General features: G+C 44.5%; 4 protein-coding genes across 10 annotated transcripts; 3 read left to right on the forward strand and 1 right to left on the reverse strand.

Annotated features, from left to right (window-relative positions):
• Window positions 1-40439: 40439 nt before the first annotated feature.
• Window positions 40440-98031, reverse strand: LOC147114727 (phosphatidylserine synthase 1-like). The gene is made up of 13 exons (XM_085992601.1): window positions 97678-98031; window positions 97212-97303; window positions 97040-97084; window positions 93468-93592; window positions 90724-90882; window positions 84010-84161; window positions 76708-76849; window positions 62335-62447; window positions 56664-56729; window positions 50620-50719; window positions 48429-48497; window positions 46724-46808; window positions 40440-41912 (listed from the first exon to the last, which is right to left on the reverse strand). Exons 1-13 carry the CDS (start codon window positions 97854-97856, stop codon window positions 41800-41802), a joined length of 1440 nt encoding a protein of 479 aa, XP_085848727.1. The 5' UTR covers window positions 97857-98031; the 3' UTR covers window positions 40440-41799.
• A 118-nt stretch (window positions 98032-98149) lies between these two features.
• Window positions 98150-128949, forward strand: mterf3 (mitochondrial transcription termination factor 3). 5 transcript variants are annotated; one of them, XM_085992604.1, is made up of 8 exons: window positions 98150-98318; window positions 101826-102169; window positions 106436-106588; window positions 108344-108533; window positions 117899-118046; window positions 120120-120191; window positions 126290-126451; window positions 127952-128949. In XM_085992604.1, exons 2-8 carry the CDS (start codon window positions 101848-101850, stop codon window positions 128144-128146), a joined length of 1242 nt encoding a protein of 413 aa, XP_085848730.1. In that variant the 5' UTR covers window positions 98150-98318; window positions 101826-101847; the 3' UTR covers window positions 128147-128949. The 5 variants fall into 5 exon arrangements, with proteins under 5 accessions (XP_085848730.1, XP_085848729.1, XP_085848732.1 ...); XM_085992603.1 differs by having other exon boundaries at window positions 98150-98290; XM_085992606.1 differs by having other exon boundaries at window positions 98169-98188.
• Window positions 128950-130722: 1773 nt separating this feature from the next.
• Window positions 130723-235241, forward strand: uqcrb (ubiquinol-cytochrome c reductase binding protein). 3 transcript variants are annotated; one of them, XM_085992610.1, is made up of 5 exons: window positions 130734-130851; window positions 139245-139316; window positions 143732-143898; window positions 153271-153372; window positions 154948-155087. In XM_085992610.1, exons 1-4 carry the CDS (start codon window positions 130833-130835, stop codon window positions 153346-153348), a joined length of 336 nt encoding a protein of 111 aa, XP_085848736.1. In that variant the 5' UTR covers window positions 130734-130832; the 3' UTR covers window positions 153349-153372; window positions 154948-155087. The 3 variants fall into 3 exon arrangements, with proteins under 3 accessions (XP_085848734.1, XP_085848735.1, XP_085848736.1); XM_085992608.1 differs by lacking the exons at window positions 153271-153372; window positions 154948-155087 and adding an exon at window positions 234636-235241 and having other exon boundaries at window positions 130723-130851; XM_085992609.1 differs by lacking the exon at window positions 153271-153372 and having other exon boundaries at window positions 130726-130851.
• A 22022-nt stretch (window positions 235242-257263) lies between these two features.
• gdf6a (growth differentiation factor 6a) lies at window positions 257264-269516 on the forward strand. Its single transcript, XM_085992611.1, has 2 exons — window positions 257264-257743; window positions 266568-269516. Exons 1-2 carry the CDS (start codon window positions 257377-257379, stop codon window positions 267449-267451), a joined length of 1251 nt encoding a protein of 416 aa, XP_085848737.1. The 5' UTR covers window positions 257264-257376; the 3' UTR covers window positions 267452-269516.
• The last annotated feature ends 18842 nt before the right edge of the window (window positions 269517-288358 follow it).

Below are 288358 nucleotides of genomic sequence, written 5' to 3' on the forward strand. Positions count from 1 at the left end.
TGGACAGGGTTTTTAATGTACAAATGAGTGATAAAATTTTATTTTTCTATTTTTTTAAATTCTTATGCTGGTAAAAGCAGGCCTTACACAACAGTTCAATGTCACCCAAGACCCAGATACAGCAACCGCACTTATGGATTCCCTAGATGAAGGCAGACTAGCACATTGGTGAGAAACCACCGAAAACCTGGATTTCTCACACTCCAGCAGGAAACCCTGCAACCTGCTCTGCTGGCTTGGTGCTGCCTTACTGCCCCTATGTGAGGTGCCAAAGGTCAGTGCAGATGCCGTTGCGGCGTGCCTTCTAACCAACTCAAAGGTAAATGACTACCACCGGAAACAAATGCTGATAAAGCTGCTTCAGCTCTCTGCAAAAAGCCGCTCCGCACACCTCCTTTTCGGTGGCCTTCACCACTGAAGAGGTGGACACAGTGCTGAGAAACATAGAAACATAGAAACATAGAAGATAGGAGCAGGAGTAGGCCATTCGGCCCCTCGAGCCTGCTCCGCCATTCAATGAGATCATGGCTGATCATCCAAATTCAGTACCCTGTCCCTGCCTTCTCCCCATATCCCTTGATCCCTTTAGCCTTAAGAAATATATCCAACTCCTTCTTGAATATATTTAATGAACTGGCCTCCACCGCCCTCTGTGGCAGAGAATTCCACAGGTTCACCACTCTCTGGGTGAAGAAATTCCTCCTCATCTCAGTCCTAAATGGCTTACCCCTTATCCTTAGACTATGACCCCTGGTTCTGGACTCCCCGGCCATCGGAAACATCCTTCCTGCATCTAGTCTGTCCAGGCCTGACAGAATTTTATAGGTTTCGATGAGATCCCCTCTCAATCTTCTAAACTCCAGTGAGTACAAGCCCAATCGACCCAATCTCTCCTCGTACGTCATTCCTGCCATCCCAGGTATTAGCCTGGTGAATCTTCGCTGCACTCCTTCCATGGCAAGAATGTCCTTCCTCAGATAAGGTGACCAAAACTGCACACAATACTCAAGGTGCGGTCTCACCAAGGCCCTGTACAACTGCAGCAAGACATCCTTGTTCCTGTACTCGAACCCTCTTGCTACAAAGGCCAACATACCATTTGCCTTCTTAACCGCCTGCTGCACCTGCATGCTTACCTTCAGCGACTGGTGCACAAGAACACCCAGGTCTCTTTGCACTTCCCCTTCTCCCAATCTATTGCCATTCAAATAATAATCTGCCTTCCTGTTTTTGCCACCAAAGTGGATAACCTCACATTTATCCACATTATAGTGCATTTGCCATGTTTCCGCCCAATCACCCAACCTGTCCAAATTGTACTGGAGTTTCATGACATCCTCCTCACAGCATACCCTCCCACCCAGCTTTGTGTCGTCTGCAAATTTGGAGACATTACATCCAATTCCCTCGTCCAGATCATTAATATATATTGTGAACAGCTGGGGTCCTAGGACCGATCCTTGCGGTACCCCACTAGTCACTGCCTGCCACTCGGAAAATGACCCATTTATTCCAACTCTTTGCTTTCTATCTGCCAACCAGTTCTCTATCCAAGTCAATAACTTGCCCACAATCCCAAGTGCCTTAATTTTGCACACTAATCTCTTATGCGGGACCTTATCGAAAGCCTCCTGAAAGTCCAAATACACCACACCCACTGGTTCTCCCTTATCTATTTTACCAGATACATCCTCAAAAAATTCCAGTAGATTAGTCAAGCACAATTTACCTTTTGTAAATCCATGTTGACTTTGTCCGATCCTGTCACTGCTTTCCAAGTGCTCTACTATTACATCTTTTATAATGGACTCTAGCATTTTCCCCACTACCGATGTCAGGCTTACCGGTCCATAATTCCCCGCTTTTTCTCTACCACCTTTTTTGAATAGTGGGGTAACATTAGCTACCCTCCAATCCATGGGTACTGTTCCAGAGTCTATTGAGTTCTGGAAGATGACCAGCAATGCATCTACTATCTCCAGGGCCACTTCCTTAAGTACCCTAGGAGGTAGATTATCAGGCCCTGGGGATTTATCGGCCTTCAATCCCGTCAATTTCCCCAACACTATTTCCCTACAAATACTGATTTCTTTCAGTTCCTCCCTCTCATTAGTCCCTATGTTCCCCGACATCTCTGGGAGGTTATTTGTGTCCTCCTTTGTGAAGACAGAACCAAAATATGTATTTAATTGGTCAGCCATTTCTTTGTTCCCCATTATAAATTCCCCTGATTCTGACTGTAAGAGAGCCGCCAAGTCTGGGAAGGCCGCCGGGATCAATGGCATCTACCCAGAATTTCTCAAGAACCAAGGCCCAAATGGACGGATGTAATTGCCAAACTTGCCTCCAACATCCTTGATACTGGGATAATTGCAGAAGTTTGGCGCCATTCAAAAGTCATTGCCATCCTAAAGCCAGGAAAAGCAACCAACGATCCCAAAAGCTACCGCCCTATCGCCCTTCGGTCTGTAGTCTACAAGGTGGTCCAACAACTCATCCTTAACCGGATAAAACTGGCTTTAGAAGCTGCCTTCCCAAACAAGCAGTCAAGTTTCAGAGAGGGGAGAAGCTGCTCTGACCAGGTCCTTGCACTCACTTCCAACATTGAAGCAGGGTTCCAGAAGCAGCTGAAGACTAGTGCTACCTTCATAGACTTGTCATCGGCATACAGCACTGTCTGGCGTGAAGGTCTGCTATTAAAGCGTTCAATAATAATCCAATGCCGCAAGACTGTTAGGCTTATCAACGCCCTAAGAAACAACCATAAGTTCAGCATCTATTTTGGCGACAAGACCAGTCGAACACAGACGCTCAACAATAGTCTGCCACAGGGGTCGGTGCTCGCACCAGACTTTTTCAACAACTATACGGCGGACATGCCCTGCACCAAATCCTGGAAGTTTGCATATGCCGATGACATGGCACTGCAGACGCAGGCATCAACACTAGAGGAAGCAAGTAGGACAATAACAAGCAACCTGGACATACGGGAATGCTACTTCTAGACCTGGTGCTTCCGCCCCAAGCCAGAGAAGACAGTTGTGTCAGCGTTCCATCTGAACAACAACATCGCCGGGAAAGAACTCAATGTTTCAGCTGCCTCTGCCACTTCCCTTCCTTCTCCTAGCCCACTGGGCCAAACTTCCTCTAAGGGTTCCCCCCCACCCCCGCCCTAGCCCTGAACTCACATCTTTTTCTAGTTTCTCTCCGATCTCCCCTCATGACCCCTCTGTGCTCATCTTGTCCATGAGACCCACCTCCTGCTCCCTCGACCCTATTCCCACCAAACTGTTGACCACCCAACTTCCTTTTCTGGCTCCTATGTTAGCTGATATTGTTAACAGTTCTCTCTCCTCAGATACTGTCCCCCTCTCCCTTAAATCTGCCGTCATCACCTTCTCCTCAAAAAACAACCTTTGACCCCTCCGTTCTTGCAAACTACCGTCCAGTCTCCAACCTCCCTTTCCTCTCCAAAGTCCTTGAACTTGTTGTCGCCTCCCAAATCCGTGCCCATCTTTCCCGCAATTCCATGTTTGAATCACTCCAATCAGGTTTCCGTCCTTGCCACAGTACTGAAACAGCTCTCATCAAAGTCACAAATGACATCCTTTGTGACTGTGACAAAGGTAAACTATCCCTCCTCGGCCTTCTTGACTTGTCTGCAGCCTTTGACACGGTTGACCACACCATCCTCCTCCAACGCCTCTCCACCGTCATCCAGCTGGGTGGGACTGCACTCGCCTGGTTCCATTCTTATCTATCTAATCGTAACCAGAGGATCACCTGCAATGGCTTCTCTTCCCACTCCCGCATAGTTACCTCTGGTGTCCCCCGAGGATCTATCCTTGGCCCCCTCCTAATTCTCATCTACATGTTGCCCCTTGGCGACATCATCCAAAAACACAGCGTCAGTTTCCACATGTACGCTGACGACACCCAGGTCTACCTCACTACCTCTTTTCTCGACCCCTCCATGGTGCCTAAATTGTCAGACTGCTTGTCCGACATACAGTTATGTATGAGCAAAAATTTTCTCCAATTAAATATTGGAAAAACTGAAGCCATTATTTTCGGTCCCCGCCATAAACTCCGTTCCCCAGCCACTGACTCCATCCCTCTCCCTAACATCTGTCTGAGGCTGAACCACACTGTTCGCAACCTTGGTGTCATATTTGACCCTGAAATGAGCTTCCGACCACATATCCACAGCATAACAAAGACCGCCTACTTCCACCTCCGTAACATCGTCCATCTCCGCCCTTGCCTCAGCTCATCTGCTGCTGAAACCCTCATCCATGCATTTGTTACCTCTAGACTTGACTATTCCAATGCACTCCTGGCTGGCCTTCCACATTCCACCCTACGTAAACTTGAAGTCATCCAAAACTTGGCTGCCCATGTCCTAACTCACATCAAGTCCCGTTCACCCATCTCCCTTGTGCTTGCCCACCTACATTGGCTCCCGGTTAAGCAGCTCCTCGATTTCAAAATTTTCATTGTTGTTTTCAAATCCCTCCATGGCCTCACCCCTTCCTATCTCGGTAATCTCCTTCAGCCCCACAAACCCTTCCCCCCACCGCCCGGAGATATCTGCGCTCCTTTAATTCTGCCCTCTTGAGCATCGCTGATTATAGTCGCTCAACCTTTGGTGGCCATGCCTTCTGTTGCCCAGGCACTAAGCTCTGCAATTCCCTGCCTAAACCTCTCTGCCTCACTACCTCTCTTTCCTCCTTTAAGACACTCCTTAAAACGTACCTCTTTGACCAAGCTTTTGGTCACCTGCCCTAATTTAGCCTTATGTGGCTCGGTGTCAAATTGTTTGTCTTAAAATACTCCTGTGCAGCGCCTTGGGACGTTTTACTACGTTAAAGGCGCTATATAAATACAAGTTGTTGTTTCCTACTGCGGAAGGTGACTTACCCATGGACCCCACCCAAAATACCTGAGCATCACCCTGGACAGGACTCTAACCTCTCGGCCTTATCTCACCAACACCAGCCAAAAAGTAAAAACCAGGGCAAACTTAGAGTCATAGAGTCATAGAGTTTTACAGCACAGAAAGAGGCCCTTCGGCCCATCGTGTCTGCGCCGCCCATCCATCCCTGTCCAGTCTAATCCCATTTTCCAGCATTTGGTCCATAGCCTTGTATGCAATGGCATTTCAAGTGCTCATCCAAATGCTTCTTGAATGTTGTGAGGGTTCCTGCCTCCACCACCCTTTCAGGCATTGAGTTCCACATTCCAACCACCCTCTGGGTGAAAAAGTTCCTCCTCAAATCCCCTCTAAATCTCCTGCCCCTTACCCTGAATCTATGCCCTCTTGTTATTGACCCCCCACTAAGGGGAAAAGTTCCTCTTTATCTACCCTATCTATGCCCCTCATTATTTTGTACACTCAATCAGGTCCCCCCTCAGCCTTCTCTGCTCCAAGGAAAACAACTCCAGCCTGTCCAGCCTCTCTTCATAGCTGAGGCGCTCCATCCCAGGTAACATCCTGGTGAATCTTCTCTGCACCCTCTCCAAAGCAATCACATCCTTCCTATAGTGAGGCGACCAGAACTGCACACAGTACTCCAGCTGTGGCCTCACCAGCGTTTTGTACAGCTCCATCATAACCTCCCTGCTCTTATATTCTATGCCTCGGCTAATGAAGGCAAGTATCCCATATGCCTTTTTAACCACCTTATCTACCTGTTCCGCTGCCTTCAGGGATCTATGTACATGTACACCAAGGTCCCTCTGACCCTCTGTACTTCTTAGGGTCCTACCACTCATTGTGTATGCCCTTGCCTTATTTGTCCGTCCAAAATGCATCACCTCGCACTTTTCAGGGTTAAATTCCATTTGCCACTTTTCCGCCCATCTGACCAACCCGTTTATATCGTCCTGTAGCTGGAGGCTTTCCTCCTCGCAATTTACCACCCCACCAATTTTCGTGTCATCTGCGAACTTACTGATCATACCTTTTACATTCTCATCCAAATCATTTATGTAGATCACAAACAATAAGGGACCCAGCACCGATCCCTGAGGTACCCCACTGGACACAGGCTTCCAGTCACAAAAGCAACCTTCGACCATCACCCTCTGCCTCCTGCCACTCAGCCAGTTTAGGATCCAACGCGCCAAGGCACCCTGGATCCCATGGGCTCTTACCTTCTTGACCAGTCTCCTATGCGGGACTTTGTCAAAAGCTTTACTGAAGTCCATGTAAACCACATCCACAGCATTTCCCTCATCCACCCCACTAGTCACCCCCTCGAAAAATTCGATCAGATTTGTCAGACATGATTTACCCTTGACAAAGCCATGCTGACTATCCCCGATTAATCCTTGCCTCGCCAAGTGGAGATTAATTTTGTCCCTCAGAATTTTTTCCAATAATTTCCCCACCACAGATGTTAGACTCACTGGCCTGTAATTCCCTGGTTTATCCCTGCTACCCTTCTTGAATAATGGTACTACGTTAGCTGTTCTCCAGTCCTCTGGTACATCCCCTGTGGCCAGAGAGGTTCTGAAAATTAGTGTCAGAGCCCCTGCAATCTCCTCCCTTGCCTCCCACAGCAGCCTGGGATACATCTCGTCCGGGCCTGGGGATTTATCCACTTTTTGGCTCGCTAAAACCGCTAGCACCTCCTCCCTCTCGATGCTAATATGTTCGAGTATGTCACAGTCCCCTTGCCCGATTTCTATGTCTGCATCGTCTTTCTCCATAGTGAACACAGATGCAAAAAATTCATTTAAAACCCCGCCTACATCCTCTGGCTCTACACACAGATTGCCACTTTGGTCCCTAATGGGCCCTACCCTTTCCCTGGTTATCCTCTTGCCCTTAATATACTTATAAAACATCTTAGGATTTTCCTTTATTTTGCTCGCCAGTGTTATTTCATGGCCCCTCCTCGCCCTCCTAATTTCTTTTTTAAGTATGCCCCTGCTCTTTTTATACTCCTCTAGGGCTTCTTCTGTCTTTAGTCTTTTGTAACTGCCAAAAGCCCCCCTTTTATTTCTAATGCATTTTTGTATATCCCTTGTCATCCAAGGTTCCCTTTGCTTGTTGGTCCCACCCTTGACCTTTACAGGAACATGTTGGCGTTGTACTCTCTCTATTTCCCTTCTGAAAGTCTCCCACTGTTTTGATGTGGATTTTCCTATAAGCAGCTGCTCCCAGTCCACTTTGGCCAGATCCTGCCTTATCATATTAAAATCGGCCTTCCCCCAATTTAGAACCCTTATTTCCGGGCCGTCTTTGTCTTTTTCCATGACCACCTTAAATCTCACCGAATTATGGTCACTGTCGCCAAAATGCTCTCCTACTGACACTTCCACCACTTGCCCGGCTACATTCCCCAGAATTAGGTCCAGTATCGCCCCCTCTCTTGTAGGACTTTCTACATGTTGGCTCAAAAAGCTCTCCTGGATGCACTTTAAGAATTCTGCACCCTCTAAGCCTTTCACACTCTGACTGTCCCAATTTATATTGGGGAAGTTGAAATCCCCCACTATTATTACCCTATTATTTTCGCACTTCTCTGAGATTTGCCTACATATCTGTTCCTCTATCTCCCCCTGACTGTTTGGGGGCCTATAGTACACTCCCAGCAAAGTGCTTGCCCCCTTTTTGTTTTTAAGTTCTACCCATATGGCCTCATTAGAGAAACCCGCTAATATATCATCCCTCCTTACAGCAGTAATTGACTCCTTAATTAATATTGCAACACCCCCTCCCCTTTTACACCCCCCTCTGTCTCGCCTGAAGATTCTATACCCCGGAATATTGAGCTGCCAGTCCTGGCCCTCCCTCAACCATGTCTCCGTGATAACAACAATATCGTACTCCCATGTGTTCAACAACAACTTTAGTTCATCCACCTTATTTGCAAGACTCCTTGCATTAAAATAAATGCCTTCCAGCCCTGCCATATTCTCTTTTGCCTTCACATATTTGCTCTGCCTTCCCAGCTGACTTGTTTTTCCCTCTGTATTTGGCCGTAAATCACCCCCTACTATAGCTCCACTCTGTACCCCAACCCCCTGCCAAGTTAGTTTAAACCCTCCCCAGCAGTGCTAGCAAACCTCCCCGCAAGGATATTGGTTCCCCCCTGGTTCAGGTGTAAACCGTCCGACTTGTACAAGTCCCACCTTTCCCAGAAGCAGACCCAGTGATCCAGGAAACTAAAGCCCTCCCCCCTGCACCATCCCTTTAGCCACGCATTCATCTGTTCTATCTTCCTATTCCTATACTTACTAGCACGTGGCACCGGGAGTAATCCAGAGATTACAACCTTTGAGGTCCTGCTCCTTAATCCTTCACCTAGCTCCCTAAATTCTTGCTGCAGGACCTCATCCCTCGTTTTACCTATGTCGTTGGTACCAATGTGGACCACGACCACTGGCTGTTCTCCCTCCCCCTCCAGAATGCCCTGCAGCCGCTCAGTGACATCCTTGACCCTGGCACCAGGGAGGCAACAAACCATCCTGGATTCACGTCTACGGCCACAGAAACGCCTATCTGTTCCCCTTACTATAGAATCCCCTACCACTATTGCTCTCCCACTCTTTTTCCCCCCTTCCTGGGCAGCAGGAGCACCCCCAGTGCCAGGAAGTTGGCCGCTGCTGCCTTCCCCTGGTGAGTCATCCCCCTCAACAGTATCCAAAGCGGTATACTTGTTTGAAAGGGGGATGTCCACAGGGGTTCCCTGCACTACCTGCCTGCCTTTGTTGCTCCGCCTGATGGTCACCCCCTGTGCTGCCCTACCCTGAGGCATGCACAACTCGCTAAACGTGTTATCCACGAGCCTTTCAGCATCGCGCATGCTCCAAAATTCATCCACCCGCAGCTCGAGCGCCGCAATGCGGTCTACAAGTAGCTGCAGCTGGATGCATTTCCCGCACACATGGTCCAGAAACTCGCTGAAATGTCATGGGGGAGCACAGCCAGAACACTTTGCACCGCAACAGTGGCCCTAGTCTACTCTGCTGCAGAATACCGCTCTGCCTCATGGTCTTGCAGCTGCCACACAAAGATGGTGGACGTGCAGCTAAATGCCGCCATGAGAGTGGTGTTAGGAACGCTCAAGCCCACTTCACTGAGTGGTTCCCGGTGCTGTCCCACATTGCCCCGCCTGCCATTCGCCACAATGCCACCGTGCTCCATGAGATAGAAAAAGTCATGAGCAACATCGACCTTCCCATTCATGAAGACTTGAAAATCTCACCACGAAAGCGCTTAAAATCGCGCCAGCCATTCTGGGAATCAGCAACCAATATTCATGCAGCTGGTATTGACCCACTATCCAGATGGACAGAATCATGGGATGCATGCAACATTAAGAACCAACATCTCATCACTGACCCAACAGCAGAGGTCCCTGCCTTTGATCTCCCTCAAAGAGAGTGGACAGTGTTCAACCGAATCTGCACAGGGCATGGACGATGCGGCCACCTGCTCCACAAGTGGAAGATGAGGAATGACCCGAAGTGTGACTGTGGTCATGAGTCCCAGATCATGGAACACTTCACATCAACCCCCTGCCCACTAAGATCTGTTGCGGGAGGTACCTCATTTCTCCACTTGGCATCTCAGGAGGCCATTGAATGGATAGCCAAACTAGATATCCCATTATAAGCTTTTCCCATCATATGAAACAACAATAACAACTCAGTAACCCCATTTAACACAATGTTCATGTCTTTTGCAGTTGGGTCTTTCACAAATCGATGCTGGCTCTCTTTGATCAGCTCATACTTGTCCAAGTCAGTCTGTATTTGATGATAGATTCCAGTAACTTCCTGTTAAACTGATATTTTTGTAGTTACCTGGTTTCTCCCTCCCTCCGTTTTTAAATAATGAAGTGACATTTGCAATTATCCAATCCAAAGGCATAATTCCCAAATCTAGAGCTTTGGAAAATGATGACTAGCACATCTGCAATTTCCTCACCTATTTATTTTAATACTCTGGTGGTGACCATCAGGTCCTGGAGATTTGTCTGTATTAAGTCACATTATTTTCTCCATTGCCATTTTTTAAACTTATATTAAATCCACTAACTTCCTCCCCATGACTTATTTTTAGGTTCCTTTGTACAGCTGATATTTTGTCCTCTTCCTCTATTGTGAAAACAGATACAAAGTACTCATTCAACAAGTCTGCCATTTCCTTTTTGTCCATTATAATCTCATCAGCATCTGCCTTTAATGGACCCACCTTCCCCTTTACTACTCTCTCTTAATATATTTATATAAAAACTTTTGTTGTTACCTTTGATATCCCTTGCAAGTGTTTTTATTATTCCCTTTTTGCACTTCTTATTAGTTTCTTTATATCCCATTGTTGCTTTTTATCTGTCCCATTGATTTGAAGTTGAATGATTATACAGAAAATGAAGGATATAGAGACAGACTACAACAGAGAGAGATGGAGAGAGAGAGACTACAAAAATGTGTTGTCATTGAAGAATGTTTTCTCACTTTATCAACAGTAGAGTTATGTTTCGAAGCAAGAAACAACTTGGATTACTTTTCTCTAGTATGCTCTTTAGGTGACAGTATAAGTTTCCATTTTGTACTGTTATAATTATGTTAGAAGAAAAGTTATTCTTGGCAGATCTACTGTCTTTCAAACTGTTGTCAAATAACTTCCAGGGAATAAAGAGGTATTTTGTTGGTGAAACATAGGGGCTTACATTAAATCTAAACTGCTCTTACATGTAGTTTGTGTTTATTTGGAACTCATTGTTGTCATTTAAGTTCATTATTACATACAAATACGGATTATTGAGTCTAACATAATAATGAAAGTAATGAAAGTATATGATTCTTTTTGTAACCAATCAAATGAACATTAAGAACTACATTTTTAAAAAGACAAACTAAAATAATGAAAGTGATATTTGGAGTGATAAGAACAAAGATAATTATGGTTAGCACAAATAATACTAATTCAATTCTACTACCTTGTAAAAAATGCAAATATTTTGATTTTGCTCAGTGCTTTCAAACTGACCGGCACCAATGCCCTCTATTCTGCCCTTGCAGCACGTTCCTATGCAGAGCTAGACAGGTAGCTAACAACTTGATATCTTCCCATAAAAATCACAAGGCTTGACTTTTCTTGTAAAACTTTACTGAAAGATTCTTATTGTGAAACTGAAATACAACACAGAAATGGAAGCACACATTAGTATACAAGTACATAACTGATATGCATACACAAATTTAGGTACGCCTGAGCAACACAGTACATTTGGCATGTAACTTACCAAACACGTGGAAACACAGCTTACTGTGAATATACATTTAGCAAACTGGAAGGCATTCTCTTTAAATTAGCCCTGTACATAGTGCATCAAAATACAGCTACTAGTTAACCAGCTAGACAGAGAGCGAGCACTTCACGGCTAGCTGTGTAAGTTTGCTTACAAAGAAAAGTTACAAACTAAATATTTTCTGCAAAATATAGTGTACACTAATCATCTGTAACATTCTCAAGTACTTACAGACAAATAGTATCCAAGGTTCAAGCGTGGCAACAATATAACTTCCCAGACCATGTGTGGCTGTAGGTCTGTGATATACAGTAGTTTACTTTACTGCACTTACTGTGCTTTACTGCACTTTACTGCGCTTTTGCTGCAGTTGCTAGGTACCAAATATCCACTAGGTGGCGGCACACAATGGGAATCGACCCAAATTACTCAAACCCCTGAATTAACTGGAAAACTAACATAAATTCCTAAAGAAAGACAGCACACCCTCCGTGGATTCTGGTCCAAAAATGGCAAGCACTGTTTCCTCATATGGCTGAACTACTTGAGTAGGGCTGGCCCATCTCCCATTTTGCTTCTATTACACTGGCTGTGATCATACTTGTTCTGTAAGCAGAGCATTTTAATGATGATAGTTAGAAAATGGCTGCGCACAAGAAACATCAACTCCATCTTGTCCACCTCTCTCTCTTGGCTGAGATATCTCCCATCTCGCATGGTGTTCTCTCATGCCATACTCTTTTGTACATAACCTGTAAAGAGCTTCATGCATGGAACTATTTTCCTGACTGGCAATGTGCCCTCCAGCTTGTGTAGAATGACGGTGATCAAGAAAAACGGGACAATACAGTATGATTCCTTTGCAGCTGATCTCCCCGAGCATACAACAGTTGGATGATTACATTCTTTGTATGAAGGAAGAACATGTATGTATGCAAAAGTTGCTACACTCACCTTAGCACTGCTTGTGATGCGACAGAACCCCTTCATCGTTTGTTGCAATGTATGGTGGAGCTGAGAGAATTGATGAACTTACTCCTCCGCTTCCACCTCCACCTAAAGTGTTTGCGCCTGTGCTTTCAGAGTTCCGCACCTCCTGCCTCAGAGTTGGCTACCTTTCTTCACCACACCATCTGCAGCAAGATCTCCTCGGCATCATTGGAGAAAACTTTGTGGCAGTCACGAGTTGCCGGTGTCAATGGACGCAGAAAATGGACGCAGCACTACCCGAGAAAAACATTTGCGCTGGGGGCTAATGATTTTTAGCCCAGCTAAACTTACCGTGTAACACCCTCCTGGTGGCGTTAGTGCAGGCATGGAACTCGAAATTCCCGTCCTGAAGTGGCGTTCCAGCTTCTAACAGCCTCTGGGAGCGAGGCTATGGAGTTCACAAGGAATTGTGGGCAATTAAAATGGCTATGAATTAAAGGGGCAATGCGTTCAGAACGAACAAAAATTACAATGCAGTGAAAAAATGCAGTTTTAGCCCTTACTTCTTTAAAAAAAATTAACATTAAAAAGAAATCCCAAATGGGAGTCTTCAGCTCTTAAAGCTAAATTCCCTTCCGAACCTCAAAAAATGGGAAAAGTGCTTCAGCACTAACACAAATGGCTCAGCAAGCCAGGGAAGGGGCACCCAGGGTCTCGCACACAGCACTCCAGCTTCGTGCAGGGCATCAACACTGCAAAAGAGGTCTTCTACCCACAGGAGCCAGGAGGCCCTCCAGAAAGAACGATGTGAGACTAGATCACCGAGGCCGTCAGTGCCAGCAGCATCACCCCCACCACCTAGCTCCAGTTCCCAAAGAAGATTCATGACCTCAGACCACTGGTCAAGGTCAGTGAATGCATCTTCAAAAGCCGTCTCCTACCAACTGAATCACAAGCCTCACACATTGCTCATTGCACAACTCCCTCCTCCCCCGCCAATCACTCGCCTAACAACAATCTGTACCAATCATGAGGCACATCTCCCATTCCTAGCCTCACCTCACCCCCTTGGAGGAGACGGTGCAGGTCAGTTTTGGCAGGGGCATGGCTGAGCCCTTGGTCAGTGGTGGGGCTGAAAGGATACAAGATGTTGGTATCCTCGTACGTTATCCTCCTTTTGGCATGTACCTCTTGCTTTCCTGCCCTCCCCTCACCACAACTCTACCCTTGTGCCTTCCTCATTTCACACACCCAAGAAATGCAGCCTGCCCAGCCAGTGGTTGGCCAAGAAGAGGGAGAGGAGAGTGAAGAAGAAGCATAATAAGAAGAAACACCATCACTTGATTTGACACTCCCAGCCACCAGCTCCTAAAGGTCGACCAGCAAGGCCATTTGCCAAGTCCCCACTGAAAGTCAGCAGCCTTCCACCAGCCATGCTGCAGCCACTGGGGTAGTACTGCGTGACATCAGTAGGATAGGCAAAGGCACACACAAGACAGTCACTAAGAGAATGCATAAGGGTGATGAGTTGATTTCTTGATGTCATATTGGATGGATAGATGTATAAAGTTGGATTGGAAAGTTTGCTTTGTGGTGACTTTTATTTCAGCATTGTGGCCAAGAGGACACTGTGATGGTCAGTAACAGAGGGAAGGTAAGGTGTGGGACTAATGTTGAAAGGGGAATTGGGGTTGTGTTCACTGGGACCACAGGCAGATGATTTCATCCTGGATATCCCGCCCAGAAAGGAGCGGTCTGTGTTGCATCCTTCCTTCTGCTTCCTCCTCTTCTGTTTCCCCCTCTTCTGCTTCTTCCTCTTCTGTTTCCTCCCCTTCCCTGTGCGAGCGGATGCTGGAAATCTGAAATGAATACTCAGCAGGTCAGTCAGCATCTCAACATGAAACTTGAACTCTGTTTCTCTCTCCACGGATGTTGCCTGGCCTGCTGAGTATTTGCAGCTTTTTCTATCTTCTCAGAGGCCTTCCTTTATCATCTAAGGCCTTGCAAGTGTACAGCAGCACTCCCTACAGATTAAAAAACTTTAAAATTCTATTGCAGCAAGCCACTACTTCAGTAAAATAAAAAAAAGTCCAAAAGCTTACATGAAAACTTACCTAAAATATGTGTGTGTCCCTTTAAGAGGTGCTAACAGTGGCTCTGAGAGTCTGCTTGCATGCTGGGTTTACCTGGCCTGATTAGGACCCCTAGGGTCGAAGTTCGCCATGGTAATGTTAAGTCAGCGTTGCACGCCAATTGACATCACCACTCCGCCATTTAAATCTGCAGGGTGATACTTCTTAACGGCAGTGCTGCCAGATCTGGGAAAATGGAGGATGCCGCGGGACCCGCCACCAGCTGGCGAAAGAGCAGCAGCCGCCCTCTTTGCGCCATTTTTTGCTGGCAGCAGGTGGCGTAAAGCCCCCGAATTTTTAGCCCGTGGCCAGTGTCTTCCCCATTTCAAGCATTGCGCTCCATTTTACCCGTCTCTGGCAATCCATTCACACTGAGAAACTTTGGTGAACTCCCCTTTAATTGTGGTGTGGAGATGCCGGTGTTGGACTGGGGTGGACAAATGCAAGAAATCACACAACACCAGGTTATAGTCCAACAGTTTTATTTGAAATCACAAGCTTTCGGAGCGCTGCTCCTTCGTCAGGTGAAGTCACCTGACGAAGGAGCAGCGCTCCGAAAGCTTGTGATTTCAAATAAAACTGTTGGACTATAACCTGGTGTTGTGTGACTTCTTGCATTTCCCCTTTAATTACCAGCAACAACCCTCAAACAGCAATTGGCTGGCCAATTTTTCAACTGGCAGCCAATCAACTTCCAGGCATCACCCCCTGCACATGTTTTCCATGTTTTTTTTCACACAGATGTGTGCAGTCCCCATTTTCCCAAACTTGGGAAAGTGGGCCTTATAATCTGTTCTGATGATGTTGTACATTAGCTGGTAGCAGTGGGAAAACAAATGTATTGTGGAAATAGTATAGGTGTAACAGCAATTTATGTAATTTGTACTGCAGATGAAAAGGATCATATGATAGATCCTGGTTCTATAACAATGACTGGAATCTCTAACCCGCTCCCTCATTGATAGTCCATGGGGGAAGATTTCAACCATTGCATTTATCACAAGGTTACTGAGAAATTACAAATACAATGACATAGTAACCATATGCAACTGTCACAGAGAGTTAATTTGCTGATCAATAGGAGATTATATTTTATAAATATTATGCTCACGTTGCAGAGCTTTTCCCATTCGGGGTGCAAAATCAGCCTTGAGTGTTGATACCATAAACATTTCTGTTTTGTCCTTGAAAACACAGTCATAGGCCAGAATTTTGCCAGCACTCAGAGGGTGGGTTTGGAGGTGGGACATCCGATAAAATCGCAAAGATTGACAGCGGGCAGAAATCCGCTGTCAACCCACCTCCAATCATTCTTCCCAAGTGTCGGGTCTCCAATTTGCGCATGGACGCGACACCTAGCGGCGGGAATACAGCCACTTAACTGCCTGTTAAAGGCTGTTTACAGGCTCTTTTGCAATTTTGATACTTCTACTTCGGGCTTCCTGACGTCCGGACACCACGCCAGGTAAGTGTGGCATGTTGTGAGTCTGCTGTAATGTTTCTGCATTGATGACAGCTGCAGAAGTGGTGTGAAGGATCCAATGGTGCACTGGTGAGTTTCAGAGGTAAGGAAATGTTGGGAAATTCATTTTTAATGCATTTAGACTTTTCTGTAGGTAACAAGTTGTGAATTGGCTCTCTAGTCCCACCTCATTGAGAGAACCTCTCTCACCAGTGACAGATCGCTTCTGTAACCTCACCTGCAGCTGCCATCTGTTTTAGCCTAAGGAGGGAGTCACTGGAGAACCTGGGTGCAAGAACTCACCTGTGAACAGTCATTGTCAGTGTTTGCAGCACCTCAATGCTGTCAAACACTGAGAAATGAGCTGTCAAAGAAAAAAAGTGTGTGGTCCCTGTCTTGTTTTGCACACTTTGTAAAAAAATAATAAATTGCAGGACAACGGAGTATTACAGTTTAAACTATTTTAATGAAGCATCAGGTCTGTGAACTCTCATATCAGTACAGCACCGTGTGAACAAGGTGGAGTTAGGACCCCTGGGTCTTCTAAACAATAGCAGTCCTTACAGATGCCTGCAGGCCAATGACAACTCAGCATGTGATCACATGTGAATATAATAGGTATTCCTTACAGATGCCTGCGGGCCAATGATAATTCAGTATGCAAATGTTACATCCCCTTTCTTTTAAAAGAAAAATGTTATGCATTACTTTTGAACCTTTCTTCTACCAATGTTCTCAGTAGCATCAACATATAAGTAAACTCAACATTTAACTAGCACTGAAAACATCTCAACGTTTCAATAATGATGTACAGTTATTTTTTTAGGGCAGCGATCCACCTACACCCTTTTGACAGTTCAGAAGTCAAGGATAACTCTAGGCTTGACCTCTCGTCCTGACCTTGTGTGGTATGGAACTGAGCATGCTCCTGAATCTGTCAACAAATCAGGTTCAGGTTTAGGTTCAGGTAAGTATGATATGTTTTGTGTATTGCTCTGTTCATCACACTCTGTTGAACTGATCCTCTCATCGAAATGAAGGTGTTGTTCCTTGGTGTTCATGAGGTGCCTGCGATTGCGGCGGTACACCTGTCCTTCTGGGGTGCGAACGTGATACGATCGCTCAGTGTCAGCTGGCTGGATGACGACTGCTGGCTTCCAGTAGTCATGCTCCTGGATTCTGACGGATTCTCCATTGTGCAGCGGCGGCAGTAGTCTAGCTGACCTGTCATAGTATCTCTTTTGGTGTTGCTGTCTCTGTACACGTTTTGCATGCACTTACTTGCAGCTGACGACCTCTGGCTGCAGCTGCTGGTTGATGCTTGGAAGGATTGAGCGAAGTCTGTGGCTCATCAACAGCTGTGCTGGTGACTTGAAGTTGTCAACCGGAGTGTTGCGGTACTCAAGGAAACTGATGTAGGGGTCTCTTTTATCCGCTTTGGCTTTGTCCATGAGTGTTTTTGCAATCTGGACAGTTTTTTCAGCAAGACCATTACTTTGAGGGTAATGTGGGCTTGATGTGACATGTATGAAATCCCATGCCTTGGCAAACGACTCAAACTCTTTTGATTTGTATTGGGGCCCATTGTCTGAGACTAAGGTCTCTACAATGCCATGCCTGGCAAAGGCTGCCTTTAGCTTGTGGATCACAGCTGCAGATGTGGTGCTGTGAAGCTTGTCCAATTCAAAAAATCTGCTGTAGTAATCAACAGTCACTATGTAGTCCTCGTTGTTCCATGTGAACAGATCCATTGCCGCAATGTACCAGGGCCTCTCTGGGATACGGTGAGGTATCATGGGCTCTTTGACATTTGATGGGCGGCGTTCTAGACAAATGGAACATTTTCCGACAATGTCCTCAATGTGTTTGCACATTCCGGGCCAAAACATAATGTCACGTGCTCTTTGTTTGTATTTTTCCATGCCCATATGTCCAGCATGAATTTTTGTCAACATCTCTTCTCTGAGACTGATAGGAATGATGATTTTCTCCCCTTTGAAGACAATTCTGTTGATTTGTGACAGTTCGTCTCTGTGGTTCCAGAATTCAGATATGCTCTGAGGGCATTTCCTCCTTTCCTCAGGCCATCCTTCATGTATGACTTTGCTCAGCAGTGTGAGTTGTGCATCTTTCTCTGTTCCTGCTCGGATCTCCTTCAGTTTTGAGTCACTCACAGGTAAGCTGTTGTACACCATGTGCACCTGCACATCCATGCCTTCACTGAGGCTGCTGTCCTGGTAGCTAAGAGACTTTCTGGAGAGCGTGTCTGCGACAGGAATGTCTTTGCCTGGACGGTGAATGATTGTGACGTCATACTTCTGTAGCTGAAGGATCATTCTCTGTAGCCTTGGTGGGGCTGCGGCTAGTGGTTTCCTCATGTTTGACTCGAGGGGCTTGTGGTCGGATTCCACAATGACTTGTCAGCCATAGACGTACTGGTGGAAACGCTTACATCCAAACATTTGAGCATAGTTGATTTCACTGTCTGAGAGAGATCTGGAAGCGTAGCCGATGGGCTTTCCTTCTTGCAGTAATACTGCGCCTAGTCCGTACTTTGACACGTCCACTTGTAGTCTGAGCTCTTTGTAGGGGTCGAAGTAGGCAAGAACTGGTCCTGGTTCTCTGGTGATTAGGTCTTTCATTTTCTGAAATGCTGTGTCATGTTGTTTGTCCCACAGGAACTCATTGGATTGTTTGAGCAACTGACGCATGGGTACGTTGATTTCGGAGAGGCTCGGGGCAAACTTGGCTAAGTAGTTAACCATGCCTAGTACTGTCTCTAGCTCTGCGCGGTTCTTCGGCGGCTCCATCTTCTTGATGGCGGAGATTTTCTCTGGATCCGGCTTAATGCCATCAGTTGAGAGGCGATGCCTGAAATAACTGATCTCGGTGGATCCGATTATGCTTTTCTCAGGGTTGAGCCGGATACCTTTTTCCCGTGATCTTTGTAGCATCACACGGAGGTTCCTGTCATGTTCCTCTCTATTCCTGCCATAGATGAGGATGTCGTCTATGATTGCGACTACTCCGTCAAGGCCTTCATAGGTTTTGTCGATCTTCCGCTGGAATTCATCCTGAGCTGAGATAAGACCAAACGGTAAACGCAGAAATCGGTAGCGTCCAAATGGTGTGTTGAACGTTGTTACTTAGATGGCTCTTCTATGAGCTTGATGGTCCAGTATCCTGATCGTGCGTCCATTACACTGAAGTCATGTGCTCCCACTAGCTTGGATGTGATGTCATCTAGCATTGGTAGAGGGTAGTGAGGGCGTTTGATAGCCTTGTTCAAATCTCTGGGGTCGAGACAGACTCTGAGCTTGCCTGTACGTGGTTTCTCAACCACTACTAACACGTTGACCCACTCTGTCGGTTCTGTTTCCCGGACGATGATTTCTGTATTCTCCATGCTCTGCAGCTCCTCCTTCAGGCGACTATGTAGAGCAAGGGGTATCCTTCTCGGTGGGAAAACCACAGGGGTTGCTGCTGGGTCAAGGTGAATAGTGCATTCACCTGGGAATAGTCCGATTCCTTTGAAAACGTCAGCAAACTCCTCCATGACTGTCTGCTTATCAACTGGTGCTGTCAATGATAGCACTAGCTTGACGAGGTCCATGTCTAAACATGCCTTTAGACCTAGCACTGGAGGTGCTTGAGTGTCAATAATGTAAAAGTTCAACATCATGTCGCTTTCTTTGTACTTGCATTTCATCACGCATGTGCCTTTTACAATGAGCTGCTCACCCCCATAGCCGGTCAGTCTGCGCGAGGTGGGCTGTAGCTCACACTCATCCTTCAAGCTGTGATACTCACTCAGAGGAATTACATTAACCTGAGATCCAGTGTCTAGTTTAAACTTAAGCTCTTTGCCCTGTTTTCCTATCTCAATATCAGCAAAAGCTTGCTCAGTCTCTGAAATCTGTTTTTTCTGTGACACAGAATCAATAAACAGTTCCTCTGTATTTGGCTCCCTATCTGGCATTTGGCTGTCACTCACTGTGTGTACTGCTTTTCTGAAAACAGTCTTGCAAACTTTAGCAAAGTGGTTCCGTTTACCACATTTAGTACATTGCCTTCCTTTGGCAGGGTAGTACTTCTTTTCTCCATGCCAGTTGTTTCCACAATGTACTTCTTTTCTCCATGCCAGTTGTTTCCACAATATCCACAGTTTTTGAAGCATTTTATGTCTGTGTCACCCATTTTTAGAACTCTCGCTGTTCTTTCTGTTCTGAAACACGCTCTCTGGGCAGTGTTCTTTGGTGTGTATCTATTAACTGCGTGCATTGTCTGTTCACTCGAGCTGCTCGTGGCGCCGGTTATGGTTTTCAACTGTGCTTGGGCTATCTCGTGCGATCTAGCTATGTCTATAGCTTTGTCCAGCGTTAGCCTGGACCCAACATTCAAAAGTTTCTCTCTCACTTTAGCTGAATATATTCCAAACACGATGCGGTCTCTGACCATCTCATCTTTATCTGCATATGCACAGTCATTTACCAGCAGTTTTAACTCAGTTACAAACTGTTCAAACAACTCACTAGCTCCTTGTACTTTCTCCTGAAACTTGTACCTAGCGAATATCGTATTTGTCTTGGGCATCACATATGCTTCAAAACGGTCAAAATAACTTTTCAGTACCTTTGCTTCATCCGTGAGAGGCCATGTGTTAAAAATGTCTCTCCCTTTTTCTTCGATCCACAGGAGTAGGTAGCTGCATCTTTCTTCCTCCCCTTTGCTTTCCAGTGGACCCGAAAACATCAACTCCACGTGTTGCTTGAACTTGCTCCATTCTCTAGGTAAGTTCAAGGATTCCCAATTCATTCGGGGTAAGGGAGCTCCAACGATGTCCATTTCAAATCCCTGTTCTGACACCATGTCTTGTTTTGCACACTTTGTACAAAAATAATAAATTGCAGGACAACGGAGTATTACAGTTTAAATTATTTTAATGAAGCATCAGGTCTGTGAACTCTCATATCAGTACAGCACCGTGTGGACAAGGTGGAGTTAGGACCCCTGGGTCTTCTAAACAATAGCAGTCCTTACAGATGCCTGCAGGCCAATGACAACTCAGCATGTGATCACATGTGAATATAATAGGTATTCCTTACAGATGCCTGCGGGCCAATGATAATTCAGTATGCAAATGTTACATCCCCTTTCTTTTAAAAGAAAAATGTTATGCATTACTTTTGAACCTTTCTTCTACCAATGTTCTCAGTAGCATCAACATATAAGTAAACTCAACATTTAACTAGCACTGAAAACATCTCAACGTTTCAATAATGATGTACAGTTATTTTTTTAGGGCAGCGATCCACCTACACCCTTTTGACAGTTCAGAAGTCAAGGATAACTCTAGGCTTGACCTCTCGTCCTGACCTTGTGTGGTATGGAACTGAGCATGCTCCTGAATCTGTCAACAAATCAGGTTCAGGTTTAGGTTCAGGTAAGTATGATATGTTTTGTGTATTGCTCTGTTCATCACACTCTGTTGAACTGATCCTCTCATCGAAATGAAGGTGTTGTTCCTTGGTGTTCATGAGGTGCCTGCGATTGCGGCGGTACACCTGTCCTTCTGGGGTGCGAACGTGATACGATCGCTCAGTGTCAGCTGGCTGGATGACGACTGCTGGCTTCCAGTAGTCATGCTCCTGGATTCTGACGGATTCTCCATTGTGCAGCGGCGGCAGTAGTCTAGCTGACCTGTCATAGTATCTCTTTTGGTGTTGCTGTCTCTGTACACGTTTTGCATGCACTTACTTGCAGCTGACGACCTCTGGCTGCAGCTGCTGGTTGATGCTTGGAAGGATTGAGCGAAGTCTGTGGCTCATCAACAGCTGTGCTGGTGACTTGAAGTTGTCAACCGGAGTGTTGCGGTACTCAAGGAAACTGATGTAGGGGTCTCTTTTATCCGCTTTGGCTTTGTCCATGAGTGTTTTTGCAATCTGGACAGTTTTTTCAGCAAGACCATTACTTTGAGGGTAATGTGGGCTTGATGTGACATGTATGAAATCCCATGCCTTGGCAAACGACTCAAACTCTTTTGATTTGTATTGGGGCCCATTGTCTGAGACTAAGGTCTCTACAATGCCATGCCTGGCAAAGGCTGCCTTTAGCTTGTGGATCACAGCTGCAGATGTGGTGCTGTGAAGCTTGTCCAATTCAAAAAATCTGCTGTAGTAATCAACAGTCACTATGTAGTCCTCGTTGTTCCATGTGAACAGATCCATTGCCGCAATGTACCAGGGCCTCTCTGGGATACGGTGAGGTATCATGGGCTCTTTGACATTTGATGGGCGGCGTTCTAGACAAATGGAACATTTTCCGACAATGTCCTCAATGTGTTTGCACATTCCGGGCCAAAACATAATGTCACGTGCTCTTTGTTTGTATTTTTCCATGCCCATATGTCCAGCATGAATTTTTGTCAACATCTCTTCTCTGAGACTGATAGGAATGATGATTTTCTCCCCTTTGAAGACAATTCTGTTGATTTGTGACAGTTCGTCTCTGTGGTTCCAGAATTCAGATATGCTCTGAGGGCATTTCCTCCTTTCCTCAGGCCATCCTTCATGTATGACTTTGCTCAGCAGTGTGAGTTGTGCATCTTTCTCTGTTCCTGCTCGGATCTCCTTCAGTTTTGAGTCACTCACAGGTAAGCTGTTGTACACCATGTGCACCTGCACATCCATGCCTTCACTGAGGCTGCTGTCCTGGTAGCTAAGAGACTTTCTGGAGAGCGTGTCTGCGACAGGAATGTCTTTGCCTGGACGGTGAATGATTGTGACGTCATACTTCTGTAGCTGAAGGATCATTCTCTGTAGCCTTGGTGGGGCTGCGGCTAGTGGTTTCCTCATGTTTGACTCGAGGGGCTTGTGGTCGGATTCCACAATGACTTGTCAGCCATAGACGTACTGGTGGAAACGCTTACATCCAAACATTTGAGCATAGTTGATTTCACTGTCTGAGAGAGATCTGGAAGCGTAGCCGATGGGCTTTCCTTCTTGCAGTAATACTGCGCCTAGTCCGTACTTTGACACGTCCACTTGTAGTCTGAGCTCTTTGTAGGGGTCGAAGTAGGCAAGAACTGGTCCTGGTTCTCTGGTGATTAGGTCTTTCATTTTCTGAAATGCTGTGTCATGTTGTTTGTCCCACAGGAACTCATTGGATTGTTTGAGCAACTGACGCATGGGTACGTTGATTTCGGAGAGGCTCGGGGCAAACTTGGCTAAGTAGTTAACCATGCCTAGTACTGTCTCTAGCTCTGCGCGGTTCTTCGGCGGCTCCATCTTCTTGATGGCGGAGATTTTCTCTGGATCCGGCTTAATGCCATCAGTTGAGAGGCGATGCCTGAAATAACTGATCTCGGTGGATCCGATTATGCTTTTCTCAGGGTTGAGCCGGATACCTTTTTCCCGTGATCTTTGTAGCATCACACGGAGGTTCCTGTCATGTTCCTCTCTATTCCTGCCATAGATGAGGATGTCGTCTATGATTGCGACTACTCCGTCAAGGCCTTCATAGGTTTTGTCGATCTTCCGCTGGAATTCATCCTGAGCTGAGATAAGACCAAACGGTAAACGCAGAAATCGGTAGCGTCCAAATGGTGTGTTGAACGTTGTTACTTAGATGGCTCTTCTATGAGCTTGATGGTCCAGTATCCTGATCGTGCGTCCATTACACTGAAGTCATGTGCTCCCACTAGCTTGGATGTGATGTCATCTAGCATTGGTAGAGGGTAGTGAGGGCGTTTGATAGCCTTGTTCAAATCTCTGGGGTCGAGACAGACTCTGAGCTTGCCTGTACGTGGTTTCTCAACCACTACTAACACGTTGACCCACTCTGTCGGTTCTGTTTCCCGGACGATGATTTCTGTATTCTCCATGCTCTGCAGCTCCTCCTTCAGGCGACTATGTAGAGCAAGGGGTATCCTTCTCGGTGGGAAAACCACAGGGGTTGCTGCTGGGTCAAGGTGAATAGTGCATTCACCTGGGAATAGTCCGATTCCTTTGAAAACGTCAGCAAACTCCTCCATGACTGTCTGCTTATCAACTGGTGCTGTCAATGATAGCACTAGCTTGACGAGGTCCATGTCTAAACATGCCTTTAGACCTAGCACTGGAGGTGCTTGAGTGTCAATAATGTAAAAGTTCAACATCATGTCGCTTTCTTTGTACTTGCATTTCATCACGCATGTGCCTTTTACAATGAGCTGCTCACCCCCATAGCCGGTCAGTCTGCGCGAGGTGGGCTGTAGCTCACACTCATCCTTCAAGCTGTGATACTCACTCAGAGGAATTACATTAACCTGAGATCCAGTGTCTAGTTTAAACTTAAGCTCTTTGCCCTGTTTTCCTATCTCAATATCAGCAAAAGCTTGCTCAGTCTCTGAAATCTGTTTTTTCTGTGACACAGAATCAATAAACAGTTCCTCTGTATTTGGCTCCCTATCTGGCATTTGGCTGTCACTCACTGTGTGTACTGCTTTTCTGAAAACAGTCTTGCAAACTTTAGCAAAGTGGTTCCGTTTACCACATTTAGTACATTGCCTTCCTTTGGCAGGGTAGTACTTCTTTTCTCCATGCCAGTTGTTTCCACAATGTACTTCTTTTCTCCATGCCAGTTGTTTCCACAATATCCACAGTTTTTGAAGCATTTTATGTCTGTGTCACCCATTTTTAGAACTCTCGCTGTTCTTTCTGTTCTGAAACACGCTCTCTGGGCAGTGTTCTTTGGTGTGTATCTATTAACTGCGTGCATTGTCTGTTCACTCGAGCTGCTCGTGGCGCCGGTTATGGTTTTCAACTGTGCTTGGGCTATCTCGTGCGATCTAGCTATGTCTATAGCTTTGTCCAGCGTTAGCCTGGACCCAACATTCAAAAGTTTCTCTCTCACTTTAGCTGAATATATTCCAAACACGATGCGGTCTCTGACCATCTCATCTTTATCTGCATATGCACAGTCATTTACCAGCAGTTTTAACTCAGTTACAAACTGTTCAAACAACTCACTAGCTCCTTGTACTTTCTCCTGAAACTTGTACCTAGCGAATATCGTATTTGTCTTGGGCATCACATATGCTTCAAAACGGTCAAAATAACTTTTCAGTACCTTTGCTTCATCCGTGAGAGGCCATGTGTTAAAAATGTCTCTCCCTTTTTCTTCGATCCACAGGAGTAGGTAGCTGCATCTTTCTTCCTCCCCTTTGCTTTCCAGTGGACCCGAAAACATCAACTCCACGTGTTGCTTGAACTTGCTCCATTCTCTAGGTAAGTTCAAGGATTCCCAATTCATTCGGGGTAAGGGAGCTCCAACGATGTCCATTTCAAATCCCTGTTCTGACACCATGTCTTGTTTTGCACACTTTGTACAAAAATAATAAATTGCAGGACAACGGAGTATTACAGTTTAAATTATTTTAATGAAGCATCAGGTCTGTGAACTCTCATATCAGTACAGCACCGTGTGGACAAGGTGGAGTTAGGACCCCTGGGTCTTCTAAACAATAGCAGTCCTTACAGATGCCTGCAGGCCAATGACAACTCAGCATGTGATCACATGTGAATATAATAGGTATTCCTTACAGATGCCTGCGGGCCAATGATAATTCAGTATGCAAATGTTACATCCCCTTTCTTTTAAAAGAAAAATGTTATGCATTACTTTTGAACCTTTCTTCTACCAATGTTCTCAGTAGCATCAACATATAAGTAAACTCAACATTTAACTAGCACTGAAAACATCTCAACGTTTCAATAATGATGTACAGTTATTTTTTTAGGGCAGCGATCCACCTACACCCTTTTGACAGTTCAGAAGTCAAGGATAACTCTAGGCTTGACCTCTCGTCCTGACCTTGTGTGGTATGGAACTGAGCATGCTCCTGAATCTGTCAACAAATCAGGTTCAGGTTTAGGTTCAGGTAAGTATGATATGTTTTGTGTATTGCTCTGTTCATCACACTCTGTTGAACTGATCCTCTCATCGAAATGAAGGTGTTGTTCCTTGGTGTTCATGAGGTGCCTGCGATTGCGGCGGTACACCTGTCCTTCTGGGGTGCGAACGTGATACGATCGCTCAGTGTCAGCTGGCTGGATGACGACTGCTGGCTTCCAGTAGTCATGCTCCTGGATTCTGACGGATTCTCCATTGTGCAGCGGCGGCAGTAGTCTAGCTGACCTGTCATAGTATCTCTTTTGGTGTTGCTGTCTCTGTACACGTTTTGCATGCACTTACTTGCAGCTGACGACCTCTGGCTGCAGCTGCTGGTTGATGCTTGGAAGGATTGAGCGAAGTCTGTGGCTCATCAACAGCTGTGCTGGTGACTTGAAGTTGTCAACCGGAGTGTTGCGGTACTCAAGGAAACTGATGTAGGGGTCTCTTTTATCCGCTTTGGCTTTGTCCATGAGTGTTTTTGCAATCTGGACAGTTTTTTCAGCAAGACCATTACTTTGAGGGTAATGTGGGCTTGATGTGACATGTATGAAATCCCATGCCTTGGCAAACGACTCAAACTCTTTTGATTTGTATTGGGGCCCATTGTCTGAGACTAAGGTCTCTACAATGCCATGCCTGGCAAAGGCTGCCTTTAGCTTGTGGATCACAGCTGCAGATGTGGTGCTGTGAAGCTTGTCCAATTCAAAAAATCTGCTGTAGTAATCAACAGTCACTATGTAGTCCTCGTTGTTCCATGTGAACAGATCCATTGCCGCAATGTACCAGGGCCTCTCTGGGATACGGTGAGGTATCATGGGCTCTTTGACATTTGATGGGCGGCGTTCTAGACAAATGGAACATTTTCCGACAATGTCCTCAATGTGTTTGCACATTCCGGGCCAAAACATAATGTCACGTGCTCTTTGTTTGTATTTTTCCATGCCCATATGTCCAGCATGAATTTTTGTCAACATCTCTTCTCTGAGACTGATAGGAATGATGATTTTCTCCCCTTTGAAGACAATTCTGTTGATTTGTGACAGTTCGTCTCTGTGGTTCCAGAATTCAGATATGCTCTGAGGGCATTTCCTCCTTTCCTCAGGCCATCCTTCATGTATGACTTTGCTCAGCAGTGTGAGTTGTGCATCTTTCTCTGTTCCTGCTCGGATCTCCTTCAGTTTTGAGTCACTCACAGGTAAGCTGTTGTACACCATGTGCACCTGCACATCCATGCCTTCACTGAGGCTGCTGTCCTGGTAGCTAAGAGACTTTCTGGAGAGCGTGTCTGCGACAGGAATGTCTTTGCCTGGACGGTGAATGATTGTGACGTCATACTTCTGTAGCTGAAGGATCATTCTCTGTAGCCTTGGTGGGGCTGCGGCTAGTGGTTTCCTCATGTTTGACTCGAGGGGCTTGTGGTCGGATTCCACAATGACTTGTCAGCCATAGACGTACTGGTGGAAACGCTTACATCCAAACATTTGAGCATAGTTGATTTCACTGTCTGAGAGAGATCTGGAAGCGTAGCCGATGGGCTTTCCTTCTTGCAGTAATACTGCGCCTAGTCCGTACTTTGACACGTCCACTTGTAGTCTGAGCTCTTTGTAGGGGTCGAAGTAGGCAAGAACTGGTCCTGGTTCTCTGGTGATTAGGTCTTTCATTTTCTGAAATGCTGTGTCATGTTGTTTGTCCCACAGGAACTCATTGGATTGTTTGAGCAACTGACGCATGGGTACGTTGATTTCGGAGAGGCTCGGGGCAAACTTGGCTAAGTAGTTAACCATGCCTAGTACTGTCTCTAGCTCTGCGCGGTTCTTCGGCGGCTCCATCTTCTTGATGGCGGAGATTTTCTCTGGATCCGGCTTAATGCCATCAGTTGAGAGGCGATGCCTGAAATAACTGATCTCGGTGGATCCGATTATGCTTTTCTCAGGGTTGAGCCGGATACCTTTTTCCCGTGATCTTTGTAGCATCACACGGAGGTTCCTGTCATGTTCCTCTCTATTCCTGCCATAGATGAGGATGTCGTCTATGATTGCGACTACTCCGTCAAGGCCTTCATAGGTTTTGTCGATCTTCCGCTGGAATTCATCCTGAGCTGAGATAAGACCAAACGGTAAACGCAGAAATCGGTAGCGTCCAAATGGTGTGTTGAACGTTGTTACTTAGATGGCTCTTCTATGAGCTTGATGGTCCAGTATCCTGATCGTGCGTCCATTACACTGAAGTCATGTGCTCCCACTAGCTTGGATGTGATGTCATCTAGCATTGGTAGAGGGTAGTGAGGGCGTTTGATAGCCTTGTTCAAATCTCTGGGGTCGAGACAGACTCTGAGCTTGCCTGTACGTGGTTTCTCAACCACTACTAACACGTTGACCCACTCTGTCGGTTCTGTTTCCCGGACGATGATTTCTGTATTCTCCATGCTCTGCAGCTCCTCCTTCAGGCGACTATGTAGAGCAAGGGGTATCCTTCTCGGTGGGAAAACCACAGGGGTTGCTGCTGGGTCAAGGTGAATAGTGCATTCACCTGGGAATAGTCCGATTCCTTTGAAAACGTCAGCAAACTCCTCCATGACTGTCTGCTTATCAACTGGTGCTGTCAATGATAGCACTAGCTTGACGAGGTCCATGTCTAAACATGCCTTTAGACCTAGCACTGGAGGTGCTTGAGTGTCAATAATGTAAAAGTTCAACATCATGTCGCTTTCTTTGTACTTGCATTTCATCACGCATGTGCCTTTTACAATGAGCTGCTCACCCCCATAGCCGGTCAGTCTGCGCGAGGTGGGCTGTAGCTCACACTCATCCTTCAAGCTGTGATACTCACTCAGAGGAATTACATTAACCTGAGATCCAGTGTCTAGTTTAAACTTAAGCTCTTTGCCCTGTTTTCCTATCTCAATATCAGCAAAAGCTTGCTCAGTCTCTGAAATCTGTTTTTTCTGTGACACAGAATCAATAAACAGTTCCTCTGTATTTGGCTCCCTATCTGGCATTTGGCTGTCACTCACTGTGTGTACTGCTTTTCTGAAAACAGTCTTGCAAACTTTAGCAAAGTGGTTCCGTTTACCACATTTAGTACATTGCCTTCCTTTGGCAGGGTAGTACTTCTTTTCTCCATGCCAGTTGTTTCCACAATGTACTTCTTTTCTCCATGCCAGTTGTTTCCACAATATCCACAGTTTTTGAAGCATTTTATGTCTGTGTCACCCATTTTTAGAACTCTCGCTGTTCTTTCTGTTCTGAAACACGCTCTCTGGGCAGTGTTCTTTGGTGTGTATCTATTAACTGCGTGCATTGTCTGTTCACTCGAGCTGCTCGTGGCGCCGGTTATGGTTTTCAACTGTGCTTGGGCTATCTCGTGCGATCTAGCTATGTCTATAGCTTTGTCCAGCGTTAGCCTGGACCCAACATTCAAAAGTTTCTCTCTCACTTTAGCTGAATATATTCCAAACACGATGCGGTCTCTGACCATCTCATCTTTATCTGCATATGCACAGTCATTTACCAGCAGTTTTAACTCAGTTACAAACTGTTCAAACAACTCACTAGCTCCTTGTACTTTCTCCTGAAACTTGTACCTAGCGAATATCGTATTTGTCTTGGGCATCACATATGCTTCAAAACGGTCAAAATAACTTTTCAGTACCTTTGCTTCATCCGTGAGAGGCCATGTGTTAAAAATGTCTCTCCCTTTTTCTTCGATCCACAGGAGTAGGTAGCTGCATCTTTCTTCCTCCCCTTTGCTTTCCAGTGGACCCGAAAACATCAACTCCACGTGTTGCTTGAACTTGCTCCATTCTCTAGGTAAGTTCAAGGATTCCCAATTCATTCGGGGTAAGGGAGCTCCAACGATGTCCATTTCAAATCCCTGTTCTGACACCATGTCTTGTTTTGCACACTTTGTACAAAAATAATAAATTGCAGGACAACGGAGTATTACAGTTTAAATTATTTTAATGAAGCATCAGGTCTGTGAACTCTCATATCAGTACAGCACCGTGTGGACAAGGTGGAGTTAGGACCCCTGGGTCTTCTAAACAATAGCAGTCCTTACAGATGCCTGCAGGCCAATGACAACTCAGCATGTGATCACATGTGAATATAATAGGTATTCCTTACAGATGCCTGCGGGCCAATGATAATTCAGTATGCAAATATTACAGGCCCTTTAAGAAAACCGGCAGATGACGCGTCATCAAATGCCGTCATCTGGCCGGCTTCTTCTTAATTGGCCGGCAAGCCCGCAGGTGGGCTTAACAAGGCCAATTGACGTAAAATCACATCCGTGGGTGGGACTGGAACCTGGAAACCAGCTGATCCGCTCCCAAGCCAAATCGATCGATAAAATTGCGGCCATAGAGTCATAATGGCACAGAAGGAGGTCATTCAGCCCATCAAGTCCATGCCTGCTCTCTGTAGAGCAATCCAGTCAGTCCCATTCCCCCGCTCTATCCCCGTAGGTCTGCAAGTTTATTTCCTATCCAGTCTCCCTTTGAAAACATTGAGTGTCTCCGCCTCCACCACTTCCGTTGGCAGCGAGTTCCAGGTCCTCACATCCCCCCTGTAACTCTCGCCCAAAATCTTAAATCTCTGTCCCCTAGTCCTTGTGCCATCAACTAGTGGGAACAGCCTTTTGCTGTCTAGCCTATCCAAATCTTGTACACCTCTATCAAATCACCCCTCAACCTCCTTTGCTCTAATGAAAACAAATCACATGGGTTCGGGTGGATGCAGAGTGATAGAAGATTTGAGGTTAGGATCAGATCAGCCATGATCTTATTGAATGGTGGAGCAGGCTCGAGGGGCCGATTGGCCTACTCCTGCTCCTATTTCTTATGTTCTTATGTTCTTAAATCCAGCTTCTCCAGCCTGTCCTTGTAGCTAAGATCCCCCATCCCCGGTACCATTCTGGTAAATCTCCTCTGCACCCTCTCAAGGGCCTTCACATCCTTCCTAAAGTGTGGTGACCAGAACTGGACGCAATACTCCAGTTGTGGCCTAACCAGCGCTTTATAAAGGTTCAGCATAACTTCTCTACTTTTGTACTCAATACCTCTATTTATGAAGCCCAAGATCCCATATGCTTTGCTAACCGCTCTCTCAATATGGCCTGCCACCTTTAGGGACCTATGCACATTAACTCTCAGGTCCTTCTGTTCCTGCACACTCTTTAAAACTATGCCATTAAGTGCATATTGCCTCTCCCTGTTCCTTCTGCCAAAATGCATCACCTCACACTTCTCTGTATTAAATTCCATCTGCCACTTGTCTGCCCATTCTGCTAGCCTTTCTACGTCCTGTTGCAGTCGATTGGTATCATCATCATTCTGTCCCTCCCCTCAGTCCCTTCCCCGAGCCGGCCGCGGTTGCTGGGCCTGTATCCAGGCGCTGCGGTGCGAGTGCGGCGGTCTCTCTCTCTCTCTCTCTGGCTGATGGCGGAGGAACAAGCGACGCGATCCCGAGCTGGAGTGGCGGCTTACGGCGGGGGCCCAACCCCGGCGGCTCCCTCTCCGGGCCTGGAGCTATCGGTTCCCGCCAGCACCAAGAACAGAAGCAGAGCCAGAGCGGCAGGTCCCCATCGTCGGGTAGCTAATCAGATTCCCGAAGAAATCCTAAATGACAAAGAGCTACAGGAGGCTGTTACAGCGCTGCCCAGTAACTACAACTTTGAGATATACAAGACTGTCTCGAGAATAAAACAAGCAGAAGCTAAGAGAGTTGCCCTGCAAATGCCTGAAGGACTCCAGATGTTTGCCTGCGCAATTGCTGATATCATAGAAAGTATTACATACGAGGGTGGGAAAAGCAGGCCCTGGAAGGTCGGACACCGGGGGAGGCTCGGAGGTCAGACCGGGTGAAAGGAGAGCCAGGGAGAAGCAGGCCCCGGGACGTCGGTACCACGGCGGCTGAAGATTGTCATGCAGGAGTGCAGGAAAGGCGGAGCGAGGCGAGAGCGGACCCTGTTGTGATGGCGCCGATGAAGATGGCTGCCGTCCTTGCGGGCTCCGTGCGTACCAGGCAGCTAAGTGTCCTTTGCTGCTTGGTGCGCTCGGCTCGTTAAGAAAAAAGCATTTCACTGACTGGATTTCACTTGTTGAATTTGGTTATGTGACAAATAAAATTGAAATTGAAATCATCACTGTTTGACACAACCCCAAGTTTGGTGTCATCGGCAGATTTAGAAATTCTACTCTGTATTCCAATACCCAGGTCATATATTAAAAAAAAGTGGCCCCAGCACTGAGCCTTGGGGAAGACCACTGTCTACCATCCTCCAGTCTGAAAAACAGCCATTTACCACAACTCGTTGTTTTCTGCCCTTAAGCCAATTCCTTATCCAAGCTGCCACTGACTCACCTATTCCATGAGCCTCAACTTTGTTAATCAGCCTTTTATGTGGTACTTTGTCAAACGCCTTCCTAAAATCCATGTAGACAACATCCATTGCATTCCCTTCATCAATCCTCCGTTACTTCATCAAAAAATTCAAGTAGATTAGTCAAACACGATCTGCCTTTTACAAATCCATGGCTCTCCTTATTTAGTTTAAACCTCTCCAAGTGCCCGTTAATTTTTTCCTTGATTATTGTTTCTAAAACTTTACCCACCACTGATGTTAAACTGTCCGGCCTGTGTTACTAGGATTGTCCTTACACCCTTTCTTAAACAATGGTGTCACATTTGCCACTTTCCAATCCTCAGGCACCTCCTCCGCATCTAGGGAAGATTGGAAAATTATGGCAAGCCCTTCCGTTATCTCCTCCTCCAATTCCCTTAGCAACCTGGGATGCAAGCCATCTGGACCAGGCGACTTATCCACTCTAAGCCTTTCTAGTACATCCTGTCTATCAATTTTCACCCCTTCCATTGCTTCTACCTTTTCCACTTCTACCGATATTTTGTCAGCATCCACCTCCTTAGTAAACACCGATACAAAGTACTCATTGAGTATTCTAGCCTTGCCCTGCGCCTCTAAGCATATATCACCTTCTTTGTCCCTAATAGGTCCCACTCCGCCTCTTACTACCCGCTTACTATTTACATGCCGGTAGATTTTTGGGTTCCCTTTTATGCTAACCACCATTTTACTCTCATATTCTCTCTTTGCCAATCTTATTTTCATCTTCACATCCCCTCTCAACTTATTGTATTTGGTCTGGTTCTCCCTTGAAGAATTCACCTGACATGCATCATACACCCTCTTTTTTTGTTTTTGTTTCAGTGAAGGTGATATTACGCCACAAGGATAGTAACACCCAGATCACTCACAGCGAGCTAACTCTGGGACTCTTTCAGTTTTACTGAGCCTTTATCCACATCAATTACCATTCACTCACATACACAGAGACTGTAGAGAGGAAATGTGAGGTGCACTCAACTCCCACGGCTTAAGATCAATAACTTCTCTCATTTTATATTACCTTTGTTAGAAAATCATACCCACTATTATATGTTACTGTCTTTTTTTTTTAAAGATAACTTTTTATCATCTTCTAAAGCTAGAAATTCAGGAAAGTAGAAGGTAGGTATGTAAAGCTAATTGGTAACAGATGAAATGATACAAGAAGCAATTTCGAGAGGTTATATTTTGCTGAGGTAAAATGCCTATAAAGGACTGCATGGCCTGTTGCAGGAATGAGCTTGACATAAGCAGCATGCTGTATTGACATCAACAGCAGGCCAGTGGAGTGGAGCATGGTGTAAGTCGATGGTCAATGGGTGAGTGAAAGAATGCAGAAAAAAAATTAGAATTGTGCTCTTTCCTGGTTGATTTTATGTTTACCTGAAGTTTGTATTTTGGAGTGGATACAATCTTTCATAAATATTACTCCAGTGCAAAATGTCATGACATAGTTAAAGTATAATATGTTCCTGTCACAGTCCCCATTATATTTTCATTGATTGGACTTTTTTGCAGGGGGAGATTTTTTAAATCATTGACTAGACTACAGCACCCCCTTAAGGTAGGTCAAGGAATATCAAAGTGAAACATTGGACAAGTTAAAAAAATGCCCAAGTAATGTATTAGTTTTCTGTTCAATATTTGTGTATTGAGAAACCTCAATTATTTAGTGCAATTTTCCTTATCATCTCTGATTAAATTTAACTTGTGCTACTAATCGCCACCATCATACATCATTCCACCTATAAATGAGAAAAAGATTGAGACAGTACATAATAACACAAAGAACAAAACAACAGAGGCCACGGTGCATACACAGACCATGTATAATTTGAATTAAAGAGTTTCCTACCCAATTTGTTTAATGTCCTGGGAGAGGTGACTAATCACAGCTAAACCAATTCTCGGAGATTTCTTTCTCACCTCCAAAGGTCATATAGTGAAATGCTAGGATATTCGTCAAATGCTCATTACACTGCACCAAGTATAGAATCATAGCATTGTACAGCACAGAAGCACACCATTCAGCCCATCACACTAGTGCTAAGTCTCTGAAAGAGCTATCCACTTAGTCTCATTCCCCTGCCCTTTTAGATCTTTCTTTCTAAAATATTTATTCACTTGCCTTTTAAAAGCTATTATACATCCTCAATGTATCTGGTGGGGCATTCCATGTCCTAGAACCCCCTTGCTTAAGAAACTTATAGCTTCTCCATGTATTCTTTTGGTGATAATCTGAAAATTATGTCCTCTATTTACTAATTCATCAATCCATGGAAATAGCTTTTCCCCATTCACGTTATTAAAAACTCCTGATAACTTTGAACACTTCTATCAGATCTCCTCTTACTGTTCTAGTCAAAATTTGAGTTACAGTTTCACCAGTATCTTCTCATAAACAAAGCCTCTCATTCCTGTTATCACCTTAGTTAATCTCTCCTATACCCTTTCAGTAGTCTTGACATTTTAAGATGGGCACCCAAAGCTGCCTAAATCCTAATATCCTAATATAATACTCAATATCCTAACTGTGGCCTCAGGAATGATTTAAGACCTAAGACTGGTGTAAGTGAGATTATGCTGGTATTTTCCATTGCTGTTCAATATTACATATTGCATTGAATCTACAGCACAGAAACAAACCATTCAACCCAACTGATCTATGCTGGTGATTATACTCCAGATGAGCCTCCTCCCTCTCTAATGACCTCTTCCCATCCTGCCCTTGCACCTCTCTATTCCCTTCTCCCTCATGTATGCATCAAGAGTAAGGGCAATAAAATCCACACGTGTACTCAGATACATGCATAGAGCTCTGTTTACTGGCCTTTGATAGTTGACAACATTTCTCATCTTAGACATTTAAAGATGTAACTAGGCCACCTGAATTCCTTTTAAGTTAATAATGTGGGCTGTGCACTCCAGCTGATGTGCAGTATTGTTGGTGTCAGATCAGCATTTTTAAGTAGTGTTCAAATTGCTGATCTTTGTGAACTTGGCTGTGCGAGTGGCATCTATGTGATGCAAATGATGATATGGGAGATTGGCTAATAATCCAGTTATATTTATATATTAGTAAAAGTCTTGCGCATAGCATGTATTTCCTGTAAACATTAACCTTACTTCTTGTGTCATGCTTTTATCATGGAAGAACAAGTCAGCCTGTCACAATAATCATTAAAATATCATGAACAGGTACAGAAAATAATCAAAAAAGCTAATGGAATGCTGACCTTTATATCTAGAGGACTAGAATACAAGGGGGTAGAAGTTATGCTGCAGCTATACAAAACCCTGGTTAGACCACACCTGGAATACTGTGAGCAGTTCTGGGCACCACACCTTAGGAAGGATATATTGGCCTTGGAGGGAGTGCTGTGTAGATTTACCAGAATAATACCTGGACTCCATGGGTTAAATTATGAGGAAAGTTAGGGCTGTATTCCCTAGAATTTAGATGGTTAAGGGGTGATCTGATCAAAGTTTTCAAGATATTAGGGGGAACAGATAGAGTAGATAGAGAGAACCTATTTCTGCTGGTTGGGGAGTCTAGGTCTAGGGGGCATAGTCTAAAAATTAGAGCCAGACCTTTCAGGAGTGAAATTAGGAAACACTTCTACACACAAACGGTGGTAGAAGTTTGGAACTCGCTTCCACAAACAGCAATTGATGCTACATCAATTGTTAATTTTTAAATCTGAGATTGATAGATTTTTGTTAACCAAAGGTATTAAGGGATATGGGCAAAGGCAGGTATATGGAGTTAGGTTGCAGATCAGCCATGATCTCATTGAATGGCAGAACAGGCTCAAGGGACTAAATGACCTACTCCTGTTCCTATGTTCCTAATAGAAAAACTATAACCACCGATGACGGGCAAACCTTGCATCAGTATATTAGCATTTCACTGAGACACTTGCTGATGAACTAGTGAAACTGCCAGAGTGAGGCATTCTCTGTTCACCTGTTATTTTTGGATCCCCACCCATAATAAAGGATGTAACTTGAGCCTGTGGGTTTCCATATGGCAATTCCTCTTATGCCATGTTGAGGAAAGAGGAGGAGGAGTCCCGATGGGGGCAAAGGAAAGTGTGGCATAATATGAGAAGGATGAGAGCAGTCTGGCCATCCAGCACTATTCAGCAAAGACATTCAGGTGTCTGGATGGATTCCAGGCACCACAGCCTACCCCTTGATCCCTTTGCTCATGACTTTCCTTCAAGCAGCTGAACATTCGTACAATGAACCATATTCAGCCGCCAGAGTGGTAAATGAGAGGACTATTGGTGTTCTGAATGCAAGGTTTCTGATTCCTTGATAAATCAGGAGAAACACTGCAGTATGCTGCTGAATGGATCTTTTCACATTGTGGTTGCATGCTCTGCCCTACACAACTCTGCAATTCAAAAGGGAGTGGCCTGGACTGGAAGGCCTGGCTACTGCTGGGGCAGAGACACCTGAACCCCAACATGAGGAGGATCGTGATTCAAAGGATGCTACCATCTTGGCTCATCTAACTTCCTTTCAGAGCATGATCATAAGATCTGACTCCACTGGCTCCTCAGCCATGGTCTTTGTAATCTTTTCCGTTCTTTCGTGCTCTGTGAATCTCAGTGCTAATTCCTTATTCCCACAATCTTTCTCCCCTGGGGTATAAGTCTTTGAGCTGGTTAGTGGGAAAGAAATGGTGAATGACACAGGAGGCAGTGGCCAGAAGATGAGGGACCACTCTGCTCTGAGGAGAGGAAAGCATCTTAGACTGGGTGTTGTAGCAGAAATGCGCTAAGAATCATCTTAACTGTGTTCTCAAAATGGAGTCAGTAGTCAGATAGAATGCTGGTAAAAGGGGCTAATGCTAAACCACAGAGACTTATACAAACAAAACATTTCTTACCAGGGATAGAAAACAAGCCATTAAGACCACAGGCCTGGAGACAGTTCATTAAGGGAGGCGTAAATACATCCAGCCTTATCTGAACCTTGGTTAGCAAAGACTTGAGAAGCTAGGGAGTAAATGAGCAACCTGACATGTCAAGGTGCCACTGCTTCACTGATTTGGAGATTATCAGGAGTACCAACAGGGTTGTGTGAGGTCATTGGCATCAGAAGGGCTAAACTCTTGTAACACAGATTGGCCAATAGAATTGAGGAAGCAAATTAAGGATATATAAGATGGAGTACTGTCCCCCTCCCTTTCCAAATTGCCAACATCACCCTCTCCTCAAAAGAACCCATCCACAACCCGTCTGTCCTGGAAAAATACTGTTCCATATCCAACCTCACTTACCTCTCCAAAGTCCTTGAACATGTTATTGCCTTCCAAATGCGTGCCAATTTTTTCCTATAACTCCCATGTTTGAATCTCTCCAATTAGTTTTGCATCCCTACCACAGCACTGAAATAAACGTAATTAAGTCATAAACAACAATTTCTATGACTAACTATGGTGCACTATTCTTCTCGTTCTCAACTGCTCTGTACGCCGTCGACCACAGCAACGTTCTCCAATGCCTCCTTTATTGTCCAGCTGAGTGGTTCCACATCTATCTATCCAATTGTAACCAGAGCAACTCCTGCAATGGTTTCTCTTCCTGGCCTTCCACCATTACCTCTGGTGTCACCCAAGGATCTGTCCTTGGCCCCTTCCTTTTGCTCAGCTACATGCCGCCACTTGGTGGCATTATCCGAAGACATGGGGTTATGTTTCACATGTATACTGACAACACCTAGCTCTACCTCTCACGACCCCCTCTGCTTCTGTGTTGTCAGACTGCTTGGTCATTATCATTTTTCGATTAGTTCCGGTTAAACATTGGGAAATCCAAAGCCATTGTCTTTGGCTCCCACCACAAACACCATCCTCCTCCCCAGCCACTGTCTAGGACTGAACCAGACTCTTTGCCACCTCAGCATCCTATTTGACCCAGTGCTAAACTACAGACCCCTTATCCTCTTCATCACAAAGACCTACTTGAATCCCTGCAGTATCGCCCATCTCTGCCCCTGCCTCAGTGCGTCTGTTGCTGAAACCTTCTTCCGTGCTTTGGTTATCTCCACTCAACAATTCTAATGCTCCCCTAGCTAGCCTCGTATCTTCCACCCTACATAAACTTCAGCTCATCTAAAATTACATCGAAAATTAGTGCCTCAAATTTAAAATTGTCATGTTCAAATCCCCTCAGGGCCTTGCCCTGTAACCTCTTCCAGCCCCACAAACCCCCAGATCTTTGCATCCCTCCAACTCCTCAAGACTCTTGTGCAGATCCCATTGCCCTGCCTAAGCTCTGAAGTTCTCTTCCTAAACTTCCCTGTGTCTTTACCTGCCTCTCCCTCCTCTAAAACCCTCCACCTCTTAACAGAAAAACAAAAAAAATGGTCAAAGAACTATATAAATGTATGTTGTGTGGTGGAAATTGAAACAGTCTTCAGTTCTTCGGTTAGTTCTAGTTTTTTTGGTAGTTCCTGGAGTAGTCTTTATATTAGAAGGTGCAGATATTAGAAGGGTGTGGCTATAAAATTGTAAATGCATTCCAACAGAGAAAAGTTACTGAAGCTATACCAGCCAAATATAAATCTGTCACATAGATGTAAAGTGTCCTGGAGGTCAAGGGAGGTGAGATTTAAGCCAGTGAGTCTAGATACCAGTACAGGTACCAGTGTGGAAGGTGAATTTACCAAGGAGCAGAGTCCAAGAGGAAAGGAAAGCACCTCTACAGATGGCAGTTCAGCACATTGAAATCTCAAAAGGCCAACACCATCCTCCCTGAGGAAGACAAAACAACCAGTTCATCCATACCAGCTCATAAGAATGAGGTTGCATGTTCTGGAAACATTGGTAACTACAAGCCTATAGACTTTAATCTATTCAATAGACTAGCTATCTAATGCCGTTACCTTGTCAGTTATCGAAGGAGACTAATTCTAAATTAATCTCACCAATTCATATTAATCTCAGACATTGACCTAAACTGTAATTTATAATCTGCAAGCAGTTAATGCTGAATAACTGAAGTGCATTTGTAAAACCTGTTCCTTATTTAATCAATTAACCCAATTTACTAATTATTCACATAATCAATATTTATGTTTAAGTACTAACTATAATTCGAAGGTTATCGACAATTGTTAGTTTATGATTTTGTCGGACCTCTTTGATAAATGGCAAGAAATAATTAATTCATTCACTCAGCAGCTTGTGTGGACTCTGATGGGAAGTTGGTGGTGTAAAAGCTAATATAATCCAAACTAGTTACTGCAAAACAATTCAGTGAACCAAATTTAGGAATTATTAACTTCTAGGCAGGCATAGACTGGGTGGTAATTATATACACAGCTCCTCTTTCTTTTCTGCTTCTAAGCTGTGGGAGCCATCTAAAACTCTACCTGCCTCTCAGTGAAGGTCTTAGATGGTTCACTCTAACAGTACACAGGACTGTTTGCTCTCGACCTTGTTGACAAGATTCATTATGAATCGGTTACTGCCAGCCTCATTCATAAAACAACAGACTGTCATATCCATAGCTGAATGAATCACAAACTCTGCATATATATGAAAATGGCATTTGGAATTCTTCTCAAACGTGTTACCAGGGACAAACTTTACAACACATGTAACAAAATAGGGTTGAGATTGCAGGTGTCTTTTCAAAAGAAACTTATTTATTACGACTGATTTAAGGGAGCAATTACCAGACCAAAACAGAACTGGTTCATTTTTGTGACTCGCTACCCCCTCGATTATTCACCGTCTTTCCAGCCCCTTTACAACTCGCTTCTCTACCCCAAGTAACCACTACTGCTCAAATTTTCACTACTTTCCTCCCCCAACTGCTCTCAGATCCCCTCCCAAAACCTTATAAACCCAGCCCCCCTCTCCAAAACAATATAACATCTCAATTACTGAGAGCATTGTCCCGGAAGATCCACTTCCATATAAAACACTACGAAACTATGAGAAATGCCATGGCAGATCAACTAGTAACGTACTTAAAGCACTAAAATAGCAGACGGTTCCCATCCATTACGGCCTCCCTGCTGAATTGTAGCAAGTCTGTTTCAACAGGCAAAGGAGTTGTGCCTGGCTTGTGCGATGTAGTTCCTGGACCGCCTGCAGGCGATTGCCACGCTAGTGCAGGTGCCTAGCCTCCTTCCGCAGGAATTCTTCCTCAAAATTCAGCACAACCAAGACACAATGAAGTGTCTATGATCAGCATAGCTTGAGCCCATAATACAAAAGGCACCTTTAAATCATTCATTAATTTGAATGCAAAATATATATATTTTTAAATAATCACACAGAGAATCTTTTATTCCCCAAGTGTTTTATTTGGAACCACTGTCTATTTGTTAGTATCACAAATGTAACATTTTCCTGAGAAAAGACAGTCAGTTTTCTTAAGAAATTTCAGGTTATGATAGGCAGGTTCACTATACAAGTAACACTGTGCATACTGCAGCAGATGAACAGTGTTTGGGTTTTTGATAGTGTACTATACCACCCAATGGTTCAAAAAGGTACACATGGTTTCAGACAGAAATTATTTTGCAAACACAGTGGCATCAAAACTATTCTGCATTGTCCTGCATTTCCCCACACAAATCTTCTGCAGGATTATTCTCTCTCGATATGAAACTTACAAATGGGCCATAGGATTGACCTAAAAACAAAAATGAGTAATCCATGCTTCTTGGAGGGAGAATTTGAGATCTAATTTTGCTCATACCAGGGATGGCAAGTTAACCACATCCATCCATGACTTGCTCTTATAAAAGAGGGAGTAAGGATAATAATTTTTTTTATTTCATTCTCTTCAAAATAGTGACAAGATTATACAGTCAATGGTATATATCAACTATTAAACAAAAATGCACACAAAACTGAATTTCTCCTTTAAACTGGATTGAAGTGTACAGCAGCATTTAATTTGTATTTTATCCCGCTTTCAATTTTATTGTGTATATATTATCTATTGGATAAAAATAGGTGAAATGTTCAAGAATTAAAAGAAATTATTTGGGAAAAAAGTTCAATCTGGAACTAAACTTATAAAACCATTTAAGCACAGTTGGCAAGGGTTGTGCCTTCATAAACCAAGCAGTATTAAGCAATTTCAGTCAATGCAAATTGAAATCAGTCACAGCAGTATTTGGTACAATCAATAGGTACAACTGAAGCATGCTTTGCGCAAAAGGCTATAATTTTAATACACAGCAAATGTACAGGATGAGAATGCTGCAGCAGATACTAGTTAGAAAGTGCATAAAGCATGTGGTTTGCTAAATATTATTTGCTAATTTTGCCTGCTAAACTAAATACAGGTCAATGTTAACGCTATAGTCAGTTTTATTAACTAAAAAAAATTGCCTGCAAAAACTTATTTTTAAAAAAATTACAGAAAAGGCTTCCAGCATTTCTTCCTTATGTCATACCTTAAAAAAATGCAAGATCTAATGTAGGACCATTTTACTGTTAAGTAAGCCTATGAATTGCTATCTGTAGCAAAACAGCTAAACTGCTTAGTCTTCAAGCACCAGCCCTTGGCTACTGAAACAATAAATTATTTCAGAGACAGTCTTCCCCTTGTGCTCGTTGGCATTCCAAATGCTTTTGGATCCAGCTCCAAATTTCCTTGTCCAGGGCAGTCTCCAGCTCTCTGAAACCACCTTACTTCCTGCCGAGACCATTACTCACTTTACTCTCAGCAGAGAATTTTTTCCGTTTTGTTACATCCTTGTCTGCTGCACTTGGGTGCAACAAGTCTTCAGAGTTTCCTTCGCCTAGTTAAGAAAAAAAAAGACTATTATGTTTCTGTGAAAGAAATAAAATGGAAGACTATCTTTTACCAAGTTTGCATTATCCACTTTGATTTGTGATGTAATAAAAAGTCTCACACATCAAGGAACTTTAAAGTAAGCTTTAAGCAACTTATAATTATACTATATACAAGAGCAGTCTTCACCATGCCTCTAGGAGAAGCCCTTTTACATACTGAGCAATTCAGTATTTATACTAGTCCAAACACAGGAAGTGACGTATGCACAGGAAGTGAGGTATGCACAGAGTTCACAGTTCACAGGAAATGATGTGCACATAACTTCAACCGGAAGTTATTTATTATTACAATTTGTATGTGTGCTGAGTATTTCATTTATAAATGACATTTGAAGCCTGCATATAAAAAACATGCTTCTGTTCATAGTGCTGCATTTAGCTCAAGTTAGTCATTCTCATTTTAGCTACTAATCTAAATTTATCAATGAAATTATACAAAGCTCAGTCAATTAAAAATGCACACACAAGAGCAATTTATTTACTACCTTGGTTTGCAGAAATAAATGAGCAAGCACATCTCCAAGGTCAAGAAAGCTACCAATAAAAATAACAAAAATGCAACGTCGCTGAACTTGCTCCTGATATACTCAGCTCAACAGCAGTAGTTTAAAACCAGAAATTGGCAAGTGTCCATTACCACTATCTGTCTGTGAACGTTGCTTTGCAATTCTAATCACAAAGTATTTTGTATCAAATAGTTTCTCTGAAGCTACAACTCGAAAGACATCAATACAATAGCAAAATACTGCAGATGCTGGAAATCTAAAATAACAGAAAATGCTGGAAACACTCAGCAGGCCAGGCAGCATCTGTGGAGAGAAACAGAGCCTCTGCACCTGCTTAAAATCTGTTGCATCTCCAACTTTTACCAGTTCTGGCGAAGGGTCTCCGACCTGAAACGTTAACTCTGTTTCTCTCTCCACGGATGCTGCCTGGCCTGCTGAGTGTTTCCAGCATTTTCTGTTGTTATTACTAAAGACATCAAGGCATTTTGTCAGGAATACCTAAAATTCCTCTTTTTGGTTGCTTTATGCCATAAAATAACTGGTAAAAATGAATCCCTCATGTTCTTGAGTGCTAAGATTATCAACATTTCTTCTTCTATCTGTATCTATTTGTTTTGTAAAAAAATAAATAACACCTTTTTGTTTGAAGATAAAGGTCATTACTAATATAGCTCACGGAGCAACAAAGCAGCACCTCCATTTTTCAAATGTGTTGTCAAATGTTACAACCAATTTCCAACTCAGTATTTCTCACTCATTTTAGAAAATAAAACCCAATATAAAGCTGGAGAAAAAAACTGGAGCAGCTCCAAACTATGTGCCAATGTAGGAAAGTTGAACCATTTTAAACGATTATTCTTATAATTTGGATTCATTTTCTCCTTTATGAAACAGGACATTTACTGTGAGCAGTGCAATAGGATATTCACTATTATAAAAACGGGTAGGTCTGGCATGTATTTCCTGGCCTTCATACTTCAAGGCCCCAATGACACCAGGAGACCGTGATTTGAATATATTCATCGAGCACTCGCCAATTTCCAGCGGGTGCGTTTGCCACCTCAGTCAGTGGCTCCATCAAATTCGTGATCAAGGAGTTTGCAGCAGGAATGGGGTGGTAAGTAGATTCCTGTGATTTTAGCTGCTCACCCTCCCAGTTCCTGCCGGGCGGGTAGGCAAGGACGGTGCTGTGTGTTGCGGGGCTCCGTGCAAAGATCCAGTTTGGGGACTGGATCCGCTCTGGACCAGTGCATGGGTTGCACAGCCCTAATGCCATCCCTGACTTCGCTGATGATGGGCAACATACATACAGACCAGCAGTGCAGAAACGAAGTACATCATGCCAATACATTCAGCCTGCCTGGGCTGACCAGTGGCGGCCAGTTACTGGACTCATTCGGGTCCCTAACAAGCTTGGGGTCAAGGATTCCATGCAATTGCATGGGTTGCGCTGCCCCTGCGATTAGGGTTAAAATCAGGGCCTCAGTGCCAGCATCAAGTGCTCTCAAGTTAAGTATGGCATGGTTTGATGCAAAATAAAACTCTCTAAACTGTCCCAAAATATACTTCAGAAGACCATCTCCTACTGCACCAATTTTCAGCACCCTAGCCATTCTGTGTTTCTCTGAGTGCGATACCCAAATGGGAATTTCCAATGCGCAGTGTTATATCAAGGGTAGTTTTCTACTATAAACCCATTCCGAAAACACAAAACTGCCTCCGAGATGGCACTAAATCATCAATTTCAATAGACTTACATAAGATCTTTACATCAACAGTCTAAGAAGATATTGGCTCGGATTTTGCGGTAAGAATAACAGTGAGGCGATCAGCGCTCGCCGTTATTATGGAGTAAATCGGACACCAACATCTGGTGTCCGCACATGCGTAATTAAATGCGGAAAGCAGGAAGTTAATGTCCGATTTGCCCTGCTCCTCCACTTTCTTTATGTCTCTTATCGCTCTCTTAAACCCATCTTTCTTTCCCTCTCTTTATTTTGCTTTCTGTACATGATTTTACATTAAATTAAATATTCTAACTCTGATTTAGACTCTGCGTGCCTCAGTAAGGATTCTTCAATCTGATTGGTTGAAGAGACAAGCTGTTGCTTGCTCTGTTCACACAGGTCCCAGATCCCCTGTAGAAGATGTTGTGCTGAAATGGATCTCTAATTAGCATAAGTTGCCTCGCAAACGTCCACTAAAAGTCTGTGGACAGCTGTAAATGTAATGAACAGCGAGTACCGCTGACTGCAAAATCCGGGCCATTAATTCCATCTCTGGGCTGTATTTGAACCAGGTCCCAGAGGTAAAGGACCAGTGTCCAACCCACTGTAGCACCCAGTTAAAATCGCAATGTTTGATGAGTTCAAAAACAAAATTTAAGAAAACAACACTGCTTTAGTAAATATACATAAAAATGCAATGTAATGGCAGCATCAAAGAAGACAGGGAAGTCCGTCTCAATTTGCCAAGTTATTAAGGAGAAGAATCGGATCTCTATAAAGGAGACCAAAAATGCAGATCACAAAAGGTCAAAGTACCCCTCCCCATTTTCCACAGCAGTATTCAATTTTAAAATCCGCATTTAAACTACACAGCCTTCAGCTGATGTCTAAAGGAAGCTTATGGCTACAGTAAATTAAAAGCTGTAGTGCCAATGTGGCACAGTAAGCAAAATCAACGAATGAGGAACAAAATGCTCACCTCTGGAGACTGGGTTTACATTGTGGTATGTTTCTGAGGGGCAGGAATTATCCTTCATACTGTATTCTTGCCTAATTTGGCTCTTTTAGCAGTAATTGTATTTTTAGAGTACTTATCACCAGTTTGCATTGTCTGTACTGAATTAAACACAGCTGTAATACACTTGTGTAAACATCAATTATTAGGCATCGCCTGAACTAAAATAAGCCAAATTGGAATTCCCTACTGTTACTGTGCCCTTTAACTCTTCTTTCAAGAGAGTGTAATACCTCCTACAATGTCAGACTAACCATTCATTACAAATCTCCCATATATACTTTCTTACAAATTTTTGCAACTGTGATTTGTATAATTATAGCAATTATAACATACATACATGCCGAGTAATTCTAAGAGTTCAAAACTAGCCCATATTTAAAAAAATATTCACATTTATATCAGAGTTGGTCTAACCCTTAGTGTTATGGCCGAGTCTGCTGAGGAGTTCACCTGTCCACCAAAATTCCTTCCAGTTTTTTTGATATATTTGACATGCCACACTGATCTGGATGTGCTTGCGACCATGCCTATAGTCAGTACCAGGCTTTTCGATGGCAGGAAGTGAGGAAAGATGGTCACTGGAGCTAGATTTTAATCTATGAAAGCCTATTTCCAATGGCAGTAAGCCAAGGAGCAGAAAAAGGCTTTGAAGTTAGATTTTAGGAAAATGTACATAAGACAGATTTAATAGGAAAAAAAGGAACTTAAAGTTTTAAAAATTAAAATCCGAATTGAAGGATTTAGTTTAGTTATAAAACTACTCCTGATATTTCTGTAGCTTGGTGTTTATTTTAGCATCACTGCATGACGTGAACATTTAAGAAACCAACTGGGAGACAATTAAAGGTCCAAGGGTTAAAAGGACAGTAGCAAATATAAATTAAAAATTGCACTTTTTAATTCAAAGGTAATGCTTCATTATCCTTCCTTTCTACACACCAACTGTGGCAGAGGACAGGCAGTCACCAGGCCCCTCACAGTCCTGCTCTGGACCAACTGATTGGAAATCAACAAGAGTGGCCCAATGACGACTTGTCTGGTGATTTTCCCACTTTCCCTGTGGCAGGGTGTACGTCCCCATAGCAGAGATAAGAAACTCTGCAGTTTTGAATTCCAGACAGGAACTTGGGTCTCTACTCCATGACACCTCACATTGCGGCTGCAACATACTAGGTCTCTGCAGAGCTACTTTTGATTAGTGGCACAAAGCACGCTGTACCGATTATTAAAGGAACAGAGTTCTTGAAGAACCCAGTGTGTTCCATTCAGTTTTCGTGCAAAAGCGAGTCAAGAAAAGCTCTGTAAATATAGATTACAAAATGTAAACCTAGAGCTATTCAATGGAAAAGTGTTCATCACTGATAATAGTTTAGCAAGTCATCTTAAGTAGGCGGACGACAGACACTAAAACAACTTTGGTCGTATTAACCTGTAGTTACCTTCCTACCTTAATAACTAAAAACCTAGGAAGAGAAGTGTTTCAAAGTGTATACAAATACACAAACCTTTAGCGTATGTGTCCCAATGTAATGGTGAGGAATCGGTGCTGTTGATTGTCTCTTCATATTCACATTCACATTCAGAAAAGGTCTTAAACACAGAAAACATTGAGCAGTGAAATCAGTATAAAGCAGCCATGCTCAGTAATGGTAAAGCAAGATTAACGGTCAATATTTTGCATATCCATGTATTAAAACTTTGGCTGAACAGTCAGCTCCAGAGTGCAGTTACATAGAATTTACAGTACAGAAACAGGCCATTTGACCCAATTGGTCTTTGCCTCTTTATGCTCCACAAGAGCCTCTTCCCACCCTACTTTAACTAACACTATTAGCATATCAAAAAACAGTTAAGAGTTGAAGTGAAACACCATTGTATTTACAATAGCATTGGCCAAACTGGAAATTACTTTGTCTCTATCTCCTCTCTTGTGGGCTGTGATGGATTCTGCTATAAAAGGTTCCATGGGTGCAAACAGGCCTTTTGCACCTCACCCAAATAGTAATTATTCACATGAGCTCCAACAGCTACGGCTAGTTTTCCCTCTTTTGGTGTAACTTATGCCAGAATGCTACTGACAGATTTTAGACAGACTCAAATGGAAGTGGGTTGTTCACATCCTGTTTTTCTGTCAGCTCATTAAGCATAACTTCAGGTGCAAGCTTGGATGGATCTAAAGAGCAGAATAGTGGTGGAAGAGAACAGCTAAGGAAGCATACAACACTACAGTTAGTTAGATAGTCACATATCTTAGTGGAGGTCTGCAGGCACATCTTTCTTTGGGAGAAGGAGCCTACACCAGCAATACATCAGACAAAGCAAGGTCGTTTCATCTTTGTCTATAGATGTGGGTGCAAAGGTACTGGCAGCTGGGCACAGAACATCTCTTGTGCAGCCTGACATCAGTGCTTCTCTTCAAGATATGTCAGTTAAAGGGGAGGGGGAATTCCTACCAGGATATCCAGTGGTGCCTGCTGTCCTGAGGATGGGGATAATTTATATCAATTGACAAAGATTTATTACAATCTAAATGCCAAGAGGAAAAAAATATTGAAGATTAATGGCCGAGTGATGCCAAAAATACATTTACCTTTATATTGCTGCGTCCTTTCCATTGCCTCTTGATTGCTTACTAGCCACCCTGAATGCCTATTCAGTATGAATGTGCTTCTCATTAGACATCCTGCAAACCAGTACAGTAGAGACTGGCATGCAAGCCTGACACACCTTCATTTTAATATTAAAGTTAAGCACCTCTGAGGCAGGCGCTTCCAATGCAACTGGTACTGCCGACCATAAAATGAGTGAGGACGCAAACCCATTTCTGGTGGGGAGGAACTTCGCTTGATATTTCCAACCTTCTCTGGTGTTGCCAGAAAAGGCAGCAGAAAATATTACTTCCGGTGTTGGTAGGCTATTTGTGCATGCCAAGAATCACAGCTGAGGAGCGGAAACCCTGTTAGTTTTCCCCTTCCTAGCCCAGGAACACGAAGGCAAATTGGAACCCTCCTGCTGCTGGCCTGGCCATGATCAAAAATCAAACCAGGGGTTGAACCGGAGATCTTGCTCATTTCTATGGTTATGTACGGCACCCTAAATCTAAATAACCTTAATGCATATAAAGTTCATCAGATGCAACTTCCCTGTATGCAAAAAAAAAAAACTGCTCATAAGCACGAAGAGGAGTGAACTTCCTGTTCAAAAACGTACCTTTTCACGTTGCCCAGAATGTTCAGCGTACCATACCATTCCAGAAAGACAAAGAAAGGTAATGAAAGCCTGAAATGAACAAAACGCCTAATTAGATAGTCCATACTCCCTTTACAGGCTCCAAATCACACACAACTGAACAAAAATAGGCCGTTACCATCTAATATGTTTTCATTTATTTTTGATATTTTACAAAACCGATGCAGGACCACAAAACAATAGTATTCCTGCCTCTGGCCTGGAAGTGATCAAACTCAGAAGACCGCGTATCTTTCTCATCTCTATGGTTATGTACAGCACTGCTAGAGTTTTTAAAAATCACTCCCCCCCCCCCCCCCCCCCCACTTTTAAAATATACTGGAATATAAAACTTGATTTGTGAATAAATTATTCTGGTCTATATACACTATGAAAATTATATAATATAATCAAATCACCCAATTTGTTCAGAGACTTTAGTAACAAAATGATTCTTAGTGAAACAAACAAAAAATGCTGGAAATACACTACACTTCATTCAGTGTCTGTGCAGAGAAAACAGGCTGGGAAGAGACCTGCCTGAAAGTGCGACTAGTCTTTCCTCTCCATGGTTGCTCATGGACCTACTGTGCATATACAGAATTTTCTGCTTTTGTTTCAGATTTCCAGCATTTGGAGTTTTTTTGCTTGTTATTTATATACTTAATGAACTCTGCAAATATTTTCCTTTGCAACAACAAAACAACACACTTTTAATATGTTGGCCCTTAAAGTTGAGCACTTTAAGCTTAAAATCCACTGGATCCAATTGATTAATTTTAAAAATGATGGTATCAAGTACAATATTTAAGGCCACATTGCATTTTTCTTAATGTTATTGTCGCATTTATGAGTGAATGCTAGATATTCTACTTGGGTTCATCATCACCATCCACGCCAGTAAGCAGACCTTCTGTCCCCTAGGACCTGGAGTGTACCTTTACTGATCAAATATCTAGGTAAGCGACAGCAGGACCCAGGGATCGAATAGAGAACCCTTTCCACTGTACAGTGGCTTCTGGGAATGTACCATGTGTTTCTCTTGATCTTCGTAAGCAGATTGAATCGGTATGGTGGTAGGTTAAAATTAAAAAAATTACAAAACCAGACCCCAAACTGCCTCGAACGTGCCCACTTCCTGGGTTGGGGGGGGGGGGGGGGGGGGTGTGGTGGCGGGCGACTAGCCTGCTCTCAAGAGGCGGGGCAGTTATTTAAACATGCTAATGAGGCTGCCTGCCTCAAATTTCAACAGACTTCTAGATTTAACGGCTGCGGGCCAGGTTTCCCAGGACTCAGGAAACCAGACAGCTGAGGGGAGGCGAGAGCAGCTGGATTCAGCGGGCAAGTGTCTTTCTCATTGAAACTTATAAAATTCTGACAGGACTGGACAGACTAGATGCAGGAAGGATGTTCCCGATGGTCGGGGAGTCCAGAACCAGGGGACACGGTCTAAGGATAAAGGGTAGGCCATTTAGGACAGAAATGAGGAGGAATTTCTTCACCCAGAGAGTGGTGAACCTGTGGAACTCTCTACCACAGAAGGCGGTGGAGGCCAGTTCATTAAATATATTCAAGAAGGAGTTGGATATATTTCTTAAGGCTAAAGGGATCAAGGGGTATGGGGAGAAAGCAGGGACCGGGTACTGAATTTGGATGATCAGCCATGATCGCATTGAATGGCGGAGCAGGCTCGAGGGGCCGAATGGCCTACTCCTGCTCCTATCTTTCCAGCACTGCTTGTGGGCCAGGAAGAGTAGCAGTGCTTCACCCCGGCCCCGCAATGCAATATCTGCTTCCTACCCAGTGACCTCCACCCCCCTCCCTCCTATCTCTTTAAACCCCACTCTGGTGATCTCTCCCACCCTCCTCTCTGCTCCGCTCCCTGGCTGTGGCCTCCCAGCACAGGCCTTCCCGCCTGACAGCCAGCCAACCTCTCAATCTGACTGGCTGCCAGCTGGGAAACAGGGAAAGAAATTATTTAATGATGTCCTGCTATTAAATTCTGCAGGACCTTCACGTTAGTCACATTTCCCTGCCGCTACGACCCCCCTACCCCCACCGTGAATATCAAGGCCTTGGTTACCAATCCAGGCTCAAGGTAGAATATAGGTCCTTGCTGGAACCTGCTATTAATGTGGAATTTACCAGAGCAATAAGCAATGAACTTTCTTACCATGCAAATAAGCCAAAGGATGATGTACGGTACCACAGTTTTGGAGAACAAATCTTGACCAGACTTGATGCACACTATTGCTTCCAGAAAGGAAATGGCACTGTTAACATTAAAAAAAAAAGTTAGACAGATCCCATCAATTCAGTCTGAGTCACAGCCAGGTCCACAGTCTAATATTTTTGGGATTTCGTTTTCTGGGTGTCACAAAATGCATTTAATAAAAATAAATTATTTCAAGCTCCAAAAATAGTTTGATATAATAAATTTCATGTAGTGTTGTTTATGGCGAGTCAAAAATGAGACTTGCAATGGGGTGTGAGAGTACTTGGGTGGGCTTGGAGCAGGGGACTACATGAGAAGGTCAATGTTTGGGAGGATTAGAGGTTAGGGAACTGGTATGTGGGAGATTTATTTACATTATATACAAGTCCTGATGTGCAACCAATTGTGTTTACACTATTCATGACAAGAAAACTGGGAGTAAGCTGATCAGAAGGCTGAAATTGCAGTTGGCTGGTTGTAGTGTCGGGAAAGTCCCTAAAAGCAAGGGAAGACTGGGACAGAGGCCTAGGCTGTGAATGGTGCAGATGAACTACTAGGAATGGTCAGCAGACAACAGCAGGATGGGCACCTTTGGAAGGAAGGGCCAGTGCTGGCCCTGGTCAGTAATCAACCCCAAGAGAAGATGCCACAGTTGAAGCACTTAACACCTCTCAAACATTTTCACCTCTTCAGACGCATCAGCAGCAGGAGCTGGTGCCTGGGGTACAAGTACAACTAAGCTGATGCCAAGTTGCGTCCTACAACCCCACTTGCCTCCGCCTTATTTGTCCCCAGCAATACCAGCTTTACCCATCATCAGCAGCAGCTTGTCTCATGACAGTTGAATATTTGAGCAAATCAGCATATTAATTGAACAGATAGTGGTTATTTAAGTCAGTCAATCAGAACAACACTATATATACATTTAAACTGTGACTGATCTAGATGAAAGTAATATGCACTAGATACAAAACTTAATTATAAAGATAGATGGATAGATTTGGAAGTAAACACAGACATACACGTACATTGTACTAAGCTTACTTACTGTTTTGGTATCGAGCTTCAACGAAAAACTACACTTCAGCTAATGGCCCAGAAATTCGGGTCGGGGGCTTCCCACGGGTGCAAGCCCCTGACCTGCACTTACCTACCACGCCGGCCGTTGAGCTGTGGGCCCGCGTGGGATTCCAATCCTGGGCCTCCTCCAACTGCCGGCACGCAGTGCTTGCGTATCCCAGGGGCGCAGTTAGTTCGATGCGTCCCCTGGGATCACGTGGGCCATGGAGAGCCAATGGTAGCAGGGAAGGCTTCATTCATAAGTTTGACAGGAGACCTGTCAAACCTATAAATACTATAAGCCCCAAAACATCACTAAATCTTCAAATAATTTTTTAAAAATCACATTTTTAAAATAAACTATAAATTGCATGAAATAACTATTAAACAATAATTTAAATTTTTGAAAAAATTTATTACATTTTCTAACGGGGCTAAAAATAAGCTTACCTTTCTTTAAAGTATTTAAAAATAATAAACCTGTGGAAAAAATGTTTTAATTTTAAGTAATTCACCACTTACCTTGTAAAAAGCAGGCCTTGCGCCTGCTTTTTTAAAAGTGTAACTCCTAGAGACTTACCCTCCCGGGAAAACCTGCAAAAGAACCGTAAGCTCGATGCGCACACGCTGCCTCTCCTGCGCACGCGTTCCACCTCTGAACCCCTTCTTTTAGGGGAACGGAAGTGCAGTTTCCCGCACATGCGCAGTGCATGCACGAAACTGGCACTTCCATTGGGCTTATGGGCGAGTACCCCATGCGTACTCACCCGTGGAGACCCGAATTTCTGGGCCATTATCCTTCAGCACTGTGCCAGTACACTGCGTGTGTGATACTCATCAACTCCCATCAAAAAGAAAAAGAACTTGCATTTATATAGCGCTTTTCATGACCTCACGACATCCCAATGAGCTTTACAGCCAATGAAGTACTTCTTACGTGTACTCACTGTAATGTAGGAAACGCAGTAGCCTATTTGCACACAGCAAGGTCACACAAACAGCAGTGTGATAATGACCAGCTATTCTGTTTTAGTTATGTTGGTTGAGAGATAAATACTGGCCAGGACACTGGGGAGAAGTTCCCTGCTCTTTTTCAAAATAGTGCCATGGGATTGTTTACGGGCACTTGAGGGGAGATAGGGTCTCGGTTTAAAGTCTTATCCGATAGACGGCACCTCAGACAGTGCAACATTCCCTCAGTACTTCACTGGAGTGTCAGCCTAGATTTTGTGCTCAAGTCTCGAGTCGGACTTGGACCAACAACCTTGTGACTTGGAGGCGAGGGTGCTGCCATTGCCGACACATCAAAGTCATAAATCTATAACTAGTAGTACATCATTCTGTGTTACATTACTCAAACACACTATACAACAGAATGGAAGCACAAAACTTGTAATCTAATTGTACCGCTGAATGTTTTTCATAGAAACATAGAAGATAGGAGCAGGAGTAGGCCATTCGGCCCCTCGAGCCTGCTCCGCCATTCAATGCGATCATGGCTGATCATCCAAATTCAGTACCCGGTCCCTGCTTTTGCCCCATATCCCTTTAGCCTTGAGAAATATATCCAACTCCTTCTTGAATATATTTAATGAATTGGCCTCTACTGCCTTCTGTGGTAGAGAATTTCACAGGTTCACCACTCTCTGGGTGAAGAAATTCCTCCTCATTTCTGTCCTAAATGGCTTACCCCTTATCCTTAGACTGTGAGCCCTGGTTCTGGACTCCCCGGCCATCGGGAATATTCTTCCTGCATCTAGTCTGTCCAGTCCTGCCAGAATTTTATAAGTTTCAATGAGATCCCCTCTCATTCTTCTAAACTCCAGCAAGTACAAGCCCAATCGACCCAATCTCTCCTCATACATCATTCCTGCCATCCCAGGTATCAGCCTGGTGAATCTTTGCTGCACTCCCTCCATGGCAAGAACATCCTTCCTCAGATAAGGCGACCAAAACTGCACACAATACTCAAGATGTGGTCTCACCAAGGCCCTGTACAACTGCAGCAAGACATCCTTGTTCCTCTACTCAAACCCTCTCGCTACGAAGGCCAACATACCATTTGCCTTCTTAACCGCCTGCTGCACCTGCATGCTTACCTTCAGCGACTGGTGCACAAGGACACCCAGGTCTCGTTGCACTTCCCCTTCTCCCAATCTATTGCCATTCAGATAATCTGCCTTCCTGTTTTTGCGACCAAAGTGGATAACCTCACATTTATCCACGTTATATTGCATCTGCCATGCTTCTGCCCAATCACCCAACCTGTCCAAATCATCCTGGAGTTTCTCGGCATCCTCCTCACAGCATGTAAGAATTCGCAATAATTTACAGTTCTGAAGATCAATTTTTTTGATGAAAGAATCCCTGGGCGTTGTGCTTTTAAATTTCCAGGGATAAAAATGGCTGTCACCACATGGCCGAAGACAAAAGAGGCTTGGAATCAGCTTTCTGTGTCTAGAAGTAAGGTTCAATGAAGACAAAGGACAATGCTTTGTTTACAAAGCAATCGAATGCTATTAGCATTTGTTTGTATATCGAGTGGATACATCTAAACTGCAGAAGAGACTTTTGTATCTTGAATGGGATCAGTTTAAGAATTGAACGGGTCTAAATCACCTAGCATGCTGGACAATAGAGCAGTTGTATTTCCCTTTTGTTTCAGCCCAGGGAGCTCCGGAAGACACATTAATCCAGTCCAACCACTCTGAGTTAGCCAATCACAGCTTTCTCTTGTGTATTGGACCCTTTGGGCAGGGAATTTTGCACACAGGCCTTGCAGGGCAGAATGGCAGGACCTGACCAGGTATAAAGATAGCTGCTGAGAAGCTATCTCTCTCTCTTACTTCGCTGGACCACAGGTGAGCAGGGTGTTCCGACTCCTCAACAAAGCAACCTAGCAGGAGTTTGGGGTGGTGATTTGAGGGTAATTGCCAAGATTGTTTAAATAACATTGTAGTCATTTTATCCCTCGTTTTCGCCGTCTGCAACCCCCGTTATATAGTTTTAATGTAATTACTGTGTTCATGTGGTATAGTTTATTCTTTGGATTGTAGTTTATTTAGGTAATAAAACTGGATTCTTCTCTCATCCAAACCACTTGTTCCGTTTTAATATCATTAATTATAAGTTCCTCCACTCAGAACTGAAGGAGGGGTAGCGATTCGGAACCGCTGTTTTAAAATTGGTTTTATTGGAATTGGCCTGAATGCAGGCAAAGGCTGCAAGACCAGGAAAATTACTTTAAACCAGTTTAAAGAAGCCCCCACCCCTTACAAGCACACACGCCCACCCAGCTTTGTGTCATCTGCAAACTTGGAGATATTACATCTAGTTCCCTTGTCTAGATCATTAACATATATTGTGAATAGTTGGGGTCCAAGGACCGATCCCTCATTGCCTGCCACTCGGAAAAATACCCGTTTATTACAACTCTTTGCTTTCTGTCTGCCAACCAGTTCTCTATCCAAGTCAGTACCTTGCCCCCAATCCCATGTGACTTAACTTTACATGCTAATCTCTTATGCGGGACCTTATCGAAAACCTTCTGAAAGTCCAAATACACCACATCCACTGGTTCTCCCTTATCTATTTTACCAGTTACATCCTCAAAAAATTCCAGTAGATTAGTCAAGCACGATTTACCCTTTGTAAATCCATGTTGACTTTGTCCGATCCTGTCACTGTTTCCCAAGTGCTCTGCTATTACATCTTTTATAATGGACTCTAGCATTTTCCCCACTACCGATGTCAGGCTTACCGGTCTGTAATTCCCCGTTTTCTCTCTACCACCTTTTTTGAATAGTGGGGTAACATTAGCTACCCTCCAATCCATGGGTACTGTTCCAGATTCCATCGAATGATGGTGAACAAAGTGCAAAAATTGGACTTTACTAAAATCCTAGTGACAACACGGTTATGGAAATTCATGAAGAACAGACTGGAATCCTCAGGAATATTTGTGGCAGAGACACAACTTGCTTTGGCTATTGACAACATGGTGCAATTTGAAGGAGCACTGTCCTCGTAAAACTGGGCTTGACAAAAGTTTTTTGTGGGGGGGGGGGGGAAGGAGGGTAGAAGAGCCAAAGGACTTCAGCTCAAATGTCTAGAAGTTGATACCAATGTTGTAAATCTGATGTTCTTAGAACACAAGAAAAATTATGGACAAGAAAAGCCCAGTCTCCCTAATACTCAAACTCCCATCACTGCGTCCAACTGTACGTTGAACATCTCGAAGATGTTGCCTCTATTACCCCTGCTTCAGTGAACAAAAATCTTCCTGATACATTTGCTGTAATCTAGGATTACATTAACTATACCTTTTAATATATCCCCTATAATTCAAGTTTTACGAAGTTGAGTGAAATAGAGTTAGATGCAATGGATGATGTACTCAACAGCTGTAATAACTACTTATTTCACAGGTTAATTATTCCAGAACATTTTTAGCTTTTAAATAAAATATACCAATGACTAAACTATCAGCTATTGTACAGTTTCACTACATTACTACTTATAAAATGATTCTTCTCCCTCTCCAGACCATGCACGTCTTAGAAAAATCAAGTCAATGTTTCAACATAACAAATTCAATTAACCAGCAGAGGGCACTCAAACCTTATTAGATGGGCTAATCTTTAATCCTTGATCTCCGCATTTCTACATTTTTGGTCTAGTTTCCACCAGGTCCACACCTACTCTTGATCTCTCAAATGGCATGACAGATAAGTAGCAGGCTTCTGAGTAAGAGCTGAGAGAACATCTGCCCCCTTTTGTCCCCATCAGCTAGATGAATTGCACTGGGCCAGGAATTCAAGGCAAAGACGATATAGCTGATTAGGAGGAACATCTGGTTTTACTTTTAGCCAGTTATTGACACAAAACATCTGGGATGAAATGTTAAATAAAATTTTAAAAAGTTATAAGAAATAAACACTTACCCAAATACCCAGCACTGAGTTCCTACTCTTCTGCATTGAGAGTCAGTGAGATATGCATAATACTGCCTGTAAACAAAACATAAAAGAAAAACATTGAACAAGTATATTATAGTGTCACAAAAACCAGAGTGCAAGTCGCACCCATTTTTGTAAGTTAACACTACATTACGTTCCACATTCAGTAACTTGCCATTCCGCAGCCCCTTTAATAACGAGCAACTGTACCAAACAGCTCATGAGCATCACAGCAGTGGGTTCTGTTCCAACAGCTGCTCATAGCCAGAATATTCAATAGAACATTAAACGAAAAATAATGTCCTTCCAACTTTGGTGATGAATAAAATATGGGGTTTGGAGCTCCGCTCTGGGTTAAAACAGGTTACCACGTGGTTCCAGCGAGCAACTGGGAATAGGAGTGGAAATGGAGACCAGTGTTCATTTGGGCAAAGTTTTAGTTCATCTACAACTTGATGTCGTAAAAACAATACAGCAACATGAAGGAGTTAGAGAGTAAAGAGTGAAAAAGAAAGAAAAAGGAAGACTTGCATTTATATAGCGACTTTCACCGGACGTCCCAAAGCGCTTTAGCCAATGAAGTACTTTTTGAAGTGTAGTCACTGTTATGATGTAGGAAACGTGGCAGCCAATTTGCACACAGCAAACTCCCATAAACAGCAATGTGATAATGACCAGATCATCTGTTTTAGTGATGTTGATTGAGGGATAAATGTTGACCAGGGCACTGGGGATAACTCCCCTGCTCTTCTTCGAAATAGTGCCATGGGATCTTTTATGTCCACCAGAGAGTGCAGATGGGGCCTTGGTTTAACGTCTCATCCGAAAGACGGCACCTCCGACAGTGCAACGCTCCCTCAGTACTGCACTGGAATGTCAGCCTAGATTTTTGTGCTCAATCTCTGGGGCTGAATTTTGCCGGTGCTCAGAGTGTGGGTTTGGAGGCGGGTCCGCTGTCAAAATCACAAAGATTGACAGCGGGTCAGCAGAACAAAGGGAGCCGATGGATAATTCAACAGAGGCAGCAACATCTTGATGGGTGGAGCACCAGAGAAGAGCATGTTTTAGTAAGGGAGCTGTGAGCAGGGGACGTTTCCCTCCCTCCCTCCCCCACCCCAGGATACAGGGGTCGAGGACGGTTTAGACTGCGCGGGAATAAGGAAGTAGTCACAGAAAGCATGGTTGATAACGAAAACCTCACAGATGGTGAGGCCTAACGTGATGCCAAAGTCAAGGAGGTATGCATGGGTTGGAGAGGTTATTTGCTGCGTGAGGACAAGAGACACAGAAGTCAGGGGAGAGGGTGGGGGTAAGGGAAGTTTCAGTAAGTTGGAAGCCATTGAGGATGAGGAGCTTTTCCGTGCAAAGGCCAAGGGAGGAGAATAGGGAGATCTCTGCTTGGGGGAGGAAATTAAGAGAGTAGGTGGGCACTGTGCAAGAGGGCGAGGTGCTCAAATGAGGATATGATGTCAAAAGAGAAGGGCGAGAGACAGATGAGACCTAGCCCCTACCACCACATTTCAGTCTCCTCAGCAAACAGAATATCAACACACAGATCAAAGCTTTTGGACTTAATTTGTTTACTACTTAAAGCACAATGGAGCCTAAGAATTAGGCTAACATTACAGAGCACATGGTAATATTCCTATGCGTGCAACACAAAGTGTCAGAGAGTTAGACAGCGCCTCTCCAGATATATAGAGATTCTTAGAATTAGACAAACTACATTTGGATTTGCCGATACACAAACCATTCATTCAGTCTTCTAATGCCACTTTCAGTATCAAGTTAGCACACCAAGTAGTATCCTTCAGGAGGAGAGTTCCACGTGAAACGCACAAGCTGCTTACTTGTATAGTCCTTGCATCGAAGCTGCCAGAAGGAGCTTTTATATTGGCTCCCCAAGAATGAGCCTTGCTCAGCCAGTTGCAAGACAAATATAAAAGTATGGGTACTCACGGAGTTCAGTGGTTGGCGGTCTTAACGAGTCATTATGGTTTTACATTTAACTTTCAACCAGCTGCACAGGCTCTGCGCTTGGGTAGCCCAATAGCACCAGCACAGGTCTCACACAATCTAAAACAAGCAAGAACTAGAGACCTGCGGCAAAGGTCCAGCACTTGTATCCTGAAACTTTCTGACATGGGTTCTCAATGCATTGACAAATTTTTTCATAAAGCAGCAACAATGATCGCTTTCAAGGATAATTTGTCTTATTGTTTAGCCAGAAGCTCAAATGACTCTTTTCAGTGAATCACACCAAATGTACTGACAGTAGATCTTGAATGAAACAGACCTTTTCTAAAGACAATGATGCCTCATGCTGCATAATACACATCAGATTGTTTTAAAATTATATATTAAAATAGTGTGATTGTCATCCAAAAAATGCTAATGCTACTTCCTGTATCACTTTTTATAATGTAAACATTTATAATGAGATGTAAACATTTTAGAATGGAAAAAGCAAATGTAAACATTTTGACATCATGGTTTATTGATGAATTAATTAAAGTACTCAAGATGTTTTCTGAAAAAAATTAATCCGTTTCCTGCACCCCTCCGGGTAACAAATTTCTAACGTCCAAAGTAAGATTTTAGCAAAATAAAAAATTACAATTGACAGGTTTCATAATAACATGATTACTTTTATCCATTGAATTGTTTTTGTACCTTTAAAAACCTTCATTAGAGTTTTACTTGAAAGCTTCAACCTCTCCTAAATGCCTGGGCTTGGCCTCAATATTTCTTACTGTCCCACCACAACCAGATCCCAAGCCAACTTCGAGCCTCCTAAATGCAGGAACAACAACTTGCATTCAAATAGCAACTTTAGTGTAGAAAAATGTTTCAAAGCATTAATTAAAAAAAAAGTGAGCCAAAGGAGGATTGATTAGGAGGGGTGACCAAAAACTTCATCAAAGAGGTGGGCTTTATGGAGGAGAGCTAGCTGGAGAGGGTTAGGGAGGGAATTTCAGAGTATGGGTCTAGGTGACTATCGGTGGGGTAAAGAGAGGGGGGAGATGCACAAGGTGCCAGAGTCAGAGGAATGGAGAGCTTGGGTGGGGAGGGGGGGCATTATAGGGATGGAGGAGGTTACAGAGATAGGGAAAGGTGAAGCCACAAAAAGAGATTTAAACACAAGAATAAGAATTTTAAATCTGTGGTGGTGGGTTTGAGGGGTTAGCAAAGACAGAGATGAAATCTGAGTGAGACTCAGTGCAGGACAGAATATGGGTAGCAGAGTTTTGGATCAGTTGAAGTTTACAGATGGTGGAGGGTGAGTGCCTGGTTGGAGAGCATTGGAATGATCATCTGATGGCATGGATGAGATTTTAAACGGTAGATCGACTGAGGCAGGGACAGAGGCGAGCAATGTTAGAGATGGAAGTAGGCAGTCTTTGTGATGTAGAGGATATGGGGTCGGAAGCTCAGCTCAGGGTTGGGTAGGACACGAAGGTTGTGAACAGTCTGATTCAGCCCATCACAGTGGCTAGGGAGGGGAATGGGGTTTGTGACAGGGGTCTAAGACAAGGCTTCAGTCTTCCCAATGTTTAGGAAATCGCAGCTCATCCAAAACTGGATGTTGAACAGGCAGTTTGATAACACAAAGGCAGTGAAGGGAGTCAGAAAGGTGGTGGAGAGCTATGCATTATCAGTGTACATGTGGAAGCGTAAATGCTGACTATGCTTGGATAGGTAAAAGTGAGGGTAGTTCCACCAAGCTAGACAACAGAGGCGGCGCTTTGGAAGAGGATGGTGTGGTTGACGGAGGTAGGAAACTTTGGTTAACGATTGATCAAAGGTGTAGATCAGCACTAAATAAATCTGACAGCCCAGCACAAAACACTGTTGCTATCTGTGTTCGTCTCACAAATAGAAATGCAGAATTTGTGACATCACTTCATCCTCTCTGGAAAAATGATTATAACCAACATGGCACTCACATGAACTGACCCCCCACCTTGTCATCATAACTCACCAGCATTACAATTCACTGAACCTTTTGGTGTCAGATGACTATTGTATAGCAAAGCAACAGTCCACCCCAACAACTGCACTTACTTTTCATGTCAAATTTAGTGGTACCAACAGACTATATTGTGAATTATTTACCATACAGATATGGCTGAAGCCTACATGAAAACCAATGTACACAAACATATACTTCCTTGATCATGAGCACAGCATTTCTGGTGGCACTGGTAAAGAATGGTGTGTTCCTCCACTTGGTCATTTACCCGAGTTAGCACGACTCCAATGGGAAGTTCTTGGGTATAATCAAGACTGGCTGAAATAGGATTTCCACACAAAAACTCCATCTTTTTAAGACACATCCTCATGTATGTAAAATGTCATTTCAAAAGCAATATTCCCATGCAAATAAATTTTGATTGCAAAACAAGTGGAAACCACTTAACGCAGACTGCTTGCTTTGTCATGATATCAATCAAATCAAGGTAAAGCATAACACAAGCAAATTACCTCACAACTGGATGGAGTTCACTAAACCGTCGTTAACTTGATAAATTTAGGTCAACTATGAAACACACTTTTTGTTCTCCTGTATTCCAGTTTCCAAGTTCAAAGGGTACAAGAAGTACATCTCAGGCGGCAATTAGTTTGTTCTTCTTGGATCACTGCAATGGCAGCTCACATGGAAGTACTTTTGTGGAGCTCCTTGGGCCATTACACATCCTGCATACAAGAGTTACAGTACAAATGCTAGCCCAGGTTAAATCTCATCAGTAGACTTAATGAAGTGTTATATTTGTACCCAAGGAAGGGAGCAACAGTTAAACGTGCTATAATAAGTGTCGAGTGTTGCAGTGGTTCCTGTATATTGCCACCACGCACGCACACACCCTGTATATGCTAGTACTGATCAGGACCACAGGTCCAAATCCACCACATCAACAACAGGATGCCATCTGACCCAAAGGTACAAGGCCACAGCTCTAGATCCATCATTGTGTCAGGCCAGAACTTGGTGTCTCTTGCTCCCTCCCAGCCAGGCTCCAACCTGCCATCCACTCTCAGCCCAGCCCCAATCCTACTACTCCTTCCCAACGAGGGGCCCCAAACTAAGACCCCCCCCACCCCACTTCCTTCCAGCCCAAGTGTTCTGTTCCCTCGCAGCCGAGCCCCAAGCCCTAGTTTCTCGCACACCCATACGTGTTGCAGCACTTCCCGAGATTGTCTCTTCTGACCAGCTATGGCCCATCCCTGCTCATCCCAGATCCCTCCTCTGACTGAGTAAACATTGGCTTTCAACCAGTTATGTGGCCTACTTTTAAAAAAATGGACACACAAAATGTAGTAAAGGAACATATAGGAGATACAGAATATGTGGAGGTGACAGTTAGAGGGCAGAATGAGCAAAATAAAAACAGTGAGGTAAACAGGGGAATGAGAGATGGTGTGTAAAGTTGATACTGGAGAGCAAAAAGGAACAGGAAAAAAGAAGAAAAGAAAGAAATATGAAAAGAAAAAAAAGGGAAAAAGATGGAAGACAAATAGAAAGACAGACAGGGGAACAACAAATTAGATAGCAAAAGACAAAAACCAGAAAGTAAACGATTTTAAATTTTATACATAAGCAATGCCTCAGGAGATCAATGGGAAGGTTTAAAAAAATGTAATAAAGCTGGCTTACCGTACAGTTGGAGCCGTGATCACACCAATAAAGAGAATTCTACCATAACTCAGCGCGTGGCTCGCTTGAAACACAAAGATGTGTTTCAAGAAAAAGGTATTCAATTCAGTCAACTAAATAAACAGAAAAAAATACATAACAGGTTTAATGATCTCAAACAATTCTTTAGCCATTCTTAACATTATGTAAAGGATTTCACTGTATTGTGTGGAGACTTTAAAACAGGTAAAATGTTTCACAACAGAAATATACTTACATGGCTTTCACAAGTCACACCTTACAGGCGAAATTACATAACTTGCTAAAATATTGAACTATAGTGTTCAAGGCCTTCAAATGAAAATTGGTAGGTATTTATATAAGCTATCAAATCAAATAACATAAGAAATAGGAGCAGGATTAGGCCAATTGGCCCCTCGAGCCTGCTCCACCGTTCAATAAGATCACGGCTGATCTGATCTTAGCCTCAACTCCACTTTCCTGCCCGCTCCCCATAACCCTGGACTCCCTTACCATTCAAAAATCAGTCTATCTCCACCTTAAATATATTCAATGACTCCGCCTCCACAGCTCTCTGGGGTAGAGAATTCCATAGATTCACGACCCTCAGAAGAAATTCCTCCTCATTTCCGTTTTAAATGGGCGACCCCTTATTCTGAAACTATTCCCTAGTTCTAGATTTCCCCAAGAGGGGAAACATCCTCTCTGCATCTACCTTGTGACACCCCCTCAGCATCTTATGTTTCAATAAGATCACCCCTCATTCTTCTAAACCTGCTCAACCTTTACTCCTAAGACAACCCCTTCATCTCAGGAATCATTCCATCTGAACTGCCTCCAATGCAAGTATATGCTTCCTTAACCAAAACTGTACGTGGTACTCCAGGTGTTGTGTCACCAATATCCTGTACAGTTGTAACAGGACTTCTCTACTTTTATACTCCATCCCCCTTGCAATAAAGGCCAACATTATATTTGCCTTCCTAATTACTTGCTGTACCTGCATGCTAACTTTGTGTTTCATGTACAGGTCCCTCAGCATTTTGTAATCCCTCTCCATTTAAATAATAATTTGCTTCTTTACTTTTCCTATCAAAGTGGATAACCTCACATTTTCCCACATTATACTCCATCTGCCAAATTTTTGCCTACACACTTAGCCTGTCTATATCCCTTTGCAGAGTCTTTGGGCTCGATTTTGCCAGGCCCGAGGAGGCGGGTTTGGAGGCATGCAAGTTGTTAAAATCGCCAAGAGGCAGGATAGGCCCTTAACAACCACTTAATTGCCTTTATAATCCCATTTTGAGAGGCCTTTCCGATTTTAACACATTTCCCCCATCCTACAAGACTCCTCTGGAACACGCCAGGTAATGCTGGCGGCCTCACAAGTGGATTGCTTACGAACAGCTGCAGCTCCACTATTACAAAAAGGAGTTTTCACCAATGATCATTTGCAGGTGGCAGATCTTTGTTGTCTCAGGTCTGGGGAAGTTTGAAGCCTGACACCCATTTCCAGTGTGACCTCCTGGGAAAGCCCTCTCCCCACCTTGACTAAGCGCTTCCTCAACTGAGGCATATACCAGAAGCATGGCGACCATTTAATTTCTTTCCTCCTGGACATCAGATTCGGATGAAGACCAGCCACGGCAGCAGCAGAACCATGAACAACAGCAGCACCAACAGCAGGAGTATCAACAGAAGTGCCAAGCTGCTAGTCACCCACCTGAAGATGCACAGGCCAGAAGGTGCCAGAGCACAACCATATTGTTGCCCGGGATGCACTCATGTTGGTCACATTTGCTTAGCCTGTACAATCAAACACTTTTGCCTTGCACCTTCTGACCAGAGCATCGACAATGGACAAGAACCTGCGGATTCCCATCACTCTGACCACCATAATGACAATTGCAAGTCGCCCTAAGCCCTCAATGTGGAAGTCCCATTTGCGAAATGACACAGGCCACAACTTCAACAGTTTAGCATCAGTATTTTTTTTTATCACAACAAGCAACTGGCGGCATTTCAAAAATAAACACAACAAAACACCCAAGTGACTACTTGTGCATTATCTTCCTCTTACACGTGCTCCTACGTGGTGCTTCCCCTGTGGCTTCAGCAGATGTGGAGGCCCCTTGCTCACTTTCTTGCTGTTCCTGTCTCTACACCTTTGGCGGCCGTCCTCTGGGGTTGCGAACCTGTGAGGGCTCGGCAACAGCCTGCTGCTCCTGCGGCTGTGACGCCCACCTCAGTTGGGTGAGGACTCTGGTGAGGCTCTGACCGAGTGCTTTGCAGTGGCATGGTTGTGAGCGCGCTTGGAGAGGAGCCCCCACTTCCTTGTTGTCTGCCACCAACATCCCTCTCATGGGTCAGCCCCACTTCAGAGCTAGCAAGTGGCTTGACAGCACCTTGCTGCACTTCAGGGGGGCCATGAGCACCTGTTTCTGCACTGGAAGTCCTACTCCAGAGGACTTCCATGAAGGTCTGGTTTCTATGCTCAATAGTTGCCCATCGCTCCTCAAGAGATGTCAGTCCATTCTGAACAATGACCATGTTTTCTACACTCTGGCAACTTAGCTCCTCCATGCCATCCTCTCCTCTACTGTAGCCATCCTTTCCACGGAGGTTGCCAGCCTTTCCGCGGTGATGCGTTCATGCGCCAATGCCTCCACAAAGGCTCTGCTCATGTTCGCGATGGACTTCTCCATTCGGTCGACACTCGCAGCGACCCTGGAGACAAAACCGGACAGAGACTCCTGAACCTGCTCCTGGAGTTCCAGCACCGCTCTCCTTCTGGATGGACCCGGAGGCACAAGGTCGGCATGCAGCTGAGCCGAGCTAGCAGAGTCCTGTGCCCTCCGACGAGGACTCTCCACTGCTGTCCCTGTCTCCACCATCTGCTGATGCTCACTTGTGAGCTGTGATACACCAGGTGCCAACAGTACTCTATCTTGCGAAGGTCCCACCGAGGTGAGAGTGTCTGTGCTGGTGCAGAGTGCTCTGAATTCTGCTGACGCTGCGCCCTCAGGAGGTTGCAGCTTCCTGTGAGGAGTCTGGAAGCTCAGGCTCTTCCTCCTGGACAGTGGGGATGGAGGCTTTCAATGGCCCTGTGGGGGAGTAAAGGAAAGGGTTAGAGAGGTGAGGTCAAGGTTACATGAACATTTAGTGCAGATGATCATAAGTCAATCTGTTAGAGCATCAGATTCATTATCAGTGACTCATGCAATGTCAATGAGAGAGATGCCAAACTATTCTGTCACCAGCTTGCTGTGATGCGCCCATCTGTCAGTCCCCCACTTGGGAATCCGCCTCGATTCCCAGGGCCGCCTCCTCCCAGGCGGTGAGCTGAGCTACTGAGGGTGGCCCTCCTCCTGTCATGGCTCTTTCCCTCTTATTGTGGGCTCTCTTTTCCTGCAATGATGGACACAAGTGAGAATGATGGAGTGAGTGTAGAAAATCCATAGCATAGATGCTTAGAAGGATACAAAGGACCCTCCCGGTGTGTTGAAAGTTGTTGTTGTCATGGCATCAGTGATGGGGAGTGTGAGGGCTGCATGGTGGAATAGTTAAGTGAATGTGACCTTAGAGAGAGAGGGAATGGGTAAGGGTGCAGGCATGTAAGTGTCAAGTGGGATGTGAAGGAAGCAGAGTGCTGGTGAGGAGAGGCGATGGCGATCAGATTGAGGGTGATGGGAAAGTCATACTCACATTTCCTGTGCGGAGAAGATCATGAAACTTCTTCCTGCATTGCAGCCAGGTTCTGTGGCTCAGCGAAATGGAGTTGACCTCCTGGGCCACTTGTAGCCACACAGCTTTTGTCTGCTGGGGTGGCTTTTTTCCTCCCTGAGGAAGGAAACAGCACCTCCTTATTGCAGCTGGCTCCATGCACCAGAGCTTGGAGGGAGGGCTCATCAAATCAAGGAGCACACTTTTGCTTGATCGTGGACATTGTCGGGAAATCAACTCCCCTTTCATACAATTTGCAGAGCCTTTGCAATCTCCAGAAGAAGCAAGGCTGCTTGCAGGTCTGAAATCCAGCAGCATTGATGATGTCATCGGAGGCGACTTTCTGTATGAAGGCTAATTGGGCCAGTGGTTCCCACATGCAGGAAATCAATTGCCCAATTAGGGGAAAAAATAAAAAAAATAAAAAAAAAATAAAAATAAAAAAAAATCGCACTTTTTCAGCACTTCACTTAGGAATCGGGGTCCTGACACGATTTCCACCCAACGCCCCAGCCCGCCCACACTGACAAAATCCAGCCCTGTGTCCTCTTCACAATTTGCTTTCTCACCTATCTTTGTATCGTCAACAAATTGGCTACATTACACTCGGTTCCTTCATCCAAGTCATTAATATAGATTGCAAATAGTTGATGCCCCTTCACTGATCCCTGTGGCACCCCACTAGTTACAGTTTGCCAGCCGGAAAATGACCCAGTTATCCCGACTCTCTTGGGGGGGAATTTTGCCAGCCCTGGGGAGGCGGGACTGCCGGGAAAATGGCAGAAACTGGGAGCGGGTACCAAACCCGCTCCCAACCCGCCTCTGTGCCATCTTTCTGGGAGGCGGGTCCCCAAATCGCGCAGGGACCCTCTCCTCAAGGCAGGAAGGTTATTATCCGCATTTTACCCCTGCAAGTGCAGGCTTCCTGATGGCTGCGAACCTCACCAGGATTAGCGAGGCGAGCAGTGGGTCTGCGGGGGTGAGAGGGATCAAAAAGTCCGCTATGGAGGTGAGTGATGGGTGCAAGTGTGGAGAGGTAAGTGTTACAAAAATGTACTTACCTTTGCTCCTTCCTGCAGGCTTCAACCGTTGGGGATCCGGAGGTGCCTCATCTCAACGGCGGAGATGACAGAATGGCTGCTGCATTCTCAGATGCAGCATCCATCTGATTTCTGCTGAGGAAAGAGGTTTGGTGAGCCTTCAGTACAAGGACTCACCAAAGAACAGAGATTGTCCATGTTTGACAGCTTCTCTAAGCTGTCAAACACTGACAATTCATCTGTCAAAAATTTTTGACAGATGAAATGTCATACGCTGACATCCTAGGTCACTGGCTTTCCCTTAATTTGCCAGCTAAGCCCGCAGGGCGGGCTTAACAAGGTCAATCAAGGGAAAATAGCGTGGGTTCGTCGGACGTGGTTGGGGGCGGGACTGAAACCCGGCAACCAGCAATCCCGCTCCCATTGACAAAATCCAGCCCTCTGCTTTCTGTTAGTTAGCCAATCCTCTATCCATGCTAATATATTACCCCCATCCCCATGAGCTCTTATCTTGTGCAGTAACCTTTTATGTGGCACCTTATCGAATGCCTTCTGGAAATCCAAATACACTACATCTACTAGTTCCCCTTTATCCACTATGTTCGTTACATCCTCAAAGAACTCCAGCAAATTTGTCAAACATGATTTCCCTTTCATAAAACCATGCTGACTTTGCTTGACTGTATTATGATTTTCTAAATGTCCTGCTACTACTTCCTTAATAATGGACTCCAGCATTTTCCCAATGACAAATGTTAGCCTAACTGGTCTATAGTTTCCTGCTTTCTGTCTCCCTCCTTTCTTAAATAGGGGCGTTACATTTGCGGTTTTCCAATCCACTGGGACCGCTCCAGAATCCAGGGAATTTTGGTAGATTGCAACCAATGCATCCACTATCTCTGCAGCCACTTCTTTTAAGACCCCAGGATGCAGACCATCAGGTCCAGGGGATTTGTCCACCTTTAGTCCCATTATTTTACCGAGAACTTTTTCTCTAGTGATTGTTTTAAGCTCCCCCCTCCCTATAGCCCCTTGATTATCTATTATTGGGATGCTTTTAGTGTCTTCTACCAAAGACCGATCCAAAATATTTGTTCAAAGTCTCTGCCATTTCCCTGTTTCCCATTATTAATTCCCCAGTCTCATCCTCTAAGAGCCCAATGTTTACTTTAGCTACTCTTCCTTTTTATATACCTGTAGAAGCTCTTACTGTCTGTTTTTATATTTCTTACTAGTTTACTCACTTAGTCTATCGTCTCTCTATTTTTTTTGTCATCCTTTGCTGGTTTCTAAAAATTTCCCAATCATCTGGCCTACCACTAATCTTCACAACATTGTATGCCTTTGTTTTTAATCTGATACCATCCTTTACTTCTTTAGTTAGCCATGGATGGTTCATCCTTCTCTGGAGTCTTTCGTTCTCACTGGAATATATCGATGCTGAGAGTTGTGAAATATCTCCTTAAATGTCTGCCACTACTTATCTACCGTCTTACCCTTTAATCTATTTTCCCAGTCAACTTTAGCCAACTCTGCCTTCATACCTTTGTAATTGCCTTTATTTAAATTCAGGACACTGGTTTGAGACCCAAGTTTCTCACCCTCAAACTGATTTTGAAATTCTATCATGCTATGATCACTCTTTCCTAGAAGATCCTTTACTACGAGATAATTAATTAATCCTGTCTCATTACAGTACCAGGTCTAAGGTAGCCTGCTCCCTGGTTGGTTCCACAACGTATTGTTCTAAGAAACCATCCCAAATACACTTGATGAACTCTTCAAGGCTACCATGGCTAATTTGATTTGTCTAATCAATATGAAGATTAAAATTGCCCATGATTATTGCAGTACCTTTCTTACAAGCCTCCATTATTTCTCGATTTATGCTCTGTCTACAGTGTAGCTACTGTTTGGGAGCCTATAGACCACTCCACCACTGACTTCTTTCCCTTATTATTTCTCATCTCCATCCAAACTGATTCTACATCTTGATCTTCTGAGCCAAGATCATTTCTCACTACTGCACTGATCTCATCCTTTATTAACAGAGCTACCCCACCTCCTTTTCCTTTCTGTCTATCCTTCCAAAATGTCAAATACCCCTGAATATTCAGTTCCCAGTCTTGGTCACCTTGCAACCAAATTTTGTTGGATAGACAAGAAGCTCTTCACCATGAAATCAGTATGCATCGATGTATATACTGAAATCGTTAACATGCTAAAAGAGTGCAGAATTAATCACGAGAGCAGTTTAAATATTCACCTTTATCTTTTTAAACCCATGTTCACTGATTACAGGACTAATAAAAACTGCATGTTGCTGGTGGAAATGTAAATACTTCGTCAGCTCTGCTCTTAACTCATCACACATACAAATTTAAAATAAACAGTGAAACTTGATAAGACCATATCATTCAGATAGCACAGAATTATGATATGAACAGTCTGTCCCAGTATTGTGCATGGGAAATTAAATATGATGTACAGAGGGTTACAATCCTGGCGATTTAGCGACTTTCCACTTCAATATAGTAACTAATAAAGCGCACAAAACGCTCAATATAAAATACTCTCTTTCTTCCCCTCGCCCCCGATTTAAAATTCAATTTAACTCCTACACGACAAAAGACAGGAGAAATTATAATGGAGAATGGTAGAGATATTAAAGGATACTTTGTATCTGTCGTCATGGTAGAAGACACAAAAAAACATTCCAGAAATAGCGGGGAACCAAGGGTCTAGCGAGAATGAGAAACTTAAAGAAATTAGTCTTAATAAAGAAATAGTATTGGAGAAATTAATGGGACTAAAAGTCGACAACCCCCCTGGACCTGATGGCCTACATCCTAGGGTTTAAAAGAGGTGACTGCAGAGATAGTGGATGCATTGGCATTGATCTTCCAGAATTACCTAGATTCTAGAACGGTCCCCGTGGATTGGAAGGTAGCAAACGTGACCTCACTATTCAAGAAAGGAGAGAGAGAGAAAACAGTAACTGGCAGGGTAGATAAGGGGGAAACCAGTGGATGTAGTGTATTTGGATTTTCAAAAATAATTTGTTAAGGTGTCACACGAGGTTATTACACAAAATTAGGGCTCATGGGATTGGGGGTAATATATTAGCATGGATGGATGGAGGATTGGTTAACAGACATAAAACAGAGAGTAGGAATAAACAGGTCATTTTTGGGTTGGCAGGCTATAATTAATGGGGTACCGCAAGGATCAGTGCTTGGGCCTCAGCTATTTACAATCTATATCAATGACAATAGATGAGGGGACAGAGTGTAATGTATCCAAGTTTGCTGATGATACAAAGTTAGGTGGGAAAGTAAGCTGTGAGGAAGACGCAAAGAACATAAGAACTAGGAGCAGGAGTAGGCCATTCGAGCCTGCTCCGCCATTCAATGAGATCATGGCTGATCTTCTGCCTCAACTCCATTCACTGGCCCTATCACCATATCCCTTGATGCCCTTACTAGTCAGAAATCTATCGACTTCTGTTTTGAATATACCCAATGACTGAGCCTCCACAGCTCTCTGGGGTAGAGAATTCCAAAGATTCACCACCCTCTGCGAGAAGAAATTTCTTCTCATCTCAGTCCTGAATGGCCTACCCTTTATCTTGAGGCTGTGGCCCCTGGTTCTAGACTCCCCAGCAAGGGAAACATTCTCTCAGCATCCATTCTATCAAGCCCTGTAATAATTTTGTATGCTTCAATGAGATTCCCGCTCATTCTTCTGAATTCAAGAGAATACAGGCCTAGTTTACTCAATCTCTTCTCATACGACAGTCCCGCCATCCCAGGAATCAATCTCGTGAACCAATCTCGTGAATCTTCATTGCACTCCCTCTATGGCAAGTATATCCTTCCTTAGGTAAGGAGACCAAAATTGTACACAGTACTCCAGGTGTGGGCTCACCAAGGCCCTATATAATTGGAGTAAGACTTCTTTACTCCTGTACTCAAATCCTCTTGTAATGAAGGCCAGCATACCATTTGCCTTCCTAATGGCTTGCTGCACCTGCACATTCACTTTCAGTGACTCATGTACAAGGACACCCAGGTCCCTTTGAGCATCTGCATTCCCCAATCTTTCACCATTTAGGAAATACTCTGTCTTTCTGTTTTTTCTACCAAAGTGGATAATTCACATTTATCCACATATTACATCTGCCATGTTCTCGCCCACTCAGAGCCCGTTGAGATCCCCTTGAAGCCTCTTCACATCTGACACTGCCACCTAGCTTTGTATCATCAGCAAATTTGGAAATGTTACATTTAGACCCCTCATCCAAATCATTGATAGATTGTGAATAGCTGGGGCCCAAGCACCGATCCTTGCGGTACCCAACTAGTCACAGCTTACCATCCTGAAAAAGACCCGTTTATCCCTACTCTTTGTTTTCTGTCTCTTAACCAATTCTCAATCCATGCTAGTATATTACCCCCAATTCCATGTGCCCTAGTTTTGTTCACCAACCTCTTGTGTGGGACCTTATCGAAGGCCTTCTGAAAATCCAGAAACACCACATCTACCAGTTCCCCTTTGAGGATGTAACTAGTGGAGTAGACAAAGAACTCCAGCAGGTTTGTCAAACAGGATTTCCCTTTCATAAATCCATGTTGACTCTGCCCAATCTTACTATTAGTTTCTAAGTGCCCAGCTATTGCATCCTTTATAATAGATTCCAACATTTTCCCAACTACTGATGTGAGGCCAACAGGTCTGTCGTTCCCCGTTTTCTCTCTCCCTCCTTTCTTAAATAGCAGGGCAGGGTTACATTTGCTATCCTCCAATCTGCAGAAACCGTTCCAGAATCTATAGAATTGTGGATAACAACCAATGCGTCCACTATTCCAATGGCCACCTCTCAAAACCCTAGGATGTAGGTCATCCGGTCCTTGGGATTTATCGACTTTCAGTCCCATTAATTTTGCTAGTACTGGTTTTTTACTAATAATAATTTCTTTAATTTCCTCATTCTCGCCACACCCTTGGTTTTCTCGTATTTCTGGGAGGTTTTTTGTGTCTTCCTCCATGAAGACAGAAACAAAGTATTTATTTAATTTCTCTGCCATTTCCTCATTCCCCATTATAAATTCTCCCGTCTCTGACTGTAAAGGACCTACATTTACCTTCACCAGTCTTTTCCTTTTCACATACCTATAGAAGCTTTTACAATCTGTATTTATATTTTTCGCTAGTTTGTGCTCATATTCCATTTTCCCTTTCTTTATCAATTTCTGGGTCCCCCTTTGCTGATTTCTAAAAAGATCCCAATCCTCAGGCTGGCCGCTTTTTTCTGGCAACTTTATAAGCTTCCTCCTTTGACTTAATACTAGCTTTAATTTCTTTTGTTAGCCATGGGTGGATCACTTTTCCTTTTGGGTTTTTATGCCCCAGAGGAATATATGTTTGTTGCAAATTATGCATTATTTCCTTGAATGTTAGCCATTGTATGTCTACCTTCATACCTTTCAGTGTAGTCTCCCAATCTACCATGGCCAACTTGTCCCTCATACCCTTGTAGTTTCCTCTGTTTAGATTGAAGATCTTAGTTTCAGATTGGACTACATCACTCTCAAACTTAATGTAAAATTCAATCATATTATAGTCACTTGTCCCTAAAGACCCCTTTACCACAAGATTATTGATTAGCCCTTTCTCATTACACAGTACCAGATCCAGAATAGCCTGTGCCCTGGTTGGTTCCTCCACATACTGATCCAGGAAACCATCTCGCATGCATTCCAAGAATTCGTCCTCCACACCATTAGTGGTAATTTGATTTGCCCAGTCAATATGTAGATTAAAGTCCCTCATGATTACTGTATTGCCCTTGTTACATGCACTTCTAATCTCTTGATGGTAATGCAGGGCACAGTATCAATTACTGTTTGGTGGCCTATACACAACTCCCACCAATGTTTTCCGCTCTTTGCTGTTTCTTAGCTCCACCCAAACTGATCCCAGTTCCACATCACGATCTGCCGAGCCAAGATCTTTTATCTCTACCGTACCGATCTCCTCCCTTATTAACAGTGCTACGCCGCCTCCTTTTCCTTTTTGTCTGTCCTTCCTAAATGTTGAGTACCCTGGAACATTCAGTTCCCAGCTTTGGTTACCCTGCAACCATGTCTCTGTAATAGCAATTACATCATACCCATTTACTTCTATTAGTGTCATTAATTCATCCACCTTGTTGTGAATGCTATGTGCATTTAGATAAAGTGCCATCAACTTTGCCTGTTTAATATTTTTCTGCACTTTGACCCTCTTTACTGTTGGCCTTTGTTTCTGCTGCCTCCTAGTTTTGCTGACTACTTTTCTAACTTGCACTTCCAGCTTTGTTTCTCTCCATTCTGGGCCCACACTTAGGTTCCCAGCCCCCTGGCAAACTAGTTTAAATCCTTCCCAACAGCACTAGCAAACCCCCCTGCGAAGATGTTGGTCCAGTTTCTGCCGAGGTGTAACTCGTCCAGCTTGTACAGGTCCCACCTTCCCCAGAATCGGTCCCAATGCCTCAGGAATTTAAATCCCTCCCTCCTACACCATCTCTCCAGCCACGCATTCATCTAGTCTATTCTCCTATTTCTGCTCTCGCTAGCACATGGTACTGGGAGTAATCCGGAGATTACTACCTTTGTGGTCCTGCTTTTTAATTTATTTCCTAGCTCCCTATATTCTGCTTGCAGGACCTCGTCCCTCTTTCTACCTATGTCGTTGGTACCGATATGGACCACGACCTCCGACTATTCGCTCTCCCCCTTCAGAATGCCCTGCAGCCATTCAGTGGCATCCTTGACCCTGGCACCAGGGAGGCAACATACCATCCTGGAGTCACGTCTGCGGCCACAGAAACGTCTATCTGTTCCCCTTACGATAGAATCCCCTATCACTATTGCTCTCCCACTCTTTTTCCTCCCCTTGTGTGCAACTGAGCCACTCGTAGTGCCAAGGACTTGGCTCTTGCTGCATTCCCCTGAGAAACCATCTCCCCCAGCAGTATCCAAAACGGAAAATCTGTTGGAGATGGAGATGGACCCAGGGAACTCCTGCACTACCTTCCTAGTTATTTTACTCTGTCTGGCAGTCACCCATTCCCTGTCTGCCTGTGCACTCTTTACCTGCGGTGTGACCACCTCGTTAAACTTGCTATCCACGAAGATCTCAGCCTCGCGGATGCTCCACAGTGACCCCAGCTGCAGCTCCAGCTCCGAAACGCAGATTGAGTAGCTGCAGCTGGAGACACTTCCTGCACACGTGTTTGCCCTGGACACCAAAAGTGTCCCTGACTTCCGACATAGCACAGGAGGAGCACTCCACACTGCCGAGCTGCCCTGCCAGGTCCTACCTTTAATTTACTCTTTACTTCCTTTAAATTAAAGAATATTAAATACACTAGGGACCTTACTTCACTTTAAACACTACTTACTCTAAACTAGAGTCTGCAAAGGGATACAGACAGGTTAAGTGGGCAAGAACATGGCAGATGGAATATAATGTGGAGAAGCGTGAAGTTATCCACTTTGGTAGGAAAAATAGAAGAGCAGAATATTTTTTAAATGGCGAGAGACTGGGGATGTTGGTATTCAGAGGGACCAGAGTGTCCTTGTACACGAATCACAGAAAGTTAACATGCAGGTACAGCAAGCAATTAGGAAAACCAATGGTATGTTAGCCTTTATTACAAAGGGATTGGAGTACAAGAGCAAAAAAGTCTTACTACAATTATATAGGGCCTTGGTGAGACACACCTGGAGTACAGTGTACAGTTTTGGTCTCCTTACCCAAGGAAGGATATACTTGCTATAGAGGGAGTGCAACGAAGGTTCACCAGACTGATTCCTAGGATGAGGGCATTATCCTATGAGGAGAGATTGAGTAGACTAGGCCTATATTCCCTAGAATTTAGAAGACTGAGAGGTGATCTCATTAAAACATACAAAATTCTTAAGGGCTTGACAGGGTAGATGCTGGGAGGATGTTTCCCCTGGCTGAGGAGTCTAGAACTAGGGGTGGCAGTCTCAGACTAAGGGGTCGGCTATTTAGGATTGAGATGAGGAGAAATTTCTTCACTCAGAGGGTCGTGAATCCTCTACCCCAGAAAGCTGTGGATGCTCAGCCATGGAGTATAATCAAGACAAAGATCTATATTAAGGGAATCAAGGGATATGGGGATAGCGCAGGAAGGTGGAGTTGAAGTCAAAGATCAGCCATGATCTTATTGAATGGTGGAGCAGGCTCGATGGGCCAAATGGCCTAATCCTATTTCTGATGTACATCTCCATCTTACGCCATTGTAGAGCCCAGCATGTGTGAGGCACTAACAATGGAGAAAATGCAAATCGTTCATTATAAATTCAAGTCATTCAATATGTATTGCAGACATTATGGGCTCGATTTTCAGTGTGCCGTGGAGTCGGGTTTGGAGCCGTGCGGGGGGTTAAATTCCCGAAATCGGGGGTCCCGCCCCCATCCAGGCTCCATGCCCCCCCCCCCACCCCGAGGCGGGAAGGGATTAGTGCCAATTAACTGTCTGTTAACAGGTAGTTAACAGGCAGTTTTTAGCCGAATCCCTATTTTTAAGCTTGAACTGTGGGAATCCCGACGGCTCCAAACCATGCCAAGTTGGAGGGGTCGGGCCGAAGGGCTTGGAGGGGTCGAGATGTCCGGTGTTCAGGTGAGTGATGTGTGCATGAGTGCAAAGGTAAGTGTGTTTGGTGTGTCTAAAGTGATTAAATAAGTTTTACATACCTTTTCAGCCTTCCTTCCTTTAGGTTCGGGGAGTCCCTCATCTCACCGGCACAGAAAGCAGAATGGCTGCGAACTGTCAAAAGTGACAGCCTTCAGCTTTCTGTGCAGGAGAGATTTCTAACTGAGTCTGTGGAGGACTCACGTTAGAAGTAAGACTGTCAGTGTTTGACAGCTTCAAACAGCTGTGAAACACGGATATTTCATCTGTCAAAACGTCTTGACAGATGAAATTTCAGTCTGTGACGTTACCTGTTGCCGGGTGGCCCTTAATTGGCCTGCTGAGTCCGCTAGGCGGGCTCAACAAGGTCAATCAAGTTAAAATCGCGTGGATTGGCCGCATCTCGATGGAGGCAGGACTACAACCCCGAAAGTTGTAGTCCCGTCTCCAACCCGGCTTCTAAATGAAAATCCAGCCCTATCTGTTAGCGAGTCACAGCTACTGTCCTCCTTGCGCCCTGTTGCTAACATCATCGCGTGCACATCACTCTCCCCCCAGCAGCGTGGGTCTCTTCTGCCATAGCACAACTATACTAAAACATCAGTCGTGTCCGAGTGCAACCTAGCTAGCAACGTAACCGAGGAGGACAAATTACAAAGTGATTTCAGAAATGCGGTCCTGTAACTAGGAGACTTTCAACTTTGGCAGGGGCATAAAACAGGTGGCAGCGGATCAGCCGCCCGTTATACACCTGAAAGGAAATCGAGCGGGGTATATAATGAATGGGTGGCTGATCAGCTACCGCTCGTTTTACAAACCGAAGTTGAAAGTTCCACCCCATAAGTCATAAAGAAGCATCTTTATCAGAATGAGAGCTCATGCATGCGTTCTAGGTTTGTTCTTTACCTGCCAGATAATTAAGAAGAGGTAAATTCCAGCCACCCTCTGAAAGGAAGATTTTGGGTCAAACCAGCGGACGTATGTCCAGCTGGCCGGAGTAAACTGCAGCACTGCTCGTTTCAGCTTTCCACTCGTGGTATGAATTGCCCTGATGAAGACACATTTTATTAGTGTGACTGTACCACAAAACAGAAAGCCCCTCCATCCCCCAAAAGAAAAATGCATCATAACTTACTGGAAATCATTCTAAATAGCATCTTATTATTTTTGCAATAGCTTTAATACTGTAATGTGACACAACTCGCAGGAAAGTAACTTTAGGGGGATCATCTAGGCAATAGCGATCACAACATAATAAGGTTTAAGATAAAGATTGAGAAGGACATAAGACAGACACGATCAAAGTAATAAATTGAAAAAAAAAAAGCTGATTTTAAGGGGATGGGAATGGAACTAGGGAAAATAAACTGGAAAAATTTACCGACAAAGAAACAGAGCAGTAGTGGAAAACATTTAAAATGGTGATAGAGAGTCCAGGAGAAATATATCACTAAAAAAACAAGAACTAGCCTGCATGGATGAATAGGATGAATAAAGAAATAAGGGCAAAATTGAAACTGAAGAAAAGGCATACATTAAGTAAATGGACAACAAAGGAAGATAACCAAAGGGACTAGGAAAAGGCTAGGAAAGTTTTTTTTAAAATTAGGAAGGCAAAGAGAAACTACAAAGTTAAATTATTAATGAATATAAAGAAATAGTGAAGTATTCTACAAAGACATAAATAACAAAAGAAAATTCAGGATAGGGATAGGGCCACTAATGGATACAAACCATAAACTCACAGGTAATGACAGCAAAATGGCAGAAATATTAAATAATTACTTTGCCTTGGTATTTATTAGGAAAAGTAACATGGTGGACATGACATTAGAAGAAGAGATCAAAAAAGATATATATGTATTTTTTATTTTATTCATTCACGGGATTTGGACGTCGCCGGCAAGGCCAGCATTTATTGCCCATCCCTAATTGCTCTCAAGAAGGTGGTGGTGAGCCGCCTTCTTGAATACCAATATACTGGGCCATTTCAGAGGGCAGTTAAGAGTCAACCACAATGCGGTGGGTCTGGAGTCACATATAGGCCAGACTGGGCAAGGATGGCAGATTTCCTTCCCTAAAGAACATTAGTGAACCAGATGTGTTTTTACGACAATCCGATAGTTGATGTGTAGTATATGGACTTTCAAAAAGCATTTGGTAAAGTACCACATACAAGGCTGGTTAGCAAAATTAAAGTCCATGGGAATAAAAGGGGCAGTAGCAACACGGATACAAAATTGGCTAAGAAAACAGAGTTGTGGTGATTGGGTGCTTTTCGGACTGGAGGGAGGTATACCCAAGGTTCAGCAAGAAGACCAACGTTCTCTATAAGCTGCGCGGCCTCACAGATCTCTGCCGGTCCCGCGCAGCTGTGTTTGATATACCTTAATGACTTAGACTTGGGGGTACAGGGCACAATTTCAAAATTTGCAGGTGACACGAAACTTGGAAGTATAGTAAAGAGTGAGGAAGATAGTAATAGACTTCAAGAAGACATAGACAGGCTGGTGGAATGGGCGGACACATGGCAGATGAAATTCAACACAGAAGTGTGAGCCGAGACAGTTTGGTAGGAGGAATGAGGAGAGACCATACATGCTAAATGGTACAATTTTAAAGGGGGTGCAAGAACAGAGACACCTGGGGGTGCATCTGCACAAATCTTTGAAGCTGGTAGGACAGACTAACAAATCTATATATATATATAAAGCGGCTCTTCTGTCTGTCTGTCCCGATGTCTGTCTGTCTGTCCGTTCTCTATACGTTTGAAAGTTACAGAGTGTACCGATGCGCGCGTCGCCTCAAAAGAAAGCTTGCGATTCCGGACCGGTCATAGGCGTATTTACGTTTCGGCCGGACAAAAATCCCGCCCGCGGTATCCCAAAAACGTTCAGCGTTCCGCTCATTAGCATCTCATTAGCGACCGCGTGACGTCGAGGTCGACCAATCGGACGGCGGGTTCCTTCCTACAGTTGAGTGTCGAGTGACTCGACGATTGACCAATCCTACGCTTCGGTGACCTGATCGGTCGACCAATCGGTGCGTGTGTGGGCGGGCCTTATCCTTCTGAACCGAGGTGAGTGGCCGCCATCTTGATTTTTCACGATTTTTTCCCCCCCCACACTTTCAGTGTGTTAGGGAAGTAACGTAAATATTTGAATTATGTGTTAGGGAATTAATTAACAATTTATTTGAGTTTTATATTGTGTTTAGCAACCCCCCCCCCCTCCTCCTCACCCTGGGGGGACTCGGGGCCTGAAGCTCAAAAAATTTCTCTCTCTCTCCTTCTCCTCTTCCCTCTCTCTCCCCTTCTCCTCTTCCCTCTCTCTCCTTCTCCTCTCTCTACTTCCCCCTCTCAGGTTTGACGGTGTCGGGGCCAGAGCGCGGGATGGACACCCGAAGTGATCCGCTTGCTAACGGCCGCCAGCCTGCGGGGTTTCCCTGCCTACTCCCCGCGGGCCGCCTCGCGCCGCTGGCACTGACCGCGCATGCGCTGCCCACCCGCGAGAGCCCGCTCTGGCTTTTTTTTCCAACGGCTGTCCCCGATCTCAATCGGACACGGGAGTCTGCCAACCGGGTCCAAAGGCCCGCCTTGTTCACCAGCAGGTGCTACCGAGGTTAGTCCGGTCGGGCCTGGAGGGAGAGTGTGAGGGAGAGGGGGAAAAGAGAGAGAGAGAGAGAGAGAGAGTGTGGGGGGGAAGAGAGAGTGTGAGGGAGAGGGGGGGAGAGAGAGAGAGAGAGTGAGGGGGAGGGGGGGGGGAGAGAGAGTGAGGGAGAGGGGGGGGAGAGAGAGAGAGAGAGTGAGGGGGAGGGGGGGGAGAGAGAGTGTGAGGGAGAGGGGGGGGAGAGAGAGTGTGGGGGGGGGAAGAGTGTGTGTGAGGGAGAGGGGGGGGGGAAGAGAGAGTATGAGGGAGGGGGGGGAGAGAGAGTGTGAGGGAGAGGGGGGGGGGAGAGAGAGTGTGAGGGAGAGGGGGAAAAGAGAGAGTGTGAGGGAGAGGGCTCTCTCTCTTCCAACAACAACATGCCCTCGAAAAAGCCTCGGCAACGCCGGGCTCCCCCCAGCTAGTAGTTAATAAAACATATGGGATCCTGGGCTTTATAAATAGAGGTGTGGAGTACCAAAGCCAGGAAGTTATGCTAAACCTATATAAAACACTAGTTCGGCCCCAGCTGAAGTATTGTGTCCAATTCTGGGCACCACACTTTAGGAAGGACATGAAGGCTTTGGAGAGGGTACAGAAGAGATTTACTAGAATAGTTCCAGGGATGAGGGACGACAGTTACGTGGATAGACTCCTTGGAGCAGAGAAGGCCAAGTGGAGATTTGATAGAGGCTTTTAAAATCATGAAGGATTTAGATAGAGTAAATAAAGAGAAACTGTTTCCAATGGCTGATGGATCGATAACGAGAGGGCACAGATATAATGTGATTGGCAAAAGAACCAGAGGTGACATGAGGAAAAACCTTTTTACACAACGTGTAGTTAGGATTTGGAATGCACCGCCTGATAGGGTGGTGGATACAGATTCAATAGTAGCCTTCAAAAGGGAATTAGATGAATACTAGGAGAAAAAATTGCCGGTATCTGTGGAAAGAGCGGGGGAGTGGGACTAACTGATTTGCTCTTCGAAAGAGCCGGCACAGACTTGATGGGCTGAATGGCCTCCTTGTGTGCTGTACTATGCTATGATTTTATGTGGAGTCAGGGAACAAGTAGCAGAATGGATAGCAAGCTAGCTACAAAATAGAAAACAGAGTGTGGGGGTTAAAGGTAGATTAACAAATGGTGGGAAGTGGTGTTCCACAAGTACTACCATTTACATAAACAATTTGGACATGGGAATCGTTAGTACAATTTCAAAATTTGTGAATGACACCAAATTGGAGGATGCATTTAATACAGAGGACTGCGACAAAATACAGAAAGACATTAATAAACTTGTAGAATAGGCATTCAATTGGCAAATGAACTTCAATATAGCTAAGTGTGAGGTAGTACATTTTTGTAGGAAGAATAAGGAGACCACATACACCTTAGAAAATAAGGGGGTGATTTTGCCAGCCATGGGGAGGCGGGTCTGCTGGGAAAATGGCAGAATTTGGGGGCGGGTGCCCAACCCACCTCCATGCCATCTTCCTAGGAGGCGTTAGGTAGTTAACAGGCAGAAAATAGGATTATCCCCACTTTGCCCTCACAAGTGTGGGCTTCCCGAAGGCTCCAAAACCCGCCAGATCAGTGAGGCGAGTACTGGGTCTGCGGGGGTCGGTGCAAAAGTGTGATGTGAAGGTAAGTGATGGGTGCAAGAGTGCAAAGGCCTCATCAAACTACAGAGAATGTCACTGTTTGACAGCTTCACAGAGCTGTCAAACAATGACAATTCATCTATCAAAATTGAACAGGTATTTTGCATCGGTCTTCACTATAGAGGGTACAAGTAACATCCCAGAAATAGCTGTAAATCAGGAAATGGAAGGGAGGGAGGAACTCAAGAAAATTATAATCACCAGGGAAGTGGTACTGAGCAAATTGTTGGAGCTGCGGGCTGACAAGTCCCCGGGTCCTGATGTACTTCATCCTAGGGTCTTAAAAGAAGTGGCTAGTGAGATAGTTGATGCATTGGTTTTAATTTTCCAAAGTTCCTTAGATTCGGGGAAGGCTCCATTAGATTGGAAAATAGTGAATGTAACTCCTTTATTCAAAAAGGGAGGGTGACAGAAAGCAGGAAACTACAGGCCAGTTAGCTTAACGTCTGTCATAGGGAAGATGTTAGAAGCTATTATTAAAGACGTTATAGCAGGGCATTTAGAAAAGTTCAAAGTAATCAGGCAGAGTCAACATGGTTTTGTGCAAGGGAAATCATGTTTAACCAATTTATTGGAGTTCTTTGAGGAAGTAACATGTGCTGTGAATAAAGGGGAACCGGTGGATGTACTGTACTTAGATTTCCAGAAGGCATTTGATAAGGTGCCACATCAAAGGTTATTGTGGAAAATAAAAGCTTATGGTGTAGGGGGTAACATATTGGCATGGATAGAAGATTGGCTAGCTAACAGGAAACAGAGAGTAGGCATAAATGGGTCATTTTCTGATTGGCAAGATGTAACAAGTGGTGTGCCACAGGAATCAGTGCTGGGGCCTCAACTTTTTACAATTTATATAAATGACTTGGATGAAGGGACCAAAGGTATGGTTGCTAAATTTGCTGATGACACAAAGATAGGTAGAAAAGTAAATTGTGAAGAGGACATAAGGAGGCTACAAAGGGATAATAGATAAGTGAGTGGGCAAAGATCTGGCAAATGGAGTATAATGTGGGAAAATGTGAAGTTGTCCATTTTGGCAGGAATAATAAAAAAGCATATTATCTAAATGGTGAGAGATTGCAGAGCTCGGAGATGCAGAGGGATCTGGGTGTCCTAGTGCATGAATCGCAAAAGATTACTATGCAGATACAGCAAGTAATTAGGAAAGCTAATAGAATGTTATCATTTATCGCGAGGGGAATTGAATACAAAAGTAGGGAGGTTATGCTTCGGTTATACAGGGCATTAGTGAGACCACATCTGGAGTACTGTGTACAGTATTGGTCTCCTTATTTAAGGAAGGATGTAAATGCGTTGGAAGCAGTTCAGAGAAGGTTTACTAGACTAATACCTGGAATGGGCGGGTTGTCTTATGAGGAGAGGTTGGACAGGCTAGGCTTGTATCCGCTGGAGTTTAGAAGAGCAAGAGGTGACTTGATTGAAACATATAAGATCCTAAGGGGTCTGGACAGGGTGGATGTGGAGAGGATGTTTTCTCTTGTGGGAGAATCTAGAACTATGGGTCACTGTTTAAAAATAAGGGGTCGCCCATTTAAGACAGAGATGAAGAGAATTTTTTTCTCAGAGGGTCGTGAGTCTTTGGAACTCTCTTCCTCAGAGGGCGGTGGAAGCAGTCTTTGAATATTTTTAAGGCAGAGGTAGATAGATTCTTGGTAAGCAAGGGGGTGAAAAGTTATTGGGGCTATGCGGGAATGTGGAGTAATCGGATCTGCAATGATCTTATTGCATGGCGGAGCAGGCTCGAGGGGCCGAGTGGCCTACTCCTGCTCCTAATTCGTATGCTCATATGTAAAAATTTTTGACAGATGAAACGTCCTATGTTGACGTTCTCTGCAACCAGCTTTCCCTTAATTGGTCTGCTAAGCCCACTGGGCCGGCTTATCAAGGTCAATCAAGGGAAAATAGCATGGGTTGGTCACAAATCAATGGAGGCGGGACATCAACCTGCCAAGCAGCAGTCCCGGCTCCAATGCACCCCCATTAACAAAATCGCCCCCTAAGTGTCTAAATGGGATAGAGGTGGGAAGAATGAGCCAAATCAGTTGTGGCAATATAAATTTGGCCAAGTTAGAATAAAGGTAGGATGATCACAATAAATTTGACAAAGCTAACATGACAAAGGCCACATACTCCTACAGAAAACAAGTGTCTAAATGGGGTAGAGGAACAGAAGGATCTGGGGGCACAGTCACACAAATAACTAAAAGTAGCAAAACAAGTTCATGAGGCCATAAAAAGCAAACAAAGCTCTGCGGTTCATTTCTAGAGGGATAAAATTGAAAAGCAGAGAAGTAAAGTTAAGCTTGTATAGAACCTTGGTTAGACCACACTTAGTATACTGTGAACAGTTCTGGTCTCTATATTATAAAACGGATATGGAAGCCCTGGAGAAGGTGCAAAAAAGATTTACTAGAATGATACCAGAAATGAGAGGCTGTACCCATCATGAAAGATTGCAGTTTGGGGCTTTTTTCTCTAGAAAAGAAAGGACCAAGGGCTGACCTGATAGAGGTCTTCAAGATTATGAAAGGGTTTGATAGGGTAGACATAGAGAAGATGTTTGCACTAGTGGGCGAGACCAGAACTAGGGGCTATAAATAAAAGATAGTCACTAATAAATGCAATAGGGAAATCAGGAGAAACTTCTTTACCCAGAGAGTAGTTAGAATGTGGAACTCACTTCCACAAGCAGTAGTTGAGGCGAATGGTATAGATTTATTTAAGGGGAAGCTAGATAAGCACTTGAGGCAGAAAGAAATAAAAGGATGTGTTGATTGGGTTAGATATAGAAGGGTGGGAGGCTCGTGTGGAGCATAAACACCAGCATGGACCTGTTTCTGTGCTGTAAATACTTTGTAATGACAACTAAGGACACTTACTTGAAACTTCCCCAGTGATAGGTTCTCATTTCTAAGAAGCGACAGACCACCATTCCTAGCCAAATGCCACCCCCATTGCAGAGCAGGATGTCAAGAATGATCTGATCCCACCAACATTCAGCAAAGTTGGGCAACAGGTGCATGAAGAACAGCTGAAAGAAAAAAAAATACATGACACTATATCACATACATAAAGAACTGAAAAAACAACTTTAATTTACAGCAGTTAAACAGTTTAAGGCTTTCAGATTTCTGGGATAGTGGGACCTGTTCTGGGGGAGATGGGACCTCTACAGGCTGGATGGGTTGCATCTCAACAGAGCCGGAACCAATGTCTTCACGGGGGTGGGGGGTTGCTGGTTCTGTTGGGGAGGGTTTAAACTAATTCGGCACCAAAATGTAGCATCAGAAAGGAGAAACAAAGTGCACAAAAGATGGGGAGAGACAGATAGCACTAGAGTAAGAAATAGTAAGGTATTAGGTGGGGTCAAATTGAGAGAGAATACAAGGTGGTCTAAAACAGGTTTACAGTGCATGTGTGTAAATGCACAAAGTATGGTAAATAAGATTGGTGAGCTGCAGGTGCAAATAGCCACATGGGAATATGATGCCATGGCAATAACAAAGACCTGGCTCAAAAAAGGACAGGATTGGGTTTTAAATATTCCTGGATACAAGGTATTCAGAAAAGATAGGGAAGGAAAGAAAGGAGGTGGGGTGGTAGTATTGGTTAAGGAGAATGGTTTAGTGCTGGAGAGAGAGGATGTCCTGGAGGGTTTAAGGACAGAATCTATTTGGTTAGAGTTAAGAAATAATAGAGGTGCCATTACACTACTAGGTGTATTATATAGACCACCAACTAGTGGGAAAGTTTAACCCCTAGTGGGGAAGCTTTTGGAAACGATAATCAGGGACAAAGTTAACAGTCACTTGGACAAGTGTGGATTAATTAAGAAAAGCCAGCACGGATTTATTAAAGGCAAATCGTGTTTAACTAGCTTGATCGAGTTTTTTGATGAGCTAACAGAGGGTTGATGAGGGCAATGCAGTTGACGTGGTGTACATGGATTTCCAAAAGTCATTTGATAAAGTGCCACATAATAGGCTTGCCAGCAAAGTTGAAGCCCATGGAATAAAAGGGACAGTGGCAGCATGGATACAAAGTGACAGGAAACGGAGAGTAGTGGTGAACGGTTGTTTTTCGGACTGGAGGAAGGTACACAGTGGTGTTCCCCAGGAGTCGGGACTAGGATCACAGCTTTTCTTGATATATATTAATGGCTTGGACTACTTGGGAGTACAAGGCACAATTTCAAAATTTGCAGATGACACAAAACTTGGAAGTACAGTGAACAGTGAGGAGAATAGTGATAGATTTCAAGAAGACATAGACAGGCTGGTAAAATGGGCGAACACATGGCAGATGAAATTTAATGCAGAAAGGTGCTAAGTGATACATTTTCATAGGAAGAACGAGGAGAGGCAATATAAACTAAAGGATACAATCCTAAAGAGGGTGCATGAACAGAGAGACCTGGGGGTATATGTGCAAAAATTGTTGAAGGTGGCAGGTTGAGAAAGCAGTTAAAAAAGCACACAGGATACTGGGCTTCATAAATAGAGGCATAGAGTACAAAAGCAAGGAAGTTACAATGAACCTTTATAAAACACTGGTTCATAACTGGAGTATTGTGTCCAATTCTGGGCACCGCACTTTAGGAAGGATGTAACGGCCTTAGAGAGGGTGCAGAAAAGATTCACGAGAATGATTCCAGGGATGAGGGACTTCAGTTACGTGGATAGACCGGAGAAGCTGGGGTTCTTCTCCTTAGAGCAGGGAAAACTGAGGGGAGATTTGATAGAGGTGTTGGGTCTAGACAAAGTAGAGAGAGAGAAACTGTTCCCATTGGCGGAATTGTCGAGAACCAGAGGACACAGATTCAAGGCGATTGGCAAAAGAACCAAAGGCGACATGAGGAAAAACTTTATGTAGCGAGTGATTCGGCTCTGAAATGCAATGCCTGAAAGGGTGGTGGAGGCACACTCAATCGTGACTTTCAAAAGGGAACAGGATAAGTACCTGAAGGAAAAAAAATTGCAGGGCTATGGGGAAAGGCCAGGGGAGTGGGACTAGCTGAAATGCTCTTGCAGAGAGCCGGCACAGGCTTGACGGACCGAATAGCCTCCTTCTGTGCTGTAACCATTCTATGATTCACAGGGCTGGCCATTGGGGAATTGCTTTGTCCTCTCCATGCCTCACTGAAAAGTAACTATCCCTGCAGCCCAGCTGAGGCATGGAAAAAACAGCTCAGGTGAATAAACAGGGTCGTGCTGGCATAGTCTAGATCAGGAAAGCCAATTAAAAAAAAAAAAATATTTCCCTGAAGATGATGCTATTCCACTCCTCAATTCTGAAATAAAAATGGTATTCTTCACCACAAGTAATACAAGGTTGCAGAGTAATACTTTCTGCATGTCCAGAAACAATAATTCTAGTAGAAAATGCAAATCCACGTAATATTCTCCAGTGAATAGTTCTTGGGTCTCTCACTAATTGTTTTGATGATCATTTGTAGTGTTGCTGAGACAATGGGCTGGATATTCCGATCCCTATGGGTGTGTATGCGCTGTGTACCCACCCGTAGGGACATTGGAAATGCCTGTTTCAGGCATGCACTGGAAACCAACATTTCCGATCTGTCAAGAAGGCTCTCGACAGATCCTCCGGCTGCCCGGGAGAAGGGCCTCTGCGGGCAGAGAGTTCCGCTTTTTGGAGACCCTCCGCCTGCAGAAAACCCTTACAATTCTTGCGCCTGGTAAAAGAGGCCTGCTTTTACCAGGAGAAGATTTGAAAAAAAGTTTAAAAAAAATGTTTCCACTGATTTATCATTTAAAAATACTTTAAAAAAGTTAAGTTTATTTTTAGCACCGTAAAAACTAATTCTTTTTTTGAAAAATGTAAAGTTTTAAACATAGCAACATAAAAGATAGTAGTAGTAGGCCATTCGGCCCTGCAAGCCTGCTCCGCCATTCAGTGAGATCATGGCTGATCATCCAAATTCAGTACCCTGTCCCTGCTTTCTCCCCATACCCCTTGATCCCTTTAGCCTTAAGAAATATATCCAACTCCTTCTTGAATATATTTAATGAATTGGCCTCTACTGCCTTCTGTGGTAGAGAATTCCACAGGTTCACCACTCTCTGGGTGAAGAAATTCCTCCTCATTTCTGTCCTAAATGGCTTACCTCTTATCCTTAGACTGTGACCCCTGGTTCTGGACTCCCCGAACATCGGGAACATCCTTCCTGCATCTAGTCTGTCCAGTCCTGTCAGAATTTTATAAGTTTCAATGAGATCCCCTCTCATTCTTCTAAACTCCAGCGAGTATAAGCCCAATCGACCCAATCTCTCCTCATACATCATTCCTGCCATCCCAGGTATCAGCCTAGTGAATCTTCGCTGAACTCCTTCCATGGCAAGAACATATTTCCTCAGATAAGGCGACCAAAACTGCATGTGGTCTCCCAAAGGCCCTGTACAACTGCAGCAAGACATCCTTGTTCCTGTACTCAAACCCTCTCGCTACGAAGGCCAACATACCATTTGCCTTCTTAACCGCCTGCTGCACCTGCATGCTTACCTTCAGCGACTTGTGCACAAGGACACCCACGTCTCGTTGCACTTCCCCTTCTCCCAATCTATTGCATGCAGATAATAATCTGCCTTCCTGTTTTTGCAACCAAAGTGGATAACCTCACATTTATCCACGTTATATTGCATCTGCCATGCTTTTGCCCAATCACCCAACTTGTCCAAATCATACTGGAGTTTCTTGGCATCCTCCTCACAGCACACACGCCCACCCAGCTTTGTGTTGTCTGCAAACTTGGAGATATTACATCTAGTTCCCTTGTCTAGATCATTAAATATATATTGTGAATAGCTGGGGTCCTAGGACCGATCCCTGCGGTACCCCACTAGTCACTGCCTGCCACTCGGAAAAAGACCCGTTTATTCCAACTCTTTGCTTTCTGTCTGCCAACCAGTTCTCTTTCCCAGTCAATACCTTGCCCCCAATCCCATGTGCCTTAACTTTACATGCTAATCTCTTATGCGGGACCTTATCGAAAGCCTTCTGAAAGTCCAAATACACCACATCCACTGGTTCTCCCTTATCTATTTTACCAGTTACATCCTCAAAAAATTCCAGTAGATTAGTCAAGCACGGATTTACCTTTTGTAAACCCATGTTGACTTTGTCCGATCCGGTCACTGTTTTCCAAGTGCTCTGCTATTACATCTTTTATAATGGACTCTAGCATTTTCCCCACTACCGAAGTCAGGCTGTAATTCCCTGTTTTCTCTCTACCACCTTTTTGAATAGTGGGGTAACATTAGCTACCCTCCAATCCATGGGTACTGTTCCAGATTCCATCGAATGTTGGAAGATGATCAGCAATGCATCTACTATTTTGTTTAAAATAGTTAATTTATTGTACTTGTCATTTAAAAAATGTGATTTAAAAAAATTATTTTAAGTTTTACTATGTTTTGGGGGTGACCTCCATTCATATATTTGACAGGTCTTCCTGTCAAATGTATGAAGGGAGATTCCCTTCTTTGATTGGCTCCCCATGGCCCACGTCATCCCAGGAACGCTGCTAACTACCTGTGCCTTTGGGATACGTGGGCCCTGCACTCTTGGAGTTTGGAGAGGCCCAGCATCGAAACTGTGTGCCTCCCGGGAGCCCTCAAGTAAGGGCGCAGGAGGCCTGCGATCGGAAAATATGGGCCAATATCTATTGAACATCTGCTCCAGTAACTGACCTGAAAACTCAACGGTTGCAATAGACTCCACTCCACTAAAGCATTGCTCCTGTCTGAATGTAACCTTGCAGGAAATGGAGTGCAAGTTGTATCTGAGGAAGCTAAACTAAAAAAGGGGTTTCAGAAATGCTGCACATTACCCTTTATAGAAACATAGAAGATAGGAGCAGGGGTAGGCTATTCGGCCCCTTGAGCCTGCTCCGCCATTCAATGAGATCATGGCTGATCATACAAACTCAGTACCCTGTCCCTGCCTTCTCCCCATATCCCTTTAGCCTGAAGAAATATATCTAACTCCTTCTTGAATAATATTAATGAATTGGCCTCGACTGCCTTCTGTGGTAGAGAATTCCACAGGTTCACCACTCTCTGGGTGAAGAAATTCCTCCTCATCTCTGTCCTAAATGGCTTACCCCTTATCCTTAGACTGTGACCCCTGGTTCTGGACTCCCCGACCATCGGGAACATCGTTCCAGCATCTAGCCTGTCTAGTCCTGTTAGAATTTTATAAGTTTCAATGAGATCCCCTCTCATTCTTCCAAACTCCAGCGAGTATAAGCCCAATCGACCCAATCTCTCCCCATACGTCATTCCTGCCATCCCAGGTATCAGTCTGGTGAATCTTTGCTGCACTCCCTCCATGGCAAGAACATCCTTCCTCAGATAAAGCGACCAAAACTGCACACAATACTCAAGGTGTGGTCTCACCAAGGCCCTATACAACTGCAAGACATCCTTGTTCCTGTACTCGAATCCTCTCGCTACGAAGGCCAACATACCATTTGCCTTCTTAACCGCCTGCTGCACCTGCATGCTTACCTTCAGCGACTGGTACACAAGGACACCCAGGTCTCGTTGCACTTCCCCTTCTCCCAATCTATTGCCGTTCATATAATAATCTGCCTTCCTGTTTTTGCCACCAAAGTGGATAACCTCGCATTTATCCACATTATACTGCATCTGCCCAATCACCCAACCTGTCCAAATCATACTGGAGTTTCTCGGATTCCTCCTCACAGCACACATGCCCACCCAGCTTTGTGTCGTTATAATAAGCTCCTACCACCAGCGCGGTTTTTAAAAACTCAATTTGAAAATTCATGTGGATTTTCTATTTTTTGCAGACATTAATTAATATTTATATATAAACAAGTGCAGAACTTGATATTGCCTTTGTGGTGTTAATTTTCCCCTCTATTCCTGAAGGAACAGACTCTTGTTGAGGTATGGTTCCATGGGTGTCAGTAGCTCACCAGAATGGCCATTCTTAATGTGCCCTAGACCAGGTGCCATCAGGCTCTTCAACTGCAGAGGGAATCACAGCCATGCCAGATCACATTTTCACCGCCAAGCATGTACTTACAGTAAGAGACCAGACTGTAATCAGGAGCAGGAACTTTGACTGATTTTTCCTTCCCTAGTCCAGGGACGTGTGCTACAATTGTCCTCAACAACTGCAGTCCTGGCTGAAATCAGCACAGATTGGGACAGAAACCTGGATTATTTAACAGATTCTCCTTATTCAACCCTCATTCTCCAGATTTAATTTTTGCAGAAATCTAAATAATAAGCGCAAGCCATCTGCCAGCCACAGGGTCGTGAGTGAAGAGCAGCAGAACATTTACTGTCACTTTGTCCCTCAGTTTGGTGGTGGGGAAGAATACCTTATTTCTATTCTGTACCCTTCCCCATCCCAAAATGACCCAGTTGAGATCGAGAACTCAATCTGTAGACTTAGTCCAAGGCACAGCACCCTCGCATGCGCTTATCTTTTGGAAAGAACACAGCACTACTTCTTGTAGCTACTGTTCAAACAATGTCATCTGTAATTTGGCTAGTACAACTTAACAATTTGCATTGACAGGTATGATTCTGTTAATGCCATACCTCAGTTAACTCCCAAGTGATGCTAATAGTCCAGCAGAGCCCATAGCTACGTATAAGCAACGCTTTCATAGCCCAGCCCCAGAAGTGCCCAAATGCAAAGATGTCAAAATGGCTGAGAATCCTCTCCCAAGTGATGACATGGCAGTTCACTGCATATTCCTATTAAAAAACAAAACACACAAGGAAATTGCTTTAATCTTTGAAGTTATCCCTGATAAAAGACTGAAAAATATTTGGTTTATCCAGCATTGTCACATATAATTTCAAGATCAGAGAAAAAAAAGTTATTTTAGTAGCAGTGAAGCAGACCACTAAATAAAACAGGAACAGTTGTACAAAGATGTCAGTCTGTACAAGGGATTGATTACTTTATCTGGATTTCTGTTCACGTGGTTTGAAATCAGTTAAACAGCCAACACAATAACAACAGAAAACGCTGGAAATACTCAGCAGGCCAGGCAGCAGCCGCGGAGAGAGAAACAGAGTTAACGTTTCAGGTTTGGGACCATTCATCAGAACTGGAAAAAGCTGGAGATGTAACAGATATTAAACAGGTGCGGAGATGGTGGGGGCGGGGGGTTAGGAGGGGAGGAAGGAATTGAAAGAACATCCTGTACTTTTCGAAGAGGCAAGAAAAATAAAATGTTGCAAATGGGAATGGCAAAAATCACACAGCATGAAAAATGGGGGCAGGGATTATTATCTGAAATTGTTGAACTCGATGTTGAGTCCAGAAGGCTGTAGAGTGCCTAATCGAAAGAGGTGCTGTTCCTCGAGCTTACGTTGAGCTTCATTGGAACAGTGTAAGAGGCCGAGGACAGAGAGCTCAGAGTGGGAGTGAAGCGGAGAATTAAAGTGACAGGCGACCGGAAGCTCAGGGTCACCCTTACGGACTGAATGGAAGTGTTCCGCAAAGCAGTCGCCCAATCTGCGTTTGGTCTCCCCAATGTAGAGGAGACTGAATCGTGAGCAGCAAATACAGTATACTAAATTGCAAGAAGTACAAGTAAATCATTGTTTCACCTGGAAGGGGTGTTTGGGGCCCTGGACAGTGGGAAGGGAGGAGGTAAAAGGGCATGTGTTGCATCTCCTGCGTTTGCACGGGAAGGTACCAGGCGAAGGAGAAGAGCTGTTAGGGGTGATTGAGGAGTGGACAACCAAGTTGGCAACTTTGTTGAGCTATTATTATATACAGGTACCTAAACTAAAGGAAGACTGGATAAATATTTTCAAAAAAGACAATCTTATTGAGAACCACACCCATTTTCTGAGATAAAAGTTCTAGCTTGTGCCAGCTTAAAATCAGAAAACTATGCTGGCACTAGATGCACAATTTGATGCTGTGGTTTGTTTAGATGAGCATTTTGTTAAAAGCCAATGTTTGTTCAGCATAACAAATTCTCTTCCTTCCCCTCACCATGGAAAATATAAACCTTAGGAACACATTTAATGCAATTTATGTACAGGGCACCTAGGGGATAAGGAGCCTCTTGACCGGATACATAAGACATCATAACTGTATGGGACAGACTGATCTTTTCCTGTCTGACGTTTTTGTATGTTCGTATGTAAAAGGAATCCAATACCTATAAAAGGAAGGAGGGGATAAAATCCTGGAACTAGAAAATGGATCAAAATGTATAAAATTTAGAGCATTAGCCTTTTTTTTGTTTCTTCTATCCCACGCACTATCTTTCCCAATCAGCAAGTAAGCATCACCCAACCCAGACTTCGCCACAAAGTTGTTAATGCTGCTCCTGGATTGAGCCAGTGGAAAGTGACTACAGCAAGAACCACTCTTATCTTCCCTCCCTGCAATAATGTAGTTTTATCTTTCTCCCTAAAATTATATGGTAGAGATTGGAGAAACTGATCCAAAATGGGAAGAAAGCTCAAATACAAAACACTCGTCATGACCAAAGCTGAACTTGGGGTCTTCTTGCTGGGAATTGATTTACATTATAACTAACCAGCAACCTTAACCAGGAACTTCCATAGAATTACTCTTCAAAGGCTACTTATTTATGACAGAATAAGTAGGCCTGATTCCAAATTATGAAGTATCCTTCTCAGCTCCTTATTGTCAAGATTTACACACCAGATTTATGTACTTAACTTCGAGTTCTGGGCTGTTCAAGAGCAATATTATGTGGAGAAAGAGCTATTTAAAAACTGTTTATCTTGCAATAATTAAAAACACTTTTTCCACATATTCTGGTTACAAGTTTAAAATGTAGCCACTATTGCTATAAAAGTGCTATTGTTTGTGTTCCTCAGGCCATAACTGCATCAATGCCTATTAATTAAATTGAGTCTTGATTGACTCCAGAACATTTATTTAAGGTAGGGCACATTTGCAATTAATTTAATACTGCAAAACAACATCTACTCTACTCATCCTTGAAGTAATATTATGACCACTTGAGAATTGAACTTTGGATCTACTGAAACAATAGAACACCTGATGTTTACAAAAATCATACAAGTCAGGAAATTTGACTAAGCATGAAGTTAAATTAAAGAAAAATAACATTACGAATTTTCAAAATACAGCTGGATACAGTAAATGGGTTTTAAAGATGAACTTAAATGGGGAAAATAACCGATACATTTTGGATTTTTCTCCTCATCTTAAAACATTAAAGAATAACTAGTGGAATGAAAAAAATTAGTTCCAGGCTTTTAATGTTCATGAAAGTACTGCCAGAACACAGACACCGAAGATAGTTTCCTGCTCTACATACCATCACGTCTGCTTCACGAGTGGCATAGCGCAGATTAGGGTCCAGCCAATACATGACCGATTTCACTTGTTCAAAATTCAGGAACAGCAGGAACACCAGAAAAAGGAAATATAGTACGCTGAGGCCTGGAGTGATACACAACATAAACACAACACATGGTAAACATCACATTACCCAAGCTTCAGGGCAGATCGGGACATGCTATGGTCTCCAGATATTTGTTCTTTTAAAAAAAACAATAAAATCCCTGATCTATAGCTTTTAGTAAATGTAATCAATCACCAAACAGCAAAATGGTTTAGAATAAGTGAACCTTGTGTGGGAAAGGAAAAGCTTAGCGTTTACTTTAAAAATTTCAAAAGGGAATTTTAAATAATTTAATTAATGACCACAGGTCAGAACTGTACACCAATATAAAAATACATTACAAAAAGACCATTGTAAATTCATTAACAAGCAATAGCTCAGAAGTTAAATTAAGTTTCACAAATGGGATCACCCAGTTTGCAGTTGCGATGCCAACAGAAACTGTGGCGGAGATCTGTTATGCCAGGTAGCCTCCTACTTTGCATCACATTCAATTTCCCATGTCAGGGAATGGTGGTTTAGGACGTACATTTGGGGGTAAATGCCCAACGTTTCCATGTGACATGGGTGTTCAAAGTTGCTGGACAGCTGCAAGTCATGGAAGAGATTATTAAGGCAACTGTATTTCAAGTGATTGATGCAAGAAGTTGAATGGACACCAGCACTGACCAGTGGAGTGACCAGGAACCAGGCATTACAACAGTACTCAGCATGTACACCATAAGAAACTTTCGCTTTTCTTCTTAACATCTCTACCTTCGTGAGTAGTTTTAAGTCTGCCTGCTCAGCTAGATGTAAAGGATTCCATGGCACTATTTGAAGAAGAGTGGGAAAATTCTCAGAGTATTTTGCCCAACATTTGTTCCTCAACCAAAGCCACTAAAGCAGGTTAGCTGGTCATTTATTTATTGTTGTTTGTGGGACCTTGCTGTATGTAAATTGGCTGTACAATAAAACCTAACTCCTTGACTAAGCCTTTGGTCACCTGCCCTAATAGCTCCTTATGTGGCTCGGTGTCTGATTTACTATCGTGAAGCGCCTTAGGACATTTTACTACGTTAAAAGCGCTGTAGAAATACCAGTTGTTGTAAATGCTTCAGAATTCAAAATGCTGAGGAGTTTTGTTAAGGTAAAACTATTTTCCACCGGTCAGTGAGTTGGTAACTAGAGGGCATCAATTTAAGATCATCTGCAGAATACGAAGGGATTGCTCAGGAGAAAGGTTTTAAGCAGAGAGTTGCTACGACATGGAATGCCCGAGCAAAGGGATAGCAGAATCCAGCATAGCTTTTAAAAGGGAAGGGGTTAAATATTTTACAAAGAAGCATTTTAAAGGCTATGGGGAAAGAGCAGGGATATGGGACGAGTGTACTGTTGCCAAATTTGCTGACGATACAAAGATAGGTGGGAAAGCAAGTTGTGAGGAGTACACAGAGTCTGCAAAGGGATATAGATAGGTTAAGTGAGTGGGCAAAAATTTGGCAGATGGAGTATAATGTGGGAAAATGTGAGTGTTATCCACTTTGGTAGGAAGAATAAAAAAGCAAATTATTATTTAAATGGAGACTACAGAATGCTGCGGTACAGAGGGATATGGGTGTCCTCGTACATGAAACACAAAAAGTTAGCGTGCAGGTACAACAAGTAATTAAGGCGGCAAATGGAATATTGGCCTTTATTGCAAAGGGGGATGGAGTATAAAAGTAGGGAAGTCTTGCTACAACTGTACAGGGCGTTGACAAGACCACACCTGGAGAACTGCGTACAGTTTTTGTCTCCTTATTTAAGGGGGGGGATATACTTGCATTAGAGGCATTTCAGAGGAGGTTCACTAGGTTGATTCTGGAGTTGAAGGGGTTGTTTTATGAGGAAAAGGTTGAGCAGGTTGGGCCTATACTCATTGGAGTTTAGAAGAATGAGAGGTGATCTTATTCAAACATATAAGATACTGAGGGGGCTTGACAGGGTAGATGCAGGGAGGATGTTTCCCCTCATGGGGGAATCTAGAACTAGGGGCATAATTTCAGAAGAAGGGGTCGCCCATTTAAAACGAAGATGAGGAGGAATTTCTTCTCTCAAGAGGGTCGTGAATCTTTGGAATTCTCTACTCCAGAGAGCCGTGGAGGCGGAGTCATTGAATATATTCAAGGCGGAGATAGACAGATTTTTGAAAAACAGGGGAATCCAGGGTTATGAGGAGCGGGCAGGAAAGTGGAGTTGAGGCCAAGATCAGATCAGCCATGATCTTATTGAATGGCCTATTCCTGCTCCTATTTCTTATGTTCTTATGGATAGTTCGAGAGCCATGATGCACCAAATGGCCTTCTTCTGTGCTGTTTGATTCTACAACAGTGACTATACTTCAATAGCACTTCATTGCCTATGACACACTTTAGCACATCCTGAGGATGTGAAATGTACTATATAAACGTAATTTATTTTTTCTTTATAGAAACATTCTGATTACAGCTTTGAAGATGAATAAAATAGTGCTCCCATCAAAATTCCATAGTTCTTGAATGCAACTTTGCTCAGTTGGACAAAACTAAAAGCTACTGTAAATACAAGCAGCTCTTCAGTTTAACTGCGGTCAGACGATGATCCATTTGTGTCGTGGTCACCGAGTAACTGAGACAAATTTATGTCTTCACCGCCTGGGTGGTAATCTGGTGGAGCAGATTGCATGGCTGATTTTCATTCCATTGAAATCATAAAAAGATGTTCAGTAAACTTTTTTTGTTTGAAGACATAAAATGAAATGATTCAACTCGTGTTGAAATGCATCAAGGCACTTGCATGCAAGGTCGCACCCAAAATTTAAAAAAAATCACAACAGATTCAGCTGAAAATGGCCCTTCAGCCCATTTGATATTCTCTCAGAATGTTAACTCTATTGTCTTCCCTTTACAGCTTGAACATCCATCTGAACAGGCAGAGGAGAACTTGGTTTAACATGTTATCCAAAGGACTGTAGCTGTGGTAATGCAACACTCCCTTAGTACTGAAAAGTACTCCCGTCGTGAAAAGGAAACATTTGCTGGGCTACGGGGATATGGGACTAACTGGATAGCTCTTTCAAAAGAGCCGGCCCAGTCACAATGGGCTGAATGGCCTCCTCTGTGCTGTATGATTTGATAATACTAGAGTGTCAGCACAGATTAGGAGCCTGGACTGCAGCTTAAATCCACAACTTTCAAACTCCGACGCGAGAGACCTACCAACTAGGTCTAGCTGGCATTAAAGGCATTCACAATCATTCAAGTGGAATCAAACAGGGGACCTACAGCTAGTGTCATTCTGGATAACTTGCTAAACTATCAAAAACACAGGCACAATACAAATGCCGAATACCTTTCAAAATATAAAATATTAATCCAACTGTAGAAAACAGAAATGTTACACACAAATATCCATAAGCATAACAAGTCAGGAATACTGCATCTTTAATTAATAAATATGTAACTTAAATAGGCCTTTGACCTTACCGAAAACCATCCTCCATATTGCTGGATGTGGTCGGATGAAAGGACCTGAAAATGAACATGAAAATCGTTAAGCAATGTATTCTAGCTAAATAAATTGTTTCAGAATATATAAAAGTAATCATATGCAAGAAATGTGAGTAATCACAATTCTCACGAGTAACAAACAACTTACCATTAGGAAATGCTAAAACACTTACAATTAGAAAAAAGAACACCACGGAAAGAACGCCCTTCCATATATTGTCTTCCGGACTTGAATCATCCCTGGATAAAAAGATAACATTCTGGGTATTTTATTACACGGTTTCAGTCCCAACAGAGCACTTTGGCAATGCATTATTTATCCTACTCAGAACTGTACAGAGCAAACAGAAAATAAAAATATTAATTTCACACTACATCGGTACAAACGTAATACTGCGAGACCAAGTGGAAGTAGGTTATTCCGGAGAACAAGAAACTCCAGATGCGACACAAAATCGAAACCAACAACCAAGTTTGCAAGTGATTACATTATAAATCAGGCCTAACAGCAGAATCTTTGCAAGCTCGACTTGGCACACATACATTTATATTCAACAACCAGCTGATCCTTCGGACCTGAAGCACAGGGAGAGAGGGCTACATGCAGACAGTACCTGGTAAAAGCAAAATACATGACACTGATGATCGTGAAGGTGAGCAGGGTGATGGTGTGCGGCTTGTAGAAGAAGTCTATGGTGATATCCTCCACTTGCTGCTCGTTGATCATGCGGAAATGCAGTCTGTAATTAACATCATTTTTGCTGATTGTCCTGCTGCCTCTGCTAGACGCCATGGCTGCGGAGTTCTGCCCGAGCCGCCAGCAGCGCCCGACAACCGCCCAGGCTGAGGGTGGGGCCGTCTAATGGTCAAACGCGGTCAGCCCTCTGGTGCAAGTCGGATAGAAGCTTCCGCCACACTATCTATTAGCATATGTGTCGAAATAAGGCGGAGTTTGTTTTAAAATACATAAGTTCTTTTATAGTGATCTAATAAAAGGAAAAAGGTTTGTGTCAACCCCCATTTTTTGTGGTGGACTCTCCCGTTCTGGAAACGGTTACATTTCAGTACGTCCTTTACGCACGTGGGGCGGCGGCACGGCGAGCCGGGGCCGGGCCTGTGGGCAGGGTGAGCTGGGCCGAGGCCGGGGCCTGTGGGCAGGGTGAGCTGGGCCGAGGCCGGGGCCTGTGGGCAGGGTGAGCTGGGCCGAGGCCGGGGCCTGTGGGCAGGGTGAGCTGGGCCGGGGCCTGTGGGCACGGTGAGCTGGGTTACACTGTTACACGGAAGCTTTGGCCTGGATATCTGACTTAGATATTGACATGTGATTGATTTGCTTTGCTACTACCATACGAAAGAAGTAGTTTAAAACCTTTGGCTGATTTGGATTAACAAACTCTGGTTCCTAAGATACAGGCTTTGTTTTAATTCTGCGCTTGTGAGGCTTCCGTGGGCTGTGCCGTGCTGATAGAAACGCTGTTTGGAGTTTCTGTAGTATCTGTGTACTCTTGATTGGTGCACACTAAAACAAATAAACTGTAACTAATAAACCATTAAATGAAACTTAAATTAAATTAAAATTGTGTTGGCCGGGGTGATGATGCACTCCAGTCCCCGCGGCACCCACCGGTCACGGAAGGCCTCATGCGTGCCAGCGGACACCGTGTGCTCCATCTCCAGGGCCACCCCGGCGCAAATGTGGCTGCGGAAGAGAGGCAGGCAGCCGGGCCAAACGACCCCCTCGACCACCCGATCCCTGGACCAATTAATGGCCACTTTGGCCAGGCCCAGGAGCAGTCCTCTGACCTGCCCGCTCCCCTCCGCACCGGGTGACCAAAGATTAGGAGCGTGGGACTGAAGTGCAGTAGTATCTGTGTAATGCTGTGCACTTCCTCGTTGGAATCATTAATGCGGGTACTTCTGAGTGTGTAGCCTCACACTCCATATCAATTGGTTCGACTGCATGCAATATCTGGACAACTTCACCTCAGTTTCTTTCGCCTCTCAATGTAGTATTTCATCATCTTAGGCAATCCCTCGGAGCCGAGGATGACTTACTTCCACATTAGAAATGAGTTCTCCGGTGACTGATGAGTCAAATGCGCGACCTACAGTCTCTGTCACAGGTGGGGCAGATGGTGGTTAAAGGGGCGGGCGGGCGGGCGGGGTGCTTGGATTGACTTGTGCTGTTTGTGCTTGGCTTCCGCTTGCTCCTGGCGAAGAGACTTGAGGCGTTCGACGCCTTCCCGGATGCTTCTCCTCCACTTTGTGCGGTCTTGGGCCAGGGATTCCCAGGTGTCGGTGGGGATGTTGCACTTTTTCAAAGATGCTTTGAGGGTGTCCTTGAAGCGTTTCCTCTGCCCACCTGGGGCTCTCTTGCCGTGCCGGAGCTCTGAATAGAGTGCTTGTTTTGGAAGTCTCGTATCGGGCATGTGGATGATGCGACCCGTCCATCGGAGCTGATCGAGCGTGGTCAAAGCTTCGATGCTGGGGATGTTGGCTTGATCCCATTCTAATAAATCTCTGCACCCTCTCCAAGGTCTTCCGAAAGTGTGGTGCCCAGAATTGGCCACAATACTCCAGCTGGGACCTAACCCATGTTTTATAAATGTTTAGCAAACTGCTTTGCTTTTGTACTCTGCCTTTTTATAAAGCCAAGGATTCTGTATGCCTTTTTAACAGCCTTCTCAACTTGTCATGCCTCTTTGAAGACTTGTGTATATACATGCTCAAGTGTCTCTGTTCCTGCACCCCCTTTAAATTTGCATCATTTCGTTTATATTGCCTCGCATTCTTCGTACCAAAATGAATCATTTCTCTGCATTAAATTAAATATACGGTATATCAAAAAAGCAGTGGTCCCAACACTAACCCCTGGGGGACATCTGCACACTTCTCTCCAGTCTGAAAAACAACTGTTCACCACTCTTCTCTGCTTTCTGTCCCTTAGCCAATTTTGTATTCACGCAGCCACTGCCCTTTAATCCTATAACTTCAATTTTGCTAACAAGTTTATTATGTGGTACTTTATCAAAAGCCTTTTGAAAGTCCGTATACACAACATTAACTGCACTACCCTCATCAACCCTTTCTGTTACTTCATCTAAGAACTCAAATCAAGTTAGTCAAACACGATTTGCCTTCTACAAATCTGTGCGGGCTTTCATTTATTAACCCATATTTTTCCAAGTGCCAATTAATTTTGTTCTGGATTATTGTCTCTAAAGGTTTCCCCACCACAAACATTGGGTTGCCTGGCCTGTAGTTGCCAGGTTTATCCCTCTTCCCTTTTTTGAACAGGGGTGTAACATTTGCAGCCCTCTGGCACCACTCATTTCTAAGGGGAATTGGAAGATTGTGGCCAGAGCCTCTGTAATTTCCACCCTTACTTCCCTCAGCAACCTAGGATGCATCCCATCAGGACTAGGTGACTTTTCGACTTTGAGCGCTGCCAACCTTTCAAGTACCTCCTATATTTTTATCCTATTTGATTTCTCTACTACCTCCTCTACTTTTTGCGGTGTATAGACTGCTCAGTCAAAACTGTAAATCGACATACATTAATGTTTAAATTCAAATTGATTTTAACCAACATTGGAAAGTTCAGCTCTTGAGTTCTGGGGTCCCATGTTGATAAATATATTTAATTTACCAAATAATGCTGGCAGATCCTCTTCTTTAGAGAAGACAGATGCAAAGTACTCATAGTACATCAAGAAGATCTCCTTTTTGATCCCTAATCAGCCCTACCCTTCCACTATTTATATGTTTATAAAAGACTTTTGAGTTCCTTTTTATGTTACCCACTAATCTATTCTTAAGCACACTCTTTGCCCCTCTTATTTCCATTTTCATTTCTCCCCTTTAATTTTTGTATTCAGCTTGGTTCTTTACTGAATTATGAATCTGCCATTTATCATAAGCTTCCTTTTTCTGTTTCATTTTAATGGCTCACTGGTACATTGCACTTTCTATTCAGTTTATCAATTTCATTAATTCCACAGTATATATTTGACTCCAGCAAAATGTCAAAATCCAAAAGGCCTACATTTGTGCCTCTGTTGTAGCGGCAAGTGTAAAATCAGCCAGAAGCCATGTATTGCATTAGTATTAAATACTCAGAGTGATGGATCAATCCTTAGTTGTACCAGCTTTAGCTAAGACAAAACACCTAATTGGATAGCAGTTGACTCATTCCAGGATTTGCTAGTAGTATAAAAGTGTCTTTGTTTAATAATATCAGAAATTTAATGAAAAGCTAAGAATTTGAGTTAAATAATGGGAACTCTCACGCGAAGATTCAAAATCTATTTGAAATTTACCCCTTGAAATATCTTCTGCAAGTACAGTCAACTCTTCTCAATTTCAAGTTGCTTAATTCAAATGATCTATTCATTCAAATTGAAATCATGCAAAAACATGCCATGTGCTGTTTTATTAAAATTACTTGTTTTTAAATTTGTACTACTGGGGAATTGAATTTTTTTTCACGCAAAAACAACTTTGAATTAACGGAGCATATTGGAAAAAATAGGCATTTTTTTCTGTATAGCTTAGTTCATTTGTTAATATTTAAAATCAGAGATAGAAAGTAAAAATATAGTCTCCATTTCATCTTTCACTTTACTATTTTAAATCCTTAACTATTCAATGATTTAATGTTTTGAAACATTTAAAATTGTCTTTTTTAACTTTTAATTTATATCCCTTAACAAAGTTTTTATGACTACAACTTGCAGTTTACTCATATTAAATTTGTTGTTTACAGGATCAAGTTAAATTGAATAAAAATGTCCTCACTGTGTCACCGCATTTGCTACCGTTGGTCTTCATTGAGAATCACTGGTCTAGTTTTCTCTTCAAACCAAGAAATAAAGGTGTTGCCTATCGCATCATACAGCCTTCAACCTCGGTTTGGTGTAGGTGTGCATCGATGCCTCTTAACTCAAAAACTCTGGTGGTTGAAAAATTCTAACTTCAGTTCTTCAGCAGCAGACTCACCACCAAATAAAGAACCTGCATGGTTCACAGAAAGTAGTCTTTTGCTAAATGCAAACCACAACCATGGCAAAACGGAACTGTCAAGTCTGGCCAAAGACGTACAACCCGTAGGTAAGCAAATGGAAGAGCTGTACTTTTTGTGGTGTATAGACTGCTCAGTCAAAACTGTAAATCGACATACATTAATGTTTAAATTCAAATTGATTTTAACCAACATTGGAATGTTCAGCTCTTGAGTTCTGGGGTCCCATGTTGAAAAATATATTTAATTTACCAAATAATGCTGGCAGATTGGAAATTCTGCATACTGCAGATACAACAATCAGTACATTGACTTTTTAATCATAGTCAATTTAAATCATTAATTCAGTAGTTTACTGCAAATAATTGTATAGGTATCGTAACTCGCACCGAGTCCCGTTCGCCCATCACCCCTGTGCTTACTGACCTACATTGGCTTCCGGTCCGGCAACGCCTCGATTTAAAAATTCTCATCCTTGTTTTCAGATCCCTCCTTGGCCTTGCCCCTCCCTATTTCTGTAACCTCCTCCAGCCCTACAACCCACCGAGACCTTGCACTCCTCCAATTCTGACCTCTTGCGTATCCCCGATTTTCATCACTCCACCATTGGCGGCCGTACCTTCAGCTGCCTAGGCCCTAAGCTCGAGAATTCCCTCCCTAAACCTCTCTTCTCCTTTAAGCAGCTCCTTAAATCCTATCTCTTTGACCAAGTCTGTCCTAATGTCTCCTTAGGTGGCCCAGTGTCAAACTTTGTTTGATAGCATTGCTGTGAAGCATTGCTGGGATAAGAACATAAGAAATAGGAGCAGGAATAGGCCACTTGGCCCCTTGAGCCTGCTCTGCCATTCAATAAGATCATGGCTAATCTTGGGCTCAAAGCCACTTCCCTGCCCGCTCCCCATAACCCTTCACTCCCTTATCTTGTAAAAATCTGTCTCTCTCCACCTTCAATTTATTTAATGACCAGCCTCCACAGCTCTCTGGGGCAGAGAATTCCACAGATTTACGGTCCTCTTGAGAGAAGAAATTCCTCCTCATCTCAGTTCTAAAAGGGCGACCCTTTATTCTGAAACTACGCCCCCGAGTTCTAGATTTCCCCACGAGGGGAAACATCCTCTCTGCATCTACCTTGTCGAACCCCCTCAGTATCTTATATGTTTCAATAAGATCACCTCTCATTCTTCTAAATTCCAATGAGTATAACCCCAACCTGCTCAACCTTTCTTCATAAGTCAACACCCTCATCTCAGGAATCAACCGTGTGAATCGTCTCTGAACTGTCTCCAATGCAAGTATATCCTTCCTTAAATAAGGAGACCAAAACTGTAGGTGTGGTCTCACCAATACCCTGTACAGTTGTAGCAGGACTTCCCTGCTTTTATACTCCAACCCCCTTGAAATAAAGGCCAACATTCTCTTTGCCTTTTTGATTACTTGTTGTATCTGCATGCTAACTTTTTGTGTTTCATGCACAAGGACCCCCAGGTCCCTCTGAACTGTAGCATTTTGTAATCTCTCTCCATTTAAGTAATAGTTTGCTTTTTTATTTTTCCTGCCAAAGTGGATAACCTCGCACTTTCCCACATTATACTCCATCTGCCAAATGTTTGCCCACTCACTTAGCCTGTCTATATCCCTTTGCAGATTCTGTGTGCCCTCTTCACTACTTGCTTTCCCCACCCATCTTTGTATCATCCGCAAACTTGGCTACGTTACACTCGGTCCCTTCATCCAAGTCATTAATGTAGATTGTAAATAGTTGAGGCCCCAGCACCGATCCCTGTGGCACCCCACTAGTTACCGTTTGCCAACCGAAAAATGACCCATTTATCCCGACTCTCTGCTTTCTGTTAGTTAGCCAATTCTCTATCCATCCATGCTAATATATTACCCCCAATTCCATGAGCTCTAATTTTATGCAGTAACCTTTTATGTGTCACCTTATCGAATGCCTTCTTGAAATCCAAATACACCACATCCACTGGCTCACCTTTGTCCACCCTGCTCGTTACATCCTCAAAGAACTCCAGCAAATTTGTTAAACATGATTTCCCTTTCATGAAACCATGCTGACTCTGCTTGACTGCATTATGATTTTCCAAATGCCCTGCTACTGCTTCCTTAATGAAGGACTCCAGCATTTTCCCAACGACAGATGTTAGGCTAACTAGTCTATAGTTTCCTGCTTTCTGTCTCCCTCCTTTCTTAAATAGGGGTGTTACATTTGCAGTTTTCCAATCCGCTGGGACCTCTCCAGAGTCCAGGGAATTTTGGTATATTGCAACCAATGTATCCACTATCTCTGCAGCCTCTTTTAAGACCCTGGGATGCAGGCCATCTGGTCCAGGGGACTTGTCATCTTTTAGTTCCATTATTTTACGAAGTACTGTTTCCTTAGTGATAGTGATTGTACTTAGTGCCCCACTCCCTGTGGCCCCTTGATTATGCATTATTGGGATGTTGTTAGTGTCTTCTACCGTGAAGACAGATACAAAACATTTGTTCAGAGTCTGCCATTTCCCCGTTCCCCATTATTAATTCCGCAGTCTCATCCTCTAAGGGACCAACGTTTACTTTAGCTACTTTCTTCCTTTTTATATACCTGTAGAAGCTCTTACTATCTGTTTTAATATTTCTTGCCAGCTTACTCTCATAATTCATCATCTTTTTTTTTTAGTCATCCTTTGCTGGTTTTTAAAAATTTCCCAATCCTCTGGTCTCCCACCAATCTTGGCAACATTGTATGCCTTTGTTTTCAATTTGATACCATTCTTTACTTCCTTAGTTAGCCACGGATGGTGCTCCCTTCTCTTAAAATCTTTCTTTCTCATTGGAATATATTTTTGTTGAGAATTATGAAATATCTCCTTAAATGTCCGCCACTGCATTTCAACTGTCTTACCCTTTAATTTATTTTTCCAGTCCACTTTAGCCAGTTCTGCCCTCATGTCATTGTAATTGCCTTTGTTTAAGATCAGGACACTGGTTTGAGATACAACTTTCTCATCCTCCAACTGAATTTGAAATTCAACCATGCTATGATCACTCTTTCCTAGAGGATCCTTTACTATGAGATCATTTATTAACTCTGTCTCATTACACAGTACCAGATCCAAGATACCCTGCTCCCTGGTTGGTTCCATTACATACCGTTCTAGGAAACCATCCCAGTTGCACTCTATGAACTCCTCCTCAAGGCTACCATGGCCAATTTGATTTGTCCAATCAATATGGAGATTAAAATCACCCATAATTATTACCGTACCTTTTTTACAGGCCTCCATTATTTGTTGATTTATACTCTGTCCAACAGCATTGCTACTATTCGGGGACCTGTAGACTATGCCCACCAGAGACTATTTCCTCATTTTTTATCTCCACCCAAACCGATTTTACATCTTGATCTTCTGAGCCAATATCGCTTCTCACCACTGCACTGATCCCATTCTTTACCAACAAAGCCACCCCACCTCCCTTTCCCCTTTGTCTATCCTTCCGAATTGTCAAATACTCTGGAATATTCAGTTCCCAGCCCTGGTCACCCCGCAACCACGTCTCCGTAATGGCGATCAGATCACGCCCATTTGTATCTATTTGCGCCGTCAACTCATCCATCTGGTTATGGGATGTTTTACTCCGTTAAAGTTGTTTTGTTAATGAGCTCACCTGTCAGTTAATGAGCCATTGAAACTGATCTCCATAACGATCTGGGAGCACATTTCAATGGTCTTCTGATGCCTCGGCCAAATAGTCATTCCTTTTTTTTTTATAAGCCTGGATGTTTTGCATAAATGAACTACTTAACTAAATGAGTCATTGTAGCTGAATCCAAACCTGTTCTCACCTAGGATCTACATATGTGTATTACTTCTGTGCAGTTGTGATGTGGCTAACTGAGTCCCAACCAGAAACTGAACCTGTGCGGGACAGTTCAACACACTAAGATGGCAGGATTACATACCCACAATACTCGTATCACATTTCCAGTAATCTCCCTGACTTATATGAATCAGTGATGCATCACATGGTACTTTTATCCATTGAGCTATAGGGAAGGTGCATCTGCTGGTTCCAATAACTCTCCACAGGGCTATGTACTTCCCGTAATGGAGTTTCCCGGTGACATACTTGCGAGTCTTACTTTTTACCAGAGTGTTGAAAATCTCACTGAGGTTAAGGAAGTCTGCAACACTGACCACAGGTAAAGTGCCTAATGATTGATAGGAAAGAAGGAAGATTAGCAGATTGTTCACTCTGTGTTTCACTTCACCATTTATCATCTTGTAATGCTATTTACTTGCTATGGAATTGTAATCTTTGGCTAATCTAGTGTTGATTTTCTTTTTAAATCCCAGAATTCGATGTTGCCCCACCCCTATCTCCGTTTGAAGAAATATCTGAAGAAGAAGCTTTGCAAATTGAGGCAAGTCCTTCACTCCCTCCAACCTCTTTTACCCTGCGTGACTATGTGGACCGGTCTGAGACTCTAACCAAGCTGGTGCTTTTGGGTATGTGCTAAATCTGGTAAAAGAAATATAAATAATTCCAGTATTTTAGAACATTACTGTGCATGGCACCTTCATTTAGACAAGCTTCATGGTTAGTGTTTTTGAGTTAATAGTGCCATTCAAAGGTTGGATCATTGTGATGTACAAGCGTATGAAAATGACAGAAAGGAAAAGACCAGCTGGTCCATCGAGCTTGTTCAATACGGTCATGTTGTAATTAAGCATTATGACCCCAAATGAACCCACTCATCAGCAACTCCTGGGAAAGGCAAAAAGACAGAAAAACAATCCTAGGCCAATTCAGGGAAAAATAAATTCCCCTCTGACTCCTGAACATGATCAAAATAAGTTCAGGAGGCCATAGTGACCATGATGCATATCGTCCAATAACTCAAGAACATAAGAATTAGGAGCAGGAGTAGGCCATACGGCCCTTCGAGCCTGCTCCGCCATTCAGTGAGATCATGGCTGATCTTCGACCTCGACTCCACTTTCCCGCCCAATCTCCAGATCCCTTGATTTCCCTAGAGTCCAAAAATCTATCTCTCTCAGCCTTGAATATACTCAACGATCGAGTATCCACAGCCCTTTTGGGTAGAGAATTCCAAAGATTCACAACCCTCTGTGTGAAGAAATTCCTCCTCCCCTCAGTCCTAAATGGCTGACCCCTTATCCTGAGACTATGCCCCCTAGTTCTAGACTCTCCAGTCAGGGGAAACAACCTCTCAGCATCTACCCTGTCAAACCCCCTCAGAATCTTGTATGTTTCATTGAGATCACCTCTCATTCTTCTAAACTCCAGAGAGTATAGGCCCAATCTACTCAATCTCTCTTCACCTACCTATTGCATGCTGTGACTATAACCTCAGCCAGGGATTCATCCAGTTGCCATTTGAATGATCACAGCTAATCTGCATTCCATGTACAAGCCGGCAACTTGTTCCAGAGGTCGATGACTCTCAGCGAGAAGAAAAATCTCTTGCCATGTAACCTAGTTCTGTGCTTATGTATTTTATATTGACATCCCCTGATTCTCCCTGAACTATCTAATTCAAATAGTCGATAGACACAGACTAACTCCTTCATTATTTTTATTACTTCAATCAAATCTCCCCAAAGTCTACAGTTTTCTAGACTAAAAAGACTCTGCGCTCTAAGCCTATCCTGATAACTAAGGACTTTTAAACTAGGTATCATTCTAGCGGCCCTCCTCTGAAATTTTTTCAGGGCTGCTAAATCTCCCACCATGTGAGGGGACAAAAAGCAGATACAATATTCTAGATGAGGCCTAACCACAGTATTGTTTAAGGTCTTTATAGTGCTTTTTGTTATATATTGGATTGTCAGTGCGATACATTCCAGTACTCTATTAGCCTTTATTAAAGCCTGGTGGCACCGATCATAAACTTTTAGAAAGTCATGGGAAAAGTTGAAATAGGCAACAGTGTACACTCATTATTTTCTTCTCTTGTGACATTACTTTTAGTTTCCTCATCTCGTAGTTCACACGGTTCGTTCCCTGTCTGTGCTTATGTGTATCTCATTCTCTCAACCTCCATATATGCAGAAATCATTGTTAGGATTCTGGGACCAGTGGTCTGTGCAAAGGTATATAGTTAACATGCATAAAAGCACAGTGACTTTAATTTTTTATGACTAATTGTCACAGTCAGTAAACAAATAAATGGCTATTAAGACATAATTATTTGACACGGCACACTGTTAATGCATTTTACTTTTAATCACATCATACAGGTGTGAATCTGTCTAAACTTGAAGGGCGACCAAATGTGGCCAATATGTTGTTGCGATTGGATTTTGATAGAGATGTAAAAGAGCGACTTCTATTCCTGAAAGATGTAGGAGTAGAAGAAGATCTGCTTGGAGCATTCCTCACTAGAAACCCCTTCATCCTGACTGAGCACATGGAGAATCTACAGATGAGGTAAAGAACAGGATTGGGAGATCTATATGATAGACTGAGAAATGCCAAGAAACTGATGAGGGCTGCTAAGAGTGACCTAGCAGAACAAAAGAACAGGAGTAGGCCATTGAGCCCCTCGAGCCCGTTCCTCCATTCAATGAGATCATGGCTGATCTGTGACCTAACTTCATATTTCTGTTAATCAAAGCTATTACCTTTGACTAACAGAAACCTATCAATCTCGGGTTTAAAATTGATCCAGCATCAACTGCCGTTTGCAGAAGAGAGTTTCAAACGTCTACCATCTTTTGTGTGTAGAAATGTTATCTAACTTTACATCTGAAAGACCTGGCTCTAGTTTTTAGTCCATGCCCCCTAGTCCTAGACTCCCCAACCAGCAGAAAGAGTTCCTCTCTATCTACCCTATCAACTCCCCTTAATATTTTGAAAACTTCATTCAAATCACTCCTTAATTTTCTAAATTCCAGAGAATACAACCCTAGTTTGTGTAATCTCTCCTCATAATTTAACCCTTGGAGTCCAGGTATCCTTCTCGTAAAGCTACACTGCACTCCCTCCAATATCCTTCTTAAGGTGTGGTGCCCAGAACTGAACACAGTGCTCCAGGTGTGGTCTAACCAGGGCTTTGTATAGTTGTAGCATGACTTCTAACCCATTGGATTCCAGTCCTCTAGATATAAAGGCTAGAATTCCATTAGCCTTTTTGATTATTTTTGTACCTGTCCATGACATTTTGTTGATCTGTATAGATGGAACTCCAAGAGCTCAAATTTCCAAGCCCCGAGGAGGCGGGTTTGGAGGTGGGAGTGGTGGGAAAATTGCAGAATCGGGGGGCAGGAACCCATCCCGCCCCCAACCCGCCTCCGTGCCAGTGTCCCAGGAGGCGGATATCCGACCTGTGCTGGGACCCGCCTCCCGGAGGCGGGAAGGGGATTAGTGCCAATTAACTGCCTGTTAACAGGTAGTTAACAGGCGGTTTTTTGCCTAATCCATATTTTTAACCCTGAAGTGTGGGCTTCCCGAAGGCTCCGAACCACGCCAAGTTAGCAAGGCGGACCGTTGGTCTGAAGGGGTTGGAGGGGTCGAGATGTCCGTTGTGCAGGTGAGTGATGGGTGCATGTGTGCAGAGGTAAGTGTAAAGTGTTTTAATAAGTTTTACTTACTTTCTCCTGCAGGCTTCCTTCCTTCAGTTCTCGGGAGTCCCTCAGTTCACCGGCACAGAAAGCAGAATGGCTGCTGAACTGTCAAAAGCTGCAGCATTCTGCTTTCTGGTCTGGAGAGCTCTCTGAGTCTGAGTAGAAGGACTCAAGTTAGAAGACAGATTGTCAGTGTTTGACAGCTTCACTGAGCTGTCAAACGTTGATTTTTCATCTGTCAAAATCTCTTGACAGATGAAATGTTAATCGCTGACGTCACCAGTAACCAAGTGTGCCTTAATTGGCCTGCTGAGCCCGCTGGGCGGGCTTAACAAGGTTAAGGGAAAATAGTGTGGGTTGGCCACAAGTTGATGGAGGTGGGACTACAACCCAAAAAGTGGGAGTCCCGCCTCCATCACGTCCTCATTGATAAATTTGAGCCCAAAGTCTCTTTGGACCTCCACTGCTTCTAACCATTTAGAAAGTACTCTGATCTAGTCACACTTGCCTATATTGAAATCCGTTTGCCACAGTTTTGCCCATTCACTTAATCTATTAATATCTCTTTGTAATTTTATGCTTCCATCTACACTGCTTACAATGCCACCTATCTTTGTGTCATCAGCAAACTTGGATTTGTGGCTCTCTATCCCGTCATCTAAGTCGTTATTAAATACAGTGTATAGTTGAGGCCCCAACACAGATCCCTGTGGGACACCTTTACCCTTCTTCATCTAGTCACATCCTGCCAATTAGAATACCTGTCTATTATCCCTACTGTCTATTCCTGCACCTGTCACTCAACCAATCTCCTAACCAGGTCAATAATTTGCCTTCAATTCCATGAGCTTGAACTTTAGCTAACAGTCTCTTATGAGGGACTTTATCGGATGCCTTCTGGAAGTCCATATAATTAACATTCATAGACATTCCCCTGTAAGTCAATCAAGTGACCTCTCAGAGTTCTTGGACAAGACACAAATAGGCAGCAGCCAGTATATTTGAGCAATAGATCAGATTTATTAAGCTTGCAGCGTAATCAATACTTAACATAAGAACATAAGAAATAGGAGCAGGAGTAGGCCAATCGGCCCCTCGAGCCTGCTCCGCCATTCAATAAGATCATGGCTGATCTGATCCTAACCGCCAATCTACTATCACAGAACCATCTCCTGAATCTAACAGAATTAGACACACGAAATAGGAGCAGGATCAGGCTACACGGCCCCTGGGCCCGCTCCGCTACCCACAGGGCCATGTCCGATCCGAACCTAGACTCATGTCCAAATTCCTGCCCGCTCCCCGTAACCCTTAATTCCCATTACTTCTAGGAAACTGTCTATTTCTGTTTTAAATTTATGTAATGATGTAGCTTCTACAGCTTTTTGGGGCAGCATATTCCATGGACCTACCACCCTCTGAGTGAAGTAGTTCCTCCTCATCTCAGTTTTGAAAGAGCAGCCCCTTATTCTAAGACTATGCCCCCTACTTCTAGTTTCACCCATCATCGGGAACATCCTCCCCGCATCCACCCGATCCAACCCCTTCACAATCTTATATGTTTCAATAAGATCGCTTCTCATTCTTCTGAACTCCAATGAGTAGAGTCCCAATCTACTCAACCTCTCCTCATATGTCCATCCTCTCATCCCCGGGATTAACCGAGTGAACCTTCTTTGTACTGATGATACTAAGATGGGAGGGAAAGTAGTGAGTGAGGAGGACATAAAAAACCTGCACGGGGACATAGACAGGCTAAGTAAGTGGGCAGGCTAAGTAAGTGGGCAGAGATTTGGCAGATGGAATACAATACTGGAAAGTGTGAGGTTATGCACTTTGGCAGGAAAAATCGTAGAGCAAGTTATTATCTTAATGGCAAGAAACTGGAAAGTACTGAAGTACAAAGGGATCTGGGGGTCCTGGTGCACGAAACTCAAAAGGTTAGTATGCAGGTGCAGCAAGTGATTAAGAAGGCCAATGGAATGTTGGCTTTCATTGCTAGGGGGATAGAATATAAAAATAGGGAGGTATTGCTTCAGTTGTACAAGGTATTGGTGAGACCGCACCTGGAATACTGCGTACAGTTTTGGTGTCCATACTTAAAGGGTCATGAGCAGTTCATAGCAAATTGGATTCCATGAGGGTTCACTTTCAACTTCAGAGGGATGGGTGGGGGAGGGGGTGGAATGGAAAGCTGATTATCAGATCGGCTGCCCGTTATACACCCCGCCTGACTTTCCTTTTCATTGAAGCCATTTGGCTCACAACTGTGGTATTGACACCTGAAATAATGATGTCACAGCTGAGGTATATGTCACTTTTCTGCGGATTAATGTTAGATTTACCACTTTGGGGGCTTCTTTGCCAACCTCCTTCCCATCCTGCTCACCCCACCCACCGCTGTTCCCTTGGACTCTGCCGGCAGATCAACAATCGCTGCCCCTCTCTGTATTTCCCTCTGGAATGTCCACTTACAACAAACAACTTATAGCACCTTTAATGTAGCAAAACGTCACAAAGCACTTCACAGGAGCGTTATAAAGCAAAATTTGACACCGAGCCACATAAGGAAATATTAGGGCAGATGAGGTAGGTTTTAAGGAGTGTCTTACAGGAGGTAGAGAAGCAGAGAGGTTTAGGGAGGGAATTCCAGAGCTTAGGCCCTTGCAGCTGAAAGCACGGCCGCCAGTAGTGGAGTAATTGTTACTCACGAACAAGCCCTTTGCTATCCACAGACCTACTGTCGATGATTGTATTGATTGACTGAAATGCAGCTTTCAGGTGGTGGCACCTTGCCAAGCCTCCCCACCTGGCTGTACATTCCAGCACCCAGCACCTGCCCTACCCAAACTACCAAGGTAGCAGTGTTGTTCTTATTAAGTCACCACTTGGACTCTCCCCTGCTCCTCTGGTGTCTTCACATTCTTCACACAAACTTGAGTTTATCTTCTGCTGAGACTCTCATCATGCCATTATTACCTCCAGACTCAACTATTCCAATGATCTCCTGGCTGACCTCACGACCTCCACGCTCTAAACTTCAGCTCATGCAAAGCTTTGTCTGTATCCTTTCCCATACCAAGTGCCTATCATCCCTGTCCTCAATGACCTCCCTTGGCTCCCATTCCCCACTGCTTCAAATTTAAAATTCTTGGGCTAGATTTTCAGTTGCTAGCGCCAGCAGTTAGCGCCTTAAGAGAAGTGATTTTCGGGCGCTATGCGTGTAGCGCCCGTGCGCAGCGCAGTTTGCGCCCCGCCCCAAATTAAGTTGCCCGTTAGCGCCGGCGCAAAGTTTAGCGCCCGCCCGGATGCGCGTGCAGAAAATGACGTCACATCCTCGTGCAACGCCCTTTGGCCGCCCCGATTCCAAACTTCAGTCGGACCGCCCCATTGTGTGGCTGGCGGCCGGAGCGTTTGGAAAAAGGAACGCAACACAACCAGCGCGGGCCCCGGGGGGTGCAAATTAAAGGGGACGTGCTCTCCAGTATAAAGGCCAGCCTTTTTTCAGAAAACACTCTTGTGCAACGCATTTCTGGAGACACAACAAGGAGGATAGCTAACTGGTTTCAAGCAGCAAGAGCTCAGGTATTTTTGGAATCAGGCCAGAGCGCTGCAAGTGGCCTTTTGGAAATTTGAGTGTTTGCCAGGATTTGATGGGGGTTGCATGGGGTGCCAACGCGGAGCTGCAGCTCCATGTCTGTAGGGCTCGCAGACGCATTGTGAGAGGGGCAGCCCTGGCTAGAGGCAGAGGGGGCTACAGGCGTCGGCCACGTAGGCCTTACCCAGTCAGGCTATACCGCCAGCAGCGCTCCTACCTAAACATGAGTGCCGCGCGATGTGTTAAAAGGCTCCGATTCCGAAAGGAGGTGATTGCAGAGATCTGCCACCTGCTTCGCCGAGATCTGCGGCCAAAGCTCAGGTGCAGGACGTCTCTGTCGGTGGAAGTGAAGGTGACGGTGGCATTGAACTTCTATGCCACCGGCTCCTTCCAATACGCTGCTGGGGACATAGCAAACATCTCCCAGTACGGCGCGCATCGCTGCATCCGCCAGGTGACCGAAGCACTGTTCAGAAGGAGAAGCCAATTCATCTCCTTCCCCATGGCCCTGGAGAGCCAGCATCAGCGCGCATTGGGATTTTCCAGACTCGGGGAATTCCCCTTGGTGCAGGGCGCCATTGACTGTACGCATGTGGCTTTGCGGGCCCCTCTGGAGCATGGCGAGCAGTATCGCAACAGGAAGGGCTACCATTCTCTGAATGTGCAGCTGGTGTGTGACCACAAGCAGCGCATCATGGCAGTCAATGCCAGCTTCCCAGGCAGCAGCCACGATGCCTTTATCCTGCGGCAGAGTACTGTGCATGACATGTTCCAGGCACAGCCTCCCCCAAGAGGATGGCTACTCGGGGACAAAGGCTATCCTTTGTGCACCTGGCTCATGACCCCGCTCCGCGCGCCCAGGACCGCTGCTGAAGAGGCCTACAACGAGAGCCATCAAACCACCCGCAACATCATCGAGCAAACTATTGGGGTCCTCAAGCAGCGGTTCCGCTGCCTTGATCGCTCCGGAGGAGCTCTCCAGTATTCGCCGGACCGGGTCTCCCAATTTGTGGTGGCTTGCTGCATGCTACACAACCTGGCTATCCGCAGGACTCAGGCACTGCCACCTGACGTTGGACCAGCACCTCAGGAGGAGGAGCATGAGGAGGAGGAGGAGGAGCAGGAGTACGTTCCCAGGAGGGAGCGACCAGGGCCAAGGGCCGCACGACACCACCTTATTACACGGTACTTCTAAGCCCCCTGTCAGGGAATGGCCAGGGGCCATGAGGGAAGATGAATGCAGCCGCTCCGCAAGCCCTCAGCCGGCGAAGCCAACAAACACTAAGAACAACCATGGAGACTGCATGAATAAAGATAATTATTTATTACACAAAAATGAAAAGCCCTTCCCACATGAATCCCCAAAAACAATAAACGGGCCCCACAAAAAGCCCAACAAACGACTCACTCCCACAAACTGGGGAGGAGTCACTCCACATTTCTTCAATCCGGGCCTCAACGTCGGCCTAACGCAAAAAATAAGCCCTCCAACAACACAATCATGGGCAAAATAAAGATGGCCACCGCCATATAAAAGGAAAGCTGGCCACACCCTCTACTGAGTGGCCCGCGAGGGCGAGACCTTGCCCAGCCTTTTGCCTCCCCTGCCCGGCCTGCTGCTCCTTCGCAAGCTCTGCCCAGTGGCTGCTGCGAGGCTGGGGGAAGGTGCCTGAGGCTCAGATGCCCTTCCGCCAGATGCCGCTGGGGGGCGGCCTACACGGCGTTTGGGCCTCGAGGGGCCGTCTGCTGAGTGGCGCACCTGAGCCTGGCCACCATCAGCTGCAGCCGCTTGCCCTTGACGCCCCAGTGGGGGAATGGCAGCGACGGATGGCGCAATGTGGGCCAGCTGGCGTCTGGGATGCGCTGGCTGGTGCTGTGGCGCGGTGGCACTCGGCCAGGCCTGCACTGCAGGATCCGCAACAATCAGCCGAGGGGCGGCTTGCTGGGATGGTCCAGCGCGGCGGCTGCCCTGGCGATGCCTGCCTGAGACAGCGCGTGTGGCAGCAGTGAGTGCCCCTGTTGTCCTGGTGTGCGCCCGCATCACATCCGCCAGGGTCTTGACGGCATCAGTCAGCATGCGGCCACTCGCGGCAGTTGCTGCCCCGAACTCGCGCACACTGGTCGCCAGCGACTCGATGGCCTCAGGCATGCGCCCCACCACGCTCATGAGCTCCGTGTGGCGCCGGTCCGAATCCTCGGCCATCTTATCCAGCTTCCGCACCTCCTCCGAGGTGAAGGTGTCCGGACTGGAGTCGTGACTCTCCCGCTGGGGAGGAGGGGGCCGAACTAGCGAACTAGGGGACCCTTGCCACGTTGGTGGCGGCGAGTGTGCCGATCAGCAGCACTCCCCTCTGATCCTTGCCCCCTTTGGGGGGAAGGCCGCGGGCCACGCGCACGGCTCCTGGGTGGCTGGACGCCACTGGTCCCAGAAGCTGCATTGCCCTGCGACAGTTCCTCCAGGCACTCGTCCAGTGAGGGGGTGTCAAGCATTTCCTCCTCTCCTGCGGGACGTGACTGTTCCCCCGATGGTCCGGCTTGCTCCTCCTCCTGCTCGGAGGTGCTGTCACTGGCAGCTTCAGGGTCCTGGTCGTCACCAGCTGAAAGCAGGAATGCACAAGAGTAGCTTCAGAGTGAGGAGACGGCGTCAGCGAGGGAGTTAGGACTGGTGGCATTCAGCGCATTGGTGGGACAGTGGCAAAGGAGGTAGCTCGGATGGGCCAGTGCGACGCGAGAGGGCCAAAAGGCGAGGTCCTTACCATTGCCGGGCAGTGGAGGGTCGGCTACTCCGCACGCTGTGGGGACGAGCACACGGGCTCCCATGAGCACACACACGCGCTCCTCCAGCCGAGTGAGCTTCTGCAGCTTGGCGCGGCCACCCCTGGCACGGGCCTGGCGATTAAAGGCTACTTTAGCCTGCAAGAGAAAGGACGGGCTGTAAGTGCGCAGTGTAGCCCTGATGTAGTGTGCACTGCCTCCCATGGTGGAATAGCTTGGCCAGAGTGAAGCCCTGATGTAGTGTGCACTGCCTCCCATGGTGGAATAGCTTGGCCAGAGTGAAGCCCTGATGTAGTGTGCACTGCCTCCCATGGTGGAATAGCTTGGACAGAGTGAAGCCCTGATGTAGTGTGCACAGCCTCCCATGGTGGAATAGCTTGGCCAGAGTGAAGCCCTGACGTAGTGTGCACTGCCTCCCATGGTGGAATAGCTTGGCCAGAGTGTAGAGTGCCGAATGGCCAATTGATGCTCATGACTGTCCCAATGCTGCTGGCTGAGGGCTGGCCAATAGGACTTTCAGCTCCCTTTGCCCATCATGTCAGGTGTACATGCAAGAATGAGGAGGAGACTGGAAAGGGTACTCACCCTGACAATCCTGGTCAGGTCGTTGTATTTTTTACGACATTGTTTGTGGGTCCTGGGGGCATCGCCGGTGAACGTCACCCTCTGGGCGATCTGCTTCCAGGCTTTGGTGTAGTCGTGGTGGGTTGGATTCCTCCCACTCTCTGGGAACAAGATCTTGCGCCTCACCTCCAGAGCTGTGACCATTATGTCCAGATCACCCTCTGAGAAGCGCAGGGCACGCTGACGGGCCTTCTCTGGCGTTGCCATGACTCCCTGGGGCTGAGCAGCAGTGTTGAGGCCTCTTTGCAAGGCTGCAGTGTGCAGGGCGTGGCAGCAGACCAATTCGTCCCTTCTCCCTTTAAGAGCTGGTCGGCGCCACGGGGTCTGCTGTCAACCCAAAAATGACCGCACCCGCGCTGCGCCCCGCCTGGGCGCTATCCCTCTGGACCGCCGGCTTAGCGCCTAAAGATAGTAGTGGAACGCCTCTTTTAGCGCTCCACCAACCTCTTAGGGCGAAGCCACTGAATTTCCGGCAACGGGGCGCTACTTTGGGGCGGGCGCTAACTTCGGGCGGGCGCTAAGGTTAGCGCCCCAAAACTGCCTATACTGAAAATCTAGCCCCTTATCTTTGTGTTTAAATCCCTCCATGGTTTTACCCTTCCCAATCTCTGTAACCTTCTCCAACGCTATAAACCCCCTCAAACTCTCCATTCCTCTGACTCCAGCCTCTTATGCATTCCCCCTGCCCGCACCTAACCATTGGCTGCTATGTCTTCAGCCACTCTGGAATTCTCTCCTTAAACCTCTCTCGCCTCCATTTTCTCCTTTTAAGAGCCCCTTTAAACCTCACGTCCTAATATCCCTTGGGCTCGATGTACGTTTTTTCCTTACTGCTCTGTGAAATGCCTTGTGACATTTTTCTATGTTAAAGGAGAAATATAAATGTAAGTTGCTGGTAGCAATAGTAGTATTAGTGTTAAATCCATACAATAATCCTGCATTACTTACTGGATATTACAAAAGCCTAGATAAGTATCAATTATAAGATCATCATTTTGTTTAAAGCTACAAAAAATGTTGAGATTAACTTAATAAAAACTTGTTTCTTTGCAATGTTAAGTATGTAAGGACGGCGTTCATTGTACTAAATAATTAGATATATAGTATGTTCCATAATATCCTATGAAATTTTATACAATCCAAATATGTATGCAAATATAGTAAATATTTGGTGACGTATAGATGTTTTATGTCTTTCAAGACAACATATATGGATTTTCCTTTTATTTCAGAATACAGTACCTGCAATCTAAGGAATTCAGCAAAGGAGCCATTTCAAGGATGGTGTCAGGAGCTCCTTATTTGTTAAATTTTAGCGTGGAAAGACTGGACAACAGGCTAGGGTTCTACCAGAAAGAACTGGGGCTAAATATGCAAAAGGTAATGCCGTATAATGAATTGAATACCGTGACTGTAGAGTTCTCATGAGCTGCACGTGGTGAGACCTGACATTGTGGGCTGAGGAGACCTTATATAATTGCTGTCTGTGTATGCCAGTCATGAACCCAGAATAACCACCTCAGTGCCACTTAACCTGTCTTTGATCATTACAATCAGTCACCAATGTTAGGCATGGCATGAGACTGTTAGTTGGAATGGTCAATTAATGAAGACTCTGGTTTTTAAAGTGGTGCTTAATTACTTGGACATTTAAAAAAAAAAGGAAAAACTTGTACTTATTTGGCACCTTACCTTGTCTCAAAGCACTTCACATGAAATGACTTGCTTTGAAGTGCAGCCACTTTTGTACACAAGTACTGCACTGGAGTACCAGCCTAGATTGTGTGCTTCAATTGTGGAATATACCTTGAACTCACAAATTTCTGACTCCCAAGGTGAGAGCGCTATAAACTGAGCCTAACTAGATTGCCAGAAGTATGATTTATATGAGACAAGTGTATGTTTTTGTTGAGATTGCAGATCCCCTTGTGATGTGAATAGTTGGCATTAGTACAAAGGCAAAGATATGCTGCTTCTATTTATATTGGAGAGATTGATTCATAGAGAGAAAACATTCCCTTTTACACTGAAACAGGATTCCTGCTGAAATTCTGTTAAGCATCCTTGGTGAATCATTTATTAATCTACACAAAAATGTCTGAGCTTTAGCTGTTTAACTATTCCCTGAAGATCACCTGCATTAGTAAAATAAATGCCGAGATGTCTTTCTCTCCTCTCCTTCCTATGAAATGCATCTGGCTGAAAAGGTTACCAGGCAACTTCCAATGCCATCTTAATGCATGTGAGCAACCTAGAGGTGAATACTAATTTCCCCCCTCTAGAGAATTCAAGGCATCCCCCAGCACGGCTGAGAGGAATTCACCGTGTGGATTTCACATGGATGTGAAATCACCACGTGAGGTATCCTGGATATGAAATTACACCCAATTGTTGTGGCTCGGCAGGTTGGAACGCCAGAGCAAGAAGCTCTTATTTTTTTTAAATTGTTGAGCAATCCATGATCCTACTGTCTATTTATATTACTACAGCATAATTTAATATTGATTTAGAGTAAATATTCTGGTAAAGAAGTGATGACTTTTTGCTATATTGTGGTTAAAGCAAAGTAGATTTGAACCTTATTGCAAGCTCACTCTTCAGTGAATCTGTCATATATTGAAACACCTTTTAAGTTGTTGAAATGAAATTATGACCGTTCTTCATCAGCGCTGCTGTTTGCTTCCATTGCATGAGGAAATGTAGATGGTATTTTTATTTATTTGCCAAAACAATAACCGCTGCATTCTTTGTGATAACAACAACTACATAGCATCTTTAATGTCATTAAACGTCCCAGGTTGCTTTACAGGAATGTTTTCAAACAAAATTTGATACCGAGCCATGTAAAGAGATATTACGATAGGGAAACAAAAGCTTGGCCATGAGAGAGAGAGGCAGAGAGGTTTAGGGGGAAAATTCCAGAGCTTGGGACGTAGGCAGATAATGGTGGAACGAAGAAAATCGGGGATGCACAAGAGGCCAGAATTAGAGGAGCCATGACTCAACTCAATAGACTTCAGCAGAGCTTCTCTGGGAGCGCATGGAAAACTTGTATTGGAGTAAAAGCAGAAAATGCTGGAAACACTCAGCAGGCGTTCTATTGGAGTGATTTGTAGTGATCGGAGTAAATTAGATTTCCAAAATTGGAGGTGATCTACAGCAAGACTTTAAGTGATGAGAAATTCATTGACCATTAACTCTAACTGAAAGAAAACTGCTGGAAATGCACAGCAGGTCCTTCATCACCAGATAAAAGAAATAATGGGTCTCTACTCAAAACATTAACCTTTCACCAGATTGGCTTCTGACGACAGGTCTCTACTTGAAATGTTAACATTTCTTGTTGCTTTCAGAGGCCATCTATTTCTGTCAATTTCTGCATTTAATTTTGTATTTGTAGTTTTTTTCTCTATCTCAAATGGTAATTTTAGTGAGTGTCTTATTTTCTTCTAGACTCGTGATCTGGTCACTCGTCTCCCCAAATTGTTAACGGGCAGCTTGGAGCCAGTAAAAGAAAATCTCAAAGTAGGTGAAGCAACTTTGATTTTCCCTGGAAAGTATTTATAAGACGCCACATATCTCATGTGTCAATCTCTCAAAAGTGTGTGATCCTCTGAGCAAGCCACTTGGTATCGTGGCTATTCTTCCCCACATATGCAGGACGCAACACAATTACTGCCGATTTTGCTGGAAGAAATGGCATTGCCATTCAAACAAGACTTTTTTTCCTCTTGGCCATGTTATATTTCAGTTAGGTTCCCCCCCACCCCCCACCAACGCAGTCACCGCTAATTTATTTCTATGCTTCCTCCAGTCAGTTCTTGCTGACCATTAAACTTCAAGCACTTTCCCAGTTGGTACAACTTCCAACAAAATGTAAATGAAAAATAAACTGCAAATGATTCAGTGATCCATACCAGATAACCAGCTACTAGTTTTCATCTCTGGTCTGTGCTAAGTTAGCCAGGGTGGCACTGGGATTGCTGCAGTTTGTATCAGCATGCATAGGCTGGAGAAAGGAAAGTCGACCAGCGTTTCCCCCTGGTTGCAACCCATTGCTGGAGAGTGCGTGGGCGTGCACATATGGACATTGAATGAGGACACACTCCGTTGTAATGCCCCTCTTTTCTGCCCCAACAGTTGAAGAGCCTGCTTATTCTCACTGTCTAGGCTTGCTAGTCAAGAATGGCTTAACTGACGGTCACACAATGCAATTCTCAAAGGAAAGGCTCTGAGCTCAGGTCCAGACAAGCTGGTTGGGTGAGCAGCACAAGGTGCAAGATGCTCGGGAAAACACAATGGGACATCTATGGGTTTAATTGTTTATATAGCTGGAACCATCACAATCAATTAAGGGAAGGTCATGTCAGATTAACTTGATTGAATTTTTTGAGGAGGTAACAAGGAGGGTTGATGAGGTTAGTGTCTTTGATGTAGTCTGCATGGATTTTAACAAGGCTTTTGACAAGGTCCCACATGGCAGACTGGTCAGAAAAGTAAAAGTCCATGGGATCCAAGGGAAAGTGGCAAGTTGGATCCAAAAATTGGCTCAGTGGCAAGAAGCAAAGAGTAATGGTCGACAGTTGGTTTTGTGACTGGAAGGCAGTTTCCAGTGGGTTCTGCAGGGCTCAGTACTAGGTCCCTTGCTTTTTGTGGTATATATCAATGATTCAGACTTCAATGTAGGGGGCATGATTAAGATGTTTACAGATGAAACAAAAATTGGCCATGTGGTTGATAGTGAGGAAGATAGCTGTAGACTGCAGGAAGATATCAATCGACTGGTCAGGTGGACAGAAAAGTGGCGAATGGAATTCAATCCGGAGAAGGGTGAGGTAATGCATTTGGAGAGGGCTAATAAGGCAAGGGAATACACAATTAATGTTAGGATACTGAGAAGTGCAGAAGAACAGAGAGCTTGGAGTGCATGTCCACAGATCCCTGAAGGTCACAGGACAGGTAGATAAGGTGGTTAAGAAGGCATACGGGATACTTTCCTTTATTAGCCGATGCATAGAATATAAGAGCAGCGAGGTTATGCTAGAACTGTATAAAACATTAGTTAGGCCGCAGCTAGAGTACTGTGTACAGTTCTGGTCACCACATTACAGGAAAGATGTGATTGCATTAGAGAGCGTACAGAGGAGATTTACTAGAATGTTGCCAGGACTGGAGAATTTTAGCTATGAGGAAAGATTGGATAGGCTGGGGTTGTTTTCTTTGGAACAGAGGAGGCTGAGGGGAGATTTAATTGAGGTGTATAAAATTATGAGGGGCCTAGACAGAGTGGATAGGAAGGACCTGCGTATTTCCCTTAGCAGAGAGGCCAATAACCAGGGGGCATAGATTTAAAGTAATTGGCAGAAGGATTAGAGGGGAGTTGATAATTGTGTCACATTTCAGGATTTTTAAAACCTATTTTCCCTCAGAGAGGATTTGGAAAGAGAGTTAGCTTTAATTGTGATTTAAAGCATAGTATGTTCCAAAAAGAGGCATTAAAATGATATGTGGGTAATATGCTAATATTTCCCCCCCCCACCCCCCAAAAAAAAAACCCCAATAAGAATATGTTCACTTGTCTTGGTAATTAATAAATATGTCACCCATTGTGTTGGGAAGTTGCTGGTCCTGGACACTCATCAGAGGGTCTGGGAAGCCTTCCCTCCCGGCGGTGGGCACAGGTCTTCCCTCCCAGCTGTGAACATAGGGAGAAAGGAAGAACCAGAGAGAGATAGGGGTAGTCAGTTCCAGCAAAGACTGTGAGGTCAGTCGGGTTTGTTTTAAACAGAAAGCTGCAAGAGGTAGTCAAGCTTAGCAAAGGCTGTGTGAAGATTAGAATACTGCAAAGTAGTTATAAATTATTTTGTTTTAAGTCAAGCCAAATGACTGCTTATGTGGAGAAGTGTAGCATGTTCATTATACTATTATGCAAAGACAAATTGTACTGAGTGAACGACCAAATATCCAATGCAGATCACAAGGGGAATATGGTTACTGAACCCTTGGTTACACTATTGTGTAGCTGGATATTGGGCAATAAGGGCACGCCCCCAAATGTAAAATGCTCAGACTGCTTACTGGCACTGCTGCACCATAGAGGATGTCTATGGCAAGACCTGTAGTATGTAACCAGTGGATATTGCTTTTGCAAACTCTCATGCTATAACTTCACAATATGGCCACCAGGGGGTGTGTGAAGACTATTTCTCTCTCTGCTTAGGAAGATAGGAACAGTAGTAGGCTATTGAGCCCCTCGAGCCTATTCCTCCATTCAATGACCTAACTCTATATACCCGCCTTTGCCCCATATCCCTTAATATCTTTGGTTAAAAGAAAACTATCAATCTCAGATTTAAAATTAACAATTGACTTAGCATCAACTGCCATTTGCGGAAGAGAGTTCCAAACTTCTACCACCCTTTGCGTGTAGATGTGTTTCCTAACTTCAATCCTGAAAGGCCTGGCTCTAATTTTTAGCCTGATTCCCCATATAGTTTCTCTCTATCTACCCTATCAGTTCCCTATTCTGTCGCCATCATGTTTTTCCTTAACCTTGTAGAGGATAAGTATTAATGCTTTTCTATACAATTTAAGTGCTATTTTTTTCTTTTATAAAAATATTTACTTTCAAAGTTTTATTTTATTTATATTACTTGAACATTATGCCTTTGTTGGGCTGTCCCGCTTTCTCCTTTTACAACCTGTTGCTTAGCCACTCAGGTTTTACAAATTTTCTAATTTCTCTCTGGTGCACACGCACATAAGAACATAAGAAATAAGAGCATACGGCCCCTCGAGCCTGCTCCGCCATTCAATAAGATCATGGCTGATCATCGAACTCAACTCCACTTTCCCACCCGATCGCCATATCCCTCGATTCCCCTAGAGTCCAAAAATCTATCTATCTCAGCCTTGAATATCCTCAAAGACTCAGCATTCACAGCCCTCTAGGGCCGAGAATTCCAAAGATTCACAACCCTCCTGAGTGGAAAAAGTTCCTCCTCATCTCAGTCTTAAATGGCCGACCCCTTATCCTAAGACTATGCCCTAGTTCTAGACACTCCAGCCAGGGGATACAACCTCTCGGCATTTACCCTGTCAATCCCCTTCAGAATCTTGTATGTTTCAATGAGATCACCTCTCATTATTCTAAACTCCAGAGAGTATAGGCCCATTCTACACAATCTCTCATCATTGGACAGCCCTCTCATCCCAGGAATCAATGTAGTGAACCTTCGTTTCACCGCCTCCAAGGCAAGTATATCCTTCCTTAGATAAGGACACCAAAACTCTGCACAGTACTCCAGGTGTGGTCTCACCAAGGCCCTGTACAATTGTAGCAAGACTTCCTTACTCTTATACTCCAAACCTCTTGCAATAAAGGCCAACATGCCATTTGCCTTCCTTATTGCTTGCTGTACCTGCATGCTAGCTTTCTGTGTTTCTTGCACGAGGACACCCAAATCTCTCTGAACACTAACATTTGAAAGTTTCTCACCATTTAAAAAAGTATTCTGTTTTTCTATTCTTCCTACCAAAGTGAATAACCTCACATTTCCCTACATTATACTCCATCTGCCACCTTACTGCCCACTCACTTAGTCTATCAATATCCCTTTGCAGACTCTTTGTGTTCTCCTCACAGTTTACACATTCTCACTCGTGCTCTCTTCCTCCCTGCCCATCTCTCTCCTTCCCCAACCCAGTGACTCCACTGCCCAGCCCCTCAGTTGCTCCCTGCTACACTGTGCCTCACAGCTGCAGCTCCCTTTGCCATCTCAGGATCCGCATGCTCCTGGAGTCCATTAAATACAGGGGTGAGGGTTTTCACTCTTATCTGTGGACTCGGAAGCTGTCCCATTCCATGCCTGTAGTTATATGTAGACGAGGCATTTAATGGAGTGTAATCCCGCAGCCAAGAATGAGAAATTCCAAGACAGACACACCATAATTCAGTTGGCACTGGTCATACTTTGTGTGGATCTTCGGTCACTGGCTCCTTCTCCCAGCTACTACTTTCCTGGTGGTCTCCCGTCCCCCTCAGTTCATCCGAAACCGCTGCCCGTGTCCTGTCCCGCTCACCCATCAGCCATGTCCTTAGCAAAACTGAGGTCAATTGGAAAAGCCTCCAGTGGCTGGAATCCTACTTGACAGGCAGGAAGATGTTCTTGGTTTCGCAGGACAGTTATCACAACCCTGGGGAAATGCTGCCAGAGTTCTTTAGGGCAACGTCCTTGTCCCAACCATATTTAGCTGCTTCTACAAGATGCACTGCAGCAACTCGCCAAAGCTCCTTCAACAGCACCTTCCAAACCCGCGACCTCTACCACTTAGAAGAACAAGGGCAGCAGACGCATGGGAACATCACCACCTACAAGTTCCCCTCCAAGCCACACACCATCCTGACTTGGACCTGTATCGCCGTTCCTTCACTGTCGCTGGGCCAAAATCCTGGAACTCCCTTCCTAACAGCATTGTGGGTGTACCTACACCATATGGACTGCAGCGGTTCAAGAAGGCGGCTCACCACCATCTTCTCAAGGGCAATTAGGGATGGGCACTAAATGCAGGCCTAGCCAGCCAGCGACGCCCACATCCCATCAATGAATAAAAAAATAATGACCTTTCTGTCATAAAATCAGGAGTGGGACTATCCACCAATGAAACTACAGTGTGTGCACTTCATTCACAACTCCTCCAATAGTGGAGCAGAACCTGAACAACATCCAGGTGTAGTCTGACAAGTGGCAAGTAACATTTGTGCCATAAGTGCCGGGCAATAATCATCTCCAACAAGAAAACACCTAACCACTTCCCCGTGATCTTCAATGGCACCAGTTTTGCCAAGGCCCCACCATCAACATTTTGCAGACAGAGGATGGTTAGTCTGCGGCAAATGGCTCACCTGATCCTTCACTTCTTTTCCCCAATCTGCAAAGTTCAGTTGAGAAGTGTGATGGGTGCAGACACAACACCTTTTAAGAAGCTTTACACTAGCCAGGATATCGCATTGAGCTTCATTAGTGCCTCTGTCACTGAGCTCAGTATCCACCCCTCCACCAACAGTGCACTTTGGCTGTAGTATGTACTATATTCAGGATACACTGCAGCAACTCAACAAACGTATTTCAGCAGCACCTCCCAGGCCTGCAACCTCTACCACTGAGCAGGACAAGAGCAGTAACGTTGTGGGTGCATCGCCAGCTACAAGTTTCCCTTCAAGTCACACACCATCCTGACTTGGACATTTATCACCATCACCATTCCTTCATCATCAGTGGCTCATAATCCTGGAACTCCCTACCTAATATCATTGTGGGAGCACTATAATCACAAGCTCTGCAGAAGTTTAAGAAGTCTTGCCACCATTTTCTCGGGACAAACCGGGATTGGCAATAAATGCAGTCATGCCAATCTCATTTCGTATTTGTTGTACAGTCCCCTTCTTATTTATATGGAAAGCAAGTCTATTATTGCCAGTTACATGACTTGTATAGCCTAAAATGGAACCTGTTTAGCTTTGACTATTTTATGTAATAGCTGCAGTAGCTAATTTTCCATCTAGTTATTTATCAGTTCTATCATTGCAAACCTCTCACTCAGGCAACTTCATTGTTTTCTAGGTTTGCCGGATTGAGTTGGGGTTTCGTCATAATGAAATCCAGCACATGGTAACCAGCGTCCCCAAACTACTCCTCGCTAATAAGAAAAAAGTGACTGGACTGTTTGATTACTTGCACAATACTATGGGTATCCCTCACCACCTGATTACAAAATTTCCTCAGGTAAATAGAGATGTTTACTTCATCTTTTTATATTAAAAATATACTGTATCCTAATCTGAACATTATTTAAATTGTTGTGGGATCTTTACTGATTTATTAGTATTGTTTCCTTTTTATACAATGAGATGATTTTAAAACTAAAACTGCATTATCACAAAATGTTTGCATTGCATTGTACCAAAACAAAAAGTCTTAGAAATTAGTCACCCTATACAGTATCTCATTTGATGCTGTGCAAAATGACTGTCAATAGAAAACGTGATGTTTTATTACATTTTATTTTACAAATCTTTATAACTAGTGATGGAGTACAGGAAGAAATGAGCAAACTGCCCAAGAACAGCCTAGCGGAAATCAATCGGGTTAAGGGGCAGAGTCACCATATAAAACTTTCCCAAGCAGAAACCGATTGCTTTTTAAAGATTTCTTTTTCTTCACCGCATCTTTTATTGGTGTCTGTATTTGTACGCAATCCATGTTTGAGGGATTGGGTGGGTGACCGGGTCCTAGGTGGCCACCATTTCCTCTTTGCCTGGACTTGTGTGCAATAGTGACACAGGAACGACTTTTATTTCCTTTCTTCTCCTCCCCTCCCCTCCCCCCCCCCCCACCCCGCCGCCCCCAATGTGTTGCGACATGTCATATGCCACCACCATCAATTCCCCAATCATCAGCCAGTTCCTGTCTTTATGTTCTTGCCTTAAAGAGTTTTAAGTGTAAATTTTCTGCTTGTCAAAATTAATAAATGGAAAATCATGGCGTGGATGTGCACTCCTGGTGTTCGCTGACTATTCGCCTTTAATGAACATAAATTTCCATAACCAAAACAAATTGCTCCATAAAATGCTCATTATTTATGTAATATCCAAGTTTTAAATATATTTTAAAAGCTGTTAGTCTCAAAAAATGGTTCAGCAGAGATTTTCAATTAGATATATGCAACCAAATGTGGTTGACTAAAAGAAAAATTAATTTTCTGTAAACAATCTTTTTTCTCTCTAACCATCAACAAAGAACCGCAATAACATCTGTTACTGTTGACAAATGAACCTCTAATTTTACAAAAGAAGTTTATAACAAATGCACAATTGTAATATATTTATGTAAATTCATCACTTTCCTGAAATGAAAGCTCTCAGAATTCACTCTCCAGTTTCCTTCCCAGTCTTTTGGGAAAAGAACAAAAAAACTCTCAAAACCTCAGAGTGAAGGGACACGTCTCCATTACCATTAACATCATAGTGCTACCTGCGCTGGTATAGGTACTTTATAATAAGTTTTCAATTAAATATTTCATATACTAAATTTAATATAGATAGATAGCTTTTCTTGTCACATCTTGTCTAATTGAAAACTTGAGTATTCTTGTTGGGTACTAACCTTTTGACTTTGTTAATTATGAAAGAATTCGGGTTTAAACTATCTAGAAACTTTCTTATAACTGTATATCTTGCGAATTACCTTTCTGCACCAAATAAAGGCTTCTTATTTCTGCCCTAGGTTTTCAATGCAAAGTTTCTGAGAATAAAAGACAGACATTTGTTTCTTGAACACTTGGGACGAGCCCAATATGATCCATCTCAGCCGAACTATATCTCCCTGGATAAACTGGTTGCAACCCCTGATGATGTATTCTGCGTAGAGATAGCAAAAGGCACACTGCTGGACTTTGAGGCATTCCAAAAGACACTTTAGGTTCCTTCAAATGGTTTCAATACATACTGATTTACAAAAGGAATAAGTAGATGTAGGGTGATGAATATTTTTCCTGTACACCCAATAACTGCATAAACTACTTCCAGACCAGCTGTGGTTTGCTCAGCAGCAATGCCAGAAGTATCTGAAAATACATCCAAAAAATTCATTTTCCCCTGTAAAGCTTCTCTGAGTAAGACTGTAGATTTTGGCTGCGGTTTTATACGTTGTGAATCAATGCTCACTGGGAAATGGATTTAAACTTCCCAAAACTAATTTCTCTTGTCAATAATTGCCAGAAAGCTGCCACCTTTATCCTCTCTGTTTTAGCAGATTGAATCCAGGGCCAGGAGGTGAATATTCCACACACTGCCACACATTCACTAAGAATACTTTAATGGCAGCAGGACTAAGGAAGGCTCCTTACAATGTTGATTATATTATGTAAATTCTTTTGAGTTTCACCATGTTTAGATGTAAGAATTTTGTTGATGGAGACAGACATTCATCTCCGTGAAACTACGCAGCATTGCTTGGCTCAAGCCATGCTTAAATGAACCCTGAATGTAGGTAGACTGTAACTGTACAAGTAATAGCCTAAATTCTCTTTATACTGCAGTATTGTGCAAATCTGGCTTGCAATCCACCCAACAGTAAGCTACTGCTGGAAGTACACAGCAGCTCTGTCAGCATCTGTAGAGATTGTGACAGACCTCTGTGTATTTCCAGTTACTATTTTTTTGTTTCAGAATCCGCATTTGAAGGTTTTTTCTTTTTATTAATAAACTACTGTTTGAAATATTTTACTATGCAATTTATTACCACCTCTCTTGACCCTTCCACTGCCTGTGATTTGTCACGCTCCTTGTCCGACATCCAGTATGAAATGAGCAGAAATTTCCTCCAATTAAATATTGGGAAGACCGAAGCCATTGTCTTCAGGCCCTGCCACAAACTCCATCCCTCTCCCTGGCAACTGTCTGAGGCTGAAACAGACGGTTCGCAAGCTTTTGATGTCCTACTTGACCCCGAGCTGAGCTTCCGACCCCACATCCTCTGCATCACCAAGACCGCCTACTCCCACCTCCGTAACATCACCTGTGTCTGCCCCGCCTCAGCTCATCTGCTGCTGAAACCGTCATCTGTGCCTCTGTTACCTCTAGACTCGATTATTCCAATGGTCTCCTGGCCATCCTCCCACCCTGCACCCTTTGTAAACTTGAGCTCATCCAAAACTCTGCTGGCCGTATCCTAACTCGCACCAAGTCCCATTCACCCATCTCCCCTGTGCTGGTTGATCTACATTGGCTCCCGATCTGGCAATACCTCGATTTTAAAATTCCCATCCTTGTTTTCAAATGCCTCCATGGCCTCGCCCGTACATATCTCTGTAACCTCTTCCCTCTGTAACCTCTTCCAGCCCTACAACCCTCAGAGATCTCTGCATTCCTCAAATTCCGGCCTATTGCGCATCTCCAATTTTTATCAATCCACAGTTGGCGGCCGTGCCTTCAGCTGCCTAAGCCCCTGGAATTCTCTCCCTAATCCTCTCCGTCTCTCTACCTTTAACCTCTACCTTCTTTTAAGATGCTACTGAAAATCTACCTCTCTGACCAAGCTTTTGGTCACCTGTCTTAATATGATAGCAAAATACTGCGGATGCTGGAAATCCGAAATATCAGAAAACGCTGGAAAAACTCAGCAAGCCAGGCAACATCCGTGGAGAGAGAAACAGAGTTAACGTTTCAGGTCAAAGACCCTTCATCAGAACTGAGCAAAAAGCAGGAAATGAAACGGATGGAAAAGCAAGTTTGGGGGCTGGGAAATGGGGGAGGGGATGAAAGAACAAAAGGGAAGGCCCGAGAGGTTAAGAGATATTCAAGGCGAGATGAGATGGTAATAGGGCAGGTAAAGAAACAAAGGATGGCTCTAGATGAAGTGTGAAATGCGCTGGCAGAATGAAAGACAGCTGTCAAAATTAAGACTAGTCCTGGGGGAGGGAGACAGACCATATCTTGGTGCCCAATATGTAACAACATGTCACAACCTGAGGAACATTGAGTGACTAACGAGCACACCCATAGCATATATACGCTAAAAATGTTTAAATCAATACCGAATGTACCCAACGACTGTTTTAAATTAATACTGAATGCACCCAATTGGGTCAACGACTGTTTAAATTAATACTGTCTGTACCCAACGAGGGTCAAAAACGTTTGACACCTACAGAATGTTGGAAACCTGTACTTTTTGTTATGTAAGCTTTGGCAACATGGTTCCCTGTAAACTTTCATGCCAATAAAGCATTTGAATTGAAAAAAGGAAAAGGCACAAAACAAAAGTGTGGATAAAAAATATATTAAAAATATGATAGGGGCCGAGGTTATGATCTGAAATTGTTGAATTTGATATTGCCAAATTTAGTTTGAAAGTGCTCCTGCACGCGCACGCAGAACGTGCCTGCATTCTATCTCCTGCATGCGCACGCTGAACGTGCCTGCATTCTATTTCCTGCACGCGCACGCTGAACGTGCCTGCATTCTATCTCCTGCACGCTGAACGTGCCTGCACTTTATCTCCTGCACGCGCACGCTGAACGTGCCTGCCTTCCCTGGCCGGCTGGGGTTTTTTGAGGCGTCAGACGCTGAGTGCAGGGGTGCCGCACTGAATTCCGGCCACGAAAATGGCGGCGAGAGCTCCAGGTGAGGTCGTGCGGGCGGTTTGTAAACGCCGCCCCGGTGTGAGTGATAGGCGGCGCGGGAGAGGGTTCGGCCGCGGTAAAACTGGCAACCGGTCCTGCGCGCCCTTTCATGCTCTTGGGCGGTGCACCGCCGGTGATGCTGGGCCTTGACCTTAGGGTGTCCCTGATGGGGGAGCCGCCGGGCACTGGAGCCGCGATCCGCAGCCTGGAGAGCCCAGGGCCGGGCGGCTGGCTGAAGTCCAGCCCGGGGACGGTATGTGCGCCTCTGTTCCACCGCCGCCCTGAGGCTCTATGACATTGAGGCCCAGCAGTAGTGAGGAGAGGATGAATTTGTCTTTATACAGCCCCTCTGGTGCTCAAGGTCACCCGAGCAGAATCCAGAACAGGAATAAACGGGCCATTTTCCGGTTGGTAGGCTGTATCTAGTGGGGTAGCGTGAGGGTTAGTGCTTGGGCCTCAGCTATTCACAATCTATATCTGAGGGGACCAAATGTAATATATCCAAGTTTGCTGATACAAAGCTGGGTGGGAATGTAAGTTTGAGGAGGATGTAAAGAGGCTTCAAATCAAATCAACTTTTATTGTCATTGTTAGTGCACAAGTGCAGTACAACGAAATGTAGGCTTGCGGCTCCCGAGAGTGTACATTTAGATTAAGACATTTAAACATTCAACATACATTTGGCTTGTAATACATTAACATAAGCATAACCATAATAAAGTGCATTGGCAGATGTGCAGGCTTTAGAGTTTATTTGTCGAGTTCAGTAGGATGACAGCCCTGGGAAAGAAGCTGTTCCTAAATCTGGTCGTACGGGTGCGAATGCATCTGTAGCGTCTCCTAGATGGCAGGAGGGCGAACAGGCTGGGGTGGGTAGGGTCTTTGATGATGGACCGTGACCTCCGTAAACAGCGTTTCTGGTATATATGCTCTATGGTCGGTAGCTGGGTGCCAGTAATGCGTTGGGCAGTTTTGACTACCCGCTGCAGCTGCCATACCATACTGTGATACAGTTTGTCAGGATGCTCTCTATTGTGCAGCGGTAAAAGGTAGAGAGGATCAGGGGTGACAGGTTACATCCCTTCAGCCTCCTTAGGAAATATAGGCGCTGCTGGGCCTTCTTCACCAGAGAGGAGGTATTGAGGGACCAGGAGAGGTCTTCCGTGATGTGGAATCCGAGGAACTTAAAGCTGTCCACCCTTTCCACCACAGCCCCATTGATGTGGATGGGGGTGTGACTTCCGCCTTTAGACTTCCTGAAGTCCACAATGATTTCTTTGGTTTTCTTGATGTTCAGGGCCAGGTTGTTATCGGCGTACCACTTCACGAGATGCTGGACCTCCTCCCTGTAGGCTGACTCATCGTTGTTGGTGATCTGGCCTACTACCGTGTTATCATCCGCAAACTTGATGATGGTGTTGGAACCATGAACAGCCACACAGTCGTGGGTGAAGAGGGAGTAGAGGAGGGGGCTCAGCACACATCCTTGTGGGGCCCCCGTGTTCAGGGTCGGGGGGAGGTGTGGTTACCTAATTTGACAGACTGGGGTCTGTTTGTTAGGAAGTCCAGGGTCCAGTTGCAGAGGGAAGTGTTCAGGCCAAGAGTTTGGAGTTTGGTGGCCAGCTTAAGTGAGTGGGCAAGAACATGGCAAATGCAATATAATGGGGCGAAATGTGACATCCAGTTTGGTAGGAAAAATAGAAAAGCGAAGTATTTTTTAAAATGTTGAGAGACTGGGAATCTTGGTGTTCAGCGGGACCTGTGTGTCCTTGTACATGAATCACTGAAAGTTAACATGGAGGTACAGCAAGCAATTAGAAAAGCAAATGGTATGTTGGCCTTTATTACAAGAGGATTTGAGTATAAGAGTAAAGATGTCTTACTGCAATTATATAGGGCCCCAGTGAGACCTCACCTGGAGTATAATGTACAGTTTTGGTCTCCTTACCTAAGGAAGGATATACTTGCCATAGAGGGAGTGCAATGTAGATTCACCAGACTGGTTCCTGGGATGGGGGGATTGTCCTATGAGGAGAGATTGAGTAGACTAGGCCTATATTCTCTAGAGTTCAGAAAAATGAGAGGTGATCTTATTGAAACATACAACATTCTTACAGGGCTTCTAATGCAGTAGATGCAGGGAGGATGTTTCCCCTGGCTGGGGAGTCTAGAATCAGGGGTCACAGTCTCAGGATAAGGGGTCGGCCATTTAGGATTGAGATGAGGAGAAATGTCTTCACTCAGAGGGTGATGAATCTTTGGAATTCTCTACCCCAGAGGCTGTGGAGGCTCAGTCGTTGAATATATTCAAGACAGAGATCGATAGATTTTTGAATATTATGGGAATCGAGGGATATGGGGATAGTGCAGGAAAGTGGAGTTGAGGTCAAAGATCAGCCATGATCTTATTGAATGGCAGAGCAGGCTCGACGGGCCAAATGGCCTACTCCTCCTATTTCGTATGTTCTTATGTAAGAATCATCGGTTGATACAGCACTGAAGGAGGTCATTCAGCCCTTTGTATCTCTGCCCACTCGTTGGTAGAGTTATCCAATTAGACCTAGTCCCCTGCTCTTTCCCCATAGCCCTGCAAAATTTTCTCCTTTACGGATTTATCCAATTCTCTTTTGAATGTTGCGACTGAATCTTCCAGCACCCTTTCAACCAGTGCGTTCCAGATCACAACAACCTGCTGTGTTTATAAAAAAAAAAAAAAAGTTTCCACATCTCACTTCTGGTTCTTTTGCCAATCATCATAAATCTGTGTAGTCTGGTCACTGACCCTTCTGCCACTGGAAACACTGTCTCCTTATTTACACCTCTATCAAATCTCCACTTAACCGTCTCTGCTCTAAGGAGAACAGCCACTGCGATCCCACAACCAACGGATCAGATCAAAGCTCTGCAGTCCTGCCACATCCAGTCGTGCATGTTGGTGGACAATTAAACAACTAACGGGAGGAGGATGCGCCATGAATATCCCCATCCTCAATGATGGTAGGGCCCAGCAAGCGAGTGCAAAAGACAAGGCTGAAGCGTTTGCAACCACCTTCAGCCAGAAGTGCTGAGTGGATGATCCATATCTGCCTCCTCCTGAGGTCCAATCTTAAACCAATTCAATGAATTCCACGTGATATCAAGAAACAGCTGAGCACACTGGATACAGCAAAGGCTATGGTCCCCTACAACATCCCGGCTGTCGTGTTGAAGACTTGTGCTCCAGAACTAGCTGCGCTTCTAGCCAGTATAGCTACAACACTGACATCTACCCGCCAATGTGGAAAATTGCCCCGGTATGTCCTGTCCACATAAAGCAGGACCTATCCAATCCAGCCAATTACCGCCCCATCAGTCTACCCTCGATCATCAGCAAAGCGATGGAAGGTGTCATTGACACTGCTATCAAGCGGCACTTGCTCACCAATCGCCTGCTCACCGATGCTCAGTTTAGGTTCTGCCAGGACACCTTGGCTCCAGACCTCATTACAGCCTTAGTCCAAACCTGGACAAAAGAGTTGAATTCCAGTGGTGAGGTAAGAGTGACTGCCCTTGACATCAAGGCATCATTTGACCGAGTGTGGTATCAAGGAGTCCTAGTAAAATTGAAGTCAATGGGAATCGGGGGGGGGAAAAAGCTCTTCACTGGCTGGGGTTGTTGGAGGTCAATCATCTCAGCCCCAGGACTTCGCTGCAGGAGTTCCTCAGGGCAGTGTCCTAGGCCCAACCATCTTCAGCTGCTTCAACAATGGCCTTCCCGCCATCATACAGTCACAAGTGGGGATGTTCGTTGATGATTGCACAGTGTTCAGTTCCATTCGCAACTCTTCAGATAATGCAGCAGTCCATGCCCGCATGCAGCAAGACCTGGACGACATTCAGGCTTGGGCTGATAAGTGGCACATAATATTCGCGCCGCACAAGTCCAGCAAGCGAGAGTCTAACCACCGCTCCTTGACATTCAATGGCATTACCATCGCCAAATCCCCCATCATCAACATCTTGGGTGTCACCATTGACCAGAAATTTAACTGGACCAGCCACATGAATACTGTGGCTACAAGAGCAGGTCAGAGGCTGGGTAGTCTGCGGTAAGTGTCTTGCCTCCCGACTTCCCAAAGCCTTTCCGCCATCTACAAGGCACAAGTCAGGAGTGTGATGGAATACTCTCCTCTTGCCTGGATGAGTGCAGCTCCAACAACACTCAAGAAGCTCAACACCATCCAGGAGCAGCCCGCTTGATTGGCACCCCATCCACCACCTTTAAATATTCACTCCCTCCACCACCGGCGCACCGTGGCTGCAGTGTGTACCATCCACAAGATGTACTGCAGCAACTCGCCAAGGCTTCTTTGACAGCACCTCCCATACCTGCGCCCTCTACCATCTAGAAGGACAAGGGCAGCAGGCGCATGGGAACACCATCACCTGCAAGTTTCCCTCCAGATTACACACCATCCTGCCTTGGAAATATATTGCCGTTCCTTCATTGTCGCTGGGTCAAAGTCCTGGAACTCACTCCCTAACAGCACTGTGGGAGAACCTTCCCCACAGGGACTGCAGCAGTTCAAGAAGGTGGCTCGCCACCACCTTCTTGGGGGTAATTGGGGATGAGCAATAAATGGTGGCCTTGCCAGCGATGCCCACATCCCAGGAACGAATAAAAAAAAACTACCTTCTTCATCAACCCTCTCCGTTTCTTCATCAAAGAACGCAATCAAGTTAGTCAAACATGATTTGCCTTTAACAAATCTGTACTGACTTTCATTTATTAGCCCAATCTTTTCCAAATGCCAATTAGCTATGGATGTCTTTCCTTTCCCCTTCATGGGAATGTGTCTGCTCTATACCTGAACCATCTCTTCTTTGGAATCCTCCCATTTCAGTTACTGTTTTGCCCACTAATCTTTGATTCCAACCCACCTGGGCCAGATCACGTTTCAACTCCCTGAAGTTAGCCCTCCTCCAGTTAAGTATTTTAAAGCTTGCTTGTTCTTTGTCTTTTTCCATAACTATTCTAAACCTGATACTATGATCACTGTTCCCCAAATGCTCTCCCACCGAAACATGCTCCACTTCATTCCCCAGCACTGGATCCAGCGGCTGCTTCCTTCCTTGTTGGGCTGGAAACACCCACTGATCAAGAAAGTTCTCTTGTACACATTCCACCCCTCTGCCCTTTACACTGTTACTATCCCAGTCTGTATTAGGATAATTGAAGTTCCCCCATTATCACTATTCTGTAGTTTTTGCATCTTTCTGCAATCCTCCTGTAAATTTGCACCTCTATCTCCTTACTATTTGGCGGCCTATAGTGTACACTCAGTAGTGTAATAGCTCATATTGTTCCTTAATTCTAACCAAATAGATTCTGTCTTTGACCCCTCAACTACATCAGCCCTCTCCAGTGCTACAATAGTTTATTTGATCAATACTGCCACCTGCTTCTTTTTTCCTTATCTTTTCTGAATACCTTGTAGCCAGGAATATTAAGTTCCCAATCCTCCCCTTGTTTGAGCCAGGTCTCTGTTATTGCCACTATATCATAGTCCCACGTGACGACGTGCCTGCAGCTCACCAACCTTATTTACCACGCTATGTGCATTTACTCACATGCACGCCAAACCCATCTTAGACTGCCTCACGTTTGCGCCCTTTCTGATCCCTCCTATTTCTGAGCTATTCTTTAGTGCTTTTTGCCTCTCCCAGTCCTCTGTGCACCTTGTTTCTCCTCTCTTGAGTTTCATCCTGATGCCCATCCCCCTGCCAGATTCATTTAAACCCTCCCCTATAGCACTAGTTAGCTTTACCACAAGGACATTGGTCCCAGCTCTGTTGAGGTGCAACCCATCCACCTTGAACAGGTCCCTTCTGTCCCAGAACTGGTTCCAATGCCCCAGGAATCTCAAGTGCTCCCTTCTGCACCATTTCTCCTGCCACGCATTAACCTGTCTTATCCTGCTATTCCATACTCACTAGCGCGTGGCACTGGGTACAGCCATCTAGTGACAACAGCGTTGCTAATGACAGAAAAAAGTTGAGTCAGTGTCGTATGCCCATGTCAGTCATATCCAGTAAAGACATTGTAACTTATACTGTTGATACTGTGCATGTAAAATTAAACGGAGAGAGGGTGCGAAGACACGTCGAATCTTAACACCGAGTAACTATTGACATCGATGATGTTACAATGATTATTGAAACCACATGATAATGGGTTAGGGGGTTGGGGTTAGAAACCAACACCATAGATGCAGATTCAATAACTTTCAAAATGGAATTGGATAAATACTTGGAGGAAATATTTGCAGGGCAGTGGGGAAAGAACAGGGGAGTGGGACTAATTGAATAGCTCTTTCAAAGAGCTGACACAGGCATGATGGGCCGAATGGCTTCCTTCTCCTGTATCATTCGATGAAAAGGCTGGGATGTAGGGTCAATTGAAATTTTCAAAACTGAGATCTTTGTTCGGTAAGAGTATCGAGGGATATGGAGGAAATCCAGGTAAATGGAGTGGGGGTACAGATCCACCATGATCGAATTGAATGGCCTACTGTTCCTATGTACCTTTCATTCTAAGAAACATAAGAAATAGGAGCAGCAGTAGGCTATAGGGCCCCTCGAGCCATTCAATAAGATCATGGATGATATTCAACCTCAACTCCACTTTCCTGGATAACTTATTAATATTTATTATTAATGGATAAATTCGTAACTCTTAACTGCACAAACTGACCACCTGCATCTTAACTTCCAGTCTTCTGGTTAAAACCTGACTGGTTGCCCTGCGTCTCTTTTCTCCTCCTCCCTCCCGGCGTTCCCCAGGAGGAGGGCCAAGGCCTATGATTCCTTCATTCATGGATTTGTTGGTGGTCCTCAAACTGACTACCCCCTCTGCAAGAGTATATATTCTCTGTTTAATTTTACATGCAAAGCATATTGGACTCGTGTGAATAGAATCTTTAAAAGGTGGGATGTTTTGCTCGATCATATGAGACATATAAAGAATTGCTTACTGTCCCCGGTCATTGTGGCAACCTCTAAAGTTAACACCTCACACCCTCCCTCTGTCTTGGCTGCGGACTGTGGCTTTTTAAGCCTGTGAAAGAAAGTGATGCTTGCATTTCTATAGCTCCTTTCACAACCTCGAGATATCCCAAAGCACTTTACAGCCAATTAAGTACTTTAGAAGTGTAGTCAGTGTTGTAAAGTAGGAAACTTGGCTGTGAATTTGCGTACAGCAAATTCCAACAAATAGGCATGTGATAATGACCAGATAATTTTTTTTAGCGGTGTTAGTTGAGGGGTGAATTTTGGCCAGGACAGCGGGTAGAATTGCCCATCTCCTCTTCGAAATAGTGCCATGGGATCACTTATGTCCACCTGAGAAGGCAGACAGGACCTCGGTTTAACATCACATCCAAAAGAGCATCTCCAACATAAATACATAGAAGTGGCTAGTACTGTTGCCTCACAGCGCCAGGGACCCGGGTTCGAATCCGGCCTCGGGCGACTGTCTGTGTGGAGTTTGCACATTCTCCCCGTGTTTGCGTGGGTTTACTCCGGGTGCTCCAGTTTCCTCCCACAGTCCAAAGATGTGCAGGTTAGGTTGATTGGCTATGATAAATTGACCCTTAGTGTTAGGGGGATTAAATACGTGGGGTTACGGGGATCGGGTGGGATATGTGTCGGTGCAGGCTCGATGGGCCGAAATGGCCTCTATCAGCACTGTGGGGTTTCTGTGATTCTGTGAAGGTAGGAACAGGAGTAGGCCATTCGGCCCCTCGAGCCTGCTCCGCCATTCAACGAGATCATGGCTGATCATCCAAATTCAGTACCCTGTCCCTGCTTTCTCCCCATATCCCTTGATCCCCTTAGCCTTAAGAAATATATCCAACTCCTTCTTGAATATACTTAATGAATTGGCCTCCACTGCCCCCGTTTTCTCTCGACCACCTTTTTTGAATAGCTACCTAATGCAGCACTGGAGTGTTCGCCTGGATTTAGTGCTCCAGTCCCTGGAGTGGAACTTAAACCCACAACTTTCTGACTCGGAGGCAAGAGTGCTACCTACTGAGCCGCGGCTGACCCCTAAATTCACTTTATTTTAAAACACAACCCTTAATCATAACTCATTCCCAAATCATTTTTATGAAAAAATGTGATCAAAAATCCCAAACTAGCAGCAATAAATGCTGTCTTGCCAGTATTTGTCAAATGCCAAGAACAAAGGTTAAAAAAGGCGGTCTGACTAGGTGACTTTCATCCAGCGAGTATTTCTCTGTACGTTGAGCTTAAATCAAAGAATAAGGAACATTTTGCCAAAATTTGGTCATCTAATTTGGAATTTTCCTTCTATAGTAGAGTAATGTGTTTTGTATTTTTTCCTTCCTCTAGTCAAAGCAACAAGCAGTTTGCTTCAGAAATTTCAGAAGTGGTACTATAATGCTGCAGGGTTCAACAAATATGGTAAGTTTATGTTTATATTCTCCTCGACTCTCTTATTTTCTTTCTCATTCTCGGGATATAGGCATCGCTGGCACAGGCAGTATTTATTGCCCATCTCTAGTTGCCCATGAGAAGGTGACGGTGAGCCGCTATAGTCAGCGTGGTGAACCTACTCCCACAGTGCTGTTAGGGAGGGAGTTCCTGTATTTTGACCCAGTGACGATGAAGAAATGGCATTATATGTCCAAGTCAGGATGTTGTGTTACTTGGAGGTGATGGTGTTCCCATGCACCTGCTCCCCTTCTCCTAGGTGTTGGAGGTTGCAGGTTTAGGAGGTGCTGACGAAGAAGACTTAGTGAATTGTTGCAGTGCATCCTGTAGATAGTACACACTGCAGATTTTAAAAATTGAATTCAAATTCCAAACTTCCACGGTGGGATTTGAAGTTGCGTTCTCTGGATTACTAGTCTAGTAAATAACTACCCTATAAATCCAAGTGGTACTTATGAACAGCGATCTTTCCCTAGGCACCTGTCAGTATCCTTCCTAGCAACCATTGGGAGCAATAGCAACTGTTTGCTGTCTTTTTTTGTTGCTTACTCCTTTGTGGATTTGTATGGTTTCTACTACTGTGCTATTATTTTTTTTAACCACCACTCTCCCCGACCCCCCAAAAAATTAAATGAAAGCGAAATCTGCTGGAGAGCTGCCATGCCAGCCAGAAAACACAACCTTTAACAAGGCTTATCCAATTTCTGTTTATGGCCTGCTTTATTTATTATCCTTCCTGTTCCTGTATGTCAATTTTGGTTCAGTACTGGGTACAGGATCATGGCTTGCATGTCGTCGTGAAGCAGGCGGAGGATGGTGACGAACTTTTGAGGGCAGCCGAATTTGAGGAGGACACTCCATAATCCCTCACGGTTGACAGTGTCGAAAGCCTTTGTGAGATCAAAGAAGGCCATGTACAGCAGCTGGTGCTGTTCCCTGCATTTCTCTTGTAATTTACGCATGGTGAAGATCATGTCCATTGTGTCCCTTAGTGGGCGGAATCCGCATTGCGACTCTGGGAGGAGCTCTTCGGCCACTGGGAGAAGGCGATTGAAGAGAATTCTTGCGATCATTTTCCCTGTGGCAGAGAGCAGGGAAACTCCTCTGTAATTACCACAATCGAACTTGTCACCTTTCTTGAAGATCGGACAAAGTCAACATGGATTTACAAAGGTAAATCGTGCTTGACTAATCTGCTGGAATTTTTTGAGGATGTAACTGGTAGAATAGATAAGGGAGAACCAGTGGATGTGGTGGTATTTGGACTTTCAGAAGGCTTTCAATAAGGCCCCGCATAAGAGATTAGCGTGTAAAGTTAAGGCACATGGGATTGGGGGCAAGCTACTGACTTGGATAGAGAACTGGTTGGCAGACAGGAAGCAAAGAGTTGGAATAAATGGGTCTTTTTCCGAGTGGCAGGCAGTACCGCAGGGATCGGTCCCAGGACCCCAGCTATTCGCAATATATATTAATGATCTAGACGAGGGAACTAGATGTAATATCTCCAAGTTTGCAGACGACACAAAGATGGGTGGGCGTGTGTGCTGTGAGGAGGATGCCGAGAAACTTCAGTATGATTTGGACAGGTTGGGTGATTGGGCAGATGCAGTATAATGTGGATAAATGCGAGGTTATCCACTTTGGTGGCAAAAACAGGAAGGCAGATTATTATCTGAACGGCAATAGATTGGGAGAAGGGGAAGTGCAACGGGACCTGGGTGTCCTTGTGCACCAGTCGCTGAAGGTAAGCATGCAGGTGCAGCAGGCGGTTAAGAAGGCAAATGGTATGTTGGCCTTCATAGCGAGATGGTTTGAGTACAGGAACAAGGATGTCTTGCTGCAGTTGTACAGGGCCTTGGTGAGACCACACCTTGAGTATTGTGTGCAGTTTTGGTCGCCTTATCTGAGGAAGGATGTTCTTGCCATGGAGGGAGTGCAGCGGAGATTCACCAGACTGATACCTGGGATGGCAGGAATGACGTATGAGGAGAGATTGGGTTGATTGGGCTTATACTCGCTGGAGCTTAGAAGAATGAGAGGGGATCTCATTGAAACTTATAAAATTCTAACAGGACTAGACAGACTAGATGCAGGAAGGATGTTCCCAATGGCGGGGGCATCCAGAACCAGGGGTCACAGTCTAAAGATAAGGGGTAAGCCATTTAGGACAGAGATGAGGAGGAATTTCTTCACCCAGAGAGTGGTGAACCTGTGGAATTCTCTACCACAGAAGGCAGTTGAGTCCAATTCATTAAATATATTCAAGAAGGAGTTAGATATATTTCTTATGGCTAAAGGGGTCAAGGGATATGAGGAGAAGGCAGGGACAGGGTACTGAGTTTGGATGATCAACCATGATCTCATTGAATGGCAGAGCAGGCTCGAGGGGCTGAATGGCCTACTCCTGCTCCTATCTTCTATGTTTCAATGGTCACAATTACAGCGTCTCTGAGACACCCTGGCATGCTCTCCTCCTTCGAGATAAGAGAAATGAGTTCATGAATTAGCGCCAGTAGTGCTTCTCCGTCATGCTTTAGTGCCTCGGCAGGGATTCCATCTGCTCCTGAGGCCTTGTTGTTCTTCAGTTGTCGGATGGCCTTTTCAATCTCATGCCGGGCTGGGGTAGTGCTGAGATGGTGGCGGGTAGCATGCTGCGGGATGGAGTTGAGGACACTCGCGTCGAAGACAGAGTCTCTGTTAAGGTCTTCGAAGTGCTCCTTCCAGCGGGCACTGACTGCCTCTCTGTCCTTGATGAGTACCTCTCCGTTCTTGGCCCACAGTGGGGTAAGATGATGGGTGCTTGGGCCGTAGATTGTCTTGACTGCGCTAAAGTCGTGGTTGTTGGCTAGCTGCTGGATCTCCTGCGCTTTCTCCACCCACCATCTGTTCTTTAGGTCGCAAGTTTTTTGTTGGACCTCGGCCTTCAGGCGTCCGTAGAGCTGCTTTCGTGCTCTTGAGTTGTGTTGCTGTTTCCAGATCAGGAATGCCTTGCGCTTGCGGCTTATTAGCTCCTGGATCTCTTGGCCTGCTTCACAACAGCATGCAAGCTGTGATCCTGACCAACGGTTCCACCACAGACCCAATTCACATATGGACCGGGGTCAAGCAAGGCTGTGTCATCGCACCAACGCTCTTCTCGATCTTCCTTGCTGCAATGCTCCATCTCGCCCTCAATAAGCTCCCCGCTGGAGTGGAGCTAATTTACAGAACAAATGGGAAACTGTTCAACCTCCGTCGCCTCTAGCCCAGATCCAAGGTCGTCCCATCCTCTGTCGTCGAATTACAGTATGCAGACGACGCATGCGTCTGTGTTCACTCGGAGGTCGAACTCCAAACCATCGTCGGCACCTTCACTGAAGCTAACGAGATCATGAGCCTTACACTAAACATCCGTAAGACAAAAGTCCTCTACCAACCTGCCCCCGCCACACAGTACTGCCCCCTGATTATCAAAATCCACGACAAGGCCTTGGACAATGTGGACCACTTTCCATACCTCAGGAGCCTACTATCAACAAGGGCAGACGTCGATGACGAAGTCCAACACCGTCTTCAGTGTGCCAGTGCAGCCTTCGGTCGCCTGAGGAAGAGAGTATTTGAAGACCAGAACCTCAAACGCAGCACTAAGCTCATGGTCTACAGAGCAGCAGTGATACCCGCCCTGCTGTATGCCTCAGAGACATGGCACCTCAAAGCACTGGAGAGGTACCACCAACGCTGCCTCCACAAGATCCTGCAAATCCATTGGCAGGATAGGCGCACCAGTGTTCTCGCTCAGGCCAACATCCCCGGCATCGAAGCTTTGACCACGCTCGATCAGCTCCGATGGACGGGTCACATCGTCCGCATGCCCGATACGAGACTCCTAAAACAAGCGCTCTACTCGGAGCTCCGACACGGCAAGAGAGCCCCAGGTGGGCAGAGGAAACACTTCAAGGACACCCTCAAAGCCTCCTTGAAAAAGTGCAACATCCCCACTGACACCTGGGAATCCCTGGCCCAAGACCGCACAAAGTGGAGGAGAAGCATCTGGGAAGGCGCCGAACACTTTGCGTCTCTCCTGGGAAGGCGCCGAACACCTCGAGTCTCTTCGCCGGGAGCAAGCGCAAGGAGCGCACGTCAACCCAAGCACCCCACCCACCCGCCCTTTCAACCAACGTCTGCCCCACTTGTGACAGAGACTGTAGGTCCCGCATTGGACTCATCAGTCACCTGAGAACTCATTTTTAATGTGGAAGCAAGTCATCCTCGGTTCCGAGGGACTGCCTAAGAGAGAGAGTACTGGGTGCTTTCTTATTTTAAAGAAGTAACGTTCATTCATGAAGATACATTTTCTGAATTTACCACGAATGTGATAAGTACCTTAAGTATTTTTCTGCTTCCAGGACTCGTGCGGGATGATACACTGTACGAAAATGATGATGTGAAGGAGGCTGTGAGAAGGTTGCCTGAAAATCTTTACAATGAGAGAATGTTCCGCATGAAACAAGCTTTGGATTTGAGCTTGAAGCATCAAATCCTTCCAAAAGAGATGTGGACAAAATATGAGCAGGTAAGTTGAACATTGGTGTTGACTTCTGTAAGAGGGGAAGTATTTACTGCAATAGGGTTTTCTTCACTGTTCCTCCTTCCTGGACAGTTGACTTTAACCCAGGTATCTGCCAAAGTCTCAAGCTTTTAATGGCTTTGATGTGCCCATGAGCAATAGAGACTGATTTGCCTATCTTTTTCTCCAGCCCTTTTATGGAGAAAGGTCTGGGCTCCACCCTGCTGGAGCTCACCACTGTGCCATCATTACATAGGAAGGTCTGGGCTCCACCCTGCTGGAGCTCACCACTGTGCCATCGTTACATAGGTCTGGGCTCCACCCTGCTGGAGCTCACCACTGTGCCATCATTACATAGAAAGGTCTGGGCTCCACCCTGCTGGAGCTCACCACTGTGCCATCGTTACATAGGTCTGGGCTCCACCCTGCTGGAGCTCACCACTGTGCCATCGTTACATAGAAAGGTCTGGGCTCCACCCTGCTGGAGCTCACCACTGTGCCATCGTTACATAGAAAGGTCTGGGCTCCACCCTGCTGGAGCTCACCACTGTGCCATCGTTACATAGGTCTGGGCTCCACCCTGCTGGAGCTCACCACTGTGCCATCGTTACATAGAAAGGTCTGGGCTCCACCCTGCTGGAGCTCACCACTGTGCCATCGTTACATAGAAAGGTCTGGGCTCCACCCTGCTGGAGCTCACCACTGTGCCATCGTTACATAGAAAGGTCTGGGCTCCACCCTGCTGGAGCTCACCACTGTGCCATCGTTACATAGAAAGGTCTGGGCTCCACCCTGCTGGAGCTCACCACTGTGCCATCGTTACATAGAAAGGTCTGGGCTCCACCCTGCTGGAGCTCACCACTGTGCCATCGTTACATAGAATGTACAGCACAGAAACAGGACATTTGGCCCAACTGGTCTATGCTGGTGTTTGTGCTCCCACCCCTCTTCACCTTCTATTCCTATCTATTATCCCTTAAATGTGTCCAAGCTATTTGCCTCAACTACTTATTGTGGAAGTGAGTTCCACATTCTGACTACTCTCTGGGTAAAGAAGTTTCTCCTGATTTCCCTAATAACCATCTTATATTTAATGGCCCCTAGTTTTGGACTTTCCCTCAAGTGGAAACAGCTCTATGTCTACCCTATCAAGTTCTTTATTAAATGCCTCCTTGGAGCAGAGAAGGCTAAGCGAAGATTTGATAGAGGTGTTTAAAATCATGAAGGATTTCGATGGAGTAAATAAAGAGAAGCTGTTTCCAATGGATGAAGGGTCAATAACGGTAGGGCACTGATTTAAAGTGATTAGCAAAAGAGCCACAAGCGACATGAGGAAAACTTACGCAACGAGTGGTTAGGATTTGGAATGCGCTGCCTGATAGGGTGGTGGGTACAGTTCAATAGTAACCTTCAAAAGGGAGTTAAATAAATACTTGAAGGATAAAAAATTGCAGGGTTATGGGGACAGAGCGGGGAGTGGATTACATAGGATATACGATACAGAAACAGGCCATTCGGCCCAACCAGTCCATGCCGGCATTTATGCTCCACTTGAACCTCCTCCTGCCTTTTTTCATCTAACTCTATCAGCATAACCCTCTATTCCCTTCTCCCTCATATGCTTGTCCAGCCTCCCCTTAAATGCATCGATACTATTCGCTTCAGCCACTCCCTGTGGTAGCGAGTTCCACATTCTCACCACTCTTAGGGTAAAGAAGTTTCTTCTGAATTCCCTGTTTGATTTCTTGGTGACTATCTTATATTGATGGCCTCTAGTTATGCTCTTCCCCACAAGTGGAAACACACTCTCTGTCTACTCTTATCAAAACCTTTCATCATTTTAAAGACCTCTATTAGGTCACCTCTCATCCTTTTTTCAAGAGAAGAGAGACCCAGCCTGTTCATTCTTTCCTGATAAGAATGCCCTTGCATTTCTGGTATCATCCTTGTAAATCTTCTCTGCACCATCTCCAGTGCCTCTATATCCTTTTTATAATATGGCGACCAGAATTGTACGCAGTACTCCAAGTGTGGTCTAACTAAGGTTTGATACAAGTTTAGCATAACTTCCCTACTTTTCAATTCTATCCCTCTAGAAATAAACCCTAGTGTTTGGTTTGCTTTTTTATGGCGCTACTTTTAGTGATTTGTGTATTTGTACTCCGATCCCTTTGCTCCTCTACCCCACCCAGACTCGCACCCTCCAAGTAATAAGTGACCTCCTCATTCTTCCTACTAAATACCTCACATTTATCTGTGTTGAAATTCATTTGCCAATTGTAATAATAATATAATAATAATCAACTTTATTGTCATTGTTAGTGCACAAGTGCAGTACAACGAAATGTAGGCTTGCGGCTCCCGAGAGTGTACATTTAGATTAAGACATTTAAACATTCAACATACATTTGGCTTGTAATACATTAACATAAACATATAACCATAATAAAGTGCATTGGCAGATGTGCAGGCTTTAGAGTTTATTTGTGGAGTTCAGTAGGATGACAGCCCTGGGAAAGAAGCTGTTCCTAAATCTGGTCGTACGGGTGCGAATGTATCTGTAGCGTCTCCCAGATGGCAGGAGGGCGAACAGACTGTGGCTGGGGTGGGTAGGGTCTTTGATGATGGTCCGTGACCTCCGTAAACAGCATTTCTGGTATATGTGCTCTATGGTCGGTAGCCGGGTGCCGGTAATGCGTTGGGCAGTTTTGACTACCTGCTGCAGGGCTTTCCGGTCATAGTAGCTACAGCTGCCATACCATACTGTGATACAGTTCGTCAGGATGCTCTCTATTGTGCAGCGGTAAAAGTGAGAGAGGATCAGGGGTGACAGGTTACATCCCTTCAGCCTCCTTAGGAAATATAGGCGCTGCTGGGCCTTCTTCACCAGAGAGGAGGTATTGAGGGACCAGGAGAGGTCTTCCGTGATGTGGAATCCGAGGAACTTAAAGCTGTCCACCCTTTCCACCACAGCCCCATTGATGTGAATGGGGGTGTGACTTCCGCCTTTAGACTTCCTGAAGTCCACAATGATTTCTTTGGTTTTCTTGATGTTAAGGGCCAGGTTGTTATCGGCGCACCACTTCACGAGATGCTGGACCTCCTCCCTGTAGGCTGACTCGTCGTTGTTGGTGATCTGGCCTACTACCGTGGTATCATCCGCAAACTTGATGATGGTGTTGGAACCATGAACAGCCACACAGTCGTGGGTGAAGAGGGAGTAGAGGAGGGGGCTCAGCACACATTCTGCAAGTTTATTAATGTCCTCCTGTAATTTGTTGCAGTCCACCTCTATATTTACATCCCTCCCCCCCCCCCCCCCCCAAAATTTGGTGTCATCCACAATTTAGAAATTGTGTTTTTGATTCCAAAGTCTAAATCATGAATATAAATTGTGAACAGCAGTGGTCCCAGCACTGATCCTTGTGGAGCACCACTACCCTCCTTCTGCCACTGTGAATAGCTACCCTTTACCCCATCTCTCTGCTTTCTGTCTTGAACCAGCTATCTAGCCATTCTGCTAAATAACAACAGAAAATGCTGGAAAACTCAGCAGGTCAGGCAACATCCGTGGACAGAAATTTGAGTTGACGTTTCGGGTCGAACCCTTCTTCAAAACTGGAAAGAAAAGATGGATCGGAGGCAGGGCTGCGATCGGACAAAAGAATAAAAGAAACAAAAGAAGTAAAAAAGAGACAATGAAAGGTGTTGGAAGCTAGACGAGATGGTAATAGGCTGAGATTGGGTGTAAAGTGTACTGGCAGGACAAGGGATAGCTGCCAGGTGTGAGAGCGAAACAAAAGGAAAGGGGGAGGGGGGGGGAAAGGAGTGGAAAAATTACAAGAAAAAATGAAATAGGGGCCGAGGTTATGATCTGAAATTGTTGAACTCGATATTGAGTCCGGAAAGCTGCAGAGTGCCTAATCGGAAGATGAGGTGCTGTTCCTCGAGTTTACGTTGAGCTTCCGTGGAACAATACAAGAGGCCAAGGACGGTGAGGTCCGAGTGGGAATGGAGCGTTGAATTAAAATGACAGGCGACCGGAAGCTCGGGGTCACCCTTACGGACTGAACGGAGGTGTTCCGCAAAGCGGTCACCCAATCTGCATTTGGTCTCCCCAATGTAGAGGAGACCGCATCGTGAGCAGCGAATACAGTATACTAGATTGCGAGAAGTACAAGTAAATCGCTGTTTCACCTGGAAGGGGTGTTTGGGGCCCTGGACAGTGGGAAGGGGGGGAAGTATAGGGGCAGGTGTTACATCTCCGCTTGCACGGGAAGGTGCCAGGCGAAGGGGAAGGGCTGTTTGGGGTGATAGAGGAGTGGACTAGGGTGTCTTGGAGGGAGCGGTCCCTGCGGAATGCTGAAAGGGGAGGGGAAGATACGTTTGGTGGTGGAATCACTTTGGAGGTAGCGGAAATGCCGGAGGATGATCCGTTGAATGTGGAGGCTGGTGGGGTGAAAGGTGAGGACAAGGGGAACCCTATCGTGGTTCCGGGAGGGAGGGGCAGGAGTGAGGGCAGAAGTGCGGGAGATAGAACTGACATGGTCGAGGGCAGTGTCAATCACGGTGGAGGGGAATCCTCGGTTGCGGAAAAAGGAAGACATGTCTGAAGCACTGGTGTGGAAGGTGGCATCGTCGGAGCAGATACGGCGGAGACGGAGAAACTGGGAGAATGGAATAGAGTCCTTACAGGAAGCGGGGTGGGAGGAAGTGTAGTCCAGGTAGCTGTGGGAGTCAGTGGGCTTGTAGTGAATATTGGTCGATAACCTATCCCCAGAGATGGAGACAGAGAAGTCGAGGAAGGGAAGAGTCAGAGATGGACCATGTGAAGGTGAGGGAAGGGTGGAAATTGGAGGCGAAGTGAATGAAATTGTCAAGTTCGGGACGAGAGCAGGAAACGGCACCGATACAGTCATCAATGTATCGGAAAAAGAGGTGAGGGAGGGGACCTGAGTAGGACTGGAACAAAGATTGTTCCACATAGCCCACGAAAAGGCAGGCATAGCTCGGACCCATGCGGGTACACATGGCAACACCTTTGATTTGGAGGAAATGAGTGGAGTTAAAGGAGAAGTTGTTCAATGTGAGAACAAGTTCAGCCAGGCGGAGGAGGGTAGTGGTGGATGGGGACTGGTCGGGCCTCTCTTCAAGGAAGAAGCGGAGCGCCCTCAGGCCATCCGGGTGGGGGATGGAGGTGTAGAGGGATTGTACGCCCATGGTGAAAAGGAAGCGGTTGGGGCCAGGAAACTGGAAACTTAAAGTGGCGGAGGGTGTCCGAAGAGTCGCGGATGTAGGTGGGAAGAGACTGGACAAGGGGAGAAAAGATGGAGTCAAGATAGGAAGAGATGTAACACCTGCCCCTATACCTCCCCCCCTTCCCACTGTCCAGGGCCCCAAACACCCCTTCCAGGTGAAACAGCGATTTACTTGTACTTCTCGCAATCTAGTATACTGTATTCGCTGCTCACGATGCGGTCTCCTCTACATTGGGGAGACCAAATGCAGATTGGGTGACCGCTTTGCGGAACACCTCCATTCAGTCTGTAAGGGTGACCCCGAGCTTCCGGTCGCCTGTCATTTTAATTCAACGCTCCATTCCCACTCGGACCTCACCGTCCTTGGCCTCTTGTATTGTTCCACGGAAGCTCAACGTAAACTCGAGGAACAGCACCTCATCTTCCGCTTAGGCACTCTGCAGCTTTCCGGACTCTATCGAGTTCAACAATTTCAGATCATAACCTCGGCCCCTATTTCATTTTTTCTTGTAATTTTTCCACACCTTTCCCCCCCCCCTCCCCCTTTCCTTTTGTTTCGCGCTCACACCTGGCAGCTATCCCTTGCCCTGCCAGTACACTTTACACCCAATCTCAGCCTATTACCATCTCGTCTAGCTTCTAACACCTTTCATTGTCTCTTTTTTACTTCTTTTGTTTCTTTTATTCTTTTGTCCGATCGCAGCCCTGCCTCCGATCCATCTTTTCTTTCCAGTTTTGAAGAAGGGTTCGACCCGAAATGTCAACTGAAATTTCTGTCCACGGATGTTGCCTGACCTGAGTTTTTCCAGCATTTTCTGTTATTTTGGATTTCCAACATCCGCAGTATTTTGCTATGTATCCATTCTGCTGCTTGTCCCCCGACTCCGCAGTCTCTGACCTTGTTCATTAGTCTATTATGTGACACTTTATCGAAGGCCTTTTGAAAATTTGGATAAATTATATCTACTGCATTAACCTTGTCTACTCTCTCTGTTAAATCTTTAAAAAAATTCAATGAGGTTGGTCAAGCAAGACTTTCCCTTTTGAAATCCATGTTGACTATACATTATTCTACTTTTGTTTTCTAGACGTTCTTCAATTTTCTTCTTTAGTAGCGATTCCATTATTTTTCTTGCCATCGATATTAAGCTGACTGGTCTATAGTTTCCTGGACATGTTCTATCCCCCTTCTTAAATATCGGTATTACGTTAGCTATCCGCCAGTCCTCTGGCATTACACTTTTTATAATGAATCATTAAATATGTGTACTAATGCCTCTGCTATCTCTACCATAGATTCTTTTAAAATGCGCGTTTTATCCTGAGTTTGATTAGTTTATTTAATATATCCTCTCTTTATTTTAAATGCAGTTATCTCATTACTAATCTCATCATCCAATGTCATATCCGCATGTTCTATCTCCCTGGTAAATACCAAAGCAAAGTAATGATTTAATATTTCTGCCATCTCTATCGTTGCCTGTGGTATTACAGGAAACTCTTTGGTATCTGGGACCGGGATGGTACCGGTAGACTAAAAATTCCGGATATGAAAGAAGGGACATGGAGTGAAAATGGCCCAAGATACGAGAGCCCCGTGGCGCAGCCAGAAGTGCTGGAGCCCCGTGGCGCAGCCAGAAGTGCTGGAGCCCCGTGGCGCAGCCACAGGGGACCCGGTTACACAGCCGCAATTATACAGTATACGGAAGCCTCAAAACTTACTCCTGAATTTTGCCGGTTATTAGAGAATTCAGGATAATTAGGTGCCGTTTAAACGAGAGTTTCCTGTATCCTGTCCTTCCCTTAGTAGCCTTATTCCCATCCTGATCTTTTTTTAAATTTATGTGCCTGTAAAATATTTTACTATTTTTTTATGTTCCTTCATAATTTAATTTCATAGAAGTCTGCCTTCCTAATTATTTTTTTTGACTTCTCTTCTAATCTCTTTGTATTCTACCATATCATGCTCTCCCCCTGCTGTCCATGTACTTAATGTATGAAACCTAGAAACATAGAAGATAGGAGCAGGAGTAGGCCATTCGGCCCCTCGAGCCTGCTCCGCCATTCAATGAGATCATGGCTGATCATCCAAATTCAGTACCCTGCCCCTGCTTTCTCCCCATATCCCTTGATCCCTTTAGCTTTAAGAAATATATCTAACTCCTTCTTGAATATATTTAATGTATTGGCCTCCACTGCCTTCTGTGGTAGAGAATTCCAGGTGAAGAAATTCCTCCTCATCTCAGTCCTAAATTGCTTACCCCTTATCCTTAGACTGTGACCCCTGGTTCTGGACGCCCCGCCATCGGGAACATCTTTCCTGCATCTAGTCTGTCTAGTCCTGTTAGAATTTTATAAGTTTCAATGAGATCCCCTCTCATTCTGAACTCCAGCGCTCTCCTCATACGTCATTCCTGCCATCCCAGGTATCAGTCTGGTGAATCTTCGCTGCACTCCCTCCATGGCAAGAACATCCTTCCTCAGATAAGGCGACCAAAACTGCACACAATACTCAAGGTGTGGTCTCACCAAGGCCCTGTACAACTGCAGCAAGACATCCTTGCTCCTGTACTTGAATCCTCTCGCTATGAAGGCCAACATACCATTTGCCGCCTTAACCGCCTGCTGCACCTGCATACTTACCTTCAGCGACTGGTGCACAAGGACACCCAGGTCTCGTTGCACTTTCCCTTCTCCCAATCTATTGCCGTTCAGATAATAATCTGCCTTCCTGTGTTTGCCACCAAAGTGGATAACTTTGCATTTATCCACATTATACTGCATCTTCCACGCATCTGCCCAATCACCCAACCTGTCCAAATCATACTGGAGTTTCTCTGCATCCTCCTCACAGCACACACGCCCACCCAGCTTTGTGTCATCTGCAAACTTGGAGATATTGCATCTAGTTCCCTCGTCTAGATCATTAATATATATTGTGAATAGCTGGGGTCCTAGGACCGATCCCTGCGGTACCCCACTAGTCACTGCCTGCCACTCGGAAAACGACCCGTTTATTCCAACTCTTCGCTTCCTGTCTGCCAACCAGTTCTCTATCCAAGTCAGTACCATACCCCCAATCCCATGTGCTTTAACTTTACACGCTAATCTCTTATGCGGGACCTTATCGAAAGCCTTCTGAAAGTCCAAATACACCACATCCACTGGTTCTCCCTTATCTATTCTACCAGTTACATCCTCAAAAAATTCCAGTAGATTAGTCAAGCGCGATTTACCTTTTGTAAATCCATGTTGATTTTGTCCGATCCTGTCACTGTTTTCCAAGTGCTCTGCTATTACATCTTTTATAATAGACTCTAGCATTATCCCCACTACCGATGTCAGGCTTACCGATCTATAATTCCCCATTTTCTCTCTACCACCTTTTTTAAATAGTGGGGTTACATTAGCTACCCTCCAATCCATGGGAACTGTGCCCGAGTCTGTAGAATTTTGGAAGATGACCAGCAATGCATCTACTATTTCTAGGGCCACTTCCTTAAGTACCTTAGGGTGTAGATTATCAGGCCCTGGGGATTTATCGGCCTTCAATCCCATCAGTTTCCCTGACACCATTTCCCTACAAATACTGATTTCATTCAGTTTCTCCCTCTCATTAGACCCTATGTTTCCCTTATGGCTTTATTCATCCATGGTGTCTCATTAGTGTTTAGTTTGATCTTTTTTTAAGTGGAATATATTTTTCCTGGATTCTGTTGAACACTATTTCAAATGTTTCCCATTGCTGTTCTACATCATTGTTTGCCAATATTGCTGTCCGTTTTATTTTCCCAAGTTCTATTCTCAGCCCCTCAAAATCAGCCTTTCTCCAATCTATTACCCTGGTCTTCGTCATATTTATGTCCTTCTCAATTATTACCTTAAAGCGTATTATATTACGGTCACTATTGATGTTCCCCTACTTTTACTTCTCTTAGAGAAGTGGGACTAACTCGATTGCTCTTCGAGAGAGCCGGCGCAGACTCCTGTGCTGTACTATTCTATGATCCCTTAAAAGGGTAATGGTAACAGTTATTTACGTAAATGCTTCTGCATTTAGATATGAGATACTTATTGATTTAACATGTATAATTGAACAGATTTTTTGGGGGTTTTACAGGATGTACGCTACCTAGAACCATACCTTAAGGAAGTTATTTGCGAACGAAAGGAGAAAGAAGAATGGAATAAGAAGTGATTTCCTGGTTGAATTCTTGACTTGGTATTTGATTCCCTGTTAATATCTAGCCATGCAAATTTAAAATACATTCTATTATTGGTCAGGATAACGGATTCCCTTCTTGAAAAAATAAATTGTACTGTAAAACTGCAGAAAGCAATTTTTTTGCTTGTGTACTGAATTAATAGTGTCAAACTTATTTTCTGATTACTTCTGTCATGGGCAGTTTAGCTCGTAATTATGTAGATTTAAAAATAAATCACAAGTAAAATAAAGTTTTGCCCATCATTTATATACGCTCGACTAATGGGTAATAAAATAGCTTTCAGAAAGTAAACTTATATTAGAATTCATAATTAATATCTGTTCATCTGTTAGAAAATAATGAGCCAGTCAAAAAAAAAATGTTTTAACGCAAAATTACAACTTGCATTTGTAGCCAAGTTACAGTCGTGAAGCCATGCTGGAATTATTATTTTTCCCCACCTAATAATGGAAAGAAATCCTATTTATAGACTCGACAGCGGCCCTGCCATCTTGCTCAGGAATGATTTAGAATTTATTTTTACTTTACGTTAGACTTGTAAATGGACCAGCAGAAACTTCCAGTCTTTCAAGCTAAGCACAGAATAATAAACTACGAAACAATATAATTTACACTTTAACAATTTAATAAAGTACTAAAGACGGTTTTTTAAACTACTAGCGGATCTCCTGTAGCGTTGCTTGTCGTGAGTTGGGAGTCTTCTCAGAACAGGAGCGTTATGCCAAATAGTATTACCAAGAATACTGATTGGGGGTGGCACTGGGAAGAATGCCGGCCATACTGGGATGGGTCTGAGTCTACGAATACTTTGAGGGGTTGCCAGGGTCTGGGGGTTCTGGGAGGGAGTGCATTGGAATACTGCAGAGGGAGGTTCTGGGATTTGTGAGAATTAGGAAGTGGAATTTCAAGGTTTGACAGCATTGGAGGGAGTTCTGAGATCAGGGATTACTAGGAGTGAAAGCTTTGGAACACTGGAGAGGGAAGTTCTGGGAACAGTGGGAAGGTCCTAGAATCTGGCATTACTGGGAAATGAGTCCTTTGAGAATTGGAAAGGGAGTGCTAGAGGTTTGTGAGCACTGAGGAGTCGTCCTGGGAGCTGGGACTGGATGGACAAAGTCAGAGGAGGTCCTGAAATCGAGCATGACTGAGAGGAGATAACCGATCATGGGGGAGGTGGCTAGGACCTGGCAGAACTGAAGATAGCAGTTTTCTGCCTTTTTGGACCATCAGGTGAATGGATGGAAAATCATTAATTGGATCTGGGTATACAATTTCCCAATATATTCTCCTGGCTCAAGTCATGAGCGTAGGGGTGGAAATTTTCCCTTTCGTGCACTATTAATGAGTTTGCTGACTCATACCATCTTTAATAAATTTAAATGTCCCTGAACCAACAAAAGTTACCTCATATAAAATGATCAAAAGGTTTACGCAGTTTCCAAATTTTTGTATAAAAATTTCCTTCCGCTTCAAAATGGTTGAGATTTTTAACTAAATTTTAAACAAATAGAGGCAAATAACTTAAAAATAAATACATATCTAAAAATCTTCAAACCTTTTTTGTTTTCTAGCAACAAAAAACACCACAATCACAGGTGCTGCTGATCATAGATGACTGTGAGGCGTTCTTAGCAAATGTTAATAAATTTATATAGCAAATGTTAATATATAAATGTCATCAACTTGCTGGAATAAAGCTTTGATAATTCAATCTCCATTTTATTTCAAAGTATTTTGGAAAAAGCATAAAAGGTCTCAAATCCTCACAGGTTGTTGAAGATTGCTGGGAAATTCTGCAAACTGTATATGCTCAGAATGCACAGATGCGATTTAAAGCTCTGTTGAACTGTTTTAAAAAAAAAAAAGTCAAAATTAAAAACTGTATGGATGCTATTAAAATTCAGAAAACGTTATTCCAACATTCCCACTCGACCAACCACTGATCACGCCTGCTACCATCCCAGTTCAATGTATGAATTTTGTTATTGGGAAGTATATATATATTTAAAACTTACTTTGGCCGTCAGAAATTTCAGGGAAAAATGACAGAATTTTTTTTTTTAAAAAGCACTTTGAATGATTCAAAAGCTGCAAAAAAACAGTGGATTGTGAAAAGGCAGAAGACTGTGGCGTTCAGCCTTGAAATGCAGTTGGACAGGAGTTTCTTTTCAATAATCAATAGTTCTGCAAAGTGAGTAAGCACAGTTTGATTCTTGTAAGCATTTGGTGCCGGTGGAGATCAAGCTAACACTATAGCGGTAATTTTCCAGGATGGTAGCGGGCGCGATCAGGGGTGAGTCGGGTGGGAAAGTTGTTATTTTTGACAGTGGGTCAGGAACCTTTTGCCATCGCTCCCACGCGCCTTTCCCCCAAGAGCGCCTGTCATCACGGAGCCGACCCGACCAGCAGCGACGGACGACCCAATTGAGATGATTATCAGGTAGTTTACAGGCACAGGCACGTAAGAGTCTTGATTCAAGCAGCTCGGGAACCACGTCCGTCAACCTGAGGCGGGAGTTCAGTGAAAACTCCCACCTGACAGATGATCAGGCAGAACCTGTTGCTCAGTCGATTTCCAACACACATTCTGCAGGCTGTAAGTTTTTCCAGCAAAGTCTCCATCCAGTGTCCCCTCATTGGAAGAACTCTCACCATAATTTGTACTGCACCTGCACCATCTATTCCATCAACATGGGTGCTGTTTATACTGCCTCATCTTGGTTCTCAGAATCCCACCGCGATCAGCCCCAACACCAGCAGCACCAACAACACTAACCTCCGCAATCACCTGATGCTACACAGGGCATCAGCACCCGAGCACATTTCTGGCCGGGAGGCCAGGGATGGACTCATCGTGGCCAGATTTGGTTAACTTTACGCTGTACACCCATATGGCTGCCACATCATGTGCCAGGTTGGCACTAACACCATAAAGCATTCCTACAATGACCAAGCCATTCCATTTACACTCCTCACCATTGTGGGGGGTACTGTTATGTCTCATAATTCACTCCAACTCACTAAGCCACTTCCAAAGGTGCAAGTGTTGAAAATAAAGATTTTTATGTTTGACGCCACATTAACAGAAACTTTACATAAACGTTGCATAAAACACCCAAGTGGCTATCCTTGCGTGTTGTTAGTTGGTATGATTGCACTAGGATGAGTGAGAGGGGTGGCTAGTGCGATGGGGATGTGATGATGTAGATATAGACGGCGGGATGGGTGGACATGCAAGGTATGTTGGTGTGAGTAAGGATGTGCAGGAGTAGGGTGGGGAAGGCAGAGTGATGGGGATGTGATGAGAGGTGCAGCAGAATACAGTTGAGTGTGACTTTGTACTAACATTTCCTGATCTAATGATATCATTGAAACATTTGTGGCACTGCACCCAGGTCCTCCTGAACACATCCCTGCTTGTGACATCTGCAACCAGGCTGTCTTGGTCTCCTGGGGAGATATCTTCCGCCCATCAGAAGGGAAGAGGACCTCCCTGCGTGCTCTGACTCCTTCCATAAGCATATGGAGGGAGTCATCGGAGAACCTGGGTGCAGCCCTCTGCCTCTGTGCAGTCATTGTCAGTGTTTGCAGCACTCCATTGCTGCAATGCAATGACTGCACTATGTTAGATTAAACTTCAACTGTAATGTGGCCAGGGTCCCTTAAGGATCCTGCTGAAAACACATCATGAATGACGTCACCAGACCTGCTCCATCTCATTGGGCCGGGTAACATGCTGCACGGGCTTAATAGGCCCCATTAAGGTAAGTTAATTTTCAATAGCGGGATGAAGCCAGCAGCGGGGTTGCGACCCACCACGGACACTGGCCGCACCGAACCCGCCAAGGTAGACAAAATTCCGGCCTATATTTTTAAATTAGACACATGGGGATGGCACTGCAGGGAATGCTCATGATGTGTGTGGAGTGCGATATGTGGTCATCATCGATCCAGTGGTAGCATATTTGCAATAATTTGGAAAACTGTGTCTGGAGCAGAGGATCTCTGCTTAAGGAGCAATTGACTATGCACTGCAGCATCAGAGAGGATAACAGGTTTCTGGACTACTCTCCAGATTGTGATCAGCGAAGAGGCAGTGCTGGACTGTTTGGTACACAGGGATAGCGCAGAGAGAGAAGTGGGTGATCACCTGCTTGGGCAGCAGAGAGAAACGGGACCATCACACACAGGGAGCCCTGGGTTACTTACATAGAAGCTACAGCGCAGAATCAGACTGTTTGGCTCACCTGGTCTATGCCAGCGTTTATGATCCGCACGAGCTGCCTCCTGCCCCTCCTCATCTAACCATGTCAGCATCTTGTATTCCTTTCTCCCTTGTGCTTATCAGTGTCAGCCATGGCTCAGTTGGTAGCACTCTTGCCTCTGAGTCAGAAGATTGTAGGTTCACGGTCCCACTCCAGACACTTGAGTGCAAAAATCTAGGCTGACACTCCAGTGCAGTACCGAGGGAGTGCTGCACTGTCATGGGTGATTTGACTTTATTTATTTTGACTTTACAGAGGATAATTGAGACTTACGTTACCCAGTTATCCTCTGGGTAGAAACGCAATTGTGAATAAGCTGCACCCTGTCTCCCTGATTCTTCCTGAAATCTACTCTTTCTGAAATCTACAATTTGTGGCTGTTAAGACCCCCTTTTTATACCCATACTCTCATTCAAAACCTATGGAGTCTTACTGAACCAATCACTGGCTTACGCCCAAAATCCAATCATAAAGATGCCATGTCTGCAGCACTTGGCTTACGCAGGTTCTAGTCTTACGAAAGTTCGATATCTGTTTTTGCCCATCAAGACTCATATTTGGGGTAGTTATGGCAACACAAAAGGAACATGTCTCCATATGGCATCCTTGCTATTTCTGTGCAAGGCCTATGTTTGTAATTCACTGCAAACATCATAACATTCCAACACTGGCAGTTACACCTGATCTTGCTTCCCAGGCAAGCTGCACTCTATGTCTCATGCTTACTGTTGGTTAATAACCAACTTTCACCCACAGCTTCCCTATTTGACCATAGCAATCCTCCTTTTCATCCCAGGCTGTCTGGTTACAGTTTACTCAGACTTAATTATAAGCAAAAGGGTTACATGTCATTACAGGAAACTTTGTGTTATCCGGAGGCTAACTGTCCGGAATGCTCGAGCCACCGGCAAAAATCAGGAGCCGTTTTCGTTTGTTTTTTTTTCTTCTTGTTGCTTTTTTTCTCAACAGTCAAGCTCTGCAAGGTCTGCTGAAGCTGTTGCTAAGCTACAGAGACACTTGGACTGTTTAGAAGCTGTTGCAGGGTTTGTTGACAGATACGGAGCTCAGAAGCTTCCGTATCTTTCAACATTAGCGCTGGTGTGTCCGGCAGTTTTGAGGGAACGGCAACAGCTCGGTCCCGTCGGTGCTGGATAGCACAAAGTTTCCTGTATATAATTCAGGTTATCATTGCATGCAACTGATGATTACAGACTTCTACATTTAATTCTTACACACGATTATAAATCCATTACTGATGATTATAAGATAAGACATTAAAACAAGTATTCTAAAAATCAACTAATCCATGATAATCTTACAGTCCCTGGCTTGAGGGGAAGGAGCACCTTCTATGACCCTTCACTCAATCTTATTTCTTATCCTTTTGCAGGAGGTCTACTAATTCTAAGTTATTAGCACGTCGAGCAAGTACATACATTTCAAGCAGCAGACAAAGAAAATCATAAATCGTGGACTTGAAAGATACTCCAGCTCTCCCTTTAATCATATCCATTTTGTGGATAATTCTTGCTAAGTATGATTTCTCTCTAGCCCTCCATTGTCCCAATCCAAATTCTATGTCCCTCTTTACTTTATCTTCAATTTTAATCTGTCTGACAGGTACCAGTGTGTTTAATTCTGTCCTGATTGTTTCATTAATTAGGTAGTTTCTCAATGGAGTATGTGTCAGTGCCTTGATGATTTAGAAAGTTGGCTCGCTCCCCTGAGCCACATTAACCATTTGATGTTGTGCTGTTGTCAAGTAATTGAGCATGTCTGAGACCCATTCTTCAGTGCAAATTCACCATGTATTTCTTCATGTTAGTTGTCTCACACGTAACAAATCACATTTGCTCACGCACATTGGTATCCCAATATCATGCCACGTGACATCCAATACAAGCCATTCTTGGGCTTTCAGGTGATCATATCAAAATATCGTGGGGTTGTCTGGAGATCTTTGCTCATCTTCCACCACATGGTCCCGATGTCTCAGGTAGTGGCTAGAGTATCAAATACAGTTTTCTTAAAAGGTTCATAGGTAAGGACAGAAACATCTCCAAGAGAAAACTATTAATTTACTATTCAACAGTTTCCTGACTTTCAGTAGAATGTTAGGAAAATTCCATTTGGTAGTGTAATTCTCCTGTTTCTATCTAATGTCCTCAATCACTTCCTCTCATTCCATTTTACACATCCCATTAATTACCATTCTATCTCATTCATGAGCCCTGGAGAAACTTTAATATCAAAAAACATTCTTGATACACAGCAATTGGCAGGACCACATAGACTGTTTTCCACCAGTTCCTTTTAATTAAAATTTGATGATCCCCATAAACCTCAGGTCAATTTTCCCTTCTCGAGTGCTTGAAACAGCAACTCATATCAATTTTACTTTAATTAATTGATCTTATCAATTCTAACTTCAGAAAAAAGTGATGCCCAGGCTTGCTGGTTTTACATGGTGTTTTCACATTAGAGATGGAAGTGCTTGCAATTAGTTTGGAGGTAACTTCCATATCTCCCCATCTCGAAGATAACACATAACCCTGACTGGGTTAAGTCCGAGCTTTTGAAAGGCAAAGCCTTTAGTCCAAATCGTCACCATGCTGTAACATATGATGTCTGCCGATATCTGCAGATAAATTCTTAAAACTGCTGGATCTCTTGCTACGTCATCAATATTCATGCGGTGGCTACCTATTGAAAAGGAAAAAAAAGCCATTGTGGCTCTTCATAAGAGCCCAAGCGGTTAATTTGTCAAATCATAAAAATTCCTTCTGTCACCATTGGAAAATATCCACTTAAAATTAAGAAACTTAAATTTAATAATGTCCAGTATATAAATTTATTTCAGCAATACAAAAATTGTTGTGTGGTGAACTAAAAAAAACTGAAAGCGTTAACTCCTTTGCAGGTTTATAAAAAGGTGGAGCAAAATATTGTAAGATGCACGCAATTGCGTCACTTAACGTAAATTTAAAAAAAACTTTCTCGATCGAAAAAGAACCAAGATTCAATTTACTTTTTCCAAGTCTTTGTACCTTCGAACCTTCTTTAGGAATTAAAAAAAGTCTGTTAAAACAGCAGCAAATCATAAGTAACTTCATTATTAGCTTTAAATAAAACATTCTCATCAGGGAAGACAGCATTTTAGATTAAACGCCAATTGTTTTTAAACTTTTTTGCATTTTTTTAAAGAGGCTTCCAACCCCAACATTCTCCAGTACAATCAAGATGTTTAACAAACAGAACCACCTCAAATGTCCTAAAATTCCAATCCAAATCATTAAAGATTTAAGAAATTCAAAACTGCCAATGTGAAAGTCTCACGTCTAGAACTAGAAACCTTCACATAATTTAAAATAATAACCAGAATTTCACTCTGGCAGCAATGAAAGGCGAGTTTTCACAATTTAATAGGTTCGTTATTCTCAATAACTCCAATTTAATACAGCCCAATAGTTAATTAACTAAACACAATACAGAACAGATAAAATAAAATAGCACATAGAATCATAGAATGGTTACAGCACAGAAGGAGGCCATTTGGCCCGTCGAACTCGTGCCGGCTCTCTGCAAGAGCACTTCAGCTAGTCCCACTCCCCCGCCCTTTCTCCGTAGCCCTACAAATTTTTTTCTTCAGGTACTTATCCAATTCCCTTTTGAAAGCCACGATTGCATCTACCTCCACCGCCCACCCTTTTAGGCAGTGCATTCTAGATCATAACGACTTGCTACATAAAAAAGTTTTTCCTCATGTCGCCTTTGGTTCTTCTGCCAATCACCTTAAATCAGTGTCCTCTGGTTCTTGATCCTTCCGCCAATGGGAACAGTTTTTCTCTATCTACTCTGTCTAGACCCCTCATGACTTTGAACACCTCTATCAAATCTCCTCTCAACCTTCTCTATTTTAAGGACAACAATCCCAGCTTTGCTAGTTTATCCACGTAACTGAAGTCCCTCATCCCTGGAACCATTCTTGTAAATCTTTTCTGCACCCTCTCTAAGGCCTTCCTAAAGTGCGGTGCTCAGAATTGGACACAATACACCAGTTGGGGCCGAACCAGTGTTTTATAAAGGTTAATCCTAACTTCCTTGCTTTTGTACTCGATGCCTCTTTTTGTGAAGCCCAGGATCCTGTATTTTTAACTGCTTTCTCAACCTGCCCTGCCACCTTCAATGTGCACATATACTCCCAGGTCTCTCTGTTCATGCACCCCCTTTAGAATTGTACCCTTTAGTTTATATTGCCTCTCCTTGTTCTTCCAACAAAAATGTATCAGTTCACACTTTTCTGTGTTAAATTTCATCTGCCATGTGTCCGCCCATTCCATTAGCCTGTCTATGTCCTTTTGAATTCTATCACTATCCTCCTCACTGTTCACTATACTTCCAAGTTTTGAGTCATCTGCAAATTTTGAAATTGTCCCTTGTACACCCAAGTCTAAGTCATTAATATATATCAAGAAAAGCAGTGGTCCTAGTACCGACCCCTGGGGAACCCCACTGTGTATCTTCCTCCCGTCTGATAAACAACCGTTCGCCACTACTTTCTGTTTCCTATCACTTAGCCAATTTTGTATCCATGCTGCCACTGTCCCTTTTAATCCATGGGCTTCAACTTTGCTGGCAAGCCTATTATGTGGCACTTTATCAAACATCTTTTGGAAGTCCATGTACACCACATCAACCGCATTGCCCTCATCAACCCTTTCTGTTACCTCATCAAAAAGCTCAATCAAGTTAATTAAACACGATTTGCCTTTAACAAATCCATGCTGGCTTTCCTTAATTAATCCACACTTGTCCAAGTGACTGCTAATTTTGTCCTGGATTAACATTTCTAAAAGCTTCCCCACTACCGAGGTTAAACTGACTGGCCTGTAGTTGCTGGGTTTATCCTTACACTCCTTTTTCCACAAAGGTGTAACATTTGCAATTTCCAGTCCTCTGACACCACCCCTGTATCAAAGGAGGATTGGAAGATTATGGCTAGTTCCTCCACAATTTCCACCTTTACTTCCCTCAGCATCCTAGGATGCATCCCATCCGGTCCTGGTGACTTACTTACTTTAAGTACAGCCAGCCTTTCTAGTATCTCCTCTTTATCAATTTTTATCCCATCCAGCATCTCAACTACCTCCTCTCTCACTATGACTTTGGCAGCATCTTCTTCCTTGGTAAAGACAGATGCAAAGTACTCATTTAGTACCTCAGCCATGCCCTCTGCCTCCATGCATAGGTCTCCATTTTGTTCCCTAATCAGCCTCACCCCACCTCTCACTACACGTTTACTATTTTTATGCCTAAAGAAGACTTTTGGATTCTCTTTAATGTTAGCTGCCAATCTATTCTCATACTCTCTCTTTGCCCCTCTTATTTCCTTTTTCATTTCCCCTCTGAACTATCTATATTTAGCCTGGTTCTCACTTGTATTCTCAACCTGACATTTGTCATACGCCCCCTTTTTCTGCTTCATCTTACTCTCTATCTCTTTCATCATATAGAGAGCTCTGATTTTGGTTGCCCTACCTTTCCCCCTCATGGGAATGTACCTCGACTGTACCCGAACCATCTCCTCTTAAAAGGCAGCCCATTGTTCGATTACAGTTTTGCCTCCCAATCTTTGATTCCAGTTTACCCGGGCCAGATCCATTCTCAACCCACTGAAATTGGCCTTCCTCCAATTAAGTATTTTTACTCTAGATTGCTCCCTGTCCTTTTCCATAGCTAATCTAAACCTTATGATACTATGATCACTGTTCCCTAAATGTTCACCTACTGACACTTGCCCTGCTTGACCTACCTCATTCCCCAGAACCAGATCCAGCAATGCCTTCCTCATTGGGCTGGAAACGTACTGATCAAGAAAATTCTCCTGAACATACTTCAGAAATTCTTCCCCCTCTCTGCCCTATACACTATTACTATCCCAGTCTATATTAGGATGCTTGAAGTTTCCCATTATTACTATAGTTCTTGAACCTCTCTGTAATTTCCCTGCAAATTTGCTCCTCTATATCCTTCCCACTAGTTGGCAACCTGCAGAATATACCTAGTAGTTTAATGGCACCTCTATTATTTCTCAACTCTAACCAAATAGATTCTGTCCTTGACCCCTCCAGGACATCATCTCTCTGTCTAGCACTGTAATATTCTCCTTAATCAATACTGCCATCCCACCTCCTTCCTTTCCTTCCCTATCTTTCCTGAAAACCTTATATCCAGGAACATTTAGTACCCAATCCTGCCCTTTTTTGAGCAAGGTCTCCATTATTGCCACTGTATCATATTCCCATGTGTCTATTTGCGCCTGCAGCTCACCAACCTTATTTACCATACTTCGTGCATTCACACATATGCACTGTAAACCTATCTTAGATCTTCTTGTATTCTCTCTTAGTCTGACCCCACCTAATACCATACTATTTCTTACTCTAGTGCTATCTGTCTCTCCCAATCATTTGTGCACCATGTTTTTCCTTTCTAAGCATTGCTGGTTAAAGAGGAGATTAACACAATAGTAAGGAAGGATATTAGCTCTGATGATGTGGCTCTGATGATGTGGAATCTGTATGGGTAGAACTGAGAAATACCAAGGGGCAGAAAACGTTAGTGGGAGTTGTATACAGACCCCCAAACAGTAAGGCGGAGGTTGGGGATGGCATTAAAAGGGAAATTAAAGAAGCATGCAATAAGGGCACAGCAGTTATCATGGGTGACTTTAATCTACATATAGATTAGTCTAACCAAAGTAGTAACAATACTGTGGAAGAGGAATTCCTAGAGTGTATACGGGATGGTTTCCTGGACCAATATGTCGAGGAACCAACTAGAGACCAGGCCATCTTAGACTGGGTATTATGTAATGAGAAAGGATTAATTAGCAATCTTGTTGTGCGAGGCCCCTTGGGGATGAGCGATCATAATATGATAGAATTCTTCATTAAAATGGAGAGTGAAGTAATTGATTCAGAGACTTAGATACTGTAATTAAATAAAGGAAACTATAATAGTATGAGGCGTGAGTTTGCTAGGATGGATTGGGGATTGTTATTTAAAGGGTTGACAGTGAATAGGCAATGGCAAACATTTAAAGATTGCATGGATGAACTACCGAATTTGTTCATCCCTGTTTGGCATAAAAATAAAACAAAAAAGGTGACTCAACATTGGATAACAAGGGAAATTAGGGATAGCATAAGATCCAAGGAGAGGACATATAAATTGGCCAAAAAAAGCAGCAAACCCGAGGATTGGGAGCAGTTTAGGATTCAGCAAAGGAGGAAAAAGGAATTAATTAACAGGGGGAAAATAGAATATGAGAATAAGCTTGCAGGGAACATAAAAATGGACTAAAAGCTTCTGTGGATGTGTGAAGAGAAAAAGATTGGTAAAGTCAAGCGTAGGTCCCTTGCAGTCAGAATCAGGGGAATTTATAATGGGGAACAAAGACATGGCAGACCAATTAAATACATACTTTGGTTCTATCTTCACAAAGGAGGACACAAATAAACTCCCAGAGATGTTGGGGAACATAGGGTCTAATGAGAGGAAGAAACTGAATGAAATCAGTATTTGTAGGGAAATGGTGTTAGGGAAATTGACGGGATTGAAGGCCGATAAATCCCCAGGGCCTGATAATCTACATCCTAGGGTACTTAAGAAAGTGGCCCTAGAAATAGTAGATGCATTGCTGGTCATCTTCCAAAATTCTATAGACTCTGGAACAGTACCCATGGATTGGAGGATAGCTAATGTAACCCCACTAACTAAAAAAGGTGGTAGAGAAAAAACGGGGAAAGCCTGACATTGGTAGTGGGGAAAATGCTAGAGTCCATTATAAAACATGTAATAGCAGAGCACTTGGAAAACAGTGACAGGATTGGACAAAGTCAACATGGATTTACAAAAGGTAAATAACATAAGAACATAAGAAATAGGAGCAGCAGTAGGCCAATCGGCCCCTTGAGCCTGCTCCACCATTCAATAAGATCATGGCTGATCTGATCCTAACCTCAAATCTTCTATCACTCTCCATCCCACTCGAACCCATGAGATCTCCTGGGAGAGGCGAAAAACCAGATAAAAAACCCAATGGCCAATTTTGGAGAAAAAATCTGGAAAATTCCTCTCCGACCCATCTAGGCGATCGAAACTCTTCCAGGAGATCACTCTGTCCCTATATTTTCTACAGTACTTACCTTCTGTAAAGGCGATATCCACCCCAGCCAGGAACAGGAATAAGACCATCTCCTGAAATCTAACACAGAATTAGAACACAAGAAGTAGGAACAGAACCAGGCTACACGGCCCCTGGGCCCGCTCCACTACCCACAGGGCCATGATCATTCCGAACCTAGACTCATGTCCAATTTCCTGCCCGCTCCCCGTAACCCTTAATTCCCTTTACTTCTAGGAAACTATCTATTTCTGTTTAAAATTTATTTAATGATGTAGCTTCCACAGCTTTCTGGGGCAGCAAATTCCACAAACCTACCACCCTCTCAGTGAAGAAGTTTCTCCTCATCTCAGTTTTGAAAGAGCAGCCCCTTATTTTAAGATTATGCCCCCTAGTTCTAGTTTCACCCATCATTGGGAACATCCTCATCGCATCCACCCGATCAAGCCCCTTCACAATCTTATATGTTTCAATAAGATCGCCTCTCATTCTTCTGAACTCCAATGAGTAGAGTCCCAATCTACTCAACCTCTCCTCATATGACCACCCCCTCATCCCCGGGATGAACCTTCTTTGTACTGACTCAAGAGCAAGTATGTCTTTTCTTAAGTATGGACACCAAAACTGTATGCAGTATTCCAGGTGCGGTCTCACCAATACCTTGTATAACTGCAGCAATACCTCCCTGTTTTTATATTCTATCCCCCTAGCAATAAAAGTCAACATTCCATTGGCCTTCTTGATCACTTGCTGCACCTGCATACTAACTTTTTGAGTTTCGTGCACCAGGACCCCCAGATCCCTTTGTACTACAGTACTTTCCAGTTTCTTGCCATTAAGATAATAACTTGCTCTATGATTTTTCCTGCCAAAGTGCATAACCTCACACTTTCCAGTATTGTATTCCATCTGCCAAATCTCTGCCCACTTACTTAGCCTGTCTATGTCCCTTTGCAGGTTTTTTATGTCCTCCTCACTCACTACTTTCCGTCCCATCTTTGTATCATCTGCAAACTTTGATATGTTACACTCGGTCCCCTCCTCCAAATCATTAATATAGATTGTAAAGAGTTGGGGACCCAGCACTGACCCCTGCGGAACACCACTAGTTACTGGTTGCCAGTCTGAGAATGAACCATTTATCCCAACTCTCTGCTTTCTGTTAGAGAGCCAATTCTCCACCCACGCCAGAATATTACCCCCAATCCCGTGATTTTTTTATCTTGAGCAATAATCTTTTGTGTGGCACCTTGTCAAATGCCTTTTGGAAGTCTAAATACACTACGTCCACTGGTTCTCCTTTATCCACCCTGTATGTTACTTCCTCAAAGAACTCAAGCAAATTTGTCAAACATGACTTCCCCTTCATGAAACCATGCTGAGTTTGTCCTATTAAATTATGTTTATCCAAATGTCCCGTTACTGTCTCCTTAATAATGGACTCTAACATTTTACCAACCACAGATGTTAGGCTAACAGGTCTATAGTTTCCAGCCTTCTGCCTACTACCCTTTTTAAATAAGGGTGTTACATTAGCAGTTTTCCAATCTGCCGGGACCTTTGCTGAGTCCAGGGAGTTTTGGAAAATTATTACCAATGCATCCACAATCCCTACCGCCACTTCCCTCAAGACCCTAGGATGTAAGCCATCAGGTCCAGGGGATTTATCCGGCTTAAGTCCCATTATTTTACCAAGTACCACTTCCTTAGTGACTTTAATCGTATTTAGCTCCTCTCCCCCTAGAGCACCCTGTTTGTCCAGTGTTGGGATATTCTTAGTGTCCTCTACCGTAAAGACTGATGCAAAATATTTGTTCATCGTTTTTGCCATCTCCATGTTTCCCACCATTAATTTCCCAGTCTCATCCTCTAAGGGACCAACATTTACTTTAGCCACCCTTTTTCTTTTTATATAACTATAGAAACTTTTGCTATCTGTTTTTATATTTTTTGCTAATTTACTTTCATAATCTATCTTCCCTTTCTTAATCAATCTTTTAGTTATTTTTTGCTGTCTTTTAAAGACTTCCCAATCTTCTATCCTCCCACTAGATTTGGCTACCTTATATGCCCTTGTTTTTTGTCGGATACTATCCTTAATTACTTTACTTAGCCACGGATGGCTATCTTTTCTTTTACACCCTTTTTTCCTCAGTGGAATATATATTTTTTTGGAAGTTGTAAAATAACTCCTTAAATGTACACCACTGATCATGTACCGTCTTACCCTTTAATCTATTTTCCCAGTCCACTCTAATCAATTCTACTCTCATACCTTCATAGTCTCCTTTATTCAAGCTCAGCACGCTTGTTTGAGATCCAACCTTCTCACGCTCTACTTGAATATGGAATTCAACCATGTTATGGTCACTCATTCCAAGGGGATCCTTTACTGGGACATTTTTAATTAATCCTGTCTCATTACACAGGACCAAATCTAAGGTTGCTTGCCCCTGGTCGGTTCAGTTACATTCTGCTCAAGAAACCCATCCCTAATACACTCAATGAACTCATCCTCAAGGCTGCTCTGCCCAATTTGATTTGTCCAGTTAATATGATAGTTAAAATCTCCCATAATTATAGCTGTTCCCTTATTACAAGCCTGAACTATTTCCTGATTAATACTCCGTCCAACAGAGTTGCAACTGTTCGGAGGCCTATAGACTACGCCCACTAGTGTTTTTTTCCCCTTATTATTCCTTATCTCTACCCAAACTGTTTCACTATCCTGCTCCTTAGACCCAATATGATTTCTCTGTATTATAGTGATTCCTTCCTTTATTAACATAGCCACCCCACCTCCCCTCCCTTCCTGCCTGTCCTTCCTGATTGTTAAATAACCTGGCATGTTTAATTCCCAGTCATGGTCACCCTGCAGCCATATTTCTGTAATGGCCACAAGATCATACCCATATGTAGTTATTTGTACCATTAACTCATTCATTTTGTTACGAATGCTATGTGCATTCAGATAAAGAACTTTCAAATATGTTTTGTGACACTTAGTTCCTGTTTTTTCCCCTTTTACTACTTTACCTTTTACTCCATACCTTCTGTCCCTTCCTGACATGTTCTGTTTTTTAATTTCCCCACTGCTACCTAAGTCTATGACCTTCTCCATTGTCATTTCTGTTATTTGCTCTCTAGAAACCTCCCCCCCACTAATTAGTTTAAAGCCCTCTCTACAGCCCTAGTTATATGATTCGCCAGGACTCTAGTCCCAGCACTGGCCAAGTGGAGTCCGTCCCAACGGAACAGCTCCCTCCTGTCCCAGTACTGGTGCCAGTGTCCCAAGAAGCAAAGCCCATTTCTCCCACACCAGTCTTTGAGCCACGCATTTAACTCTTTAATTTTTTTTATCCTAGCCAAATTCGCTCGTGGCTCAGGTAATAACCCAGAGATTATTATCCTTGAGGTTCTGTTTTTTAATTTGACCCCTAGCTGCTCATACTCCTTTAACAGAACCTTCTTCCTTGTCCTATCTACGTCGTTTGTACCAACATGGACCACGACAACTGGATCCTCCCACTCCAAGTTTCTTTCCAGCCCAGAAGAGATGTCCTTAACCCTGGCACCGGGCAGGCAACACAGCCTTCGGGACTCCCGCTTAACTGCAGAGAACCCTATCTATCCCCCTAATGAAACTATCCCCTACCACTACAACATTTCTTTTTACTCCCTCCACTTGAATGGCCCCCTGTACCACAGTGCTGTGGCCAGGTTGCTCATCCTCCCTGCAGTCCCCGCTCCTGCCCTCACAGGGTGTAAGAACCTCAATACTGCTTGACAAGAGCAAGGGCTGCGGCTCCTTCAACACTACATCCTGGATCCCTGTACCTTCCTCACTCATAGTCACACCGTCCTGTCCCTGACCACGGACTAGCTCTGCAGTAATTAATTTCATAGGTGTGACCACCTCCTGAAACACAGAGTCCAGGAACTTCTCCCCCTCCCTGATGTGTCGCAGTGTCTGAAGCTCGGTCTCAAGCTCTTTAACATGGAGCTTGAGTTCCTCTAGCAGCAAACACTTATCGCAAATGTAATCACCGTGAGCCTCAATGGGGTCCACCAGCTCCCACATTTCACAACAGTGACACATCACCTGTTCACCCATATCTGGGTAATTAATTAAATTTCTTATTATTAGTTATGAAGACCCTCTGCCCCGATATAGATGATAATATTACACCACTATTTAATAGGACTTACCAACTTAAAGGTATAGAAGAGAAGGAAGAGAACCTACCAACCAGCTGATCACCAACCTCCCTTGTGGAAGCTGTCTGGGGGACCTGTCTGGTTCAATTGTCTCACTGCTCCATGTCCGCAGCGTTGGATTAGCCTGAGAGAGGGAAGCAAAACAGAGCAACAAGCACCCCCTCACCTCCCACTTGCCCGAACTCTGCCACTTACCAAACTCTACTTACACTCAATGCGACCGCACTCAGCGCTACCGTACTAAGCCCGCCCCTTTTTATACCCGGATTCTACTTCCGGTTTCAACTCCCCAACAGCTTAATTTACTCTAAAAAATTGAACTTACTTCAAATAATTCACTTTTTTACTCACTAAAATTCAGTAAATGCACTTAAAAGACTTTTTCTGCCACTTACCAAAGTCTGCTTAAACTCAATGCGATTGCACTCAGCCTGCAGCTCTAAGCTTGCCCCTTTTTATACCCGGGTTATACTTCCGGTTTCAACTCCCCAACAGCTTAATTTACTCTAAAAAATTAAACTTACTTCAAATAATTCACTTTTTTACTCACTAAAATTCAGTAAATGCACTTAAAAGACTTTTTCTGCCACTTACCAAAGTCTGCTTAAACTCAATTGCTTGACTAATCTACTGGAATTTTTTGAGGATGTAACTGGTAGAATAGATAAGGAAGAACCAGTGGATGTAGTGTATTTGGACTTTCAGAAGGCTTTCGATAAGGCCCCGCATAAGAGACTAGCGTGCAAAGTTAAAGCACATGGGATTGGGGTAAGGTACTGACTTGGATAGAAAACTGGTTGGCAGACAGGAAGCAAAGAGTTGGAATAAACGGGTCTTTTTCCAAGTGGAAAGCAGTGACTAGTGGGGCACCACAGGGATCAGTGCTAGGACCCCAGTTATTCACAATATATATTAATGATCCAGACCAGGGAACTAGATGTAATATCTCCAAATTTGCAGACAACACAAAGCTGGGTGGGCATGTGTGCTGTAAGGATAATGCAGAGAAACTCCAGTACGATTTGGATAGGTTGGGTGATTGGGCAGATGCAGTATAATGTGGATAAGTGTGAGGTTATCCACTTTGGTGGCAAAAACAGGAAGGCAGATTATTATCTGAATGGCAATAGATTGGGAAAAGGGGACGTGCAATGAGACCTGGGTGTCCTTGTGCACCAGTCGCTGAAGGTATGCATGCAGGTGCAGCAGGCGGTTAAGAAGGCAAATGGTATGCTGGCCTTCATAGCGAGAGGTTTCGAGTACAGGAGCAAGGATGTCTTGCTGCAGTTGTACAGGGCCTTGGTGAGACCACACCTTGAGTATTGTGTGCAGTTTTGGTTGCCTTATCTGAGGAAGGATGTTCTTGCCATGGAGGGAGTGCAGCGAAGATTCACCAGACTGATACCTGGGATGGCAGGAATGACGTATGAAGAGAGATTGGGTCGATTAGGCTTATATTCGCTAGAGTTTAGAAGAATGAGAGGGGATCTCATTGAAACTTATAAAATTCTAACAGGACTAGACAGACTAGATGCAGGAAGGATGTTCCCAATGGCGGGGGAGTCCAGAACCAGGGGTCACAGTCTAAACATAAGGGGTAAGCAATTTAGGACTGAGATGAGGAGGAATTTCTTCACCCAGAGTGTGGTGAACCTGTGGAATTCTCTACCACAGAAGACAGTTGAGGCCAATTCATTAAATATATTCAAGAAGGAGTTAGATATATTTCTTAAGGCTAAGGGGATCAAGGGATATGGGGAGAAAGCAGGGACCGGGTACTGAGTTTGGATGATCAGCCATGATCGCATTGAATGGCGGAGCATGCTCGAGGGGCCGAATGGCCTACTCCTGCTCCTATCTTCTATGTTTCTAATGCTACATCCTGGTGCACATCCCCCTGCCAAATTAGGTTAAAGCCTCCCTAACAGCACTAGCAACCCTCCCCCCCTCCGCGTGGACATTGGTCCCAGCTCTCTTGAGGTGCAACCCATCTGGCCTGTACAGGTCCCGTCTCCCCCACAACCGATCCCAATGTCCCAGGAATCTGAAGCTCTCCCTCCAGCACCATCTCTCCAGCCACGAATTCTTCTGCTCTATCCTTCTATTTCTATACTCACTAGCTTGTGGCACTGGGAGTAATCCCGAGTTTATTACCTTTGAGGTCCTGCTTTTTAATCTCTTTCCTAGCTCCCTAAAATCTGCTTGCAGGACCTCATCCCTCTTTCTACCTATGTCTTACAAAAACACAGCAGATTACTTCATCCATCTTTTATATTCTTCAGGCGCCTTTCCAATGACAGTAAAAAGACTGAATATAGCTGGAGAAAAATTAGTTTTCACAATCAAACAAAAATTATTAACACTCCACACAAAAGAGAGCGGCAGCGGCGGGAACTCGAGCGGTGGTGAGTATAAAAGGTGAGCCCGAGCGCGGGTAGGCCTCAGAGCGGCAGCGGCGGGAACTCGAGCGGTGGTGAGTATAAAAGGTGAGCCCGAGCGCGGGTAGGCCTCAGAGCGGCAGCGGCGGGAACTCGAGCGGTGGTGAGTATAAAAGGTGAGCCCGAGCGCGGTAGGCCTCAGAGCGGCAGCGGCGGGAACTCGAGCGGTGGTGAGTATAAAAGGTGAGCCCGAGCGCGGGTAGGCCTCAGAGCGGCAGCGGCGGGAACTCGAGCGGTGGTGAGTATAAAAGGTGAGCCCGAGCGCGAGTAGGCCTCAGAGCGGCAGCGGCGGGAACTCGAGCGGCAGCGACCTATAAAAGGTAAGCCCAAGGCACGGTTAGGCCTCAGAGCGGCAGCGACCTATAAAAGGTAAGCCCGAGGCGCAGGTAGGCCTCAGAGCGGCAGCGACCTATAAAAGGTAAGCCCGAGGCGCGGGTAGACCTCAGAGCGGCAGCGACCTTGTGGTAAACCACTGTTATTGTATCCTACTGTTATCGTTATTGCATATTGTTACCTCTGGTTGGCGCTGTGTACCAATGCATGCCTCAGCTGGCTCCGCCCACATGACCAGGTATAAAGGTGGGTGTTTCGGCAACCCACTTCCTTCTTGGAACCAGTTGGCCACGAGAGGCATGCTCTGTTCTTTAGTTAATAAAAACCTCTTCATTACTTTCCTAATTCATCGCCTTTTATGGAGTAATTGATAAGCGTATCAATTTTATTAACTAAAAGTAAAATGTCGACACCTGAACAGCAACAACAGCAGGTGTTGCTGCGAGCCCTCAGACCAGCATGCCTGGACCTCGACCCTCAAGCAGCGGGTTCATCGACCAATTTCGAACACTGGCTGAGCTGCTTTGCATCCTTCCTAGAAGCCTCCGCCGTGACATCGGAGGAGAACAAACTAAAAGTTTTGACCGCCCAGGTGAGCCCTCAAGTATATACACTCATCCGGGACGCTACTACGTACACGGCAGCCCTCGAACTACTAAAAGGGCAATACACGCGCCCAGTGAACACGATTTACGCCAGACACCTCTTGGGATCCCGCAGGCAGCAACCGGGGGAATCGGTAGAGGCATTTTTACAGGTGTTACAGACACTCTGCAGGGACTGCGACTGTAAGGAGGTAACAGCTGTGGGGCACGCGGAGGGACTTACCTGTGATGCCTTCGTTAGGGGCCTCCAGTCCGACTACTCCCGGCAGAGACTGCTCGAAAGCAAGGAGCTCGACCTGAAGACGGCCGTAGCCCTTGCGCTCTCGTTAGATGCGGCCCACCGAAACCTCGAAGCATACTCACGTAACGGCGCCGCGCCATGGCCATCGCGACCTTGGGACATGGGACCGCCGCCCCCGGTACCAACTGCTGCAGCGATGTCCCGAAATCAACCGGGACCGCCGCCCCCGGTACCAACTGCAGTGATGCCCCATAACCAGGCCCAAAAATGCTATTTCTGTGGCCAGTTAAAACACCCTAGAGCACGCTGCCCGGCTAAGACCGCTACCTGCTCGGGCTGCGGGAAGAAAGGCCATTACGCCAATGCCTGCAGGGGGAAACCCGCGAACGCCAGCAGCGCCGCGTGCGAATCGTGGGGGCAGCCATCTTATCCGCCATTTTGTGCACCTCTGGCCGCGTGGGGACCTGAATCATGGCCGCCGGCATTTTGTCCGCCGCACTCAACCGCCATTTTGTCTCCGGACTCGACCACCGTCTCGTCGGACGACCATATCGACTCACTAAGCCATACACTGGCCTCCATTACGCTGGATCAAGCCCTGCCTCATCATCTGTCCAGGTCCATGATGGACATCACGGTAAACGGCCGTGCCACCACTTGCCTATTTGACAGTGGGAGCACAGAGAGTTTTATTCACCCCAACACGGTACGTAGCCACTCCCTCACGGTCCTGCCAACGCGCCATCGGATCTCTATGGCGTCTAAGTCCCATTCAATGGACGTCGGTGGCTACTGTGTGGTGACCCTTTCGGTTAGGGGCACAGAATATAAAAATTTTAAACTTCTTGTCCTGCCCCGTCTTTGCGCTGCTGTGCTGCTAGGGTTGGATTTTCAGTGCCACCTTAAAAGTGTCACATTAGCATACGGTGGACCCCTCCCCCCACTCACAGTCTGCAACCAACACCTTTTAAATTGCCCGCCGCACACCACTTGCAGCCTTTCCACACTCAAAGTCCCCCCCCCCCTTGTTCGCTAACCTCACCCACGGCTGTAAACCCATCGCTACCAAGAGCAGGCGGTACAGCGCCGGGGACAGAGCTTTTATTAGCTCTGAGGTGGAGCGGCTCCTGAAGGAGGGCATTATCGAAGGGAGCACCAGCCCCTGGCGAGCCCAGGTTGTAGTCGTTAAAACCACCGATAAACGCCGCCTGGTCATTGACTACAGCCAAACCATAAACCGGTACACTCAGCTGGACGCATACCCCCTTCCTCGCATATCTGATATGGTCAATCAGATTGCGCAATACAGAGTATTCTCCACCATTGACCTTAAGTCAGCATACCACCAACTCCCCATCCGCCATGAGGACCGCCAGTATACTGCCTTCGAGGCGAACGGCCGCCTCTACCACTTCCTTAGGGTTCCCTTCGGCGTCACCAACGGGGTTTCGGTCTTCCAAAGGGAGATGGACCGGATGGTTGACCAGAACGCGCTGCAGGCCACCTTTCCCTACCTGGATAACGTCACCATCTGCGGCCAAGACCAGCAGGACCATGACGTTAATCTAGAAAAATTCCTCCGTACGGCCCAGCGGCTGAACCTAACGTACAATAAGGAGAAATGTATGTTTCGCACCAAACGCCTTGCCATTCTCGGCTGCGTAGTGGAGAACGGAGTCATCGGGCCCGACCCCGACAGAATGCGCCCCCTTATGGAGCTCCCCCTCCCCCACTGCCAAAAAGCACTGAAGAGATGCCTGGGGTTTTTCTCTTACTATGCTCAGTGGGTGCCCCACTATGCGGACAAAGCCAGACCCCTCATCAAATTCACCTCCTTCCCCCTGACACCAGAGGCGTGTGCAGCCTTCACTCTTATCAAGAGCGATATTGCGAAGGCCACAATGCACGCAGTGGATGAGTCCATCCCCTTCCAAGTGGAGAGCGATGCATCCGACTTCGCCCTAGCTGCGACCCTTAACCAGGCGGGAAGACCCGTGGCCTTTTTCTCAAGGACCCTCCAGGGCCCCGAGATTCGCCACTCCTCTGTCGAAAAGGAGGCCCAGGCTATTGTGGAAGCGGTGCGTCACTGGAGGCATTACCTGGCCGGAAAACGGTTTACCCTTCTCACTGACCAGCGTTCAGTTGCTTTTATGTTCAATAATAAGCAGAGGGGCAAAATCAAGAACGGCAAGATCTTGAGGTGGAGAATTGAACTCTCCACCTACAATTACGATATCTTGTACTGGCCCGGGAAACTCAATGAGCCCCCAGATGCCCTATCACGTGGTACATGCGCCAACACGCAGGTTAATAGACTGCAGTCCCTCCACAATGACCTCTGCCACCCGGGGGTCACCAGGTTCTTCCATTTCATCAAATCCCGTAACCTGCCCTACTCCATCGAGGAGGTCAGGACCATGACCAGGAACTGCCAAATCTGTGCCGAGTGCAAACCGCATTTTTATAGGCCTGACAGAGCAAGCCTGATCAAGGCCACTCGCCCCTTCGAGCGCCTGAGCGTCGATTTTAAAGGGCCCCTCCCCTCCTCTGACCGCAACGTGTACTTCCTCAACATAATTGATGAGTACTCCCGTCTCCCGTTCGCCATCCCTTGCCCAGACATGACCAGTACCACGGTCATCAAATGTCTGAATGACCTCTTCGCCCTGTTCGGGTTCCCTAGCTATATACATAGCGACAGGGGCTCATCTTTCATGAGCGACGAACTTCGTCAGTACCTGCTCGCGAGAGGTATTGCTACGAGCAGGACCACTAGCTACAACCCCCGGGGGAACGGCCAGGTGGAAAGAGAGAACGCGACGGTTTGGAAGGCCGTCCTCTTAGCCTTAAAATCTAAGGGCCTTCCGACCTCTCGCTGGCAGGAGGTCCTCCCTGCGGCGCTCCACTCCATCTGGTCACTGCTTTGTACTGCCACTAATGCCACCCCTCATGAGCAAATGTTCGTTTTCCCCAGGAAGTCCACATCGGGAACCTCGCTACCGACATGGCTGACTTCTCCTGGGCCCGTCCTACTGCGGAGGCACGTGAGGACCCATAAAATGGACCCCCTGGTCGAGAAGGTGAACCTCCTACACGCCAACCCCCAGTATGCCTACGTGGCGTACCCAGACGGGCGGGAGGACACGGTCTCCATACGAGACCTCGCACCCTCGGGTGCCCCTGAATTACCACCGTTATCCCCCACCACTTCTCCCAACCCAACCCCTGTAGACGGCATGCCGGAGCCCCAGGACCCTTCGTTGACCACCCAGACACCAGATTCGACGTTGGATACTGCACCACCGCCGCCGCCACCACGACGATCGGGACGTCATACAAGGCCTCCTGATAGACTTACCTACATGAACTTGTAGTACACTTCACCCCGCCAGACTAAATTTTAAACAAGGGGTGAATGTGGTGAACCACTGTTATTGTATCCTACTGTTATCGTTATTGCATATTGTTACCTCTGGTTGGCGCTGTGTACCAATGCATGCCTCAGCTGGCTCCGCCCACATGACCAGGTATAAAAGTGGGTGTTTCGGCAACCCACTTCCTTCTTGGAACCAGTTGGCCACGAGAGGCATGCTCTGTTCTTTAGTTAATAAAAACCTCTTCGTTACTTTCCTAATTCATCGCCTTTTATGGAGTAATTGATAAGCGTATCAGACCTATAAAAGGTAAGCCCGAGGCGCGGGTAGGCCTCAGAGCGGCAGCGACCTATAAAAGGTAAGCCTGAGGCGCGGGTAGGCCTCAGAGCGGCAGCGACCTACAAAAGGTAAGCCCGAGGCGCGGGTAGGTTTAACAATCTCCAATCTCAGAGGGAGAGAAGTAAAAAGTAATCGAGGTGTGACGTCACCACAAAGCAGGTAAGTGATTGGTTGGGAGTATTTCTCTTTTTTAAAAACATTAACTCTGTGGTTTATAGTTTTTAAGGTCTCTGTGGTGTAGCGGGACAGTTTGTAAACCAGGGCCCTTAAATATATCATTTAAAAAAATAATAATAAATTTAATTAATTACATAGAATGGGAGAACAGGTGATGTGTTACTGCTGCAATATGTGGGAGCTGGTGGACACCATTGATGTTCACGGTGATTACATTTGCAGTAAGTGTTGGCTGCTCGAGGAACTCCGGCTCCGTGTTGATGAGCTGGAGTCCGAGCTTCAAACTCTGCGACACATCAGGGAGGGGGAGAGTTACCTGGACTCTGTGTTCCAGGAAGTAGTCACACCAATTAGATTAACTAATTCAGATGTAGTCTGTGGTCAGGGACAGGAGGGTGTGACTATGAGTGAGGCAGGTATGGGGATCCAGGAGGTAGTGTTGGAGGAGCCACAGCCCTTGCTCTTGTCCAACAGGTTCGAGGCTCTTACTCCCTGTGGGGACGGGAACGGGGACTGCAGGGAGGATGAGCAACCTGGCCACAGCACCGTGGAACGAGGGGCCATTCAAGTGGGGGGAGTAAAAAGAAATGTTGTAGTGGTAGGGGATAGTATCATTAGGGGGATAGATAGGTTTCTTTGCAGCCAAGAGCGAGAGTCCCGAAGGCTGTGTTGCCTGCCCGGTGCCAGGGTTAAGGACATCTCCTCTGGGCTGGAGAGAAACTTGAGTGGGAGGGGGAGGATCCAGTTGTCATGGTCCATGTTGGTACCAACGACATAGATAGGACAAGAAAAGAGGTTCTGCTGAGGGAGTATGAGCAGTTAGGGGCCAAATTAAAAAACAGAACCACTAGGGTAATAATCTCTGGATTATTACCTGAGCCACGAGCAAACTTGGCTTGGGTAAATAAAATCAGAGAGTTAAATGTGTGGCTCGAAGACTGGTGTGGGAGAAATGGATTTTGCTTCTTGGGACACTGGCACCAGTACTGGGACAGGAGAGAGCTGTTCCATTGGGATGGGCTTCACTTGGCCAGTGCTGGGACTAGAATCCTGGCGAATCGAATAACTAGGGCTGTAGAGAGGGCTTTAAACTAATTAGTGGGGGGGAGGTTTCAAGTGAGCAAAAAATAAAAATGTCAGCGGAGAGGGCAATAGAGCAAGGTAGCAGTGGGGGGGAATTAAAAACCAGAGTGTGTCAGGAAGGGACAGAATATATAAAGGTAAAGTAGTAAAAGGGGTAAAAGCAGGAATAAATTGTCACACAACATTTAAAAGTTCTTTATCTGAATGCACGCAGCATTCGTAACAAAATGGACGAGTTGACGGTACAAATAACTACACATGGGTATGATCTGGTGGCCATTACAGAAACATGGCTGCAAGGTGACCATGACTGGGAACTAAACATCCAGGGGTATTTGACAATTAGGAAGGACAGACAGAAAGGAAAGGGAGGTGGGGTGACTATGTTAATAAAGGATGGAATCACTGCAATAGCGAGAAATTATATTGGGTTAAAGGATCAAGATAGTGAAACAGTTTGGGTGGAGATAAGGAATAATAAGGGGAAAAAGTCACTAGTGGGCATAGTCTATAGGCTTCCTAACAGTTGCAACTCTGTTGGTCGGAGTATAAATCAGGAAATAGTTGGGGCTTATAATAAGGGAACAGCTATAATCATGGGGGATTTTAACTTTCATATTGACTGGACAAATCAAATTGGGCAGGGCAGCCTTGAAGAAGAGTTCATAGAGTGCATTAGGGATGGGTTCCTTGAGCAGTATGTTACTGAACCAACCAGGGGGCAGGCAATCTTAGATCTGGTCCTGTGTAATGAGACAGGATTAATAAAAAATGTCCTAGTAAAGGATCCCCTTGGAATGAGTGACCATAACATGGTTGAATTCCAAATTCAGTTGGAGGGTGAGAGAGTTGGATCTCAAACCAACGTACTAAGCTTAAATAAAGGAGACTATGAAGGTATGAGAGCAGAGTTGACTAAAGTGGACTGGGAAAATAGATTAAAGTGTAAGATGGTACATGAGCAGTGGTGTACATTCAAAGAGATATTTCACAACTTTCAAGAAAAATATATTCCACTGAGGAAAAAGGGGCATAAAAGAAAACACAGCCATCCGTGGCTAAGTAAAGTAATAAAGGATAGTATCCGACTGAAAACAAGGTCAAATAAAGTAGCCAAATCTAGTGGGAGGATAGAAGATTGGGACGCATTTAAAAGCCCGCAAAGAATAACTAAAAGATTAATTAAGAAAGGGAAGATAGATTATGAAAGTAAACTAGCAAAAAATATAAAAACAGATAGCAAGAGTTTCTACAGTTATATAAAAAGAAAAAGGGTGGCTAAAGTGAATGTTGATCCCTTAGAGGACGAGACCGGGAAATTAGTGGTGGGGAACATGGAGATGGCAAAAACGCTGAACAAATATTTTGTATCAGTCTTTACAGTAGAGGACACTAAAAATATCCCAACACTGGACAAACAGGGGGCTATGGGGGGGAGGAGTTAAACACGATTAAAATCACTAAGGAGGTGGTACTCTGTAAGATAATGGGACTAAAGGCGGATAAATCTCCTGGACCTGATGGCTTACATCCTAGGGTCTTGCGAGAAGTAGCGGTAGGGATTGTGGATGCATTAGTGGTAATTTTCCAAAACTCCCTGGATTCAGGAAAGGTCCCAGCAGATTGGAAAACTGCTAATGTAACGCCCTTATTTAAAAAGGGAAGTAGACAAAAGGCTGAAAACTATAGGCCAGTTAGCCTAACATCTGTAGTTGGTAAAATGTTGGAGTCCATTATTAAGGAAGCAGTAACAGGACATTTGGATAAGCATAATTTACTCGGACAGAGTCAGCATGGTTTTATGAAGGGGAAGTCATGTTTGACAAATTTGCTCGAATTCTTTGAGGACGTAACAGACAGGGTGGATAAAGGGGAACCAGTGGATGTGGTGTGTTTGGACTTCCAAAAGGCATTTGACAAGGTGCCACACAAAAGATTACTGTACAAGATAAAAAAAATCATGGGATTGGGGGTAATATACTGGCATGGGTGGAAGATTGGCTATCTAACAGAAAACAGAGAGTTGGGATAAATGGTTCATTCTCGGGTTGGCAATCAGTGACTAGTGGTGTTCCACAAGGGTCGGTGCTGGGACCCCAACTCTTTACAATCTATATTAACGATTTGGAGGAAGGGACCGAGTGTAATGAATCCAAATTTGCCGATGATACAAAGATGGGAGGGAAAGCAGTGAGTGAATAGGACATAAAAAACCTGCAAAAGGACATAGACAGGCTAAGTGAGTGGGCAGAAATTTGGCAGATGGAATATAATGTTGGAAAGTGTGAGGTTATGCACTTTGGCAGAAAAAATCAAAGAGCAAGTTATTATCTAAATGGAAAGAAACTGCAAAGTGCTACAGTACAAAGGGATCTGGGGGTCCTGGTGCATAAAACACACAAATTATGTTCTTAATTTGGTTACTGCATGTCCAAGACTCCCACCCTCTAAAGTTTTGACAAGTAAGAAGTAACCAGAAATTGTAAATTGGGTTGAAAGAGAAAGGATAAATTAGTCTAAGACAAAATAAAGAAAGGAAAAAGGGAAAGATTCTGTCCCTTTTCTACGTTCAGTGTAGTGTCCCATTAAAAAGCCTGTATGAATGTTTCGTGGCCACAAGATGTGGCTCCACCCTCTTTTTTCTTTTACATAAGAACATAAGAACATAAGAAGTAGGAGCAGGAGTAGGCCATACAGCCCCTCGGGCCTGCTCCGCCATTCAATAGGATCATGGCTGATCCGAACCTAGACTCACGTTCACTTCCCTGCCCGCTCCCCGTAACCCCTAATTCCCTTATCTGCTAGGAAACTGTCTATCTCCGTTTTAAATTTATTTAATGTCGCAGCGTCCACAGCTCTCTGAGGTAGCAAATTCCATAGATTTACTACCCTCTGAGTAAAGAAGTTTCTCCTCATCTCAGTTTTGAAAGGGCAGCCCCTTATTCTAAGATTATGCCCCCTAATCCTAGTCTCACCCATCAGTGGAAACATCCTCCCCGCATCCACCCGATCAAGCCCCCTCACAATCTTATATGTTTCGATAAGATCGCTTCTCATTCTTCTGAATTCCAATGAGTAGAGGCCCAACCTACTCAACCTTTCCTCATAAGTCAACCCCCTCATCTCCGGAATCAACCGAGTGAACCTCCTCTGAACTGCCTCGAGAGCAAGTATATCCCTTCTTAAATATGGAAACCAAAACTGTACGCAGTATTCCAGGTGTGGCCTCACCAGTACCCTGTATAACTGCAGCAAGACTTCCCTGTTTTTATACTCCATCCCCCTTGCAATAAAAGCCAAGATTCCATTGGCCTTCCTGATCACCTGCTGTACCTGCATACTAACCTTCTGTGTTTCATGCTCCAGGACCCCCAGATCCCTTTGTACTGTAGCACTTTGCAGTTTCTCTCCATTTAGATAATAACTTGCTCTTTGATTTTTTTCTGCCAAAGTGCATAACCTCACACTTTCCAACATTATATTCCATCTGCCAAATTTCTGCCCACTCACTTAGCCTGTCTATGTCCTTTTGCAGGTTTTTAATGTCCTCCTCACTCATTGCTTTCCCTCCCATCTTTGTATCGTCGGCAAACTTGGATACGTTGCACTCGGTCCCTTCCTCCAAATCGTTAATATAGATTGTAAAGAGTTGGGGTCCCAGCACCGACCCTTGTGGAACACCACTAGTCACTGATTGCCAACCCGAGAATGAACCATTTATCCCAACTCTCTGTTTTCTGTTGGATAGCCAATCTTCCACCCATGCCAGCATATTACCCCCAATCCTGTGATTTTTTAGCTTCTGCAGTAATCTTTTGTGTGGAACCTTGTCAAATGCCTTTTGGAAGTCCAGATACACTACATCCACTGGTTCCCCTTTATCCACCCTGTATGTTACGTCCTCAAAGAATTCGAGCAAAAGAAGACCGCTTTGTAAATATTTGAAGTGATTTAAAACAAGAGCATGCATTTTTAACTTAAACTGTACAAGGTAATAGCAATTTTTTTTATTGTAATCCAATTAAATCAATGTGCTTTGTAAAGTCGATTCATTTTTTACCAGGCACCATGGCAACTGTAACTTCAAGGCTGAAGCTTATCTTTTGTAAAACAAACTCTTGCTTAGCTTTCAGAGTTGCACAAGTAATCTTTAGCCAAAATAAATTCCCACCTGTATACATGCATATAGAAAACAATTAACAAACTTAAAACAGCACACGTCTATAGGAAAAACAATACAAATGTTGAAAATGCTTCCAACATAAAAGACAAGACTACAAAGGGTTAAACAGCTTTTAGCTCTGTGCACAGAACCATGGGTGGCACTAAAACAAACATAACAGACACTTTTTTTTAAAGATAGATTTTCAGACAAAAGAAATGCTATAACTTTTTATACATTCATATTCAGGAAAACTTCCACACTTTAACACACACTTTAATACAAACTGAAATTTCAGCATCCATTAAGTTTCCGATCACTCAGTAATTCTCATGTGTGGTGTATGTAACCTGTTCCACCTTAAGAGAACTTAAGCCTGTTCCACCTTAAGAGATGTACTACTTTCTCTGGCTGCTGTATACGTAATACCGGTGGTGACCACCGGTATATAAGCACTGTGTAGTAATATTGTATTTAGTATAGTCCTGACCTCCAACCAGTAAAGACCTGTTGAACTTTAATCTTGTAGTCTGTGTTAGTAATTACAACTAGAACACACAGACTTAACAGTGGCGACGAGTCCGATTCTTACCCTGCGGCAGTTTATATCCATGGCGGCTTCGTCCACAGAACGGACGTCGAAGAGAGGCTTCCAACCTCATCACGCTGCTGGAAGACACGTCGCGCGGCAGACATCGAGAAACCAGAGTGCAGAAGACATCCTGAACTCGAAGCCTCCATCAGCGGCTGTCAGCTATCTTCTTTCTACCTCGGTGCTGGGTAAGCCGGGCAGCGACGCGACCAGAAAGTCGGCCGCGTTGGCTGTACAGACGGGGAGGGAAGACGGAGGAATAAGGGCGGTGAGATCGATCGCGACCGGAGATAAGGGCCGGGCCGCATTCGGGCCGAAAGGCGCAGCGCGGGGACATCGATCGCGGCTGGTGATAAGGGCCGGGCCGCATTCGGGCTAAAAAGGCGCAGCGTCTGGGGCAACTGAAGGCGCGAGAGCCGCGGTGAAGCGGAGACAGCGTTGGGGGATGGGTGAAGACCGCCAAGCGCGGGAAAACCGCCATTTTGTAGGCAGAGGACGAAGACAAGAGCGGGAAGCCGCCATCTTGGATAAAAATAAAAATAAATTAAATTACAACGATGCCTAAACATGGGAACATTAATACCTTTGATAGCGACATCGAAGATTGGGCCATGTATGTAGAACGCATACAAAATTATTGTAAAGCAAATAAAATCCCAGATGAAGAGAAAGCACTAACATTATTAAACTTAATGGGTGCGAAGACATACGGGCAATTGAAACACCTTTTATCACCAGATGAACCGGCGGATAAGACGTTCGAGGAGATTGTTACTGTCCTGAAAAATCATCTAAACCCCACGCCGCTGATGCTAGCGGAACGATTTAAATTTTACAGCAGAAGGCAGCTGAAGGATGAAAGCAATGCTGAATATTTAATGGAATTGCGTAAGCTAGCAAAGTACTGTCAGTTTGGAACGAGACTGACAGAGGCGCTACGAGATAAATTTGTGTGCGGTTTATTGAAAGAAGATACACAAAAGCGACTGCTCGAGGAGAATGAGCTGACACTTGAGAAAGCGGTCACTATGGCAGCAGCACACGAAGCCGCAGCGAGAGGCACGGCAGTAATGCAGCTACGGTCACCGGAACTCAATACAAATAAATTGGGTTTGAGTACTGTAAAATATTATCGTTGTGGAAAGACAACGCACGATCAGAACCAGTGTTGGTTTAAAAACCAAGAATGCAGAACGTGTGGCAGGCTTGGCCACATAGCTAAAGTATGCCGGTCAGGAAAGAAGACCAGCAACAAAAAGTCACCGCAAGGAAAATACATAAAGGTACACAAGGTGACAAAGAACAGTTTGACTGAACAGAAGTCAGATTCAGACGCTAGCAGTAATGAACTGGGTAGCTTAAGAGTACACAACGTTGGTAAGGATGCAGATCTCCAGACAACTTGGGTCACCCTTCAGATAGCAGGAGTCCAAGTAAAGATGGAATTGGACACTGGATCGGCATTGACGGTCATGAATAAGAAAGATTACAAAAGGTTATTCCAACATATTCCCCTACGGGATACGGAGATTATATTGAAAACATACACGGGGCAAAGAGTGTACCCCATCGGAAAGATAGAGGTAAAAGTGGTCCACAAGGGCGAAGAAAGCCAAGTAATGGACTTATATGTGCTACCTGAAGGAGGTCCACCACTACTGGGATGGGAGTGGATTAGGAAAATGAATATGGACTGGCACTCCTTGAAGGCACTAACGGTAGATTCCGGGGAAACAGATGTCAAACCTAAACGATTGTCCAAAATATTGGATGATGCTAAAGAGGTGTTCCAGCAGGGACTGGGAACACTGAGAGGAATTACGGCAAACATCAAGATTGATGAACATGCACACCCAATTTTTTTTTAAGCCAGACCGGTACCCTATGCAATACGACCTACTGTAGAAGCGGAACTGGAAGCGCTAGAACATTCAGGTGTACTGTCTAAGGTAGATTGGAGTGAGTGGGCTACACCCACTGTTCCCGTTATGAAACGTCCTTCGAGCAACAAGCCAGGAGAATCAGGGAAGGTTCGCATCTGTGGAGATTTCAAAATCACCGTTAATCCGGTGCTTCACATGGTGCAGTATCCGCTTCCGCGGATTGAGGATATTTTTGCTTCGTTGTCTGGCGGGAAACACTTCACCAAGATAGACCTGGCGCAGGTGTACTTGCAGATGGAGGTTGAAGAAGAGTCACGCCAATACCTCACGATCAACACGCATCGAGGTTTGTACCGGTACAATAGGCTGGTTTTTGGAGTGGCATCGGCTCCAGCAATTTGGCAGAGGGCCATGGAGCAGGTATTACAGGGAATGCCAGGCACACAATGTTACCTGGACGATATTCTGATTACAGGTGATGGTGATGAAGAACACCTCGCAAACTTGGAACTGGTGCTCAACAGACTGAAAGAGTATGGACTTAGAGTTAATCAGCAGAAATGTGAGTTCTTCCAGAAGCGGATCTTGTACTGTGGTCGTGTCATTGACCGGAAGGGGCTTCATAAGTCTCCTGACAAGATAGAGGCAGTTGTAAAGGCTCCCGCTCCGGATAATGTCTCTCAGTTGAGGTCGTTTCTAGGATTGATTAACTATTACCATAAATTTCTACCAAATCTATCCACGGTACTGCACCCGCTAAACGCTCTTTTACAGAAGGGGGTACCATGGGAATGGAGCGAAAACTGTAAGAAGGCATTTCGCAAAAGCAAAGAATTGATCACCTCAGAGGAAGTGTTGGCTCACTTCAACCCAACACTGCCTATTCGGTTGGCTTGTGATGCTTCTCCATATGGTATTGGGGCAGTATTCTCACACAAGTTGCCAAATGGCACGGAAAGGCCAGTCGCGTTTGCATCCAGATCATTGACCTCCGCTGAGCGCAACTATGCGCAGATCGATAGGGAGGCTCTCAGCCTTGTATGGGGAGTGAAGAAGTTTAATCATTACCTGCAGGGCCAAAAATTCACACTTCTGACAGACCATCAGCCGTTGGTATCCATTTTTAACCCTAAGAAGGGTGTTTCAGTGATGACAGCACAGCGTCTCCAGAGATGGTCCCTTTTCCTAGGGGCACATCAATATCAAATAGAATTCAAAGGTACGAAGCAGCATGGCAATGCTGATGGGCTGTCGCGCCTGCCACTACCTGAAGAAGAAGAAACGACGAAAGTTGACCCTGTTGAGTTATTTCATTCGACCATCATCGAGTGTTTACCAGTCACCAATGCAAGTATTGAAAGAGAAACCAGGAATGACCCGACACTGTCCAGAGTCTACGAGGTGACAGTGAAAGGTTGGCCAACACGTGGTGATCCTCTGTTACCGGCATTCTCGGCAAGGCGAGACCAGCTGTCTGTCTGCCATGGTACTTTGATGTACGGGACAAGAGTGATTATTCCTCCCAAGTTAAGGGAAAGAGTTCTAAAAGAACTGCATGAAGGTCATCTGGGAGGAGTTAAGATGAAAAGTCTTGCTAGGGCTTATGTATGGTGGCCGGGTATTGACCAACAGATAGAGGAGTTGACGAAAAGCTGCGCTGGGTGCCAAAAAGTGCAAAATGCACCTCCGATCGCACCACTACACCCATGGGAATGGCCTTCAGCCCCATGGCAACGCGTACATATTGACTTTGCTGGTCCATTCATGGACTCCATGTTCCTAATTGCGGTGGACGCACATTCCAAATGGCCAGAAGTGATCAAGATGAATACCACTACTTCAGAAAAGACGATTGTGGTGTTAAGAACAATATTCGCAAGGAACGGATTGCCAGAACAGATCTGTTCGGACAACGGACCACAGTTCGTGTCGGAAGAATTCCAAAAATTCTTAAAGAAGAATGGGGTGAAACATTATACCTCTGCCCCATATCATCCGGCGACAAACGGGTTGGCCGAGAGATTTGTCCAAACATTCAAAAAGGCAATAAAGGCCACGAACGATGATCAGATTCCGCTACAGCACAAGGTGGGCAATTTCCTAATGGCATATCGAAACGCTGCTCATGCAGTGACTAACCAAAGTCCTGCCATGATGTTTTATAACAGGAGGTTGCGGTCCAGGTTGGACTTGTTAAAACCAAATGTGCGGAGGGAAGTGGAAAACAAACAGTTCCGGCATATTAATAACAAGACCACTCGAAGTTTCGACATAGGACAACCAGTGTTGGCAAGGGGCTATGGAAATGAAAAATGGCAGTCCGGAGCAATTCGGGCCAGACAAGGACCTCTGATGTACACAGTAGATATTGGTAACAATGTGATAAGGCGTCATGTGGATCAACTGGTAGAATCGAGAGCAAGGGTCGAACCCATGGTTGCGACAGAGACAACTGTGGAAGACGTTAATGAACCTGAAGCATCTACCTCGGCAGGGAATGTACCTGATGATGATAACACCCAATGCATGGGAGACCAACTAGAGGAGTCACCTCAGCAACAGGAATCAGAGACCACTGAAAGGCGTTATCCAAACCGAATCCGAAGGCCTCCTGAGAGACTGAACCTTTGAACTGTTTATACCTGAAGTTATATATGTTATTATGTTATGTTAAATGGGGATATGACTGTTAAGCTAAAAAGGGAGGATTGTGGTGTATGTAACCTGTTCCACCTTAAGAGAACTTAAGCCTGTTCCACCTTAAGAGATGTACTACTTTCTCTGGCTGCTGTATACGTAATACCGGTGGTGACCACCGGTATATAAGCACTGTGTAGTAATATTGTATTTAGTATAGTCCTGACCTCCAACCAGTAAAGACCTGTTGAACTTTAATCTTGTAGTCTGTGTTAGTAATTACAACTAGAACACACAGACTTAACATCATGTTTCACTTTTCTCGGCACAGAAGTTGACAGCATATACCATTCGCTTCAGTGCTGGTTTCAACTTTAAGTTTCTTTTCTTTCGCCTTTTGAACTATCATCTCAGCAGCTTGTTTTGGTTCTCTAACTCCCTGTTTTTTCTTTCATTTGCTGAGTTCTCAGATTCCAGGTTCTAGCGGTCGGCGTTCTTTTTCCCTCTCTGTTGCTTTTTGATTTTCCAAATATTCTCCTTGTCTTATTTTCTGTGCTTCTAAATGTTTCTCTTCTCTTACTTCACCGTGCTGTGCACAGAAATGGGTTGCATAGCCTAACAAGCGCTTCCCTTTGTCTAATTTGACCTGTCCCAGAGGCACTTGGCTCTGGACTCATTCTATTGCCTTCTAATATGAGTTCCCTTCTGGACTCATCAGAAACGATACTAAATCAGTTACACTTAATTTTCTGTACTCTTTATCCCTGGCATGCTCAACTTCTGTCAAGCCACCGTTTCTACTAATTTAAAATAAAAACAGAAAATGCTGGAGAAACTCAGCAGGTCAGGCAGCATCTGTGAAGAGAGAAACAGAGTTATTGGCCCAGAAATTCGGGTCTCCATGGGTGAGTACGCACGGGGTACTCACCCGTAAGCCCAATGGAAGTGGCGGTTTCGTGCATGCACTGCGCATGCGTGGGAAACCGGCACTTCCGTTCCCCTGAAAGAAGGGGTTCAGAAGTTGAACACGTGTGCAGGAGAGGCAGCGCGTGCGCATTGAACTTACATTTTTTTTGCAGGTTTTCCCGGGAGGGTAAGAAGTTAGACATGTAAAAAGCAGTCGCAAGGCCTGCTTTTTACAAGGTAAGTGGTGAATTAATTAAAATTAATATATTTTTTCCACAGGTATATTATTTTTAAATACTTTAAAGAAAGGTAAGTTTATTTTTAGCCCCGTTAGAAAATGTAATTAATTTTTTCAAAAATTTAAATTATTGTTTAAAATAGTTATTTCATGTAATTTATAGTTTATTTTAAAAATGTGATTTAAAAAAAATTTATTTGAATATTTAGTGATGTTTTGGGGTTTATAGTATTTATAGGTTTGACAGATCTTCCTGTCAAACTTATGAATAAAGCATTCCCTGCTACCATTGGCTCTCCGTGGCCCATGTGATCCCAGGGGACGCATCGAACTAACTGCGCCCCTGGGATACGCAAGCACTGCGTGCCGGCAGTTGGAAGAGGCCCAGGATCACAATTCCACGGGGGCCCACAGCTCAACAGCCGGCGCGCAAGGTAAGTGCAGGTCGAGGGCTTACACCCGCGGGAAGCCCCCGACCCGAATTTCTGGGCCAATGTTTCAGGTCGATGACCTTTCGTCAGAACTGGAAAACTGGAAAACAGAACTTTTCCAGTTCTGACGGAAGGTCATCAACCTGAAAACGTTAACTCTGTTTCTCTCTTCACAGATGCTGCCTGACCTGCTGAGTTTCTCCAGCATTTTCTGTTTTTATTTCAGATTTCCAGCATCTGCAGTATTTTCTTTTTGTATTTCTACTAATTTGTTGCTATTCTTCCTGGTAGGTTGCATTTGGAACCAATGACATAGACATAAGTCTGTTTGAAGTCTTGTACAGGGAGTTTAAGGACATAGACACTACACTAAAAACAAGAGCTCAAAGTTAGTCATCTCGGGATTGCTTCCTTTGTCACGTGCTGGACCGGTTAAGGAGAGGAAGATTAGGAAGGTCAATGCGTGTTTGATACAGGAGGAGAAGGTTCACAATATTGAGGCATTGGAGCAAGTTCTGCAACAAGTGAAGGCTATACTGAAGGGATTGCCTTAACCGGAACCGAAACGGCAACAGTGTCCCTACAGAGAGGGTAAATGGAGCAGTTGAAGGGGGATTTAAACTAAGGCTGGTTTTGTGACTAGACGGAGAGAAGAATTAATAAAGCTGTTGGAATAGAAACTGAATTTTCAGCTGAAAGAAATATAAAATATCAGAAGGGAAAGGGAAAGAAAGATGCTTTGAGATAGTCACCGGAACTTTCAACTGGCAGGATGCAAAACGGATGACATCAGATCAGCCTGATTTCCATTGTCGATGGAAAGGTAACGCGGACTGGGGGTACAACAGGTGGCCAATGCAATATTGCCCATGTTACACCTCCACCGGAGTTGACATTTTTGCCCAGTGAGAGTAGAAGGGACAAGGGACATCAATAAATTAAATGAGAAAAGCACATTTAAAAATCTAAGGATTAATTGTCAAAAATTGAATGGAATCTATGTGCATGCACAAGACATTACAAAAAAATAGCATTAATAACTGGAGGGATATGATTTAGTCGCAATAACGGAGATGTGGCTCAGGTTTGTATGGGATTAGTTATATTTGCAGAAGAGATAGGGCAAAAGAGGCTGTGAGGTAGCAGTGTTAGTAAAGGATTTTATTATAGCGCTAGAATGTAAGGATGTCCTTGTGGGATGTGCTAAGGCAGTATGCATATGGATAGTATTAAGTATTAAGAAAGAAAATGGTATAATTCTTGGTGTGCATTACAGACCACCAAACTGTGAAGATGAGATAGTATTGAAGTGTTGATTTAAAAAAATTAATAAAATAGTGGCCTGGTGGGCAGCACATTGATGTACCAATATGCCATATGATGGATTAGTTACAAAAAAGGGGGTCATAGGAACATGAGGCCTTTCACTCGACCCTTTTCTGTCATTCAATCAGATCTTGGCTGATCTGTACCTCAGCTCCATTTACCCGCATTTGCACCATATCCCTTGATACCCTTACCTAACAAAAATCTATCGATCTCAGTCTTAAACATTACGATTGATCCAACATCCACAGCCTTTTGGGGGAGGGAGCTCCAGATTCCCACCAACCTTTGTATTAATAAGTTCTTCCTGATTTCACTCCTAAACGGCCTAGCTCTAATTTAAGATTATTCTGGAGTCTCCCACCAGAAAATATCATCTCTGTATCTACCCTATTGAATCCTTTAATCATTTTAAATACCTTGATTAAATCATCCCTTAACCTTCTAAACTCAAGGGAATACAGGCCGAGTTTATACAACCTGTTCTCATAATTTAACCTTTTAAGCTGTGGTATTCTGGTGAAACTGCACTGTTCCCCTTCCAAAGCCAATATACCTCTCCTGAGATTTTGTGCCGCAAACTGAACGCATTTGGCCTGAATTGGATTGGAAATAAATCTACGTACTTACCTGCTGGTTCCGTAGATCCCAAGGCTTGCGATCCTGGGCCTCTCCACTATGAAATGCGCAGAGGCCCAGGTTCTGTACGCAGAGAAGTGTCAAAAGTATGAATGGGAATCACTAAATAAATTTAACAAAAATATTACATATTTAAAATTAATTAAAATTACATTAAATTTAATATTTTAAACAAAAATTTATTTTTTTGAAAAAAATAATTTAAGTTTTTTTACGGGGCTAAAAATAAACTTACCATTTTTTAAAGTATTTTTAAATTATAAATTAGTGATAACATTTTATTTTTCTATTTTTTAAAACTCTTATGCTGGTAAAAGCAGGCCTTACATAGAAACATAGAAGATAGGAGCAGGCGTAGGCCATTCGGCCCCTCAAGCCCGCGCCGCCATTTAATGAGATCATGGCTGATCATCCAAATTCAGTACCCTGTCCCTGCTCTCTCCCCATATCCCTTGATCCCTTTAGCCTCAAGAAATATATCCAACTCCTTCTTGAATATATTTAATGAATTGGCCTCAACTGCCTTTGGTGGTAGAGAATTCCACAGGTTCACCACTCTCTGGGTGAAGAAATTCCTCCTCATCTCAGTCCTAAATGGCTCACCCCTTATCCTTAGACTGTGACCCCTGGTTCTGGATCCCCCGCCATCGGGAACATCCTCCCTGCATCTAGTCTGTCTAGTCCTGTTAGAATTTTATAAGTTTCAATGAGATCCCCTCTCATTCTTCTAAACTCTAGCGAATATAAACCTAATCGACCCAATCTCTCCTCATACGTCATTCCTGCCATCCCAGGTATCAGTCTGGTGAATCTTCGCTGCACTCTCTCCATGGCAAGAACACCCTTCCTCAGATAAGGCGACCAAAATTGCACACAATACTCAAGATGTGGTCTCACCAAGGCCCTGTACAACTGCAGCAAGACATCCTTGCTCATGTACTCAAATCCTCTCGCTATGAAGGCCAACATATCATTTGCCTTCTTAACCGCCTGCTGCACCTGCATGCTTACCTTCGGCGACTGGTGCACAAGGACATCCAGGGACCATTGCACTTCCCTGTAATGATCAATAACATGTCATTCTATAGTGGACACTAGGTGGAGCCGTAGAGCTGTGTAGAGCTGTATATAGCTGTATGTATAAGACTACACTACCCAGCTGTATGATATTAAGACTACATTATCCATGAGGCACTAGGCTACCCACAAGGCAGCAGTCAAGATGGAAGCCTCTACAGATATTGTACCTAGTCCACAAGTGCTCAATAAAGTAACTAGCAAAAGCTAGCTGTGTTCATAATAATAATGTCTATTTATTAATGAACATAAGATGGTACCAGGGTGGTGAAGATCTGCTGAAAATTGTGAAAAGCGACATGGAGAATTTGAAGCCACCAGAGCGTTTGAAACTCACAGGAAACATCGACTACAATTGGCAGACTCTTAAACAACAATTCGAACTCTACATTGCAGCCATCAGATTCGGTACGAAGCCAGATGCAAGGAAGATAGCGTTGCTGCTTACGGTTGCAGGCCCACAGGCGATAGAGGTATTTAATACATTTGTATTTAATCCAGAGGAGAACAGAGAAAAATTAGAAGATGTGCTAAAATATTTTGATGCACATTGCTCTCCCAAAAAGAATGAGACCTATGAAAGATACATCTTCTGTTCTCGGACACAGCAGCAAAATGAGACTTTTGATAGCTTTATAACTGATCTGAAACTGAAAGCACAGACATGTAATTTCTCTGAGCTCAAAGCATCCATGATTCATGACCAGATTGTGTTTGGTATTCATGATAAAAAAGTCAGGGAACGTCTGTTGAGAGAAACCGAACTAAATTTGGAAAATGCGGTGAAAATATGCCAAGCCAGCGAGCTAGCTCGAAAGCACGCGAAGACTTTCAGTGAAATCAATAATGATGCGATTGTAATGAGTGATAATGCTGCTGTCGGTGCTGTGTCCTATAAGGGGAAGAAACATGGGCAGAACAGAAATGAAAAGCAATCGGAGGATGAAATTTTTAATTGTAAACGCTGTGGTTACAAACACCAGTTAAGACAATGCCCAGCGTTTGGAAAAATGTGCACAAAGTGTAATGGAAAGAATCACTTTGCCAAACAATGCTTTTCAAAAGTACAAACTAAGAAAGGGCAACGAGTTAATGTAATTGAGGACACTGATTTAAGTGAGACATTTTTTGTAGGAATGGTGTCATGTGACAATATCAAAAAGGATACAGAAAATGTGCAGTCCTCAGAAATGGACAATGCTGAACATAAAGTTAATGCAGTAAAAGAGGACAAATGGATGATCCCACTGCAGGTAAATGGAGCATTAGTTACCTTGAAACTAGACACTGGGGCAAAAGCAAACTTAATCAGTATGAGTGACATTAACAATATGAAAGAAAAGCCCAAAATACAGAAAAAGTCAGTACTACTGAAGGACTATAATGGACAGAAAATAGGTAGCTTAGGTGTATGCAGACTTAAAGTGACAGTCAAAGACAAAGTACATCATCTCATGTTTTCTGTTGTGGCTGAAAGGCTTGATTCACTACTGGGTGACAAAGCTTGTGAGGACTTAGAACTGGTCAAAAGAGTCTACCGTATAAACTGTGCCATAAGCAGACCAGATGACTCGATGGATTCTGTAGTGAATAATTTCCAGGATGTGTTCAAAGGATTTGGAGTTCTACCATTCACTTACAAGATCCAGCTAAAGCAGGATGCTCAGCCAGTGGTACATGCTCCATGAAGAGTTCCAGCACCCCTGCGTGACCGGCTCAAGAATGAACTGGACAGAATGACCACACTAGGAGTCATCAGGAAAGTCAAAGAGCCAACAGACTGGGTTAACTCCATGGTATGTGTAAAGAAAAAGAACAATGATCTAAGAATATGCATGGATCCAAAGGACTTAAATGCAAACATAAAACGTGAACACTACCAGATTCCCAAGCGAGAAGAAATCACCAGTAAAATGTCAGGTGCCAGATACTTTACAAAGCTCGATGCCTCACAAGGATTTTGGCAACTAAAACTGGATGAAGAGAGCACCAAATACTGTACCTTCAACACACCATTTGGCAGGTATTGTTTCCTCAGAATGCCTTTCGGGATAATATCTGCATCTGAAATCTTTCATAGAGCGATGGAACACATAATTGAAGGTCTGGAAGGAGTTCGGGTCTATGTTGATGACATCATCATCTGGGGCTCCACACTGAAAGAACACAATGAGAGACTGACTAAAGTGCTACAGAGCATACGCCGGAATGGACTGAAGCTCAACAAAGCCAAGTGTCAGTTTGGCATCCAGGAAGTCACTTTCCTAGGAGATTATCTGGTAAAGGAATAGAGCCAGATATGGAAAAAGTAAACGCCATACTCAAAATGCCCCGACCCACTGACAAAAAAGGAGTGCTACGCATCATGGGGATGATAAACTTCATTGGAAAGTTCATTCCTAACTTGTCAGCCAAGACAGCCTGTCTGCGAGACCTGCTACATAAAACAAATGAGTTCGCATGGACAGAAAGACATGAACAAGAGTGGATAAACCTCAAAACAGTGCTGACAACCACACCTGTACTCACCTTCTTTGACCCAACAAAAAGAATCAAAGTGTCAACGAATGCATCAAAAGATGGCCTAGGCACGGTCTTGTTACAAGCAGAGGGTGAAGATTGGAAGCCTGTTGCCTATGCCTCCAGGTCTATGACTGATACTAAGTGTCGATATGCCCAGATTGAAAAGGAATGTCTAGGCTTGGTAGTTGGACTAGAAAAGTTTCATGGCTACATATATGGACTTCCCACCTTCACAGTTGAGACAGACCACAGCCCTCTGGTTGCCATCATAAAAAAAAACCTGAATGAGATGTCTCCAAGGATTCAATGACTCATGATGAAGCTGCAAAGATATGACTTTGAACTGATCTACACACCAGGCAAATACATAGTGTTAGCAGATGCACTATCCCGAGCACCCACAATGAGTCATGTGAGCTCCACTGAAGAAGACGTGGATGTTCATGTGAGTATGGTCACTGCTGCGCTGCCCGTGTCAGACACAAAATCAAAGCAAATAGCAGAAGAAACAGTAAAAGATACAGTGTTACAAACAGTAATAGAGAATATTCATCATGGTTGGCCAAAAGGTTCCTGTCCAAAATATTTTCACATAAGGTCAGAGTTGAGTGTCGCAAGTGGACTATTACTAAAACAGAACAGAATAGTCATTCCACAGGCTCTACATCAAGACATGCTCAAAAGGATTCATGAGGGACACCTCGGAATTGAAAAATGCAAAAGGAGAGCAAGAGACACTGTTTATTGGCCTGGCATAAATAAGGACATTGAGAACATGATAGGCAAATGTGAGACATGTCAGAAACACCAAAACAAACAAGCAAAGGAACCAATGATAGTAGCGGACATACCAACAGCAGCATGGCAAAAGGTTGGTATGGACTTTTTTCATTTAAATGGTAAAGACTATCTAATAGTGATTGACTACTATTCTAACTATCCTGAGATGGCGCTGCTCTCAAGCACCACAACAAGCAGTGTCATAATGCATGTGAAATCCATTTTCGCCAGACATGGAATTCCCAGGATTGCCGTTAGCGACAATGGTCCGTGCTTCAACTGTAAGGAGTGGCAACAGTTTGCAGCACATTATGACTTTCAGCACATCACATCCAGTCCTTTGTATGTTCAGTCAAATGGTAAGGCAGAGAAAGGTGTTCAAGTTCTCAAGCAGCTACTGAAGAAAGCGACAGAAAGCAAGTCTGATGCTTATCTCGCCCTGCTGAGCTACCGAGCCTCACCTTTAGACTGTGGTTCTTCACCTGCTGAACTACTAATGGGTCGCAAGTTGCGCACCACGCTACCCTGCTGTGCAAATGAACAGCAAAGTGAGGAACTGAGACAGAGACTTCAACTGTTAAAGCTGAAACAGAAATCATACTATGACAAGTCATCCAAAACTCTAAAACCATTGACAAGGGATGATGTTGCCAGGATTGAGGATCCAGATGCATGGAACAGGAAAGCTACAGTTCTTGAGGAAGTAGGACCAAGGTCATACACTGTTAGAACTGAGGAAGGACAGATTCTCAGGAGGAACCGCCGTTCCCTCCTAAAAACACAAGAGACTATTCAAGACCAGATTGATGACAATGCCGCAACTGCATCTTGTCATTCACCGCCCGGACAATCTCATGAAGACACATCAGACTTACCCGTGTTGAGAAGATCCACACGTGAAGTAAAAGAGCCTGATAGACTTAATCTTTGAGTACAATGTAAAGCTTTGAAAATGTGTTGACTGTTTTGAAAATGTTTATGTTTATAGAGCACTAACAAAAGTGTTACTGATATTATCTTTATTGATTTCTTGAAAGTTGATTGATATTGATTTTGTTAAACCTCAAAGAAAGGGGGATGTAATGATCAATAACATGTCATTCTATAGTGGACACTAGGTGGAGCCGTAGAGCTGTGTAGAGCTGTATATAGCTGTATGTATAAGACTACACTATCCAGCTGTATGATATTAAGACTACATTACCCATGAGGCACTAGGCTACCCACAAGGCAGCAGTCAAGATGGAAGCCTCTACAGATACTGTACCTAGTCCACATGTGCTCAATAAAGTAACTAGCAAAAGCTAGCTGTGTTCATAATAAGAATGTCTATTTATTAATGAACATAAGACCAGGGCCCATTGCACTTCCCCTTTTCCCAAACTATTATAAAGGATGTAATAGCAGAGCACTTGGAAAAACGTGACCGGATCGGACAAAGTCAACATGGATTTACAAAAGGTAAATCATGCTTGACTAATCTACTGGATTTTTTTGAGGATGTAACTGGTGAAATAGATAAGGGAGAACCAGTGGATGTGGTGTATTTGGACTTTCAAAAGGCTTTCGATAAGGTCCTGCATAAGAGATTAGCGTGTAAAATTAGGGCACATGGGATTGGGGTAAGGTATTGACTTGGATAGAGAACTGGTTGGCAGACAGAAAGCAAAGAGTTGGAATAAACGGCTCTTTTTCCGAGTGGCAGGCAGTGACTAGAGGGGTACCACAGGTATCGGTCCTTGGACCCCAGCTATTCACAATATATATATTAATGATCTGGACGAGGGAACTCGATGTAATATCTCCAAGTTTGCAGATGACACAAAGCTGGGTGGGCGTGTGTGCTGTGAGGAGGATGCAGAGAAACACCAGTATGATTTGGACAGGTTGGGTGATTGGGCAGAAGCATAGCAGATGCAATATAATGTGGATAAATGCGAGGTTATCCACTTTGGTATCAAAAACAGGAAGGCAGATTATTATCTGAATGGCAATAGATTGGGAGAAGGGGAAGTGCAACGAGACCTGGGCGTCCTTGTGCACCAGTCGCTGAAAGTAAGCATGTAGGTGCAGCAGGCGGTTAAGAAGGCAAATGGTATGTTGGCCTTTGTAGCGAGAGGGTTTGAGTACAGGAACAAGGATGTCTTGCTGCAGTTGTACAGGGCCTTAGTGAGACCACATCTTGTGTATTGTGTGCAGTTTTGGTCGCCTTATCTGAGGAAGGATGTTCTTGCCATGGAAGGAGTGCAGCGAAGATTCACCAGACTGATGCCTGGGATGGCAGGAATGATGTATGAGCAGAGATTGGGTCAATTGGGCTTGTACTCGCTGGAGTTTAGAAGAATGAGAGGGGATCTCATTGAAACTTATAAAATTCTAACAGGACTAGACAGACTAGATGCTGGAACGATGTTTCCGATGGTCGGGGAGTCCAGAACCAGGGGTCACAGTCTGAGGATAAGGGGTAAGCCATTTAGGACAGAGATGAGGAGAAATTTCTTCACCCAGAGAGTGGTGAACCTGTGGAATTCTCTACCACAGAAGGCAGTAGAGGCCAATTCATTAAATATATTCAAGAAGGAGTTGGATATATTTCTTAAGGCTAATGGGATCAAGGGATATGGAGAGAAGGCAGGAACAGGGTACTGAATTTGAATGATCAGCCATGATCTCATTGAATGGCAGAGCAGGCTCGAGGGGCCAAATGGCCTACTCCTGCTCCTATCTTCTATGTTTCTATGTTTCTATGCTTACCGGTCTATAATTACCCATTTTTTCTCTACCACCCTTTTTAAATAGTGGGGTTACATTAGCTATCCTCCAATCCATGGGAACTGTTCCAGAGTCTATAGAATTTTGGAAGATGACCAGCAATCCATCTAGTATTTCTAGGGCCACTTCCTTAAGTACCCTAGGATGTAGATTATCATGCCCTGGGGATTTATCGGCCTTCAATCCCGTCAATTTCCCTAATACCATTTCCCTACAAATACTGATTTCATTCAATTCCTCCCTCTCATTAGACCCTATGTTCCCCGACATCTCTAGGAGTTTATTTGTGTCTTCCTTTGTGAAGACAGAACCAAAGTATGTATTTAATTGGTCTGCCATGTCTTTGTTCCCCATTATAAATTCCCCTGATTCTGACTGCAAGGGACCTACGCTTGACTTCACCAATCTTTTTCTCTCCACATATCTATAGAAGCTTTTACAGTCAGTTTTTATTTTCCCTGAAAGCTTACTCTCATAATCTATTTTTCCCCTCTTAATTAATCCCTTTGTCCTCCTTTGTTGAATCCTAAACTGCCCTCAATCCTCAGGTTTGCTGCTTTTTCTGGCCAAATTATATGTTCTCTCTTTGGATCTTATGCTATCCCTAATTTCCCTTGTTAGCCACGGTTGAGTCACCTTTTTTTTGTTTTATTTTTATGCCAAACAGGGATGAACAAATTCTGTAGTTCATCCATGCGATCTTTAAATGTTTGCCATTGCCTATCCACTGCCAACCCTTTAAGTAACGTTCCCCAATCCATCCCAGCCAACTCGTGCCTCATACCATCGTAGTTTCCTTTATTTAAATTCAGGACCCTAGTCTCTGAGTCAACTACTTCACTCTCCATTTTAATGAAGAATTCTATCATATTATGATCGCTCCTCCCCAAGGGGCCTCGCACAGCAAGATTGCTAATTAATCCTTTCTCATTACATAATACCCAGTCTAAGATGGCCTGATCTCTAGTTGGCTCCTCGACATATTGGTCCAGGAAACCATCCCATTTACACTCTAGGAATTCCTCCTCCACAGTATTGTTACTAATTTGGTTAGCCCAATCCATATGTAGATTAAAGTCACCCATGATAAATGCTGTGCCCTTATTGCACGCGTCTCTAATTTCCAGTTTAATGCCATTCCCAACCTCAGCATTACTGTTTGGGGGTCTGTATACAATTCCCACTAATGTTTTCTGCCCCTTGGTATTTCTCAGCTCTGCCCATATAGATTCCACATCATCAGAGCTAATATCCTTCCTTACTATTGTGTTAACCTCCTCTTTAACCAGCAATGCTACCCCACCTCCTTTTCCTTTTTTTCTGTCCTTCCTGAATATTGAATACCCCTGGATGTTGAATTCCCAGTCTTGGTCACCCTAGAGCCAGGTCTCCGTAATCCCCATTATATCATTTCCGTTTACATCTATTTGCGCAGCTAATTCATCCACCTTATTATGCATGCTCCTCGCATTAAGACACAATGCCTTCAGGCTTGATTTTTTAACACTCTTAGTCCTTTTAGAATTCTTATTTACTGTGGCCCTGTTTGATTTACACCCTTGATTTCTCTGCCTTCCACTTTTGCTTTTCTCCTTCATGTCTTTTGTTTCTATCCTTGCTTCTCTTTCCTCTGTCTCCTTGCACAGGTTCCCAACCCCCTGCCATTTTAGTTTAAACCCTCCCCAACAGCACTAGCAAACATCCCCCCAGGACATCGGTTCCGCTCCCACCCAGGTGCAAACCATCCAGTTTGTACTGGTCCCACCTCCCCCAGAACCGGTTCCAATGTCCCAGGAATTTGAATCCCTCCCCCTTGCACCATTCCTCTAGCCACGTATTCATCTGAAATAGCCTTCTATTTCTACTCTGACTAGCACGTGGCACTGGTAGCAATCCTGAGATTACTACTTTTGAGGTCCTATTTTTTAATTTACCTCCTAACTCCCTATATTCAGCTTTTAGGACCTCATCCCATTTTTTACCTATATCGTTGGTACCTATATGCACCACGACAACTGGCTGTTCACCCTCCCCCTCCAGAATGCCCTGCAACCGCCCCAAGACATCCTTGACCGTTGCACCAGGGAGGCAACATACCATCCTGGAGCCTCGTTTGCGGCCACAGAAACGCCTATCTATTCCCCTTACAATAGAATCCCCTATCACTATAGCTGTCCCGTTCTTTTTCCTCCAGTCCTGTGCAGCAGGACCACCCATGGTGCCAGGAAGTTGGCTGCTGCTGCCTTCCCCTGATAAGCCATCTCCCCCAACAATATCCAAAGTGGTATATCTGTTTGAAAGGGGAATGGCCACAGGGGACCCCTGCACTACCTGCCTGCACCTACTACTCTGCCTGGTGGTCACCTATTCCCTTCCTGCCTGTGCAGCCTTTACCTGTGGTGTGACCAACTCCCTAAACATGCTATCCACGATGTCCTCAGCATCACGAATGCTCCAGTATGAATCCATTCGCAGCTCCAGCGCCGCAATGCGGTCTGTCAGTAGCTGCGGCTGGATACACTTCCCGCACACATGGTCGTCAGGGACACAGGAAGTGTCCCTGATTTCCCACATAGTGCAGGAGGAGCATGCCACGGGGCCGAGCTTTGCTGCCATGAATTACCCTTTAATTAATTCAAATTAAATTAAATCCAATCAATACCACTAATTACACTACAATTAAATGATATACTCAAGGATCCTTATTTACTACCACTCCCTGCTACACAACAGAGACCCTAGAAACTTTAAACCACAAAAATTAAGTTTGGATAAAAGCAAGAGAGAAATACTCACCAACCAATCACTTACCTGCTTTCTGGTGACGTCACACTTCGATTACTTTTTACTTCTCGTTGCTGCTGCTGGTGCGTCTGGGCTGCTCTCTCTCCCCGCTCTTTAACTCCTCGGTCTCCGTGCTCAGTCTCCACACAGGGCCGCTCTCACTGCTGCCGCCGGGGTGCCTGGGCCGCTCTCTCTCTCCCCGCTCGTTAACTCCTCGGTCTCCGCGCTCAGTCTCCACCCAGGGCCACTCTCGCTGCTGCCGCCGGGGTGCCTGGGCCACTCTCTCCCCACTCGTTAACTCCTTGGTCTCTGCGCTCAGTCTCCACCCAGGGCCGCTCTCGCTGCTGCCGCCGGTGTGTCTGGGCCGCTCTCGATCCCCGCTCTTTAGCTCCTCGGTCTCTGCACTCAGTCTCCACCCAGGGCCGCTCTCGCTGCTGCTGCCGGTGTGTCTGGTCCGCTCTTTCCCCGCTCGTTAACTCCTCGGTCTCCGCGCTCAGTCTCCACCCAGGGCTGCTCTCGCTGCTGCTTTTACCAGGCATAAGATTTTTAAAGGCTTTTAGCAGGTGGAAGTTGTGCAAAAAGTGCAACTCTCTGCCCGCGGAGGCCCTTCTGCCGGGCATGCGTGCGATCTGTCAAGAGGATTCTTGACAGATCGCAAGTGCTGGATTTTAGCGCATTTTAACCTGGCCCTTAACACCAACAAAACAAAAGAAATCATTGTGGACTTCAGGAAGTCCAAAGGTGGAAGTCACACCCCCATCCACATCAATGGGGCTGTGGTGGAAAGGGTGGACAGCTTTAAGTTCCTCGGAGTCCACATCACGGAAGACCTCTCCTGGTCCCTCAACACCTCCTCTCTGGTGAAGAAGGCCCAGCAGCGCCTATATTTCCTAAGGAGGCTGAAGGGGTGTAATCTGTTACCCCTGATCCTCTCTAACTTTTACCGCTGCACTATAGAGAGCATCCTGACAAACTGTATCACAGTATGGTATGGCAGCTGTAGCTACTATGACCGGAAAGCCCTGCAGCGGGTAGTCAAAACTGCCCAACGCATTACCGGCACCCGGCTACCGACCATAGAGCACATATACCAGAAACGCTGTCTACGGAGGTCACGGTCCATCATCAAAGACCCTACCCACCCCAGCCACAGTCTGTTCGCCCTCCTGCCATCTGGGAGACGCTACAGATGCATTCGCACCCGTACGACCAGATTTAGGAACAGCTTCTTTCCCAGGGCTGTCATCCTACTGAACTCCACAAGTAAACTCTAAAGCCTGCACATCTGCCAATGCACTTTATTATGGTTATATTTATGTTAATATACTACAAGCCAAATGTATGTTGAATGTTTAAATGTCTTAATCCAAATGTACACTCTCGGGAGCCGCAAGCCTACATTTCGTTGTACTGCACTTGTGCACTAACAATGACAATAAAAGTTGATTTGATTTTTATTTGATTTGAAGTGCTTCGCATGCCTAAACCCAGCACTGTGAGGCCCCTATGGGTACCTACACACCTCGTACACACCCATAGGGGTCACAAAATATGGCCCAATATCTGAATTCAGACAGATCCTAAGATAGTGGTAACCAATGTTCCCGCACACGCGCAGTAGTCTGAAAGATCCCGTGCAGGCCGCTCACCGGCTTTTGCATTGTATGTACCATGTTGCGCAGAAATTTAAAGGGACCATGCATTAAAAGTAACTGGCCATGCGGAACAAAGCGCAGCTTACTGGGAACATTGGTGGTAACCATAGGCAAGATGCTTCCCCTCTGGAAAGGAGCAAAAATCCGATTACAAGCTACCTTGTGCCACTCTCATGTACCTTGTGCCACTCTCATGAACCAATTGACATTGGTTGCTCTTGATTGGAGAATATGTGTAACATAAGATCTAAAAAGTAGCAACAATAATTTTAAATGAGCATGATGTGATTAAAACATACCTGCCAGTTGTCGCTGTTACAGAACCATACACAATATGATTAATGGGTTTAAAAAACACTGTAATTTAAATGTCACACATTAAAATAACTCTAAAACAGGGCTCTGATACCTGTTATACTTCCTTTTTGCACTGCGTACACACCTCTTTGGTTGTAAGTGCAGCTTAAATCATAGTATAGAGTTGTTGATCTCTTGCCACTCCAAATGGTATCACTTCCAATAAGATATTTGACAAATTAAGTAATGGTTTGACAATGTATTTGTATTATGTTGCATATCATATGCCAGTACAGTGGATTACGCATCAAGATATTATAATGCCATGATGCGCATTGATGCCCCTACTTCCCTACTTCTTCTTCTTCTTAGGTAATCCCTCGGAACCGAGGATGACTTACTTCCCCATTAAAAATTAGTTTGCAGGTGACTGATGAGTCCAATGCAGGACCTACAGTCTCTGTCACAGGTGGGGCAGAGGGTGGTTGAAGGGGCGGGTGGGTGGGGTGCTTGGGTTGACGTGCGCTCCTTGTGCTGCCTGCGCTTGCATGAATCTGACTCCTGTCATTGACGCATCATGCACCATTTTTCTTCATTAACATTTGCCACACACTAAGAGCTCAATTGATTATAGGAAACCGTGTGCTTAGTACACATGCCAAAATGTCAGCTTGACATTGCAGATAGGCGGTGCCACACATGATCTCATATTACTGTATTGTATAGAGCCCTGGGACCTATGCCATAGAAGCAGCTTTTACCCAGCTTAAAAAGGTTGAGTTCTCTGCTTCTCACACTGCACTTCCCATTGAAAAATTAGGGAAAGCCTTCAGTTTCTCATCTGAAATAGATTAGATTAGGTAGACCAAGTAGTCTTATATATGTATATTCTATTACTAATTGGCCAGAAATGCTTTCTTTTGTTCAAGTTTTTGCCAGGAATCGAGATGTTGAAGAGAATTGACAAATTGGTCCAGTTAAATTGTTTAATGCGTTGAATGCTTTAAATAGCAAGGCACACAAGTTTAAAAAAAGAAGTTAGGAGGAAGAAGGAAAGCCAGGTGGAACTTTTTCACCTAAATGGTGTTAGAGTGATGGAGTAGGTTATCAGAGAAGACCACTGATGTAGGCTGTAAATTGATTCAATAGACAATTTGATTTGTTTCTGGAGAGAAAGCAGATAGGTGGGGCCCAATGTCCTCTTCTTTTTCCTAAAAAAATCTATGTTCTTATGGAAAGAAAATGGAAACGGTATCATTTAAAAATAAATTAAGAAAATGGAGGAAGGTTTTATTATATTGTGATTTGATTTGATTTAATAGGTTGAGCTATGAAAAGTTGGAATCAAAGTAAAATGCTTTCATTCTGGATGAAGATAACTATCTTTATGGAGAGAAGACCAATGACATGCTAATTATTGATAAAGGACAGTAGCTATGGCAGGATCTGAATATGAAAAGAATATGCAGGTGTTTCACTGTACGATGAAGAGAATTAACTGGGCTTCTCAGTTTTATAACCCTTTAACAGCAGTGACAGTTAGAATACAAACATTGGGGGCAGATTCCCTCTATTCTCTCTGTGTAATTAAATCAAAAACACGTTTATAAAGAGCCATTTATGATTTGGTTACATACAGCCCACAAATGAAATCTTTCTCCATTATATATCCATATATATATATGCTAATAAAATATATGAAGCTTAATAAAGTGGAGAGGCATACAACGCGGTCTAAGTATTCGTCGCCCACGAGGTGTCGCTAGAAACATTTAGAAAATGTGCGTGCATTTTTGAGCCCGCTGTCAAATGCACACAAGGCACAGCTAACTTGGGAAAGCAAGCAGGTTAAAAACAAAGCATTGCAGAGACAGAATGATTTATGGAAGAATACAAAGAACAAGTCCAATACATTTGCAGTTTGATACTGCATTGAATCTCACAGATCCGAGAATCAATAAAAAGGTTGTGTTTGATTGAACAGCATTGTGTTGGAGAAACAGGACATTCGGATAGAAAGCAGTATCAGTTGAACAGATGTGCCGAATTCCCTCCACTCCCCGCGTTGAAACAGTTTACAGCAATGAGCCAGGGAGCTAAAAGTTGTTTATGACTACACCAGTACCAGAAGGAACAAATCGGGATCTCGATGGAAAATTATTATATCACAAAGTTTCTGCGGGGTATCATGCTTAATAGTTCCAAATGTTTCTCGTTGTTCTTAAAACAAATAAATATAATACGCTGCTAAAATAGTGTCCATTTATTAATGTAAAATGAAGTCATTAGTGTATTAACATAATACTAAATAAAATAAACTTTTGTACAAAAATATTACGGAAAATAAAGTAAAATAGTGTAATCCCAAAATGAAAAATAGAATTATGTAATCCTAAAATGCTTATAACAAAATAAGAAAAAATACTTAGAAAATACGAAAATACAGCCCTAAATTGTTTCGGGAGTACAGGAGTCGTATTTTAAAATATCAAGCGTATAATAGAATAGTTCAGATCTAGTACATAAGACAATTAAATATAATCTAATGCAAACTACATTGTATAAATAAAGTAGCACAATGTTATCTCAGTCTTGGCTCAGTTGTAGCACTCGAGTCTAGTGAGAAGGTTGTGGGTTCAAGTCACACTCCAGAGACTTGATCGCATAATCTAGGCTGACACTCCAGTGCAGTACTGAGGGAGCTGCACTGTCGAAGATGCCATCTTTTGGATGAAACTTTAAACCAAGGTCCCAGCTGCCCCGTCAAGTGGACGTAAAGGATCAAATGGCACTTTTTAAAGAGAAGCAGCGTAATTCTCCCCCGTGTCCTGGCCAATACTTATCCCTCAACCAACAACACTAAGAAAACAGAATGGCCCTGAAATTAGGATCGGGTGCTTGCCGCGCGTGCAAGCCCCCGATCTGCACTCACCCTGCGCGCCGACATCTGAAGCCCGGGCCTGCTTGCATTTCCTGTCACTGGCCCGGTTCAGATGTCGGCGCGATGTGTTTACCTGATCCAGCGGCGTAGTTAGTGCGATGTGCCGGCTGGGATCAGGTGAGCACTGTGCAGCCAATCAGTGGAGGGGAAACTCATTCATGAGTTTGACAGAAAGAGCTGTCAAACTCATGAAAACTCCTGGCCCCAAAACACTACTTAAACCTGAAAGAAAATTAAAAAAAACATTGCACTACTTAAATGAACAATAAAGAACTCTGAAAAACTATTTTAAACAATAATTTTAAAATTTGAAAAAAAATTTTTTTTTTTAAGACGGGTCTAAAACTAAACTTACCTTACTGTAAATTCTTTAAAAATAACAAACCTGTGGAAAAAAAAATTCTCAATTGTACTAAAAGCCCACTTACCTGAAAAACTAAGTACTTACGTGTGGTTTTTCAATGCGTAAAGACCGGAGGCCTTTACACACGCGCAACTCTGAAAAAAAAAAGGAATTTCATTGCGCACGCGCTGCCTGTGAAGTCGCGCGCATTCTGCCTCTTAACCCCTTGGGTCAGAGGACAGGAAATGCCGGTTTTCTGCGCATGCGCTGTGCATGCTGAAAACCGGCAATTCCTCCGGGCACACGCGTAAGTACCCCGTCCGTACTCACACGTTGTGCCCGGAATTACTGGGCCATTATCTGGTCATTTTCTCATTATTGTCTGTGGGCAATGTGGTTGCTGCATTCCCCAACATTACAACAGTGTACTGGCTACACTTCAAAAGTACATAATTGACTGTAAAGAGGTTGTGAATAAATGCAAGTTCTTTATTTCTTTCTTATCTATAATACTGTATAAAATAAAATAAATTAATAAAATACAGTATTGTAGGAATTGCCAAATTCCTATCTAACAAATGAGGTCATCTCAGGCGATCAAACAAACAAGTTTTAATGCAGAACTAATGAATTTAAACAGTTTGTCGAGATCGATACAGGAGAACCACGAAAACAGGTCTTTGCTGGTCGGAGGCTCCACAAGGACTGCCAGGGCGGTCCCATGGATGGCGTCATGATGTCATCACATTTCTCCCGCGCTTGGGTGGTCACGTGATTAGCGGCATGACGTCATTGCGTTTACCCGCGCTTTGCCGCAGTCTTAAAGGGACCGCGCCCCATACATGCAAACAGTATGTACAAAGACAGAAATCACTAACAGACTGGTACAGGCTTAGGTTGGAGTAAAACATCGTTAAAGGGAATTATATACAGTTGCTCAGAGTCCCTCAGTGGCTCTGCCACATGCGCCCCCCCAGAATTCTCTTTAACGGAAAAAGTCAAACGGTGAGGGGGTCTGACAAGCCTGTCAGAACGACTCCTGTACTCCCGAAGCGGAGGCTGCTGGATGGCTGGTGGTCGAGCAGGCGATTGCACTTGATCCGGTGTGACGACGATGGGTGGCCGACCTCGTCTTGGCGGCTGTGCTGTCTTGACGGGGCGGTCGAGATCCAAGTGTGCCGGCTTTAAACGGTTGACTGAAATGTGGTCCGGTTTACCACCGACATCCACCTTGAAGGTTTTGTCTCCTGCCTCTAACACGCGGAAAGGACCAGTATACGGGGCCTTGAGCGGATCCCGATGCGCATCGTGGCGGATGAAAACGTATTCAGCCTTTTTTAGCTCTATGGGCATGTGCGATCGCTGAAGCCCATGGCGTGACGTGGGGACCGGCGTGAAACATCTGGCCGCCTCCTGGTGACTGTTAAGCTGGCCTGATGCGGACCATGGCTCCGTCGGCGTTGGCAGGAAATCCCCTGGGACTCGCAGCGGCTGACCATAAACCAACTCTGCAGAGGAAGAGTGAAGGTCTTCTTTGGGGGCCGTGCGAAGGCCCAACAGAACCCACGGTAGCTTGTTCGCCCATCCAGCGTCCTGGAGGCTGGCCCTCAGGGCGGCTTTCAGCGATCTGTGAAAACGTTCACAAAAGCCATTCGCTTGAGGGTGGTAGGCTGTAGTGCGGTGCAATTTGACGCCGAGTCCCTGAGCCACTGCATTCCAGAGTTCGGAGGAAAACTGCGGTCCTCGATCCGAAGAAATGTCAGCGGGCACTCCAAAACGGGCGACCCAGGAAGAAATGAACGCCCTGGCCACGTCCGCCGAAGTAGTGGATGACAGGGGCACCGCTTCTGGCCATCTGGTGGTGCGGTTTACCATGGTCAGAATGTGAGAAAAACCATGGGAAGGTGGAAGTGGTCCTACCAGGTCCACATTGACGTGATCAAAACGCTGCTCCGGAACCGTGAAGGTGGCCAATGGGGCCTTGATGTGGCGCTGTACCTTGGCCTTTTGGCAGACGATGCAGGTTTTGGCCCAGTCACGGACATCCTTATGCATGCCATGCCAAACGAATTTAGCCAACATGAGCTTCTGAGAGGCCTTCATCCCTGGGTGCGACAACCCATGTATGGCATCGAAAACCTTGCGGCGCCAGGCGACCGCTACGACAGAGCGAGGGTCCCGTACGGAGATGTCGCACAGCAGCGTGGTACCTGCTGAATGGAACTCGACATCGGCTAACTGGAGACTAGTGATGTTGGCTCGGTAAGCCTGAACTTCTGGGTCTGAGACTTGGTCCGCTGCCATGAGGGCGTAGTCGATACCCAGATGGACTGCATTGACAGTCGCGCGGGAGAGGCAGTCTGCCACCAGGTTGTCCTTACCAGCCACGTGCTGGATATCCATAGTGAATTCGGATATGTAAGTCAGCTGATGCTGCTGTCGGGATGACCACGGTTCGGCGGTCTTGGCCATGGCAAAAGTGAGTGGCTTGTGGTCCACAAAAGCGGTGAACAGGCGTCCTTCCAGCAGGAACCAAAAATGGCGGATGGCCAGAAAAAGGGCTAGCAACTCCCGGTCGAAAGTGCTATAGGATCTTTCATTCCGTCTAAGTTGTCAGCTGAAGAATGCCAAGGGCTGCCACGTCCCGTTCACCCACAGCTCCTGTATGGCGCCGATTGCGTAGTCTGACGCGTCGGTGGGGAGGGCGATGGTGGCTCCTGGTAATGGGTGTGCCAGCATGGTCGCGTTGGCTAAGGCGCTTTTGGTGTCGGCGAACGCTCGCTCCATGTCACCCGACCAGTCTACCGGGTCCTTGCCAGTCCTGCCCTTGAGGGCCTCGTACAGGGGCTGCATGAGCAGTGCTGCCTTAGGCACGAAACGGTGGTAAAAGTTTACCATGCCTAGGAATTCCTGCAGGGCCTTTATGTTCTGCGGGCGTGGAAAGGATGTCACCGCCTCTACCTTTGCTTGTAAAGGGACTGCCCCCTCTGTGGTGATGCGATGCCCCAGGAAATCGATTTGTTGCAGGCCAAACTGGCACTTAGCCGGGTTGATAATCAGGCCGTGTTGGCTGAGGCGTTGAAAAAGGGTGCGTAGGTGACAGAGATGTTCCTCTTTGGTGGAGCTGGCAATCAAAATGTTGTCCAGATAGATGAAGATGAAGTTGAGGTCCCACAGCACAGAATCCATCAGGCGCTGGAAAGCCTGGGCGGCGTTCTTTAAGCCAAACGACATGCGCAGAAATTCGAAGAGGCCGAATGGAGTGATGACCGCGGTCTTCTGGATGTCCTGCAGGTACACTGGGACCTGGTGGTTGCCCCAGACGAGGTCAACTTTGGAGAAGATGTTGCTTCCTGCCAAATGGGCAGAGAAATCCTGGATGTGGGGGATCGGATACCGATCCGGAGTGGTGGCGTCGTTCAGGCGTCGATAGTTGCCGCATGGTTGCCATCCACCACCAGGCTTCGGAACGATATGAAGGGGTGAAGACCAGGGACTATTCGACCGGCGAATAATCCCTAAACGTTCCATGGTGGCGAACTCCGCCTTTGCAACCGCCAGCTTGCCAGGATCCAGGCTCCAAGCTCGCGCGTAGACCGGGGGACTGTTGGTGGTGATGTGGTGTTCCACACCATGTTTCGTGGCTGTGGAGGAGAACGTAGGTCTCGTCAGGTTGGGAAATTCTGCGAGCAGACGGGCGAACTCGTCAGGAGTCGGGAAAGCACAGGCGACCGTGCGTGATGTAGTGTTACTGCGGTAACAGGGGATGGAATTGAAGGTTGCCGCTTTGATCAACCGCCGGTTTTTCACATTGACCAGGAGGCTGTTGGCACACAAGAAATCCGTGCTGAGAATGGGTTGAGAAACCTTGGCCGTAACAAACTCCCAGTGAAAACGTTGCCCCCCGAAGCAAACCTCCACATGCCGTCTGCCGAAAGTCCGAATCGCTCTGCCATTGGCCACATCAAGGGCGAGGCCATGCTTCCCTGCCTTAACATCGAGGGGGGACGCTGGCAATATGCTGCACTGCGCTCCGGTGTCGCACAGAAAACGACGGCCGGAGAGCGTGTCGGTAATGAAAAGCAGCTTGCCCGCGTTGCCGATCGCCATGGCGGCCGCGGGGCGGCCATTAGGCCTGTTCCTCATTATTCGCAGCTGTTTTGTTTTTTGGGGAAAGCTGCAGGGAGGACGGCACCGTCTTACCTTCGCGCCGAACTGCGCGTGGTAGAAACACAGCCCAGCTGACTGACGAGCTGTGGCGGTGTCTGTGGGGGAGGGGCGCCACGTGGCGGCTTCCACGGGGAATGGGTGCCTCGTGGCGGTGCAGTACTGCTGCGTAACCGTGAATATTTTGTCCGCCTCTGCCGCGAGTGCCGTGCAGTCTTCTACCTCGGATCTAGCCAGGGCAGCTTGCACCTGCTCAGGCAGCTGGCTGAGGAATAGTTCCCGGAAAAGGAAGCATTCCGGTTCGGAGCCCAGGAGTGTGAGCATTTGGCTCATCAATTCCGAAGGCTTGGAGTCCCCCAGCCCGGGCATGGCGAGCAATCGACGTGCGCGCTCTGATTTAGTGAGCCCGAAGACTTGCAGCAACCGTGCCTTGATGGTGTCATACTTGCGCTCCGTTGGAGGGTTCTGGAGGAGGCTGATGATTCGCGAGGCAGTGGAGCTTTCGAGTGCCAAGACCACGAAGAGGTATTTAGTTTGATCTGCAACTATGCCTCTCAGGGCGAACTGGGCTTCGACCTGGATGAACCACGAGGTCACCTGCTGCTCCCAGAACTGCAGTAGCTTCAACAAAACGGCGTTGGCCTCCATGTAGTGTTCTTTTTGAGAAAAACGTTCGCAAAAGACGGGGCCACCAATGTAGGAATTGCCAAATTCCTATCTAAGAACTGAGGTTGACTCAGGCGATCAAACAAACAAGTTTTAATGCAGAACTAACGAGTTTAAACAGTTTGTCGAGATTGATACAGGAGAACCACGAAAACAGGTCTTTGCTGGTCGGAGGCTCCACGAGGACTGCCAGGGCGGTCCCGTGGATGGCGTCATGACATCATCACGTTTCTCCCACGCTCGGGTGGTCACCTGATTAGCGGCATGACATCATCGCGTTTACCCGCGCTTTGCCGCAGTCTTAAAGGGACCGCGCCCGTACATGCAAACAGTATGTACAAACACAGAAATCACTAACAGACTGGTACAGGCTTAGGTTGGAGTAAAACATCGTTAAAGGGAATTATATACAGTTGCTCAGAGTCCCTCAGTGGCTCTGCCACAGTATAAGTAAAATTATGTTAAGTAGTGCCATAGAAAATATTGGGCCGAATTTTGCGGGATACCTGGGCCCCTACGCATTTTGAAGAAGAGAGGCCCAGGATCACAAGCCTCGGTATCTACGGAACCAGCGGGTAAGTTCGTAGATTTTTTTCTGATCACAGGCATCCGCACGCAGGAAGCCTCCGATCGGAAATTCAGGGACATTGTATAAGTAAAATAGACTGATTCAAAATTCTGTGTGAAACAAAATAGAGTAAAATGCTGTATAACTAAATAGCATGGCACAGCTTAATAGTAAGTCACTGTTTGAAAAAATGTAATTAAACCACTGTTATAGTTATCACTGTATATTGTTCTCACTGTTCTCACTGTCACATCACTACACGAGGTCGCCTCTTGTCGCACTGTTATACCTGGGCTGACCACCTCCGACTCCGCCCATTACCTGCCCAGGTATAAAGGTAGCTGACTGGCTAGTATTCCTCCCTGTTGGATCGGATCACCCACGAGGGTGGGCTCTGTTATTTAGCCAATAAAAACCTTCAGTTACGTTCTTAACTCGTCGCCTTTTATTGGACTAATTGATAGGCATATCAATTTTATTGACTAAATTTTAAAGATGTCTGATAATGAACAGCAACAGCAAGGAGCTCACCCAGCAGCACAGCAACAGCAGCCTCCAGACAACGGGCCACACCAGCCGGCTTGGCTGCAAGCCTTGAAACCACCATACCTGGATCTAAACCCACAGGCACCAAACTCAGCCAACGACTTCAAACACTGGCTGGACTGCTTCGAATCGTACCTGGAGGAAGCCGTCGTCCCTCAGAGATCCAAACTAAGAGTCCTGAAAGCCCAAGCGAGCCCGAGAGTATATACACTCATCCAGGACATGACTACGTACGACGACGCCATCAACCTACTGAAACAGCAGTACCGGAGCCCGGTAAACTACATGTACACTAGGCATCTCTTAAGATCTCGCCAGCAACAGCCAGGAGAATCGATAGCTGAATTTTCACGAGCGCTGAGACAACTCGGCAGGAACTGTGACTTTAAAGCGGTGACGGCTACTGCGAACATGGAAGACAATGTCCGCGACGCCTTGGTGAGAGGCCTACGTTCCGACTACACACGGCAAAGACTGCTTGAAGCTAAGGACATAGACCTGGACAAGGCCGAAGCCCTCGCCCTCACCCTAGAGGCCACCCAGCAAGACCAGGAAGCGTTTGCCAGGTACTATTCGCGACCCTGGGACTCGGGCCCGACCCCCACCCCACCACCCTTCACAGCGCTGCCCCCGGGACCTACCTCAGCGTCTGCATCACGGATCCGACCGGGCCCGCTAGCCCCGGTACCGGCCCCGACATCAGGCAACCCCGATCGGGCCGCTGGCTGCTTCTTTTGCGGCCAGGAGAAGCATCCGAGGTCGCGCTGCCCAGCCAAAAACTCGACCTGCAAAACCTGCCTCAAGAAAGGCCACTTCTCCAAGGCCTGCAGAAGCAAATCCTCAGAAGCCAGCAGTGCCTCATGCGAACCCTGGGGGCGGCCATCTTTGTGCGGGGCAGCCGAAGCCTGCAGAGCCTCATGGGAAAACCAGGGGCGGCCATCTTTGTGCGGGGCAGCCGAAGCCTGCAGAGCCTCATGGGAAAACCAGGGGCGGCCATTTTTGTGCGGGGCAGCCGAAGCCTGCAGAGCCTCATGGGAACAGCAGGGGCGGCCATCTTTGTGCGGGGCAAACGATTTAAACAGAGCCTCATGTGAACTACGGGGGCCGCCATCTTCGCCGCCATCTTGTCATGACAACGACGCGCTCATCTACACCCTAGCTTCCGTGACCCTGGATCAAGCCCGCCCGCACCACCTGGCCAGCTCAATGATGGACATCAAAGTCAACGGCCACGCCACGACCTGCCTGTTCGACAGCGGAAGCACGGAGAGCTTCATCCACCCAGACACGGTGAGCCACTACTCCCTCCCCGTCCTGCCAACGCGCAGCCGCATCTCGATGGCATCGAGGTCGCACGCCACAGACATCAGCGGCTACTGTGTCGTGACATTGTCGGTTAAAGGGACAGAGTATAAAAATTTTAAACTCCTCGTACTCCCCCAGCTGTGCGCTGCCGTCATACTAGGGCTGGACTTCCAATCCCACCTCCAAAGTGTAACCCTAGCATACGGTGGACCCCTCCCCCCACTCACAGTCGACAACCAGCGAAAGTTAAACCGCCCACCGCGTAACACCTGCAGCCTATCCACCCTCAAGGTACCGCCACCTTCCCTGTTCGCTAACCTCACCCCCGACTGCAAACCTGTCGCTACTAAGAGCAGGCGGTACAGCGCTGGGGACAGAGCCTTCATTAGCTCTGAGGTGCAGCGACTCCTGAAAGAGGGCATTATTGAGGGGAGCAGCAGCCCCTGGCGTGCCCAGGTGGTGGTAGTCAAGACCGGCGACAAAAATCAGACCATAAACAGATACACCCAGCTGGACGCATACCCCCTCCCCCGCATATCGGACATGGTCAATGAGATTGCACAATACCGCGTATTCTCGACCATCGACCTCAAGTCGGCCTACCACCAACTCCCCATCAGCCCGGAGGACAGCCAGTACACCGCCTTCGAGGCGAATGGCCGCCTCTACCAATTCCTTAGGGTCCCCTTTGGTGTCACCAACGGGGTCTCGGTTTTCCAACGGGAGATGGACCGGATGGTTGACCAGAACGGACTACAGGCCACTTTCCCCTATCTCGATAACGTCACCATCTGCGGCCGCAACCGGCAGGACCATGACGTGAATCTGGAGAAATTCCTCCGTACGGCCCAACGGCTGAACCTCACCTACAATAAGGAGAAATGCGTGTTTAACACAGCGCGCCTTGCCATCCTTGGCTGTGTAGTAGAGAACGGAGTCATCGGCCCTGACCCCGAAAGAATGCGCCCCCTCATGGAGCTACCCCTCCCCCACTGTCCAAAAGCACTTAGGAGAACCCTGGGGCTTTTCGCCTACTATGCCCAATGGGTACCCAATTATGCGGACAAAGCCAGACCCCTCCTGAAAACCACATCCTTCCCCCTCACGGAAGAGGCGTGCGCGGCCTTCTCCCTCATTAAGGGAGACATAGCCAAGGCCACAATGCACGCAGTGGATGAGTCAATCCCCTTCCAAGTGGAGAGCGATGCATCCGACTTCGCCCTAGCCGCTACCCTTAACCAGGAGGGTAGGCCGGTAGCCTTCTTCTCAAGGACCCTACAGGGCCCCGAGACCCGACACTCGTCGGTCGAGAAGGAAGCCCAGGCAATTGTGGAGGCAGTACGGCGCTGGAGGCACTACTTGGCAGGCAAACGATTTACCCTCCTCACCGACCAACGCTCGGTTGCCTTCATGTTTAATAACAAGCTGAGGGGCAAGATCAAGAACGACAAAATCTTGAGGTGGAGAATCGAGCTTTCCACCTATGATTATGAGATCTTGTACCGGCCCGGTAAACTGAACGACCCCCCTGATGCTCTTTCACGCATTACATGCGCCAGCGCGCAAAGTGATAGACTTCAGACCCTCCACAATGACCTCTGCCACCCCGGAGTCACCAGACTCTACCATTTCATTAAGGCCCGCAACCTGCCATACTCCATCGAGGAGGTCAGGACCATGACCAGGAACTGCCAGATCTGTGCTGAGTGCAAACCGCACTTCTATAAGCCGGACAGAGCAAGCCTGATCAAGGCCACCCGCCCCTTCGAGCGTCTGAGCATCGACTTCAAGGGGCCCCTACCGTCATCCGACCGTAATGTGTACTTCCTCAACATCGTTGATGAGTACTCCCGTTTCCCCTTTGCCTTCCCCTGCCCAGACATGACCAGTAACACGGTCATTAAATGCCTGAACAAACTCTTCGCCTTGTTCGGGTTCCCGAACTATATACATAGTGACCGGGGCGCCTCCTTCATGAGCGAGGAACTCCGTCAGTTCCTATTGGAGAGGGGTATTGCAGCAAGCAGGACCACCAGCTACAACCCCCGAGGGAACGGCCAGGTGGAAAGAGAGAACGCGACGGTATGGAAGGCCACCCTCTTAGCCTTAAAGTCTAAGGGCCTCCCAACCTCCCGCTGGCAAGAGGTCCTCCCGATTGCGCTGCACTCCATCCGGTCACTACTTTGCACTGCCATTAACACCACCCCCCATGCTCGAATGTTTGTCTTCCCCAGGAAGTCGACTACGGGAACCACCCTACCAACCTGGCTGACCTCTCCGGGACCCGTCTTGCTGCGAAAGCACGTGAGGGCCCATAAAACGGACCCCCTGGTCGAGAAGGTGAACCTCCTGCACGCCAACCCCCAGTACGCCTATGTGGCTTACCCAGACGGACGGGAGGACACTGTCTCCTTACGAGACCTCGCACCCTCACCCCCCCCTCCCAACCCCCCGAGTCCAGCCGAGGTAGACGGCATGCCGGAACCCCACGAGCCTTTGCCGACTATGCAGACACCAGCTTTAACACCGGATAATGTAACACCGCCGCTGCGACGATCGGAGAGGCTAACGAAGCCTCCGGACAGACTGACATACCAGAGCTGGTAATACACTTCACCCCGCCGGACTCTAATCTAAACAAGGGGTGAATGTGGTAAACCACTGTTATAGTTATCACTGTATATTGTTCTCACTGTTCTCACTGTCACATCACTACACGAGGTCGCCTCTTGTCGCACTGTTATACCTGGGCTGACCACCTCCGACTCCGCCCATTACCTGCCCAGGTATAAAGGTAGCTGACTGGCTAGTATTCCTCCCTGTTGGATCGGATCACCCACGAGGGTGGGCTCTGTTATTTAGCCAATAAAAACCTTCAGTTACGTTCTTAACTCGTCGCCTTTTATTGGACTAATTGATAGGCATATCACCCGCGCTTTGCCGCAGTCTTAAAGGGACCGCGCCCGTACATGCAAACAGTATGTACAAACACAGAAATCACTAACAGACTGGTACAGGCTTAGGTTGGAGTAAAACATCGTTAAAGGGAATTATATACAGTTGCTCAGAGTCCCTCAGTGGCTCTGCCACAGTATAAGTAAAATTATGTTAAGTAGTGCCATAGAAAATATTGGGCCGAATTTTGCGGGATACCTGGGCCCCTACGCATTTTGAAGAAGAGAGGCCCAGGATCACAAGCCTCGGTATCTACGGAACCAGCGGGTAAGTTCGTAGATTTTTTTCTGATCACAGGCATCCGCACGCAGGAAGCCTCCGATCGGAAATTCAGGGACATTGTATAAGTAAAATAGACTGATTCAAAATTCTGTGTGAAACAAAATAGAGTAAAATGCTGTATAACTAAATAGCATGGCACAGCTTAATAGTAAGTCACTGTATGAAAAAATGTAATTCTAAATATTGTATAATACTGTATAAAATAAAATAGTGCAATGTAATTCAACAAATAAAGTAAAATAAATCATAACTAAATATTGTCTAGAATAAATAGAATGCTTTAATACAAAAAAATGAAAATACTGAATGAAATAAAATAGCATCAAAATGGTCACAAAAAATAAAATAGTGGAATACCAAACTATTACATTAAGTGGAATAGCACAGCATAGAATAATACAAATGCTATCCATATTAAAAATAAAATAGAAGTTTAATACTAAATGTTGTACATATAAATACTGAAATAGAAAGTAAAATAGTATGATGTAAAATAAAACATAAAAATAGTCTAATACTAAAATGCTATAAAAATTATGTTACTACTGTAACATAAAAAACTGTATCAGATGTAATAAAACCAATATAATGCTAAGATACCAGTAAAATAATGCAGTATAATAAAAATATAAAAAACAAAGCAGAGGAATGCTAAAGTACTATATAAAATAAAGTAGGAAGGTAATGCCAAAATATGCTATTGTAGGAGTGCTTGAACTCCTAACGAATGTACTGAGACTGAAACTAGCAGTTAACCAAACGTGGTTTAATGCACTAGTAAAAGTTACAAACAAAAACACAGGAGAAACTCTATACAGGTCTGTACACCAACTGGTTTCACGAGGACAGAGGGGGAACGCCTCTCCCCTCTGACGTCATGACGTCATCACGTTTCCCACTGTTGGGAACATCAGGTGACCTGTGTGATGACGTCATCGCACTGGATCGCCATTTTACCAAACCCGCGCTGTTTATACAGAGCAAACACTTAAAGGTAACAAGCCTCTGTTAAAGGCAATTATATACATTACTGCAAGAGTCTCTTGGTGGCTTTGCCACATACGCCCCCCCAGAATTGTCTTTAATAAGGAAAGTCAATCGCAGAGGAGGTCGGACAAGCCTGTTTGAAGGACTCCTAAATTCCCGGAATCGCTGATCACCATCGTGGCCACGGGGCACGCCCCGGAGTCGGTGTTCTTGACGCGCAGTTGCTTGTTCGGTGTTTTGGGCACGAAACTGCAAGGCGGACGGCAGCTTCTGGCTTTCACGCCAAACCGAGCGTGGTAATAACAGAAACCGGTTGTTGGAGGCGTCGAGGCAGGGCCCTTTGGGGCAGGGCGTCTCGCGACGGCGCAGTCTTGTTGTCGGACCGTGTATATTTTACCCGCCTCTTCGGCGAGCGCTATGCAATCCCCGGCGTCCGATCTGGCGAGGGCCGCCTGCACCTGTTTGGGCAGTTGACTGAGGAACAGTTCGTGGAACAGGAAACATTGCAGCTCCAACCCCAGGAGTGTGAGCATCTGGCTCATCAACTCCGAAGGTTTGGATTCTCCTAACCCAGGCAGTGTGAGTAGGTGGTGTGCGCGCTCTGCCTTCGTAAGGCCGAATACCTGCGTTAGCCGTGCCTTAATGGCGACATACTTGTCGGTGGCCGGGGGGTTCTCCAGTAGGCTGATGATCCTCGATGCCGTTGAACTGTCGAGTGCGGAGACCACGTAAAGATAACGGGTCTGATCCTGCACGACATTGCGGAGCTCGAACTGCGCCTCCGCTTGTACGAACCAGGAGGCTGCCTGTTGTTCCCAAAATTGGGGGAGCTTCAAAGCCACTGCGTTGGCTTCCATCATGGCCCTGCGTTCCGTTTCCGCCGCGAAGAACGTCCGCGAGGATTCGGGGTCACCAATGTAGGAGTGCTTGAACTCCTAACGAAAGTACTGAGACTGAAACTAGCAGTTAACCAAACGTAGTTTAATGCACTAGTAAAAGTTACAAACAAAAACGCAGGAGAAACTCTATATAGGTCTGTACACCAACTGGTTCCACGAGGACAGAGGGGGAACGCCTCTCCCCTCTGACGTCATGATGTCATCATGTTTCCCGCCATTGGGAACATCAGGTGACCTGCGTAATGACATCATCGCGCTGGATCGCCATTTTACCGAACCCGCGCTGTTTATACAGAGCAAACACTTAAAGGTAACAAGCCCCTGTTAAAGGCAATTGTATACATTACTGCAAGAGTCTCTTGGTGGCTTTGCCACACTATGAAATATAATAAATGATTACTGTAATACAAAAACTGGTTTAGCAAATAAGAATAAAACTAAATGTTATAATGTGAATATAGCATATAAAATGAACTGAGTAATGTAATTCACAACACTATAAGATAAACAGTAATATATTACAAAGTTTATTTAAAACTGAAACACATCAGGCACAAACCTCATAAGCCCAAAGCGCAAGTGAGTTATGCAGGCCCAACTCATTCTGTGGTTTATTTTTCCATAAATCTTATTTTTATCACATCTTGACTGAGTTTTCATTTTTTACTAGTTTATTATTTTAAAGACTGAGATAATTTAATGGCTTTATTTTGTGGGGAATGAATGTCATAGAAAACTGTGGTGTGCTCCATGACACAGCTGCTGGGCTTTGAAGCAGTCACAAAGCAGTTGGTGAGTCCATTGTGGTGGTGGGTTGCCTGGTATAGATGTTGTGAAGTAGTGTATATGATATTAACTTTGGTATGTGGGGTGGGAGCACCTTTCATTGAAAACACCTGATGAATACCTCAAGCACCTGTTTCTCCTGTAGGTGTTGCTGTGATAGTAATTTTCAATGTTAAATCTATCATTTTCTTGTCACAGCCTATATCACACACAATAGCTGCTATTTTACAGTGAGAGTACATTACCTTGTTATTGCACAATCTTGTCACTGGGTTTTCGTAAATCCCTAAATGTTTTCTAAAACATGTTTTCATCTGTTATTTTTCTCAGTAACTGAGGTTTCTACTGTCCAAAATAAGGGTTTAAACAAATAAAAACATTTTTAAATTACTTATTTAACAATAAAAGGATTATATTTATCAATTGAATTGTCTTTTAATGCTTTTACTAAAGTTTATAACCTGAAGTTGTCAGCCTCTCCCTAAGGCTTGGGCTTGAACTTGCTATTTTTGCCAAGAGCTGTAACTCTGTGAATTGAATTTGAATTGTGTAGTCTAAGTATGTACAGCATGACTAATTTCCTGGGATGTATCTGTATCGTTCAGTCAGCTGTGCTGATGGAAGATTTCAGCAGTTTTTGCTCAGAAGTTTTCAAAATTATTTTAAGAAAAGCTAGAGGACAAATTTCAAAATCATTATTCTGGTAAAATGTGTGTTATTGTGTCTTTTCTCATTTCAGTTGTATTTTTCAAATAATAAGCAAATGAGTTGAATTTTGAAAGCTCTAATTACCACTTGTGTTTTGTTGATAGTAATTGGAATGTTTACCAAAAAATGCTGGAATCACACAGCAGGTCAGTCATCATCTGTGAAGAGAACAGACATGTTAACATTTCAGGTGTGGACCCTTTTGAAGAGAGTTAACGTCTCAGTTCTTTCCATGGATGCTGACTGGCCTACTGTATGTTTCCAGCATTTTCTGTTTTTGTTTCACAATTTCAGCATTTGCAGTACTTTCCTTTTTATTAGCAAGTTTACATTTTCTTACAGCTGTGCGAGAGAGTAAGAGAGATACAGAAACAGACATGGAGACACATGTCAAGAAAGCAATCACAAAGCACGAAACATAATAAAAACAGAAAATGCTGGAAATACTCAGCAGGTCAGGCAGCATCTGTGGAGAGAGAAACAAAGTTAACGGCTCGGATTTTGTGGTGGGTAATGACAGCGAACTGTCAATGTTCACCGTTATTACTCCTCTGAAACTAACCGTAACTTCAGGATTTAGCACATGCACATCTAAACGTGAAAATCCTGAAGTTGCGGTCAGTCGTTCACTGCTCTGACACAGGCTGTGCTGTGGACCACGCCATCCCCCCCCGCCCCCCCACCCCACCACACCCAACCCCATAGCCGGCAATCCATGAAATCAATGGAACTAATGAAAAGTTGAGCTTTTCCAAGCTAATATCACTGTTAAATACCCCATTAAATGTTAAGCCTTGTTGGAATAGGTGTAACTGGGGTTTCAACAGTGTATTGACTGCTAAACAACCATTCTGGCCCTGAAAAACTATTTTTTTATATTTGTGGAGTGTCAAATTTCTCCATTATGATAAAAATTACAATTTAAAAAAATTATACATTTTTAAAAAGTATGTTCATGATATTTAAGCTTCTACCTTTATTTCCCAATCTTTATTTTGCTCTCTGTTACATTTTTTAAAAGTGCAGATAATTCAGTGCTTTTCATTTCCTGGTTTGCTGTCTGTGAGAATTCTTCGATGTGACTGGCTTCTTAGACAGCTTGTTGACGTTACTACAGCTCTTCGCTGGGATTCCCATTGCACAGCGCTACAATCAATTACACATCGAGAAAGGTAAACTTCTTGCCACAAAGCTTGCGAGATCTCTGGGGGCAGCTTTCTTCGAGGAGCAGCAAGCAGCTTAGCTTCGCCGCTGACCACAAAATTACGAGCCAATGTTTCAGGTCGATGACCTTTCATCAGACCTGAGGTCATCGGCCTGAAATGTTAACTCTGTTTCTCTCTCCACAGATGCTGCCTGACCTGCTGAGTATTTCCAGCATTTTCTGTTTTTATTTCAGATTTCCAGCATCTGCAGTATTTTGCGTTTGCACTAAATGTAATGTTTATATGGATCCTTTAGAAAGTCACAAGCCAGTGCTGTTAGACATGAGATTTTCTTTTCCCCCAACCATGCCTTACCCCTCCTCTCACTGTTAACAGGCACCTAGAATCTTCCTGTGAGCAAAACTTCACATCCAACCCCCAGTAATGCCAAACCCCAGCTTCCCCCTCCACAGTGATGTAGTTAGCAAAGGAGCCGTGGGTCTGCAGGGGTCGGAGGGGTTGAGATGTCCAGTGGGCAAATGAATGATGAGTGCATGTGTGCAGTGGTAAGTGTGTGAGGTGAGTCTTAAGTGTTTTAAAAGCTTTACTTACCTTTGCTTCTTCCTCCAGGATTCATCCCTTCAGATCTCGGGAGTCCCTCATCTCACAGCACAGAAAGCAGAATGGTCGCTGCATTCTCAAATGCAGCAGCCTTCTGCTTTCTGCTCAGGAAGGCTTTCTAATTGAGTCTTGAGTAAAGACTCAACTTAGAAGACAGATTGTCAGTGTTTGACAGCTTCACAGAGCCGTCAAACGATGACAATTCATCTATCAAAAAATCTTGACTATCCTAATATAGACTGGGATAGTAATAGTGTAAAGGGCAGAGAGGGGGGAAGAATTTATGTAGTGTGTTCAGGAGAACTTTCTTGATCAGTATGTTTCCAGACCGATGAGGGAGGAGGCATTGCTGGATCTGGTTCTGGGGAATGAGGTGGGTCAAGTGAAGCAACTGTCAGTAGGGAAAACATTTAGGGAACAGTAATCACGGTATCATAAGGTTTAGATTAGCTATGGAAAAGGACAGGGAGCAATCTAGAGTAAAAATATTTAATTGGAGGAAGGCCAATTTCAGTGGGTTGAGAATGGATCTGGCCTGGGTAAATTGGAATCAAAGATTGGGAGGAAAAACTGTAATCGAACTGGGCTGCTTTTAAAGAGGAGATGGTTTGGGTACTGTTGTGGTACATTCTCATGAGGGGAAAGATAGGGCAACCAAAGTCAGAGCTCCCTGGATGACAAAAGCGATAAGAAGTAAGATGAAGCAGAAAAAGGGGGTGTATGACATATGTCAGGTTGAGAATACAAGTGAGAACCGGGCTGAATATAGAAAGTTCAGAGGGGAAATGAAAAAGGAAATAAGAGGGGCAAAGAGAGAGTATGAGAATAGATTGGCAGCTAACATAAAAGGGAATCCAAAAGTCTTCTATAGGCATATAAATAGTAAACGGGTAGTAAGAGGAGGGGTGGGGCCGATTGGGGACCAAAATGGAGACCTACGCATGGAGGCAGAGGGTAAGGCTGAGGTACTAAATGGTACTTTGCATCTGTCTTCACCAAGGAAGAATATGCTGCCAAAGTCATAGTGAAAGATGAAGTAGTTGAGATACTGGATGGGATAAAAATTGATAAAGAGGTACTAGAAAGGCTGGCTGTACTTAAGGTAGATAATTCACCAGGACCGGATGGGATGCATCCTAGGATGCTGAGGGAAGTAAAGGTGGAAATTGCGGTGGTACTTGCCATAATCTTCCAATCCTCCTTAGATACTGGGTGGTGCCAGAGGACTGGAGAATTGCAAATGTTACACCATTGTTCAAAAAAAGGTATAAGGATAAACCCAGCAACTGCAGGCCAGTCAGTTTAACCTCAGTAGTGGGGAAGCTTTTAGAAACGATAATCCGGGACAAAATTAACAGTCACTAGGACAAGTGTGGATTAATTAAGGAAAGCCAGCATAGACTTGTTAAAAGCAAATTGTGTTTAACTAACTTGATTGAGTTTTTTGATGAGGTAACAGAAAGGGTTGATGAGGGCAATGCAGTTGATGTGGTGTACATGGACTTCCAAAAAGCGTTTGATAAAGTGCCACATAATAGGCTTGCCAGCAAAGTTGAAGCCCATGGAAAAAAAGGGACAGTGGCAGCATGGATACGAAATTGGCTAAGTGACAGAGAGTAATGGTGAAAGGTTGTTTATCAGACTGGAGGAAGGTATACAGTGGGGTTCCCCAGCTGTCGGTACTAGGACCATTACTTTTCTTGATATATATCAATGACTTAGACTTGGGTGTACAGGGAACAATTAAAAAATTTGCGGATAACACAAAACTTGGAAGTATAGTGAACAGAGAGGAGGATAGTGATAGACTTCAAGAAGACATAGACAGACCGGCACTGGCATGGACACAATGGGCCAAATGGCCTCCTTCTATGCCATTATGACTCTATGACTATGACTGGTGGAATGGGCAGACACGTGGCAGATGAAATTTATCACAGAAAAGTGTGAAGTGATATATTTTGGTAGGAAGAACGAGGAGAGGCAATATAAACTACAGGGTACAATTCTAAAGGGAGTGAATGAACAGAGATAGCTGGGAGTATATGTGCACAAATTATTGAAGGTGGCAGGGCAGGTTGAGAAAGCGGTTAAAAAGTATACGGGATCCTGGGCTTCATAAATAGAGGCATAGAGTACAAAACAAGGAAGTTAGGATGAACCTTTATAAAACACTGGTTTGGCCTCAACTGGAGTATTCCATCCAATCCTAGGCACTGCACTTTAGGAAGGATGTGAAGGCCTTAGAGAGGGTGCAGAAAAGATTTACAAGAATGGTTCCAGAGATGAGGAACTTCAGTTACATGGATAGACTGGAGAAGCTGGAATTGTTTTCCTTAGAGCAGAGAAGGTTGAGAGTAGATTTGATAGAGGTGTTCAAAATCATGAGGGGTCTAGACAGAGTAAATGGAGAGAAACTGTTCCCATTGGTGGAAGGGTCGAGAACCAGAGGACACAGATTTAAGGTGATTGGCAGAAGAACCAAAGGCGACATGAGGAAAAAGTTTTTTTATGCAGCGAGTGGTTATGATCTGGAATGCACTGCCTGAGAGGGTGGTGCAGGCAGATTGAATTGCTGCTTTCAAAAGGGAATTGGATAAGTAGCTGAAGGAAAAAAATAGCAGGGCTATGGGGAAAGGGCGGGGGATTGGGACTGGCTGAAGTGCTCTTGCAGGTAGCCGGCATGGGCTCAATGGGCCAAATGGCCTCTTTCTGTGCTGTAACCATTCTAACCATTGTAACTAGCAGTAAAAATCCCAGAATTGATTGAAATTTGACTGTAAAACAGTAGCCTTATATGACATAAACAGACCTATTGTTAAAAAACAGCAAATCCTCTGACTCACTGTGAGCAAAGCTACAAGAGATCTATGATTATAATAGTCAATTTCCCATGGTACTTCACACAATTGGCCAGAGAATCTGGTCTCTCTCTTAGCTATCTCTGCTGTATTTGTATTGCTGTTTCTTTCTGTCTCTACTCTTCTGGTTTTGTCTCTCTCTTTCTCTTCTCTTCTACCCTCTCTCCACTTGACTCTTCCTTTTGCTACTCTCTGTCATTTTCTTCTTTGCTTTCCTTTTGGGTTGAAGGTGCTAGATGGTATGGCATTGTGTGTCAGAGAAAGGAGTCACTATGGTTGCAGGCATTTGAGGTGGGGTTTGCAGGGAAAATGTGAACCTCAGTGGCTCCTTTCCCATCCCTTCTCCCAGTCATTCATGCTTCCCTCTCACCCACATGCTCCCATCACATCTCCTGACCCTTCACCTTCCCACCATTCATTCTTATTCCTACCACAACTTCACTTCCTCTACCTCTTCCCATTTGAACTATACACTGAACCATTGTATCCTCCACTCTCTGCTCCAGTGTCACTCCACTCACCCTCAACTCTCCATTCACTCCCTCCACTCCCACTCATTCCTTCCAAGGACCGATGCTGAAAGGCCAGAGGTCGATCCCCTTAATCAATTTTCCTCTCCCCTTCTGCTTCTACCCTACCTTCCTATCTGTTAAATCCTTAGTTTTGGACATTTCAGTTATTGAGAAAAAAAATGTCAGATGAAAAAAATGGAGAAAGCATTTCAACAGAATGTTAGCAAGACTCCAAGGGTTAGATTATGAGGAGAGATTACATAAACTAAACTTGTATTCCATGGAATAGAGAAGGTTAGGGGTTGAATTAAACATACCAGGTTATTTAATGATCAGGAAGGACAGGCAGGAAGGAAGGGGAGGTGGGGTGGCTATGTTAATAAAGGAAGGAATCACTGTAATACAGAGAAATGATATTGGGTCAAAAGATCTGGATAATGAAACAGTTTGGGTGGAGGTAAGGAATAATAAGGGGAAAAAAACACTAGTGGGCGTAGTCTATAGGCCGCCGAACAGTGGCAACTCTGTTGGATGGAGTATCAATCAGGAAATAGTTGAGGCTTGTAATAAGGGAACATCTATAATTATGGGGGATTTTAACTATCATATTAATTGGACAAATCAAATTGGGCAGGGCTGCCTTGAGGATGAGTTCATTGAGTGTATTAGGGATGGGTTTCTTGAGCAGTATGTAACTGAACCGACCAGGGGGCAAGCAACCTTAGATCTGGTCCTGTGTAATGAGACGGGATTAATTAAAAATGTCCTAGTAAAGGATCCCCTTGGAATGAGTGACCATAACATGGTTGAATTCCATATTCAATTAGAGGGTGAGAAGGTTGGATCTCAAACAAGCGTGCTAAGCTTGAATAAAGGAGACTATGAAGGTATGAGAGCGGAATTGAGTAGAGTGGATTGGGAAAATAGATTAAAGGGTAAGACAATACACGATCAGTGGTGTACATTTAAGGAGTTATTTTACAACTTCGAAAAAAAATATATTCCACTGAGAAGAAAAGGGTGCAAAAGAAAAGACAGCCATCCGTGGCTAAGTAAAGAAATTAAGGATAGTATTCAACTAAAAACAAGGGCATATAAGGTAGCCAAATCTAGTGGGAGGATAGAGGATTGGGAAAACTTTAAAAGACAGCAAAAAATAACAAAAAGATTGATTAAGAAAGGGAAGATAGATTATGAAAGTAAATTAGCAAAAAATATAAAAACAGATAGTAAGTTTTTATAGTTATATAAAAAGAAAAAGGGTGGCTAAAGTAAATGTTGGTCCCTTAGAGGATGAGACCGGGAAATTAATGGTGGGAAGTATGGAGATGGCAAAAACACTGAATGAATATTTTACATCAGTCTTTACAGTAGAAGACACTAAGAATATCCCAACACTGGACAAACAGGGGGCTAAAGGGGGGGAGGAGCTAAACACGATCAAAATCACTAAGGAAGCGGTACTCGGTAAAATAATGGGACTCAAGGCGGATAAATCACCTGGACTTGATGGCTTACATCCTAGGGTCTTGAGGGAAGTGGCGGTAGGGATTGTGGATGCATTGGTAATAATTTTCCAAAACTCCCTGGACTCAGCAAAGGTCCCGGCAGACTGGAAAACTGCTAATGTAACACCCTTATTTAAAAAGGGCAGTAGACAGAAGGCTGGAAACTATAGACCGGTTAGCCTAACATCTGTGGTAGGTAAAATTTTGGAGTCCATTATTAAGGAGACAGTAACAGGACATTTGGATAATCATAATTTAATAGGACAAAGTCAGCATGTTTTATGAAGGGGAAGTCATGTTTGACAAATTTGCTGGAGTTCTTTGAGGAAGTAACGTATAGGGTGGATAAAGGGGAACCAGTGGACGTAGTGTATTTAGACTTCCAAAAGGCATTTGACAAGGTGCCACACAAAAGATTATTGCTTAAGATAAAAAATCACGGGATGGGGGTAATATTCTGGCATGGATAGAGGATTGGCTATCTAACAGAAGGCAGAGAGTTGGGATAAATGGTTCATTCTCAGACTGGCAATCAGTAACTAGTGGTGTTCCGCAGGGGTCAGTGCTGGGTCCCCAACTCTTTACAATCTATATTAACGATTTGGAGGAGGGGACCGAGTGTAACATATCAAAGTTTGCAGATGATACTAAGATGGGAAGGAAAGTAGTGAGTGAGGAGGACATAAAAAACCTGCAAGGGGACATAGACAGGCTAAGTAAGTGGGCAGAGATTTGGCAGATGGAATACAATACTGGAAAGTGTGAGGTTATGCACTTTGGCAGGAAAAATAGTAGAGCAAGTTATTATCTTAATGGCAAGAAACTGGAAAGTACTGAAGTACAAAGGGATCTGGGGGTCCTGGTGCACGAAACTCAAATGGTTAGTATGCAGGTGCAGCAAGTGATTAAGAAGGCCAATGGAATGTTGGCTTTCATTGCTAGGGGGATAGAATATAAAAATAGGGAGGTATTGCTTCAGTTGTACAAGGTATTGGTGAGACCGCACCTGGAATACTGCGTACAGTTTTGGTGTCCATACTTAAGAAAGGACATACTTGCTCTCGAGTCAGTACAAAGAAGGTTCACTCGGTTAATCCCGGGGATGAGGGGATGGACATATGAGGAGAGGTTGAGTAGATTGGGACTCTACTCATTGGAGTTCAGAAGAATGAGAGGCGATCTTATTGAAACATATAAGATTGTGAAGGGGTTGGATCGGGTGGATGCGGGGAAGATGTTCCCGATGATGGGTGAAACTAGAACTAGGGGGCATAGTCTTAGAATAAGGGGCTGCTCTTTCAAAACTGAGATGAGGAGGAACTACTTCACTCAGAGGGTGGTAGGTCCATGGAATATGCTGCCCCAAAAAGCTGTAGAAGCTACATCATTACATAAATTTAAAACAGAAATAGACAGTTTCCTAGAAGTAAAGGGAATTAAAGGTTACGGGGAGCGGGCAGGAAATTGGACATGAGTCTAGGTTCGGATCGGCCATGGCCCTGTGGTTAACGGAGCGGGCCCAGGGGCCGTGTAGCCTGATCCTGCTCCTATTTCGTGTGTCTAATTCTGTTAGATTCAGGAGATGGTTCTGGGATAGTGGATTGGCGGTTAGGATCAGATCAGCCATGATCTTATTGAATGGCGGAGCAGGCTCGAGGGGCCGATTGGCCTACTCCTGCTCCTATTTCTTATGTTCTTATGTTCTTATGATTTGATTGAGGTTTTTAGGATTTTGAAAGGAATTGAAAAAGTAGATAGGGAGAAACTTTCCCATTGGTTGAGGAGTCTAGGGCAAGGGGACATCACCTTAAAATCAGAGCCAGGTCATTCAAAAGAGAAGTTAGGAAACACGTCTTCCCACTAAATGCAGTAGATGCTAGCTCAATTCATAATTCTAAATCTGAGATTGATCGATTTTTGTTAGCCAAGGGTATTAAGGAATATGGAGCCAAGGCAGGTGGATGGAGTTAGGATACAGATCAGCCATGATTTGACTGAATGGCAGAACAGGCTCGAGGTACTGAATGACCTACTCCTGTTCTTATGTTCCTATTGCACTGTTTTATCTTCAGGATCCAAGCCACGTGGTTTCCACTTGGCCTCCATGCTGGGATTGGTGTGTAAACAGGAAACACGAAACTCCAACCCCCAGCATCGGATAATTTGCACCTGAACTGCGCATCGCAGAGTAAACCTGATCTTTTGTAGCTGGGTACAAAAAGGGGGAGCAAGTGAAGGCATATGACAATGACGTAAAGTGATGAAGTCATCAGTCGGCCAAGCTCCTCCCACCTGCTACTAAAATTACATTTTTATTCTGGCCTCTCACAGATTCCCAGAAGCTACAATATTTCTAACTCCGAGCCAATTTATTCTGCATCACCGGTGATTTGAAGCTAATGCTTTCAATACCAGGTTCTCTCTGCTGGTCGGTGCACCGTGTGAATGTTATGACTCTCTGCATTAGACCCAACCAACTTAGATCGGGTTCCGGAGGTGTCAGTGTGAATGGACTCTCCAAAGACCAAGTGAGCTCGGAAGCGATTCATTCTCTCTTTGCTTGCTGCACTGAGGATACATATTTAGATTATTACCAACGTTTTCTAGTTTTGGCAGTAAAGAATGCAATTTCACAGCATTTCCTGTTTGTTTGGTGAATCGGTGCGGTTTCACTGGGCACCTAGTTCAAAGCTCGGTCTTTGGAAAAATGGAACTGAACTGGCCAGTAAGGGTATTTTTCAGTCTGAACTTTATTGTGTGACCAATGGAAGCTGGACTGATTACACGAAGGCCAACTTTCTAGAGAGTGTGTGTGTGAGGGGGGGATGTCATTATGTAAACTCGTGAATATTATTGTACAAGTATTGACCGAGTGCCAAAATATTTGCCAAAGGATTACAGAAGTGATATTTCTCATACAAAGAGAGTGCAAACTATATTGTATGAATACATTTTGTACTCAGTTACTGTGCACTGAGTTTTGCAGATACCAACCATTTGTTGACTTACAATTAATGGGAACGTGCGCGTCTTTAACCTGGGAACTCTCAGGGTTTTCATTTCTTCGAGGTCTCGGGAATATTAAGAATATAAGAGCGATGTTTCATGCCACTACGCAAACTAAATAGTTCAGTTTAATGCCAGAAACAAAAATGACTTACGATCCACCTGCATTGCACTGCTCCAAACCCCATGACCCTTCCCCGTACGTCTGAACATTCCATATCTCTGCACACTCTGTCGCACCCACTCTTGGGGGAGCCAACATTCCCAGGTCTGCTCCTCGGGTTACAGCTGGTGTGCAATAAAACCATTGTTTTTTTTATCAGAGAAAACTTATGCACGGGGAAAGACTTTTTAATCACAGATGGTGAAGGCAACTTGTTTATTTTAGCTTCAGAATGGTGCCGGCTTCTTTATGACCAGTTTGGGTTATATTTGTTTTACTGTTTTCATTTTAAGTGAAGGATGACATTGGGATTCGGATATTAATACAATGACCAGGCGACCAACAGAGTTTTGGTAAGTTTTAAAAGGAGGTCCTCTCATTGTACTTCGGACAATGCAGTCCGAGTATTGGGGCTGCATGTATATATTATATAATAATATGTGTATATAAATGCGTGTAGGTATGTGATACAAATCAGACTCTTCACTGAGACAGCTGAAGATGTTTGATACCTGTCCATCCGGCGAATACATTAACAGTACAGGCATATTTAACGTATGTGCATACATGTGTGTATGTGTGTGTTAAATATACCTCGATTGCTCAATGGTTATCAAACCAGTATATACAGTCAAGGAGACTACAATGTAGTCGGGTTAAACGTTGTGCCTTAGCTAAAATCATGATAAACTGTAAAAGATCAGATGATGAAATGATCAGAAATAAGTGTTCTGGAACCGAAGAGAATTCAACTATTCCCAGATCATGGACATTTTACTACTTTAAAGGCGCTATATAAATGCAAGTTGTTGCTGATTTAGTGTGTGGCAGTTAAGGCAGAAGACGTTATTGTGCAAAAGAAATGGTTGCAATTTAAGAGCAATGTATATCATATCACATATCACTTACAGTCACTGACTTGGTAGATGACAGAGGCAGTTAGTTCGATTGGATTTAACAGAGAAACAGTTCCATGTGACAAGACTCCGGGGTAGTTTACCTCATATGATGTCATTTAGTTTAAATGTTGCCTGTGGGGTTCTGTGGTCATACAGACACTGTCTGCGGCTGGGCTTTAGACGGGTTGCTTTACGAGCCAAGATGACTGTAATAAATGTATCAGGTTTATAGTTAAAGTATTGGCACTAAGAAAGAACGCGTTGAGATTTTTTTTATTTCACACAGATTGACTCTGGCATTATTTGCAGTTCACGATGCAACTATTGGTTATTGCCTCGAGTAAAAGTCCTTTTTAAAATACACTCGTATCGTTTATACTCTGTATTCAGAAGCCAGATTTCTTTCAGAAACCACATATTTATTAAAGGAAATGAAGAGATATATTCAATGTATGTTAGTGTTCGAACGATTTATGAATTGATTGTGAAATTATTTCATTTTAGATTAAGCTATATATAGTTTGAGAAAAGTTACAAATTGATACTAGGTGTGAACAACCATTGGTTAGACCCTGGTTGGAGTACTGTTATTATGTGCAGTTCTGGATACCCCATTATAGGAAGGTTATTAAAACCAGAGGACAGTGCAGTGAAAACTCACTAGAATGAGAGCTTATAGTTATGAAGAAAGCCTCAAAAAATTAGGGCTTTTTTTCACCAGAACAGAAACGGTTAAAGCGAGGGGATCTAATAGAGGTTTTCAAAATGATGAAATGTTCTGAGAGGGTGAATAATATAAGATTGCTTCCACTGGTTGGCGAATTGTCAACAAGGGCAGACTGATTGAAGATTGTGGTGGAGTTTGAAGCAATGCTTTCCCATCGAGGGCTTTAGAGCAGAGAATGCTTTACCCCAATCGCCTATTGAACCTATAATATCATTTTAAAAGCAGCCGGTTCAAAGATTTGAAAGCGACCAATATAAAAGGATGTGGGGAGAGGGTATAGGCAGTGGAGTTAGAATAGAGCTAACGCCACACCAGGCTCCTTGGGTCAATTGTGTTTTTCTGCGTTCTAAATTCTATAATTATCACAGAATCTTACAACACAAAAGGAGGTAATTCGGCCCATCGTGCCTGTGCCTGCTCTTTGAAAGAGCTATCAAATTAGTCCCAATCCCCTGCTCTTTCCCCAAAGCTTTCCAAATTCAAATCAGAGCTGATATTGCAGCGGAATCTGCCCTGCCGCCTAAGGATCTCTGCATCTACCGGCCTGGTTATATTGAGCTGTTTAAATTGGCTACTTTCCATTGAACATTTTAGAAGCCCCAGCAAGACGTTAAGGGTTAAGGTTATGCGTCCACTTTCGTGCTGTTGAGAAGTAGATTGGTTGACAGTATAATTCCAGAATCAGTCAAAATGTAACTGGAGCAGAGCAGTGGGGGACCCCGGGAGGACACAATAGCACGCTGCTTGGGTGCGGTATCAAATGTAGCTTTTTTTCAGTCCTCAAGCAATCTTACCCTCGAGGACACTTCATATCATTTTGAATGTTTTGAACGCGTGGAAACGCCAGTCTGTACTCAAAATATTTAAAATGTAATAGCAACCAGCAGAACTCCGGCCATCCACCTAACTATTCAACTACAAAGCTCTCTACTTTGCAGCCAGGCCGCGTAAATCAGGCCCTGCCAGGTTCGAATCGATTCCGTGCTACCAATAATTGCAGTGTAAAGGCAGCCTAACTGCACAGAAACCTCTTATGTTTAATAAACACTTTAAGTGAGTCCACAAAGTGTCCTTATTACAAGGAAGTGTCACAGGCCAAGTATTTATAAGCTACACTCAAAAGGTGAAAAATAAAATACAGTATAAAGAAAAAGAAACTGAAAATCTGAAGTTAAAGGAGATGCTAGAAATAGGCAACAGGTGGGCAGGAGGGAAAGAAAGACCGATCGCTCTACAAATACTGGCGTACTTGCTGTGTATTTCCAGTGTTTCCTGCTTTTTGTAAAATATATGACAAACGATTAGAACGTATCAACTCTAGTGTATGAACAGTTTGAGGAATAGCGGCACAATGTCCACGTGTTTAAGACCTAATATTTGTAATGGCAAAAGATTGATGCAGTTTCAGTATTCTGTAGCATAAAAGTCGTACATTTTTTATGGTGCTAGTTTCAGAATCGAGTGTGTATCTGGATAATGAGGGCATCGAACTACACAATTTGCAGGTTTTACTTTGAACAGCTCACTATGTGGGGGGGGGGGGGGCACATCTCTTCAATGTAATCTAAACATTCCGGTTTTATCACACGCTACATCTTGATTGGGTTCTGTCGGCGAATCAATCTTTCAATCGAAGCGAACGTACTTTAAAAGCTACACAAACATAACAGATTTGTGACATAATCCTATTCTGCTTCCTCCTCAAAATGTAAATATGCTCCTCAGGCCTGTACAGTCTATTGCTGCGGGAATTTCATCCTTACACTCACATCATTCCGTCATTTCGTTCCCAGGTTTCAATATACCGACCGAATCCGTAAGGCTCGCAAAGTTACCCCTCTGTCTCGTCGAATGTCTCTATATACTTTGAATGAAGAATAGTTATAGATTATTGAAATATCTAACACGCATTGTTCTGGGAATGTTAAAAGCCGTTTCATGCTCTTTGACATTTTTTGTCTAATTGATTTTCTAAATTCCTGGAGTCAAACAGCAGCTGAACTCCAGGCCGTCAGGGGAAAAATGATTTCCACAAGACTGCTAACCAAAGCGCTAAAATAAAACGCCTCTACTTTATATTGCCCGAAACTACCGGAAAACCGCAAATATTTTTGAACGTGAATAGGGAATATCGGGAGGGGAAAGGGGGGAGGAAGCGGGTCAGATGAACTCCCACTCTGATAGTTTGCTTAAACCGTGACCAGTACACAGGCCGGGGGTCAGTGCCAGCATATTTTTGGCTGAGATCGGAGTTTGTGAATGAGAACACGTCGTTGTCAGCCACAACCAGGCAGGGTTTACTCAGCTTATTAATAAGAAACAGGGAAGACGGGGAGAAGTCAGAGAACGCTTCTGTAAACAATGTCGATTGACATTTAACACACTCGGGAAACATAGTTAGAGCAGTAACAATTTCACTCCAGCAACTATCATTCTTACCAAGACGCAACAAAGTTCAGGTGCGGCGTGGCTCGTTTCTCCTATTATTAATTTTAAGTTGATAACATGCAGAAAGAAAACTCATTTCCTCCTTCTCGTTTTCCTGTTCAAATCCTGCATATGTTTCCATTCCCGATCCAATGCTGTTCTATGACATTCATGTACACCTCTCTTGCACCAAATTTATTTTGCAAACGCTGCTGTTGTATGTGTATAATAAAGCAAGCTCATATCTCAACAACGTCCTGCTCTGATTCTGCAGATAACATCTGTATGGAAGGGGAAAGGGCGCCGCCCGCCAGCACAAGAACGTTTGGCGCCAATGTTACTCAACAAATTCACCAATATACTGGAACCGAAGACTGTTTGTGTTTTATAAACTGTATTCATTACTCATCTCATTTATGAAGCTGTGTTAGAAGTGATGGGGTGTTTTTTGTTGCATTGTTTGGTTAATAGTGAATTGTTATTTTAAGTGCTCTGGTTTCCTTGGTGAATGTTGGATTGTTCTCACGCCAGGAGAGGTCAGAAGACCCGCGGAGTCTGCCAGGTGAAAATACACGAGACTAAACCATTGCATATACTGAAACTTCATGTTCTAGTTCACAGGCACCGACTGGAACAGGGACATGGGAATCCAATACGTCGGAATATGAGAATATTCCTAGTAAAGAGAGCGCGAGTGAATAGCAACAGGCAAATTCACATGAACTAATGGCAAACTGTTTTCAAATGCTAGGGGGATTTATGTATCTTCACAGTCTCGGATTGGTTTATTTCACCATCGTTAATTTTAACCCCTTTCGTGTAGATTCCTTCCTGTATTTATTTCAAAGTACTCAAAATCGCTTCTACATTGCAAGTTCAAATACTGTGCAAATAAAATGCAATCAGATTCTTTCTCCGAATATAATTGTTGCCGTCTCCTGTCAGTATTTTATCCTCACTCACACCAGTAACTTGGAGCTGGTGTTATTTCAACAGCCAGTGATATTGCGCCGGCAGACTGGCCGCACTCTCAGCGTCCTTCGTGGGAGGTAGAAATCAAGACAGATTCACATCCGTCTCAGGTATCAGACTCGATCGCTCCCACGTCCTATCAAAGAACAGAATCCAGACTTCTGTGTCGAATGTCTCAGTATTAAAGGAACTGTTAATACATCCAGTGAACGCAAGGCAAGGCCAGTCTCCATCTCTTTAAGGAACAATAACCAGCGCGATGCTTACAGGTGTTATGATAGGAACTAACATGAAGCCAAGTGAGCTGGTGCCTCAAGGCACCATTTTTACTTTCCAGTGTCTGTGTCTGATTTTAGGCTGTCATGATGTCTGCATGCATGTAGGATATCCCAACACTGGACTGAGGGGGGTTCTGTGTCAATTTCACCGATCAGGCAGCGTCCATTCAGGCATCTTCATTGAACAGAAACCCGAAGCAAGTAATTTAATTCTGATTCTGAAGTATTTCTACAGAGGAAGACTAATCGGTCTGTTCAAACTATGGGGTTGCTGAGAACGTAGGGTGATCAGAAGATAATGCCTTTCCGGATATCTGAGGATTTGAGTCTTTTGGGTATTTTCGTTACTTATAGCATAACGGTGGACCACATGTCACTTCCTAAAACAACGGTGCCAGCAGGAATCACATTTTAGGAAAACTGGGATGCAATATTGTCCAAATTACTTTAATAGTTCCTACTGCAATAGGCCTGCTGTAGTAATCGTTCATTTGTGGCTGTATTATTGGAATACCCCGTCTGCTTTCTTACTGTTAATTCTACTGTGGCCTTGGCATCTCTCAATATCGGCAACGTTAAATTGCCATCATTATACAGTACACTCATCTAGATCGCTTGATAATTCACACGCCATATGCTTTGCCGTTTAAAATTACTTACTGTACGACAATGCATTTATGGCTATTACCTACAATTGACCTTACTCAATATGGAGCAGCTACTAGACCTACACTCTCTCTACCCCTCTGTCCTTGCAAATATCACCTCATCTTCAACCTCCCTTTCCTCTCAAAACAACTTTGGGTCAAAAATTGCAGTCGACGGCGTACCGCCGGAGTACTCCGCCGACCTGCGTAAAGAATACGCACCGACCTGGTGGCGGCCCTCCTTCGTAAACTTGCTCTCTGACACTGCGTGCTGGAGGGCAGCGTAATGGCCCACGGATCCCAGGGACACAGCCTGTGCGGAAACCTACCTGGGATCACTTGGGCCTGGTCCTCCAATCAGAAAACAGATTGTCTTTCATTCATTTAAATTACTACATGACTTCATTACTACAAAGAAAGAAAGACTTGCATTTATATAGCACCTTTCACAACCACTGAACGTCTCAAAGCGCTTTACAGCCAATGAAGTACTTTTGGAGTGTAGTCACTGTTATAATGTGGGAAACATCCTTTAAAATACATAAAGATTTAACTTTTATCGTGGGAATCCAATTCATTACTCATAATTCCCACTTCTAAACAAATACAGTGCACTGTGCAGAAAGTTATGAAATGTAAACATTAGTTTTAAAAAACCTGCAGCCTAGGATTGCTTCTCATTAAAGCTTTTAATGCTCCTGCATGTCATTTCATTAAATAAAAAGCATTTTTTAAATTTCCGGTATCCCCAATCGCTGTGGAAATGGGCCCTGTGCCTGTTTCCACCAGCCGTAAAATTTCCGACGTAATTGTTGGGCAGTTGGTGAGCAAATAGCCCAACTCCGCACCAGCAATTAAGTTTTCGGTGGCGGAGCGCATGGCCTGTCAACACATACGTTGACAGACCACAAGTTCGGGATTTAGCGTAAGCACATGCAGCAATCTCGATCTTGCGGTAGATTTCAAAGGATTTGTGAGAGGGTGCCGTCATACCCACTGCAAAATCCGGGCCTTTGTCTTTAATGTAGAAAAACATACTAAGAGTTTAATGGAATCAGCCAAATAGCCACTCAATCCAAAGAAGGAGATATTAGGAGGGATGACTAAAAGCTTGCACAAATAACTGGGGTTTAACGAGGGTCTTAAATGAGGACATCCTTAAAAATGATGCCACATCCCAAATCTGTGTCCACCTTTCTTACAACTCCCTGTTTGAATCTCTCCAATCAGGTCTCTGCCCCTTTCACAGCACCAAGATGGCCTTAACTGAAGTCATGTGACATTCTCCATGACAGTAACCATGGTGCATTGCCCTTTCGCACTCTCCTCTTCAGCCTTTGACATGGTCAACTACACCACCCTCCTCCAATGCCTCTACTCTATTGTCCAGTTCAGTGGGATTGCCCTGGCCTGGTTGAACTCCTATGTCTCCAACTGAGCCACATTATTTCCAGCAATGGCTTTTCTTCTGCACCCCCACCCCCACACACACACCATCACCTCGGGATCCCCTTATGATGCATTCTTGACCACCTCCTCTTCTCTATTTACATGCTGCCCCTAGGTGACATCATCTATAGACATGGGGTCAGCTTCAAAAATGTATGCTGAAGACACCCAGCTCAACCACTTCATCACCCATCTCAACCTCCCCCCACCCCTCCACCACCACCACCACCCACCCACTGCTCCTGTGCTGTTAGACTGCTTGTCCAACATCCAGTCTTGGATGAGCTGCAATTTCCTCCAGTTAACCATTGGGAAGACCAAAACCATCATCTTTGGTTCTCGCCACAAAGCCCATATGCATGCCACTGACTTCACCCCCTCCCTGACTTCTGTAACATTTCCCTCCTCTGCCCCTTTCTAAGCCCTCAAGACCCAATTATTCCAATGGTGTCCTAGCCGGCCTCCCATCTTCCACCCTCTGTAAACTTCAGCTCATCCAAATCGCTGTTTAAGTATCCTATCCCACACTTAGTCCTGCTCACCCATTACCCTTGTCCTTCATTAGCTCCTGGTTTCCCCCAAACCTCAAGTTTGAAATTCTTATCATCATGTTTAAATCCCTCCATAGCCTTGTCCCTCCTTATCTTTATAACCTCCTATAGCCCTATAAATATGACCCTGAATTATCTGTTCCTCTGTGCATCACTTCTCTCTTTGCCCCACCATTGGTGACCGTGCCTTCAGACCTTCAGGCCCTATATTCTGAAATTACTTTGCTAAACTCTTTGCCTCACCACACCTCTCTGTCTTCTTTTAAGAGGAGGTTGGCAAAGATGGGGTGATGGAGGAGCATTAACCAGTACTATTTTAACAGTGGTGTGAGCAGAGAGTGCTTAGTTGTACTGCTCTTAAATGAAAGAAAGTTGAACCATGTTCATGCAAACTTAGACCCTTGTGCACTGGCTGGAGTTATGCCTAGCACAAAGGAAGATGGTTGTGGTTGTTGGAGGCCAATCATCTCACCCCCAGGAGCTTGCTGCAGGAGTTCACCAGGGCAGTGTCCTAGGCCCAACCATCTTCAGTAGCTTCATCAATGACCTTCTCTCCATCAGATTAGATTGAGCTAACCAAATTAGTAACAATACTGTGGAGGAGGAATTCCTAGAGTGTATACGGGATGGTTTCCTGGACCAATATGTCGAGGAACCAACTAGAGATCAGGCCATCTTAGATTGGGTATTATGTAATGAGAAAGGATTAATTAGCAATCTTGTTGTGCGAGGCCCCTTGGGGAGGAGCGATCATAATATGATAGAATTCTTCATTAAAATGGAGAGTGAAGTAGTTGACTCAGAGACTAGGGTCCTGAATTTAAATAAAGGAAACTACGATGGTATGAGGTGCGAGTTGGCTAGGATGGATTGGGGAACATTACTTAAAGGGTTGATGGTGGATAGGCAATGGCAAACATTTAAAGATTGAATGGATGAACTACAGAATTTGTTCATTCCTGTTTGGCATAAAAATAAAACAAAAATGGTGACTCAACCAAGGCTAACAAGGGAAATTAAGGATAGCTTAAGATCCAAGCAGAGGACATAGAAATTGGCCAGAAAAAGCAGCAAAACTGAGGATTGGGAGCAGTTTAGGATTCAGCAAAGGAGGACAAAGTGATTAATTAAAAAGGGGAAAATAGAATATGAGAGTAAGCTTTCAGGGAACAAAAAAACTGACTGTAAAAGCTTCTATAGATATGTGAAGAAAAAAAGATTGGTGAAGTCAAGTGTAGGTCCCTTGCAGTCAGAATCAGGGGAATTTATATTGTGGAACAAAGAAATGGCAGACCAATTAAATACATACTTTGGTTCCATCTTCACAAAGGAGGACACAAATAACCTTCCAGAGATTCCGGGGAACATAGTTTCTAATGAGAGGGAGGAATTGAATGAAATCAATATTTGTAGGGAAATGGTGTTAGGGAAATTGACGGCATTGAAGGCTGATAAATCCCCAGGGCCTGATAATCTACATCCTAGGGTAATTAAGGAAGTGGCCCTAGAAATAGTAGATGCATTGCTGGTCATCTTCCAAAATTCTATAGACTCTGGAATAGTTCCCATGGATTGGAGGGTAGCTAATGTAACCCCACAATTTAAAAAAGGTGGTAGAGAGAAAATGGGAAATTATAAACCAGTAAGCCTGACATCGGTAGTGGGGAAAATGCTAGAGTCCATTATAAAAGATGTAATAGCAGAGCACTTGGAAAACAGTGACAGGTTCGGACAAAGTCAACACGGATTTACAAAAGGTAAATCTTGCTTGACTAATCTACTAGAATTTTTTGAGGATGTAACTGGCAGAATAGATAAGCAAGAACCAGTGGGTATGGTGTATTTTGACTTTCAGAAGGCTTTCGATAAGGTCCCGCATAAGAGATTAGCATGCAAAGTTAAAGCACACAGGATTGGGGGTAAGGTACTGTCTTGGATAGAGAACTGGTTGGCAGACAGGAAGCAAAGAGTTGGAATAAACAGGTCTTTTTCAAAGTGGCAGGCAGGCAGTGACTAGTGGGGTACCGCAGGGATTGGTCCTAGGACCACAGCTATTCACAATATATATTAATGATCTAGACGAGGAAACTAGATGTAATATCTCCAAGTTTGCAGATGACACAAAGTTGGGTCTGCGTGTGTGCTGTGAGGAGGATGCAGAGAAACTCCAGTTTGATTTGGACAGGTTGGGTGATTGGACAGATGCATGGCAAATGCAGTATAATGTGGATAAATGCGAGGTTATCCATTTTGGTGGCAAAAACAGGAAGACAGATTATTATCTGAATGGCAATAGATTGGGAAAAGGGGAAGTGCAACGAGACCTGGGTGTCCTTGTGCACCAGTCACTGAAGGTAAGCATGCAGGTGCAGCAGACGGTTAAGAAGAGAAATGGTATGTAGCGAGAGGATTCGAGTACAGGAGCAATGATGTCTTGCTGCAGTTGTACAGGGCCTTGGTGAGACCACACCTTGAGCATTGTGTGCAGTTTTGGTCACCTTACCTGAGGAAGGATGTTCTTGCCATGGAGAGAGTGCAGCAAAGATTCACCAGACTGATACCTGGGATGGCAGGAATGACGTATGAAGAGAGATTGGGTTGATTAGGCTTATATTCACTAGAGTTTAGAAGAATGAGAGGGGATCTCATTGAAACTGATAAAATTCTAACAGGACTAGACAGGCTAGATGCAGGAAGGATGCTCCCGATGGCGGGGGAGTCCAAAACTGTAATGATCAGTAACATGTCATTCTAGAATGGTACACTAGGTGGAGCTGTATGTATATAAGAGTGGGGTACCCATGATGCACTAGGCTACCCACAAGGCAGTAGTCAAGATGGAGGCTGTACAAGTCCACATGACTGAATAAAGTGACTAGGTCAAGCTAGCTGTTCGTAATGATAATGTCTATTTATTTATGAACATAACATGGTACCAGGATTGGTAAAATCTGCTGAATATTGTGAAACGCGACATGGAGACTGTGAAGCCACCGGAGGGTTTGAAACTCACGGGGAATGTCGACTGCAATTGGCGGACTTTCAAACAACAATTCGAACTCTACATTGCTGCCATCGGGATCGGCACGAAGCCAGATGCAAGGAAAATAGCATTGCTGCTCACAGTTGCAGGCCCACAGGCGATAGAGGTATTTAATACATTTGTATTTGATCAAGAGGAGGACAGAGAAAAGATGGAAGATGTGCTAAAGAAATTTGATACACATTGTTCTCCGAAAAAGAACGAAACCTATGAGAGGTACGTGTTCCATTCATGGACACAGCAGCAAAATGAGACTTTTGATAGCTTTATGACCGATCTGAAACTGAAAGCACAGACATGTAATTTCTCTGAACTGAAATCATCCATGATTCGTGACCAGTTGTGTTTGGTATTCATGATAAAAAAGTCAGGGAACATTTGTTGAGGGAAACCAAACTAACATTGGAGAATGCTGTGAAAATATGCCAAGCCAGTGAGCTAGCTCAAAAGCACGCAATGACTTTCAGTGAAATTAATAATGATGCGACTGTAATGGGTGACTGTGCTGCTGTCGGTGCTGTGTCCTACAAAGGAAAGAAACGTGGGCAGAACAGAAATGAAAAGCAATCGGAGGAAGGAATTTTTAATTGTAAATGCTGTGGTTACAAACACCAGTTAAAACAATGCCCAGCGTTTGGAAAAATGTGCACAAAATGTTATGGAAAGAACCACTTTGCCAAACAATGCTTTTCAAAAGTAAAAACGAGGAAAGGGCAACAAGTCAACGTGATTGAGGACACTGATTTAAGTGAGATATTTTCTGTAGGAATGGTGTCATGTGACAATATCAAAAAGGATACAGAAAATGTGCAGCCCTCAGGAATGGACAATGCTGAACATAAAGTTAATGCAGTAAAAGAGGACAAATGGACAATGTCACTGCAGGTAAATGGAGCATTAGTTACATTGAAACTAGACACTGGGGCAAAAGCAAACTTAATCAGTATGAGTGACATTAAAAATATGAAAGAAAAGCCCAAAATACAGAAAAAGTCAGTACTACTGAAGAACTATAATGGACAGAAAATAGATAGCTTAGGTGTATGCAGAATTAAAGTAACAGTCAAAGACAAAGTGCATCATCTCATGTTTTCTGTTGTGGCTGAAGGACTTGATTCACTACTAGGTGACAAAGCTTGTGAGGTCTTAGAACTGGTCAAGAGAGTCTACCGTATAAACTGTGCCATAAGCAGACCAGATGACTCGATGGATTCTGTAGTGAGTAATTTCCAGGATGTGTTCAAAGGATTTGGAGTTCTACCATTCACTTACAAGATCCAGCTAAAGGAGGATGCTCAGCCAGTGGTACATGCTCCACAGAGAGTTCCAGCACCCCTGCGTGACCGGCTCAAGAAAGAACTGGACAGAATGACCACACTAGGAGTCATAAGCAAAGTCGAAGAGCCAACAGACTGGGTTAACTCCATGGTATGTGTAAAGAAAAAGAACAATGATCTAAGAATATGCATGGATCCAAAGGACTTAAATGCAAACATAAAACATGAACACTACCAGATTCCCAAGTGAGAAGAAATCACCAGTGAAATGTTAGGTGCCAGATACTTCACAAACATCGATGCCTCACAAGGATTTTGGCAACTAAAACTGGATGAAGAGAGCACCAAATACTGTACCTCCAACACACCATTTGGCAGGCATTGTTTCCTCAGAATGCCTTTCGGGATAATATTGCATCTGAAATCTTTCATAGAGCGATGGAACACATAATTGAAGGTCTGGAAGGAGTTTGGGTCTATTTTGATGACATCATCATCTGGGGCTCCACACTGAAAGAACACAATGGCCCCGATTTTAGGGCAGCTGTTGGGCGGCTTTTCATGTGGCCGTGGTCCGAAAATCGCATAAAAAGCGGGTCGGGCCCCCCCTGCCTGAATCCCCGCCCCGTTCGACTTTTGGACTGCCGTTTCCCCGCGCCCCGCTTCAGTCCCGCCCGCCGCTGGCGGGACTGCTCGTCGGAGCACTAATCAGCAATGATCACCTTGTTAAGTGCGATTTTCCGGCGCCGTTGCGACTTTGAGGCTTTCCCCATGTGAAACACGCCTGCGGGGAACTCCGCCGATAAGAGCTGGCATGAAACCAGCTGGCTTGCTGAGGGCTGAAGACATTTAAATAGGCAGCCTTTGCAGGCTGCAGGACCTTGTTGACCAAGGCTTGGGGGAACTTTTTGAAGCCTTAGGAGCAGCTGCAGAAAGTTGGAGCCTCACACACTTCTCCAGTGTGAGCTCCTGGGAAGCCCCTTTCACCACTGTAACTCAGGACCTCCTCAACCAACGTATCTGCCAGAAGCATGGGAGGCCTTTGGTTCCTTCCCTTCCTGGCATTGGAGGATCTCCAACAGCAGAGGAGACTGGAGCAACTCCAGCAACAGCAACACCAGCCGCACCAGCAGGAGCGGCAGGTTGCGGCTCAGCCACCTGGGGCAGCACAGGCCAGAAGGGGCCAGCACATGGAAGGCCGTCGGCGCAGGAGATACCCCCCAAACAGGGTCTACAGACACAGGGTCAGCTACCTCAACATGACTGAGCAACAGTGCCAGAGGCGGCTCTGACTTTCGCGAGAGGTTGTGACTGACATCTGCGCAATGCTGCAGCAAGACCTGGAGCCCAGAGCAACAGGTCCACACTACTTGCCAGTGGCCATCAAAGTCACCACCGCACTCAACTTTTATGCCTCAGGCTCCTTCCAGGGATCAGCAGCAGACATCAGCGGCATCTCACAGGCGGCTGCACACACATGCATCACGCAGGTCACCGATGCCCTCTTTGCCCTCACGCACAATCACATCCATTTCACCCGGGATCACGCAAGTGTGAGGGCGCGAGCACGTGGATTCGCAGAGCTGGCAGACTTTCCAAGGGTGCAGGGCGTCATTGGCTGCACACATGTGGCCCTTAGGGCACCCCACCGCAATCCAGGAGTTTTTGTCAACCGCAAGGGCTTCCACTCCCTTAACGTTCAGCTGGTGTGTGACCACAAGAAGGTGATTTTGCACGTTTGTGCCAAGTACCCTGGCAGCTGCCATGACTCCTTTATACTGCGCGAATCTACTGTACCTCCGCTATTCAGTCCGCCAAATGAACTTCAAGGATGGCTCCTTGGAGACAAGGGATATGCCCTGCGCACTTGGGTAATGACGCCATTGAGGAAACCAGTCAGTGAAGCTGAGGAGCGCTACAACTCCAGCCACATGACCACCAGATGCATAATCGAGCAAACCATCGGTTTGCTGAAGATGCGCTTCAGATGCCTCGATAGATCAGGTGGAGCCCTACAGTACTCATCAGCCAGGGTCTCCAAAATCATTGTGGTATGCTGTGTGCTTCACAACATGGCACAGCGTCGTGGCTTGCAGATTCCGCAGGACCAAGAGGCTCCTCACAGAGCCGCCTTGGATGAGGATGATGCTGAGGATGATCCTGAGGAGGAGGAGGAGGAGGAGGAGGTCGGAAACGAGCATCCTGCAGAGGCCTGCCAACCAGCGGCACCAGTGTGCGAGAACATTGCTGGGCGGAATGCAAGGAACGCACTCATCCTGGCCAGATTTGCGTAGTCTGATACATCAAACACTGCAGCCTCACTGCTTCTGAACTGACCATGGACATTGGCCCATGCCTGCACTTACCAACAACTTTGACCAGTTTGCAGTCATCTGCAATTTATCCTAAGGCCTCTATGTGACATCCACATTCGCCAAATGACAGACGCCATAACTGCAGCAGCTGGCAACATAAAGTTTATGTACAGGAAAATGATGCCATTAAAACTACTTACAAGACTGGATGGTGTAATAGTTATGTGAATGTGAGCATAGAGAGAGGCGGAATGGGTAAGGGTGCATGGATGTGACTGTGACGTGGGATGTGGAAGAAGAGATTGCTGAAGCTGAGTGCTGTTGGGGAAAGGCAATGGGGATGAGGTTGAGGGTGATGGAAACTTCATACTTGCTTTCCCTGTGCGGTGAAGGTCATGGAAGTGCTTCCTGCACTGCAGCTAGGTGCGACGGGTGACAGCCAGAGAGTTTACCCCTGCTGCCCCCTCCATCCAGGCAGCTGTGGACTCTTTGGGAGGCCTCTTCCTCCCTGAGCGAGGGTAGAGGACCTCCCTGTGGGCCCTTACCCCATCCACCAAGGTCTGCAATGACGTCTCGTTTAATTTGCCCGCAACTCGGCCTCTGCCGCTGGCAGCAGCTGGTGCAGACTCCTCTGCCATTGTGCAAGAGTGGTTGAGAAGCCTGCAGAGGTGGAGAAGCTTGCTGGACACTTTGAAAGCACCACGAATGATGACATCATAGTGTGGGGATTTCTGACTCGATTTAGACAATTAGCAAGGCTTCCCACATGCTGGGAATTAATTGGCCAATTGAGGGAAAATTGCGTGGGGCTGGCTGACACTTTTTTATGTGTGTCAGAAACCCCACATTCGGGGAAATCTGACCATTTCCCACACAAGCTGAAAATCGGGCCGAATGAGAGACTGACTAAAGTGCTACAGAGCATACGCCAGAATGGACTGAAGCTCAACAAAGCCAAGTGTCAGTTTGGCGTCCAGGAAGTCACTTTCCTAGGAGATAATCTATCTGGTAAAGGAATAGAGCCAGATATGGAAAAAGTAAACGCCATACTCAACATGCCCCGACCCACTGACAAAAAAGGAGTGCTACGCATCATGGGGATGATAAACTTCATTGGAAAATTCATTCCTAACTTGTCAGCCAAGTCAGCCTGTCTGCGAGACCTGCTACGTAAAACAAATGAGTTCGCATGGACAGAAAGACATGAACAAGAGTGGATGAACCTTAAAACAGTGCTGACAACCACACCTGTACTCACCTTCTTTGACCCAACAAAGAGAATCAAAGTGTCAACGGATGCATCAAAAGATGGCCTAGGCGCGGTCCTGCTACAAGCAGAGGGTGAAGATTGGAAGCCTGTTGCCTATGCCTCCAGGTCTATGACTGATTCTGAGTGTCGATACGCCCAGATTGAAAAGGAATGTCTAGGCTTGGTAGTTGGACTAGAAAAGTTCCATGGCTACATATATGGACTTCCCACCTTCACAGTTGAGACACACCACAGCCCACTGGTTGCCACCATAAAAAAAAATCTGAATGAGATGTCTCCAAGGATTCAATGACTCATGATGAAGCTGTAAAGATATGACTTTGAACTGATCTACACACCAGGCAAATACATAATGTTAGCAGATGCACTATCCTGAGCACCCACAATGAGTCATGTGAGCTCTACTGAAGAAGACGTGGATGTTCATGTGAGTATGGTCACTGCTGCGCTGCCCGTGTCAGACATAAAATCAAAGCAAATAGCAGAAGAAACAGTAAAAGATACAGTGTTACAAACAGTAATAGAGAACATTCATCATGGTTGGCCAAAAGGTTCCTGTCCAAAGTACTATCACATAAGGTCAGACTTGAGTGTCGCAAGTGGACTATTACTAAAACAGAACAGAATAGTCATTCCACAGGCTTTACGTCAAGACATGCTCAAAAGGATTCATGAGGGACACCTCGGAATTGAAAAATGCAAAAGGAGAGCAAGAGACACTGTTTATTGGCCTGGCATAAGTAAGGACATTGAGAACATGATAGGCGAATGTGAGACTTTTCACTCACCACCAGAACAATCTCATGAAAACACATCAGACTTACCTGTGCTGAAAAGATCCACACGTGAAGTAAAAAAGCCTGATAGACTTAATCTTTGAATACAAAGAAAACTATATTGAAAATGTATTGACTGTTGTGAAGATGTTTATGTCATTATGATTGATTGATATTGATTGATACCGATTTTGTTTAACATCAAAGAAAGGGGGATGTAATGATCAGTAACATGTCATTCTAGAATGGTACACTAGGTGGAGCTGTATGTATATAAGAGTGGGCTACCCACGATGCACTAGGCTACCCACAAGGCAGTAGTCAAGATGGATGCTGTACAAGTCCACATGACTGAATAAAGTGACTAGCTCAAGCTAGCTGTTCATAATGATAATGTCTATATATTTATGAACATAATAACACAGAACCAGGGGTCACAGTCTAAGGATAAGGGGCAAGCCATTTAGAACTGAGATGAGGAGGAGTTTCTTCACCCAGAGAGTGGTGAACCTGTGGAATTCTCTACCACAGAAGGCAGTTGAGGCCAATTCATTAAATATATTCAAGAAAGAGTTAGATATATTTCTTAAGGCTAAAGGGACCAAGGAATATGGGGAGAAAGCAGGGACAGAGTACTGAATTTGGATGATCAGCCATGATCTCATTAAGTGGCGGAACAGGCTCGAGGGGCCGAGTGGCCTACTCCTGCTCCTATCTTCCAAGTATCTATGTAAAAGTTCAGAAATGTTGATGTTTGCTGGTGATTGCACAGTGTTCAGTTCCATTCACAACTCCTCATAATTAAGCTGTCCATGCCCACATGCAGCAAGATCTGGACAACATTCAGGCTTTGGCTGATAAGTGGCAAGTAACATTCATGCCACACAAGTGCCAGGCAATAACTATCTCCAACAAGAGAAAGTCTAACTACCTCCCCTTGACATTCAATGGCATTACCATCATCAAATTCCCCACCACCAACATCCAGGGGGTCACCATTGACCAGAAACTTAACTGGAACAGCCACATAAATACTGTGGCTAAAAGAGCAGGCCAGAGGCTAGGTATTTCTGTGGCGAGTGACTCACCTCCTGACTCCCCAGGGACTTTCCACCATTTACAAGGCACAATAAGGAGTGTGATGGAATGCTCTCCACTTGCCTGGATAAGTGCAACTCCAACAACATTCAAGAAGCTCGACACCATACAGGACAAAGCAGCCTGTTTGATTGGCATCCCATCCACCACCCTAAACATTCACTCCCTCCACCACCAGCGCACCGTGGCTGCAGTGTGTACTATCTATCTGCAGCAACTCACCAAGGTTGCTTTGACAGCACCTCCCAAACCCACGACCTCTACCACCGAGAAGAACAAGGGCAGCAGGCTCATGGAAACACCACCACCTGCACTTTCCACTCCAAGTCACACACCATCCTGAGTTGGAAATATATTGTTGTTCCTTCATCGTTGCTGGGTCAAGTTCCTGGAACTCCCTCTCTAACAGCACTGTGGGAGTATCTTCACCACAAGGACTGCAGCGGTTCAAGAAGGCGGCTCACCACCACCTTCTCAAGGGCAATTAGGGATGGGCAATAAATGCTGGCCTTTCCAGCGATGCTCACATCCCATAAATTAATAAAAAAAAAATGTCTGCTTGCATTCGTTTGAATGTGGATCACGCTATTAATGTTTGTAAAGGCCACCTTTTGTATCATTAGAAACTTGGGGTGCACTTATACTGACACTTTGGCATTACTCTGAAGTGTTGCAGTGAGGAATGCATACAGTACCCAAAGTGTAACTTGCAGTCTACTCCATAAGTTGGTTTGACAAGTGTGACTAACAGTCTCTTGCCACAGGTAACAATCTGGTTGCCGACTCTAACTGTAGCATTAAAGGCAGTCCAGCAAATTATGTAGGTTCTTTTAAAACTTTAATTATTCTGTAATTTGTGCAAAGCTAAAGTGGTGTGAGATTCACCAGGATGTTACCTTGGAGTGCTTCAGCTATGAAGAGAGACTGGACAGGCTGGGGTTGTCTCCCTTAGAGCAGAGAAGGCTGAGGGGGACCTGATTGAGGTGTACAAAATTATGAGGAGCATAGATAGGATAGGTGGAAAGGAACTTTTCCCCTTAGTAGTGGGGTCAATAACCAGGGGGCATAGTTTCAAGGTAAGGGGCAGGAGGTTTAGAGGGGATTTGAGGAAAAACTTTTTCACCCAGAGGGTGGTTGGAATCTGGAACTCACTGCCTGAAAGGGTGGTAGAGGCAGGAACCCTCACAACATTCAAGAAGCATTTAGATGAGCACTTGAAACGCCATAGCATGCAAGGCTACGGACGAAGTGCTGGAAAATGGGATTAGAATAGACAGGGCTTGATGGCCGGCGTGGACACGATGGGCCAAAGGGCCTCTTTCTATGCTGTATAACTCTATGACTCTATGACTCTAATCTCCTCCAGGTGGTCTCATGGTCAATATAGAATGCCAAATTGATGTTGATTATGCTGAAAGAAGAAAAATCTTGCATTTATAGGCCACAATTTCGCCTACCGAGGCGGGCTCAGTGTAGCCAAGGTAGCTGGCGGGTTGCAACCCCGCTCCCAGCTCCATCCCGCTCTGTGAGAAAAATGTTCTGTTGATTTGGCTTGTTAAGCCCACTCTGCGAGGCCCCCAGCCAATTAATAGGAAGTGGGCCTGATGACATCATTTGATGACGCGTCATCAGCCGGTTTCCGTAAAGGGACCATGTCCACATTCACTTTGACAGTTGTGCTGTCAGTGTTTGCTGCATTGAGGTGCTGCAAACACTGACAAGCACTGCACAGAGGTGCATGGCTGCACCCAGTCTCTTCCATGACACCCTCCATATGCTTATGGAGGGAGTCACAGCACGCAGGGAGGTTCTCTTCCCTTCCAATGGGCAGAAGAGACCTCCCCAGAAGACCAACACAGCCTGGTTGCACATTGCACAGGAGGGCACAAGCAGGGATGTCGTCAGGAGGACCTGGCTGCAGAGGTGCAAACATTTCAATGATCTTAGTAGATCATGAAACGTCACTGCAAAGCCACACTCAACCTCATCCTGCTGTGCCACTCATCACATCCACATCACTCTGCCTTCCCTACCCTCCTCCTGCACATCCTTACTCACACCAACTTACCTTGCACCTCCACCCATCCCTCTCTATCTACATCATCACTTCCCCATCTCACTAGCCACCCCTCACACTCACCCTCATCCTAGTCCAATCATACCAACTAATAACACACAAGGGTAGGCAGTTGGGTGTTATCGCCAATGGTCATATAAAGTTTCTGTTGATGTGTTGCCAAACATTGACATCTTTATTTTCCACACTTTCTGTTCTTGGACAGATTTGTGTGCACCTTTGGAAGTGGCTTAGTGAGTTGCAGTGAATGATGAGACATAATGTTACCCTCCGCAATGGTGATGAGTGTGAAAGGAATGGCTTGGTCATTGTAGGAATGCTTTATGGTGCTGGTGTGGGGTTGTGCCAACCTGGCACATCATATGGCAGCCAGGGTATACAGCGTCAAGTGAAGTAAATCTGGCCATGGTGAAGCCACCCCTGGCCTCCCAGGCAGCAATGTGGTCGGGTGCTGATGCCTTGTGTCCTGTGCAGCTTCAGTTGATTGCGGAGAAGGCTGGTGTGGATGTTGGTGCTGCTGGTGTGCCTGGTGATGTTGGCGTTGGGGCTGATTGTGGTGGGATTCTGAGGACCAAGGTGAGATTTGTTCAAGGGTACTGATGCTGCTGGAATAGATGGCAGCTGAAGTTGAGATGACAGAAGCGATCTTTCAATGCTGAGAGAGCTTGCTTCCAGGAGGTGACAGTGGATAGAGAGTTTACTCCAAACACTTCCAAACTGCATAAAGCTGAAAAGTGTATTCCAAATCCTGAAGGCTCCAGCTTCTCAGATTGGAAAGTGAACAGCTGTGAAATGGTAGCTTTTATACCACTTTTGCAGCTGTCAGTTATTCAGAGGAATGGAGAGTCATTGACAGCCCGACCTACTTACCTAATGTGATTCCCAAGCGCTGGGAACCTCGTGAAAACGCTGGTAAAATGGTAAGTACATGGTAAAATAATGTTTAAGTACCTTTTAACAAGCTCTTACGTATCTGAATTAGCTCACCCGCCACTTGGTGTCGGGTCTGTAACTGACATGGAGGCTGGTTGACAGCGGGATCCCGACCCACTGTCAATCTTTTCAATTTTGACAGCAGACCAGCCTCCAAACCCGCCCTCTGAACGCCGGTAAAATTCCAGCCAGAGTGTGTTTTTCACATCCTAAGGCTGTCCCAAAGTGCTTCACAGTCAATAAATTGCTTTGGAAGTGTAGTCACTGTTACTTTGTAGCAAACGTGGCAGCTGATTTGTGCATAGCAATATACTAGAAACAGCAATAAGATAAATGACCAGTTCATCTGTTTTGTTGCTGTTGGATAAATGTTGGCAAGCTAACTTGCTCGCTTTTCCTCAGAAGTGCCATGGGATCTTTTGTGTCCACATAGTGCTGCAGTTTAATATCTCATCTGAAAATAGCATTTCTGACAATGCAGCATTTCCTCAGTACTCCACACACGTGTCAGCCTAGATTACATGCTCAAGCCCTGAATAGGTCTTGAACCCATATCCTCTGACTCGTAGATGAGAGTGTTACCACTCTGCCAAGCTGACACTTTTCTCCTTTTCTTTCTGATTAAGCTGATGGTGTACTAATCTTGTGCTGTCTGTAATCGGAATGTGAACCTGCCCCCTAAATTATACTACCATTTTTGTGTCAATTCACTTCAAAAAGCACTTCATTGCTTTGGGACATCCTGAGGTCATGAAGGCACTATATAAAGGCAAGTACTTTCTTCTTTCTCTTTATTTCCAATAAATTTGTATAAGTGGTTTAGTTTAATACGTTGGTTCAGAAATATATCAGAAAATTTATTGCATGACTTCTGACATGAAACAATTTATCTTTAGGTGCCATCTATATACAATGTTAATATGCTCTAAAAGATAACTTGGGACTAATTTTAGAAGAAAGAAAGCTTGACATTTTGGCAGTGGAACGGGTCTTCACTCTAGGGAGAGTGCAAGTGCACTCATTGCCGTGTTTCTTTCATTTGATATAGCGTTCCCCAATGACTAAGAGTAATCTCCATTCATTCATAACAAGGAGGTCCCAACGTTACATATATAAAGGATTTATTCCCATTATTTTAGTGAAAAGCACGTTTGAAAGATTCATTAGTCTTTAATTTCCCAAGAAGAGGGTCAATTACCCGACGTCAAACAGCAAGTCAACAAATGTATTCGGCTGTATTCCAGAAACTTGTATTGTGTTATAAACAATACAAAAATGAAGAATTGCTGTATTTTATATCACTGTGAACCTGCTGACCATGACTAATTATTTTACCTGTATGATACGCTCCAGATCAAGTTGATTCTACTTTCTGGCTGCCTTATAGCTTACTTTGGCCAAAATTTCAGTTTTTGCTAATTTTATTAAAATGATGGTATGGGGGATGTAGGTATAAAGTACTAATGGACTATTCATCAGTCTTTAGCACTTCTATGACTATTTCTATCTCTCCAAAAATTAGTTAACGGAAATAGCAAAACATTTGTAAAAGACTTCCATTTTGCACCTTACGGTTTTGTTAAAATGATTACTGTGGATGTTGTGCAGAATCCTGCAGCATCACAATCAAATCAGAAAGTGACAATGTTACTCTAGATGACATGGCATTAGTGAACTTAATGAAGGAGAAGATTTTGAGGCATCGAGCAGCCATTGGTAGAAGCCTAGGAGTGATTCACTCCATTGGCCAGAAATTAGATATAATGTATACTCTGAGGTAAGAGTTAAATAAAATGATTGTGCTGACTAGTAAATCGATGGCTGTTCCAATCTACTCTAAAAGCAACAGGGGTCATCACCAGTTAATTATGGGGGCTTGATCCACATCCAAATATAATGCATTTTTATAGCTGTCACTGAATTAGCTCTGTGGCTCAATCAGAACTCCCAAATTTAAAAAATATTATTTATAATATAGTTCAGCATTTCCCCATGAAATGCAATCAATATGAATTCTGAGAGCAATGTCATTACTTCCATTTTCAATGGTCACAATTCACAGCAAATTCAATTGCCTGATTCTAAAAGGAATGAACTTTAGCCTCCAGTGAGAGGAAGTTTTTAATTATGTCCCATAAAATACAATCAGATATGTTTTAAGGTTGAGCTGCATGTTTACATTCATGGAGAGATGGGTAGACATACTACTAGCAGTAGAAGATTACTCTCCCTGCATTTGGAGAGTAGATTTTTAAAGTCAATTGCAGCATATGATCCAAGTACTCAGCTTGGAGGCTTCCTTTCACATAATATTGTGCATATCATAGTTGATAATTGGAGGTAGAAACCTGAGCTTGATTGCATTTCAAAGCTGACCTTGAAAAGTGCTGGAAATAAACAATAGGTTCAGCAGCATCTGAAAAGAAAAAGACAAGTTAACATTTTAATAGAGGCTCTTTATGAGGCCAAAAAATGAAGGCAGACAAGTCCTATTAAAGGGCTGATAAAAACAAAGGGGGTGGGTAAACGACAGGTAAAGGCCGCAGATCAAATTTGCTGAATACTACTACAAAGAAGCAGCTAACGAGGTTAATAGCCTGTGAACAGATTCCTTCCACAACACCCTTGTTCACTTTTCTTTCACTCCCACCCCCTCCCCATGACTGCTCCTCCCCAGGCACTTTCTCATCCAGCCATCACAGCTGCAACACCTGTCCATGCATTTCTTCCCAGACAACTGTCCAAGGCCCAAACAATTTCTGCATGAGACAGTGATTTACATCTACTTCCTCCAATCTAATACACTGCTCATGGCACAATGTGCCCTACATTGGGGCGACCAAGTGCAGACTGTGAGACAGCTTTGCCAGTCATCTCTGTTTTATCTGTAAGCATGACTTCCCTATTCTTTGGCACTTCATGTCCCCCTCACATTCCTACTCTAACATTTTCATCTTTGACCTCCTACACTGTTCAAACCAAGCTCAATGCAAACTCAGCAACAGCCTCCCATCTTTTTCCTTGGCAGTCTGAAGCATTCTAGCCTGAATACTGACTTTAATTATTTCAGATCTTAGCCGTCTTGCCCATTTTCCAGCTGGTTTCTCCCATTCACATTCTACTTCACTTCTTCCTATTTTAGATGTGTTTTACTCCCCCTTTGTCTTTCTAATGCCTTATACTGCTTGTTTCTACTGTACATAAAAATTGTGCAGATGACAAACCAGACAACAACATTGATAATGGAATGCATATGTCACCATCCACATTGTCAAGATCTCTTGTTTTTTAATGAAAGTTAAGTTAATTTATTGCATAGTATTTTGGTATGCAGCAAGGTTATCTGTACTGGTTGGTTTTCAGATGCATACAATTTAAAATACATACAGCACTCAGTCTAAAATTTGTTGTGAAAATATGGAAGCTATATATAAATAGTGCAAACTTCTGGCACCATAGCCAAGCAACATTTCCATTAACATTAATTCTTGACAATTTGAAGATGGACAATAATTGGAAATCAGATTGCCATATTATTATGGCATATACACAAGTGATGGATATTTACTGCAGATGAATAAAGTCAGCAGCAAAAATAAACCCCACCCATTTAATTAGTAGAATAACAAGATATTGCCAATGCTGTTTACATCAAACACTTGGTGGCTTTATATTTCACTTAAATCAAAAAAACAAAAATCAAAATGTAACACAATAAATCAAAAACGTTTAACCCTATTATGATGTCAAAACTATTACCAAGTGTCAAAAATGGTTGCCTTTATCTGTTCTAACTATTCTTGTGGAGGAAAGTCAGCATTGTCACTTTATAGTCTGAATATATGCAATGCCTTGGGACTGTTCTCAATTGTTCTTCAGCCACCTTCTCCTATATTTTCACGCTCCACAACTAGATGGACAAAGTACTAGACGTATTAAAGTATCACTATTACTAATATGTCATGATTACCTGTTCTTTGTATCACAAATGAAGCAGTGTTCAAAAACAGAAGTTCCTGCAATTTACTTAGTGGCTTTTATTTTGACAAAGAAACAAGCACCTTTTTTTTTCTAAAGAAATTTTGGGCAACAGCGGATATATTTTCCTTAAGATGAACATTTCTCCTTTCTTTACAAATGCTGCCTGACGGGCTGGCTTTTTCCAGCATCTTCTGTTTTTATTCTATATTTTCTTCTGTGTATTAATGTTCGTGGAAAGGTAGATGTAAAGCACATTTGCTGTTTCACTAAAATTAGTGAACGGGGAAAATATACAGCCTAATCCCGATCATTTGGGCCGTTTTTTGCACAAAAACAATTGAATTATCCTAATTTATGTTAGACAACATAATAGCACAGCAAAATGGAAATTTAGTGCCAAAAGTTAATTGATCAGATAATAATAAATAAGGGTCTTTGAATAAAGTGTAGACCGTATCCCTGCTAAATAGACTGTGATAGTTGTCTATACCCTTATTTCTACAGGAGTAAATCAAAGTCTTCTTTAAGGATGAGTTGCGATCTGCACGCTAATCATTATCGAGGATCAATCGAAATTAGTTAAAATACAAATTTACAACAATAATAAACTCTCCATTGTTTTCAGTGTTAATTCTGTGGATCCAGATTTTATATCAGCACCAGAATCGAATTTAAAATGCACGATCGGGCAATGGCACATCATTGTATTCAGTTACAGTATATTTGATGTACTACTGCTTAGTACTGCCACCAGATGGGGGAATCGTTTAATGTTTTAGGCACTGTCAACTTTACCTACACACGCAACAACCTAGAATTGAGTCATAGCACTGAGTGTGCAGTGGTCAGCTGGACAGTATTAGAGGAAACATAAGCTTGGTAATAATGAATAACATAATGTGAGAACCTTCCGACTACAGCATATAACTAGTAGGATAGCAAAATACTGCAGATGCTGGAAATCTTGATAAAGGGTTTTGACCCGAAACGTTGACTCTAATTTCTCTCCACGGATGTTGCCTGGCCTGCTGAGTTTTTCCAGCATTTTCTGTTGTTATACAGCATATAACTGCTGCTTTATCTTCGTAATTTACATTTGTACCAAAGTATTTTAGATATTTTCTAGAACAATGAAATAGATATCAATGAAACCAGTTTAGATAGAAAACCTATAAAACACAAATAGTTCGAAATGTACTTACAGTTCATTATTATAAAATATTAGTGACTGCAAATCATACTTCATTTAGCAATAAACGCTTTTCATTTTCTAGAAACTGAATTTATGTTTGATTTCCTACCACTATTATATTTGTCCATACACGTATAGAATAGTCTTGCACTGACAGGATACATAAATTATTTTGCTATTCGCCTTTAAACTCAAATTCCGAAGATCACGTTCTTGTAATGCACCTGTACGTAACACTAATCGTATGTAAATTTTAGATTTACACTGGGGAATATCTCATTGTGGAGGTAAACATACACCATCCATTCAAATAGATGACCATCTTTTCAGCATAAGACTGTCGGCGTCTACCTGTCAGCTTATTATTTGCCCGTGGAGTATTTTTGGTAAATACATATTTTACAGCACAAAAACATGTGTAATGTTATATGGAAAATACATAATTTGACTTCGTTTTCGTCCTGTGTTTATTCTGCTAGCATGCTTTAAAACAATCTGACAAGTGCATTCTTTTAGTTTATTATTATTTCCGACATTGCAACAGTGACTACACTGCAAAAAAAAGTACTTCACTGGCTGTAAAGTGCCGGTGGTCGTGAAAGGCGCTATATACATGCAAGCCGTTCTTTCCTTTTTTTAATACTCAGATTGCTAACATTTCCCTGGAAGAATGGACATGGTCTGTTCTGATTGTGAGCTTGGGAGCCGGTGAATGTTTGGGTGGAGCATAAACAAAAACACTATCTGAAATTGCTCTGTGCTACAACAAAATACGTTTTATTTCACGAACAGACTCTTCAGCAGAGCTTGTAACTTCGATTATGTTGGAGTGGATCTGATTCTTGTGGCGAGCCCCGTTAGCCGTCCCGCAGCCTCCCCTCCTTTCCACATTCCCCCCCCCCCTGGCGGCGGGGGGCGGGCAGTGCGCGCCCAGTTGCCGCCGCTCGTCCAATCAGAGAGCGCGCGGGTTCGGGCGTGCGTGCGTGCATGAGTGGGCGGGCCGGCGCGCGGCGTCAGGGCAGTGGGTGCCGGGCGGGCGGCGGGTGGGCCGGCGCGCAGCTCTCACGGCCAAGCGCTTTGCGGGGAGGTTTTTTTTCAGCTTAAGCGAGACGTGCCCGAGCGGAGCGGTTTAAATTCCATTCGGGACTCATTCGGGATGGATCCGCTCCGAGCCGCTGCCCTCTTCCTCTGCTCGGTCACCTGCTGCTGGTGGGACTTACAGTGCGTGGAGCCGGCAGCTCTGTCCCTCGCTCCTGCTGCTGCTGCTCCCAGTGCCGGCTCCTCCGGGACAGCGTTCGGCCGAGCGGGGCTCCAAAAGGATGGCAAAGGGCGAAAGCTGCTGATTAAAGAGAGCGGTCAGCGGGTTGGCAGAGGCCGGCGGGCCGACACTGTGATCCCTCACCAGTTCATGATGTCGGTATACAGGACTTACTCGGCAGCCGAGAAACTTGGAATAAACGCCAGTCTCTTCCGCGCAACAAAGTCTGCCAACACGATCACAAGTTTCGTGGACAGAGCAGAAGGTTGGTCCTGACCCACAAATCCGTTCCTTTTAACGCTGCCGTTTTATACCGAGTCATGTGTTCGTTTTCTTTCCCCTCTCATGACCCCGTTTATTTTCTTTGTGCATTTTTGGATCGAGAATTAATGCCGTTTTCTGTTTTTTGAAGGGCAGATTCGGTCTGTAGCAATCTGTGCCAATTTGTTGAAACGGGTTGTAATGTTATGGACAGCTGGCATCGAGTCCTGATTGCTAATCACGAAAGAGAACGATTGCTGGCAATTTCTTGGAGTTTTATTTTTGTAAAATTAAATAAGAGGGCAAGAATGTTATAAAGTTGTAGGGGTTACTTCAGAAACAATAGGGGGCACTTACTGCATACTGTGCCGTTTAAACAAGCAGCATATATAACATTCCCCCTATAAACGTCATATTGTCTTCGATTTAATATAATATGGGGTCACTTGTAAGTGTCCTGATTTTAAAATATTTCAAAAAAAATACTTTAATACTCCGCCTTAAAGCAAACAGAGCTCAAAGCAGCTGAACACAAACATTTGCTGGACCCAGCACCATCTTATCAGTAACGTTGCGTTATCAGTATTACCTGCTCTGCCATACGCATTGTGGGAGTTGATGTACTTTTTCTCAGCACTCTCTGCTCCATTCTGTAAATGCTAGGCAAAATATTAAAACGAGGTTGGTCCAAAATATGGACTTCCATTATGGGGATCTGGAAAGATCCCTTTGATTTGAGCTTTCGTTAAAATGACATTTTCCACTTCGAACTGAAACCTGTGCATTGATCTTTTCACAAGAAGGGGAATAAAAGGAGCAGCTACTTGCTGCATTGAAGGAGACGATTCAACGGGTAAGTTTACGGTGTTAAAGGAATATAGTGAAAATAAACTTAATATTTTTAAAAGCTGATTACTGGATATAATTATTAAAAAGCTGTCGGATCTGAGCAGGCTTGTAATCGGTTTACAGTTAACGGCACGTTTCTCAATATGTCGAAACCACAGCTCCTGTACAGCCCAGGCAGGAGCGCAAGTTTATTTCCTTCCGATCTAGTTCAATCAAGAAATGTTTTGAGCCTAAGTTGACATTTACTTGTGACTAATAACATGCTAATTGATGTTAGGTCTTAATGACTGTTGTAAATTCTGTCCCTGCCCTGTTATCCGTAAACTAGAACCACTTTTACAACAACCTGTCTGATTTTAGTGCTAAACTGCAGCAAACCACGGATAACCTCAACAGATTTCATTTAAATCAGCGGGACTGATTGGCTCTAGAGAAGGGATGATGTAAATCACCTTAATTTATTTCATGTTGATCTTTATTTTTGTGTCCCCGCCTTGGGGGGGGGGGGGGGTGGGGGGGGGGGCGACAGGCACATGGCCCTTAAGATTTTGGATGCGGGTTAGCCTGCAGCTCCATTCACAAGTTCCTTCTGTTGTTAACTGGAGAAGGGCGTACGTACCGGTGTGGTCAGGTTACCCGACCTGTTTCGCAATAAGACAAAACTGTACCCAGGAGTAACGGTAAGCATCCTGGGATGACACGTTATTTGAAATGAAATACTTGCCAATCTATTTGAACACCTTAACGGAAGTCTGAAGCCACCTTGAAGAGTTCATGGATCACGACACTTATTTATGAGGGTTTAAGAAGACACGTTTTATTGACGTTATAACATTTATTTTCAAACATCCCTGATCAAATCAAGTAAATAGCGACTTTTTTTTTTAGAAACAAATGCTCCATCCGCGTTGTGTGATTACGAAAGTGACAGAATCTGATTTGCTAGCAGCGTTTAGCAGCGAACAGTAAATGACATGGATCAGCGGAGTAACCAGGACACTGCCGTCTGATAAAAATAGAAAATGCACTCGAATAGCATCTGAAAGAAATATAAGCCAACAGTTGGGGTGTTACTGATAGACCAAGGCCGAAACATGATCGATATCTTGGTTTTGGGAGGAGAAGACAGAAAACAAGTTTTAAGATTGCAATTTTTAAAACATAGGTAGATTTGTCAGATCCAGCGTTATTCTACTTCATCTTGCACGGTTAGTTTTTAAACATTGCTGAAAGGTTAACGTCAAGTAAATGTCAACTTAGGCTCAAAAACATTTCTTGATTGAACTAGATCGGAAGGAAATAAACTTGCGCTCCTGCCTGGCATGTACAGGAGCTGTGGTTTCGACATATTGAGAAACGTGCCGTTAACTGTAAACCGATTACAAGCCTGCGCAGATCCGACAGCTTTTTAATAATTGTATCCAGTAATCAGCGTTTAAAAATATTGTTTATTTACACTAAATTCCTTCAGCGCCATCAACGTAATACCTACTGGAGCGTCTGCTTCAAGTGCAGAGAGTAGCTGCTCCTTTTACTGCAGACTTGGTGACATTTTTTTCGGCTCGGGCCTGTTTTTTGTGAACGGAGCCAGTGGCTGGAGTAAGAGCCTCAGTCTCCTCGATGATGTGATTTAATGTGTCACCGCTGTGACCCTGCGCTGGACCTTCTGAGGGTTGCTTAGCATAAAGACAGTGATTTGAGTATTTGAACTCAATGATCTAATTGAGTGTTCATGTCACAACATATCAAATATTGTCTGTTCTCCCATAATGAACTGGCCCAGCCAATGGCACATCACCAAATCTCAACAGAACTTCCGTTGCTCTGAAGTGGTTATTTCTTTTACTGCCCACCACCCTCCGGGATCGCTACTTTGCGAGGCATTAATTGCTGGATGTGAATTCCGCTGCTCCCTGGAACTTAGCAGACTTTTAGCAACGGATCAGTTTCTTTAACAAAAACAACACATTCAGCGCAGTTTCTAACCGGTCGCTTTGTTCTAACCAGTAACTCCCAGCATCAAGTTCGATTCTTTACAAAATTAGTTAATAGACTAGAGGGCATTTCAAAAAAACAGACAGCAAAGCACAAGGCTGGAGAAGTATGCGAATTTCATCGTTCGTTACGGTCGCAAGATCAGACAAGAACTAGTTGAATGTAGCAAAATTACTTTTGGCACATGAAGTAACTCATTAAAACGCAGATGGTGCGCGCTGGCCTCGGGACCCCCAGCATTAGAGCTTGCAGAGTAAAACATGACAATTAGGGGAAGGAATTAAAGAAAATACGACAGGTTTACTAGCAGCATCTAAAGCTGAAAGCATTTTTTTTTGTTAATCAAAAGATGATTTTCTTAGTCTCATTACAGCACCCGTGGTGCCCTCGTGATAACTATACTATATACCCGTGTGTTATTGTGTGTATATAGTACATAAAATATGAAATCTGCTATTGCATTTTCGAAGCAGAATGATTTTGTTTTAGTCACAGCTGCCTGTTTGGGGTTAAAGACATCATTAGTTGGATTTAAAATCTTTTATTTGCTCCAGGTTTTCGTTTCCAGTGTGACATGGACGGTAAAGCCGAATGTAATGCAACACTGTGAAACGACAAAAGGCTGGAACATAGAATACTTTTCACAACCTGTGACGTTGAACCATAAGAGCGAACCTCTCTTTCTAACCAGCTACATAGAATTGGGTAGAACTGAACGCAGAGACAGACTGTTGTCTTTATAAACTTTAAGACGTAGGGGAAATGAAATATAAGTAGGGAAGTATTTTAATGGATGAAGAGGGAATTGGAAACTGTTAATTATTTGGTGACCTTGTATTCGATTTGTTTGAGACCCATATAAAAACACTAATGTGGAACAGACGCTTAAAGTAACTGCCCAAACAGAAGGTTCCAATCTAAGTTTAATATTACACCGTGTTCAGGGAAAGTGAAGGGAGAAGGGATATCAAAACGATTAGTGGGATAAGCAGAGGAACACGTTCTCTGACCAAGTCGAAACGTGAACCTTAGGTAAGAAAGGCCCTGAATGTACTTGTGTAAATATTTTAGACGTGTGTTTTATGGAAACGCTGCTGATATGTAATTGGGTTCAACGGGAGAAGCTTAATGCTCGACGAAAGATTAATAGGTGACTTTCTTCGTGGTCGCTTTCCTTTCAAACTCGCATTTACTGTGTATAATTTTAATGCATTTGTTTTACGGTCGTTATCAGTTTGGAACAAGGGATTGTGACATTAATTTCGTTGAAACAATTTCCGCCGTTCCAGAATAAACCTGACAGTCTAAGGCAAATTATTCCAATTCCCAGCCTCATAAACTCCTTAACGCAAGTTAAACGCGGGCATCTTACTTGTGTTAAAATAAATAACGATTAACTGTTAGAACTGAATCTTTGTTCAACACCATTCATTTTTTTGACACTCCCGGACAAGAATCGATGTTGGCTCCGTGCAAATTGATTTCTGTTTTAAATTAGTCCGCTTCCTTACTGGATATACAGTAATGCAAGAAGGGACCAGAGCCAACCTCAAGAAGAAGAAAACCCATTTCAGCGCTGCATGCTGTACTAAGCGCATTTGTACGCATCTAGAATGACACGAAGTGGTGCACACATACGGATAGCATGAGATGCAGGAAAACAGATTGGTAGCTGGTAGACTTGTGGAAACAGGAGAGATGACCAAGATATAGGCAGTGCGAAGCAAGCAGACAGGGCAATAAATTAGAGCTAAACATTTTTAGTATCACTATTAATTTAGCTGTAGTGAAAAGCACATTTAAACGTTTACAGGCGATTGACTGCGCTCCATGATTGGAAAGTAAATCTTGCCCTCCAGCCCATGACAGTAGTCGCGAATTCACTCGACAAAGGGATGTGTCGCGCGTCTTGCCCGCTGCATTTCTGTTTGAGTAGACTTTTTGGGGATTTGAATTCCGTGTTTTTTCCCCTTCAAAACATGACAAAAGAAGGCCAGATAAGATCGCGAGCAGCAGACTGGAATATGGAGCACTTGTCTCCACCGCTTTGTCATCCTATTAGGAGTTGTGGCTGGGATTAAAGGCAGCAGTAGGCGAGTGGAGAGGGTGACAGCAGGCACAGGACTTATTCTTCCATAAAATGGCAATGCTGCACCTTTGACATTAGTCGTTTGGCTGGCCCTACCCACACTAGTATTAAATCTATAAACATCAAGGTACCAAACCCTACCCTGCCCAATTTGCAGCCATTATAACAGTGTACCCAGCAGCTCGCCACGCTTAAATCTATAGAAAACATCCTAAATGTAGTTGTCATGTTTCCCGTAGGTTCTTGAAAATTCTCCGTATGTCTTTTGAGTTGCGGGAATATTGGTGAACAATGTAACATATTAATGTCTATGACGACCCTTTCTGGAATGGAAATAATATTTTTTTTAAAACTACAGAATACGTGCCAACATGTAACAATCTCTGATCATTTTTGAATCGATAAAAGACTGCTTATTATCTTTCTGAATTGAAGGTATCTGAAATATTTTTTAAAAATCGAATTGATAAATTTAAAGACCTTCGGTTATGGTTAAAATTGACTGTAAAAAGTTACCGTTCAAAATATCCCAAATCTAATAGTTCTCCCCAACAACACAGGAGTCAAGTTTACACCCTCCACGTGTCTTTTCCTAACGAAGCATTTTCCTGAATTCAAAGGAGTTTGAAACACATTTGGTGAAGGCGATGACAACCCTCCTGGCTGGGGGGAGGGGAGGGCAGGTGCTGCACAGGACCCGGGTGGAGTTTTCTTTGTGAATGCCATCCTCAGACTTGACCGTTTTTAAAGCGGATATATACGAGGCACTTTAACAATTCACATTACAGGGCCCACGTTTACCGGAAGATTTATTCATTGTTCCTGTCGAACTTCTGTCTCTAACATACTACAGACCCGGCGTGGTGCCCTGTCGGTGTGATTGTTCAACACTTTTTTATATATATATATTTCTATTAGCTTCCAGGAAGGTTTATTCTCTTTTTTTAAAGTTAGGTTTTATTTCTGCTACGTGACAAAATTGATGTTTGAAGGAATGATTTGGGTTTGCAAAGCTCGACATGTCTCTTTGCCTGATTTATGCACACTCACGGGTTGGCCGTCCAATTTCATCAACACGTCACCCAGCGCAACCTGTTCATTAAAGGAAAACTTCATTAGGGAATGACTAAGGGCCCATGAAACCTTGAGGGACAGGGGGAGGGGAGGGGCAGTAGAAGGGAAATCAGCTGGGCAGAAATTTTCTTCAGGAGTCCTAACACCACAGCGGGATGCTATTTGCAGGTGTCGCTACACATTGAACATATTGCAAATTACATATGTAATTATTGTATTTATCAGAATGTTGAATTTAAACCATACTGACAAAGTAAAGAGTTGGGTCAATTTTACAGTAAAAGCACCATATTACAATACTACGTTGTCTATACTGTTTTGGCTGCTCCAAACTGCAATTTCACAATGGTTAACTATCGCACGCACAGGCACGGGTCGTGAGTGAACAGGTTGTTAAAATGCACTCCTAATCAAAGTGTATACATTAGAGACAAGAACATAGAATTGGTCATCTGTTTCAAATCTGCTACAATTGGCTGAATTCTGCCTGTGTGGTAAAGTTTGATTGTTTTCTGGAAAGGAAAGCTCACAGACAATTCCCTAGTATAACACACAAGTGCACTATCAATAATAATTATTTCAGTTTTGTACATTTTATTAGAAATGCTTCTGGTCCAAATGAATCCACCTGCCAGCTGGGATCAGTGTTTGGACAAAATGACTGCATCATCAACATTGAATCAACATACTGTTACATTCATGCATTGCAGTAAAAATATCATCAGCTGATTATAAAAAATAACACAACCTCGAAATTCGGCAACCACAGTTTATATGTAGAAACAGTACAGCGTGTTTTTTGGGGAAAAGCACATCCGTGTAAACAAATGAACTACATTGTGCTGTTGTGTGATCACCACTGAGGGAATAAAGTGCAACAAAAACTATCTTCCATATACATCTGCACATCAAGCACAGACCCCGGGTAGTTTGAGAGGTAGTGCAAAATTGAACTATTTAATTATTTAAATACAAAGGATTTGATTTTCAATATCAATTTGTATTGTAAAGACCTTTACACGTTCTTATTGTAGCTTGCAGTTAATGGCTTTCCTTCCTCTCCAACCCCACCCCCACCACCTCCGAAATGGTCTCAGCACCACTGTTCAGTGAAATTTTGTATATTATAGGCCAAAAATATTTTGGTTGTTGCATACCGATTAATTAGATCATCGCACATGCAGCCAACTGAGCGATTACTTGGTATTTCCGACTCATAGGGGTAATGTAGTGGTGATTTCTGTGGGGAGTGTGGCTGTTTGACATAAGCATCTGCAATCCTAATTAAACGCTTTGTGGATAGATGTTTTTTTACATTGATGAGAGGTTTTACCCTTGTTAAGATGTAAGGCAGAGGCTTGCCTATAACTAAGTTTTCTTGGTCCATATATAGTAGATGCGATTGCTTGTACATTTGCTGCTTAGAATTTCAAGATCACCTCAACTGATCTTAGCACTGTAGATAATTCAAAACCTCCATGCGTGCGAGGAAGACGACAAATGATCTGTTTTAATAATAACATTTACCTCAGCAGATTGTGTGGACGAGGACTTACTGCAATGTCTGTTGTAGACTACCAAATCACTGTATTTTCTTTACGGCCTATTCCACAAAGCACACTTATTCTCCGAAATTTCACCCGCGATATCATAGACAAAATAAATCTAAAACACAGCGTACCTATGTTCTACAGGGATAGGACACGGAAAGTTTAAACACGCTGGGTTGTTATATTTCTGTTCAATATGCAGAAATACTGATATGTAGATTGGTAACTGCAGTATTACAAAAAAAAGTAGCTTTCATGTTTAAAGGCAGGAGTTACCGAAATCACGACACTGCAACTTTAAACGTGACTTTTTAAAATCAAGGCTGTATTTACACTCTCGTTTCATGGTCTGTTGTCATGTAGAAGTTCAGTTGTGAATTTGGGACAAGTCCCAGGGAAGCTCTTGCGGTTTCAACGCGCCTCAATGTGGCTCCGAATAGTTTGCAATGGTTCTGATAAAAGCGACCACAATTGAATCCGAATTTTAAAGAGCAGCCCGTTTATTCCACAGACCACGAGTTCATGGTGCTGTATTGTTTTACAAAAAAACGAATAAGACGGAGTCGAGCTAGTAAAAATGTGCGGCTTCTGTGAGAGTAACTTTAAATCTTATTTGTTTGTAGTTATGTTACGTTACGTTAAAAGCTTGACCTGCTGAGTGCGGTGTCAGTGATTCCTATCTCTTTAATTATAACAAGCAGAACAAGGGAGCAGCGTATTTTCAAATCTTGAAATGGACTTCCTTTGAAATAACTGGGGCACAGGGCGATAGTCAGCTCTGCTCTTGTCTGGTGACTGTACAATAACCAGCTTTTCTTTCTGTTGGCAACTTAAGTTATTAACTGTCTCAGCAAAACGCTTGTTTTGTCGAGTTTAACGCGCAGTCCGTAAAAACGGAAGGCTCAAGGAGATATTTCAAAACAGCGAGAATGAAACGTTGTAAATCAGTCGGACCAGCCAGTGATGTACCTGTTTCCTTCTTATAGATTCATAAGTAAATATTTCCAACTTATATCTATAGAATGGTAGACACATCTATTTAACTTATTAGAATAGTCTCTCGCCCTAGAAATGGAGTCCTTATATATATGCACATCTCTCTCTCTCTCTCTATATATATATATATATGATATATATGTGGGTATATATATTATATATATGCGCGTGCATAGAGAGAGACAGATCTTTCTTTACACTGTGAGCGATTTCCAATTAATGACCCTTGTTTATAGCCTGCCTTCTAATGTTTCTTTGTACTTTTTCTTTTATAGACAATCTCTTGCATTCACATTTAAGAACGCAAAAATATTTGTTTGATGTAACAACTTTGTCGGACAAAGAGGAATTAGTAGGGGCTGAATTGAGGATACTGAGGAAAACTCCCGAGGCACTTCGAAAGACACTGACAGGTCTGTACGACATCAAATTGTACTCCTGTTTTACCGAGGGGCAATCATCCAAATTATTGCAGTCTAGAACGCTTGATATCTACCATTCAAACACACAAGGATGGGAAGTTTTTGATGTCTGGGAGGTCTTTAAGCTCCTACACCCTGCCCAGCTATGTTTTGAATTTAAGGTGACATCCAGCAAAAGCGAGCGTGATATTGATCTAAGACAAGTGGGATTCGGTCGGAAAGGGAGGCAGCCTCAAGAAAGAGCTCTTTTAGTGGTTTTCACTAGAACTCGGAAAAGAGAAAATCTCTTTAGCGAGATGAAAGAAAAAATCAAGTCGTCAGAGGGTTCCGATGAGGAAGTCAAACGTCAGTTCAAAGCCAGGAGGAAGAGAAGGACCGCCTTTTCAAATCGCCACGGCAAGAGACATGGCAAGAAGTCCAAGTCCCGCTGCAGTAAAAAACCTCTGCATGTGAACTTCAAAGAGTTGGGTTGGGACGATTGGATAATAGCTCCCCTGGACTATGAAGCCTATCACTGTGAGGGAGTATGTGACTTCCCCCTCAGATCTCACTTAGAACCCACGAACCATGCCATTATCCAAACCCTCATGAACTCCATGGACCCCAATTCCACCCCTCCGAGCTGTTGCGTTCCCACCAAATTGAGTCCTATCAGCATTTTGTACATCGATGCAGGCAATAATGTTGTCTATAAACAATACGAGGACATGGTGGTGGAATCATGCGGGTGCAGGTAGCAAATTGTCCCTAATTTCGGAGGTAGTAAGACTACCGAATGCAACTTTGAGGACAGCACGGGGCTGGTCGGTCGGAGGACGGGGCGCGCTGTTTCAAATGTACTCAAATAGCTGCGTTTCTCACATCAGTCCTCATGAATAATCCACCAGGGGAAGAGAGAGAAAGAGAAAGGGAGAGAGAAAACTTAGCATGTTCTCTGTAATTTATTCATATACCAGTCATTTAGTTGATATGACATCGATATTTTAATACACTGCCTGCAATTTACCTGCAAGGCGATATCTAACCCCTCTGCACCCAGATATTATCACACTGTATAAGGTGTCATATTACGAACAATAAGGGGACTAAATAACCATGGGTTTCCGTTCATACAGAGAAGCGGAGATAAACGTGCTTCATATATGTGCCAAACAGTTACACATGAAGTTGTTATTCATGATATGCTGCTGGTCGCAGACATTGGAGACAGGGTTATCCTTAGGGGACAATCCATTTATACACAAGCCTGATTCAAGTGGAAGTTTAGTGACCTGCTGAGTCGGTGTAGACAGGTATCTCCAGCATTTATTTTCCCCGTCCATATGCGAAACCTACTCAAATCCCTTTAGCGAATGACCATCCATTGGCGGTTCCCAGAGTCGTGTCCGGTGGATTGTCCCATCAGCAGACTTTAGATTTTAGATTGAAAGCTGGGAGAAGGCACATGCACCACTAGATTATTGCAGTCACGTTTGGATCGGGGGTAGAGGTAGAAGGGGGATTATGTTCGGTCAGTCTCCAATGATTATCGTAGTGTACACAGGATGGCACCTGTTCAAACTGAACCAATTTAGATTAAGGGAAGGCAATAGTCCCAGCTCCTTTCATGGGCTGGCATGCGGAGAGTAATGGGACCTGCGAGCAGAAGGCAAAGCCCGAAGAACGTTTCTGTTCCCTTTTCCCCGCAATTATCTGTTGATCTCGATTGCCTTTTTAAAGGTGAAGGTAATTTACCAAACACAAAAAAACCCGAACTAATGAAAGGAGAGAATGGCTCCGCTCCCCCAGGTTTCTTGTTTAAAGAGGGTTATTCCTTTTTCTTCTGACATTCCGACAAGATTACCAGCCAGAAAGAGCCGACGGCCAAAAAGGAATTGTTGCAGATTGTAATTACATCTATGGTGGAATTTAAGATGCCTGGTGTGATTAAAAACTGCGAAGGGGGGGAAAAAGACAGAATCTAAAAATGACCAAATGGCATTTGCTGTCCTCGATAAGGACACAAACACACAATGGGATCGGCGGCGTTTCACCAGCTATAGACAATACAGTATTTACAAATTTAGGTTGGAAACAAGCAAACTCTTGTACAAATAGTTACCTTCCTCCGGCGATCGCAATGGGAAAACATTTGAAGAGCCGTGCTTTGCTCACGATTTACAAACTCTATTGGATCAGGATTTTAAAAAAGTGCACTTCTGCCCATTAGTAAAGTTTTGCTCAGTTGAATCACCATTTGTTTGGTAATCCCCAAGGGACAACGTTGCAAACTGTAAATTGCCTGGATTGAACGATCCCACAACTAGGAGGTGGGGAAATAATCGACCCCCAGGACCAATATGTATAAAAATGCACATTAGCTTTGATGCACTGTTGTTCATATGTTGTGTTGTACATATTTGTGTATTTAAACCAGACTTTAATGTGCAAAATGGAGAAGTTAACAATTACATTAAGTATAAAAAAGATTATGTATAGATCTTTGTATGCACTCGGAATTTTGTGATATTTCTAATATTTTTTAAAAATAATAATATTTGAGTTGTACAGGGTTTTAAACGTCAATCAAGCATTGTCTGATATCCCCAAGGTTGTAATTCTCCTAAAATATTAATATGTTTATTTCTTTTTGTACCGAGGGTGGAGAGACGTCTTTCATTGTCTACCTCACATTATATTACAATGTTTAGAATTTCATAGAAATCCAGCAAATTCATTCGTCTTTTCTGGTAGCCTGGCGTAAATAGTTGTTTTTACTGGGTATATTCTCACTATTGCTGTATCATTAAATGTTTAATTTGATCAATTTGTTTGTCATTTCTGGGTTCATTTTGAAAATCTAAATGAAAGGCCAGTGCAGATACCAACATTTGAGTAAGACCAAACGGCCCATTTGTTTGCTTTGCAGTACATCAGTCGGACACGCTTTTGAACCAATAGAAAAGCAAAATACTGCAGATGCTGGAAATCTGAAATAAAAACAGAAAATGCTGGAAATACTCAGCGGGTCAGGCAGCATCTGTGGAGAGAGAAACAGAGTTAACGTTTACTCGGTTTCTCTCTCCACAGATGCTGCCTGACCCGCTGAGTATTTCCAGCATTTGCTGTTTTTATTTGTACCAATAGACTTAGCCTTGTCATCCACGGAACTAGATTTATAAAACAGTCATCAGTGTGGTGTTTTTAAAAAAAATATCGTTTTTTCCTGTGTTTTCATAAGAATTTGATTTTATGTATTTTCAGTTTGATGCTTGGAGCAAAGTGTATATTCAGTTATTTAAATACTAGATACATTCATTGCCACTCTTATAAATCGACCAGCAAATAATGTCTGAAAGGGAAACATTGGAAAAAATAATAGTGGGTAAATTATTTGCATGCAATGATTGTTAAGTTGGTCAAGTCCCACTTCAGAGACTTGAGCACGAAAATCTAGGCTGACACCCCAGTGCAGTGCTGAGGGAGTGCTGCACTGTCTAATCTACTGGAATTTTTTGAGGATGTAACTGGTAGAATAGATAAGGGAGAACCAGTGGATGTGGTGTATTTGGACTTTCAGAAGGCTTTCAATAAGGTCCCGCTTAAGAGATTAGCGTGTAAAGTTAAAGCATATGGGATTGGGGGTAAGGTACTGACTTGGATAGAGAACTGGTTGGCAGACAGGAAGCAAAGAGTTGGAATAAACGGGTCTTTTTCCGAGTTGCAGGCAGGCAGTGACTAGTGGGGTACTGCAGGGATTGGTGCTAGGACCCCAGCTATTCACAATATATATTAATGATCTAGACAAGGGAACTTGATGTAATATCTTCAAGTTTGCAGACGACACAAAGCTTGGTGGGCATGTGTGCTGTGAGGAGGATGCCGAGAAACTCCAGTATGAATTGGACAGGTTGGGTGATTGGGCAGACGCATGGCAGATATAGTACAATGTGGATAAATGCGAGGTTATTAACTTTGGTGGCAAAAACAGGAAGGCAGATTATTATCTGAATGGCAATAGATTGGGAGAAGGGGAAGTGCAATGAGACCTGGGTGTCCTTGTGCACCAGTCGCTGAAGGTAAGCATGCAGGTGCAGCAGGCGGTTAAGAAGGCAAATGGTATGTTGGCCTTCATAGCGAGAGGATTCGAGTGCAGGAGCAAGGATGTCTTGCTGCAGTTGTACAGGGCCTTGGTAAGACCACACCTTGAGTATTGTGTGCAGTTTTGGTCACCTTATCTGAGGAAGGATGTTCCTGCCATGGAGGGAGTGCAGCGAAGATTCACCAGACTGATACCTGGGATGGCAGGAATGATGTATGAGGAGAGATTGGGTCGATTGGGCTTATACTCGCTGGAGTTTAGAAGAATGAGAGGGGATCTCATTGAAACTTATAAAATTCTAACAGGACCAGACAGTCTAGATGCAGGAAGGATGTTCCCAATGGCAGGGGAGTCCAGAACCAGGGGTCAGAGTCTAAAGATAAGGGGTAAGCCATTTAGGACAGGGATGAGGAGGAATTTCTTCACCCAGAGAGTGATGAACCTGTGGAATTCTCTACCACAAAAGGCAGTTGAGGCCAATTCATTAAATATATTCAAGAAGGAGTTAGATATATTTCTTAAGGCTAGAGGGATCAGGGGATAGGGGGAGAAAGCAGGGACAGGCTACTGAATTTGGATGATCAGCCATGATCTCATTAAATGGCGGAGCAGGCTCGAGGGGCCGAATGGCCTACTCCTGCTCCTATCTTCTATGTTTCTGTCAGAAGTGCCATCTTATGGATGAGACGTTAAACCGAGGCCCCTCTGCTCTCCCAGGGTGGACGTAAAAGATCCCATGCCACTATATCGAAGAAGAGCAGGAAAGTTATCCCTGGTGTTCTGGCCAATATTTATCCCTCAATTAACATCATTAAAATAGATTATCTGGTCATTACCACATTGCTGTTTGTGGGAGCTTCTTGTGCACAAATTGGCTGCCGCGTTTCCTATATTACAACAGTAACTACACTCCAAAGGTACTTCATTGGCTGTAAAGCACTTTGGGATGTCCGGTGGTCATATAAGGTGCTATATAAATGCAAGTCTTTCTGTTTTGGTTCCAACCAGGCAGAACTCTATTTCCACTGTTTGGCTCCTAACTGGCTGAAACTTCAACTATACTGTTTAGGAGACAACTTTACCTATGCTGGATATATACATATGCTGAGCTTCTTATTTAAATTAATATCAGGTAGGTTTACAAAGTGTTCAGGCGATCCAACATGACCATATAACCACGTTGCAAACCAGATTTAACACCATATTTGATTTGCACTCTATCTGAAGTGGTGTGAGACTACCCTCCAAGTAGTTTCACTCTGCTACACTTGGGAATCAGGGCAAGCCCTGGTTTGGGATTTGCAGTGACAATTGAGTGTTAGTGTGAAACAAGAATCACTTTGCATCAACAGTAAACTTGCAGTATAAATGCACCCTAAGGTTGTTCTCATCAAACCATCCCTTGGTCTTGAAAGTATTGAATCTTTCTGTACCTACTATCAAAATGCCTATAGGAAAAATTATTTATTTAGTCATAAAATTAGTAAAGTTAAGTGAATAGAATCATAGAATGATTACAGCACGGAAGAAGGCCATTTGGGCGGTCGAGCCCGTGCCGACTCTCAGCTAGTCCCACTCACCCGCCTTTTCCCCCTATCACTGCAAATTTATTACCTTCAGGTATTTATTTAACTCCCTTTTGAAAGATAAGATTGAATCTGCCTCCACCACCTTTTCAGGAAGTGCATTCCAGATCTTAACCACTCATTGCATAAAAAAGTTTTTTCTTACATCGCCTTTGGTTCTTTTGCCAATCACCTTAAACCTGTGTCCTCTGGTTCTCGACCCATTCACAAAGTTAAAAATATTTACCGGGTTAATAAAACTAGAAGTCAACAAGAAAAGTCATGCGTTGTATCAAAAGGTTAGACCTCCTGTTTGCAAATTTAAAATTAAATCATAAAATATCTAGGAACCAGCCACTTTAAGTAAATACAATTTGTATGAAATGGAAACAAAAAAGAACCATTGCAGTATTGTTTTGAGTTTATGGGAGGATGTCTTTAACAGAAAGAATGCATAATATACACAAATGATGAGGTTCGGGAACAGGGAGGCCTATTGGATTAGACACTGATCTTTAACCTCTGGGTTCAAGTCCAACCCAGACTGAGGGGATGAAAGTCTTCTCTGTCTTTTTGGTGTAAGAGGCCTATGTAGGGTTGCTAATTCTTGTTTGTGATGTATTCCTGGAGGTTCAATCATATGACATTTGATCACGTGACATTGTCCGAGCTGACACATGAAGAATGGCCATGCTGGGGCAGCTGTCGACTGTGGAAACATACCTCAGTGAAAGTCAGTGCCAGGTAAACCATACCCCAGTAAGAGTCAGTGCGAGGGGAACTGTACCCCAGTGAGAGTCAGTGCCAGAGGAACCGTGGACCTGTGAAAGTCCGTGGCAGACGAACTGCACCACAACGAGAGTTGGTGTCAGGGAAACAGTACCCAGAAAGTGTCAGTGCCCGGGGTACCATAGCACAGTGAGAGTTAGCGCCAGGGTAACTATACCCTAGCGAGAGTCAATGTCTGGGGAACCATAGACCAGTGAAAATCAGTGGCAGAAGAAGTGTACCACAATGAGTTGGTGCCAGGGAAACAGTACCCAGAAAGTGTCAAGGTATCATAGCACAGTGAGAGTTATGCCAGGGTAACTATACCCTAGTGAGAGCCTGTGCCAGGAGAACCACACCCCACTGAGAGTCGGTGCCAGGGGAACTGTGCCCTATTGAGAGTCAAATGCTTTCAGGAGAAGAAGGAAACAAATTGGGAAAAAGAATAGAAAAAATAAAAATGCTCTTGGGAAGTGGGACTTATTATATCATGGACTTAGCAAACAGCACAAAACGAATTTGGCATTAACTGGCAACTTGAATCAAAAAGATGACAGGATGGGTGATGTCACACTAGTGCAGTAGGAGGTGCTATTCTAAGTGGAGGCGGAGGCATATTGTTGGGCCAGGGTAAATGGACCTTTACTTTGCATCTGGCTGCTCTATACCTAATCTGTACATTGGGTGCCCTGAAACGGGAAGAGTTCCATCCTCCACACTAAGATCTCTCAGCTTGAGCACAGATATGTGGAGAAAAATAATGTTAAGGTTTGCTGTTTTTATGACTATCGAGAATGATACTTTTCAGCTTCTTTTTTAGATATGTTGTTTTAATTTCTTCCTTCTTGTCTTGAAGATAGTGACTCAATTGGAGTGCAGTTCCACAGGTGCCAGCAGTTTTACAGAACCTCTGTCAAGTGGCCATTCCTCATGCTTGAGTCTGGATAGTGAGGACCCACAGTGGGAGGAGGTAGTGATCAGGAACAGAAATTCTGGCCATTTGATCCAGTGACACTGAGGCAAATTGTAGCACCTTAACTCTGCCCTGGCAGAGGTCAGAACAGAATGAGATTGTACCTGGGACTTCCTAATCTGTATGGCTTAGTACCACTTTATACTGAACAACTGTGTGACGTGTCTATGAACATTTGTAATACATGACTTAATAATGTACTTAGCACAAATCATGTTCCAATAATTGAAATTTTCCTGCATAGTTATGTAACATCACCATTTTATTCATCAAAAAGACATGTTGACGTTTTCTGGAATGTAAGAATTGTGCCATTTTAAAGTATGTGTTTCCAGTCCATAATGTTGATTTCATGACTTCACTTTATTTCACATATGATCATTTCAACTATTAGAATAAATCTGATGTATTTCTGAATTGGTAATTTGGGCAACATTGTCAAACAGCTCTCAGTTTTCACATAGTAGAGGTAAAAATAATTTTGAATGTTGAAACTTTGAAATAACTTTAGAAAATGCTGAAATTACAGAACAGGTTGAGAAAGGAAAAATACCTTGACTGGTTATTCTAAGGAAAGCTCACATGTAAAATTTTTAAGCCATCTTCCACTGCTGTTGGACTATATCTTAGTTCCATGTAATGCATGCCTTTTATACAAGTGCAGAAGTAAATCTAAAAATGTGTTGATAACATTTTAAGGTGGTAAAACCTCATATTGAAACTCCTTTGTTTAAATTAATAAGCATAGCGAAAATATCTATATTTTCTCAGCTTCTGATCCATTCAAACTACTGCATTTATAGTTTTTTCTGCAGTGCATGAGTTACAATATAATGCTAATGCTTTAGATATTGTACAGTTCTAACTGTTAATCGAGTGTGGCAAGCATGGCTGGTGTGGGTTGGTGGGGGGGGGGGGGGTTGCGGGTGGGAGGGGGTTGGTGTTGTTGGGATGGGAGTGTGTGAAAGAGAGTGATTTGCTACAATGAGTATTTGCTTCTTTCCAGGATTTTTCTGACCAAATTTGCTGTAAATTAGCGCAGTTCTTTATTTAAAATTTTCAATTTTGCACCAGCATCCTGGCACTAAATAAACTTTCTAGCAGAAAATGTTTCCTTTCCATTCTGTTATGCAAAAAATAACCAACATGCTAAAGGTTGAAAGCTTTGGATAGAAACTGCCCATTTGCACTTACTGTCTATTCTTTTGTTTATTCAGTTAAAATGACATTCTTTACTAGATACCAGACCATCATTAATGGATTCTTGTCTTCCTGCCAACGACTATAGTAGTTTTATTGTATCTTTGATTAATGAGTATGATCTTTTGAACTGTACAGCACTTTACTTGTTATCAGCAAACAGGCTTAATTACAGAAATTAAAGTGTTTAACAGCCTCAATATAAAATCAGATGTTCGCTACATTACAAGATTTTAACACTTGATTCAAAAATGTTCTTGGCTCGTCACAAAAGCACCATAATTATATGGCTAGAAAATGCTCTATACTGCAGTGTTTGTACTTTGCATGGAGAGAGCAGGTTGTAGTAAACATATATTGGACCTGTTGATAATATGAGCCACAATTCATGCAACCAATATATGAATGCTATAAACTTAAATGCATGAAGGGATGAAGTGAACATTCTCCATCAATTGGCTACAGCCCTTCATTAAAATGGCTAAATTCAATATATAGCCAAAACCAAAGGTGAGGAAACAATGGCCTGGAAATTACTCCCAACTTGCAATTATTGTGTGTCTGCTGTGGCTCAGTGGGTAGCACTCTCTAGGTGAGAGGGGCTAGGAGTGAGCAGGTGCTGCTGGGTGCTTGATTACTGCAGGCAGTTGGAGTGAGTTTGTAAAAAGTTGGTGTTTTTTTTTCAGGTTTTAGGGCCATTTTGGTCCTCAAACAGCAGCCAGATGGTTGAGAGTGCCGGGCCCCTCAGAGGACAATGTTCCCAGAATGAATTTAATCAGGGGAGAAAATGTTGGGGGAAGGGAGAAAAAAGGGCCCAATGATTTGGGCCTGGACCCCAGGAGGTTTGGAAAGGAAAACACAGTGGTAGTTCAGTGCGAGGATAAGGAGGTACGAGCTTGGGATATTATCCAGGCGGTACGTGAGGACTGCGGTGAGGGAAGCTGCTTTGCCTGCCGACCAAAGCCAAATGTTGGGTTTGAGGTGACGGTCAGTGGCCAAGAGGAGGTGGAAAGACTTTTACTGAGTTTGAATGTTGGAGGTAAGTTCTTGGAGGTATCTCTGCTATATTCTGAAGAGGTGGTGGTCTCATTCTTAAACCTGCCTGTCTATATTGAGGACGATGTGCTAATAAAAAAGTTGGAGTAGTGGGACATTAAAATATACTCGGCAGTAAAGAGGAGATACTATCCAGGAACGGGGGTAGCAGATAGAACCCGTTACGTAAAGGTGTGGTTCCCAGAGGGGGTGAAGTCACTGCCGTATGAAATTCGAGACAATGGAAGGAATGCAGTACTTCCGGGTATTGCATGATAACCAGGTGAAGGTTTGTTATTATTGTCTTGGGCATGACCATCTTGTAAGAAGCTGTCCGGACTTGTACTGTTATAACTGCGGTGAGTCTGGACACATCGCTCGGAGCTGCAAGGCGGAGAGCTGTGGGGTGTGTCACAAAGGTCCCACCCACTGTGAGTGTGCGGCAGAAGGAAGCCCCTTGAGTGATGAGATGGGAGAAGGAGCAGGAGGTGTGAGTGGAGTGGCTGGAGGAGTGGAGCAGGTGGAGGACACAGCTGATGAATGGAAGGAGAAAAGAGTGCAGGAATGGAAGGAGAAAAGAGCGCAGGAAAAGGCAGAAAATTGTGGAGCAGAGAACAGGATAGAGATGGTGGAAAACACACCAAGTATGGTGGAAAAGGAAAAAGACAGCAGCAGGCAGCACAGGTCGAGGGCAGAATATGGCTCGGCCCTCCCTAAAGAATCTGGTGTCCATGGGGGGAGAGGAGGCGGGTGCGGGGTAAGTGTAAGTACTCCAAAGAAAGATGGGGAGTCGGACATCTCGGGGAGCAGGAGGGGGCAAGATCATGAGAGGGTGCAAGAGGCAGTAGCCTTAAAGGGGCAGCAGGACGGGAGCGGGGAGACAAAGATGCTAGAAGGGAGCAAGATAGGTGCAGATGCGCCATTGTCCCAGGGAGAGAAGAAATGGGGAGCAAGGATCAGCGGTGGAGATGAGGCCAAAGGGAGTGGCACTGTTGGAGAAACCATGATAGCAGGAAAACTCTCTAAGGGAGATTGTGGGCTGGATTTTCCAAGCCTTGAGGAGGCGGGCATGGAGGCGGGACAGCTGGTAAATTCGGAGAAAGTGGGGGCAAATGGCAAACCCGTCCCCATCCCACCTTCGTGCACTTTTTCCAGGAGGCGGGAAGTTGTGCAGCTTTGGGTCCCATCTCCTGGAGGCGGGAAAGGCATTGAATTCTTTTAACTGCCTGTTAACAGGTAGTTAACAGGCAGATAAAATGATTAGTGCCATTTTACCTTCACAGGTGAAGGCTTCCCGACCTCAGAAAACCCCACTGTGTTGGAGGAGACGTGGAGGAGGTCTGCGGCGGTCAGAGGCACCTGAAATTAAGATGTAGAGGTGAGTGATGGGTGCAAGTGTGGAGTGATAAGTTTAAAAAAAGTGTTCACTTACCTTGTTTTCTTCGTACAGCCTTCAGCCACGGTGGACCGGGAGAGCCGACATCCTCCTTGTCAATTTCACAGACTGGCTGTTGGAACCTCCGAACCAACAGCCATGTGAAATTTACAAATTTGAAAGGTTTGATGAGTCCTGAACACAAGGGCTCATCAAACTAAAGAGAATGTCAGTGTTTGGCAGCTTCACAGAGCTGTCAAATGCTGACATTTCCTCTTTCAAGACGTCTTGATAGATAGCACGTCTGACGTTGACGTGCTCTGTCAGTGACTTCCTCCCTAATTAGCCTGCTGAGGCCACAGGGCGGGCTTAACAAGGTCAATCAGGGGAAAATCCCTCTGGTTGGCCAGGCGAGGATGGAGGCGGGATATTGACACAACAAGCAGCAGACCCGCCTCCAACTCACCTCCATTCATAAAATCCAGCCCTATGTATCTGACGGGGAGCAGGGACGGGAGGTTACAGAAGAGCTGGAGAGTGAGGAGTCAGAGGGGGACAGAGACATGGAAGTGGGAGGTCGGGTGGCATCGTGTGGAAAGGGAAAGGTTAGTGAGGGGCAGAGGAGGGAGAAGGGGCAGCTCCTCAGCCCAAACCTAATGTAAGGCAAAGGCTGAAACTGCAGGGAAGGTTCAAACAGGAGGTAAAAAGAGCCGGAGGCTGCAGGAGAAAGCAACAGCTGCCCGAAAAGTTGGGAAGGAGCATGAGAGGAGGGAAGGGCCGGAGATTAAATGATGGGGGGATTATCAGGCACACTTCCCTTATTCGGAACCATGATTACTGATCAATTTTTAAAGTACAATAGATTGGTATATATTATGGGAGACAAATTAAACTTCCAGTTTTGATGTTAATGGCTGTGCAGAGTAGCAGAATGGATTTGTATGATACAATGGAATGAACACAATGTTGTAAATGTTTTTAATGTTTCATAAATAATATATCAAAACAAAGTGGGTAGCACCCTCGCCTCTGGGTCAGAAGGTTGTGGGTCCCACTCCAGAGACTTGAGCATGAAAATCTAGGCTGACACTCCAGTGCAGTACTGAGGGAGTGCTGCATTGTCAGAGGTGCCATCTTTCGGATGAGACTTTAAACCGAGGCCCCGTCTACTCTCTCAGGTGGATGTAAAAGATCCCATGGCACTATTTCGAAGAAGAGCAGGGGTGTTATCATCGGTGTCCTAGCCAATATTTATCCCTCAATCAACATCACTAAAACAGATTATCTGATCATTATCACATTGCTGTTTGTGGGAGCTTGCTGTGCGCAAATTGGCATCTGCGTTTCCTACATTACAACAGTGACTACACTTCAAAAAGTACTTCATTGGCTGTAAAGTGCTTTGGGACGTCTGGTGAAAGGTGCTATATAAATGCAAGTCTTTCTTGACATTTTAAGCATTAAAACTTGAAAGGAGCAGGCAAAGCAAAAGTTGGAGGGCAGCACAGCCCTTGGTTTGGTTCATTGCTGCAGATACTGTAGTGTACATCTGTAACTGGGAGCTTCCCTTCGGCACATATATATCCCATGCATCAGTGGTAATAATTGCAGATGCCACAAATGTAAGATTATGGCAATGTAATGGTTATGTTACTGGGCTAGCATTAATGAGTTCAAATCTCACCATAGCAGTTTGAGAATATGAATTCAGATTTTTTAAAAATCAGGAAATAAAAAGCTGGTACCAGTAAAATTGAAGCTGACAGATTGTTGTATAAACCCAACTAACTAATTTCTTTTATCAAAATTGCTACAAAGAATAACAAGTCCCACCACCACCTTCTCAGGGCAACTAGAGATGCAGAATAACTGCTGACCTCGTCAGCGACGCCCACATCCTGAAAATGAAAAAATACATATAAACTGCAGGCATTAGGATGAACCTGTACATGTAGTTCTACTGTGCCTTTTCTTTCTTTATATAGAGGTGCAAGAATCCAAAAATGCTGCAATGGGTTCTTCCACTGCCAAATTACACAGCAATCACATCCTACAAAAATCAGCATGGAGAGCAAACCTTGAAGGTAGTGGTTAGTTACGTCGATATGGGGTCACCTGGAATAAAAAAAGGTAAATATGGGAGTTTGAAGAAAGGTCAGATGTCATAGTGTAAAGGCTCCAAATTATGACTTGCAAAGCAGAGGAGCTTCAGGAAGCAAAAGGCCGACTTCACGATCGTGTGTGTAAAAGTGCTCCCACACAAGGGTGTCTCACTGATTCACCCACGAGATGTCTTTCTGCTCCACCCACACAAGGGCGTCTCGCTGATTCACCCACATGAGATGTCTTCCTGCTCCACCCACACAAGGGCGTCTCGCTCATTCACCCACATGAGTTGTCTTTCTGCTCCACCCACACAAGGGCGTCTCGCTCATTCACCCACATGAGATGTCTTCCTGCTCCACCCACACAAGGGCGTCTCGCTCATTCACCCACATGAGTTGTCTTGCTGCTCCACCCACACGAGGGCGTCTCCCTGATTCACCCACATGAGTTGTCTTGCTGCTCCACCCACACGAGGGCGTCTCGCTGATTCACCCACATGAGTTGCCTTGCTGCTCCACCCACACGAGGGCGTCCCCCTGATTCACCCACATGAGTTGTCTTGCTGCTCCACCCACACGAGGGCGTCTCGCTGATTCACCCACGAGTTGTCTTGCTGCTCCACCCACACGAGGGCATCTCCCTGATTCACCCACATGAGTTGTCTTGCTGCTCCACCCACACGAGGGCGTCTCCCTGATTCACCCACATGAGTTGTCTTGCTGCTCCACCCACACGAGGGCGTCTCCCTGATTCACCCACATGAGATGTCTTGCTGCTCCACCCACACAAGGGCGTCTCGCTCATTCACCCACATGAGTTGTCTTGCTGCTCCACCCACACGAGGGCGTCCCCCTGATTCACCCACATGAGTTGTCTTGCTGCTCCACCCACATGAGGGTGTCTCCCTGATTCACCCACATGAGTTGTCTTGCTGCTCCACCCACACAAGGGCGTCTCGCTGATTCACCCACATGAGTTGTCTTGCTGCTCCACCCACATGAGGGCGTCTCGCTGATTCACCCACATGAGTTGTCTTGCTGCTCCACCCACACGAGGGCGTCCCCCTGATTCACCCACATGAGTTGTCTTGCTGCTCCACCCACACGAGGGCGTCTCCCTGATTCACCCACATGAGTTGTCTTGCTGCTCCACCCACACGAGGGCGTCCCCCTGATTCACCCACATGAGTTGTCTTGCTGCTCCACCCACACGAGGGCGTCTCCCTGATTCACCCACATGAGTTGTCTTTCTGCTCCACCCACACGAGGGCGTCCCCCTGATTCACCCACATGAGTTGTCTTGCTGCTCCACCCACACGAGGGCGTCCCCCTGATTCACCCACATGAGTTGTCTTGCTGCTCCACCCACACGAGGGCGTCTCCCTGATTCACCCACATGAGTTGTCTTGCTGCTCCACCCACACGAGGGCGTCCCCCTGATTCACCCACATGAGTTGTCTTGCTGCTCCACCCACACAAGGGCGTCTCCCTGATTCACCCACATGAGATGTCTTTCTGCTCCACCCACACGAGGGCGTCCCCCTGATTCACCCACATGAGTTGTCTTTCTGCTCCACCCACACAAGGGCGTCTCGCTCATTCACCCACATGAGATGTCTTGCTGCTCCACCCACACGAGGGCGTCCCCCTGATTCACCCACATGAGTTGTCTTGCTGCTCCACCCACACAAGGGCGTCTCGCTCATTCACCCACATGAGTTGTCATGCTGCTCCACCCACACGAGGGCGTCTCCCTGATTCACCCACATGAGTTGTCTTGCTGCTCCACCCACACGAGGGCGTCTCGCTGATTCACCCACATGAGTTGCCTTGCTGCTCCACCCACACAAGGGCGTCTCGCTCATTCACCCACATGAGTTGTCTTGCTGCTCCACCCACACGAGGGTGTCTCGCTGATTCGGGCAGGAAGGCCAGAGTGGCTGATTCCTGCAGTGCTGAATTTGGTGACTTGAAATATTTTGGTTATTTTGGAGGCTACACACAGAGTACGTGATTCTCATTGGGGCTCTTTAATTATTGCTATTCTAATGCAAATTAGTCCCACAATAAAATCCGCGACCTTCCTCAACACGTCACGAAGAAGGAGAAGAAGAAGAAGACTCTTTAGCACTGCTCACCTGTTTAAAATAGGAGCTACTGATACCTTTTGCCATAGCACTGTTGCTGACAGCAGCCACTGCATTGGCTGTAACCACAATGGGAATTCCATTGGTCCTTTCAATGGCAGTGATGTATTTGGACCAGGAAGAGGAGTTCAGGCAAAGGGAACAAAGTCAGGTGCGCTTGCATCTCAGATGTTTGGCAGCTACTGGGCCTTCTAGTAGCAAAGTCTTCAAACGTAGGCACCTATTCTTGGGGATGTCTGAAAATACTTGCCTTAATCAACTGTGATTTATGAGGGAGGCTGTCACAGTTTTATGCTGTATCCTTGAACCAGACTTCCAGACAAGATATACCACAGAAACAGACCTATTTGTTATGGAGAAGGTTACGACAGCCATTAAATTTTACGTGACTGCTTCCTTCCAAGCCATTGGTAGTGATATTAGCCACATCAGTTAATCTTCAATCCAGCAGTGCATAAAAGAAGTGACAGAAGCCTCTCTTCCTTGTTCTCCTCCTTTAAGTCACTCCTTAAAACCTACCCCTTTGACCAAGCTTTTGGTTCCCTGTCCTAATATCTCTCTTTATGTGACTCGGTGTCAAATTTTGTCTGATAACGTTTCTGTGAAGCACCTTGGGTCGCTTTACTACGTTAAGGTGCTATATAAATGTAAGTTGTTGTTGTTTGCCAGGGGAAAACACTTTTATCACTCGCTCCATGAAGAGGATGCAACAGAGTGAAATGTCACTGCAGGTTTAACGGGGAACAATTTTTTCAACCGCGTAGGGCCTTATTGACAGCACATAGCCATCAGGGCACCTGGCAACAATGCCATGGCATATATGAAAGAAAGAAGAAAGAACTTGCATTTATATAGTGCCTTTTACATCCACGGGACATCCCAAAGTAGTTCATAGCTAATTAATTACTTTTGAAGTGTGGTCACTGTTATACAGGTAAACGTGGCAGCCAATTGGCACACAGCAAGATCTCACAAACTGCACTAACTCAATCAATTTTGGTGATGTTGGCAGAAAGATAAATGTTGGCCAGTACAAGCCCCTGCTCTACTTCAAATAGAGCCATGCGATCCTTTATGGCCACCTAAACAACAGCTGGGGCCTTGTTTTAATGTATCATGTGAAAGATGGCATCTCCAACAATGCAACACTCCCTCGTTGCGACACTGAAGTGCTAGCCTAGGATATGTGCTCAAATCCTCGGAGTGGAACTTGAACCCACAACCTTCTGATGTAGAGGCAAGAGTGCTACCACTAAACCAAGGTGACAGGTAAGGCTTTCAATCCATCAATGTGCAGGTGATATCAGATTACAGGAACAGAATAGTGCAAATTAATGCATAATACCCTGGCAGCAGCCATGATGTTTCCATTTTGTGTGAATCGATCATCTCAACACCATTTGAAGGAGCAGGCGCACAGCACGATTGGTTGCTAGGAGATGAAAGTTATCCACTGCTGCGAATGATACCATTGAGAAACCTCCAAACAAAGGTGGAATACAGATAAAACAAAGCTCATTCCACCACCGGTGGAACATAGCATTGATAGTCTGCACATTGTTTGGACAACTGTAACAGTGGGGAGGTGCTGGGGGTGTACTGCTCTATAGCCTGGACAAGATGTCAAACAGGATCACATTCTGCTCTATGTTGCATCGTTTTGCTATACAAAGAGGGGATACTGTTCAGCAAGAGAAGTGGGAGAGTCAGCCTCAATGGAGGAGGATGAGGAGGAAGAACAAATGGTCGAGGATAGCATTCAACCAGGGAGACTGGTGCCCAAAACAGTGATTCATAGAATCTTACAGCAACAGAAGCCATTCAGCTCATTGTGCCTATGCTGGCTGATTAACAGGATTTTTACATAACCTTGTAAATGTACCCCTTCATGAACTTATACATTATGGCCTTCATCATAAGATAATGATCCTGTGAGTAACATGCATTGCCAAATCAGTGCAAATGGAAAGGAAAATCAGTTGAGATGTATAATGGTTAGCCAATGTGATCCACTATGGCTAATTTTCTGCCCCTGCCAAAGTTGAAAATTACTCCCAAGGTCTCTGCTTCAATGATTAACTCCAGTAATGTATTCAGTCTCCCAACCCTCTGTGTAAAAATGTACCTTTCCTCTGAGACAGAAGATTGTGTGTGCAGCTCCAGGACTTGACTTATGTAATCTAGGCTGATACGCCAATGCAGTACTGAGGGAGTACTGTATTGTCAGAAGCTCCATCCTTTGTCTTAAGACCTTATGGATGCTTAAGACCTTATTGAACCAATTGAAGAAAGCAGGGAGTTCTTTCGGTGTCCTGCCCAACATCCATCCCTCAGCCAACATCATAAAAAAGAAGTTGAACTGACCATTCCTCTCATTGTTCTTTGCGGTATCTTGCGATACTGCCATGTTTGCCTACATAACGTTCACTGCACTTCAAAGTCATTCATTGTACATGAACTGCTCTCTGATTGATGTGATAAGATGTTATATAAATGTAAGTTCTTTCTTTCTCATCTGATGTTTCCAACAGGGGTCATTGAAGATACAAAGTAGAAGACCTTGTGAAATGGGCATTGTAGGAAAGAACTTACATTTACAAAGCGCCTTTCACGACCTCAGGACATCCCAAAGCACTTTACAGCCAATGAAGTATTTTTGAAGTGTAGTCACTGTTGCAATGTAGGGAAATGCAGCAGCCAATTTGTGCACAGAGAGGTCCCACAAACAGCAATGAGGTACATGACCAGACAATCTGTTTTTTAATGATGTTGGTTGAGGGATATATTTTGTCTAGGACATGAAGAGAGAGCTCCCCTGCTCTTCTTCAAATAGTGCTATGGGATCTTTTATGTCCACCTGAGAGAAAAGATGGGGCTTTGATTAAACGTCTCATCCGGCTTAACAATACACAACAAAAATCATTGGGCTGGATTTTGTGAATGGAGGTGAGTTGGAGGCGGGACGGCTGCTTGTTGTGTCAATGTCCCACCTCCACCCTCGCCTGACCAACCAGAGGGATTTTCCCCTGATTGACCTTGTTAAGCCCGCTCTGCGGGCTCAGCCGGCCAATTATGGAGGAAGTCACTGACAGATCACATCAACGTCAGACGTACTATCTGTCAAGACTTCTTCAAAGAAGAAATGTCAGCATTTGACAGCTCTGTGAAGCTGTCAAACGCTGACATTCTCTTTAGTTTGATGAGTCCTTGTGTTCAGGACTCATCAAACCTTTCAACTTTGTAAATTTCACATGGCTGTTGGAACAGAGGTTCCAACAGCCATTCTGTGAAATTGACAAGCAGCATGTCAGCTCTCCCGATCCACCACGGCTAAAGGCTGTATGAAGAAAACAAGGTAAGTGAACACTTTTTTAAACTTATCACTCACCTTGCATACTTACCACTCCACACTTGCACCCATCACTCACCTCTACACCTTACTTCCAGGTGCCTCCGACCGCCACAGACCTCCTCCACATCTCCTCCAAACTGGTGGGGTTCTCCAAGGTCGGGAAGCCTTCACCTGTGAAGGTAAAATGGCACTAATCCTTCTGCCTGTTAACTACCTGTTAACATGCAGTTAAAAGGATTAAATGCCTTTCCCGCCTCCAGGAGACGGGACCCGAAGCTGCACATCTTCCCGCCTCTTGGCAAATGGGCACGGAGGCGGGATGGGGGCGGCTTTGCCATCTGCCCCCACTTTCTCCGAGTTTACTGGCTGTCCCTCCTCCATGCCCGCCTCCTCGGGGCTTGGAAAATCCAGCCCATTGTGTGGTTGCCTTGGTTGCCTTGCAATTTAAAAATAATTCCTGAAATAACACTAATTATTTTTAAAGCTTAGATTAAAGCAAAAATATAGGCCGCAATTTTATCATTGGTGGCGGGGTGGGTGCGGGTCAGGTGGTCGGCGGGTTCCAGTCCTGCCTCCGCATTCAGCCAGTAGAAATTTGCGATTTTGCCCTAATTGGGCAATTGATTCCCTGCGTGTGCACTCTCCTGGCCAATTACCGTTTTGGGTCTGGAACTCGCCTCTGCTGACGTCTGTGAGCCAGCTGCATTTAAGGGGCCCATGCAGCCTTGGTTCATTTTCTCCTTATTTGCTGCTGGATTGACTACTCTGCTTACTGCTGCTGACATGGCAACCTCAAGGGTGAAGGCCTCACCACGATTTGCTGAGGACTCCCTCCATGCTCTTGTGGAGGGAGTCAGAGGTCAAAAGGAGGTACTCTTCCCATCCTCTGGGAGGAAGAAGCCACCACAGCAGACCAAAGCTGTGTGGCTGCAAATTGCACAGGAGGTCAGCTCAGCATCGATGTGCAGTCGAACCTGGGTACAATGCCGAAAAAAGTTTAATGACCTGGTCCCTCAGGGAAAATGAGTATAACATCACCATTAGCCTCAATCTGCTCCCCATCTCCTCTCATCACCAGCACTCTGCATTGTCAACCTACTCCTCCACATCCCACTTTACCCTTACAACCCTTGCACCCTTAATCATCTCTCTATGTACATTATCACTTCACTATTTGACTATGCTGCCTTCACACTCACTATCACTGTTACGCAATGCCAACAACTAACAACGCACAGGGAGGGCCCTTGGTATTGGTACCTCACTCCATCTTTGTCTCCTTCTAAGCATCTATGCTATGGCTTCTCTACACTCACTCCATCATTCTCACTCAAACTCCACTTGTGTCCCTCATTGCAGGAAAAGAGAGCCCATGATAAAAAGGAGAGGGCTAGGACAGGAGGAGGGCCACCTTCAATTGCCCATTTGACCAATGCTGAGGAGGCTGCCCTCACAATAATCAGAGGTGATGAGGATCTGGAAGTGGGGGACGGTCATATGGGCGCAGCAGAGCAAGCTGGTGACAGAATAGATTTGCATCTCTCTCATTTACATTGCATGAGTGACTGATATGGCATCTGATGCTCAAACAGATTGACGTATGATCATCTGCACTATTCCATGTGCATGCTACGTTAATATCACATGTCTAACTCATACCTTTACTCCCCCACAGGACCATTAACAGCCCCCCTCCCCACTGTCCAGGAGGAAGAGCCTGAGCCGGAAGACTCCTCAGAGGAACCTACAACCTCTGAGGGTGCAGCGTCAGCAGAATTAAGCACACCCAGCATCAGCGCAGATACGCACACCTCGGTGAGACCTTCGGGAGATAGAGTTGTGTTGTCACCTGGTGTATCACAGCTCACAAGTGAGCATCAGCAGATGGTGGAGACAGGGACAACAGTGGAGAGTCCTCGTTGGAGGCCGCAGGGCGCTCCCAGCTCTGCTCAGCTGCATGTGGACCCTCTGCCTCCGGGTCCATCCAGAAAGAGAGCGATGCTGGAACTCCAGGAACAAGTGCAGGAGTCTCTGGCAGGTTTTGTCTCCAGGGTTACTGCGAGGGTGGAGAGGATGGAGGAGTCTAACTCTAACATGAGCAATGCCTTTGTGCAGGCAATGGCGCATGAACGCACCACCATGGAAAGGATGGCAACCTCCGTGGAAATGACGGCTACCTCCGTGGAAAGGATGGTTACCTCTCTGGAAAGGTTGGCTACAGTAGAGGAGAGGATGGCTACGGCCATGGAGGAAATAAGTCGCCAGAGTCTGGAAACCATGGTGAATGTTCAAAATAGACTGACATCTCTGGAGGAGCAATGGGCAACTATTGAGCAGAGAAACCAGAGCTTCATGGAAGTCCTTTTGAGTAGGACTACCAGTGCAGATATGGGTCCTCGTGGCCCCCCTGATGTGCAGCAAGGTGCTGTAAAGCCACTTGCTAGCACTGAAGTGGGGCTGACCCATGAGAGGGATGTTGGTGGCAGGCAACAAGGAAGTGGGGGCTCCTCTCCAAGCGCTCACACTCCCATGCTACTGAGTAGCCCTCGGTCAGAGCCCCACCAGAGTCCTCACCCAACTTAGATGAGCATCTCAGTCCCTGCACAGACGCAGGAGGAGCAGACTGTTGCCGAGCTGTCACAGGCTCGCAAACCCAGAGGACGCCCGCAGAAAGTGCCAAAGCAGGAGCAGCATGAAAGTGAGCAAGGTGCCTCCACATCTGCTGAAGCCACAGGGGAAGCACCAGGTAGAAGCACTCGTAAGAGGAAGATGAAGCACAATTAGTCACAAGGGTAGTCACTTGGGTGTTCTGTTCTGTTGTCTTTTGTAGTGTTTCATTTTTGGCATTGTCATCATTTTGTGCATTTATAAAGCAAAAGTCATGGCAAACAGTTGAAGGTCTGGCCTCTCTGTTCTGGGAAATGGAAGTTGCACATTGCGGGCTCTGGGCGACTTGCATTTGTAATGATGGTGGTCAGAGTGATAGGAACCTACACGTTCTTGTACATTGTGTATCATGTGTTAAGAAGGTGCCAGCCACATT

The sequence above is a fragment of the Somniosus microcephalus genome, chromosome 7 (assembly GCF_052327205.1).
Source record: "Somniosus microcephalus isolate GS21.2 chromosome 7, FLI_Smic_1.0, whole genome shotgun sequence".
Classification (NCBI taxonomy): Eukaryota; Metazoa; Chordata; class Chondrichthyes; order Squaliformes; family Somniosidae; genus Somniosus; species Somniosus microcephalus.

Coding starts and splice junctions, on each gene's coding strand:
- LOC147114727 (XM_085992601.1), bottom strand. CDS start 97,856: ATGGCGTCTAGCAGAGGCAGCAGGACAATCAGCAAAAATGATGTTAAT. Junction 97,304..97,677: donor ATGTATTTTGCTTTTACCAG/GTACTGTCTGCA, acceptor CTTTTTATCCAG/GGATGATTCAAGTCCGGAAG. Junction 93,593..97,039: donor AATATGGAGGATGGTTTTCG/GTAAGGTCAAAG, acceptor GTATCACTCCAG/GCCTCAGCGTACTATATTTC.
- uqcrb (XM_085992608.1), top strand. Junction 139,317..143,731: donor TGCAGGGTTCAACAAATATG/GTAAGTTTATGT, acceptor TTCTGCTTCCAG/GACTCGTGCGGGATGATACA. Junction 143,899..234,635: donor TGTGGACAAAATATGAGCAG/GTAAGTTGAACA, acceptor CTGATTCTGCAG/ATAACATCTGTATGGAAGGG.
- mterf3 (XM_085992604.1), top strand. CDS start 101,848: ATGTCCTCACTGTGTCACCGCATTTGCTACCGTTGGTCTTCATTGAGA. Junction 118,047..120,119: donor TGGGGCTAAATATGCAAAAG/GTAATGCCGTAT, acceptor ATTTTCTTCTAG/ACTCGTGATCTGGTCACTCG. Junction 126,452..127,951: donor TGATTACAAAATTTCCTCAG/GTAAATAGAGAT, acceptor TTTCTGCCCTAG/GTTTTCAATGCAAAGTTTCT.
- gdf6a (XM_085992611.1), top strand. CDS start 257,377: ATGGATCCGCTCCGAGCCGCTGCCCTCTTCCTCTGCTCGGTCACCTGC. Junction 257,744..266,567: donor TTTCGTGGACAGAGCAGAAG/GTTGGTCCTGAC, acceptor TTTCTTTTATAG/ACAATCTCTTGCATTCACAT.